This window comes from Eulemur rufifrons, chromosome 19 (assembly GCF_041146395.1).
Source record: "Eulemur rufifrons isolate Redbay chromosome 19, OSU_ERuf_1, whole genome shotgun sequence".
In the NCBI taxonomy this organism is placed as follows: Eukaryota; Metazoa; Chordata; class Mammalia; order Primates; family Lemuridae; genus Eulemur; species Eulemur rufifrons.
This window is the reverse complement of record NC_091001.1, coordinates 70,417,615-70,705,972: the sequence shown is the minus strand read 5'-3', so window position 1 is coordinate 70,705,972 and position 288,358 is coordinate 70,417,615. Positions and strand designations below refer to the sequence as shown.

At 34.9% G+C, this 288,358-nt stretch overlaps 2 protein-coding genes and 1 non-coding gene across 4 annotated transcripts; 2 read left to right on the top strand and 1 right to left on the bottom strand.

Moving 5' to 3' along the window:
• The first annotated feature begins 66,439 nt into the window (after window positions 1-66,439).
• Window positions 66,440-160,960, top strand: VRK2 (VRK serine/threonine kinase 2). Its single transcript, XM_069494060.1, has 12 exons — window positions 66,440-66,575; window positions 95,397-95,446; window positions 97,444-97,513; window positions 99,271-99,358; window positions 101,015-101,120; window positions 102,353-102,445; window positions 121,109-121,241; window positions 129,526-129,646; window positions 132,336-132,394; window positions 136,436-136,602; window positions 143,021-143,182; window positions 160,616-160,960. The coding sequence occupies exons 1-12, from the start codon at window positions 66,440-66,442 to the stop codon at window positions 160,958-160,960; spliced, it is 1,530 nt and encodes a 509-aa protein (XP_069350161.1).
• Window positions 160,532-241,725, bottom strand: FANCL (FA complementation group L). 2 transcript variants are annotated; one of them, XM_069494061.1, is made up of 14 exons: window positions 241,618-241,725; window positions 227,200-227,258; window positions 225,102-225,162; window positions 219,779-219,835; window positions 213,463-213,563; window positions 198,571-198,667; window positions 193,131-193,199; window positions 167,152-167,302; window positions 164,646-164,729; window positions 164,315-164,360; window positions 164,152-164,233; window positions 162,788-162,904; window positions 161,415-161,486; window positions 160,532-161,064 (listed from the first exon to the last, which is right to left on the bottom strand). In XM_069494061.1, the coding sequence occupies exons 1-14, from the start codon at window positions 241,711-241,713 to the stop codon at window positions 161,029-161,031; spliced, it is 1,128 nt and encodes a 375-aa protein (XP_069350162.1). In that variant the 5' UTR covers window positions 241,714-241,725; the 3' UTR covers window positions 160,532-161,028. The 2 variants fall into 2 exon arrangements, with proteins under 2 accessions (XP_069350162.1, XP_069350163.1); XM_069494062.1 differs by lacking the exons at window positions 225,102-225,162; window positions 241,618-241,725 and having other exon boundaries at window positions 161,008-161,064; window positions 227,200-227,259.
• Window positions 209,027-209,132, top strand: LOC138400397 (U6 spliceosomal RNA). The gene has a single exon (XR_011236290.1). It is a non-coding gene; the product is annotated as a U6 spliceosomal RNA (small nuclear RNA).
• Window positions 241,726-288,358: the final 46,633 nt, after the last annotated feature.

Below are 288,358 nucleotides of genomic sequence, written 5' to 3'. Positions count from 1 at the left end.
CCAATAAAGTGCCATTGATTGAATCAATAAACATATAGGACTTGTTTGTAACTCCAGCCTTAGAGTTTAAGAAAACCCAAAAGATAAGCTGAGATATGTAAATTATTCATATAATGAATGTATTTTTATTTGTTTTAGATAATTCAAACTTATAAATAAAATCATCCAATTTTAAATAGAAATAATTTAAAACAATGTTTATCTCTTGTTTGTTTTATTGTTTTAAGAAAAATATATCTGAAATGAATGATGAAGCTGCGAAAGGACAGATGAGTTAATAATGTTGTATAATAGATCACTAGATTTAGAACATCTAACTGGAAAAGCTGGAAATGAGAAGTTTAAAGTTCAAGGAGGTCTGAAATCTAACAAGCTTAATCAAAGGAAAAGATGTGAAATGTTCACAAAAAGGACTCTGCAAAGCCACACACACAGAAAGATTCTGCTAGTGTTGGAAAAGAATGGCAACTTTTTCCTATTAAGAAAAAATAAAAATAGGTCACATTGTTGACCTTGGCCATCCTCTGGCATAGTCATGTCACAGTCTTAACACAGAGCATAACATAAATGGCCAAAGGCTCTCAACATGTGAGAACAATTTCTGAAAAGGGGGTAGGAAATCAATTCATACTAATTTTAACTCCCTCTTGTTTCTGCAAAGGCTCATCTTGATTTCTTGGTGAACTTTAACACTCTTAGTCTCCTTGACACAGTTCAGTTTTCATACAGTTCCCCTTAGACTACAAAAGAGATCACTGGACCATAGACAGTGCAACAGATAAACATGACCTATCTTGTACTAAAAACGAGCATGTCATACTGAGCTGAAAGAAAAGAATTATTCAGGGTAAATATTGTCCAGATGATAGGACCAGATCACAGGCAAAAATACATTAAGGTTTGCCTTTCAAAATGGCACAGCAACTTTTCATACTCATCAAAAACATCATCAGAAGACAGCTCTAAGTTTAAAAGTAAATCTCACTCCACTTTTCACTGTCTAGTGTTACAGAACAGCTCACACATCATGGAACCAATCATTCAATCAATCAAAAAAAAAAAAACCACTCACTAAATATAAACTTTTGTCCATTTTTCCTGAGCAATATTGTGAAGATGAGAGAAATATAAGACTATTTTATATTTCAATAATATAATGTTATTTACAAAATACTTTGAGAGCTGTTAGCATAGGAAAACTCATAGTATATAGTACGTTCCTCGCATTTTCCCATTATAATAGTCACACACATACACAATTAAAAAGTAGAGAATACAAACCATATGTTAAGTCTATGAAGAGTTGGGAAAAGGAATTTTATGAATTTCCATGGCATAGGGATGAATGGGAAAAGAATACATCCTTGAATATTCCAAATTCCATTCCCTGAAACAGAATGGCAAGGACTGCCTCAGAAAGACTTTGATCTACTTCCCAATCTTTGCCTCTAAAACGAGCATGCAGAGCCTGTATTAACCAGTAAGCCCCTGAGCACTCTTTAACTATAAGAGGCAAACCTTCTGAGTTTGCCAGATTTCCCTGCCGTCAGGAACTCTATTTACGCATCCATTTAGGCAATAATGTTTTTAATATTCAGTATAGTTTTAAATCTTGATTGTGGCACTAGTTACATGATTGTCATTTGGCATTTGCCAAACTTAGAGAACTACACACAAAAATAGTAAATTTTGCTCTACGTAAATTATTGCTCAGAAAACAAAAAGCTAAAATGTATATTAATACAATATGATAGCTAAGAAGTGGTGGGAGGTGGAGGCACTGTTGTGAAGAATCTGGATATAGTTACCTAGGGAAAAGCACTACCAGTTAACTGTTGGAGCCAGGGGTAGTGGCACACACCTGTAGTCTCAGCTAGTGGGGAGGCTGAGGTGGGAGGATTGCTTGAGCCCCACGAATTCAACACTGCAGAGAACTATGATCATGCCACTGCACTCCAGCCTGGGCTACAGAAACTTTGCCTGTAAAAAAACAAAAAAAGTAATGGTAGGGCCAGATGAATGCTGGCGGGCTGACAAAATCTATGGGAAATAGACTTTATTCACTTCATAGAATTTACCAAACTAGGATCCAAGGAATGTTCATAGACATTTAAAAATAATATGTTCTGGCCAGGTGCGGTGCTCATGCCTGTAATCCTAGCACTCTGGGAGGCCACGGTGGGAGAATCACTTCAGGTCAGGAGTTGGAGACCAGCCTGAGCAAGAGTGAGACCCCGTCTCTACTAAAAATAGAAAAAATTAGCCGGGCATGGTGGTGCATACCTGTAGTCCCAGCTACTCAGGAGGCTGAGGCAGGAGGATGCTTGAGCTCACAAGTTTAAGGTTGCAGTGAGCTATGTATGATGGTGCCACTGCACTCTAGCCAGGGTAAAAGAGCGAGACTCTGTCTCAAAAAAAAAAAAAAAAATGTTCTTTGCAAAGTACATTTAACAAAAAACTAATTTTAAAATAATTAATAGGCTTCTTTGCTACAAGACTTCTCTGAGTACTTGATAGTGCATTTCCAAGAGGGAGAAGTGGCATATTGCATTTGCCAAAATTATTTGACCATTGAACACTTTTCTCCTCACATTTGTGAAATTCTCTGGCAAACAAATGGCAATCAGAGACTAATTTGACCCTCCAGATAGAGAAACACTAAAATTAAAATTAGGAGAAAATCCCATGCTAAATGATTAGCTGCTGGGCAACATAGCCTGGGATAGAGCCTGTAAATACTAACTTTCAAACCGTAGACAGATTTAGGTGCAAATATTCTAAGGGCTAAAATACACAGTTGAGGAAACTAAAGATACTGACACACACCTATCTAGATGTCTCTGAGTTCAATGGTAGATAAATGAAAATATATGTATAAATATATGTTGCATAAAATATACATTTATGTTATATAAATATATTAAACTACTAAAACATAAAGGGAAAGTATAATTCCCTGAAAACTTGGAATAAAAAATTATTTCCCACATAAAACACAAGAAGATTTTGTGGTTGGGTGTGGTCCCCACACCTGTAATACCAGCATTTTGGGAGGCCAAGACAGGAGGATTGCTTGAGCCCTGGAGTTAAGGTTACAGTAAGCTATAATGACGCCACTGCACTCCAGCCTGGGCACCAGAGCAAGACCTTGTCTCAAAAAAAGAAAAAAAGAAAGAAAATCATGCGAAACATTTATTTAGTGTACCAAAAAGACCTGAAGAGATGAATTCTATAAAGCAGAAGCAAAGAGTCATAAGAAAGCCACATTCTGAGGTGAAATTGAACAAGAAAAGAAAGTTGGCTAAAAAATAAGCAAAGAAACAACTTTAGAAAATAACAGCAGAATAAAAATTAATCATTATAGCAGGAAAAACCAAAATTGACGTTAGAGAAAACTAAATCAGTAACAAGAAGAAAAACTCAAATGGCTCTCTCAGAGTTAGAAGAACCAGATAAGGAGGATAAAATCCAAACATGTTGAGATAACTTCCAAAATTTCATTACACGCTGGCCTCTGCCTAACTCTTCTGACTCATTTTAGCAGCATCTCAACCGCTCCACTAACACATTCCACACTTTAGCCTTAAATAATTACTTACAACTCCCTGTACAACATGATGCTACTCTTTCATTTCCCCAATTTAAGAGTATCAATTAAGGAGTGAAAATGCCAGTGCAAAGTTCTTCCAATGACTAGCCTTATGATCTCGAACAAATTACTTAACCTTTAAATGCTCCAGGTACTTCACCTGTAAAATAGGGATCATACCATAGGCTTTTTTCTCAGCTTTTAATGTTTTGCCTCTTCTTTTCCAAATAGCTAAATTCTATTCTTTCTTTAAACTCAAATCAATGTTTATGGGTTAGTGAACCATTCCCTAGTCTCCTAGTCTAGGTTAGACATCTTAAAAGCATCTGATTTTTAAAGCCAAAGTCTAGTGTCTTTACTATTTTATCTTGTGTCATCTAGAAGAGTGGTACATTTAAAAAATTCAAAAAATATCTATTGAAAGTGCAAATATATGAAAAAACAAATAGATTAATGATAAAAAAACTGTATAATTTTAAAATTGGTGCAAAGATGAAGATATTAGTCTAGTTTAGGATGATAATAATTACTAGCTAACTAGGAATTTATAAAGAGAAGATTTCGGACGCCCTGTAAAATCATGTCTTCAATCAGAAACTGGGCTGGGCATTGTGGCTCACGCCTGTAATCCTATCACCTTGGAAGGCCAAGGCAGGAGAATCTCTTGAGATCAGGAGTTTGAGATCAGCCTAAGCAAGAATGAGACCTCATCTCTACAAAAAAAATAGAAAAATTAACCAGGCATGGTGGCACGTGACTATAGTACCAGCTACTTGGGAGGCTGAGGCAGGAGGATCGCTTGAGCACAGGAGTTTGAGGTTGCAGTAAGCTGTGATCATGCCACTGCACTCCAGCATGGGTGACAGAGAGAGACCATGTCTAAAAAAAAAAAAAAAGAAAAGAAAAGAAAAAAGAAACAAATCAGAAACTAATAGTTTCAGTTTTGTCTCAGTGATTACTTGGTTTGGGTGAAAATTGTACCAGAAATACGCTATGTTCTATTCCAAGTCTAAATTTTGAGAGCCTCTGATTTTTAACAGATACAGTTTTCTGGAGATATGTAACATTAAAGAATGGGTTGCATCTGAATAATAAGAAAGAAGGAGGACATTCCAAATTAGGGAACATGTCCCAAGGCATGAACATTTTAGTTGTTTTGCAGTGAAAGAGAAATAAATCAGTAAAGTTAAACACAAGGAATGATGAAAATCCCACAAGCTGCTAACAGAATTCAATTTTGTTTCCTTATGATCACTACATATTGACTACCTGGAGAGTAGTAATAGGGTAGTAGTTAAACTCATGTTCTCTGCACCCAGACTATCTGTATTCTGATTTCATTTTTGATGCCAATACTCTTGGGCAAAGTTGTTAAACTCTCAGTACCTAAATTTCCTTGCCTATAAAATAGGGACAATAAAGGTACTGAACCTATAAAGTGGTTCTAATCATTAAATAATTTAATACATGTAAATTCCTTAGAACAGCAACTGGTACATTTTAGTGTTCAGTAAATATAATCATCTAACTTAAGACCACAAGGCATTTCCCATAAAGGTTAGATATGTCTTTCAACATTTAGCAAGATTAAACCCAGTCAGTCTTTCCTAAGCCAGAATTATAGCAACTCACTGCCACTTTAAGACAGGTTCCAGCTCTACAACACAATTTTATTTGGGGTAGCATGACACTTAACGTTATAAAAGTCAAAAGAAGACTCTAATTCCTGTGAGAACATTCCATTCATTCCCACTGATGGCATTAAAAAAATCCCAAGTACAGTTACATTAGAATTAGATTGTGCTAAGCAATGGGTAGCTCTTGAAAGCAATATATCTCTAGAAAAAGTGCCATGTCCCCACTCAACCTAAAAAAAAAATGTATCAGAGACTGTTTAAAAATTCTAAAAACTTCTTTCTAAATCACACTGTACATGAGCCATTGGCTTTGTTTGTTGTCTTGAACTAGATTCACTCAAAGAAGTAACTGAAATATTAATCTGATCTGTGATTTGGAAAATGTTTCTCAATAAAAATATTCAAAAGCCTGACTGCTTCTCAGCTCTCGGATGAATTAAGATTTAACTCTGACATGAATTGAACCTCTCTCTGGGGATGCTTCTCTTTAGGGGGCTGAGATCACAGAGTTCATCCTTCTGGCACTGGCAGCTCTTTGATTTCTGTCAGGGAGGCGGCCACCAGGGCGCAGTGCATAGCAACGTCAGGGGACGTCTCCCATGTTCCCTAATGAAAAGCTAGCCTGGAGATGGGGGCAGGTTGAAGGGTAAATTTCAAAGAGGGGAAAGGTCAGTTCTTGGTCAAAGTATGAAGAGCTTATGAAAGAAAGAAAACTTCGAAAACAAAGCATTAACATAAATTACTGAAAACAGCCTTTCAAGTCCTATAGAAAGAGATGAAGCAATGCTACCATGATAAAGGCTCCCCTTTTTAAAAGATGTATCCATCTTTGTCCTCTTCTTATTACTTCAGAAAATTATCAGAAATGTCGATAGATGATTCTATTTGAGTTTCTTAAAGAAAACTTTACGGTCATTGAAATTTAAAAAGATCCCACCTCTTGAAATCAGAAAGGTGATAAGGTCATGGTTAGCTTCCTGGGAAGAAAATAAAATCTGTAACTTTGCTAGGAGAATAGCCTTTACTAATTGAGGGGGAAATGGTTAAATTGACATAACATTATAACATAAACTACATCAGTTTAAAAAGATAGGGACACCAGTTAGTGTCAATAATCTGGTAAATTTAATAATCTATAAGTAAACCAGATAATTATTTTTCCAGAGTGAAAGATTTTGGAAGGCTGGAACATCTGCTGGCTACATGGTTCAAGGGTATAAAATTACTGGCCAATCTTCATTTTCCTCTACTGACCAACTGGGTGAATGACAGAAGAATGAAAATAGATCCAAAAGCAAAAACTCAGCTAAGCATAAAGAATATTAGAAATACTTCCAGTCTTTTCAGGCAAGAAGTCAGTAACAGTGGTTCTCAAATATTTTGGTCTCAGGGCCCCTTTGCATTCATAAAAATTATTGAAGATCCCAGACACCATTTGTTTATAGATATTATATCTTTTCAATGCTTGCTATTGTAGGAATTAAACTTTAAACATTATATATTCATTAATTAGGTCATTTTAAAACAATAACAATAAACTCATTGTATATTATCATAAATAACATTTTTTCAAAAATATCTATATTTCCCCCCCAAAATAAATTAGTGAGAAGAATGACATTGTCTTACACTTTTGCAAATCTCTTTTGATATCTGGCTTAATAAAGGTAGCTGCATTCTACCTGTTTCTGTACTCAATCAGTTGTGATACCTTAATTTTGATTAAAAATATCAAGAAAATCTGGTATCACACAGAAATGTAGTAGAAAAGAGAAAAATTATTTTAGTAGCCTTTTCAGACAAATTTGAGTATTCTTGTTTAGTACTACACTTAGACATGACAAGTGGTAGTTTCCGTAGTGTTGTAATGTATAATAGAATCCGAGACCGTATCAGCAAATTTTCCATACTTTGTTACATTGAAATCCATCGGTGAATATTGAATTTTGAATGGGTCTTTCACCCATCTATGATTTGTAACATCATACATTGGTCATTTGGAAAATAATGGTTCCCTGAGTTATGTAGATCTTTCATTACAAAATACATTTTTAAAATCCCATTGATTAATATTACCACAAATCTCAGTAGAAAACACTTTCACTATTAAGAAGCTGTCAAGCTCACACTAGTGGATACAAATTTTCCAGAAACTTAATTTTTGCTTGTAAGCTTAAATTTTATCGTTGGGAACAAATACTGTGAGTTGTTTTCCTTGAAGTGATAGTTTCACTTTATTCATTATCAAAAAAATATTGCCAAATACCATACATAATCATAATTTGTCGGTCATTCTTCCAAATAAAAATGGCGTGCCATGAAAAAAAGTGTTTTTGCATACGTGCTTTTGCTCAAGACTACTGCGTTTCAGTATGCAGCAAAAGTGCATTATGAATATTTCCTGTCTTGTCATACAGAATATTAAAAAACTTGCACTCCATGATCAAGATGTAATCAAAATAATAAGTTTTACTTTTTCACCAAGAATATTCTTTGTGAATTTGGCTTTTCTTTCTTTTTTTTTTTCCCTTTAACTGTGAGTCCATCTTGTTACTATTGCCTGGGTTCATTCTAAGGCGCCAGCGCTTTTAATCACCATTGCTTTTGTACCATCACTGCAAACGTCAACACAAGGAAGCAATCAAAGGACAAGCTCTCCTCTGTATCCATGGGTTCCTCATCCAGAGATTCAACCAATCATAGATCGAAAATATTTAAGAAAAAAATGATAAACAATAATAACACACAATTAAAATAATATAAGTAAAAATATAACAATTATTTACATGAAATTTACATTTTATTAGGCATTATAAGTAATCTAGAGGTCATTTTAAATATACAGGAGGATGTGCATAGGTTATATGCACATACTATGCCATTTTATATAAGGAATTTGAGCATCTGCAGATTTTGGTATCTGTGGAGGGAAGTGGGATGGGAGTGTGGGAAGTGTCCTGAAACCAATCCCCTGCAGATACGAAGGGGTGACTCTAATGTCTTAGTGTGATTATGAAAACATTTTTTACTTCAATTCCCTGAAAGGGTGCTGTAGACACCCAGAGGTCCACGGACCATACTTTGAAAACTGATAAAATAGAGGAAAGTTAGCTAAAGCCCAGGGAATAAGCAAGTACTATGAAAGTCTGCATTAAGGAGCAGGGCCAATTTCTGACCAGAGCCAAAGGCACCTGACTTTCTATTGTTTACACTGATAATTTGGAAAGGGAATCTTTGGAACTATAGATATTGGTCACTTCCTGAAGGAAGTCAAACATGTGCAGCCAACCTTTTTTAACCTATGTCTTGAGTAGAAAGAAAGAGAATTGATTCCAACTAATTGGATACAACTGTGTCCACGAGGCCTAGGAAGAATTTCACTCTAAATTAAAATGGGAAATCTCTGGACTATAGAAAGAATGTCTTCCAAAAAAGAGATTCTAAGCAATAGAATGAATGATTAACAAGCTAGTGATATAAAAAAAAAATGGCTAATGTGTTGCAACAAGGAAAAAAAAGATGAATCCAGATTTAAACAAAAAACAAAAACTATGCAAGAAATTCTGATCCAAATAAGAAGTAAGCTAAGTATGGTATGATTCTGAGCAATCGATGGAGAGAAAGATTGATGCCAGAAAACTTCTCCTTTGAGTTGTTGCTCAAGGATTTTGACACTGAATTTGTAGAAAAGGAACTATTTATATAGTTATAATGATATGAACATTGTTTACTCATTTCTAGTATACATATATAAAAATTAATTAACCAATAGACAAGATACAGATTTCAATACAGTTGCAGGAAAACATGAAATACCAATATTGGAGATGGAGGGCAGAAAAGATGGGGAGGGAACAGTAGAAGGCCTAAGAATATTCTCAGTAATAGAGAGTCAAGAGATACAATTGAAAGCTAATGGAATAAGAAATACAAGGAAACTAGTAAGTATTTAAGTGAAGTATTATTGAAAGTTACAAAGTTAAAGTTTAGAGATCTAAAACATGCAGCTCTCACAAATTAGGAAAGGTAGAGAGATAGGTATTGTGAAATGAGCTAAATGTTTTTTTAAGTTCTGAGTCAATAAATAATGCTTAAATGTGATAAATCAAGAAATCAGGATATAAATGATATTATTTAGACAGTGAGCCTTAAGATTCAAAATATTTGATAACTATTATGGCACAAACACATATTGATCAGAACAAAAGTCTATGTATATTCAGAATGGAAGCTGACTGGGGCACACTCACTGCATATCACCTCTGTTTTTTAAAAAATTAGGGAAATAACAGCTAGAAAAAAAACAGATAGGAACAGGCCAAAAGGTGGGCAGGGTCAAAGTAGGGAACTGTTGCTTTTTATTAAAAGCCCTTCTATGCTATTTCAATTTTTACTATATGCATGTATTACTATGGTAATAAATAACATTAAATATGAATAGCATGTTTTCATCCTATCAGTAATTAGCTCCATTTAAAAATCAGGCTGCCATTCTCTTTATAGTCTATAAAGGAATTGATGTTCGATAGAAATAAATTCAATACAGTATGATGGTAAACATTTCCTTGGTTTAGTAGCAGTTGTTTTTTAAATTTCTAATGTATTCTCACATATATTCTCAAGAATATATAAAAGATTTGCTTCAAGTCTTAATTTGGGAGATAATTCACAATTTTAATTTCTTTCCCATGATGACAAGCAACGGAAAATAACATAAAACATATAGGTCATCTCTAGAGCACATTTGTTTAAAAGTTATCAATGCTTTTGAACAGTAAAAGATTCTCCTACCAAAATTAAAGATTATATTGGGAATTTTATTTTACGTTAATGAATGGGCCCCGATGAACCATAACTTACATCTATATGGCACAGTTAACTATCCTTTCTGTTCTTCAGATCACCACAGAGAACAGGAGGACTACGATAATTACAAGATGTATTTTGAGGACATTGCTTCATTTGAATTTATGAGTAGTACAATTAGTCACAGATATTGTTGGCTGCAAAAAATAAGTCTGTGAAAAATAGCCTTCCAAATAACATAGATGCCTATGCTAAGAATTTGGATGTTGGACTAATTCACTCTTAAGGTATATGAAATCAGTAAAGAGAATCATCTGTACTGTAAGATCAAAATGTGGCACTTACTTGCAATTTTCCTATGTCTCAAAACCTACAAGTCTGTAGAATTGTGTGTACATGTACAACTATAAGAAAATGTTTATGTCTATTGGACAGCTGTTACATTACAAGGTATAAAGGTGTGGGAGGTGGACAAAGTCTCAGAATGCTTGGGTTTATAGGGAGGAGGGCCTAGCTCAGAACAGTTTGGAAGGTACAGCCCATTTAACCAAACGCCTCTTTCTTAAATCAACTTCCTCACTCTGTGTAATATAAGAATATCTTTGTGCAGTATTTTGAATCTCCAGGGTCACATAGTATTTCAGGCCATATGGTGCTCCTCTTTTGTCTGTTTCAAACATTCTGGTGGTAGTTCCTTCTTTGTTTATATTTATTATTTAATTTTTATAGATCCTGTAGAATATAAATGTACTATAATATTTATACATAGTTTGTTCATACATATGAGAAAAATAGTGGAATTTCTACATGTAGGCACATAATCTAACTCTGTTAGAAACAGGAAAAAAGTCTTACTGAAGTGAGAAACATTGAATTATTCAATTCAAATAGCTTTGTGTTTGTATACGTATGTCTACAACAGCCTAATCAAAAGCAAAGATAGAAAGTTAATAATTCAAAGCTTTGATTATCTTTAATCAAATGAGTGAATTTTGAGGCTATAAAATTTATATAAATATGTAAATATATAAAAAATTTGAAAGGATATTTCTGAGGCCTGTATATGGTTTTAAGTACTGATAAGGTCTTGCATTATATGTTAAAACCATGAGCTGTAGCATATATATGTAGGAAGATACTAAAATTAATTTTTAGAGTTAGTATAAGTATTAGTTAAAGCAACACTTTACATAAATCAAACATACTAAAATATTTCATCCAGAAATATAAAGTATTCAAAATAGAGTTCTTAAGGGTATTATGACATATTAAATCAATGAGTATTAAAAACTATTTTAAGCCACATTATTTCTACCTAAGAAAGCAAATTTAATGCACTAGCTTTTTTCCCATGCATTCAATTATTAATTCATCATTCATCCCATAAATATTTATTGGGCCCCCTGCTCTTGCACTACTGTAGAGAAAGCAGAGACATAAAACATATGGCCATAATATTGTGTGATAAGTACTCCCGGTTACTTACCAAGTTAGGCCACTCACAGGAACAAATAAGGTTAATTACAAAAAGTTCCTCAATAATTTTACTTTGAAACTAACTGACTTAAAAAAAAAAAGTTGCCTGTCTGCGTTAGGCTTTATTATCCTATAAAAGAGCTGGCAAGTGGAAAACTCTAGAATTATTATATTTACATTAAGGAAAATTAGGCAAGATGCCTATCTTCTTAACTTTACATTCATTTAATGGACACCCATTCTTCATCTTTTTCTTCAATTATAGAAATTCTTGAAAGGCATTATAACAGGATCATTTTAATAAGAGAGAAGACCATCATACAGAAAATGACTAAATCATTCTCAGTTTAGAATTTCACTATCTATTTATTTATTTATTTATTCATTCATTTATTTATTTTTGCCTCAGGCTTTGGGGACATTAAGGCCGTGTTATAAATCCTGGTCACTGCTTTTTCTAAAGAACAAAAATGAGAGTTTATTAGCATCTCAGTGGTTGCCTCAATAATGACAAAACAGTTGCTCATTACTGCTCATTAGTTTCATATTAGATTCATTTGCAATAGCAATACATCTTCTATTCATACTGATTGCAAAACAACAGATATGATTTGACACCTGCTGTACAACAGAATTCATCAGATAGTAATAATACAAATAGAAATTCAGAAGCCGGACTTGTATTTGCTTCTGTGATGACTCTGCACAGGAAAATGTCTCTAAAATCATCTAGGCTAGAATAAGATAAATATGCATAGCAGATGATCAGGTTTTCAAATACTGAATTCTCTGTTTTTCTATCTACAGCAATGTTCTATATACATAATGTAATATTTTAATGAGTGGCATAATTTCCAAAATAATGAAGCACTTCCTACTATACAGATGAAGTGAAATATTGAATTAAAGAAGCATACTGAATAAAAAAGAAGCCCAAGACAATTTTTAAACTGCAAGATAAATTAAATTTTTTTCATACATTTCATATCTTTTTCATACATTTATACATTAATCCATGGGGAAGAATCAGGTTTCAAAGCGTTCCTAATGATTCCTTCTGATATTCAATTATGTTTGTTTACTTGAACTCCTTGTGGCTATAGCCACATGTCACTGCATATAATAAAAGAGAAACTTCCAACTATGATTCTTTTGTTTAGATTCACACCACCTAAATCACCCAAAACAGCATATAAATTCGAAATAAAATAACTGTTTCTATTGTTCTGAAATGATTTAGAAGGAAAATCTTATGTGCCTTGTTTCGGGTAAGAGAGTCAATTCTTAGCCTTCTGTTATATTTCCATAGAAACTAAAGAAAAATTACATTAACCAGTCCTTAAAAATATATGAATCATTAGAGACGTTATTTTGTTTCATTCCATAAACATTTTTTAGGTATTTATCATATTCCAGGGGTCATACGATCGTGACATCCATACTTTTTGCTACTAGAATTTAACAACACTTACCAATTCCATCAGAATACAGGCTCCAAAGAATCTCAACAATGGTTGAATTCCTACCACATTGCTCAAGTCTAGAACATGGTAGCAACCCAATAAATATTTGCTGAATGAACCAATGAATGATTGCTGTGAGAAATAGAGGACAATAATATCTGCCCCTGGGTTGCTTATGACTCTGGTGGAGAGGTAAGTCTCAAGACGTATTTAATATAAAAATAAAATCAGCAGTTTATAACGTGTGAGAATGAGTAGTGGAGACAACACTTACTTTGAGAATGAAGAAAAATGAAAGATCAACATAGGCCGAAATTATAGGGGAATTTTTTTTGTTGAATGGTTATATCTTCATCCAAGCTCTGAAGGATGAGCTGGAGTTGGATAGACGGAAGCTGGAAAGCAAATATTTTAGGCCTGGGAAGGAAAATTAGCCTAAGTTTAGAGGTAGAAATGAGCATAGGAAATTTTGATGCTATCCTCAATAGATATTTTCCAATACATTTAAAGTTTGTAAATAAGGTATTTTCACAGATGCAGCACCTATTTTCAAACATTAGTATAATGCTGTTACAACTGTTAAAGTATGCTTCGTGTCGTATTCAGAGATCAATCTGCTAAAATCACAAAATATACTGTTTTCATGCAGACTTATAAAATGAAAGCCAAGTCAGAGTCATGATACTTTCTGTCTAGGAAGTAAATTCATGTCACTTAAATACAATAGTGATAGAGATTAAGTAAATTAGATTGTAGAAAATGAGTTAATGATCATAGTGTTAGTATGTATATTACAATTTGGGTAAATGAACTCAAATTCCAATGGGTATATTCTCCAAAAATAAAATTTCCATCTTTACAATTCCCCACAACAAATATATACATAAAATAAACTTTACAATAATGAAAGCCTTGAGTAAATGTTACATTCCATAGGAGATAATATAATTGTTTCAAAATATAAAGCAGATCACAGGAGAGCTTACTGCTTTTCTCAGAAAGAAAAAGAAAATCCAACCAGAAATTCAATTTTATAATGAGAAAATACAGGCTATGTATAAACACCAGTTATATAACTTCACTGCTCACTATTATTTATTTGTTGGGTATTTATAGCAACTGATTTAAAACCATATTTTGACATTTTTTTTCTGAGCAAGAGTGAGATCTCATCTCTATAAAAAATAGAAAAATTAGCCGAGTGCCTGTACTCAGGAGGTTGAAGCAGGAGGATCACTTGAGCCCAGGAGTTTGAGGTTGCAGTGAGATATGATGATGATGCCACTGCACTCTAGCCCAGGTGACAGAGCGAGACTCTGTTGCAAAAACAAAACAAAACAAAACAAACACCTGTCCTTCATGGCACCAGGTTAACTCTTTTTCTTTTTTTAAAGTCATGCATATTCATCAATATTCTCTCCTATTCTTTAAAACATCAGCTAATGTCTAATATAGTTTCCAGACTTATCAAATAAGAATATAAGATGCACAGTTAAATTTGAATTTCACATAAACAACAAATAATTTTTTAGCATAAGTATGTTCCATGCACTATTTGGGACATAGTTATACTATAAAATTATTGTTTATCTGAAATTCAAATTACTGCATGTCCTACATTTTTTCTGGCAATTCTAGTCTAAAACAGAGCATCACATTCTCAAAATCAATTGTTTTAGCAACCTTCTTTTCTTCTCATCAAATACCCTGGTGTCTTGTGACCTATGATTTCAGCTATAATTTTAATCCATACTGAATTGAGGCAATTGGGATTTATATATTTTTATTGCACAAAATTATGTTACAGAATAAGTTGTTTAACTGGCTAGATCTTGTCACTGAGGCCTTCTTGAAGATTGTGTTCTTAGTGTTATTTATACTTACACTATTTAGAGCAGATACACAGCATTCCCCATTCCAGACTATCATTTTGCACACACGTGAAAAGGCATTTTCTCTTTACATTACTTCAAAGATTAATAGTTTTTGACCCTTACTCAGAATCCTGTGTTTAATAGTCAACTCTCTTTCTGCTCATTCTCAATCTCTCTCTCTGTCTCTCTGTCTCTCTTTCTCTCTTTTTGTTTCACGCACACACACACACACACACACAAACACACACTTCCTGACCCACCACACACCTGTGGGATTGTAATAAACCTGTTACAAATCCCACCAAGCTAGTTCCTAAAGCCACAGAAGTATTAAGTCACTGTGTATTATTTGAAGATGTGATATGATTTGTATGACCTGTGTGATTTTTAAATATTTGTTACTAAGTGTTTCAATAGAATAACGAGTACATTTATTTTTTTAGAATGTGTACATGAACACCTTACAAAAGGTGTTTTATTAGAATGGAAATTGACTGTTTTCTAATCTGTTATTGTAGTGGTTTTAGCCTGTGAAACAAATCCAGACATTATTCTGAAACAGTGAGTGACATTTGAAATAAAGAAGCTTGAACCTGAGCTTAGAAATATATCCTTGGACAGTCAAGTGTCATTTGTTTTAGATTTTGCTCATAAAAGGGAATGTTCTGTTTTTTAATATTCCTCAATAATTGTTGATTTTCTTTAATTATGACTTTTGTCAAAGAAAAGTAATACTCTGGCTGGGCATGGTGGCTCATGCTTATAATCCCAGCGCTTTGGGAAACCGAGGCAGGAAGATTGCTTGAGGCCAGGAGTTCAAGACCAGTCTGGGCACTATAGTGAGACCCCATCTCTACAAAAATAAAAATAGATAGAAAAATAAAAAATACTTCAAGCGTGTCCATTCCCCAGGCAGTGCGCATCGCACTCATGAAGCAGGTATACACCCATCCCTTCCCCCCAGCCCCCACCTCTGTCCGATACCCAATTGGTGTTATTCCCAAATGTGCACTTAGGTGATGATCAGGGTAACCAGTTTGCTGGTGAGTACAAGTGATGCTTATTTTTCCATGGGGGGAGGGGATGGGTGCATACCTACATGATGAGTGCGATGTGCACTGTCTAGGGAATGGACACACTTGAAGCTCAAACTCGGGGGGATGGGGAGGCATGGGCAATATATATAACCTGAACTTTTGTACCCCCATAATGAGCTGAAATTAAAAAAAAAAAGAAAAGAAAAGAAAAAATAAAAGTAGTACTTAAAACAAAGAATATAGATTTCTCTAACTCTTTTATATATGTAGTTATATTAGGTTAATTTTTAAAAGAATATGTCAATAAAATTTTCTCTTCCTCAACATTTTATCTGGATTTTTTCAATAAATCAGGCAAATAGGACAAACATATTGTTTTGTAAAACACCAAAAAGTTTGAAGCTGATTAGGCATTGTTTACCCATACACTAGTTCTTCAAGTATAATGGAAGACGTTTTATAATATAACTGTATTAAATAATAGCACATCAAATTCTCAGCAGTCACAGTGAATGTAGAGGCTTAAAGGTCAGTTAGTTGGTCATTATTCTAATGCCAGGGACTAGTTAGCTGGCCATTTACTCTAATTTCATTTTCAAAAGGCGAAAAAATGCATAAACATTCAGGTGTTCACATTCATGCAGTGAAGAAAAGGCTTGCAACTTTAATTATCATCAGAAAATATAAATTAAGCATTGACCAATATATTGTAATCTGCTTGATATGACTGTATAGTTAGTCAGGTCAGCCCTTATGGATTTAGATGCAAAAACTATTTTGTAAAGAAACCATGCTTACACAAGGATTAACTTAATAACAGAAACATCTAAGAAGATAAAGATATTAATATTTAAAATATTGTTAAAATAGATTACTTTCTCCTAAAAATGCAGATTCTTTTTATGGTTACAAAAGTAATACAAACTTATAGAAGAAAATTTAGAAAATATAGAAAGTGTATGAATTAAAATGAAAATTTCTTACTCCAACACTTTTTTAGAAATCTATTGCTTTTTGATATATGTTTCTGATCTTCTAAATATTGGTATTTTTACAAAACTGGGATCATGTTAGATGTCGTTTTTTCATAATAGGATAATTAAAGTTAAAAAACAGTAGCCAGGCACCATGATATACACTTGTAGTTCTAGGTACTTGGGAAGCTGAGTCCAAAAGTTCAAGACTACAGTGCACTATGATCATGCCTCTGAATAGTCACTGCACTCCAGCCTGGGCAACATAGTGAGACCCTATCTCTAAAAAAATTCTTTGTTAAATTTTGAAAAATTTAAAAGACAATGGGTGAAGTAAAAAGAAAATTAGCTCTAACTGAAGAAATGTTAAGATGCAAAACAAGTCTGACGAAACATAAAAATTCAGGAAGAAGAAACAAATACAAAACATATAAAAGAGAAATGAAAAGACATAGAATAACAATTGAAAAGGTCAGTAAAAACATTCAAAGAGATAGGAGATAAATACTTTCTCAGGGTTGTTGAAAATACCAAAATATAGTTTAACAATCAATATTAAGCAAAATAAAAATGTTTTAATCACAACTATACATATCATAATAACACAAAACAATACTACTTAAGATTTCATTCAAGGAATTACAAAACACAGTGGAAAGCCTCAAGAATAGGGTAGATCAAACAGAAGAAATAATCTGAGAGATTGAAGATAACATCTTTAAATTAAACAAGTCAGTTGCTGAGACAGAGCAGAGAAATAAGAGAAAAGAGCAAAGCCTACAAGAAATGTGGGATTATGTGAAGAGGCCTAACATGAGAATTCTAGGCATCCCAGTGGGTGAAGAAGAAAATACACTATTTGAGGATATAATGGAGGAAAATTTCCCTGGCCTTGCTAGAAATCTAGATATCCAGGTACAAGAAGCTCAAAGAACTCCTGGGAGATTCATTGCAAACAGGAACACACCACAACACATAGTCATCAGACTGGCCAAAATAAACATGAAAGAGGCCCTCCCATGAGCGGTAAGATGAAAAAAGCAGGTAACCTACAAAGGAAAACACATCAGACTAACTGCAGACTTCTCAGTTGAGACCTTACAAGCCAGAAGAGACTGGGGTCCCATTCTCAGTCTTCTCAAACAGCATGATGCCCAGCCTAGAATCCTGTATCCTGCAAAACTAAGTTTCTTATATGAAGGGGAAATAAAAACCTTTTTAGAAAAGCAAAAATTGAGGGAAGTCATCAAGACAAGAACTGCCCTCCAGGAAGTACTCAGAACAGCGTTATACACAGATCAGCACAATAAACCCTCAGCAGTGTAAAATCATCGGAAAGCTAAAGGTCAAAGGCCAGATACCACAATGGCTCAAAAGAGAAAAAAAGCAACAAAGTTCAACTCAACAGGATAAACAGAAATCTGCCCCACTTATCAATTCTTTCAATAAATATAAGTAGCTTGAACTGCCCATTAAAGAGACGTAGGCTAGCCAGATGGATATACACAAACCAAGTGTCTGCTGTCTTCAGGAAACACATCTAACTCACAGGTATGCATTCAGACTCAAAGTGAAAGGTTGAAAAACAATATTCCATGCAAATGGAAGCCAAAAGAAAGTTGGCATAGCAGTTCTGATTTCAGATAACTTAGTCTTCACACCAACAAAAGTAATGAAAGACAAAGACGGTCACTATATAATGGTGAAGGGTACAATTCAACAAGAAGACATAGCAATTGTAAATATTTATGCATGTAACTCAGGTACACCCAGATTCATAAAGCAAATCCTATTTGATCTAAACAAAATGATAAACAACAGCACCATAATAGCCAGGGACTTCAATAACTCACTGACAGAACAGGACAGAGCCTCCAAACAGAATAAACAAAGAAACAATGGACTTAAACAGAACTCTAGAACAAATGGGCCTTACTGGCATTTACAGAACATTCTACCCCTAAACCACTGAATATGTGTTTTTCTTATCAGCTCATGGGACATTCTCTAAGACTGACAATATCCTAGGTCACAAAGCATGTCTCAACAAATTTAAAAAAAATAGAAATTCTCCCATACATCTTTTCAGACCACAATGAAATAAAATTAGAAATCAACTCCAACAGAAACTCTCATCTCTACACAAAGTCATGGAAACTAATCAACCTTCTGCTGAAGGATTATTGGGTTAAGGAGAAAATTCAGATAGAAATAAAAAGATTCTTTGAACTAAATGATAAAGGAGACATAAGCTATTAAAATCTGTGAGACACAGCTAAAGCAGTCCTGAGAGGAAAATTTATATCGATAAATACCTACATCCAAAAGACAGAAAGATCACAGATCAACAATTTAATGAATCATCTCAAAGAACTGGAAAAGAATGAGCAAACCAACCCCCAACCCAGCAGAAGAAAAGAAATAACAAAGATCAGAGTAGAACTAAATGAAATCAATAAGAAAACCATATGGAAAATTAATAAAACAAAAAGTTGGTTCTTTGAAAAAATAAACTAGTACAACCACTATGGAAACTAGTATGGAGATTCCTCAAGGAAATAAATGTAGACTTATCATTCAACCCAGCAATCCCACTACTAGGTATCTACCCAAAGGAAAAGAAGTCATTTTATCAAAAAGACATCTGCACTTGAATGTTTATTGCAGCACAATTCACAATTGCAAAGATGTGGAAACAACCCAAGTGGTCATCAATACATGAGTGGATTAATAAAATGTGTTATATGTATACCATGAAGTTCTACTTAGCCACAAAAAACAATGGTGGTCTAGCACCTTTTGTATTATCCTAGATAAAGCTGGAGCCTATTCTACTAAGTGAAGTATCCCAAGAATGGAAAAACAAGCACCACATGTACTCACCATCAAATTGGTATTAACTGATCAGCACTTATGTGCACATACAGTAGTAACACTCATTGGGTGTCAGGCAGGTGGGAGTGAGGAGGAGGGGTTGGGTATATTCACACCTAATGGGTGCAGTGTACACCATCTAGGGGATGGACATGCTTGAAGCTCTGACTCAAGTGGGGCAAAGGAAATATATGTAACTTAAACATTTGTACCCCTAAAATATGCTGAAATAAAAAAATTCAAAAAAAAAAAGATTTTGGAGTTATCTCGGGGAGAGTACTTTTAAAAATTAATTTGGAAATTCCATTTCCAATAATTGGAAACTTGAGAATTTTGACCAATTCTCCCCTCAGAACAATGAGGAATGTTGGACGAAACAAACAAAAAAAAGCAGCTGTCTGAAATTGTTAGAAAGGTAACAGGCAACCACAGGCAATGACAATTTAGGTAGAGAACTGAAGAGAAACTAAAGAGTTGAGCAGGCATTTGGACTGCTTTCCCCCGAGAGTCACATGTGGATTCTGGAAACACAGACCAGCTGAGAAGCTAAGCAGAACTTTCATCAGACTTGCCACTGCCTTAGCATATCTTTAAAAGGGAGATGATGATAATTTCTGCTTCACAGGGTTGTTATAATTTCATGACAAATGAATGCAAGTTTTTGTTTATTTTTGTTTGGATCTACTTATTACTAACAGTGCTGAATAAAAATAAAAATGGCCATAGAGTACAAACTCCCTATGTTTTCCATATTTTTATTCTTCTTTGCTGCTGATTTAATATCCAGGCATTACTGTGCCCCACTCACCCTTGGCTAGTTTACATATTGTGAATTCTAGCCTCTCAATGGATAAGGTAACTTAGTCTGTTGGTCAATTTTGCTTGCCCCATCAGGAAAACACTGTGACTCTGTTTGGTTGGAGTATAGGCCTCCATTTCTGATACAGGGATAGAAAATAGGCTATGTATGTAGGAAGTCTCTCCTATCTCCTACCTGCCTGTCCATGTAGCAGTCTCAGTGATACAGGCATGATTGTGACTGTTTCTCAGTCTGATCCTTCTGCAGAATGAATCCTTTTAGTCTGGCACCTCTAGGATCCCTCCCATCCCTTAACACTCCTTACCATCTAGCAAATTAGGTTCCTTGTTTGTCTGCCCCAGCTAGAACAATATCTCCACAAAGGAAGGCAGGGAATTTTCTCTATATGTTTACATAAAACATTGCCTGGCCCAGAATAGAATTTCAAATAAATATTTTTAATACATTAATAACCTTCCTTTTTTAATACAATTGTGATTCTACAACTATTCCTGTGATTTCAGAGGCATTTCAATGGAGAACTCCAACAGGCAAAGCTAGCTGGCCTCCATACCTTGGATGTCAAGTGCATAGTTTTTAGAGCCAATCATTTGAAGGTTCTCCAATGTATATCAATTGAAAAATATATATATTTAACAGCCCAGGGCATCTTTTTTGGTAATGTCAGAGAAGACAATTGAAGTCCCTGAATTTGCATTAAGAGCAGCAACTTTCCTTCAAATGATAGCTGCCCTAGGGCAAGGGCAAAACCGCAGCAATACTGGCTAGACAGGGACAAAAAACTGGATTGGTCACAGACCCTGCTCTCTATATATCATCCAATGAAATTGGTTTTAGTTAATAATATTAATGGCATTTCTTTTTTTGGCTTTCACTGCTTCTTTTCACTTCTAAAGATCTTCCTCCATTTATGGTTATTCCACCTGCCAGTCAAAAGGCTTCTCTCCAAAGCTGCTAACGGAGAAGGTACTTGAACCAGAATTTCTATTAAGTGTTGTAAACAATGATTCAGTGTCATTTCTCTAATAAATCATATTAAATTATGTAAGAAATATACAAGTTCTGTGTCATGTGTTTTTTTCCTCTTGATGAATTTTTCCTTCCTAATAACAGCACTTAAATTGTTAAGATGTAAGAGATATGTTCCTAGTATTTACCCCTCCTGACATATTATTTTGGGGCCTGGTTAATATACAGGGCAGATCAAAACCAGTTCAATAAAATGAAATTATTAATAGTTGAAATCTAGGGGTTCTCCTTGTTACACCATAGATAATGCCATTATCTGAACTAAATATCACATACCATATGGAAAACAGTATCTGGGACTGTCATTTTCCAACAATTCTCTGATATAGCTTCTAATTCAATTCTATTCTGACACTAATTACCTAGTTAGTGTTATGTTAGATTCTGTAGGCTTAAGCGCTCAATCGCCTGTTGGGGCTCAGGACATACTACCCCAAAATATGACTGTAGGAGACCAGAATGTGCAGCTCCAAAATATATTTCTTTGGCATATTTTGAGCTGGTTATTCTGAGAAACTGAAGATACAGGAGTAGCTCTGAAAAGCTGTCCTTTTGTAAAAGAAATTTACATCTACAAAGGAAATCTATCTTAGTAAAAGTATCTGTATCAGGAACAGAGATGTTCCGGACAACTTTTACTACCTGAGAGACTTATCTGCATAACAAAGCAAACTTTATTCATCATACCTTTCCTCCACTCATCTTCCCATAACTTATGTCACCACCAGGCCCCAGAAGCCCCAAACCCCTAGCTTTCTGTAGCTCAGGATGCTATACAAGTAAGTTTCAATCATCTGGGCCTTCTTTGAGTCTCATATTGTATGGGACTCCCATGCCTACATACATAATTAAAATGGTTTTCTCTTGTTAATTTGTCTTATGTCAATTTAATTCATAGCCCAGCCCAGCCAAGGAACCTAGAAGAATAGAGGGAAGCCATTTTTCCCTCCCAAGAACTGGCAATTACTAAGGCACATCACCAGCTGGGACCAGCTCTCTCAAGACTGCTATAGCTGCGTGATCCCAAGACTCTTGACAAAATGCTGGCCACAGGTAAGATTTCTTACCACATCAGACTCCCAGACCTCTGCCTGCAGGGTCTGGTCAAAGTAAGAGTGGTAAGAGTCTCATTGTTTTTTGCTCTTTCTAAATTTAGATTACCAGAAGACGATGTGTGTGAACTAGTTCTTGTATAGTGACTCTGGTGTTTCTGGGGGGATATGAGTGTTCTTGATTCCAGATCTTTTCTTTTCCAGAGATGGTCATTATCTTCCTGCATCTCTGTCTTTTGTGTCATGTGCCATAAAGAGGAGAATCACAGAGCAAGAACACAGCAAAGGCCCTGTAATATCAGCCTGTCGCCGAGCCAGTCTCACACACTGATGAGTTCACATTCTCACTACACTAGAGTCTGTTTAGACAAAGTTTACTGTGGGTTCCTGAGACAAAATAACTAAATGAGATTCTCTTTTCATGTTGTTTTATGCCCCCAAGAGCTTGGTTTTTTTGACCAGTGAGAATATTCTCCAGTCTCTGCAGCTGGGAGGGCATGAATGTTGGCTTTTATCAGACAGCCAATTGAATAGGCTGGAAACTCTATACACAAGGTGCCAAGCAGCATTCTCTTTTTCCAGCCATTCCAGCCCTCAGGGGAGTTTTTCTTAATAAGAGGTCCCAGTCCATAAGAGCCTGTCTTATATCAACCTTCCATTGCTTGGTCAGTGCTGGGAAACCCAATCTCAGTAGTGTCTGCCCAGTGTTAGATTGACAGGTCAGTGACTGGAGGCACCCCACATGCCCAACGGAGACTGGAGACACCATTCTCATGAACACTAGTCCTACCACCTGTAGCAATGAAAATCTTTGCTTTTTTAGTCTATCTCTGGAAGTGAACTTTTTGGATCATGGCAACTGCACCTTCTGTGCCCACTTTGGGAATGCAACTTTCATCCATGGTATTCTAAACCCAGAAAGTTACCTCTGGATCTTTCCACGAAAAACTTATTGGTTTGAATTACATCTGGGATAAATAAATTTACTATATTTTAAAAAATTTTTAGAGACGTCTCATTCTAAACAACTGTCTTACTGATATCTATGCAAAGATCAAATTGAAAAGACATAAAGAAATATAACTACTAGCCTTAGGGACTCCCTTAACAAGATTGAAAGGTAGATATCAGATTTAGAACAGTTGAAATCCTCTGAACCCACCATTTCCCTTCTCTGCCCTTGTATACTCCCCAACTCGCTGTCCCTGACCCTCTAGAAGATTGTTTGGAGCTCTGGGCCCCTGATTTAAAACCCCCCTTCAAATATGGGTCCATTTCCTCAGTAAATTTCTTTAGAGAAGAGAAACATTTGTAAAAATTAGTTTGAATTATGACTCTTGCTTTTGGGTACCCATTTGCTATTGCTCCTTTCCCTCCCATGAACAGCTATTGTTTTCCTGTTTATCGCTTTTTTTTTTTTTTTTTTTTTTTCTGTCTTGAGAACTTGGCCTTGACTTTCTGTCTGCTGGGGGCACACAGGTTATCAAGCTTGCATGCACAGGTGGCCAACCAAAAGGTTGGCAGCCCCCAATAATATGGCTGGACAGAAATATTGGTTGTACACAATTTGCAGCTGGCAAACCAACTGTTGCCAACTCTCAGGGATGTTGTCTTTCTTTGGGCTTTCTTTGGGAATGGCTCTGTGTCATGGAAGGGCTGCATCTTTTTGTTCCCTCTTTGGAGATACCTCATGGGGTTCAGCCACAAAAGGCTTATTAGTTTCGGTCTTGAGTCACTTTTTAAGTATACCTTTGGTCTAGAACTTTGGTTTCTATTCAGAGCATGATAAAAAGTTTCTTTTAAGGCCTTCTCTCCTAAGCTAAAATGGAGCTATGTACTTAGAAAGGAAGAAATTGATTTATTAAACATTCCACAAATGAAGAGCTTCAAATCTAAAACAAGAAATCTTTTGATTTTTGTCTTAGTTGGAAATCTGCCCCCTGATAAAAAGGAGCAAATTGAAGATAGTCAGCCCCTTGATATTGTTAGCCAGACAGTGAGGGATTCCGGGTCTCCTAGGGATGAAAGTGGGTGCTGTTGCCCTCATCTTGATCCTGCCCAACCCTAAGTCTCCATTCCTAGGGGAGGAGGGAATATCCTATGAATCTGCCAATCAGAGTTTGGTGTGCCAGCTGCAAAAGAATGCAAAGGACTTTCTAGCCCACGGGACAAGCCACATGGGTACCATAAAGTCCAAAAAGTGACCTAGAACCCACATGCACAATAAGACTCAGGTCATACAGCTCCCCAACTGTCCAATCAAAGTGGTTCCATGATGCCGTCTGAACCATGGGGAGGTCCCTATCCGTACACCATAAAACAAGACCCAGACCATAACCAAGCTCTCTTTTCCTGCTGCAACAAGAGATCCGGTTGTCATCTGTGGGGGGTTTGTGTGTGTGTGTGTATCATGCTTTGCACATCTATGTCTTGCTCTTGCTCTATAATCCTATCTTCTCCCCTTCAATAAACTGTACCTCATTCTTGCCTAACTTTGGTACATCTGGTCATTCTTTGGCCATGAACACACTAAAAACCAACATTCCAGACTAAAACCTGACAATATCATTCCCAATTCTTTGAGGAATTAAAAACAACTGTCCTTGTCTTACAAATTGAGTCCTTACAAAAACGGAAATGTGCCTCAAAAAACAATTCAAAATCTACCTATCCCTTTCATTAATCCCCAAACCTCACCTATTCATCTCAAGGTGCTTGAAGATACTTTGAAAAATCAGGATATTGTGGTGCAGTGGCAGATGCCTGTAGTTGCAGCTACCTGGGAGCTGACATGGGAAGATAGCTTCTACCCAGGAGTTGGAGACCAGCCTGGTCAACAAAGCAAGGCCTCACCTCAAAAAATAAAATAAAATAAAAAAATAAAACACTGGAAACAGAACTGTCCTTCTTTTAAAACAAAGAAGAAAATATTTAAATAGTAATTACTCTAGACCTCTAATAATAGGCAAATATGCTCCCCCAAACTCCTTCTTGGTGAAAACTTACATCCTTTCTCTGTGCCTTTGAGATGTAAATTTTGTACCCTGTACTACCCATGGGAACCATCCCTTTTGAAATGCAAACCTCGATTCTCAGCAAAATAAATTTTTTTTTTATTAAAAAAGGAAAGAACTATTTGGAAACTGGCAAATAAACAATCTTAAGTAGCCATCTAATCAGGTAACCTTAGCTTTTCCCACTTGCCAGATCCAGCTATGATTTTATAAGTGAATTTTGAATTATCAGATCTGGCATGTGACTAAAGTTTAGAGTGAGAGCTGTAAGATCTGCTTCTATCTATATGGGGTTTTTTTGTATATATATGTACATGTGTATATATGTTATGCAATGTGTTATTTTTCTACCTCTGGATGAGCTATATTTCACTGGCTTAAAGAAAAATAGTACTTATAAAAATTATTCTCTCAGAAAAATTGAAACTAACCCAAATGCTTTTCACATTCATGTGACTTCAGTAAAATTTGATAATGAAAATATGGCTGGCTTAATGAAAACATTAAGCCAATTAAACAGCTAAAACATTAAACAATTAAAGAAATTGGCATTTCTTTATAGTTGCCAACATTAAATATAATGCAGGCACAAAATTTTTATCTTAATTAGATGTTTAAGATCCTAAAACTATGACTTCAACATAGGAACAAATGTGCAAGTGAAAACGAAGTGTCCATTACTTTGTGTATATCAATCACAGTAGTAAAACAAAAATTCGATTATTTAGCTTTTTACATTTTTGGCTTTGTGATACTTGCCTAACATGCAGATGCTATGGAAATAGTTAATGGATATGGCCTAAGATGATGGCTAGCTTTGTCTAATGTCTCACTTAATTTTCATAAGTAATCTAAGTATATTCATTAAGACTAAGTGAATTAAATAAATGTGAGATAATAATTGATAAATGAACTTTTTAACAGAGTTATGGTTTATAATATTTTTGCTTTAAAAGGTTTTCCAGTCTTATGGGTAACTACACCCTGAGATGATGGATAATTCATTGAATGTCTAGGTCATTTCCAAATAAGGTAAAATACTGAAATATTTATTGCTGCATGTAAGTTTAAGTTTATTTTTGGCTTCTTAAATTTTATAGAAAGACAAAATATATTTGGATCTGTTAGTAAATATGTCCTGTTACACAATGAAAAACTGTTCTATGAGGAAGCATATGTTTCTAAAAATTATGAAACATGTATTCATAAAATGTTGGTATATGACAGACAGTTCAAAATTGCTTGCTTCCTAGATTTTTACTGGAAATTAGGATTACTAAGACTTAAAATTCTATTACATATGGTCCCTGACTTACAGTGGTTTGAGTTACAATTTTTCAACTTTACAATGGTGTGAAAGTAGAAAGGGTAGGAGAATCTCTTGTAATCCTGGGTGGCAGCAGTGAGCCACAGCTGTTAGCCAAATGAACACGAAGGGAAACATTGATATTCTATGACGTATTGTATTGCCAGATGGTTTTGCCCAACTGTAGGCTAATATAAGGGTTTTAAGTGTAAGAGTGTTGTAAGAAGTGTTATAAGCCTAAGCTATGATATTCAGTGGGTTAGGTGTATTAAATGCATTTTCAACTTACAGTATTTTCACCTTATGATGGATTTACTGGGATGTACATAACCTCATAAATTGAGGGCCATCTGTATGTAATTAAAACTACTAGGAATAATAAGGGAAGCAACTCTGTATGTAAAGTGAACAAGGCAAGTAAGATGTTATAAGGTATGAAGATGTATTTTTGTTGAGGAGAAAATAATTTTGTCTAGTTTAGAGGGTATTAAAAGTTTGTTTCAGAATGAATGAATGAAGGGTGGACAAAAACTGAATGAATATAAAAAGTTGGGAAGACAGAGAGAGTAAATTTTATGTGGTCTAACTAACTAAAGTTGAATGAATTTATTATAAGGGATTTTAAAATGTGTCTTAATATCAAAAATACACTGGTACAAAACTAGAATTTGGTCTTCTCTTTTAAAAATATGATTTTCTTGTAGTATTGATAACAGATCGTAAAAGATTTTTCTTTATTTGCCTTTTCGAGTGAGCTGCCAAGGGGGTAAAAAAAGAGATTCTGTGTTTTGTCAAAATAATTTTCTGGGCTTCGTGTGTTCTTTACTAGGTCTTTGATTACATAAGAAAACTGAGTTTTCTCATATTAGAAGAACTAAGTTTTTTCTACAACTCTATAACTTTTCTACATTTTCCTTTGAAATAGTTTGTCACTTTGGTATCATGTCATGTAAGTACCACGCACTAACTGGCTGCACCACTGGAGCCCTATTTTGGTATTATTTCAAAGTGATCTGTGATCCTACTTCATCAAATGTTTTAGAAATTTTTATATTTTTGACAAACTTCCCACAATCAAATTCTAAATGAAGTCTTTTTGATCTCACATTAACTTTGGGTTATTTCCAGATGGGGCTCTGGAATTTCTCAAAAGTAAATTGTTCTCCTGTATAAAAGACAGATATTAGGCTAATTAGTCTTATTTTGTATGTTACATTTGTATGGAAAGCATTGTCAAAAATGTTTAACCTTCCTTGAGTTATTATATATGGATATATATTGTTAATATATGTTGTGTTCCAGATATTGTATGAAATTCTTAGAACTCTGATAAGTCTTGGTAAATAGTCATAATTCTAGTTATTATTTTTAAATGTTAGATGTCACAAAATAACCAAATATTTTTGTCAACTGCATTATAATGAACTCTTCTTTGATCTTTCTTGTAATCCACAGACAGTTAAGTCTGTGCAAAAAGGCTTTGTCTTTAAGAAAATTCATAGAAATTACTCTGACAAGTACAAGTTTTTTATAACTTTAATTTTTTTTTTATTTTTTTTTTATTTTTTTTTTTGAGACAGAGTCTCACTCTGTTGACCGGGCTAGAGTACTGTGGCGTCAGCCTAGCTCACAGCAACCTCAAACTCCTGGGCTCAAGCGATCCTTCTGCCTCAGTCTCCCGAGTAGTTAGGACCACAGGCATGCACCACCATGCCTGGCTAATTTTTTTCTATATATATTTTTAGCTGTCCAGATCATTTCTTTCTATTTTTTTTAGTAGAGAGGGGTCTCGCTCTTGCTCAGGCTGGTCTCTAACTCCTGACCTCGAGTGATCCTCCCACCTCGGCCTCCCAAAATGCTAGGATTATAGGCATGAGCCACCACGCCCGGCCTGATAACTTTTATTTTATACCCTTGAACTGAGTAAGAATTTCCAGAACTCTAATGGAAAAACTGGAGTTATAAAATTGCTAATCGTCATCAAACAGAGCAAGAACTAATTACCAGGGACTGAATAAACTGATTAGGATAATCTCTTAATAACTTTTGGTTTGAAACATTGATGATTTTTTTATTTTTTAATTTTTTTCATATTAGTTCTGTGTAGCCCCTTCAGACATTGATGGCTTTTTAAACATTTTGTTTTTCAGATTTAAGGAAAGACTTTGTTTTCTTTTACACCAGCTACAGTTTATAGCAATTTGGTAAAGTATAATTTTGTAACATAAATGGAAACATTTACTTTTTCTCTCTACCTAATCCTTCCAGAATTTAAACTACTCATGAGTATTCTTATTTTTTTAATAACAATGCAGTTATTTGCATAAGTTCAATAAGAACCTATTCTTTTAATGGAACACAATTTGGAGCACTGGTTATATTACCAAGGCTTTGACTGGAATGTCATATTTTCTGATATGGCCAGACAACTTTAAGGAACTGAGTTTGAGTTTATGGAGCCAATAAAACTCTTGGGGGGGAGGAAAAACTGGCCTGGTACCTTGAATATATGGTTCACATGGTTTCCTAATAGGTGAGTAAGGAATGTCACTTCTTGGCAGGCCCAGGAATCCTGAGATATTTTGGGAACCTAAAGAAAAGAGGACTTCACCCAAATCTATAGGTGTTACAGGCAAAGTTTGATGGTGAGTCATCTTTGGCTTGCCTTTATAGCTTTGAGAGATTTTATAAATTCAGTCTGAGATTCCTTATTAAAAGTTCCAGCAAAGCATACTTAAAAGAGCCTATATAATCAATCACTCTTCTTGCTGCACTTATGTAAACAATTAGGCCAGGTTTAATGAGACTAATCTTATTTTGTCAACCAATTAGTGTTACTGTGATTATCTTTGGTAAAAATGGGTGACTGTAGAGAGAAATTGTGTTTCAATATAAAACTATTAATATAATGCACACTTTATAAGATTTTAGTTCTGTTCTTTGAAGTTTTGTTATTCTACCTGTCAACTGGACTGGATCCTGAATTCCCCCAGTATCTGAATTCCCCGCAGTGTCTGGCTACAAGTCTCCAAACTAACATTTTAAATTTTCTCCCACCTTTGACTTGGAACCGTTAAGAACAAAAACTGCCATTTTCTTGAAGCCCAGCAAGCTGGAGCTGGATTACTTGATTTGAACTTTGGAGAGATCACTACACAGCTCATATATGGACAATCTTAATGCCTGTTGCCCATTGGGCTACTCAGATTATCAACAGAGACATTCAAACTGCAAAAGATGCTTTGAACACAACATCTAGAAGTCTTTTTGACTGGCTGCCCTGTGGATGCAGAAAGTTGGTTTATAGTCTGCTCCAGTTATTAACTTCTGATTTTTGTTTGTTTCCATAGAAATGTCTCTTCAATGAGTTATGGGACAATCTATCAATATAGTTTCTGGACTGTAAAACTTCCTGAGAAAGTTTCAAATGAGGGAATTCTGGGGTTCAGAACACACCACCCCAAAATATGACTGTAAAAGAATATGCAATTCCAAAATATACTTCTTTGGCATATTTTGAGCTGGTTATTCTGAGAAACTGAAGATACAAGAGTAGCTCTGAAAAGCTGTCCTTTTTTAAAAAAAAAATTACATCTATAAAGGAAATCTACATTAATAAAACTATCTGTATTAGTACTGCATTAGTAAAAGGGATGCTACAGAAAATTTTTTTTACCTGAGAGACTTTTATCTTCATAACAAGACAATTTTTATCACCACACACTTGTTCCCCTTCCCCTCCCATAACATGTGCTGCCACTCACTACCCCCTGAACCTCCAAGGCCTTTCTGTAGCTCTGGATGCTATATAAGCTTCAATCATCGACTCTTCTTTGAGTCTCATGTTTTGTGGGACTTGCAGGCATATGCATGTAATTAAAATGGTTTTTTTTTCTTGTAATCTGTCGTATGTCAATTTAATTTGTAGCCTAGCCAAAAACCCTGCAAGGGTATAGAGAAGCTTTTTTTCCCCCTCTTACACTCACAAGACTGCCCATACGTCAGATGCTAGCTGCAAGTCCAGGGTCCCCAAGCTGCCCACACTTTTGTTAGGCTAAAAAGTCAGAAGTTCCCGCAACCCACCCCCATTTAGGTTTGATAATTCACTAGAACAACTCACATAACTCAAGAAAGCACTGTACTTATAATTGCCAGTTTATTGTAAAGGATACAACTCTGGAGCATCCAAATGGATGAGATGCATCAGGGCAAGGTGTTGGGGGAGGGGCAGACTGTCCATGCCCTCTGAGAGCACCACCTCCCTGCACTTTGATGTTTTGTACCAACTCAAAGCTCCTCTAACTTCATTGTTCAAGAGTTTTTTAAGGTTTTATTTCTTAGATGTGTTTGATTAAATCATTATCATTGGGCAATTGAACTCAATCTTCAGCTTCCACCCCCTCTCCAGAGTTTGGAGGAATAGGGCTGAAAGCTTATCCTACAATTACATGTGTAGCCAGCTCTTCCCTTGAAATTATCTAAGGGCCTGCCTAGAGTCAACTTATTAGCATAAGCTCAGGTATGGTCAAAGGGACTCATTATAAATAACAAAATACATTCCAGTCGCTCAAGAAATTTTAAGGATTTTAGGCACCCTGTGCCAGGTATCAGGGACAAATATACATTTTATAATATTATATTATACTGAGATAATAATATTTACTGGCCAAAGACATTTTGCCTATTATATCTAAATCTACTAAATATTTTAGTGACCATTACGTAGCCAGATTTTTAAATGAAAAACATAAATTTTAAAAACTTACAGTGTATTTTAAAGTGTCAAAAATTTGGTTTAATATGTCAGTATATGAAAATTCAAAATATGCAATGTTTTATAAGTCATAACTAGAAGGAAATTGGCTTATAGAGAATAATAATTTTTCAAAAAAGAGTGACATTTAAATTTTGGGTGTATTTTATTTTGTATGTTTCCTATAAACAATATAAATTCCAGTTTTAGGTGAATAAAATTAAACCAAAAAAATCAAGAAACAAAGAAACAAAAAAAAATCTATTAGATTCTCTGTTCTTTACCTGCCAAAACACTTTAATGGTGAAATATGTAAATAGACATATTATAAAGAGATCTTTAAATACATAACCAAAATTTAATCATCACCAACAGATAACTTGTATGCATTTATATAAGGTATATATGCAACTGCAATCCTCATTTATTTTTGTCTGTTATTTACACATCTAATAACACTATCAAAAATGCAAAATGAGACAGCAATGGCAGAATAGCCAGCTCTAGATAATTTATTTACATATTCTGATTGCTAATACTCTGTAATGTTGAAAAACTAAAATGCTCTTTCAATAGTCACCTTGTAAAGAACTTAATTTTTTAATTATCTTAAATTTTTGAATATGTAATTCCTTTCCTATAATTTTAAAACAAGTAATAATTGCTAAAGAGTTTTGTAAAAATAGACATAGTACCTTGCTCAGTATAAACTGATTAAAAAATATTCATATTAATTTCATATTGGACTGAAAATTTTTCTCAATTTATTCAAATTTGCATATGTTATAGGTTAATATTTTTATACTATTTCAGGAGATAATAGAAATATCACCTAAACAATAATGATATCACAATGTTTCCACTTTCTCATAGTAAGGATTTAATAGCAGCTATTTGGGGCAGAGATAATTCTTTGCTAATTAGTTCATTTCTAGTAGGTTTAAAATTAATACATGCACTAAAAATTGGTGCACAAACTTGGGAGCATACTATATTGTAATTTGTTCTAAGCAGTGTGCTGCTTTATTTCTTAAAGAGATAAGTTATTAAATTGATACAATGTGCATTGGATGACAGTAAAGTATCAATACTATACAATCCAGGATAATTCCAATTGAGACTATGTCCTTTCTGCTACATTTAAATACCTAGCTAATTTCCTATTATGAAGTCAGACTTATTGATTACAATCTTTCAAGATATGACAAAAAGACATTAAATGAAAAGAGTTAGATAAAGCCAATGATTCATTAGTTTCAGTGTAGGCAAAATTGTCATAATTGTTACCAGTTAAAATTTGTTGTATTCTTTACCCTCGCATTCTTCCTCAACTACTAAGATTACTATTGCTGTTATTTGAGTAATCCAAAAGACCTATTTCACTCTTATTCTACTTGAATTCTATGCAGCATGGATTCTATGTCTCTGTCTTCAGACATTTGTTTTTTAGAGATGCCAATGCTGAGGCAAACGATTTTGTTTTTCCCTTATAGCTAGCTACATTTCAGTTCACAAACATGTTTTCAGTGCTTACCATAGGCAAGACACTGTGTTTGCTCCTGGAAATTCAAAGATGAATATGGTTATGATCCTTGCCTTCAAAAAATTTACAATCCAGTTTGGTAAACTGGCATTAGCTTCCATAATATAATACCTCCTGGAACTTTTGTTATTTTTTTAAAAAGAGATCCATTAAAGGCAGCTTGAGGTAAAAGAGCATTAATTGTATAGGTGTAAATTTGCAGTAGAAATCTAAAGACAGGGAACTGGGAAGGTATCAGGAAGCAGTAGAACCCAAGCGGCTCTTTGCTTCTTTCTAAGAGTTCTGCTGACACCTTGATTTTCATGCAGTAAAATCCACTTCAGGTTTCTGACCTCCAGAACTTTAAGATGATGCATTTGTGCATTTTTGAGCTACTTTTTGGTAATTTGCTGCAGTCATAATAGGGAACTAATACAGAAGTTATACAACCATTTTTTATCCTAATAGTGGCAATATTCAAATTTTAGAAATGTTGAACTTGTTGTTTCTTTGCCAACATCAAGAACAAAAAGGAAATTATTAAGTCTTCTCAGGTAATATAAAAGATATAGCATGCATTTAGCTTCTGCCATTATTTTTCAATCTGAGGTTTGTTCAGTTGCTTCTTTGCTTTCTTGTTTGCTTGTCTATGAAATAATTCAGCTTTTAAATTCAATTAATTAGTGTTATAATTAACAGTTTTTATTATGAGGCAGTACAATGTTTGTTCTGGAGTCAAACATGCCTGGCTATGAATCCTGGCTCTACTACTGCCTGCCTTGTGTGACCAGGGACAAAGTATGTAGACTTTCTGAGCCTATTGACCTTACATGGAAAATGGGTGGAGAATTCAAATACCTACCTCATTATAATTTGATATTAAATTAAACAATGCATGAAAAGCATCTGGCACTAGTAATCACTCAGTAAGTGTGAAATATCATTATCTTCCCTTTTAAGAATTCCTTTTTGACTTTTGCACTAAGTACCTAAATCATGTTACACATATTTGGGTATATAAAAGGTAAAATTTATTTGAACAGTTTTTATTGCTCACTACAATAATTTAGTTATTATATTAAAATTAATTCTTTTTGTCTGACAGGAATATTCTGCTTACCTATTTTTGTCTGGCAGGAGTATTCTTTGGGGAAAAATTTTGAGAAAGAATATGTGGGTGGTATATTTTGTGAGCCTTTATACAGCATGAGAAACCATTATGTTGCCCTCAAATGTAAATGTTAGCTTAGCTAGGTATAGAATATTAGAAATTTTTACGTTTGAATCTTTCTCTCTCTCTCTGTCTCTCTGTCTTCAGACATTTGTTTTTTGGAGAGACCAATTTTGAGGCAAACTTGTTTTTTTTTTTTTCTTTATAGCTAGCTTTTTTTTTTAATTGAGTGAAGACATTTATTCACTCAGGTAAATTTCCCCCAATGTTTTCTTTGATGATTGGTTCTCTGTCTACTCCCTTTTCTTTTTCTAGAATTAATTCCTTGTGCTCTTGAGTTACACTGCCTGGCTCTACCACCTACAAATCTTTTATATTGGGCAAGTTGCTTAAACTTTTGCGCCTCAGTTTCCTCATGTATAAAATGGAAAGCATAATAGTACTCACCTTGTACTGTTATTATGAGGATAAAACCTATTATTGTATGTAAAAGATTAAAATTCTGCCTAGCAGATAAGTGTTCAACAAACATTAATTATTATCAATACTATTTTAATCATCACATTCTTATAGAATTTCAAACCTAAAGATTCTCTCTCGTATGTTTTAATTTTAGAATAGTGTTTTGCAACTAAATGCAATCTTTTTGTAAATTGCTAAATTGTTTGCATTTTGATAGACATCATGTTTTCTAGACTCTCCTGGGGAATATGAAGTAGAGATTTCTGAAAAGTTGCTACTATTTTCTAGTAATAAATCTGTTTTTATTTCTCCCCAGAAGACATTTGCTGTATCTCTTCACAATAGGTTTATTTCTTGGAATAAATCTATTTTTATTTCTCCCCAGAAAACATTTGCTGTATCTCTTCACAGTAGGTTTCCTCCCTGGAACTACTAAATATTTCCATTTACCTGGTAATTTTTCTGTTTGCTCAACCTTACAGAGCCAGACATTTTGTTCAGTTGGGGAAGTTGTTATGGGAACCCCCAGAAATTATGTGGGTTTTCTTTTCTAACTTTTAACTCCTGTCAAAGGGGAAAGAAAAATGTTTTCATTTTCGGTAGCTTTATTTAAAAAAATTTTATAAATTATTACGGCTACATAATAGTTGTATATCTTTATAAAACTATAGAGGCATACAATGTGAATTAATCAAATCAGGATAATTGGGTTGCTTTATTTTCCCTTATTTCTGGGAGCCCCAAGTGGCTGCAATGAGCACTACAAGAGTATCTGGGGAGGCAGTCACATGATAGAAAATTCTTCGTTTTGATCAGAGATTTATTTTTTCCACAATTTTTGAATAGCCCAAAGTTAGCTAAGCACTTGTCCCTGACTTTTCCACCTGACATGTCTAATCTCATGGGTGACCTGTTATGACATTGCTTATCTCAGTCAGTTGTCCTATTGGTGAACATCAGCCAAGCAATGTACTTTTATTTGCCCTCCACTGACTACCCCAGGGTGCTCAATTCCCAGCTTCTGTTCAAATATTGGATTTTGGAGAGGAGGCTCAGTTGCTGTTCTCTTATTTTGCAGGTGAACTTTTTTCATCACAAGTGCCTAATTACAGACCAATTATTCTGTCCCCCAATTTGATCCCATTTGCACTGTGCACTAGATTTTGTAAGGGCAATTATCTAAGTTGGGGCATCTTAAAGGCCTTCTTTCCTGTTACCCAACACTGTTAATAATTTCTTTTTCACTATTTCCCACTCTTTACATTTCTTTGATAAATTCCTTGGGACTTAGGAAAAGAGTGTTAAATATATGTGTTCACGTTACTATACTGAAATGGAATGGTCCTATTTTTCTTTTTTATGGGAGATCCTTACTTTCCCAAAGCACTGACATTAGTATATAATGAACCCATATTTGAAGTATGTGATTAAATATGTAATAAATCTCCTTGAAGGAGAAGTCAGTTACCCTATTTCTTATTAATGATAGTAAAGCCATTCTCTTAGATTTGTTGTTAAATTTCTGTTAAACAAATAAATAAACCAAATCACATGAATTTTTTAAGGTGCTACTTGATAATTATATGAAAATATTCATAGTACATATTGTATCATATTAGAGACAACAAATATATAAAAGAAGATAATCTCACTTGAATATTTGAAAATATATTTTAAAAAACAAAAGCTTAAAAACCATTAAATTCAGTCCAGTTCTTCAATGAGAGAAAAGTTTTTATTTAGTTCATCTTACCTTGTTAATTCTAAAAGATTTCCATTTTGTGAATAGTGTATGAGTGTTTATCCACTCAAAATTCAAGTTCCTTTTGTAGGAAAGAATTTTCCGATTGTTATGTTTCTGAAATTTATATTTCAAAAGGTATTTTTATTTATAAATATAATCTATTGTTGTAATATTGAATTATACTTTTTTCAAGTTATAATATTTCTGCAGAAATTCTGATATGCCATCTAGGCTACCTAAATATATATCCAACTCTTCTAATTCCTCTGGATGAATGCAGTGATCAATACGGAGAAATTACACCTAAACCTTTGTGCTATTTATTTATATTTATAGTAGCAATATGGTCTGGCTAAGAATCAAACTCTGACTTTTCTTTTAACTCCCCTTTTTATGATCTAGGCACAACTGACCACTTCGAATTATAAGGGTATAATGACTGGTTCTGTGTATTCTGTATGTTTTGACCCATCTGTCTAGATGCTTCTCCTGCTCCAGGACCTCAGCACTTTCCAGTCTGTACTCTCACTTCATCCAAGTAACCTCTGTGCATCCACTGGTCTTGTGTCCTCTGCCTTGGGAAATTTTCCTATACCCCAAGTTTGGCTTGTATTCCCTGAGTGTGCTCATCAATATTACAGTGCTTTTCATATAGTATTTTAAATGCCTTTCTTAGCAGATAGATAAACTCATAGCAGGCAAGGACTAGGTCTTCCTCAAATTTGTAACTATAATGCCAAGAGTAACATCAGCTCTCAAATAATATTTGTGGAATTAATCACTAAATAATGTGACCATGTTGAACATTAGAACATCAAAGAGAAATTTTTAACACTGCTATCACAAAGTTGGCAACACTAAGAGTATAAGTAACTATTAGTATGTTAAGTGTCAGGGTACTACCTGCGTTAAGGCTGATGAATAAGTAATTCTGAGTTTGTTTTTTAGAAAATTTAGCAGTAATCACAAAATGTAAACATCATGCAATATTGACATTAGTTAACATTTAGCCATTACTCTATTCACACTAGGTTTTCACAGCAAATGAGATATAAAGAAGCAAGACAATTATCCAGGAAATTGGAGTGTGTGATAGGAATAGAAAACTTTGACCTAAATGACAATAAGTATATACTTTAATCTGTCTCTGATTTTCTAATGCTACAAAAAAGAACTAGCATTCTAGTTACTTCAGAATCATTCAGCCTTCCTGACCTCCTACTTCTAGTGTAAAGTCTCCCCTTAAACAAGTGCTTGTCACTCTTGGCAGCACATTGAAATCACCTGTGTGATTTTGTTTATAAAGCTGAATTTCTGAGGAGGACCAGGGCATCTATCTACTTCTCAGAAGTATACTAGTTTCCTTATTGCTCAGAGTGAAGAGTAAATAAGTACTATTTCAAGAAATAGAGAATTGACTATGTTATACAAAATTATAGTTATAGAAGAACAGGAAGAACTAGAAAACCTATATGCTTTGAATTTTTCAAACATTTCAAATTTTTTATTATAGGAGAACACAAATATATACACAAAACAAAAAAAAAAACACCGATCATTAGGAATGGATTGAAAAGAAGCATTAAAAATAAAAATAAGTATAAAACAAGATGATATAGCTAAGAATAAACATATTCAAGCATATAGAAGGACTATATGGAGAAAATACTGAAACATTATTTAGGGACATTGTTTGAAATAGTAAAAGACTGAATGCTAATTAAGTGCCAATCAACAGAAATCTGGTCAAATAGAGTGTGATACTTTCATATAATCAAATACTGTCCAGCCATTAAAAATTAAAATGATAGTTTTTTCTATGATATGAAACAATTGCTTACATATACTGTTAAGTGACAAAAGCAAGGTACAGATTATATAAAGTATGCTACTATTTGTGTTAAGAGCAGAAAAATAAATGTCCTTTGTAAATATATACTTATGTACGTATATAATCATTTGCATATGTTATATGTTTAAATATGAATAAAATATATCTGGAAAGTGTAATAAGAAATTATGGTTTCTTCTGGGAAACAGAGTTAAACATGAGAGACTTACTTTCCATTGTATAACTTTTTGTAGAATTGAACATTTTAATTAATTAATTAATTTATTTTTTAGACAGCCACAGAAGCTGGGATGAACATCTTTTAAATGTGCATGTATTATCTTTTTTAAAATAATAAAGTAAAATCTCTAAATTAATTCTGGTACTGGAACTAAAGACCTTTGGTTTAGTATAAAACATTTAGACCTTCATAAAGCTACTATATAGCAAGAGTTCTTAACCTTTTTCGTGTCCTAGACCCCTTTGATAGTCTAGGAGAATCTTTGGAGCCATTCTCTATAAGTTTTTGATGTTTTAAAAATGGATAAAATAAAATGCATAAGATTATAAGGGAAATAAGATATATTAAAATTAGTTTTAAAATATTTTATAATATTAGACCTGGCAGTGGGTCTAATATCAGCCAAAATTTTGTAACAGAGATGAACAAAAATGATATTTTAGGAAATCTACAATAGCTCTACTGTGATATGAAAACATCTTCAATTTATTTTGGTGGGAAAAATCACAGGTAATGTTAATACTGTGTGGTTTGTTGTATAATTACAGGAAATTCTAAATTCTAGTTAAAATTAGTGAAAATAAAGATGTGATTTATTTTTTCCCTTGCAAGCTGATAGATTACTCCTAATATCTATCCAGGAACTCATTGAGCGTCTATGGATTCCAAATTAAGAACCTTTTTTTTTAAATTTCAAAATATTAAGGAGGTACAAATGTTTTTGTTACATGGATACTTATAATGCTTAAGTTGGGGCTTTTAGTATGCCCATCACCCAGATAGTGTTCATTGTACCCAATAGGTAGGTTTTTACCCTTCCTCTTTTTCCCCCTCCACCCTTCTTGATTTCTAAGGAGTTTTACTTCACTCTGTGCCCACGTGTGTCCATCGATTAGTTCCAAATTATTAGAGAGTGCATGTGTTTTTTTTTTTCCATTCCTCAGATACTTCACTTAAGATAATGGTCTCCAGTTACATCCAAGTTGCTGCAAAAGACATTATTTTACCCCTTTTTATGGCTGAGTAATACTCCACAGTGTATATATGTATATATATACACCACATTTTGTTAATCCACTCATGAATTAATGGGCACGTAGGTTGATTCCACGTATTTATGATTGTGAATTGTGCTGCAATAAACATGCAAGTGCAGGTATCTTTTTGATAAAATGACTTCTTTTCCTTTGGGTAGATAACCAGTAGTGGGATTGCTGGGTCGAATAATAAGTCTACACTTATTTCCTTGAGGAATCTCCATACTATTTTCCATAGAGGTTGTACTAATTTGCAGTGCCACTAACAGGGTATAAGCATTCCTTTCTCTCTACATCCATGCTAGCATCTATTATTTTTTGACTTTTTAGTAATGGCCATTCTTACAGGGGCAAGGTGACATCTCATTGTGGTTTTAATTTGCATTTCCCTGATGATTGCTGATGTTGAGCATTCTTCATTTTTTTTGTTGACCACTTGTCTATCTTTTATTGAAAAATTTCTGTTCATGTCTTTTGCTCACTTTTTAACGGGGTTGTTTGTTTTTTTCTTGCCAATTTATTTGAGTTCTTTGTAGATTCTGGATATTAATCCTTTATCAGATATATAGTTTGCAGACAACATACACTGGAGAAAGGAAGTTCTATTCAATAAATGATGTTGGGAAAACTGGAAAGCTACATACAGAACAAGGAAACAAGACCCTTATCTCTCACCATATACAAAAATTAATTCAAGATGAATTAAAGAAATAAATGTAAAGCATGAAACCATAAAAATCATAGAAGAAAATGTAGGAAAAACTCTTTTAGGTATCATCCTAGGCAAAAAATGTATGACTAAGACCCCAAAGGCAAATACGGCAACAACAAAAATAAATAAATGGGATTTGGTTAAATTAAAAAGCTTCTGCACAGCAAAGGAAATAATCAACAGAGCAAATAGACAAACTACAGAATGGGAAAAAATATTTGCAAACTACACATCTAATAAAAAACTCTTTCTTTGTAAGAATTCCCTGGGCTTAAATTCCTTCATACACAAAATAAGGCCAGGCACAGTAGCTCATGCCTGTAATCCTAGTACTTTGGGAGGCTGAGGCAGGAGGATCACTTGAGGCCAGGAGTTTGAGACCAGCCTGAGCAATAGCGAGACCATTTCTCTACAGAAAAATCTTTTAAAAAATTATCGGGGCATGGTGGTGCACACGTGGAGGCAGGAGGATCGCTTGAGCCCAGGAGTTTGAGGTTACAGTGAGCTATGATGACACCACTGCACTCTAGCCTGGGTAACAGAACCAGACTCTGTCTCAAAAAAAAAAAAAAAAAATTCCTTTATATACAAAATAAAAAAATTTAGTACAGACCTTTGTATCATAAGGGTTTCAGATAAGGAGCTAAAAATGTTACTTTTATATTTAATTCCAACTCATAAGTATGCTTGAAATTTATTTTTTATTTTCTCTAAAATATCACAGACAACAAAGTGGCTAGAAATAATATGACCATTTAGTTTGAGTTTCTACTAACGCTTGAAATGAAAAATATATCAATTACTCAGTGAATACCTTCCATATAAACATCTGTTAATATTGATTCTACCTTTTTTTAACTACAACTTTCTCTTAACATTTTTTTTTTTTTTTTTACTTTTCCACTATGCACAGGATTCAGCCAGTAGCTTTCCCCATGCCTCCCAACATTATCACAGATGGCTACTGAAACCTACATTTTCATTTGATTTTATATGGCATTAACTTTTTAATCCTGGAATATGTGATTAAAAGAAATTGCTCAGGTTCCAATGCCCCTGACTTTTAAACAATCACTGCTTCTTCCTTTTGTCTCAACCACCAAAACCATTAATACTTTGTACCCTCTTTAAGTTGCAAAATGTCCACTTAAAACCCTTAATCAGTCAGAACGTTGGTAAATTATACCTTCATGCTATCCATATTGAGCACCCATTACTCCTGGACATAGCACATTAACTGACTCATTAGCTATTTCAAACCATATGGACTTGGGTTTGGGTGGGTCATTTTGATAATATCCTGAGGTGAGTTTCCTAATTATTGCAATTATGTGATCTCAATCATGAGGCCAGGTTCACAAAATAGTGTCAGTGCCTTTAGAATGGGTGTCACTGCACCCAGACAATGACTGAGATGAGCAACATGCTCTTTGGTTGTTATAAGTCCCTTGATACTCAAAAAGTAATTACTTGAAAAGTTCTGAGAAACTGCCAGAAATAGTCTGAGAATTGAGTAAGCATGGAATGGTATAATGCTTGACAATCGTGGATAGATTGCCTGAAATTGAAAGTGGGAAAACTTGAATGCCTCAGTGTTGATGCTGTGTAAACATATGTTTCTAATGTAAATTACATATACTATTTTAAGCAACAAAGCAGACTTTTAAAAAAGGGGGTAGAGGAGGATAGGAAAAGAGCAAATGTAAAAATCATGTTGTCCATGAGAAATTCTTTGATAGTATCACAAAACAAATATGAAAGGTAAGAAAGTTCACATGCTACAGAGCTTGGGGATTTTGTATAAACAAAATGTGTATATATCGCCTGCCCGTAGCTATGAGCTAGTAAGTATTTTGGAAGACATAGTGTATCAGAAGCAGGAAGACAGAGATCGAGAACACAGTGAGAGCATAATGTGAACTATCCTCAAAGAAAGAGGTTGAGAGACAAAACAGAAACAAAAGATAAATTGTAACAGGAGGAACATCAATATATTGAATAAATATATTCTTGCTTTAAAAAATGTGTATGTATACACACATGTACCACATTTTGTTCATCCATGCAACTGTTGATGGACACTTGGGTTGCTTCTTGGCTATTGTGAATAATGCTGCTATGAACATGGGTGTATAAAGATCTGTTCAAGTCCCTGCTTTTAATTCTGACCGGTAATCTTTAATGCGCAAACTAGTAAATGTGGATTTTCAAAGCCTGCTCTCTGCCTAGAAATCACTAACTACAAATTAAAATAAGATGCCTGCAATTAAAATGATGATCAATTTGAAAGTAAATTAGAGGAAATACCCAAAGCTTAACACTTCCTTTCATGTTTCTCTCTTCTTTTACAGATCATAGCCAAGGATAAAAATTAGAAGTCAAATATTTCTTTTTCTAGACCTTTAAGATATATATGAAAGAATTAGCACAATTAGAGTTGCCAAGGTGGGTCAGCTGGGGACAGCACCTGAATACCGTTATGGAATCAGTATAAAAGCTTTGGAGGAGCCTGATCATTCTCAAAATATGGAGGTTCACTGGGAAAAGCAACGAAGTTTGTAATCCATCCATTTGAATGCTAATGTGAACAATAACTGGTAAGGAATATTTTTGACTCGGAGGAAAAGTCCAAAGATGGAGAGACAGAAGAGCAGCTCCTGAAATAAGCTTCTATTTAGGCTGGAATTGTGGTTGATGTGAAGGGGTCTCAGGTTTGCCAAGCACCATTTAGACGTGTAAATAGCTTGGGGGTACAGTGACAAATATTTCCAACTTAGAGGTGGAAATGACAGACTAGAAAACAGGATAAAACAGAAGTTAAAAGAAGTTTGGGGTTTTTTGGTCATTCAGTTAGAAGAATTAAAGTACTTCAGTGAAACCTGAATTGGTAGTGGGAGCATAAATTCAGTGGATTTATTCACCAAAGGAGAAGAAGCTCCTTTGGCTTCAACACTTGTAAGTTTATTTTTAGTAGGAAAGAGAATTGTGGCCTTACTGATATTTTATTTTGGAATTGTTTGTCCTTCTAACCTCCAGCCTGTCCAACTTTACTCCTTGCCAAACGATCCACAAACCCATTTGAAGCAAATCTATTACCTCTGTTGTAAGGCCCAGATACCCTTAAGACATTTTATTTCAAGTTTTTTTTTGTTGTTGTTTGTTTGTTTGTTTGTTTTTTGAGACAGTCTCACTGTAGCCCCTGGTAGAGTGCAGTGGTGCCATGGTAGCTCACTGAAACCTGAAACTCCTGGGCTCAAGCAATCCTTCTGCCTCAGCCCTCTCGAGTAGCTGGGACTACAGGTGTGTACCACCACTCGTAGCTAATCTTTCTATTTTTTGTAGAAAAAGGGTTTCACTCTTGCTCAGCCTAGTCTGGAACTCCTGACCTCAAGTAATCCTCCCACCTTGGCCTCCCAGAGTGCTAGGATTACAGACGGGAGCCACCTCACCTGGCTTATTGCAAAGTTTTGATATTTTCATAAAAGACCTGACTCCTAAAACACCAAGCTCTTAAGGTGTTGCATGGTACTTAATTATTGAGGTAAGCTGATGATGCTAAATTTAATTGGTTAGTGTGACAGCAATTTTATGAGAAAGAGCAATCATTTTTGGAGCTAAGGATTATCAAAAGAGATTCATATATAAAGGAAAAAACCTTTATCAGAAGCCAAATGTAAATTTGGGTGATGGACATTGCTTTCTGCATGGTGGTTAGCTTGTATAATAAAGGCAGAAAGGCTAGATAGTAAAGTTTCTCTTCTGGGCAAAGGATACTTCATATGGTCATTCTTTAATTGAGCCATCCTTGTCCTTAATTGCATGTAACACTGAACAAAGTATGCAATTTAGTAGAGTGGTTAAAAGTACAAGTTCTGCAGTTAGACTTCCTGGGTTCAAATCCTATCTCTGCTGCTTCCACGCTATATGAAGTTACTTAAGCAAGTACTACACTGCTCAGAGCCTCGGGTTTATCCACTATAAAACTGGGAAAAGAAAGGGCATATCTCATATTTTTTTTCTTTTTTAACTATTAAATAAGTTAATTCCCATAAAGCAATTAGAACTGGGCCTGGCACACATTAATAGCTCCATATGTGGTAAGCCATTACTATTGCTGTCACTGACACAGTGGTTTCCCTCTTCCATTTGACTTCTTAAGGAGAATTCAAAGGCTAATTTTAAAGAAATCTCAAAGTGAAGGATCAGACAAAGGAAGAGAATCACAGGATAGAGTTTTTTTTTTTAAATTAAATGTCTGCTACATTTTAATCATTTTTAAGTTAAATGTCTTTTAGCCACCCTTGTGTTTGTTGCTGAAGGCTATTCTGTGAATTTTGCAAATTCATAAGCCATGGTTTATCTATTGTTTAACTTAGATCCAATAGACAGCCAAGGAAGGTGGCCTGAACTTATTTTTCAGGGACAGAATGAATCCTCAAGATGGCTTAAAATTGTCCTTCTGTTTTGGAATGGTTTATCTTGGTGTGTATTGAGGTTGATTCAGTTTACTAGAGAAAGGATGCCAGTTGGGTGGCTTTTATAGAAAAGGTAAGCTTCTACTACACCTGAGCTTTGCAGATCACTGGCTCCTGTATTAGCCTTTCCAGGCAGTGCCTCCTTTATATAACTTTTGCTCCCATACTCCTAGTTCCGTTTCATCTAATTTACAAAGTGTACAAAATATTCATCAGTTTGTAATGGTCCCTGTGATTCCAGTATAAATGACTATTCCTCATGCATTAAATAGTGTTCTATTTGTAAATGAAACAAAATGTGACTCTACTGGGGGATTTTAATATTTCAACTATTACAAGTCTTCCCTCTTTCAATGTACTCTGTCTCACTTGTTCCATTACGTCACGGGGGTGTACAAAGTCAAAATTGCCTAGCACATTTTCCCTTCTAGGAGAATAATGGAAAATCTTTGAATTGCTGAGCTTGTTGGAATGTCTGTTTCCTAAGAGCAAGTGTTGCCAGTGAGACCAATGGGGTGGGGTAAGGGGGGAGGGGAGAGAGAGAAAGAGAAAAACAGGGAAGAAAGGAGGGAGACAGTATAGTGTCTAGTTTATGAAATTAATTTCTATAGCATGAAAACATCCTACATATTTATCTAAGGAAAGTTGATATGAATCCTGACAACTACAGATCCACAATAACTCTTCCTATGAATATGTAACTATGAAAAATAAAAAGGTTCCCAAATAGTTTGAAGTTCTTGCATGAAGCTTATCAGTATTGGCATGTCCAGCATTTTAAAAGAGTAAGTATGGTTCTGCTTTATTTTTAGAATGTATTGACCTTAATGGAAAAAAAATACCATATAGTAACCTTATTTTTCTTTTAGGCTGGTGTCAAAAGGTAAAATCTTTCTTTGTTGACTGCTGAAGGAATATGAATCTATAAACTTTAGTGGTTTGTAGTTAACTTATGGCATCATAGTTTTTAAACTTTTACTTAATAAATAATGAGTAGTAGAGCTGTTTTGTTCAAATTAGAAGTACCCTTCTCTTTTTAACTCTTTCTCTCCCTAATGTTCTAGCTCTGCCATCTCATCATATTCCAAAATTAAAGGCACCAATCCAGGATGTCCAGTGACTCAGCAGGATGAGAAAAATGTCATCAGAGACCAGCAAGAATCCAAGATATGACAGAAAGACCAAATGCCATTCTGTCCAACCTTATGGACGTATGTAAGATTCCACAAGTATTAAATTTACATCCAGAAAAAGGTACCAGGGGTGGCTAGTGGTGAAAAGACTTCTATGGAGTGAGGAAAACAGCCATCAATGATAATATAATCTCTAAAATTAATGAATATATATTCAAAAGAGTCTTTTAAATGACAGTCTTTTAAATCCCCTACTTAACAAACGTGTGATTTTGTCTGGGTCACATGTTAGTGGTGGTGATAGAGGGAAGTGGTGGAAAGGGTTGCGGGGGGCATGTATTGGTCAGCCACCTGTGGAAATGGGGGCTGCAGAGTTGACAAAAAATGTCAATTATAAAGTTAGTCAACTACATAAATTAAAATTACTTTTTTGTACATCGGAGTCATTATAAATAAATATTGATCCCTGTACAGATAGAAATATTGATAGAACTTTCTTACAAGTGTTTCAGACTAGAAAAATAATCTTGGCTCTATCTATAAGATTTATGAAAGTATAACATGGGAGGGTCACCAAAAAGAGAATAACAGGAATGGTGACAATAATGGAAAAAAATTTTCCAAAAAAGAAATTAAATTGCATTTCCATGAAGATGGCCAACATTTATAAAGAGAGATCTTAAGAAGGAGAATTGGGCTTGACTAAATGACATAGTTTTAAGAAAATGTAACACTACAGTAATTGTCTGTCTGCTAGAGGACAAAGACCACAGCCGGGGCTTTCAAATGAAGACGTGCCTAGCAAGGAAGATAGTGACTATCTGTTATTAAATAAGGCTCAAACAATCCCTTAATCTGGAGCTTTAATCTAGATAGAAAATGTCTGAATACTACACCTGGACCTGCCAGCTATTTTTAGGATAGAGAGCAGGAGAAATCATTTTTATCTTGGGACTTCTATTGATCCTGGTTTAGTGTTTTATACTCCAGGGCTCCCAGAAAGAGTTGACACTTAAGAGTGACAACAAGTAACATGATTTCCTGGTCTTATCCATAATTCCTGTTTACAATAGCTCTGCATCAAGGGTTAGGAATATGACTAAAGGAAGTAGTTTCTTCCAAAGAGCGATCTGGTAGAATAGTTTCCGGATTCTTAAAACTCTTGGCAGTTATGTTAAAACACTTAGCAATTTTGATCTCTCTAGAAGAATACTCATAGACATTCTGGAAGATGAGAGATCTAATTGCAGTTCAGTTATTCAATAATTTTTAAAAAGCCAGCTGAGAAGTCTATCTGACAAATTCCTTGAGAAGCCGGAAGAGCTCTGTGGAAACTGATCAGCTATTTTCTATTTCTATTACACATGAAATAGAGGAGGAAAAATAATAGACAAATCTCCAGATACGAAGAAAGCAACATAATTTGCATCTCCAGTTTTCTTCCACCTCAATGTCTTTTGCCTATTTGGCCCACTTCCACCATTCGCCTTTGTCTTAAACCAGTCTCCTCTCAGCTACCACTGGAGTTAAACTCTCAGAGATCTCTCATTTTCCTCTCTAACATTGCTACATGGGACCATCGTGCTTTGCATCAATTCAGGTAGAAACAAGATTTGAGTTTTACAAAAGGACTTTTCCCTAACATTTAAAGAGAAAGTTAAGTACTTCTATATTGACCAAATGTCTTGACCAAAAGATAGTAGTGGCATAGGTTGCAAGATCTTGCCCTATTTTCTTTTCTTAGCCAAAATCTTTTCATATTGCCAGATTAAATTATTTAGATTGCTACACTGAGGCAGCTGTAGACTGTCTCATCTGTCATATTGAGGTTCTTAGGGTTTGTTTTTTGTTTGTTTTTGCATTAGAGTGACCACTCTGATCTGGGTTCTGATGAACTCCTGGTCTACATTTATCTTTGATCTCATGTGAGTTTTCTTTGAGTATCTAGATGAAGAAGGTACATTCCTATCAGGCCCTTAATGATACCTTCTGATGTTCTGAAAGAAACAATTCACACAGTATTTATCACTGTTGAACTGAATATTAGTCAAACTCTAGAGTCATTGGAGTTCCATATGTTCCTAGATTTTGAATTTGTCTGATCCAGTCTGAAAATCTTCAGAGGCCAGTTATTAAGATAACTAGTAATGCTTTAATTCTTATCTAAGTTAGCAACCCAGCTTAGCTTCAGAGTCATTTTTTCAGTAGGTGGTCTCAGGCATGATGCTTATTCTTGTCCTGCAATGGCTAAAACGATCTCTCCTATTATAAAGCTGTTGCTGCATGTTAGGTTGTCTCAGGCCTCCTTTAGCTCTCATCAGCTTCATACTAATACCAAGGTTTTGCTCAATGAATATGCACACAGATATTGCTGTTATTTCCTCAGATCTAATAACTTTAAATTAATTACCCTCTCACAATCTTGCCATCATCCTAAGCTTTGGCATGGGCCAAAAAAAAATCATATTTTCTTGTTTGATCAAATTGTATTTGAAATGTCTATTAGATCTTTATAGAAATATCAAGTAGGAAAGTAAACACTAGCTTGAAATTTACTGGATTGGTCAAAATTTGTGTGACAGATTATACTTTTCAAAGATGGCAACAAAAATCTCTCCCATCCTGCATGTTCTTCTCTGTTGTTATCTTCACAGTACTCCCATCCAGAGGTGGGTCTACCCTGATGGTCCTTAAATCTTGGTGGGCTTGTGACTTGCTTGTAATCAATAGCATGGGGTTAAAAGTGATATATGTGACTTTGGGGGCTGTGTAGGAAAAGGCAATGCAACTTCTGCCTCATTCTTTGGAACACTCATGATTGATACCCTGAGATACCAGGTAAGGTAGGAACAGTACTCCGAAGCTGACACTCTGCAAGGAACCTGCTGACCTGTAGAATATGTGAGCTTAATAACATAGATGTTGCTTTCTGCCCCTAAGTTCGAATGGTTTGCCACACATAAATGATAACAGACCATCTTTCACTTTAATAAAAGATAGTCAGTGTCTGCACTCTGGGTACAGACTGAACAGAAGCAGATTAAACAAAGTAGACTTGGAATAGTCAGTGGGCCAGAAGGAGCACCAGGAGAGTTTGGTGTCATAATAATAAAGACAGTTGAGCTTAGAAGTGATGCATTTTTGGGGGATAAGAAGACCAATAGTATGCTTGCCAATCTCCTCCCTTCCCTCAGAGTGATTGGCTTCAGTAGGGGCGAAGAAAAAAAATTACTGAAGTTGAGAGATCAGATAAAGAAAATTTTTAAGTATATATATATTTTTTTAAGACAGAGTCTCACTCTGTTGCCCAGGCTAGAGTGCTGTGGCATCAGCCTAGCTCACAGAAACCTCAAACTCCTGGGATCAAGTGATCCTACTGCCTCAGCCTCCCGAGTAGCTGGGACTACAGGCATGTGCCACCATGCCTGGCTAATTTTTTCTATATATATTTTTAGTTGTCCATATAATTTCTTTCTATTTTTTTAGTAGAGACAGGGTCTCGCTCTTGCTCAGGCTGGTCTCGAACTCCTGAGCTCAAACAATCCACCCTCCTCGGCCTCCCAGAGTGCTAGGATTATAGGCATGAGCCACCGCGCCCGGCCCTCAAGTACATTTTTTTTTTTTTTTTTTTTTTTGAGACAGAGTCTCACTCTGTTGCCCGGGCTAGAGTGAGTGCCGTGGCATCAGTCTAGCTCACAGCAACCTCAAACTCCTGGGCTTAAGCGATCCTACTGCCTCAGCCTCCCCAGTAGCTGGGACTACAGGCATGCGCCACCATGCCCGGCTAATTTTTTGTATATATTTTAGTTGTCCATATAATTTCTTTCTATTTTTAGTAGAGACGGGGTCTCACTCTTGCTCAGGCTGGTCTCGAACTCCTGACCTCGAGCGATCCACCCGCCTCGGCCTCCCAGAGTGCTAGGATTACAGGCGTGAGCCACCGCGCCCGGCCTTCAAGTACATTTTTAAATGATGTTTAAAACAATTGTTTAGACTCCAGATCATTAACACTTACCACCAGTATCCACCAACTATAATTTCCCTACCTCATGTGCAATTCAAATGATAAACCAGGTGCTTCCCTTTCTCTAAAGATCTAGGTAAAATTGGCTTAGAACTCCTTCTTAAAATTTCTCAGGATTTTCAGGGGCTTGTGTTTTCATGGCTACCTCCAGATTGCTGCTGCTTCATGTGCTTGATTTATATCTGCTCAGATGCGGTACGTGAACTCTTCAATTTACACACTCACTCATACAAACTGAAAAAGTGAAAGGAAGGTAAAAGAGGAGTTGAAATTACAGCAATCCAAACAACTTAGAGTGGAACAGTAGACAATGTTATTCTTAAATGGCTCTTTCTCCATCTCACAACAATGACCCACGATGACCTTTTACCGTATACAACATCCAGCTTCATACCATCTCTCTGGGTGGTTGATCTCTCTTTCCCTTTCTGTCTTGCTTCTCTTCTCCCACTCTTGGAAAACTCAAGGAAATCCAAATTATTTTTTAATTCTAAAGAGGAATTTTTCTTTCAAGGTTTTCAGCAGATAAAATTCATTTCCATAGCAGTTATTATAGTTATGAACATACAGAAAAGAAACCATGCTCTTACTTTTGACTCATATTTAGTAGTTTTTCCTGGAATTTTAGTCACTCTACTCAAGAAAGTTTCCATACGTTTTCTTTCAGCTAGGGCTGCTATAAAAAAATACCATAGACTTGGTGGCTTTATAAACAATAGAGATCTATTCCTCAAATTTATTCAGTTCTGGAGGTTGGAAAGTCCATGATCAAGGCATGCTGACTGGTGAAGACCCACTTCCTGGTGCATAGATGGCTGACTTTTCACTGTGTCCTTACATGGCAGAAGGGGGAAGGAAGCTCTCTTGGGCCTCTTTCATAAGGACACTAATCCCATTCATGAGGGCTCTACCCTTACAACCTGATCACCTCCCAAAGGTGTAGGACAGTTCTCTAGGTGGTTTTGGACCAACTCAGTTCTCTGCCCTTTCTCAATTATAACTGTAGAATGTGCTGGAAATGGAATATTCTGAGATTAGGTGGAGCTACTGGAACAGCCTATGGTCTGTTCCAGCTTCCCCTCACCCCCTGAATAGGATGTCAATGCTTTAGCCTAACATCTCATGTAACATTGGGGAATAAAACTCAGGATGGGCTTCTTTTCCTCTGTTCTATTCCATTGATTTTGTCTTAGCCTCAGAGCGTAAACACCACCTCTCATTTTTGTTCTTCATTGCTCAAGGCAGGGCAAAAGGAGGGCTGACACCAGATTGTAGAAAAAAATTTTTTAACTTCCTTTATCTATTCAAACTATTAACTATACAATAGGCCCTATTCTAAATACTTGGTGGTTCTCTCCTGGTGTGGGGAGCAATCTCAATGGTACCAACTTATTGCTCCATAAGGCCTTTTAGGCCCATAATATGGTCTGAATGTTTTGGTCAATATAAGTGAGGTTGTGCTCCTGATGACACAATGCCTAGGTATTCTTTTCAGCCTTACTACTTCAAAATTTTAAGGGGTGGTAGTATCAGTTGGCAAATCCTTTCTCTACTGCATTATGGGCACATTGCTCTTCTAAAAGAGGATGTTTTACATTGGTACTACACATCTTCTTTCAATACAATTTTATCTAGGTTGGGCACAGTGGCTCATGCCTATAATCTCAGCCCTTTGGGGGACTGAGGCAGGAGGATCACTTAGACCAGCAGTTTGAGACCAGCCTGGGAAACATAGCAAGACTGCATCTCTACAAAGAAAAGTTTTAAAAATTAACTGGTGACACTGCACTCAAGCCTGGACACCAGAACAAGACACTGTCTCTAAAAAATAAACAAAAAAATACAATTCTATCTGTATTACTTTTAACAGAAGTGCCTCAAAGTTTCTTACATATGGCCAGTATTCATCTTTATTTTCTGCTGCTGATATATTTTTATTATTTTTGATATATAAAATTTGTATATAAAATATTTTAATATTTTAAGTATTTTATTTGTTATATTTTTCTCTATCCCCCTCAAAAATATTATATTGGACATTTCAATGGGTATTTGGGAGGAGGGAGGTAAAAACCTCCTCTTATCATTATATTAACCAGAAGCTTTTCAATGATTTTTCACCAAACTATGTTCCTCTTAATCTCTGTCTTGTCTATTGTCTATTTATTACGTTATTTTTGTTATGGGTAGGAATTGCATTCCAGAAAATTATTATGTATATTAAAAACTTAAGAATATCCATGCAACATGACATACCCTGTAATAGATTGTCCAGATAGCTTCAAAGGAAGATTTCATGACTCCAGTAACATTTGCATTTCATAGTTGATCGAGTGCCCTTGTAAAATAATCAGCACTGTCATGAATACTTCTCACTGTTGAGTCACTCCAATACGTTGGTATTTGAATGTTCATCACCCTTATCAAATCAATTCAGCATTACTAACTTTAAATCTAGGGAAAGGGATTTTTGTAGCTTTCTCCATAACTTGGAAGAAGAAAAGAGAGAAAGATCCATGAGGTATGAAAGAGCACTAGAATTCTTCTATTTTATAAGTGAATTCAGGTGGCATCGGATGAAACTCAACCACATATGTATGGAAATATGAAATACTAAGGTGCGGATAATATTCAAGTATAAAATGAGATTGCTGTGTAAAAAACACTGTTTTTAAAATAGAGTTGTTCTTTTGAACTATATAATTGGGAAATAATCCTGAAAGAAAGAATTTCCATTGCTTGTTATGGTTACTATCCATTAGGAAGACTTCATAAGAATGGCTTGAAAGAATCCTCTTAAATGTCCTTGAATAAGAGTAATTTTTTCTTATATGCCTAATACAGCTAAATAAAGCATGGTCTTTCCAGAACTGAGACCAACACAATATATCATTAATTTTATCCAATTGCTTCCTGAAGAGGTCCCAATTATATGACTTTTTTCCTCACCTAATATAATTGATAAATAGGAAATAGAATATAAACAGCATTATATTTCCTTTTCCATCAAGAAAAGGGAGTATATTAGGTGTAAAAAATTATTTTGGACTCTTTATATTAAAAAAAGAATACATATTCCTTTAAACTATAAAGTGTCTACCTTCCACGTGGTACTAAATTACCTTTTCTTAAGACCTCTTCTAAAAATAAATGTGGTAAACAAGGGGTGGGCAGATCATAAATTTCATTTTATAGAGATAACACAATTAGATTTTTCTTTGATGTATTGAGTAAAAAATGTCTGAGATCTAACATAAAATATTAATCTACTCCTGGTCTTTCTATTCCATGTCTTAAGGTAATCCAATGTAATCAATATCAAAATGGTGTACACCTTCCACAACCTTTTCTATGCTCATACAAATAAAATTTATATAAATTTAGATACAGAGAGAAAGAATATGTGAAACTAGCCAAGACAGTACCAAAAACATGAAATGTATTATAAAATTACTATAATGGAAAGAATATGGTATTGGCTAAAGAATAGACCTTTCACATAAACATCACTCTCTATTCTATGTGGCTATCACACATGAGCAGTTAGTGTTGGCCTCTTGCTCAAGTTTCTAGTAATTCTCCATTGTCTATAGTACTGATGCCCAATAGAACTTTCTATACTCATGGAAATATTTTATAATCTACACTGTCCAACATGGTAGCCACAAGTTCCATGTAGCTAAAGAGTATTTGAAACATGACTCACACAACTGAGGAAATGAATTTTTAATTTTGCTTAATTTTGCTTAATTTAAATGTAAATCATTACAGGTGGTTTGTAACTACTATACTAGATGGCAAAGGTTTATAATGTCAAGGCCAAACTCCTTATCAAGCACTTAAGATCTCCACAATTTTAGCTCAAACAACTTGAACTCAAAGTCTGCAGGGCTTGAGAATAAAAACAGAAGACTCTGTTAGAATCTATTTATATGGGTGGGGGTAGTTGGGGTAAATGGTAAGGTGGGGTGCAGGGGACAAATGATTTTTTACTCTTGTTCTATAGACATTTTCATATGTACAACAGAAAACTTAAAGAAGAAAAGTTGTTTGAGGAAGATACAGAGACCAAATTCCTCATATTTGAAATGAGTAGTTTAAAAGGAGTGGGCCAATACCTTCCTACTCAAGAGTATTCCCAGGATTAAGAAAACTGAGGAAATGTTACCAAAAACTTGGCACTTATCCTGAATGAGGACAAGTGGTTTGAGGAGAAGGAAAGAGAAGTTTATTAATTTGCTGGCAAATGAGGAAGTTGGCAGACTCCCATCTTAAAGTGCCAATGACCTGCCTCTGAGCAGGAATACAGAGCTTATAAAGGGGAGGTTTTCAGCTTTAAGCTATTTCTGTTCAACTATAGTTGATGACTCTGATTCATCCCATCTTTAGCCAAGACAATCTCGTGATCTCCACCAGACAATTCCCTTGAGCCATCTCCTGTGGTACAAAGAATGCAGGATACTCCCCTGCCCCTCTTGACCGCTGGCCTGGGACAGAGATGTAGGTTTTAATTCCCAAAAAGAGTGGGGGAGATTTTAGAGAGACAGAAAAACATTTTACCTCTTTGCAGGCCATTCCTTATGTTACAGCAATACATTCATATCTGAGGGGAATATCAACTCCATTAGATGCTTTACCATCTTCTCATTTAAACCTTACAATACTTCTGTTATATGTACCCTTCCTTTTGCTAATAATGAAACTATTTTCAGAAAATGATCAACTGAATTGAAAAATGGGCAAAGCTATAGAAAAAATTAATTTTGTGAAGTTCAAATGCCTGATAAATGAGAAGTTGCTTAACTTTATCAGTAATTTGGAAAATAAACATTAAAGCAGCATATTTGCATCTGATTAGCAAAATATATAAGACTGAAAACAGGCAATGTAGCAAATATTCATTCAATGAGCATATATTTGATTGCTTACTACATGCTGGTAAAGGGATTACAGTATGATACATTGGGTGCAACGCTCTTTCCCCCCTAAGGTTAACTAAAAAGTCACTGACATGAGGCAGATCAATTAATAGGAGGAAAAAGATACAAATTTATTTGATATTTATACACAGGAAGCTTCAGGATGAAGATTCAACTCCCCAATGGGTTTTAGAAACTTATATGCCTTTCTGGTAAAATGGGTTTTGGTGGGGGGAGAAAGAAGAATTCTGTTGAGAAGCAATAAAGGATTGCTAGGGAGGATGAATGGATGGAGAACAAAGATTAACTGGTAAATAGTTCTCTTTGGAATTTGAATGAGTCTGAGAGATGGGGCATTATCTCCTTAAAGAGTCTGTTCAGGTGTGGTCACATTCATGGTATATAGGAAGGGGCAGAAAAGAACAATTGTTGCTGCCCAACCAGGTTGTATAGTGGGCACGGAGAAGAGCCAATACACTGAGACAGTCAGGGTTGCAATGGAGAAAGGGTTTAATTCCAGAATGCTAAGAGGGGAGACATAAATTTCTCAAATCCACCTCCCTGAGAATTTGGGAGACAGAGTTTTTAAAGATAGTTTGGCAGACAACAGATTAGGCAACTAAGTATGCTCATTGCTTAGGTTCAGGGCCAAATTATAGGGGTGTAGAAATCATCTTCTTGTGTTGAGTTAGTTCCTGGGTTGGGGTCACAATTCCAGTTGAGTCAGTTTCTTGGTATGGGCCGATGGTCTGGGTGGGTCAGCCAATCCACTGTAATGCAGGGCCTGGAAGATATCTCGGAAACTACCTTTAGGTTTCAAGAAGGTGATATTATCTGCAGAGAAAAGTAAGAATCTTTATGATCACCAGCTATGTGACTCCAGAGTAGCAATTACAGAGAAGCAAACAGGGGGACAGTGGCTGATTATCATCAAGCAAACTAGGGGACAGTGGCTGATTATTATCATTACTTTTAGCTGGGCCTGTGCCTTTGCAGAGTTTCAGGCACTTACCACAGTTCTTGCCTTGTACCCCTTTGTTGATTTGTAAAGGGCAGTTTTACAATTGTTCTCCTAGGTGGGTCTGGATCTTAGGCAGATAAAGAAACTTTAACTTTTTGGGGGGAATACTGATGGTGGATGGTAAGTCAGAGAGACCTGGAATCTTCTTTAGCCAGTCCAGCATGTGAAAATGCCATATTTTAAGGTAATATATTTTTAATTTCCTTCAATACCCCAAAATATGCCACTTTGGCATAAGGATTATTTTGAGCTGAAGGCAACTGAAAAGCAGCAGACATAGTCAAAACTCTTTGGCTGCCTCCTTTCTGCCTAAAAGCAGGGCATAAATTTCCCTTTGTAAAGGCAATATAAATTTCATTTGTGATAGTGTTTCTCTTTCCAGTACCAGGAAAAGAATGACTCTTATCTGCATAACAAACTTCACTAAACAATCCTTATCTATTGTAGATTTCCCAGTCACCTTTCCACAATCTCTTGTCCCTAGGAGCCCAATCCTCCCACTTTGTTTTGTCTAGTCACTACTCCACAATTTATCACCTTTTGTTAAAATGGCACATAAGCCCCCAAGTCTAATTGGTTCTTTGTGTTTTCACTTCTTTTCTATGAGACCCTGTGCACATTTAAAAAAAAAAAAAAATAACACCAATAAAAGGACGTATGCCTTTTAGCCTATTAATCTGTCCTTTGTCAGTTTAATTTGCAGGTCCCAGCCACACAACCTCCAGTCACTGCTATCGGTGCAATTAAATTAAGACGTAAAAATCCCTGTTTTCTTGATGATTCATAATCAAACTGAAAACACCTAAATAGTCTTCTAAAAGAAAAATGGTTGAATAATGATACATGTATACCATGAAATACTAGAAAATGTTTGAAACTGGAATGTGGTAAAATAATTATGTATTCATGCAGGTTTGGGAAACTAAGATGCTATTAATTGATAAAAATCAAGATGTGGAACAGCAAGTAAAGTATTATCTCATTTATGTGAAAATAAAACAATTTTAAAATGGTATTATGTAACCCGCATAATTCTGGACAGGTTGTACCATCATTTTGAAAGGAGGCTCAGCATAAGATCATATTCCCAGAAACAACTCTCCTGCAGCCAAAGATAATTGAAAGCAATGTGCATCCTTATTGCACTTGCTCAAAACATTGCCACAAGGGGAAGTACACTCCACTCTTTAAAAAATGCTCTTTTTATATCTTTTTCAGTCTCAGTAATCTCAGAGCAGTGGCTCTCCACAAAAACCTTTCTATTCCTTTCTCCTTTTTCCCTGAAAATCTCCTAGACCCAATAGGATTGAACTCTGTCTTTTTTGCCTCTCCTTCAGCCTTCTTGATTTATTATTTTCTCTTCCTTAGTAGTTTACTTTTATTTCAATATGAATTCCTTGGCTTCCTAAGATCTTTTTTTGTCTTCCTCCAGCCCATTACCTCAATATGCACGTTAAAGACTCAGGACTTGGCCACTAATTGTTTGGGGGGAGGGGAAACACTACAGGTGAGGAGAAAATGTTCCTGTTATACCTTTAATTGAAAAAAGCAAATAAAGGTAGTACATACACACAATGTGAGTACAGCTATGGAAAACATATAATCGGAAAACTTTTATGGGAAGAAAAATAAAGCACTGAAAGGAAATGTACTAAAATGTTAACAGAGATTATTTTTTAAAATTGTTTTTCCATGGGCAGTTTCCCCCACCCTATTTACTTCTTGATATGTTCTTAAATATTTCTAGTAAGCATGTATTTTATAACATACAGACTGAAATATTGGTATACCTGAAGAAATTCAATAATTGTGTATGTCTCAGCTAGAATCTATATTTTTGCTCATTTCTAGATTCAGATATATCTGAGCCTATTTACCTGAAATAACAAGGAGTCTCCCGTGAGAGAACTCAATATAGTAATGACATAATGAGAAGTCTGGAAGACCAGGTTTGTGCGGTAACTTTCCTGATGTCTGAAGGACAACAAATCTGAATATAAAGTGCTATCTTTAAACTGCTGTGCCCACTAGCTCCCCACTGCATTGTTAAGTCCTGAATTTGGGGGTAGCTCTTGGAAAGAAAACCTGAATGAACTGTTTACACTAAAATATCTGTTAGCCCCTAGAGTAAAAGGGGTAAAGTGCTGAGGCAAATTGTGACCCAAAGGGGCAAGACAAGCCTTTCCTCTTGTGTGGACCACAGCTTGGTTAAGTGCCTTAAGGGCTCCAGAGAACCCAGGTCCATTTCCATGCTTTGCAGGCTTCACAGTGTGTGGAAGAAGGCAACTAGCGGTATCAGCCAGTACCTTGCACCTAGTTTGTTTAGGAGTCTATGTCTCAACAGTAGATATCCACCAAAAGGTCCACAGCAGGAGAGAGAAAATGACAGCGTTTATTTAAGAGCACATCTGAAATAGTCACTGGGAATGGCTAGGATTATTTGGGGAACAGAAGGTTCTTTCAGGTCCCTCAGAGGATGGTGCTGCAACTGCATGAAAGGAAAGCCTAATAACAAGGCTTACATGATTGCCACCCAACCAGGTTCACTTGCCTTCTGCCCAGGAGGAAGCCAATACTCTGAGACAGTAGGGTTTACAGCAGAGGAAATTTATTCCGCATAGCACTAAGCGGGGAGACAGGAGAAATTTCTCAAATCCACTCTGCGAGAATTTGGGAGACAGGGTTTTTAAAGACCCTTGGAATACTTGGCATAGGCAATTGAATCTGCTAATTGGCTGGGTTCAGGGTGGAACCATAAGGTTGTATAAATTGTCTTCCTTGCTGACCAGGTTCTTGGGTGGGGGTCACAAGACCAGTTGAGTCAGTTCCATAGTATTGGCCACTGGTCTGGGTGGGTCATCCATTCTACCAGAATGCGGGACCTGGAAGATATCTCAGAAACTACCCCTAGGTTTCAAAAAGGTGATATTATCTAAGGAGAAAGCTAAGAATCTTTATGACCACCAGCTATGTGGCTCCAGAGTGGCAATTACAGAGAAGTAAATGGGGGACAATAGATAATTATTATTATTTTTAGCTAGGCCTGTGCCTTATTTTTAGCTAGGTCCTTACCGAAGTTCTTGCCTTGTACCCCTTTTTATTAATTTGTAAGCGTGGTTTCAACATGACATATGGGACAAGTGTTTCTTATCTCTCCTCTGAATACATCATCAACTCTATTCTTACTGAATGCAGAGATTCTGCTTAAAGATCATTCAGCCACTTCCTCTTCTTCCTTTTCAAATCATATTTTTGGTTACTGCAGGCATGTTAGTTGGGGAGAAAAAGGATGTAAAGTATAAATGTAGTCTTAGGATTAACCTTTTATGAAGCTCGTATTTGGGGAATGGACAGGGTAAGACTCATACCACTTTTGGTTAGTCAAATATTAGGTTTACTATATTCAATTGTTTGAGAGATAATTTCATACATATTTACATTTAAATTGTTTGGCAGCAGGGTTCTATTAATACCCCTAAAAAAGATTTTAATTGAGCCTGTTGACATACTGACAGAAGACATTTGAAATTATTTTCTGTATCCTTGTCCTTCATTTATATGGACAATCAAGAATTATGTCTTTTGGATGATTAAGTTCATGCTTTGCATTATAATAGTCTATATGTAAAGAACACAAAAGACATAGATATTTGGTCTGACTGTGTATCTGATAGGCTTGGGATTCCATTTACTTGAATTCTATTATTTTCAAAATTTCTGTCTCAATAACTGCTTAGCTGTCCAGGGGTTGTGAGTTTATGAGTACAAATGGCCTCCTCATTTTTATAAAACAAAAACTAGCTTTTCTCTGGCAGGCAAAACGTTCCCACTGAAGTGATCTCCTTTTCTCACTTTAAATAACAAAGATTTGATTTTTCTAAATGTTTTGTCTATGCAACATCTTTAACACCTTAATTGATTTGAAATGATCTTGGCCTTGTAAAATATGCTCACTAAACGGTTAGGTTTTTCTTTTTCCTTTGAACCAGTGTAAGCATTTTATAGCACCTGGTTCTTTGAAAAGCAGAACCCACACCATACTTACAAGTTGGCATACAGCCAAGAAAGTCCTTTTGTGTGTGTGTGTGTGTGTGTGTGTGTGTGTGTGTTTGTGGTGAATCATTCATAGCCTGTAAGATCTATCAAAATAGCTTTGTTTGAAAACCTTGTTTTTCTTATCTTTTTTTCTGATGACTCACATTTCAGTGCTTTCATGTCTAGATTCTCTTTTCTTTCTTGTTTCTCATCATGTTCATTCAGAAGATGTTCTTTCACTAGTTCCAAAATTTGTATTTCTATATTCTGTCAGTTTTCATCTTGAAACATACACACAGCAATATGCTCTGAATCATAAAATTCTGCATTAAATCCCAACACTTAAAAAAACCCATATTCTCCATATAGGTTTACCTGCACTTCTGTTGCCATTTTTATTTAGTACAAATTTATGAACATTTTAAATTCATTGGCACTTATGAAATTTGAAATTTTATTTTACTGTTAGGAAGATTTTGGCTGCAAAAAACATAAAAACTAATGCTAAGTGGTTTAAACCATAAGTACTTAATGCCACATAGAGGCATATGAAAGTATAGTGGTTCAGGATTAGTTGAATTAGTAGTTCAATAATGGCTTCAAGGACTCAGGTTCTTCCCATTTTTCTTTTCCGCAATCTTTTATATCAGTTTTATTGTGGCATAATTTATAAATAATCAATTTTAAGTATACAGAAGAGTTTTGACAAATGTATACTCACATAACCACTACTACAATCAAGAAATTGAGCATTTCCAACATTCCAAAAACTTCCATCAGCCCCTTTGCAGTCAATCCCATCTCCTCACATGATCTCTGGAAATTTCAAATAAATGGAATTACATAGTATGCACTCCTTTGTGTTGTGAACCAAAATAAAATCTTAACCCCCTCATCTGACTGAATGGTATTCCACTTGGCCAAGAGGACCCCAGGAAAACCTTAAAGCTGAGTTGCTGGCCATGAAGAGAAGGGATGTCAAACATACCTTATCACGTCCCCTCCCTTTTGGAGTTACTCTTTGTTACAATAAGATACTAAATTGTTAACAGTCTAAAGCCGTGGGAGGCAAAGCTTAAAGCATACCTACAGGCCATTAATTTACTTAAGAGATGACTTGAGTTTTGGTAAATGTCCAGTGGCTTTTCTCTGATTAGTAGACATCCTTATCTTAAGTTAAAACATTCCAACCCTTTAGACAAAGCTTCATTTCTTTAACCAATTACAAATTGAAGGATCTTTAAACCCATCGTAGTCTGTAGCCTGTAACCCCTGGCTTCAAGATGTCCCACCTTTTGGGCCAAACCAATGTATGCCTTCCACACCTTGACTTATGATCCTATGTGTAATTCCTGCCTCCACGAATATATAAAACCAAACTGGAACCCAACTACCATGGGCACATTTTCTCAGAACCTCTTGAAAACATGTGCTCTGGGCCATCATCCAGGTTGTTGCTTGTCTTGGTAGTTTGTTCCTTTTTATTGCTGAGTAATATTCCATTATATAGGTGATATATTATAATTTGTCTATGCATTCATCAATTGATGAAATTTGTTTCCAGGTTTTGGCTATTATGTATGAAGCTGCTCTAAACATTCACATACAAGTTTTTGTGTAGATATAGGTTTATATTTCTCTTGAGTAAATACCTAGAAACATGAATTCTGGGTCATATATTAATTAATATGTTTAATGTAATAAGAAACTGCCAAACTGTTTTCCAGAGTGGCTGTACCATCACCAGCAATATACGAGAGTTCCAGTTGCTCCACATCCTTGCTAACACTTGGTACCTTAACAGTGCTTTTTGAAGAGCAAACATTTTTAATTTTGATGAAGTTAATTATCAATTTCTTCTTTTAGGTGTCCAGCTTTTATTATTATTATTTTTGGACTTTCTAAGTACACAAATTAAAACACTACAAAGACTTTCTCCTAGGTTTTCTTTCAAAAGTTTTATAGTTTTAGCTCTTAGATTTAGGTCTATGAATTAATTTCAAGTTAATTTTTATGTGGAGTGTGGGTTAAGGGGTGAGGGTTTTTCTTCCTTCATCTGTTGGGTGTTCTTCCACTCCTGGCGTATTAGGTTTGTACTTTTTCCCACCCATGTATCACAAGATGACTGTAGCCGTTCTAGGCACTACATCCAGAAAAATATACTGGACAGGCTTTCTTTTTCTAGAAAGTGTTGAGAAAACTTTTTTCACCCCTTACTAACTAGACTTGACACAGGTTTACTGTTTGACGTCTAAACTAATCACTGGACATGTGAATGGGGCCACCATGATTCATTTATTCACTCAACAAGGAAATGGTATGTTCTCTATATTCTTTCTAGGGATTGGGGATACAGTAGTGACTAAAACAGACAAAAATGTTGCCTCACTTCATGAAGCATACAGTTTACTGAGGAAGACTATTTGTCTATTGTCAAAATAAATAATGTAAGCTATATAGTACATTGCTGTATATTAATGGAAATAAAGGAAAAGAGGCTATGAAGTATAGTGGGTAGGCTGAAATTTTAGGTAGGGTGGTTAGGAAAGGTGTCACAATTGACTTTTGAATAAAGACCTGAAGAAAATGATGGAGTAGGCCATATAGATACCAGATTGAAGAATGGTCCAGGCAGAAGGAAAAGTGCAAAGGGAAATTTTGGCCATAATTGCTGATGTCTGGGGACATTTTGGATGTCATAACTTGGGGGGAAAGGGAGTGCTAGGGAGGCCAGCGTTGCTGCTATATATCCTACAATGTGCAGCACAGCCTACATCTCGACCTTCCTCCTGCTCCAACAAGAAATTATCTGCTCTGAATGTCAATGGTGCCCAGGTTGAGAAATGCTGTTTTAAGTCATAGTAAAGACTGGCATATACTGAATAAATTAGAATGACACTGAAGTGTTGTCAAATCAGAAATTAAGCTTTTAAGAGGATCACTTGGCTGTTTGTTTTGAGTAGACTAAAGGGGTAAAAAGGGTGGAAAACAAGTATAGCATTTAGGAGGGTATCCAGACAAGAAAATATGGTTTGGACCTGGATGAACCTAGTAGGGGTGATAAGTGGTAGATTGTGGATATATTTTGAAGGTTGCGCTAACAGGATTTACTGACATACAGACATGTGCATGTGAAGGAGAGGAAACAAGTATGAGTTATATGCTGTGGCTGGTGCTGGAGCTGTATCTTCCCAAAGAAAGGGACCTGGAGAAGTGGTGGAAATCTGAACACATTTGGAATGGGGGAAAGACTATGCATGTGGTTATTAGGATAGGTAATCAATTGTATCTGTTACATACATATCTTATGGAAATAAGAATGGACATTATTGGATTAGTGAATGACTACTTTAAAGAGCATAATTATTCTAAACCCTAAGTTTCTTTAAAAACTGCTTTTGTATCCACCACATCGTTTTATAAGAAACATCTTCTCATGCCATCTTTCATTTTGGTGAGAGTTTGATAGATGTAGGAAGTCCCAATTCCTTGTCCCATCAAGGTCTTTAAAGGTCTTCAATTTTCCTTTCAGTATTTGCATCCCAAGCAATTATTGACTTCTCCTGTGTACAATGTTGATGTATTGTTTAATAATTGTTTTCTAAGTATTTTTGTCTACTGTAAATATTGTAAGATCACTATGAGTCCTTATGTGTTAGAAAACTACTTAATATGGTACTCTCACTTGTCAAAATAAACTTATAGCCTATAAACTAGGGTTAATTCCATTTCACAGACGAAAATACTGAAGTTTAGTAAAGTAATTTCATTTAGTCAAGATATCCAACCAGTAAATGGCAGAGCTAGGTCCTGAGCCAAAATGCCTTTCAGGAATTAAAGGCTGTGTTTTAGGTCCTCTTACTCCACCTTCACGTTCCAGGGGGCTTGATTAGTAAGATGAGTTGCTTGTTGAGAGTTCAATAAGGACTGGCCGATTGACGTGGAAGGTCTTGTACTCAGGTCACGGTACTGGAGACCTAAAATTCTTCCTATACAAATGCACGTCGTGGTTATTTCACATCAGACTGATGGCTCATCCTCCAGACTCTGGCAGGAGAGGCTGGATGGCAACACTACAGCTCCCATTCCCGATTTAGCCCTGTCACTCTCTCTTCTTCCCCGGGCGTCTCCAGGCGTGGACAGGCCGCTGGAAGGGCACCGCTGGCAGTGGCCTGTCCGAGGCGTCGCGGGCTGTGGTCCTGGCATCTGCTCCTGGAGCGAGGCGGCGCCGGACCCGCCCTGCGCAGCCCCGCTGGAGAGAGGTTAGGTTGGTGCTTTCCGAGGGCCGCCTCGGGCGCAGGGCCCGCCTCCCCGCGGGATTGGAGGCCCGCGGGCCCCGCCCGGCCCAGCAAGGCCGGCGGGAGGCGGCGCACACGACGGGACGGCGGGAGAGCTGAGACCGGGTCAGTCATCTCCGCCTCAGGAGTTCTAGGGGTCGGGGCGGGACCCCAGCAGGTTGCCGGCCGGCTGTCCGCCTGCTGTGCCCGCGCCCCAGGCCCGGGGAAGGGCTGCCGTCGCAGTGAGACTCCGGGGCCTCCTGGGCGGGGTCGTTGCTTCAGTGGTTGGTTCCCGACTTTTTCCTAACTCAGAGTAAGAACCTGGCGGCACCTTCAACTCGCGTCTGTTAAAAGTGGGGTTGGAGGAGTTACGTGGAAAAGAGTAGAGTTTTTCTTTTTGCCGGTGCAGAGAACTCGAGGCGGAAGTTAGTCTCCAGACGCCAGTGGGCTTCCGGGGGTTGGGGCGGGACCTGGCCGGGGGTCCTCGGGCCGCTGAGGAGGGGGTGGACCCGGCGAGTGGGCCGCGCTACTTTCGTTTCCTCCCCGGGTGTCAGTGACTGCAGTCGGCCTGGAGCCCAGCTCTGATTCATGTTAAGGCCCCTGGGCATCCTTTGTCGCGGGAAACTCGTGTTGAGCACTTGATCTTGGCTCTGGGAAGTTACCCAGAAGCAGCAGGGAGACCTTGGAGAGGAGGCTGCCCCCAGGATGTGCATTTCATAGTCAGGGCCTCCTTTCAGGTCTTAAGTGCTGATGCCACTGACTTGCCCCCAAACTGTGTTTGCTTTATAGTTATTTAGAATTTATGCTCTACTCAATAGTTGTTTTTCAAAGACTTTAAGTTTTAAATCAGCAAGTGGATAATGGGCATCAGTATACGTAATGTATTGGTCAAGGGAAACGTCCCTAAAAACTTTCTACTTGATGATACAACTCCTTAGTCATGGTTCACCATTCCAAATTCCTGGCTTCTCTTGTGTTCCTGTTGGGAGGAAGACAGGTGAATTTTGTTGAGGTTATAGGCTGTGTTCCTTCACTCTACCTGGGGCGTTGCTATTGTTAAGTAGAAGCAGGGCTTTGGATTAAGTAGGTGAAGGAGGGAAAAACCTATTGAAGGAAAGATGGATACTTTCTCATATGGAAGATGGGAAGTTTATGTGAAGAAGACTTTACATTTATGTATATATATTTATAATTAAATTTCATATCAAAAGCACTCATCAGTTAAAAAACTTCTTTAGAAATGCTTAGATCACCGTTATCTTCACATTTAAGTTAGTTTCAGGCGTATATGCTGATATATTTTTTTTTCCCTAAGAAATTTTCTTCAACTTAAAATTTCCCATTGTGATATTCGCTAACGTGTGTACAATTACAATTAATTGATTAAATTGTATGGCTGTACGGCAGAGATTTTGCTTTCGTTGTTGGTAGTACAGCAGTAATCTCTGGGGCAGGGCTATTTTCACTTTGATGAAGTGAGGAAGAAAAAGGGTAAGAAGGCAAGAAGCTAAGAGAGTAGTTTGCTAGCCCTGGAACTACTCAGTGACCTAGTATTCTACTAAATTATATATACATGAAAATCCCTTGATCATTTAACAAATATTTACTGAGTACCTACTCTAGGTCAGATGTTTTGCTTGGTAGTGATGGTGTGTATAAATACATTGCCATTGTCTATATCTTCGCAATATAAAACTATTTCCTAGTAACTGAAGACCTTTTCATCTTTAACACTTAGTCTCACCTAGAGGAATATTTCCATGTATATGAAATTTATTTTTGTCATTGGAAATTAATCGCTTGTTTCTTACGGTGTATTCTGCACTGTTAATATGTATTATAGATTCTCTAAATGAATTTTGGAAATGTTGGGTTAAATGAAATTAAACAGATTGGTTTGTTTTTGTTTTTTAATATAAGTACCTCTTAGATTTCAATATTGTATGTGAATTTCTAATTTGAATATAGTATATAGCTTTCCCATATTGAATTGACTGTAGAATCTTAATTTCTGGGAACCTGGGAAAGTTCCCATAGAAGACATTTTGGGAAATGTGGTTTAACGCTAAGGAGTTTTTTTGTTTGTTTTTATTTTTACCCATTTATCTCACCCTTCCTGCCAACAGAAGTGATGCCACCAAGAAGAAATGAGAAATACAAACTTCCTGTTCCACTTCCAGAAGGGAAGGTTCTGGATGACATGGAAGGCAAACAGTGGGTACTGGGCAAAATGATTGGCTCTGGAGGATTTGGATTGATATACTTAGGTAATGTATAAGTGTAAATTATCAAATATTCTTATATATGTGACTGTTACTGCCATTATTTAATAATTTAAAAAATTGAAAAATATAGAATTCGTAAATGTACTTTATTAGAATTCATGAATGTACTTTATTAAGTAGTAATATGAAGATAGTTAACGTTTAGTACAATATGTAGGGTTCATGACATGACTGACCTACTCCTTGTCCATGTTTTTCTGAATACCTCTTAGAAGTCTTTTCAGAGCATAATTATACAATCTGCCAGACAGAATGCTAATGTTCCTTTTTTGAGAGCTTGTTTTCTTGGAAACATGCTTTTTACAGCTCAGAAACCACAACTGTATCAATACAAACACTTTATGTTTATGAATCTTAATCATTAATATTTAGGTAATGCAACGGTCTAGTCATTGCTTAACTGAGCTCCACTGGAGAATTAATAGATAAGGCGTCTATTGCATAGAATGAATTAACTTCTCTCTTGTGTATCTAGAGTGGTACTAATTATATGCCATCCTTGGGATAGTTGAGAAGGTAGGCACTCAGAATATTTTCTGTGTTCTGTGGTACAGGTAAGGAATCTTGGCAGGCTATGCTTTTACACTGCATTTAAACATCTAAAAATTACACTGAATTTAAATAAATCAGTCAGGGCTATCTTAAATCCGTAGTGGAATGAGGAGGGGATACCCATTATAAGACTGGATTTGGTGAATAAAATAAGATAAATATTAGTGATTTTTTTAAAAATACCCTCAAGGATAAATTCTCCTAAATGTATTCTCTCATATTACACCTGTTTGTATAGGCGTTTAAGAAGTTAATAAAAGACCTTTGGAGGAATCTTGAGTTCCTCATCAAATATTTCCAAACAAATATGTTTCATGGATCATGAAGGAAAAAGATTCTCTTCTGATAAAATTAAGATTGTAGTTTTGAATGAATGGATGAAATTTGGTCAATAAGCAGCTGCTTGTTAATTACCTCAGTGTCTAATCTAGTTGGAAAGACAAGATCAGCACAAAAAAATTTATGGGCTAAGTAAAGGATAGTTTCCTCATTTAAAGCGTTCAAACTTGCTTGAAAAATGCTGATTCTAAGTGCTAGATTGAGTGGACACGCAGCACTGTACAATAGGAATGTCATGTAAGCTGCATATGTAATTTAAAAGTTTCTAGGAGCTACATTAAAATACATTAAAAGAAACAGGTGAAATTTATTTTAGTAATATATATTATTTAATCCAATATATCCAAAATAAAGTTCCAATATGTTAACCTGAAAAAATGAAATATTTTACTTTTTTAGGGAAGATCTTTAAAATCTAGGGTATATCTAGTCTCAAGGGCTCAATAACCACATATGGCTAGTGGCTACCATATAAGATATTGCAGATGAAGACCATGTGAGTACTTGGGATCCACAAAGGGTAGAATTCCCTGTCGAATAAGTGTTTGAAAATTGGAATTAGTGAATTCTCTTTTATGGCAAAGAGTTAAGATCTCTAGTATACTATCTTGACTCAAGGTTAGAGATACGGAGTTGAATAAATTATTTCTGATGTGTCTGAGCTATAGTCTTAGATCTCACAGCTTATCACTTTTATTTTCCTAATGTTTGAATTATTTGAGTAATATCAAAGAACTAGAGATAAGCATTGATTGTAATCATATCTTTTTTGTCTTTTAAAAATGTAAATGTTGTATGTATTTAAATTCAAGTGCATTTTTAAAATTAAATAGTAGATGTCTATACACATGTATGTATATATGTCTACAGATACTACTGGTGTGGTTCCTGTTATGAAAAAGGAGTGTATTTGCTGAGGCATGTGACTTATTATTCACATTTAAATATAGAAAAATTCTTCTTTCAGTCACATTTTAAACTTATTTTTTCTCAGTACCAAAATACTATTATTTTGCGACATATTTCAGGGTTTAATATGTTATACAGCACCCTCTACTATCTGAATTTTATTTTTATTTATTTATTTGGAGACAAAGTCTCCCTCTGTTGCTCTGGCTAGAGTGCCACGGTATTATCATAGCTCACTGCAACTTCAAATTCCTGGGCTCAAGTGATCCTCCTGCCTCAGCCTCCCAAGTAGCTGGGACTACAGGTGTGTGCCACCATACCTGGCTAATTTTTGTATTTTTTGTGGAGATGGAGTCTTGCTATGTTGCTCAGGCTGTCCTTGAACTCCTGGGCTCAAACAATCCTCCCACCTCAGCCTCCCAAAGTGCTAGGATTCCAAGCATGAGTCACTGTACCCAGCTCTGTCTGATTTTTAGAACCTGGACCCTAGGAAGATTAGTAAGTGCATACCATTGGGGAAACATTTTTAAGAAATGTTTAGCTATTTTGAGAAAAATGGCTCCATACTTCAGAATATATAATAAAGCTATATGTTCCAAATGTTGTCATTGTTCCATCAGAAGTGATGCTGATGAATCACAGAATCAGTTTAACTTCATTAAACTTAGTTTTTACTGTTTTCAAAGCTCTATAAGCAAATTCTTATGAAATTACATCATGTTTTTGCATTTTATCATGACTCTCATCCCTTCCTGTATATAAATAAAGAAAAGAAGCAATTAAATTCAAGTTTTCTTTAATACTTTGTGTCCAGCTACATTCTTTTCAAGTATTATTTCCAGATACGCTGTTTTGGCAGACACTTTATCAGCATTTGCTGCCTGAGGCTGAGAAGAAACTAGTTTCTATGTCTAGCTCATTGTGCATGTACAGCTGTCCTCTAGCTTTGATATCAATAGCCAAGGCCTTTCAGTAATCAGCAACTCACAGTAAAGGGGTAGGGGCAGAGAAGTGGGTATTTACTCGACTTGGAGAAATCATGTGCCTGTAGCATTAATAGAAATAGTTATAAGAGAGAAAAGAAAAGTTTGAATACAAGAACAAAGTCAAGGTTCTTTCTTTGTATATGAAAAGAGAGGGGGGTGAAGAAGGAAGAAAGGAAACTGGTTTAGGGAATGGGAAAAATTGTTCTCATTTTAGTATCAAATAAGTGAAAAAGTTTCTAAAACTCCAGGGAAGGAAAGAGAACGGAGGGTTTGAATTCTACTTTAATGCTAGGTTTAACATAGAACCAAGTAAACTAAGGGAGAATTACATAAATAAGAGCAGGGATTTTGGTGTTGGGCAAATCTGAGTTGAATCCTAACCTGACTAAGTTACTTAAAAACTGAGTTACTTTTACCTAGTTACTTAATCCTTTGGATTCTTTGTTTCTATTCTGTATAATTGGGATAATAATAATTATGAGGATTAAATGAGATAATTTTTTAAAGAACTTGGTAAACTCTTAATAAATGTTAATTATTTACTTAGAATTTTCCATTCTAAATATCCAGTGTCACAGTGGATTAGGATGGTGACAAAGACCTCCCTTGGAAGGGTTTTTTAATTATCCTGCCATGGACTCAGGTGGAGTTAGTTACTAATGTGGTAAAACTAGGAACGTAGAGAATGTCAGCAGAAGACTTTATGACATTTTATTTATCAACCTATATCTTTTTCTTCCCTTAAAATTTACTGTAATAGCTGTGATGGATGGTGAAAAGTTCTCATTTAAACTGTATTTTATCTGCTTTGGATATGAAAGATATTGGGTTTCAGAAATTATTCAAAATCTAGAAAAACAGAATTATGAAATACACTTCAGCTACATTCCTTTGAAGGCTGATTATATGGGTAAAAATAAATATGATTTATCTGTGGGAGTTTTTGTTTTTTGAAGTTTGGCATAGTGATGACCATTTAGCATCTTTGGAGTGTCAAGACAGAATAGATGTTCGACAGTTATTTGCCTGAGAGATTGAGACTGGAGTTGGAGCACTTTATCAAACAAGTTAGTTTGCTTTGTCCTCTTCTGTGATTATAGATGTCACTCTTAACTCTGGTCTGCAGTCTTACAGATGAGTACCTTTAGTCACAAGGAAAGATGAGTCAAGGAAACTATCATGATTTCATCTAAGAGAATGTACATCTGCTTTATTGATGGTAAATCAATAGCATTAACTTTTATAAAGAATAGCACAATATTATAACTAAAATTAATGGTGGTGAAGCCTTAAGATTGGATCATGTATTCATGGATAAATGTTTAAACTTCATCCATGTGACCGTTAAACATTTTTGGGGACTCCTGTCAGATTATCCTAATTTTTTACTTTTGAAACATGGAATCTTTTGAGGGAGATTTTTAGAAATTATCAAAGTTTAACTCATTTATCGATAAAGAAATATTTCTATTTATGAAGAAAGAGGAAGAAAACATTTGTGCATGTTTGGGTTTTATTTTTTAGTCAGCTGTAATGGATTGATTGTTTTCAAGATAGGCAGAATAATGTTCACAAGAGCCCAGTGATAATGCTAGCAACAAGGTAGAGTGTTGGAATACATATTGCTTCATTCACATTGCAGTATTAAATGCTATTTTGGCAGTGTTTTATAGAGACAGCTTTAAGATAAGCAGTTAGTCTTATTTGACACAATGCAACATTATGGTGCCACTGCAATTGTTAGTAGGCAATTTTGCAAATGATACTGTGGGGGTGAAAATAAGGGAATAAATGTGGAAATAAGGATAATTTATACTAGAAACCATAGTATATGATAAATTAGTTCCCAGATGAAGGGGTAAATAATAGAAAATAACTCAAAAAGAAGGGATCACTTGGTATTTTGTAAATTTAGGACACTTGTTTTACCTCTAAACAAGAAGTAAAAGTCCTTAGAAGATGTATTTTAATTTTGTATGTGTTTTAGTTTTGAGTTTTAAAAGAGATAGCAGTGCTCATTTACCTATCAGTTAAGAAATCTAAGCTGTTAAGAAGGTTTGGGTTCTTCTATAAAAAGAAAGTTCTTGTAAGGCCTAGCCTTTGCTTGTCTTTTCATTTTTTTAAATGTCCTCTTTTTAACATATTTTTTATTATGGTTCTTCATTTGTAGCATTTTACTGTCAAACTTTTGTGCCTTAAGGGAAGGTTTATAAACTACTTCATTCTTCAGTGTGCTTATATATTATGTCTCTTCCATTTTACCTGTTACTATCTTGTAACTGTTTACAGTGGTCAAGGTTTTTTTTTTAAATTTGAAACCTATTGCTATGGGGAAATTTTGTCTTCCTGAAATGAGCTCACCTCTATTGCCACACAATAAAAGAACTCTCAGTTTTTGAGAGCTTCTGGCTTCCTTATGAAATATGGATAGACTTCTGCTTCTGAAGTGTTTTAGGTTTTTTCCCTTTAGATAAGGAAGAAGAGGAATAAATAGTATGAGGTGTGTTTCTGCTTTTAAGACACAAGAATATCTATAAAATAAATGAGAAGAAAATTAAGATACTTTAAAGCTTTAAATGAGAGTTCATTAGAAATAAGCTATTGGGATGATGAATCTTTGTTCATCGCCCACACTTAGAGGTACTTTTGGGTTTTATACTAGTTAAATACTTGATTTTGCAGTTAGTGCTTCTTTTAGAATGTTTGCCTCTTCTAGCTCCATTACATGACTGAGTTTTTCCTGAACACTATATAGTATTCTATATGAACGAATATTTCAGGAGAAAAGATAGAAAACTCTAATTATTTCAAGATAGTTGTTGGAGACTTCCATTGTTTCTTTTTAAAAGGATGACCTTTAGTTAGCCAGGTGGATTTATCCTTTCTTTAACATCTCCAATCAAGTAATACTTGAGGGAAAAGATTCTGTAGAAAGACATCCATTGAAGGCCAGAAACATCTACAGATGCAATATGATCCCAAGCAATGAAGCATGTGGCCCTTCATTGGCATTATATGATAACAGGAGGATCTTCTGGCAGAAGAACTGACTTTTGCTGCGTTCTGCATGCTGCCCCTCCAAACCCATATTTGATTGGCACCTATGCCCTATTGAAACTGGCATCACACCTTCTGAATGGGCACAGTGCCAGGCAAGCAGATGGGTATGGGCAAAAGCATGCCAGAAACCCAGTATGTGAATCAAGTTTAAGTATCAGGGGCCCAAACTCCTATCCAGGGATATAAAAACTGCAGTCTGTTGAGAGCTTTTTGTGCTTAAGGTTAAAGGACATGCCATTTCTACTCCAGCTTAGAGGTTGATTAATTTTGAAAGTCAAATAGGAGCTCCTGTGGCTGTGTCAGGCAAAATTCTATCTTTGGTGAATGAGAATTACTACTTCGTGTAGGGAAGGGAAAGTATTGTAATGAAGTTTCCAGTGAGAGTTACTCTCCAGCAAGTGCCTCCAGCACTTAAGCAGCATGCATTCAGTGGAGATGAATATTCCTATTCTCCTACAGAGCCAGGTGCAATCAAAGCCAGATCTTCAACCTGCTGCAGTAAAGAACCCTAAATTTAGAAAGGGCAAGCAAAGTTTAGAAGAACTCCTTGGTGGCAGCTCTTCTCACCATGAGCTGATGAAGCTTCACAAAAGTGTATAAAGGAGATGAAGGGAAAACTCCAAATAAAAAACCTTCATAATACTTCAGCCTGAAACAGAAAGGTCTTTAATAAACCAAAGGAAAAAGTTTAGTCCTTTCTCCTCAATGCAGAAATTTTCTGAATTTTCTATCAATAAAAATTTAGTTAACCAAAATGTTAGAACCAAATTAATGCATAAGTAACTAAACTTCCTATTTTTACATTTATTTCATTGCATGTCTGTCATGTATATAAACTTTGCTTCTTGAATAATGGATTTTGCATAAAATTGAGTTCTAAACATCATATTCCTTCTGATTGTCTCACACCCACTACAGAACTCCCCCTTTCCCCAAAAAAGAGGGCACCGTTCCTTGTGATCGTTTTAGTCACATCTTCTAAGTGCTCTTAAATTTATAGGAATGCCTCTAAGACCAGCTGTGGCCAAGAGAAGCTTTTCCTAATCGCCTTATAGCCATTGCTTTTGCTTTTCCACTGTGTAAACTTTATCTATGAACAGATTCCATGAGACCGTTGTGAATACTTCAACGTATTCAAAACATATAACTGCCACAAATTAAACTACTAAAACTAAAGCTGGTGCATTGTAACTGCCAAGTAAAACTGGCACGTCCCTCTGTCAGACTGCAGGAGAGAGTGCCATACAGTCCTCGGAAAACACAATTCATCCAGAAGCACTCTTGTCACTTGCTCTGATATTAAACCAGAGAAAGTGACATTAATTAAAGAAGTGACATGAGCCAACAAAGGCAATGAATTTTAAGCTTTGGCTCATGTGCAGACCTTAATCCAACCTGTTCTGCTTAGGTATTGTGGCCATTTTTGAAGAGTAGTTAGTGTGGCTACTTTCACTGCTCCTCCTCTCATCTTGCCATTCTGAAACACATTTTCAGGAAACCAGCATTTTATATCCAGAGTTGGACTGGTTAATTGGCACACTGGTAGTCATTGCAGGGCTTCCCAAAATAGTGTGGTGGCATGTGATGCATTTATTGCACTTGATAACTGTATGAGATGTACAACAACTAGAGGTACAGGAGAGTTGGTCTAACAAAAAGGCAAGCAACAGCCAAACAGCAGAGTACCTAGCCTTGGTAGAGTGGAAGCTAGAAGGGTCTGTTGCTAGGACTCGTGGAAACAAATGGTAGCTGGTAGCCTTTATGAAAATTGTAGCATGTTAAAGAGGCAAGCAGGGGAGTATTCGTAACTTCTCTCTCTCTTTGTTTCATAGCGTGCTTTCTTGCAATATTCATTATTTCATATGATTACTATTTTGTACACTGTCTTTTTAACCATTCCTCATACACGCATGCGTGCACACTCACACATTATAAATTCCTTATAGACAGTCACACAGAGTGCTTAAATATGGCCTTGCATGTTATAGCTTTTCAAAAATGATATGTTAAATTAACTCTAGAACTAGTCTGTTACGGAAAAACGATTTTCCTAATAGGTTGTCTGAGACTAAATTTTTTGTTTTATATGTGGTCTGTATGTAAGGCACTGTACTTTGAGATATAGAGACATTATTTTGTATATTTTGGGGAGTTTGTGGGAGAGAGAAGTATCTCTTCATTCCCTTTTCAAGTAAAATTTTAAAGTAAAAAAAGTTGTGTACTTAATTTATAGATTGCAGCATTTATTGGCAAAAGTCTACTCTGTTAATGCATAGTACAGGGGGTTTAAAAGATGGAAATTGTGTTAAGACTACCAGTTTTGTGTTTAGAATAAAACATTTCTACTGAATAGCATTTAATTGAAGTAGACCTATTAATAATACCAGGTAAAAACTTCTGTGGGGAAATGGATGCTGTTTACTGTAAAATGGATTGACTTGTAGGCATGTAACATGCATAAGAAATCAACTTTTCAAAGAATGTAAACAGAAGTTTAACAGAAAATAAATTATTGGAATTTCTTTTAATCTAAGTCTGAAAGGTTTGATTAAGGGTTTTGTACATAGTCAGAAGCTTTTGTTATGGTTTCTGGGCATAGGTATTTTATGTTTGAGATTGGGAATTTTCTATCTATGTAATTAGTTATGAAGTTTAATGTACATTTTTTGTATCAGGCAGACAATGGCTTCAAAGAGACAGCAGTGCTGCAAAGGAGCAAGAAGAGAAGGCCAAAGTTGACACACAGAGAGGCAAAACAGTGTAGGAAAAATCAACACGTTTTGCAAAATCAATCATTGAAAATGTGTCAGCATTCAGGAGACTGTCTTTAATTTGCAATCCAAGTGAAATAGAGTATTTAAATATGAGAGGCAGTATTATTGAGCCCAGCATGCCTGCTACCACTTGTTTGACTAGCTCAGAATAGAACACTGAGAAGCAAGGGCTCAAAGTTAAATGAACATTTATACATTTTAAAATCAAATGAAAGATTCAGAGTATATTCATGAATTAAAATTTTTTTTCAGAACCCTAAATTTAATCAGCTAGAATTACTTTTAAAGTGTCATTCTATTTAACTTTTGGGAATGATGAATTTGCCTTTTAATAAGGATGCTGTATTTTATCATGAAGATGAAACAAACTGTCTTTTGTTAATTATTCCCCAGAGACACTGGCCATTTTTTTTCTCTCCAATGCTTAGTGTGGAGTAAAGGCAGCTTCCCGCAAATTTATTTCAAGGAAGAGCAATTGGAAGCTTCAACATGTGTGAAAGAGGCGCATGGAGAACATAGCTTCCGTTTCAGGTATTCTGTGTGCCACCTAATGAACCTCTTAGAGGTGATGTTGCCAGAGCCCCACTGAGGAGGCCGTGCACGTAGAACACAGAAAAGTAAGAAAGAATGAAAGAAGACTCTGGCAAAGACTAGCAGATGTGTCAGATTTGTCTATGGCATCTGATAACTGCTGGGACTAGTTTTTGAAATCTTTTTTAGAAAATTATCATCTTCATCATCAACTACTAAAATCTTTAATTTAGTGTGTGCCAAGCTCTGTATTAAGTGCTTTATTTCATTAATCCTCCCAGCAACTTAATAAGGAAGATATTAAGGCCTAAGGAGGTTAAGTAAATTGCCTCCAGGGCAAAGTTTTAATAATTGTCTCCATCTACATCTGTACTCGGGTTTCTTTGCTCTACTGATTGATGTCCCTTGTCAAAGAGCGCTTTGAATTTATTGCTAGCCAGAGAAAATAGTGGCAAATGGCGTGCTTATGACAAGCTCATTTCTAAAGTAACAGCAAAATATGTAATTGATAGTATTGGCAGCTAATTTAAGAAATCTGTTAGTGATGATGCTAACAATGGTGTCATTTTCGTTCAGATTGACAACCCAAGGCGTAGAGCATCAGTGATATGTTTTTAATATTATTAAGATCACAAAAATCTGTGAAAGAACATCTGATATTTATAGTTAAGCACTGGAAAAAATACGTTAAAAATGTACCATGTCTTAGATCAAATATTTTTATGAAAAAAAGTGAGAATGGTCACCTAGTAGTGCATAGAATCTGATTGAGAAAGATTTGGTGGATTTTCATGCTTTTGCAAAAATGAATAAATTTATCTAGTTTATAGGAATTTTATACATTTGTTTGAGTCAAATAAGCAATAGGAAGGTCTAAAGAGGCCTCTTGAAATCCCTGTGATATGATTTTAACAAGTATATAAAAATAGATAGAATATATTGAATTATTCTTGACCATGTTTTTTTCTATTGGATAATAATTTAAAGATACTCTGCTTAGGAGACTAGGTTTTTTTTAAAGAGGAAAACAAACAAAATACTTAGGTTAAAGTGGAATCTTGTTAAAGACTATGTCCCCTTACAGAATTTGTTTCAAATACCAAAATATTTTATTTGTAACAAGTCTAGGTTTTAGAAAATTATTCAGTTCTTTCAAGATATTACACAATAGTAATGATTTATTGTAAACCTATAGATGATTCATGAAAAACTTAGAACATTTCATGTAGAGTTAAACCCTTAGGTGTTTTTAATAGAGAAGAGATATTTATTAACTACTGCAATGCTCATTTTTATGCTAGAATACTTTTTTTTCCTTTGGCATATATGCATAGCAAGGAAAAGAATGAGCAAAATATAAGCTATTATATTAAATACATGTTTTTGAGCACTTACGGTGATATGGGGTTATTAATTTCAAATTCTGGAGAATGTGAAGAAAAGCTATTTGTTATATTTGATCTTATTTCTATTAAAAAATCATGCATTACAGTTCTTAGATCTCTAGTGTCAAATGTGAGTAGTAGTATTGAGAATGGAGTATTAGTTATGTAAACCTTCTTTCTGACAAGTATTAGGAGGATGGTAGAAAAAGTAAAATTGATGAAAAAATTCCTACAAATTACACTTAAAAGTGAGAAGAAGATTGAACAAAGCTGTTTATCTAATGGGGAAATGAAAATGGGAAGAAACAATTGTATGGTCGTTCATAATCAGAATTTCTGCTCTAGCAGAAAGCTTTGAGGAAGTACAAATGTTTTGAAATTAACTAGTTTAATGCAAAGGAATCTTTGTAAAAATAAGATATTTTTATTGGGAGGAAGGACCTTTAAGTTCCTTTTGACTATGAAAATCTGTGAGATCCTGGAAGATGGTGTTAAATATGTAAATGCTCTGTCGATATTGAAACATGGACACAGGCACAGGCATTAAGGAAAGGATTGATGCAGCTGACTAAAGAACTAGTTATACTAATAATGAACAAGCAAAGCAAATCTAAGTCACAGAAAAATGACATACAGAGATCATCAAGAGGGAAAAATAATGGCTCTGTTATCTGTTTATATAGTGTATCTTTGGATATAAGAAAAGCACATGCAATTGTAAAGACATGTAAAGCAGAGACCATAATGAAAAATGTAAAAAAAAGATTTCCTTTATTTGCAGCCTAATTACAGCATAAATATTAGAAAGTGTTTCAAAAGAGTGGGAATAGGGCTGGGCTAAAGATTCTTATATAATAGATTTTTAAACCTAAAATACAGAATTTCTAATATCACTTAAGGAAAGGAGGTCAAGAACTACTTCAGCCCTTACTTTGTAGACTTGAAAATAGAAAGACTTCATGATAGCAAAGAGAAATACAACTATCATTCCAGTATATTGTATGGCCAAATAGAATGTCTCTAAGGAGAGAGAAGGAAATATTTGAGATCTTAGGAAACCTGAAGTCATTTCATAATAGATTATCACTAGGATAAAATGATTGAAACAGACTCACAAGAGATAAATGAACTAAAATATTAAGAAAAGATTTGTTGATACAAAGTAAAACTAATAAAAATTATGGAACTTATTTTAAGAACTGAGTTATACACATAGAATTTTATAGTGAAATTCACATTTCTAGATTAATGAATTGTCGTTCAAATTATAGGGTTAATAGCTAAACCAAAAAGTTAAGTTACGTATCAACCCTTCAAGCAAGCTCCAAATGTATTTAGTTAATAATAATGAAAACAGCTGAGTTAGTTATCAGTGTTAAGTTTGAGAAATAAAAGGATTGAAAAACATAATGTTGTAAGATGAAATAAACGTGTAATATATATTACAGCCAGTAGGTAATTGGTAAAGGAGAGCAAAGAAAAATAAAAATAATATAAATTATTGGATTATAATACAATTGTCAGTTACTACATTAGATAAAAAGTTTTAAACCCTCTATTAAAGAATATTATTGATAGAACCCCATAATTGCCAAAAGAAAAATACTTAAGATAAAAAGACACTAAAAGATAATATTTTTCATACACATGTAAAACAATAGCAGGATTTCTTGTTATTTTACATTCCATAGTAAAAATCATTAAGAGAGTAAACAATGTTATATGAGGTGAAAGGTTAATAAAACATAGTGAAAATATAATGATAGAATTTAGTATGATGAAAATGCTACTGTTTATTTTTATCCTTGAAGAGGAAATCTAGCAGCCATCCAATAAGAAATTATTAAATATAACTGGAAATATTATAAATAATTCAGAAAAATGACAAAGCAGTTACTGCTGAGTCTTCACACTGGTCTCTAAGGAACCCAGGTATAGAGGTGAATGGGGTAGGGGTTCTGGTCTCCACTCCCATGTTTCAACCCGAGCATTTCTGCTTTATCTCTTCTATATCAGGCACACCTCATCCTATCGCACTTCACTTTATTGCGCTTCATAGATACTGTGTTTTTCACAAATTGTAGGTTTGTAGCAACCCTGCAATAAGCACGTCTATCAGTGCCATTTTTCCGATGGTATGTGCTCACTTCATGTCACATTTTGATTATTCCCACAATACTTCAAACTTTCATCATTATGTCTGTTAATGGTGATCTGTGATCAGTGATCTAGAATTACTATTGTAATTGTTTTGGAGAACCACAAGCCATGCCCATATAAAACAGAAAACTGAATTGATTAATGTTGTGTGTGTTCAGACTATTCCACCAACTGGCCGTTCTCCTATCTCTCTCCCTCTTCTCAGACCTCCCTATTCCCTGAAACTCAACAATATTGAAATTAGGCCAATTAATAACCCTACAGTGGCCTCTGAGTGTTCAAATGAAGGGAAGAGTCACACATATCTCACTTAAAATCAAAAGCTAGAAATGATTACGCTTAGTAGGGAAGGCATGTCAAAAGCCCACGTAGGCTGAAAGCTAGGCCTCTTTCACAAGTTAGCCAAGTTGTGAGTACACAGGAAAAGTTCTTGAAGGAAATTAAAAGTGCTACTCCAGTGAACACATGAATAAGAGAGTGAAACAGTCTTATTGCTGATATGGAGAAAGTTTTAGTGGTTTGGATAGAGGAGCAAACCAGCCACATTCCCTTAAGCCAGAACCTAATCCAGAACAAGGCCCTTACTCTTCAATCCTGTGAAGTCTGAGAAAGGTAAGGAAGCTGCAGAATAAATGTTTGAAGCTAGCAGAGATTGGTTCATGAGCTTTAAGGAGAGAGGCTGTCTCCATAACAAGAGTGCAAGGTGAAACAGCAAGTGCTGATGTAGAAGCTGCAGCAAGTTATCCAGAAGATCTAGGTAAGATAATTGATGGGTGGCTGCACTAAACAACAGATTTTCAAACAGAACAGCCTTCTACTGGAAGAAGATGCCATCTAGGACTTCATAGCTAGACAGGAGAAGTCAATGCCTAGCTTCAAAGGACAGGCCGACTCTCTTATTAGGGGCTAATGCAGCTAGTGCTCATTTACCATTGTGAAAATCCTAAGGCCCTTAAGAATTATACTAAGTCTACTCTGCCTGTGCTCTATAAATGGAACAACAAAGCCTGGGTGACAGCATATCCGTTTATTGTGTGGTTCCCTGAAGATGTTAAGCCCACTGGTAAGCCCTTCTGCTCAGAAAAAAAGATTTCTTTCAAAATGTTACTGCTCATGGACAATTCACCTAATCACCCAAGAGCTCTGATAGAGATGTACAAGGAGATTAATATTGTCTTCATGCCTGCTAGCACAACATCCATTTTGCAGCTCATGGATCAAGAAGTAATTTTGACTTTCAGGTCTTATGTAAGAAATACATTTTGTAAGGCTATAGCTGCCATAGTGATTCCTCTAATGGATGTGGGCCAAATGAATTGAAAACCATCTGGAAAGGATTCACCATTCTAGATGCCATTAAGAACATCTGTGATTCGTGGAAGGAGTCAAAATATCAGCATTAACAGGAGTTTTGAAGTTGATTTCAACCCTTCTGTATGACTGAGAGGTTCAAGACTTTAGTGGCGGAATTAACTGCAGATGTTGAAATAGCAACAGAACTAGAATTAGAAGTGGAGCCTGAAGATGTGACTGAATTGCTGTAATCTCATGATAAAATTTGAATGGATGAGTAGTTGCTTCTTATGGATGAGCAAAGAAAGTGGTTTCTTGAGATGGAATCTACTCCTGGTGAGGATGCTATGAATGTTGTTGAAATGACAACAGAGGATTTAGAATATTACATGGACTTAGTTGGTAAAACAGTGGCAGGGTTTGAGAGGACTGACTCTAATTTTAAAAGAACTACTGTGGATACTATCTCATCAAACAGCATCACATGCTACAGAAAAATCTTTTGTGAGAAGAAGCATGGCAAACTTCATTGTTGTCTTATTTTAAGAAATTGCCACAGCCACGCCAACCTTTAGCAGCCATAACCCTGATCATTCAGCAACCCCTATCAACATTGAGACAAGACTTTCCACAGCAAAAAGATTACTATTTCCTGAAGGCTCAGATTATCATTGGCACTTTTCAGCAGTAAAGTATTTTTAAATTAAGACATGCATATTTAATTTTTAGGCATAATGTTCTTGCACACTTAACAGAATACAATATAGTGTAGACATAACTCACATATGAACTGGGAAGCCAAAAAATTCATGTGACTTGCTGTATTTCAATATTTGCCTTATTGCAGTGGTCTGGAACTGAATTTGTAGTATCTCCAAGTTATCAGGATTCCAAGAAATATTCCATTCATAAAAGAGTTTGAAGATAACTGATGAGGTACAATAATCAATAAGTGACAGTTTAATATGCAATTAATAGAAAATTTTAATTTGGTGGGTCTTCAACAGAATTACAGAGAATAAGCTTTTTCCCAGGTATACAAGAATTCATTTATAAAATTTGTAATGATTTAGTAAATATAAAAAAGAATTTTTATATGTCAGTTTTGGAATCTGTTGCTAGAAGTGAGTACCAAGATCACCTTGCTTATTCTGTTTTTATCACCTACGTTCTATTTCTAGTTTCTGCATATTAAAATCGTGCTTATTTGAAGTGCACTTTCCCCTTGAAGCCTACTGTTTTCCTTTTTGCATTTTCTACCAAAGTTGTATGGTGTGTATTTCTTTTCTGCAATATTTTTGCCTCTTAGGTCACTAAGCATATTCTACTTTGTATTGCAATTATGTACTTGTATCTTTTTCTTATTTAAAAATTAATATAGAGAAAAAATAACTTTGTACATTTCTGTGAATTTTAACACACCACCAACACAATTAGGATACAGAGCAGATTCATCACCCCTAAAATCTTCCTCATACTATCCCTTTGTAGTCACAGCCTGTTTTTACCCCTAACCACTGGCAACCACTGAGCTGTTCTCCGTCACTATAAATTTGTCTTTTTAGGCATGTACAGGACCACTGTAAATGGAATCATGTGGTCTGTAATCTTTTGAGATTTTTTTTCCCATTAGCATAATGCCTCTGAGATTGATTCAAGTTGTGCATATTAGTAGTTCAGTTCTTTATTGTAAAGTAGTATTCTATGGTATGAATGTATCACAGTTAGTTTATTCTAACATGGAAGGACATTTGGGCAGTGTGATTCCTTCAATTTTGTTTTTTTTTTCTTCAAAATTGTTTTAGCTATTTTGGTTCCTTTGTTTTTCCAGATACATTTTATTATCAATTTTATATTTATAGAAAAAGCTTTGTGGGGTATTTTGATTGGTATTGAGTTAAATCTATAGAAAAATTTGGGGAGAATTGACATTTTAACTATGTAGAGTCTTTCAAACCATGAATACAATTTAGGTCATCTCTGATTTCTTTTTTCAGCTTTTTGTATTAATAGTTCTTAACATACCAGTCCTATGTATGTAGTATTGGGTATACAAGGGCTGTCTGGAAAGTATCCAGCCATTGTTAATAAAACAAGAACGGTTTGCATTGACACTGATGTATCCTGGCAGCCAAGGCGAGTGGACCGGAATGCGCATGTGTGAACAATGACGCCTTCACTCTACTAGTCAGTGGGGCCCTAGACACTGTTGAATGAGCATGTGTACTGTGTGGCCGTCACATTCAAAATGACTGAGCAAGTAGAGCAATGAATCTGCGTCAGATTTTGCAGTAAGCTTGAACGTTCCTCCGCAGAAACTATTCAGATAATTCAGAAGGCTTACAAGGATGATGCAATGGGTGCAGCACAAATAAAAGTATGGCACAAACACTGCAAAGATGGTCAAGAATCTGTTGAAAGTGATCCATGTTCTGGAAGGCCTGCAACAAGCAGAACACCTGAGAATGCTGAATGTGTACGAGTTAGGTTAAGAGACGCTGGGAGAACTGTGTGAGGTCCCAAGGTGCCTACTTTGAATGGGACTGAGGCCTAGTTGTCCTATGTACAATGTTTCTTATATCTTGCATCTTCTTCAATAAATGTCTCTATTTTTCGTATTACATGGTTGGATCTAGTCCTTTACTGAGTAGGAATGGCAAGAGTGGACATCTTTGACTTGTACCCAGTTTTATGGAGAAAACATTAGACCTCTCACCATTTAGTGCAATGTTAGCTTTAGGATTTTAATAGATGTTATCAAATTGAGGAAGCTCTGCCCTATAGTGTACTGAGAGTTTTGATCATGAATGGGTGTTGAATTTTGTCAAATGCTTTTTCTGCATCAATTGATATCATATGGTTTTTCTTTAGATTCTTTAGATTCCTAATACACTGGATGACATTGAATGATTTTTAAATATTGAAGCATTCTTGAATTCTTCAGATCAACTCAACTTAATCATGGTGTGTTATTCTTTTTAAGTATTTCTGGATTCAGTTTGCTTGTATGTAGTTGAGGATTTTTTGCATCTATGCTACAGAGGGCTATTGGTCTACAGTTTTGTTTTTCTTTTTTTTCTACCACCTTTGTCTGATTTTGGTATCAGGATAATGAATGCTGGCCTCATATTATAAAATGAGTTGTGAAGTATACTCTGGTTTCTGGAAGTGAATGTGTAGAATTAGTGTTAGTCATTTTTTAAATGTTTTGTAGAAATCTACAGTGAAGCTAACTGGGCATAGAGATATCTTTTTCAGAAAAGTACTTTTTTTTAAAAAAACCATGATTTCACTTTCTTTATTGATTATAGGACTAATCTGGTATTCATTTTATCTGGGGTAACTTTTAGTAATTCACGGTTTTTAAGGAATTGCTCCTTTTCATCTAAGTTGTCAAAGTTTTGTGTATAGAGTTGTTCATACTATTCATTTATTGTCCTTTTAATGTCAGTTTTATAGTGATATTCTCTTATCTCTGATATTGATCTTTTTTATCTTTTTTGTCAGTCTTGATACAGGTTTACCAATTTCATTGACCATTTCAAAGAAATAACTCTTGGTTTCATTGATTTACTTTATTTAGTTTCACTGATTCCTGACTATTTTCTTCTTTTATGTCCTGCTTTGCCTGCATCCCACAAATTTTGATATGTTGTAGTTGTCTTATGTATTATATCTTAATTTGTTGAAAATTTCATCAGTTCATGTTACAAATTTTGCTCCAACTGTCAAATATGTTTGAAAGAACTGAAGAGGAGACACATAATGCATTACATGTTTCTAGATGTTTGCCACTGTTTCTCTTCCTTTATTCCTGATGGTCTACATTTTCTTGTCTCAGTATCTTTCTTTAGCAATTCTTACAGAGCAAGTCTGCAGGCCATGGATTCTCTTAGTTTTTCTTCAGCTGAGAATGTCTTTATTTAGCCTTCTTTCCTGAATGGTATTTTTGCTAGATACTGAATTGACAACTTTTTTTTCAGCATTTCCCTTTTCTTGGTTTTTGATGTAAAATCTGCAGTCATTTGGGTCATTCTTTCCCTATAGATAATGTTTTGTTTCACTCTGGCTCCTTTCAAGATTTTTCTTTGTTTTTTTTAGCTTTTAGCAGTCTGACTATAGTGTATCTGGACATTGACTTCCTCAGGTTTATCCTATTGGAGCTTTTCTGAAATTTTTGAGTCTGTAGGTTTATGTGAAAGTAAAACTTGAGATAGTTCAGTCATTATTTCATCAATATTTTTTCAGTTCCATATGCTTACTAACCTACTTCTGGGACTCCAGATGTTCAATGTTTTGTTACTGTCTGCAGGTTCCTGAGGCAGTATTCAATTTTTTATTATTTTATCTCTCTGTTGTCCAGATTGGATCAATTTCTATTGATCTGCCATCAAGTTCAATTACTTTCATATATCATCTTCATAATTGTATTCAGCCCACTCAGGAATTTTAAAAAATGTTTTTGGTTACATATTTTTCAGTTCCAAAAGTGTCATTTGATTCTTCTTTGTATTTTCTATGTCTTTGCTGCATTGTTCTATCTTCCCATTTGTTACAAAAGTGCTTGCCTTTACTTGCTGGAGCATTTTTATAAAAGTTGCTTTAAAGTCTGTCAGGTAGTTTGAATATTCCTGTCATTTTGGCTTTGGTGTCTGTTGATTGCCTTTTCTTATGTGAATTTTTTCTGGTTCTTTGTATGCCTCGTAATTTTGGATTATATCATAGATATGTTGAATATTACAAGAATTTGGAACTTTTTTATTTCTAACAGAGAATACCAATATTTTAGCATATAGTCTTCCTGGTTGCACTCAGGCCTCAGGTTCTGACCAGTCTTCTATGGTTTGGGGTACGTTGTTGGCTTAGTTTTCAATAGCAAAAGTGTTATTCAGGTCTGTTCTATTGTGTTACACTTAGTGACAAGTTTGGGACTTGGGTAGTGGTCTGTTCTGCAGTTTACTTTTCAGCCTATTTATGCTGTTTAATGTTAACTCCACATATGCACAGCTTGTGAGTGAGCCCAGGAGTTCCTAACTTTTTGTGCTTGCTTTCCCAAGCTCTTCTCCCTCCATGATTTCCTTGGTACTTTCTGGTTCTGTGGGATCTCCTTTTCAACTTTTCTGACCAGAAAGTTGGGCCTTTATTTATCCTTTTCTGCCATGCACCTGTGCCTAGGGCAAGTGGCAAGAGGACGGAGAGAAAAAAAAGTTACTGGATCACCCTACTCTGTTGTGACCAGAGGTCATTTGATTGGAGAGGAAGATTCCCATCCTTCAGAGTTTTAGGTCTCTATGGTTTGCTGTTGCTGCTGCCACTGGCCTTAACACAGAATTGCGTGGGTGCTGGGATGGGAGAGAAATGAGAGAAAAAAATAAAGGAAAAAAGAAAAACAGCATTTTCCATACTCTCCCTGAATGTTAGGAAAATGTCAGTTAAATTCATTGATTGATGGTGCTGTCAGTTCAACTACATCCTTACTGATTTTCTGCTTGCTGGAACAATTACTCATAGAGGTATGTTTAAGTTTCCAACTGTAACAGTGCATTTGTCTATTTCTCTTTGTAATTCTTTTAGTTTTTGCCTTGTGTATTTTAACATTCTGTTGGTAGTACATATGCATTAAGGATTTTTATGTCTTCTTGATAATCAGCCCCTTTATCATTTAATGTTTCTCTTTATCATGGATAATTTTCCAGGTTCTAAAATCTGCTTTGTTTGAATTTAATGTAGCTACTCTAGCTTTCTTTTGATTTGTGTTAGCATGGTATATCTTTCTCCATCCCTTTACTTTTAATCTATCTGTGTCTTTATATTTAAAGTGAGTTTCTCATAGACAATATATGATTCAGTCTTATTGTTTTCATCTACTCTGTCTCTGTCTTTCAATTGCTGTATTCAGACCATTCACATTTAAAGTGATTATTGATGTATTTAGATTAATATTTAGTGAATTTATAACTTTTATATTTGCTATACTTGTTTTTTATCTTCTTTTTTTCTACTTTCTCTGGTTTTAATTGAAGATTTTTTATGATTCCATTTTCTCTCCTCTCTTGGCATATCAATTATTTTTTTAAAAAAATTTTAGCAGTTGCCCTAGAGTTTTCAGTAAACATTTCCAACTAATGTATACTTTCACATGACACTATACTACTTCACAATTAATACAGGCACCTTATAATAATTCTTCTTTCTTGTCCCTTGCTGTAATTCATTTCACTTATCCATCAGCTGTAATCACCAAATACATGGTTGCTATTATTAATTTGAACAAATACTTTACCAATTAAAATAAGAAAAGTAAATTTTTATTTTACCTTCATTTATTCCTTCTCTGACACAATATATTTCTTTATGTAGATCTTTGTAATAATACATATATTGTTTTCCTTCTCTCTGAAAGACTTCTTTTTACCATTTCTTGCAAGGCAGGTCTTACTGTGGTAAGGTGTGGGAGAATAGGAGGCCTCTTATAATCTTATGATTAGATCTGTTTTTTAATGGACCTATGCCCCTGGGATGTGACCTTCACCAGTGTTTCTCAGCACCCTTCTACCCCACTTAGGTAAGATGGGAATGCTAGAGGGGACTGGAGTTGGTTATTTCCCTTCTTGCATACTGGGTAGGCTCTGGCACAGTAGGTTTCCCCTTCCCCTGCTGGATGCAGGAGGAGATTTTTCTCTGATCTTCACTGTGAGAACCTGGTGGGCTCCTGGAGATAAAACTCTGCCCCAGTAAGCTGCGACTCTCTGTATTCACTTGGTTCCCCAGTTGGTGGGCACTGGTTTGTCCTATAATCTCAATTCCCAGGTGGATCCAAGAAGAGTTGTTAATTTTCAGTTTGTTTAGGTTTTTTCCTGTGAGGACTAGTGTGAGGACCTTCAAGCTCTTAACATGTCAAGAGTAGAAACCTCCATTTACTTTTTAAGAATGTTCAAATAGCTACTGTAGTCTTTCTGTCTAGTTTTTGTAGAAGTTTCAGTGAGAGGCATAGGGTTGAGTGTTCCTGCTCTGACATCTATACGGATGCTCCTCAACTTGTGATGGGGTTATGTTCCAGTAAAGCTATCGTAAATTGAAAATATTGTGAGTGGAAAATACATTCAATATACCTAATCTACTGAACATCATAGCTTAGCCTAGCCTACCTTAAACATGTTCAGAACACATTCATTAGCCTACAGTTGGCAGTTGGGCAAAATCATCTAACACAAAGCCTATTTTACAATAAAGTATTGAAAGTCTCATATAAGAGTATCATGAGGCATATTGCTAGCTCAAGAAAAGATCAAAATTTGAAATTCAAAGTGTGGTTTCTACTGAATGTATATTGCTTTTACACTGTTATAACAGTGAAAAATTGTTAAGTTGAACCATTTTAAGTTGAAGACCATCTTTATTTTTTAAACTACTCATTTGACTTATTTAATGATTATATTTCTATTTAGGTTTTTTAATTTTCTGAATTATTTTGGTAAATTATATGTTTTTCCTAGGAAACTGCCATTCCTTGTAAATTTTTTAATTTATTGGTGATAATATTTATAGTTTTAGCTTATCTTTTTCAAAATCTCTTCTGGATCTATGATTTTGCTTTCTTTTCTGTGCTTAAACAGTTTTGCCAGAAGATTGTTTATCACCTTATTTAAAGAACAATCTTGATTCTCACTTGTTTGTTTAATTTTTTTTTTACTTTTTAAATTTACTTTGTAACTTTTAAATTTCAGATTTAGAAAGGGCTTGCAAAAAAGAGAGTTCTATATACTGTTCATTCAGCTTCCACAAATGATAATATCTTACAAACCCATAGTATATTACATAATAATCAACACCAGGAAATTAACATTGATACAATACTATAATATTAACTTATTTATATGCTTTACTAAAATTTTGCCAATTCTACTAATGTCATTTTTTTTGGTCCAAAATCCCAAGATGACACAATACATATGTTAATAGTTATCATTATCTCTTTAGCTCCTTCTGCCTGGTAAAATTCTTCAGTCTCTCTTTGTCTTTTATGAGCTTGACACTCCTTTTTCTTCTGCTTAAGATATTATTTATTGAAATATTTTCTTTGTAGACTTTAAATATCTTTGTGTAAGCAATTTGGAATAGAAAGGACAAATATTGTATTGGACCTAGAACAAACTCTTTCATTGAATCATGGTTTCTCCACAGAAGTCTTTGGATTCTTAATTAATTGAATTGATCTTAGTTTTTTATTATCTCAGAACTTTTTTTTCCTAAATCCTAATTGAGTGAAAAGTTCTATCTGAAGAATTCCTGCCCCTCACCTACAGTCTGTTAGGTGAGTTATTCTTCTGTCCCTTAGAGAAGGTGAGGCTAGGCTGCAAAGAACTCCTACTTCTAAGGGTCTTCCCCATTTTCTCACCCTCTTTAGGCATGTTTTTGGGTATATAATAGGGATTAGAGGTGTCTTCATTTGGCCTCCCAAAATAATTGGCCTTAAACTATAAGGTGCTTCCAAATTAATCAGAGCAAAGTAATCTGGGAGACCCCTCACTTCTACCTGCCCATCCTTCCATACCCCCTCTGGCAATTCTTCAGAAATTCTTATCCCCGAGGTTCTTCTCCCTATTAAAAAAATATGTGTTTGAAGATTAAATGTTTTGGAGTCTTATACACTGCCACAATTTGCTATGGAGACATCTGTTCTGTTGGTACTAGGATAAGTTCGATATCACCACATAAAACTTTGTTGTCCCTCCTTCATCATGGAAGGGAATTAGTCTGAATTCTGTTAATTCCCTTGCTGTTCCTATGCTTTGAGCAAAGGGACAGCTGCCAACGTAATTTTGTCTTTTCTGGAACCACCTCTTAGGCCAATCTTAGAGCCTTCCAGCTTTCCCTCTCCCAGTATTCTCAATCTTCAGCGGCCCATAGGACCACAGAATTTTTTTTAAAACATCTTAACCATTTTTATTGGTACAGTTCAGTAGTGTTAAGTATATTCACATTATTGTTCAATAGATTGCCAGAACTTTTCCATTTTGCAAAACTGAAACTCTGTCTCATTAAAAATAACTCCCCGTTTCCCCTTTTCTGTAGCACCTGATAACCACCATTCTACTTTCTGTTTCTATGAATTTAACTACTTTAAATACCTTGTAAAAGTGGAATCATAAAGTATTTGTCTTTTTGTGAGTGGCTTATTTCACTTAGCATAATGTCCTCAAGGTTCATTTATGTTGTATCACATGACAGGATTTCCTTCCATTTTAAGGTTAATGTTTGATTCTATGTATAGAACACATTTTGTTTATTGGATCATCTGTCCACAGACATTTGTGTTGCTTCCACCTCTTGGCTAATTGTCAGTAATGCTGCTATGAACATGAGTGTGCACGCCCACCTAATTTTTCTATTTTTAGTAGAGACAGGTCTCGCTCTTGCTCAGGCTGGTCTAGAACTCCGGAGCTCAAGCGATCCTCCCACCTGGGGCTCCCAGAGTGCTAGGATTGCAGGCTTGAGCCACTGCGCCCCGACTTATATTTTATTGTTTACATTGCTCATATTTTCCCTTTCTCAACCCTGGAATCAGCCTTTTCTCCAAGGAGCCATTGTACATTTTATTGGAAATGGTATTAGAAACCATAATGTGGGTGTTAGGTGTGCTCATTTCTACTGGAAGATTATTCCTTTAGGCCTTTTTAGCTTTTTGTTTTTGATTTTATTAATTTCTGTTTGTATCTTTAGTTTCCTAAGTTATTAAGTTAAGCACTTAGCTCACTCATTTTTCAGTTTTCTTAAAAATAAAACACTTAATGCTATAAATTTCTCTCTAGGTATCACTTTTATTCATTAATTTGTTTACCAAATGCTATGGTTTGGGTATGGTGTTTTGGCCTCACCTAGTCTAATGCTGAAATTTGATCCTCCTTTTTCGAGGTGGGACCTGGTGGGAGATATTCGAGTCATGGGCTTGAATCCCTTGTTAGTGGCTTGGTGCCATTCTCATGGGAGTGAGTTCTCACTCTTAGTTCCTATGAGAAATGGTTGTTAAAAAAGAGCCTGGCATCTCCTCCTCTCTTGCATGTGATCTACACACCAGCTTCCCTTCTTCATCTGCATGAGTGGAAGCTTCCTAAGGCCCCCATCAGAAGCAGATGTTAGTGCCATGCTTCTTATACAGTCTGTAGAATGTGAGCCAAATAAACTTCTTTATAAATTACCCAGCCTCAGTTATTCCTTTATAGTAACACAAATGGACTAAGACATCAGATATTTAATAAAATAACCTACTAGGCCCTCTTCTAGGTGCTTGGGACACATTTAAATAAAACAAAATATTTCTGTCTTTGTGGAGACAAATATTCTAGCAGATGAAGACAATAAGTAAGGTTTTTAACTGTATCCTAATGAGTTTTGATGTGATATTTTCACTACTACTCAGTCCTATGTATTTTCTAATTTCCACTGTGATTTCTTCTTTGCCCAGAGAACATGGTTTTAATAGTACTTATTTGATATTTATTGAGACCTGCTTTCTGGGTAAAAATATGGGAAGTTTAAAAATATATTTTTTGTGTGTGCCTGATGAGAATGTATGTACTCCATTAGTGTTTTAAAAAATCTGACCTTTAGAGAAAAACTGTTAATTGCATTGTTTCAGTCTATTTTTTGTCTGCTTACCTATACATTATGAAATTGTATTAAAATCTTCTATTTTTGATACTATGTTGTCAACTTTTTCTCTGCTAGTTTTTGATTTATATATTATGAAACTACATTGTTACATGATTTCAAGTTTATAATTCTTATCTTTCTGTTGCATCATTTCTTTTATGATTAGATCAGATTAACTTGATATCTAGTAATTTGTAATTATTATCTTTCTGTTGCTTCATTCCTTTCATGATTAGGTTGAGCTAACTTAATATCTGTTAGGCAGGGACCAAATTTGCAGGTGGCAGATACAGGCCAGGAGGGTGGTTCCTAGGGGTGGAGAATCAGGGGAAGGGACCGCAGGAAAATACAGAACACTTGACAATCATGTATATCAATCACCTGGTAAATCCTACGCCTCCCGTAATCCCTCACCCAGACCAGGCCAATAACAGGGAACCTGGAAGTCCTTAATATCTTTCTCCACTTGTGTAGACCTGTTCCTCTCTCCAGAACATATTCTCACTTTGTATAGCTCCCTCCTTTTCTGCAATAAAAGCTGTTCATGTGGAATTGCTTCCTATCTGTGGTCACTCCTACACACCAGCCTTGCTTGTGAATTTCCCCAACAATTAGCCAAAGAGCAAGGACAACAGTCTGCCAAGAGGCTGGACCAGACAATATCTATCTATTCTTCTTTCCTGAGATTTACTTAATTTTGAAAATGTACGTTCTACCCTTCTTTCAGCTAGTTTTGGCTTATTAATTTATTTTCTATTTTTTTTACTTTGATGTCCTATATAACAAGGTTTTTTAGGTTTGTCTCTCATAAAAACAGCATACATTTATTTATTTTTTAACAGTCTAACAGTTTCTTTTTTTAGTTGGTGAGCTTAGTCTATTTAAGATTATTAAATACATTGTGATTATTGACATTTTACCAAATCTAAGATGTCATGGATATAAGATACATGATTATTTTATGTATGTTGAGCCTATGTCAGATGCTTAGAAGTTCAGAATTGTTATCTTTCTCTTGAATAATTTCTTTTGTATTTCTGTAGGATGTGCTTTATATCTAATACCTAATGCTGCCCTTTAAGTTATGACACAATACCTTAAAAACAGTCTTACATATGGAATTCATAGAATATTCAGTTGTGGCAGTTGTATCTTACTGAACTTTTTTCCACTAATATCAAATTTGTGTCCCGTTGCTCTGATTTGGGCTGGGTAATTAATTTTTCTACATAAACAATAATTTTTCTTATCACTGCCAAATCATTATGAATAACAACATGTAGTTCTATCAGCTATGTACATAACTCAGTTGAGGTAAAGATAAATGGACAGATTCGTGCATGCATAGGCAGTGACAACTATGTTATAACTGCTATGTGTTCAACAGCAACTTTAAGATACCATAATTTATAGGATGCATTGAGATTTTAGAGGTGTTAATAAATGAAAAGAGTAGATAAAAATTGATTTACTTGGGTATTTTCGTTTATTATCATATTTTGTGTGTTTTCTATTTCCTCTAACATTTCTGTTTTGTTACAGTTAGGTTTAGTGTTAAATCTAACCTGGAAGAAAGGTTTAGAACCTTTTTTTTCCTGCCTTCTATTAAATTGGTTAGGTTTTTTTAATTCTCTTTTTTTCTCTACTGATGTTAAAGTTATACACTTTGTTTCTTTTATTTTAATGGTTAACCTTAAAATTTCAATGTACTTGATTTAACAAACTATAAAGCTAATCAGTATATCCACTTTTCTGGATGATAAAAGAACATTTCAGCATTTTAACTGTGATCATCCTGTTACTACGTTATGCATTGTTTTGTCAGTGTTTTCAGTCTACCTTATTCTAGATTTTAGTTTTACATTTGTGTATGAGTATTTGATGAATGAGTATTTAATGATGTATCTTATAATCCATGACATCTTAGATTACTATACTGCAAGAGTATATACCATGTCTGTTTTTCATCATCATTTAATTTCACTAGCTAGAATAGGACTTGGCTTACAATAGAAAATAAATATTTTACCTGGGCAAGGTGGTATGTGCCTGTAGTCCTAGCTGCTTGGGAGGCTGAGGTAGGAGAATTGCTTGATCCCAGAAGTTGGATGCTGCAGTGAGCTATGATGATACCACTGCACTCTAGCAGCCTGGGCAACAGAGTGAGATGCTGCCTCAAAAAAAAAAAAAAAAGAAAAGAAAAAAGAAAATATTTGTTTCATTAATTAACTGATTGCTTGTTTTGCTGTAAAAAGATCTCTGGTAACTAGAATAATCTGTTTGTTCATATGGAACTTCCATCTCTAAGAGCCTTCTAATCAGTTGATTTTAGATTTAGATCCTCCAATATAATCTGACTTGGAAGTTTGTAGAGATTGTTGTGTAGCTACCAAATAACAAATATAGAGAGGTTGTAGCACGTGATTATATTCATTTGAAATAATGTGAAAGGAAGATTTAGATTATAAAGTGATAGGGATAGAATGATTGAAATCAGTGAGGAGTGGGACCTTGGACTGGTTGGATATCTTTTTTTTTTCCAGTAGTAACATAGTAAGTTATTTATCTTGTTGAAATCTCTATTTTCCTTCTGTACTTTTCAGCTTCTTACATTCTGTTGGGCTTAAAGATTCATTTGTTGCTCTGGTTACTTGCTGTTAGATAAGAGGCAGAAGGAAATTTCTATGGTCTACTTCAGGAAGCAAGCAGACTTGCCTGGAGTAGGTACTGCTCTAAGTGGACCAAGGTTGAGATAGGATATTTTCCCCCAGCCTTCGATACCATACTGGTAAGACAGTTTATCATAGGGTGGGAAGAAAGTTTTTTTCTCACCCCTTCCTCCATACCAAGACTGGACCCCTTCCCCTGTATATACTTTCTTCAGTTTTCTTCTTCTTAGATGTAGATAATTCACTCTTCTTATTCTCTTGGAACTATTGTATGGGTGAAAATGAAATAAGTTTACATGAATGAAGATGAGAAGAGAATTTTAAGTGATATAAATAAGTTTAATTTGTTACTGTGAAGAGGTCAGATAGGACTAATGTTATTGATATCTAATAATTTACAAGTTATATCTAACATCAACTAGAAGAGTAATAATAAGAGGAAACAGCATTTTAATAAACATACTGAAACTACATCTGAAGAATTTGATCTTGTTCTCAGTCTGAGTACCGATTTTCAATTGTATTCAATACTAGTTCTACCTTTTTTCCTTTCCCTTTCCTTAAAACATCCAACTGACACTTAACACAGTGCCTGGCATATTCTAGCTTCTTGATAAATATTGGCTAGTTGAATGAGTGGTGGAATACATGGATAAAGAGTGAATAAATGAGTGAATGACAAAGTTTTAGAGTTTTACAATATAAATAAATATACTTGTAAATTTCCCTTACTCAGATTTGAGAACAGAATAATCTTTTAATAATTTAGGTAATGTAGAGGGAAGGATTGATTTATTCTAAAATTTGAACACTGGATTTTTTCTGAAGTCAGATTATAGTATCTGAAACTGGATAATAAGAATGACATGAAATAAGATAACTTGAAATGAATTTATGAGATACATATTCTTTACTGTAGGAATAATTGATTGCTAGATTCAGAAGATTATTTTTTAAAGACTTTATTCTTATTTCTAACCTAGTTTATTCTAGAATTTTGTCAAGTAGAAATTGTTTTGAACTTTCTACTTAAAATGAATCCATTTTCATTTCTGAATTATTATAGATTCTAATTTAATGAAATTGAACCAGTGAATTTTATAAATATTACACATCATCTATTGGGTTTAATGCCATATATTTAGAAATTATTTTCCCCTATATACTGGATCTATATGATTAATATTTTCTGTTGGTTTCTGTATTTGAATTTTTGAGTTGGTTTATGGTAGAGTGTGGGCTGCGATGCCAGGCAGATCTGTGTTTCTGTCCCCAGTCTGTCACTTAATGAGAAACTTATTCATTCAGCTTCTCACACTTTTGTAGCATATTGTGTGAAATGGAGATGATACCTACTATCATCTACTATCATAAGAGGTTATTGGGATGATACAATAAACTAATATATGGAAAGTGTCTGGGATATGGTGGGAGACTCAGTAAGTAGGAGCAACTATTTTTCCCCATTGTTTTTTTTTTTTTTTTCCTGCAGCTTTCCCCACAAATAAACCAGACAAAGATGCGAGACATGTAATAAAAGTGGTAAGTGTTACTCTTAGATTTGTATTTTACATATATTTGAGTTTTTTCTTTTCTGCTTTATTTTACTTTTTTAAATGTTTCTCAACTTAATTTTTATAATTAATAGGCCATTAAATATGAAATGTCCAATTTCCAATCAAAAGTGTGGTTTATTATATCTCAAACAAGAAGGCATGCAATTAACCAAAGTATGTGCCTAAGCTGTTGACACAGTTTTGCCATTTTAACTTAACAGTAGCTTGTTTATGCCAGCAGTGAAGAAGCTTGGAGAGCGAGTGGCTTTGAAATCGCAAAAGGCATTTTACACAGCTTTTTGACAATTGAATATTTTTCCTTGCAAGAAGTGCCCCAAAGCCTGGAAGAAGTGGTAGTCAGTTGGTGCAAGGTCTGGTGAATATGGTGGGTAACAGAGAGTCTCCAAGTCCAGCTGCTGTAATTTGAGTAGCATTGTTTGTGTGACATGTGGTAGAGCATTGCCTTGCCAGATGATTGGCCTGTCTCTATTGACCAATCTCAGCTGCTTCATCACAAGCATCCTCATCTTTATTCCAGTTGGTTGCAGTAGATATCTACTGTAATCAACTGACCAGGTTTCATGATGCTGTAGTGGATAATACCGGCACTGGACCACCAAACAGACACCATTAGTTTTTTTTGATGACTATTCGGTCTTTGACTGTGTTTTAGGACTTCATCTTTATCCAACCATTGTGCCAAACACTTGTGATTGTCAAAAAGAATCCATTTTTCATCACATGTAACAATATGGTGTAGAAATGGTTTACCTTTATGACGTTACAGCAAAGAAAGGCAAGCTTCCAGACGATTTCTCTACTGATGCTTATTTAATTCATGCAGAATCCATCTATCCAGCTTTTTTACCTTGCCAATTTGTTTCAGCTGTTTCAGTATTGTTGGACTAGTAATGTCACACCTTGCTGCTGATTCACACATAGGTTGAGATGGATTTGGTTCCACTACAGCTTTCGGCTCATCATTATCCACCTTGGTCTCAGGACACCCACGTGGCTCATTTTCAGGATTAAAATCACCAGAACAGAATGTGTTCATTAGCCACATCCTTCCCTAACACTTCATTGATACTGGCTGGGCTGCATTGGTTCCACAACAGAATTCATACTTGAAAATAACACAAATTTTTGACTTACCCATGATTTCACAAAAATTGCTCTAAAAAAAATTTTGAAAGATAATCGCAAGCCAAAATGTGTGTTTGAAAGACTGAGGGTATACATTCACAATAAAAATAAAACAAGAAGTGTCAAAATGAAATGTCAGAGATATCAACTGTCAAACTTAGTATTTAAGGAAATCGGACATTGTGTTCTTAATAACCTAACACTTACTTATCATTAAAGCTAATGTTCTGACATATTTTCACATCATTAAAATGTTAAGACTGGAGAACCGTTGTTTTTTTATGTTGCCATCAATCATGCTGGTATCTTATCTAGTTATCTGTGTTCTCTTTCTCCCTCCCTCCTTCTCTCCCTACTTTCCTATTATAAATGGTAAGACCCTTAAACACAGGCATAGGATTTTATTTCTGTTTTTATTCCCTGTGCCTAGTACGATGAATGGAATATAGTAGACCACTCAATAAAGGTATCCTGTATGAATGAACCACAAGGATAGTTTGCAGTGTATCACCTTGATGTACGTATTAGCATACAGTGAGTGTCTGTGTGTTTATGTATGTAATTCTCAGTGCTTTTAGTAGGTGCTTTCCGTAAGAAGATTATTTCCTGTGTAAAACTGAATAGGGATGATACTATAATATGTTGTTTATAAATGAATGAGATTCTTCAACTTCATTTAGTGTTTTCTGAGATTTTTAGTGGGAATCCGGTGCATATTTTATATTAATAAAAAGTGATGCAAACACTATACACCTACTCATATTTTTGCAATTGAAATACCAATTCCATTTTTAGGATTTTTTTCCCTGTACAATTAATTATTCTTTACTTTCATAGGAATATCAAGAAAATGGCCCATTATTTGCAGAACTTAAATTTTATCAGAGAGCTGCAAAAAAAGACTGTAGTAAGTAAAATTAGCAAAACAAGCTACTTTCATATATGTGCTTGCTGAAGTGAGTGTTGATATTTTGGTCTTTTTCTGGCCTTCTGGAAAATTCTTTTCAATAGGAAATTTTGTTGTAAAATGATATGGTTAACTGTTGTAACATATAAAAGCAAGACAGATGGTATATAGATCTTGATATGATATACATAATGGGCTAAATATTTTAAGTCAAAGTTGTTTATACTACCTTATATAAAAGGATGGGTTGTTGATCTAAGCTACTGAGAGTTATCTATGTGTAAATGATAGTAGAATGAAATTATTTCTTTTACAAAAAATGAATTTGTATAGAAAGGCTATAAGGAAAAGACATTAAAATAGTCAGTAGTTATATGTATAAATAAAAAGGAATGATTGTAGAATGGATTAAGGTAAGGTGTGTGGAAATGATTAAACATTAGGATGTTTAAGAAAATTTTAGAGGCCAGGCACGGTGGCTTACGCTTGTAATCCTAGCATTCTGGGAAGCTGAGGCAGGAGAATAGCTCGAGGTCAGAAGTTCGAGGCCAGCCTGAGCAAGAGCGAGACCTCGTCTCTACTAAAAAATAGAAAGAAATTATCCAGACAACTAAAAATATATAGAAAAAATTAGCCGGTCATGGTGGCACATGCCTGTAGTCCCAACAACTTGGGAGACTGAGGGAGAAGGATTGCTTGAGCCCAGGAGTTTGAGGTTGCAGTGAGCTAGGCTGATGCCACGGCACTCTAGCCTGGGCAACAGAGCGAAACTCTGTCTCCAAAAAAAAAAAAAGAGAAAATTTTAGAAACCCGAATGTTGGAAAATTAATTGAAGCTGATATAAGATGTAAGAAATACCATGTTAGAAGATTTGAATGTGAAATGAATATGGGCAGAGATGAGGAAGAATAAAAGCATTTTATAAATATTCTAAATACTCTGTGATATACATGGGCTAAGTAAAACATTAAAGAAGTAGATAGGAGTAATGACTAGTCAAGGTCCTTTACATCATGGTTAGGAAAAAGAATGATGGGTCTGGCCTCAATAATTAACTTTGTTTTCCTTAATAAAGCCGTCTAAGCATTAAGACTGTAGTCTTTACTAACTGCTTAAACTATGTCAGAGTGACAAATAGAATCCATTAAACTTGATTGTTTATCAGTAGAGCTGTCTTAAACACTAAACATATATGGTAGAAGAGTGAAAAAATGATTACACTACGTGATTGTTTAAGTGGATTTGATTTTTTGTAAACTAAATTTAATCAAAACAATTTCTATATAACATAATTTCAGAGTAAGATGATTTTTCAGCCTAATTTTTGTTTCTTCCTCCACTATGGCTTTAGACTTTGAAGTAATAGGGAAGAAAAAGCCATCTCTCTACTAATCCTTTGGTAGTTAACATATGTTATATTTAGAAATGTAGTTAGCATATAAAATAATGAATTTTTTTCATGAATAGAAATATTTGTGTATATGGTACCAATGTATTTTATAAGACTATGACTTTTGTTTTTGTTATCATTGATTTAACTTTAAAATTTCTGTATATGTTTTTTGTTAATTATAGTGATAACAAAGAGTTTGAGGTCATTAGATAGATATATTTGATTTTAAAAATTTTTACCTCTAGGAAGGTCTAATTACTACTTTGGTTGGCTAAGTAAGTCTTAGTATCTATGCAAAGGTGCAAAATATCTTTTTAAATAACATTAATCTTTTTTGTTGTTGTTGTTAAATTTGTCTTTGCAGTCAAAAAATGGGTAGAACTCAAACAGCTTGATTATTTAGGAATTCCTACATTTTATGGATCTGGTCTCACTGAATTCAAGGGAAAGAGGTAAAAAGGAATTATAATCAAATATTGCTCTATTAGTTATCTATTTCTATATAACAAATTGCCCAAAACATATTAGCTTATAAAACAAACTTACATAGTAATATCTTAGTTCTGTGGGTCAGGAATCTGCAAGTGGCTTATCTGGATGGTTCTAGCTCAAGATCTCTCATGAGGCTTTAGTCAGATATCTGCTGGGCTGCAGTCATCTCGAGGCTCAACTGGGAAAGGATCTCCTTTCAAAGTCACTCATATAGCTATTGGCAGACCTAAGAAGATCTGCTTCTAAATTTACTTAGGTGGTTGTTGCCAGGCCATACTTTCTGACCATGTGGGTCTCTGCATAATATACTAATATAATATAATATTAATAAAATATATTAATATGATACCTGAGTATTATAAAATAAATGGCAGCTGGCTTTCCCTAGAGGAAGTAACTGAGAGAAAGAGAGCATGCACAAGAGAGTGGAGTGCATCCAAGAAGGAAGTCATAGTCTTTTTATAATCTAATCTTAGAAGTGATATCCCATTACTTCTGCTGTATTCTCTTTGCTATAAGCAAGTCACTAGGTCCAACCCATACTCAAGAGTAGAATTAATTAAACTCCATCTCTTGAGGTGGGTCACAACAAAAAGCTCTAGGAATATCTTTTAAACCCTCAAATATGGCTAATTATCACGTTATATAGAATCCATCAATAGAGATTTGAAAAAGGAAAAAAAAAACTCTTCATTTGTTATATATCCATCTTGTGCCAGGGATATTTTTTATATATGTTATCTTGTTTTGTCCTTTGAATAGCCTTTTAAGATAGGCAATATTATTTTTATTTCAGAGGCGAGAAGATAGGCTCAGACATCAGTACTTTGTTCAGATGGTCTTTAAATGCTATAAATAAAAACAAAATGAGCAAACAATAATCTTGAAACAAAATAAAATGCTGCCAGTAGGGGACTGAATGACTGCTTAAATCACGGTACATCCATATTATGTAATATGCAGCCCATTAAAAAATCAATTAGAGCTACACCAGTTGACTTGGAAGGATTTCAATGAGATATTATTGAAAAAAGTAAGGTGGAGAAAGTGCATATGATAAGATCACATTTTTTTAAAATAAAAATTCTTGTGTGTGTATATACATAGATATAGAAGGTGGGGGTGATGTGGGTATCTAAGTAAAGGGAATAAAAGAAGGGTGGAGGGTGGCAAATGGAAAGGAAAAAGAAGAATACTTTAAAAAGATGTATTTATAAATGTATAGAGGCAGTAAATATGATCTTATAAGATCAAAAAACAAATACAAATAAAATGTTCTGTGTGGACAAATAATTTGTTCAAGGCCATATGGCAAGAAGGTGATGGAGTACAAATGAATTAAATTCAGCGCTAATTTAAAAAGACTATTCTTTTTAAACAAAATGCATGGTTCATTGCAGCATTCTCTTCTAGAAAACTAACTGCAAAGTAAATAGTAATATCTTTCTGCAAAAGAATAGCAGGATTGTTAATGTACGTTGATTCTCTGTAGTTTAGATTGCATCATACCTGGTTGTTTAGGTCAGGAGTATTTTTCCTTGTTTCAAATTCATTAATAGACAGTTTTAAGCATTAATTTTTCAGAAAGATCTCTTTTTGATGTCTCTTTCTTATAGTTACAGATTTATGGTAATGGAAAGACTAGGAATAGATTTACAGAAGATCTCAGACCAGAATGGTACCTTTAAAAAGTCAGCCGTCCTGCAGCTAGGTATCCGAATGGTAAGAAGGAATGACTGACTTCACATGCTTCATTTTCAGATTATTTACATGTTACAATATACAAATATTTGCCCTTTGTGGAATTATCAGAGAATGAAGGATTATTGCCCCAGAAATGTCAGTTATTGAGAGTAGAGGGTATTTTGGTGAAATTGATAACTGTGGGCTCTGTAAGTGACAGAATGTGCTGTGTTTGGCACTGCAAACTCAATTAGGCATTGGTTCTACAGTCTGATCCTTTTTTTTCCCTCACAGCTCTATTTTACATACCAGAACAAGCTTTCATTGCAGTAAGAATAACCTTTCTTTTGTCAGTTATATTTGTAACAATGAAAATCATGACAAAATATATTTTTTTCCATACTAAACATGGTGGTCTGGGGGTACTATAAAGTTTTTATTATGAGTCTGGGATGGTGGCAATAATTAGTTGTGGCAATGAATAATATATACTTTGCCAAATAAGAAGCGATGAAATCTTAATAGCACCCATGCACACATTTGTTTATACCACATATTTGTCTTATCTTGCTTGTGTTTTGTTTGCTAAAGTCTCCATTTTTTTTTCCATTTTTAATAGAATGAAGCTACTCATACCAGGTTGGGATGTGGCAAATAGAACACATTAATTTTCCCATTCATCCATTAATCCATCCACCCAGCCAGTAAATGTTTGTTGAACACTAGGTGTGTGTAACATGGAAGGCAGAAGGGCTTTAAAGATGAAACTAAGGAGTTTTCTATTACTGTACAGAGGAAGAATGCCTTTCCCTGTACTCAGGGACATGGTCTTTTGTTCTGAGGTCCTCAAGAACCTATAATTGATTTATAAGTATTGTTTGGGTGAGGAATTGCTGAGTGGGTTTCATGATTATTTCACTATGGGTCTCTGATTTTATGCTGTATTTTTCCTCATTGCACAGTGTGGTTTGGCCACTGGGCTATCAGGAGCAAAGGCATAAGCATTTTTGATTTCTGGTTTCCTTCCTTTGGAGGTTCAATTAAAACACTTGATATTAGAGGATCAGTTTATTTAACTTTTTTCCAGGAGGAGCAACTAGAAGATGTGATATGTTAGAACAGAGTAATAAACCAGTAATTGTGAAACATATCACTTTGTCATTGTTAGTATAAATAAAATCCCATGTTATTCTATATTCAAAATGTTCAAGTTGATCATGAGTTCTAAATAGATAGCAGTATAACCTTATATTATCTGTTTCTTTTCACAGTTGGATGTACTGGAATATATACATGAAAATGAATATGTTCATGGTGATATAAAAGCAGCAAATCTACTTTTGGGTTACACAAATCCAGATCGGGTAAATACACATATTTAGCTTTTGCTTTTGGTAAAGGTCCTCAAAGTACCATAATGAAACATTCAAAAAACAAACTCCTAACTCAGAAGAGTTTACAAATGAGGGCTTAACATGGTCAATGTTATAATTTATCTTACCTTGCTTATCTAATTTAATGCTTACACCAAACTAAGTAGTAGTTAGGATGAGAAACTGAGAGTCAGAGGGGTTAAATAATACGTTAGTGGCCACATAGTTAAGAAATGGCTGAGCAGGAATTTAAAGTTTTGAGCAAATATAGATAAACAAAGAACCATCAAATTCCAGTGGGAGAAGGAATGGATTTATGCAGAGAAAAAAAATATAGCTGTCACATTAGTTCCTCTTCTCTGACTGTATAACCAATTAAAGTTTTAAATAGAGAAGCATTTCTAGTAGAACTTTCTGTGATGACGGATATATTCTGTGTCTGACTGTCCAACATGGCTGTTAAGTACTTGAAATGTGGCTAGTACAATACCAACTGCTGGCGAGTATACGGGGCAACAGAAACTCTCATTCATTGCTGATAGGAATGAAAAATGATATAGCCACTTTGGAAAACAGTTTGGCAGTTCTTAGAAAACTAAAATACTCTTACCATACCATCCAGCAGTTGTGCTCCTTGGTATTTACCCAAATGGGTTGAAAACTTACATTCTTACATTCACACAAAAACCTGCACACAGATGCTTATAGTAGTTTTAGTCATACATGTCAAAACGTTGAAGCAACCAAGATGTCCTTCAGTAGGTGAAAGGATAAATAAACTGTGATACATTCAGATAATGGAGTATTATTCAGTGCTGAGAAGAAACAAACTATAAAGCCATGAAAAGACATGGAGGAAACTTAAATGCGTATTACTTACTACATGAAAAAAGCCAATTTGAAAGACTATACTGCATAATTCCAACTATAAGAATTGTGGAAAAGGCAAAACTTTGGAGACAATAAAAAGATTAATGGTTGCCTGGAATTTGAAAAGAGGGGAGTGATAAATAGGTGGAGCACAGAGGATTTTTAGGGCAATGAAACTACTCTGTTTGATACTGTAATGGCTATGTGTCATTATATGTTTGTCAAGACCCATAGAATATACAACACCAAGAGTCAGCCTTAAAGTAAACTATGGACTTATGTGATAATGATGTGTCAATGTAAGTTCATCTGTTGTAAAAGATGTACCACTCTGGTGAGGAATATTGATAGTGGGAGAGGCTGTATGTGTGGGCACTGGAGATATATGGGAACGCACTGTACTTTCCACTCAATCTTACCTAAATTGCTTTAAATTTAGCTAAATTGAATATAAAATTTCTCTTAAAAAGGCTATTTAAGAAATGTGGCTTATGTTTTTAAATATGAAAACATTAATATTGAGGAACTGAATGTTTAAATAACTAAACATAAGTAGTAGCTATTGGCTCATCACAGGTTTAAAGACTTAAAAAATTGAGTCTATAAAAATTTTAAAAAATGTAGTTAAATATTTAATCTCTGTATAGGAAAGAAATTTCTAAATAAAAATGCAAGAGAAAAATCTAAACAGAAAATATTGACAAATTTAAAATTTTAAGATGTCTTTGTATTAAGAAAGTTGAAAAAGTGAAAGGTAAATGAGAAATTGTAAAATATATTTATGACAAATACTTGAGAATATCTAGCAAGCACTAAAAAAAATAAGAAAAACACCAAATGCTTTCTTAAAGCAATGCTCAAAAGGAATGAACAGACAAAACAGAGAAGAAACACAACTGTCCTGGAAACAGATGAAAAAAATGTCACCTTCGCTAAAATTGAAAAGATAAGGGGATCAAAACAGTGAGGCACTATTTTTAAAGGATTTATCAAATTGGAATAGTTTAAAATAATAATCTGTTAATCTTGAGGCTGATGAAGGTACTGGCACTTGTATAATCCCTTTGGGAATGTAAGTTAAATATGAGTAAGAGAATAAATTAAGTTAATGGAAGGGAAATTTGTTAATACATATTAAAAGCCTTTAAAAGTCTGCATACTTTTTTAGGGTTAGGTTTATTGAGATATAATTTACAATAGTCACCCTTTTAAATATACAGTTTGATGTGTTTTGACACGTGTATATTATGTAACCACTACCATCATCATGATACAGAACATTTCTTTTATCCCCAAAAGTTCCGTCATTTCCCTTTACAGTCAGTTTTCTTCTCTTGCCCCCAACCTCTGGTAATGATTTCTGCTCCTACATTTTTACATTTTCAGGAATATATATAAATATATAAATAGAACTGTAAGGTATGTACTCTATTGTGTCCGTCTTCCTTAGTGTAATGCTTTTGAGATTTATCCTTGTATTTCATTAGTAGTTCATTCCTTTTTGTTGCTGGGTAGTATTCCACTGAAAACTACTACAATTTTGTTTGCCTGTTGATGTATAACTGGGTTGTTTCCAGTTTTTGACAATTATGAATAAAGCTTCTAGCATTCATGTACAATCTTTTGTGGAGGCATATGTTTTAGTTTCATCTGGGTAAACAGAAGTAGAATTTCTGAGTCATACGGAAGTGTATATTTAACTTAAAAACTGCCAAAGTATTTTCTGGAGTGATCTTACCATTATATATTCCCATCAGCAATGTGTGATAATTCATTTGCTCCACATCTTAGTTCCATTAGCTTTTTAAATTTTAGTCATTATAGCAGATATATAGGAATATCTAGTAATTTAAATTTATATTAATCATCTCTAATGACTGTTATTAAACTCTCTTCTAATATACAGCCAATATCATACTATCTGGATTAGTATAGCCTCATAGTCTTAAAATTAGGTAGTGTGAGTCTTCCAGTTTTGTTCTTTTTTTTTCCAAAAAATTTTTGGCTATTCTGGCTGCTTTGTAGCCAGAGTAACTGAGAATGGTGACGACTATGAGTTGATTTCATTACTGATGGCATTACCAAAAGTGATACTGAGTAGTGATTTTGAGTAACATCCATTTGGCTCTATCTCCCGGTGTCACTAGTGAAGAAAGTTGAAGCAGTTTAACTAAAATCACAACTTTTATTTCAGTAGTATAGATGCTATCCTCCATCTGGAAGGACACCCCTTTGTTGATTAGAAGCATATTTCATGCACCAGCTTACATTCCTGCTCTTATATAAAGCCTTTTTTGATGATTCTGGGCTATACTGACCTTATCATTTTTCTTATGTCCTTTATCTCCTAATGTATACTTTAAATCCGTGAGCACTCAGGTCTCACTTGCCTTGTGTTTTCTTACATTCAGAACTAGAACGAACTCTTTAAGACTTATAGGTAGGTATACTTCTCCTTCTTTTGTCTTTCTTATAGCACATATGTTTGTGTTCCTTTCCTATAATCAATCCTTCAAGAAATACTTTATTGATTGTTTTAGACATGGGGCCAGTCTTGATGCACTGTCATCTCACTTAGTGCCAGGAATACCTTGATTGCTAAGCTCCTTGCCCCATCATGCTCCATATGTTTCTGTTCCAAAGCTGCCTACTAAGTCAAAGAGGACAGCCCTCACAGAGAAGAACAGCTCTTCATGTCAATGCAGGATACCTGTGATTTTTAAAAACACTTGTCACAGTGCCTTCTTGACTACTTGGAGTTGTGCTGAACTGAGAGTGAGGGTACTAAGTTCCATTGAGCAGAACTGTGGCCTTTAGCAAATCATTTAACCTGTTTGGACTTTGGCTAAATGATCTCAAAAGTTTTCTCTAGCTCTAAAATTCTATGATTCTCTGAAAGTGTGTTCTCCAAATACTTAATGCTCACTGCAGAAAGTAATGTTTATGTTTCCAAAGTGTCTTGCCTATTTTTGTACAGTTAAGGAAGTTAAAAAGTTTAAATTTAGGAAAAAAAATAATGATCTGGGAGAAGAAATTGTAGTACCTGACCTGTATCTGGTAGCAAAATACGCACTTTCAGATTTCCTAGGATATTCATAGGGTAGGGTCATAAGCCTCATTAAAGCTGCTTGTTCACTGTTTGCTAGAGGGAATTCTAACACAATCCATTTATCAATCATGCTTGCTTGTAAAGTGGAGTGTGATTGTGTTTGTAAGAATTTTACATGGAATGTGCACATAATACAGTTAGATACATACAATACATAATACACTTAGAAGTAGCATTTCCTTTGTTGAACATATAAAAATTAAGTTCTGGTCACCTCTGTATATGAACACATATAAAATTTAGTTCTAATGATACCCTTATCTTTCATTATCTCTACAGTAGTATTACATATCTTAGCTGGATGATACTATAATATTAATAGGTAATATAGCTGGTGAGGCTACTATAAAGTATTCTGTTACCATGTGAATGGATTATATCATAGAACATAGATTAAATAACATAGTGGTGTTTATACTCACTCATAGCATGCAATAAGATGCAAGTTATTCTTTTTTTCCTTCCTAGGGAGGTTCTGCTGTATATTTTCAGTTAAGCAAAAGAGACTTTGGAAATTGTTCCTGTGGTTTTATTTATTTGGACTTTTAAAATCAATATTTTATGAGTTTTATGTTAATAGGATTATTTTTAAAATACATACTTTCACTGAATTTTTCTTTATCTCAGGATAGCTATTTGTCATATGAATATATTGTTTTTGAGCTTTAATAATTTCCTATGTATCTCTTTTTCACAGATCAGTTCTATAAACTATCTTAAGGTTCTTTCAGTATGATTTGTCAAATGAAAATAAAGTCAACCCCAAATTTTATTTCTATCTAACTGTGTAATGTTAGTACTGCTGTTTTACTAAACTCTAATATGTTTATTAAAATATTTTAAAATTGTTTAATCACATGCATTTTTTAGCTTAGTAGTGTTCCTATTATCAAAATTCTTTAACATGGGTGTAATCAGATTAGAGCCATATTTAAAAATTCTTATTTTGATATATTATGCAAGTGATAGCCATCTGAATATGGACTACTAGAGTGTTATTATTGGAAGGTAGTGATGGGTAGAAAATATTGAAGAAAACAACATAATAATTATAATTTAGAAGCTGTAGTTTCCATATTTACAATTTTTGTGAAGCTTATTTTCCAGTGCTAATAAGACTCTGAAGCAAGTAAGAACCTGTTAAACATATAATTTTGCCTTTAGGATAATAAACCATTTTTAACCTTTTATTTAAAAAATTTTCAAACTTACTGAAAAATAGAGAACTCCATATGCCTATCACTTTAATTTAAGAATTAACATTTAAAAATTTTGATCTATTTTTTGACTGATATATTGTAAAGTAAATTGTAGATATCATGACATTTTACCTAAATACTTAAGTATCTGTGCATCTCCCCAAAATAAGGGCAATTCACCATATTATCACAATGTTATTAACACTGGTAACAAAATTAACAATCATTCCTTAATATCAGATACAATTTTATTTCTCCCACTTTCTTCTTTATCCTAAAATTTATGAGAATATCGGAATACAGATAATTATTTCAGTTTCACTTGCATTCTTTTCCTTTTTTTAATGACTTGTTTTTCAGTAGTCTTTTTTGTGCCATAGCTTTCTTTTCTGTAAGTCGAGTAAATTTATATCATGTAATATCTTTGGTCTCTTTTCTCTCTCATAGCCTCTGATTCACTGGATAGAACTGGTTGTTAGCTACAAATCTGATTTAAGAAACTACTGGTACAGAACCAGGTGAATGTGATTCCTTTCAGTTATATGTTTATCAGGAGAGCAAGTTTCTTGTATAAATAGGAAGACAGGGATTGTGTTTCATTTGCTGTTATGTTTCCAGCAGCTGGCACAGAGCATGGAATATAATAAGCTCTCAATAAATAAGTGAGAAATTGAATAGATTAATATATAAGTAAATCAGTTACTTAATCAATGTTCAGAAGTAATAGACAAAACCAACCAAGTGGAGCTGGTTGTAGTATAGCCAGGTACAGTAACCAAGTTATTTGTACATTTCTTAAATTTCTATTAGGAGAGACCTAGCCACTGTGTCAAGAGACCTTTAGTATTTAGTATAGCCATTATGAGCATTTTCTTGTGGATAAAACTCTGTTAGCATATTCACAAAGAGTAACTGAGAATGGTGACTACTATGAGTTGAATTGTGTCCCTTCAAAAGCTTTTGATGTCTTCACCCCTACTGCTTGTGAATATGTCCTTATTTGGAAATAGGGCCCTTGACGGTGATCAGGTTGAGACGAGATCATTAGGGAGGGCCCTAATATAATAAAAAGGGGAAATTTGAATACAGACATGCATAAAGGGAAGACAATATGGAGAGATGGGGAGAATATCATCTATAAGCCACGAAATACCTGAGGCTATCAGAACCTAGGAGAGAGGCATGGAACAGATTATCCCTCACAGCTCTCACAAGAAACCAGCCCTGCTGACACCTTGATTTCAGACTTCTAGCCTCCAGAACTGTGAAACATTACATTTTTGTTGTTTAAGCACCAGTTCATGGTATCTTGTTACAGTATCCCTGCAAAACTAATACAGGGACTTAGACATAAATCTTTGGGTGGAGGTTGAGATCATAAATTTTCCAAATAATTTTAATAGGAATCTCAAGATAATGTTCTATTCCATGTAAATTGCTAACACCTTATCATGAATACCAGTGTATTTTAGCCATATGTGAGCTTTGAGCAACAGAATAGGGAAAGAGAAAAAATAGGGAAAATTGGGAACAGAGGGCAGAAAGAAATATCTACTTTTATTCTGCGTATGGCCACTCCAGGTAGGGCCAAATCAGTTGGTCTTCCTAAAATGATTTGTTCTTACATAAGGCCTTCAAGAAGTTAGTTCTTTAACACTGCAGCCTCAACCCCTGGGTGGTGAACTGGTACCAGTCTGAGGCCTGTTAGGAACTAGGCCACAGAGCAGGAGGTGAGCAGCTGGCAAGTGAGTGAAGCTTCATTTGTATTTACAGCTGTTCGCCACGGCCGGCATCACCGCATAAACTCCGCCTCCTGTCAGATCAGCAGCGACATTCGATTCTCATAGGAGTGGGAACCCTACTGTAAACTGTGCATGCGGGGGATCTAGGTTGCCTGCTCCTTATGAGAATCTAATGCCTGATGATCTGAGGTGGAGCTGAGGCACTGATGCAACACTGGGGAGCGGCTTCAAACAGATTATCTTTAGCAGAGAAATTTGACTGCATGATAAATGTAATGCGCTTAAATTACTTCCACACCATCCCCAGCAACCCCACAGTCCGTGGAAAAGTTGTCTTCCATGAAACTGGTCCCTGGTGCCAAAAAGGTTGGGGACCGCTGCTTTAACATATGTAATGGGATCTATTGGGATCCCCACTTCATTATGTAGTCTACTTATTTATTCAGAAGTGTCCTTGTACAGGATCAGAAAGAAGATATAAAAAGAAAGGTGTTTACTTTTTCCTAATCCCAGACAAAAGGTTTGACAGAAGAAAGTTGGAACTGTTTTCTGAAGCTATATTTTGTGTGACTTTCAATTTTGGGGATTCAGTGTAGCATAGTTAAAGATTTGAGCTCTGGGATCAGACTCCCTCCCTGAGTTTGAGTTTTGGCTCTATGTTTTGTTACCTCTGTGTTCTTAGCCAAGTTATTTTACCCCTTTTATCATCTCTTTTTACCTATTTGGCATCTAAAAATAAGAATAATGATACCTCCCTCAAAGTGATATTTTAAGGATCAAATTATTTAAACATGTAAAGGTCTTAGACTAGCATCCAGCAAATAGTAAGCACTTAGTAATTAGAAAATTTTTTTATAGTTGTTATGCTAATAACAAAAGAACACCTTATCTTATTTTTCTCCACAATAATTCTTTAGATTTATGAAACAAGACTTATATTCTAGTTAGATATTAAGAAAATGATAATGAATTAGGCTTAATAAGTGTAATTCTCCCCAGGTATGTAGTTTGATGATAGACATCCTCCTAGTTACAGGAACTAGAACATTAGGGTCTAATTTCTATGATAAGGGGAAAAGTTTTCATACTTTAGTAAGGTATGTACTCTATAAGTGTACAGTGATCCATTTAACAAATCATCTATCCCCAATAATATAGTTCCCAAGAAAATGCTTTTGAAAATTAGTGTTTTGCAGTCTACACTCAGTACATGTTTATTGAATGCCTAGTGAGTTCCAGTGGTTATAATTCTATTTCTGAAAGCCAGATACATACCTGACCAAAGAACTGTTTATGACCAAAATATTTGAGCATCCTGATTTACAAAGGGTTACATAGGGTTACTTACAGGCTTAAAAAAAAAAATTAGTGTGGGAAAATGGCCTATTAGAGTGGGAAAATGGCCTTTCTGAATTTTGAATTACTCATTGAGCTGTGTAAATTGGATGGATTAAGAAGTATCTTTGATTAGGGGCTGTTTAAAACCATTGAACTCCAAGGGGCTATGCAGCTATCCATGTAAGTAAGAATGGTGCTATTGCTGACAACCTCAAATGCTGTCTTTGAAATTAATATAATTTATAGTTAGTGTATTATAAGTAGGCTATTTCCAGTGCTGGATAGCTATGTTTTATGTAGACACACCTTACATATGTTGAATCTTTTTATAATACAGCAATAATAATCAAATTGTATCAGCTAACATTTTGTGAGTATCTGCTGTTTACAGATATATCAAGCTCTGTTAATGCTTAGTGACATATTGAAAAGTCTTGATTAGGTTCAGATTTGAATTAGACAAGAAGGAAGACCATTAAGTGGATGCAATCCAGGTTCTCCTCTTCCATTGCTTCTTTATTTTGTTAAAGGATAGATACAAGTTTTGTGTCTTGATATAGATGAAAATTAAAAAGAGAGGGTATTATAGGTTTCTCTATATAATCCTTCAGAACTTGTGTCAAAAGGACAAATTTGAAAGAGACTGTAATTGGAAAGGTTTCTATGATAGATGAAGGTATTTTTAGTAAAGAAGCAACCACTATGAACTATTGAGGGAATTTCCCCCAAAAGTGTGGAAAGTATATTAAGTCACAGTCCTATTTGATCAAATAAGTTTTCACATTCTTCCAGGAAGGAATAGAAAAGCAAGTCATGGGGTCAAAATGCTAATATCATTTAGAATATTGCTAAATATACCTCAGAGTTTTGGCACTTGAATTCATGGCACCATTTGAGGCGGTCGCAGCCGTGGGCCTGCAGGGCAGTGGGTGCAGTGAGGTGGCAGTGGTAAGAGGCTGTCTTCTCTGGCGCTTGTTCGTATGACTTCATGGGTGTGTCTTGAAGTCTCTACTCTCGGTGAATAGTAAATATAAAGAAACAGAAAGGATACAATTCCAGATTGGAAATATGAATAGGTCATTATGAGATCCAGGAGGAAAAAAATCCAACATAAAAGCAGATTATTTTAAGAATAAGCATGTTGTTTCCATCAAAAAACAAACTGCAGACTATACGGCTCACTAAAAGGTAAAGTGTCAAACTATAGTTTAGAAAAATATATCATCATGCTTATTCTAATAAACCTCATGTTTGAAAAGTAAGCTAGCACCTTTTTGTTTTACAATAGGGTATGCTAATTAAAAGAATTTAACTGTATAAAGTAGTCTAAATTATGATAAGGTATTAGATTGTACGACAGGAAAAATTTAGTGTATCTACTCAACATCGTTCTTCAAAAGTGAGCCTCATTTTTGGGACTGTATCTGCATCTCTTCTCTAATGTGGCTCTGCATGGTGGAGCTAAGATAGTGAACAAATGTGATTTAATGGGTGGTCACATCCCAATGGACAGTGACACTTGTTCACATTAGGGTTCTGCTGCTTTCTTTGCAAGCTCCAAATGTCTTGTATCCCTTCTTCAGTTTATTGTCTCCTATCAATCATATCAACATCATATCAAGTATTGAGAAATGCTTTCATTTCAGCCAGGCTGACAGTCAAGGAAGGCAGGAAGCCTTCCTTTGGTGGGAAGGAAGCCTTTTACTTTTTCCGTAGACCACTACTCTGTCACTTAGTTCTCCATAAACTGACAGAACCAGGAGGTAGCTGAATTAGGGTGTTAGTCACTGATCAGCCATTTTGCTTTTGGTACAGAAGTGATTAAATAATTTTCTTTCCAAATCTCCTCTTCCTCTACTTGTTCCTTTTCTCTATTTATTGAATCCTCAGCTGACTGGCCAGTTAAACTGTTTTCAGAGTTAAACTGTTAAGCTGTTTTCAGAGTTATCTTTTGATAGCCAGTTAAACTGTTTTCAGAGTTGTCTTTTGACTCTCGCAACCCACTTCCCAGTAACTTATGGGTCTCTTCGTTTCCCTTCTGTTCACCAGCACCCTGGTCCAGCCTCCCATTGCCTCTAGCCTGGACTCTCTGCTTCCATTTCCTTCTTATGATGCTGCTAGTGCTAGTAATGTTATTTATTGCTTGCCAAAAAAGCATTCAGTGACATCTATTTACTTACAAAAATTGTGTCCCAGCTTCATAACATGGCTTCCAAGGCTCCCTGTAAACTGATGCAAACCTTTTTGTCCGGGTTATGTTGTGTTTCCACCAACCTTTCTGGTCTCATCTCACACTGACCCATGCCCTGGTTTTCCCTGTTGTGTGTTACTTCTTCCCTGTCTCCGTCTGCGGAAATCTTAGATATTTTTCAGGGCCCAACTAAATGTTGTTTCTTTCTCTGAGTCTTCCTATTAGAAATATCCTTTCCTTGCTGTGAAATCTCATAGACTATTATGCTTTTGTCAGAATACATGTTAACTCTAGGCCTGTACATATGCTTATGGCATCTCCCTGTCCTCTGTGTGGGACATATGGAAAAAAAACAGCCTTCTGGTCAGACTGGTTTAGGTTCAAATCCCAGCTTTGCCAGTTACTAGAAGTTTATTTGTCTTATACAGAGCACCTCACCTTACTCATCCTATTTTCTCTTCCTCAGAAATCTTAAAATAACTTCTTAGGGTCATGAAGGATAATCATTTGACTTCAGTAAATCATTTAAAGCTCTTACATAACAAGTATTCAATAAATGTGCATTCCTTTTTCTTTTTCTTTCCATTTTAAAGTGTACAATTCCCGATAGTTTATTATGCTTGGCACTCAAATATCTGTTGAAAAGAATTTAGTTCAATTTTCCAATTATTAGCATCAAATCAATAAAAAATTTATTCAAACCTGTACAGAAGGCCTTAGAGTAGTTGCTGTCATGGATACAAAAATGTAGATATAACATTATCCTGGTCTCTTGTGCCCTGGGAGCTTACAGCCTCTAAATGTGGAGCAAGATATAAGTAAAAGAAAAGCTAAGTAACTTTGTATATAGTTAAAATAGCAAATTCATGTGGACATGGGTGAAAACCCAATACATTGCCTTGTAGTTAAAGGGATCTCTATATACAAAAATAGGATTCAGGTGTGAGTGGTGAATCCGGGCAGTATGGTAGGAAGTGGATAAAAGTACTTGGGATATCCCTGGAGGGGATCACCGTGAAGAACCCTTCACAGGGTCCTTCTTAACCATTAGCTTGACCCATCCATCTGGAAAAATAAAGCAGTGTGAGAGCCTACAAGCATCAGGAAACAAAGGAAACTGGAAGTAAAGGCTTAACTAAGTGTAGAACTTGAGAATATGGCATACATGGGTAAAATCTGGCTCAGTAAAATAGGAAGTGGATTTTTGAGACAGGCCTGCTTAGTAAAGGAAAAATTATGTTTTTCATGGTCATACCCAAAGGCTAATTTGTTTATCTTCATTTCATTCGTTACTCAAGGCTATGATTTATTGACCACCTGTGTCAAATTGGCTTCTCAGGGAGGCAGATGCTGAGACACAATTACAAGTACAAGGGCTTTATGGTGGGGGAGGGGGAGGAGGTGTATAGTAGCCATGACAGATAAAAGGGGAGGAAGCAGGATTGGACTGGGAAAGCTTTCAGAGTGGAACGTTGATCTGACACTTGAGAAAGGAAAGGAGACAAGAAGCAGAATTGGAGAGAGAGAGTCTCAGACTATGATGCAGATCTGACAAAATAGAGATTGCCCGTTGGAAGAGATTCTAGTTGGGAAGAAATGACCACACACTCTCCATGATCAGCCATTGGTGGGGCCTGCCCAGGAAGAGGGTGGCCTTAGTTTGCCTGCTGTGTCAGGTCCCAGTGGCCCTGCCCCTGGAGCCTGTCAGCTTGTTGCATTGCATTCCTCACAGGTGAAAGGCCACTTCTTTCTTGATGACATTGCATTTCAGTGGCTGCCACATAGTATTTTCAATATTAAAATTGAGAGTCCATGAAAGAATTAGTTCAAATTAGATGTTGAATCTAATTGGCAGAGCTGAGTTCACTAAAACAATAAAACCCTTGTAGAAGCTGTACTTAGCATTGGTTAACTTGCATTATCTGGGTGCATACATTATTTTTCATGTATTAAATGTGGATAATGACCTACATCTATTAGGTTTCAGTCCGAAACGTTGCTTCTTGGCATGCTCATGGCCAAAGAATGACCAGACATACCAAAGTTAGACAAGCACGAAAACAGGGTTTATTGAGGAGAGAAAAATAGGATTGTAGAGCAAGAGCAAGATACAGGTTTATAGAGCATGGTACATATGACACAGATGATGACTGGACCCATTTTTGCAGCCAAGTGAGAGCCAAAGGAAGTGCGCAAAAAGAGAGCTTGGTTGTGGTCTGGGTCTTGTTTTGTGGTATCTGGTTGGGGACCTCCCTGTGGTTCACACGTCACCACAGAATCACTTTGGAGGGTTGGGGAACTGCAGGACCTGAGTTTTACTGCACATGTGTGTTCTAGGTCACTTTCTGGACTTTCTGGTACCCACGTGGCTTGGCCTGTGGGCTAGAGTCTCCTCTGCATTCTTTTGCAGCTGGGGCACCAAGTTCTGATTGGCAGATTCGTAAGATATTCCCTCCTCCCCAGGTATGGAAAATTAGGGTTGGACAGGACCAAGATGAGGGCAACAGCACCCACTTTTGTCCCCAGGAAACCTGGAATCCCTCACTATCTTTCCTACCTACCTCACAAAGTTGTTAAAAAACATAATAGATATCTAAGAAAGGTGAGAAAAAGTGAGTACCATATGAGAGGCAGTACGGTGTAATAGATCTCTGAGTCAAAGTGAAGGGAAGCAGGTAGGGCTGTCCCTTGTACTCACGGAGAATGGAAATGGTTATTACATGCAGAAAAAGTGCAGAAAAAGAAAATCATTTAAAATGCTTTAAGGAGCTACCCATTTATACATTCCTACGGCTAGTCTTACTACGATGGAAATAGTCACCCCTTACCCAATCCTGTTGTAAATCTTGAGTTTCCTAGATAGTCTTGTTTAAAACCAGGGGTATTATAATATTTATACTTAAAGTGAAAAATATTAGCTAGTTATTTTTGATTTCACAGAGAAAAAAAGATAATATATAAAAAAAAGTTAACTGAAACAAAATTTTATTCTAGATTAGAGATTGGCAAACTTTTTCTGTAAAGAGTCAGATAGTAAATATTTTAGGCTTCTGTGAGCTCTGTGGGTCACATATGGTTCTCTGTTGCATTTTTTTCCTTCTTTCCTTCCCTTCTTTCCTTCCTTTCTATAAAAATGTAAAAAAATCATTTTTAGCTTTGAGGCATACAAAAATAGGACTTAGACTGTGACCCCTACTGTAGATTGAGTTCTTCTTAAACTTATTTTTGACTTCAATATAATTTCATAAATTGACAGAACCCCTAGTTCTATATTGTTTAAAAAAGAGAATGGAAGTTGGAAGTCATACTGGTCTGGACTTGAATCCTGTTTTCATCCTTTACTAGCTTTGTGACTTGGGGAAGTTATTTATGAATAACTGCTAGGATGCTCAGCTTTCTCATATGTAAAGTAAAACCAATGCTACCTGGCTGGGCGTGGTTGTGTGGATTTAATGAAATAATTTGTGAAAGGTACTTTGCCTAGTGATTATTACATAATGGAGACTCAGCAAATGTTGCTTCCTTTCCTCCATTCCTCCTCTTGTTTGCTAACATTTTCCATCCATTTTTTTCCCCTTTCTTTGAATTGTTCTAGGAAAATTCTAGGCTGTCTCTACTGTTATCTTAGTATTATAGAACTCTCAGTTTAACCTAATTTGAGTGTTTAGGGTCAAAGAGAAAACTTTCCTTCTGCCCTCCCTGAAGATTCACTGGAATGAGCTGACAGTGGACAGATTAACAGGGGAAAAAGGCATACAAATGTATGTAACGTGTACATGGACACAGAGGTCCCGCAAATATGAGGCTCAAAGAAGGGCTGAGAGCGAGAGGTGGGGGGACGTGTAGACAGTTTTAGCGGTAAATGATTTGTAAGGGAAATGATTGAGCCCCAAGAAAAATTAATTGGCCTGGGACAAAGTTTCTCTGAGCTTTGGGGGAGTTTGTGGCAAATTGCAGGAAGGTGAAGGGTGAAACTTAATTGTGAGCTAAGGTGGTCATATTATGCAGACAGAGGATCCCAGATAATCTCTTGGAGCTGCCCTCAGAAAAATAGATGAAAATTCTATCTGGGTGTGGTTACAATTTTTAGTGTTTTCTCTGGTGGTTAATCTTTTCTGATTATTTGATGAGATTTTTAGAGAGGGCATTTTAAGACAGTTGCATTTCTTCTAGAGGAGCTTCCCTTAATCAGATAAGGGAATTTCAGAGAAAGCCCCTTTTGGTGCTTCCAGTAAGAAAAGGGGTAAGAGAGAGGGGATAGGGGAAGGTCAGAGGGAGACCTTGGTTCTGAGGCTTATTTTTGAAGCCTTTCAGTTTTCTTTAATTCAAAACACTCAGTATGTCGAAGTACCATATTTGGGGGTATTATTTTCTGAGCCCCAACAAGTCAAAAAATTTGTCAACATTTTGACTACTTGGGACAGACTATTAGTTTTACTTACTCTCACATATAATTCCTATCCACCAAAGGCAGTCACTCCTAGATCTCTACAGTAGTGCCCCATAGTCTGTATTTTAAAAATATATTAATATATGCTAGTGGCAAAACTTTCATGTGAATTTTAGAGAATTTTTCCTAGAATTCTCTAAAGAATATTCATATTCCTGTAGATTCTAAGAGAATTCTAAGAATATATATTTAGAATATAAATATAAATACTCTAAAATATATTTAGAATATAAATATCTTGTAGATTCTAAGAGAATTCTTAGAATCTACAAGAATATAAATATTTTGAACCATATGCTAAAGTAGTAGATAAAACTCCAAACTGGGGAAAAAAAAAAAAAAAGAAGATATATATGGAGGTGGGGGTAGGGATGGATAGTTGTTCATTTTGCTAAAGGAATCTTAAACTTTACTATTTTGTTCAGTTGCCTTTTATGATTATTTGAATCCTACCTGTAACTCTCTATTAAAATCACCAAGAGCATTTCTGGTTGGTTGAATAATAGCAAGTGTTGCTTGAGAGATTTTTTTCCTTAGAATTTATGCTCCTCGAGGTTGCAACCATGTATATTTTAAATCACTTTTAGTCTGAAATATTCATTGACTAAAATAGCGAAACAGTTAAGCATGTCTTCTTTACTGTATTGTTAGCTTTTTGTCTTTATTTTACATGTAAACTCTCTACTGCCCTTCAAAGTTGAAGCGACCTAGCACAACCCTGAGGCCTGTAGTTCAGTAATGACCAGGACAGCCTTAAAGTTCCCTTCAGCGTGGCTAAACTTTTGACAGGTTTCTTCCTGACTTTAGGCCCCTGACCACCATTTGTAAAGCACATTTACTTGAGAAAACTTGAAATCCTAAATTCTTTCTCTGCCATTTTGAAATGTAAATCATCTGCCAGCCTCTTGCTAGTTTTACAGCACAAGAATGGGACTCATTCCTTTGCAGGACAGTAGTCTCTGCGGGAGATAGGAACCTAAGCACCAATTAGCCAAACATAGATGGCTTAATCACATTGGCCAACCTCCCCCTAACTTCCTCTAGTACTTTTGCACTGGCTCTGGCTGGTGCTTAAAAACTTTACCACCTTTTGTTTCAGTGGATTTGAGTTCAAACTTTCTTCCCTATTTTACTAGTCTTGCTCCCTTATTGCAATAGTGTTGAATAAAATCTTCCTTATCTGTTTAACTTGTCTGGTACAATTTCCCTTTGACAGTGATTGAGAGCAAAGGCTCTACAGTCAAAACTACCATAGAATCCTGACTTTATTTTGCCATACAATTCACATAACCTCACTAGGCTTCAGGTTCCATATAAATAAGAAATAATGATACTTCCCTACAGGACTTCTCTGATGATGGCATAGGTCAACGAATGTAAAGCACCTAGCATACTGTGTATGGTACATAGTAGGTGCTCCATAAAATTTAGAACTTAATTTTGGGGCTAATGACTACATAAAAAGCCTCTTGATAGATCTTTTTTTAAAATAGTAAACTTGTCTCCTGTATTCCATTTGCATAAATATGATTCCATTTGCTGAATTATCAATGTATACTTTTTTGCAATGTCTGCTTTGCAATGTGAAGTCTATTTTCTTGCAACAAAGACAAAAATGCATCAGAAACAGTGAAGACAAGCAACTGGTTCTGTATCTGATCCTGAAGCATCTAGTTTACTTAGGGCAGTGAGATCAGTTACTTTTGAGGCCAGGTTGAAAAACAGTGTCTGTGGGAAAGAGAGACAAACTGAAATATTTGTTTTCAGACAGTCTAGCAAGTTATTCCAACAAATGAAGAAAACTCTGTGCTCTTTATATTTAAAAGTTTAAAATATCTCCTACTTAGGCTACCCTAAAGCCAAAAACTTAAACTAAAATTCAAATGCTGAGTTTTCTTTTAATAGATATTATATTTTAAAGTGCAGATTATGTTTCAATAGTCTACTATCTTGAAGCTACATTATGAAACATTGCCCAAATCGCTAAATTTTAAAGAAATGTATATGAAATGATACCTTTGAAAAGTTGAAACTGCTTTTTTTTTTTTTTTTTTTGTTGGGGGGAGTATGGTAACATATAGTTGGAAACTACTATTCTCTTGACTACATGTCATAATAAATGTCTAGTCAAAACAGTTCTCCATCCAATGTATGCTATATCTGTAAAACTACTCCTCCCATCTTCCTTCTCTTTCCAAAAGTAATTTGAGGTAAATTCACTTGAATTGCTACCTCACTTTTAACGATCTGTATTCTGGTTGATGACCCTGCTTGCAATTCTGAATGACTTACAAAGTTAATAGTGATTATCTGAAAAGCCAAAAGTCCTATGCTGATGTTCCATTCTTAAATACAGATAACATGGTGGTATTTTCTGGGGTTTTTTTTTTTTTTTTTTTGAGTCATTACTTCATATAGTCTATTCACTGTTTTTATATTTCTTGTAAATATAACTTTTGTAACATTAGATTCACAATTGACCCTTGCACAATGCCAGGTTAGGGGCTCTGAGGCCCCCTGTGCAGTTGAAAATTTTCGTATACTTTTTGAATCCCCAAAACTTAACTACTAATAGCCTACTGTTGACCTTACCAATAAGATAAACAGTTAATACATATTTTGTATGATATATGTATTATATACTTTGTCTTATAATGAAGTAAGCTATAGAAAAATATTATTAAGAAAATCAGGCCGGGCGCGGTGGCTCACGCCTGTAATCCTAGCTCTCTGGGAGGCCGAGGTGGGCGGATCGTTTGAGCTCAGGAGTTCGAGACCAGCCTGAGCAAGAGCGAGACCCCATCTCTACTAAAAATAGAAAGAATTATATGGACAGCTAAAAATATATATAGAAAAAAATTAGCCGGGCATGGTGGCACATGCCTGTAGTCCCAGCTACTCGGGAGGCTGAGACAGGAGGATCGCTTGAGCTCAGGAGTTTGAGGTTGCTGTGAGCTAGGCTGACGCCACGGCACTCACTCTAGCCTGGGCAACAGAGTGAGACTCTGTCTCAAAAAAAAAAAAAAAAAAAAGAAAATCAGCCCTGACTTAAGCATTATACAAAGTATTCATGTAACAAAAACATTTGTACCCCCTTAATATTTTGAAATTAAAAAATAATAAATCATAGGGAAAAGAAAATATATTTACTATTTGTTAAGTGGAAGTGGATCATCATAAAGGTCTTCATTCTCATTGTCTTCACGTTGAGTAGGTGGAGGAGGAGGAACAGGTTGGCCTTGCTCTTGCTTTCTCAGGGGTGGCAGAGGCAAAAGAAAATTCATGTAAAGGTAGACTCACCCAGTTAAAACCGAGTTGTTCAAGGGTCAACTGTGTATTTTTTGAATGTTTGCGCTCATCTCTCCTTCCTTCTTGAAACAGTTTTATGTTGCAGGGAGGGGTTACAAGAAAAGGCAGAGCCTCATAAACTGCACGAATACAGATAAAAAGACATATTGTGGTTTATGATGTCTAGAGGCCCACCTGGAGGGAAGGGAATTTAGGAGCAAAATAAAAAGATTAAAAATCTAAGTCAACTCAGAAATAAGATATGCCAATGATGAAGTAAGGATTTAAGTTGGAAAGTTAGTTATTATGGCCCCCAGTTGTATGTACTTTATCCTAAGGTACCATTTGGTTTAATAAAATGTAGATCTGAGGCTGTTCTTAACCTATCAGTTCCTTAAGACTTAATTAAAAAGGTTATATTTTCAGAGGACAAAAGCATTATTCATTTGTCTGTTCATGTCTTCCAGGTTTATCTTGCAGATTATGGACTTTCCTACAGATATTGTCCCAGTGGGAACCACAAACAGTATCAGGAAAATCCTAGGAAAGGCCATAATGGGACAATAGAGTTTACTAGCTTGGATGCCCATAAGGGAGTAGGTGAGTTTCTTTTTTCTTTTCCTTATTTTTATTTCAGAAGAATGATTAGAGTCAAGGGTAATAAGGTTGCATAAAATGACCTCTGAATAGTTTGAAGAATGAGAGCGCTGGTAAGATTTTATTCAAAAGTAGTGAATTCCTGTTATGCCAATTAATATTTCTTCTAACAGTGGGAGGAGATACAGACTAGGACAAGTGATGAGGGAGCAAAAGGGTATCAACATAGCAAAACTTGATGCTCATTTTGGCCAGAAAATCATTAGTTTGTATAGGTTAAACTTGGAGGTCAGCACTGAATTTTTATGCTGTAGTGAATATCACAGATTTAGTAAAGGTGCACACGTAAACGATTATTCCTGTTTTTCCATTGTGCCATTATCAGAGCTTTAGAAGATACCATCTCTCAACAATAAGGATATCTTTCCTGAAACTATAAAGTGTTAACTTGTGGAAATCTCTCCTAGTTGCCTTTCATATATCTTACTTATTTAAACTCACTTTGATGGTATTGGAAACACATTTGCAGGTAAATTACATACATAGTCCTTTTATTGGATATTGATTGTACTGCCTTGCATTCCAAGGCAGACTTAATTCAACAATTCCCTAATTAGTTAAAGTCATAACCTATGTCTTGTATTCATTTACCATTAATTAAACCTTAGCTGTTTATTACACTGCAGTCCAAATCCAATAGCCAACCCAGAAAGCCATGGAAAAGGAAGTAGAAGGTCAATATTGAAAATATATGGTGCAGAGTCCCACTGATGGTTGCTTTGTTCACAATCAATATGGTCAATGCAACTGTACTTTCTTAGTTGCTCTGTCAGCAAGACAAAAAGTCAATTCTAATGTTATGCTAGTGAAAAAATGGTGATTATTGAAAAACTTTGGCTTTCAAAATTATATTCTTTGTAAACTTTGTTTATAAAAGTATTTTCAAATATGCTAAATCAAACAAATAATTTTTAAACAGCTTTGAAAGGACCACAGTTTCACTTAATAATTAGACATTTGCACTTATTAATGGTTGTTGAACCCTAACTGATACTTTCTAACAAGTTTTAGTTGGTGAAAACAATGGTATATTATTGCCTTTTCTATTAAAAGGGCCATTGACCATGTAATGTAGAAGGTCTTGATCATTTTCCAGAGCAATTAAAATCCACACTAGTTTAAGGAAGGCCAGTAAAGAAGTGAAACAAGTGTATAAGTTGTATACTTTCTTTTCAGGAAGAATCATTGGTTAAATTTTCTGAAATGGAAATTACCTTTTATATTCCTGATCAGAATAAAAGAAATCACTACAATTTTTTTTTCAAGTATAGTTTGGTTAAAAAAGTAATGATCACTCAGGAATTTTGTAGTGTTTAATAATTTTTTGCCATTTGCATTGTTATAAATCAATGAATACTTAAAGATAAAATGAGACATATCTTTAATTAAATTAAGAAATATAAGAATTAAATGCTCATTGATAGTGGTTTTTTTTTTTTCAATTTAAAATTCATTCGATTTCATTCTTCGTCTTTGTCAGATTTATTCTATTATACTTAATAGAATTTTCAGAAGCCTTAAAGTACTTTTTAGATAGTGGTATAACTGGGAATTCATCATACAGATTCATAAGCATTGGTCCAGTTATATTAATAATGATACCAGCTTGTGATTGGGCCACTTATTTTAACTGATAGCTCTAATATTGCTCCAATCTGGTTCTGAGTATTAAAATAGCTAAGAAACCATTGTGATGTGAAGGGGAAGTAGAGTTGTTTTGTGTTGGTCTGGTCACTGTTTGGACTGCGGTAATTCTGAAAGTCCTCAGGATTCAGTTACTTTCATAGTTTAGGGTAGTGTTTTTGCTGTACTGTCTTCATGAAAGATTTGAACAGGTTTTTATTCTGTAGCCTACTTAAATTTTTTTCTCCCTAAATCATAATACATGTTGAATGTGTTGGGTAGATTTCACCACACTAGGTCTTTGGGGAGAAGATTGAACTGAGAGTGATCCTATAAAGATGACATTACATCCCCAGGAGGAATATTTTTGGTAATTGCTAGAAAGTTATATGCTGGAGTGAATATTCATTTTTATCAAAGATTTTTTCAGGATTCCTATAAAGTAGTAGATTCTCAATGCATTTTAAATAGGATTTACACTAAACTTCTAGGAATATTGATATCTATATGTATTAGTAGATTCAGATATAAATATAGATATACATACATATATATGCACATACACATCTATACATACATACATAGATACATACACACATATTTGCTGACATTTTAATATGCAGTTTTAGTCTGGAGTATAAAATAGGTTTGATATCTTCAAATGTTTGAATAATATTCATTCCTAATGTTTTATATTTAATTTTCCAAAATAAAACATCTCAGTTTAGAATTTTATTGGAAATGAAATAATCATTTAGCCATAGTTAGAAACCAGAATAAACAGTGCCATAAATCCTTATAGGTAAATGCAGGTCAGATTTATAAATATTCATGTGTTTACTTTTAGTACAGTCACTATATAGTTTAATCTCAGAAAAATCTTTTCTATACCAGTCCAGCTATGAGATCAAGTAACTACTGAGGAAAGATAATGCAAAGGAAAGCATAAAGAGCAAAAATATTGTCATTAGGATATAGAACTTCTAGTTATCAAAGCAGAAGTGTTAGGTACTTTTATCTGTGTCTGGTCAGGCCAAGAGAAATATGCAGGCTTCAATGTAAAACTGACTTACGAGCTTAGTGCTAAATAGGGACTGTTAACCTGATCAGACTATCCGGTCTCTGCTACTTTTTGTAGTGATTATTCAAAAAATGAAGCTAAATCTCATTTTTCTGTGGATTAATTGGGTTTTTGTAATCAGCCTTTTCACTTAAGCATTTTCTGATTCAACTTTATGTAAAAGGAGGATAGTTGAAAGGGAAAAAAAAAAACCATTTTATCTATTATCTTGTGTTATCACAAACCAAAAAATATGCATAGAGATAGATAGAGATGGATGGACAGATGGATGAATTGATAGATAATTATTCCTAGAACTGTCATACATCTATGTATATACATATATTTTTGAAAACTGTGTTTATTCTTCCAAACTCAATTCTCTTGTGTGACCTAGAGGTATTTTCTGAGTGGCTAAAGTGCTTCATTTAGTATAAAATCAGAGTAACATATGTTGGGCTTATTTCTTCCATTATTAATTTTTTATTCTTCATAAAAACTAGCATGTATGAACATTGACATATTTTGGGCTTGTTGCCTGATAATTAAAGAGAATGATATTTGTGTCAAATATACTATTTTAAAATTTGTTACATTCTTAGGAATGTTAAAAAGCAATATTTGGATCAATGTGTGATATAGATTTTTGTAGATTTTTCTACTCACTGAGGCATGCAGTCAATACCTAATTTCTCTAGAGATATACTGCATTTAACATATTGAGCTTTTTTAAATACTTCAGACCTATGCATTGAGTGTATAATACCTGTTTTAATTTGACATCATTGATGACCAGAAAATATATTTAAATTGCATTGTAAATGTCCATTTGTTTATGTAATATATTCAGTATCAAGGAAAGAAATATATTACATACTTTTTTATTTTTGCCAATTCCTGTGGTATGTGAAATCCAAGGCTTGTGTTACTTCTTGCATGGTTTCATTTTACTCTAATACTTCAGCTTACAAAATATATGTGAAATAAACTGAGAATGTATTTTCATGTTACCAAACTTGGGGAAATAACATGGTTTACACACTGCTTATCTTCTTAACCAATAATTCAAAAAGGGTAAACCATTTTTCTATTATGACAAGTTAGCAAGGTAAACCATCAAATTACTAACATTCCCTGTTGCATCTGTTAATAGTCAGAATAATATACTGTTTATTTCTTCTTTCATGTAAATTTGACTTCTATAAATAGTCTTTGGGTAATGTTTAAATAACCAGTAATGAATACTTTTTTCTTTATTGGCATAAGCCCACTTTTTACACTTAATTGTGACTTTTTAAGTCTTGGCATATATCTTGGCTTTTTAGTTGAACTATTTTCTTGGCCAAATGTAAGATACCTTTTCTCTGTTGAGTAACCTTTCCTGTTTCACACAGTAGTGTTTCACAAAAAAACTGGGGCTTGGAATTTTAAAAGTTCTGAGAAAATAAGAAACCTGAGTTTAATATTTTATCTGAAATATGACACATTGCATTCTACTTTCCTAATATCCTTTTAGAAATTGCAGTAAATCATGGTCACCATAAAATTTACCAGCTCTTTATATATCCTATTTGACAAAACACTGAATTACATAGCTTGCCAGTTGGAAAACTAAGAATAAACTTTAAATTTGTTCTTCAGATAGTCACCATTCACTCTGTCAGGTGAGCATTTTATTCAGATGGTTTCTGCTTTTTCATTATCATTTCTGAGCACAAATACTAATATTTTGGGCATTTAAACCCTGTCTGCTTGAGGCAAAAGTCATCAAGTTCACTTTATTATTTTCTACCAAACCTTGTTTTCTTCATACTTCATAATATTACTCTATATGAGAAATAAAACTAAACAGAAAACACTTTAGGCAAATAAGCAGAACCATTTTGGAATTAACTCTTAGACTTTTCTTTTTCTCCCGATTCCTCTTTCATTTCATTTAGTGAATGAGCCTGGTTAATTTTACTCCAGTTTGTCTAGAATAAGCACTAGTTCTCTAAGATCACTTCTCTGCTGTTCTTGTACCAGCTTGGAAGGACCATTTAAAACTTTAAAAATACATACTTTGACTAGAGATCCTTCTTTATCAGAATGAAATAGCTTTAAAGAAATCATTTCATAAAAGGATGGTTGCATGAAAAAGTTGGTCAGTGATGCAGCTCAGTTATTCCTTGCCAAAAAACAACTATTTTTGTGTCAGTATGTCTTAGTGTTTTAAGTTAAAATGCCTGCTTTAAATACTTCCCTCACTACAGAAGTCATGTGTGTAATGTTGTTTGAATAGTGTTAAAACTAATAATGGAGGCAAATTAATTGTTAGATTGAGCCCAGGCTTTGAATTCTGAAAGACTTGGATTTCAGTTCTGAGCTCTGTCAATTTTTGCTCTGTTATGTTGAGTAAGTTATTTAACTTCTCTGAGACTCTTGTTTTTCTTATTTGTTAGCAAAGTTAATAATATGTACCTTATATTGTTTGAATGATTAAATGAGAAAAGCAGGTAGAGTGCCTGGCATAGTAGCAGCTCTCCATAAATCATGTCATTTTTTTTTATTTTAATTATGCATTCCACTGTGAGCTGTTTTTGGAATCTTCTTTTTAGTGAAGAATTTAAGTTCCCACCTGTGCCTTTTTTTATTGTTGTTACTCTTAGCAATACTTTATAATTTAGAAAAGTTGAACAATGAAAATACCACAGGCTTTCAACAAAAAGTGATTTACATTGCTCCACATTAATAAGCTGAATATAAATCAGTTGCTAAAATAATATTTAGAAGCTAACTTGAGAATGTTTATAGGAAAAATTTTACTAATAACCAAATTTGACTACATTTCCAAACAATAGTAAAAGTTTGATTTTTAGGACAGCTATAGGAAAACATACTGTTAATGGTTATATTAATTACCAAATGCAGCTGAAGAACCTTATGTATTATAAATTATGCAGATAGATGACTTAGAAACAAAATAATCCATAGTATGTTTTCTATCCAAATGAATGAAAATATATTAAAAAGAAATATATTGCCCAACATCATCTGACCTTAGAGCTAAAAATGTAATAGTGTTAGGGCCAGAATTGGATCTCCTTCCTAGTCCAGAGTTCTTTTCCATTTACTGCCTTACTTAGCATGTTTTAAAATGAATTTAAAAACTGTATAATGAAAGAAGCAACTTTCAAATTAAAAAATATTTTTTATAGTTAGATATTAATATTCCTCTTCGACTGTGATCAATTCTTTGTGTAAATTACACATGTACACATAGATTCTAATATTGTCATCTAGAATATTTGTTTTTAATTAATTTAACAGGTATTAAAATTACTCTTCTGTGTACAGTAGATGGAAAGAAGACATAATCATTGGTAGAGTCTAAGATTTTAACTTTACTAAAACAAGTCAAACTTTTCAATTTGTTTCTCTGGGAGGGAATTTCAGATAGAGGTATGTACTCAGAAACATATTTAATGCTTTTATCTCTTCAGTGGCAGAAAAGGGTGACTATTTGATGTTCTTTTTAGCATTATGTGTATTTCTGTAGGACTAAGTAGAAACAGTGGTAAAAACTATCACCTAACCATAGTTATTGATGTATATGTGCAGTAAAAGAAAATAAGTAAAAGATTGAAAAATGTGATAAAGTGTTTTAATTAGGTGAGACCAAACTATAAGAGTGAAGTAAAGTTAACTCTCAAAGGGCTATTTCAGATGAAGACTAGTTTATGAAAGATTGGCTTCAGAAATCTAAATGACTTGTCATTACTTATAGCTTCATATCAATTAATCCCTCAGTTGGTGGAGGGGAGGGAGAAAGTGGTTAGGAAGGTTCATTCTATTTTAATTCTGATTGTTTTTCCTCAGAGGGCCTCTTGTATGTAGCCTGTGTCATCCAAACAGGTGCCAGAATATCATATTTTGAAAATTAGAGGATGTGAATTTTTTTAAGTGGTGGTAATCGGGAATTGCCATAATGGAAAAGGGACTTGTGAACACATCTGTACAAATGGAACCATTCCATTATTAATGGGAGATTTATTACTGAAGAAATCACTACAGAACAGTGTGGTAGAGATTGTGTTTTTATTTTAATATGAGAGCCAAGTCTTGCATTAGGACATTGTTGAAGCTTGTGCAGAAAGCAAATGGCACCCATGGGACTGTAGCATTCTGCTAGATTGAAGGGCCTTTAATAATCCAATACTCTAATAGCAGTTAAGATAGAGTGTGTGTAAGAGCTAATCTTGTCTTCTGCTTTTATAATAACTTATGTATGGTAACCAAAAGAAGTTATGATGTGCTGGCAGCATTGTTCTTAGTAAATGACTTTTTAAATTAAAAACTAAGTTCACTGAGTAACTTTTCAGAGTTTATTTAATGAAATGTAATAAAATAGGATACCTGTTTACAGCAGATTTAACAGCCACTTATTGCTCTTAGGAGATTATATATCCCTACACAGATGAACATTTAACTAATGGTAGAAATGTAAATACCAGCCTATTGTTTTATAACAATTTGGAATAACTATAAAAATGAGTTTATTTTATGGGTATTTGCTAATGTTTTAATCATTATTGCGATGATTTGTTAATATTATCAGTTATATTTGACATGTTTCTTAGATTTCATTGTCCATCTTTTGATACAAGGCACTTAAAATTATCTAGAAAATTATGATGAAATTAGTCTACAGCATTTAATAGCTTGATATAAATATTTACAAGGGCCTGAAAATGTTCTTTTAATGTATTTTTCATGAAAAGCCATCTTATGTTAAATTTTGAAAGCCTCTAGTTGGCTTCAAAATCTACTCCCCACCACCTTTCCCCAACCATTCCCCGTACCATTGCTTCACTTTTATATTTTCTAATCTGGATATGGGACCAGAATTTTAGCTCGTTGCTGCTTTTATCTAAAAATAATATTTGTAAAATTTTAGCACTGTATATCCAAAGCAGTAGACGTATTTTATTATATTTTCATATAATTGAAAAATCTTAAGACAGACCTGTTTTTTAATACTGCACACTAGATGGCAGTTTTGTCATATTCTTCCAACTTCAAATGTACTAGTAAGAGTGGAACAGGAAAGGCCATCAGTGTTTAGTCTGCATTCAAAGGGTCTCTGCATGACCAGTGCAGACCCCATGGACTTCCTGGAACATATGTTAGCAATTTAGCTGCAGACATTTATTTCTTTGTTTTACTGCTTGGCTCTTTGAGAAAGTGTTGGTGCCGGGTTATGGGTTGTCTGGATCATGTCAGAGGCCATGGGGATCAAGTTCATGTGACAGGCCAGACTAAGGAAAGATGAAGTTGGAGGAGGTGAGGAAACTGACCCTTACTTTCAACAGCAACAAGTCACTGCCTGTCTGTGGACTGGGACCAAATGCTTAGGCGTTTAAGTTTTACTCCAGCTGAACAAACAAAACACTTTGCCCATTTGGCTTTTTCATATTTCATCAATAGTAGTTCACTCAAACATTTCTCCATTTCTCAAGAACTTGCTTATCCCTCATCTTTCTCTCCTAATGCTTACTCCTATAGCCCTATCCAGACGAAGTGACGTTGAGATCCTTGGCTACTGCATGCTGCGGTGGCTGTGTGGGAAACTTCCCTGGGAACGGAACCTGAAGGACCCTGTGGCTGTGCAGACTGCTAAAACAAAGTACAAATTTTCAAGTATTTCATCATTTACTGCAACAGGTCTGAAGGAAAATAACATCCCAGAGAAGATTGGCATTCACCCAACATGACGACCAAAGCAAATTTCTTTAATTAGAAAAATATTTTTTTAAAAACCAAACAACATATAAAATCCATTAATATAATACCTATTAAAGCACATGTATTTGAATTACAATGGAAAATATAAAGTAAAGTATCTATTCCTTTACGTGGTGTTTTCCAAAGCTTAAATTCTAGGTGGTGGTGTTTTCAAGGAAGAGTATTTTCAAATTAGCATTGTACAAGTACGTAGACGTATTCCGAGCTTGGTATGATTGATACTAACTGTGCAAAGCAACATTGTGAAATGAGACAAGTAGGGCTTATATTTTTTAAGTGAGAGCAACTTACCTCTCATTCCTGTCATGGAGGAAGTATGTTTTGTTTCTTAAGAAATAAACAAAATTTTTATATGAGCTGTTTATATGAGATAATCTTACAGCCACATAAACATTTTTAATATTCCACATTCAGTTTTTTATCACCTAGATTCTATTAGCATAAGAATTAGGTCAGACTAAGAATAGTGTGTGTTACTGTTTTTCAGTTCTCTCACTGGTCAGGCCTAAAAAAAAGTCAGCTGCATGTAGCACAGAATAGCCATGTTTTCCTCATATACCAAGATATGCTCAGCAGTAGTTATCCACAGATATCACAATTGGAAAAAGCAGCTAAGTTTTAAGTAGGACAGGTCACAACAGATGTGTACAAAAGGGCGAAGGGGCAGCCGATTCATAGAAATCAATCTTCAAATTCAGTGTGGCGTCAGTTTTTAATAGAAAGGCTAGCCTGCAGATTCAGATGAATGCAGATTACATTTGTAAATACTGATCTGTATTATATGAAATATTTCTCCCCTTGGAATCTTGGTCATCCTACTCCCTTACCCAAAACTAAAACATTTATATAAGCCAATATTAGAACAACATCAGTTATTTACTGCAGTGATTGTGGTGTTCATATTAACCCTCATGTAACTGATATTTTTTGAAGTCTGGGTGAAATCAAAGCACAATAATGGGCATATATAAACAGTTTTGGTATCTAGTTTTCCAAATCAATTTACTTAATTTGAATAATGTAATAAAGTAATAATGTTATTTAAAAAGCTAGCATTTTAATTCTAATGATTATATGTATATTTTTCTTTTAAGAAGACTAATATGAATTGTTTTACTCCTTTATCAGTATGCAGTTTATAATGCAGATAAACTGCAGGCATTTTCAAACTTCTTTTAGTATATAATACATGATCATAATTTATTCAATTTGCTGAGAAAGTATAACATTTTCCCCATAAGGGCATGATTGCATATTCAACTATAACACTATATCTCCCTTATGCCCTTTATTTTCCTGACAGGGTGATATTAGATCAATGCATTTATTGTTGCTATTCTGCCTGTGCCTGAATTTGTGAATCACTCACTCATATCAATAATTTTAGTTGAATATTTATGCAGGTTGAATATCCTTTACCTGAAATGCTTGGGACCAGAAGTGTTTCAGATTTGGGATTTTTTTGGATTTTGGAATATTTGCATTGTACTTACCGGTTGAGAATCCCCAAAACCTAAACCTGTTTAATCATAGGACAGTGTAAAACACTGCCCAATGGAGAACAATGTGAATAATTAACCCCTGTCCAATGGTAATAGGAAAAATATCCCGAAAATTAGATATAGTTTTTTATTATGGGTTTTTTGATACAAAATTTATGTCACAGAAATTATGACAAGTATTCCTACTTCTGCATTTTTACATGTACAAATTTGAGTTAAAGCGTTTATATTATGCTATTATAATACATTGTTTAGTGTTGGGCTTTGGAAAAGTATGCCCTCACAGTATGGTGCTTTGGCATACTGAGTACTTTGAACTAAAGGAGATCAGAAAGCCTCAAAAGCAAAGTCTCTCTGACTTTCTGCCCTCCTGTCTCCCACCCTTTCTTCTCTTCCAAAGTGAGTCATAGGAACCAGAATTCCTCTTCCTCAAGGCAGGTCGTAGAAACTAAACTCCTCTCTGCCCAAAGAGGTCACTCTCTCCTTTCTCCCTTGAAGACCTTCATTGCAGAGCAGAGGGGTCTTGAGAGGAAGGAATGCTACACACAGAGGCCAAGAGACCTTGCCGGGTCTCCCTCCACCCCTGCCAGTCTATTATTAGATCATACCCTATGTCCAATCACATTTCTACGCAGCTGTCCATTCTTCATGGAATCCAAGCATTAAGATAGACAATTTTCCCTGTGTCTTTGAGTCTTCATTTTTGAAGGCTCCCATGTTGTGTAAAACTTTGAGTAAATAAATTTGTTATGCTTTTCTCTTGTTAACCTGTCTTTTGTTATAGGAGTGTTAGCTGTGACCCTTATTATGACGGGTGAGGGAAAGTATCGCACCTTTCTGCCCCTACATTAGTTTCTAGATGATTAATATAAAATTAATCAGTGGGAATTAAGAGATCTTCCTACTTCTGCTAACCATCCCATTCGTTATAGGTGGGGTTAAAAAAAAAAAAGCATTGAAAATCATAATTTTGGTGACCTACCAACACAGAATTAGAGTTTTGCTTTCTAATCAAAACAATGAATCGTGGGACTGAAAACAAATTCATTGTGTTTTACTCTGTTTTAGTCTGTTGGATGAGCTCCCTGAGTCAGTGCTAAAATGGGCTCCTTCTGGAAGCAGTTGCTGTAAGTCAAATGATAACTTCTACCTTCTTTTATGATTTACAGGTCACCACATTTGTCACTCTTGTTTTGTGGCTTTTGCTTAACCTGCCCACTCCTATTCCCATCAGGGTAGGAGGAATCTCTTCAGGGTTGCAGATAGGTTGCTAGAGAACAGAATGTTTATTTAGATTATCTTTGACATTAGAACACAAGAACACTATAAGAAAATAATTAGGTAGAGTTCTAGGCTTTGTTGATTGCATTTTAAAAAAATATATATTTGAGAATCATGCACAGGTTAAATAGTCAATTGTATCTGGTGTTTCTAGAGTTAAGACTGTTTTTCTTCCTTAATATATGGTTGAAAGAAGATAAAGTTGACCTAAGGAAAGACTGTTTTCAATCAGTAATTTTAAAAAACAAATCATTAAACACTTGAGTGCTATTTAGACCTGGGTTATGCTGTGACTGAATTGCCAGCAAAAATTTTTTTATTAGCAAGGACATATGATTTTGGGATTTGGAGGTATAATAAATGGTTTTCTCTTTCAAGTTAGTATAGAACTTTTTGGAATTCTTTAATTGATAATGTTATCAGTATAAAATAGTCAACTAGGAATTACCCAACTTCCTGTCATTTGTATATGTATGCCTGACACATTATTCAGCACTAATTTAACAATTGAGTTAGATTGCTTATAGAAAAGAAGCCAGCTCCTGCTGTCAGGCTTGCTTTTGCTCAGAGACAGATAAGCAGAGTGAATGTTGTTTTCTATTTGCATTGGGCAATCTCAAAGTTAGTTTTTAGCTGACTTCTGAAAGTAGATATGTACACTGACCCTCTCTAGCTAAGGTCAAAGAGCATCAGTTTCTATCTGAGAATTGAAAAGTAGAGTTAAGTCATCTTAAATTCACATTTTATATTCACAGCCCTTCTTTGACTAGAAACCAGAACTTCATTTGGATGGGAAGTAAAAGAAGAAGAAATAAGTTCTATTTCCCACATCCATTTAGGAAGTCCCATAAGTCTGTCCCCATGTGACTCTTTTGCTTTCCCCTTTCTGTTGTACTTTTCTTCTGATGGAGGCCACCAAACAAGGGAGATTCTTATTTGGAGAGATGGGTTGAAAGATGAAAGTTTTGCTTTTGTACGTACATTAAATAACCTGGTTAACATGACAATATTGCTTTTTGTCTCATATTGTTACTGGCATTTTTACCAAGCCTATAGTTTATGTTTTAATCGGTGGGACAAAAAGAGAGGGAGATGAGGAGGTGCTATTCGTTGTTTTAATTATATATCTCCCTTACCTTTCTTGTCCCTCCTATATAAAAGATAACTGTTCAATTTAGGATTAGGAAAAAAAAACCTGATTCCCTGGATTGTACAAGATAAATGATTGTGGGCCATTGTATATTGTGTGATTCTTCTATTGTTAGAGATGAGTTAAGATTTGAGTTAGTTGAGAAATTTGGATGGGAAAAACACCAAGTTCTCCTTTCTCAGTACAAATCATTTATTTGAGTCTGTACAATTATAAAATGCATATTTGTATTTCTAAAGCACAAAATATTGAAACTTTAATATTAAGTGATAATCTCTTAAATTAAGAGGTTGTGCTTAGGAAAAGCACACCATGAAAATTAAAGGAACTGATTTACAAAAGATTTATTACTAAGGCATTTTATGAAATAAAACAGCCAAGAAGTTTGCAGCATGCATGTCCAACTCAGTGTAATAATAGTTTCAAAAGTTTCGAGGCCGGGTGCGGTGGCTCATGCCTGTAATCCCAGCACTTCGGGAGGCCAAGCCAGGAGGATTGCTTGAGGCCTGGAGTTCAAGACCAGCCTGAACAAGAGTGAGACCCCATCTCTGCAAAAAATAGGAAAATTAGCCAGGAGTGGTGGCATGCACCTCTAGTCCCAGCTGTTTGGGAGTCTGAGGCAGGAGGATCACTTGAGCCCAGGAGTTTAAGGTTGCAGTGAGCTATAATGGCACCACTGCACTCTAGCCTGGATGACAGAGTGAGACTCTGTGAGTCTCAAGAAGAAAGAAAAAAAAAAAAAGTATCTCTTGAAATCATAGTAATGATATTTAATATTTCCCTGGCTTAAAAAGTAGATGATTCAAGAATATCATAATTTCATCCTACTCAAAGCATTTTGTTTTATAGCTCTGGAAAGATGCTAGTAAATTTAAAAATGTAGTTAATATAATAAATCCAGATCTTGAAAGGCTAACATTTAAATCAGTACCACATCATAATAGTCTAAGATTCAGGTTTATAATAATAAATTTATGAAGTGGGTGGCTCTTTTTATTTTCTCCCTTTCCTACCTCACTGATACCTCATTTTTCCAAACCCCAGTCCCATGAAGGCTTTGCAGCACAGCTGCTATCAGTTGGTGGAATGCCAGGAGTTTTCTATTGTCTTGTAACAGTGATTTGTTCCCAACATAGTCAGCTCTCTTCTCCATTTGGGACATTCTGGTAAATGGAATTGTAATATATACATAACTTGGCGTACCAATCTTCAAAGGACCAAACAACAATATTTGTATTAAAATGGTAGTGAATGTTATTTTTTTAGTCATTTTGGTTATCCTTTTAAGGAATTGGATGCTCCCCCAAGGAGCTCCAGGAAACATCAGTTATAAATGTGATGATAAAGCAATAGCAGTTGCTAGTTAACAGAGATGTGGTTGACTAAATGCTAGATAACAGAATTTTATATATCTCATAAATTAGAGAGGAAAATAGTAGGTTTCATAATTGCTATAATGTCCAGGAAAAAAAAAAAAAAAAAGCCCAAAGACAAGAGTTCTCATATTAACCACATTAGTTTCATGGTCCTGGAACATAGCTCTTGACTCAATGTTGTAAAATGGTTACTCTAACTTTAATAGGGAGAAAGGAATGATGACTATTCCTTTTGGAAGTTTTCCCTATAGGGAGTGAAAGCCAGTGCCTCTGAAATTCTCCTCTTGAGTGGAGGTAGGCCTGGAGGGGAAGTGAAGGATTAGGAAATCACTTCTGCCAACCCATGAAGCTTCCCAGATTTTTCCACTGTGGGATATAAACAACTAAGAGAAAATAAGAGGTACTTGTATTTGGGTCAGTATTAAGTTTTAGAAGGGTAAAGGCATATCTAAACACATCTATGAACAAATGAAAACATGCCAGTTTTTAAACAGTATTTAGTATTATCACTACTTTTGTCCCAATATTAAATGGTACCTCCACCTGAAACAAAAATGCAAACTACAAACATTTTAATGCAGCTATGTTTGTAACTTTTGGTTACTAATTCTACTTGTATTTAAAAGTTGGTAGTTCATAACCTTTTTTGAAGAAGTGAGATTACTATGTAATTCTAGGGAAACATTTCTTAGAGAAAAAAATAAAAGGTGGCAACTCCTTACTCTACTGGTCTAAAATGGAGAAGACTGCTGTGAATGTGCCAGGCTAGCTGGGTATGGAGGACTTGAGGGAGGTTTCATGCATTCTAAAATCAATAACAGTTAGCAATATGTAATTCAAGGTCATTTCTAAATAATACTGTTATAATCCCCAAATCAAAGCCTTAATTAAAATTTGCAATAATTTTTTTTCTTTGAAGTAAGGAGGTTTATAATAAGTAACACTTGTTTTTAACTGATTTTTTTTTAAAGTTCAACATAAAAAGTATGAAGCACGTATAGTCTATTATATTATCTATGTAGTCCTTACTAGCACCTCATAAATCAAAATCATTAACTATAATTATTAAAATTTGCTTCTCTCATAAGATTAGTGAATTGTAAACATATCAAAAGATATGTAAAAGAATTACCAGTTTGTCCCATCTTGTTAAATTTGTAGGTCAGTATACTTTAGTCACTTTTGAATATCATTTAAAAAGTTCTTTTCATTCAATTGTTTGCTTTTAGTTTCTTCAGGATGTGTGTGTGTGTGTGTGTGTGTGTGTGTAAATGTATAAGAGAAAAAGGTTTTGAGATTATTGGAATCTTAACAATTTTTGCCAATTATGAATGTAATGTAAAAGTTTTAATATTTCACAGGTGAAATAGCCCAATTCTTAGAAAGTGCTTATCGTTTAGCATATGATGAAAAGCCAAACTATCAAGTGCTCAAGAAAATTCTGAACCCAGGTGCAATACCTTTAGGACCACTGGAGTTTTCCACTAAAGGACAGAGTGTAAATGTACATGTTCCAAACAATCAAAAAGTAAGTAGTGTGATCCCTGGGATCATTTGATTATTTACTTCTGTGATGCTTTTCTATTAAATGAAGTTGTTTTAGGTCTCAAAATGAATCTGACAACTAAATTTTTTATTCCTTATATGTAATTCCTATTTCCCCTAATTCAGCAGCAAGAAAGTTTATTGAAAGTTCTTTTGACCTATCATCTCTTAGGGAAAAATAGTCATAGAGCTATGACTAGGGTAAACTTAAAGGCTAATGCAACTTTATTCATGAAGGCCGTTATTTGCTGCCTTTTTTCAGTTCTCTTTAGGCATTCTCCTCTGTTTTTGCCTACCAGTTTGGCCATGATTTGATGGTGATAATAGTCTTAGATTTAACCAGATTATTTTTATGTGCTGATATTTCAATCTACGGGAACAGTTCTTTAGGAAAAAAAGAGCTATCATTTTTTTAAAGTTACACCTCCTCCTTTGCCGTCTTCCAACAAACTCCCTCACAATGACTGAAAAACAAAAACAGAGGAATCAGAACTTAAAACAATACAAAAGAATTAGAACTTCAAACATTTTTAAGAGGGTGGCAGAAACCTGAGACCGCTGTTAGCAACATCACTGGACAGGCAACTGTCTGTTTCTTCCTTGACACTGTCCATATGCAAAAAAAAAAAAAGTGTGGAGGGCATTTTTTCCCTGGTACGTGTACAATAAGGTAGGGTCAGGATGCCATTCATTTTTAATATTCTTTATGAACTTTGGATCATCACAAGTGTTCATGAGCCAAGAATGCAGGATGCAAACTAATGTGACTGATAGTCTGCTAGATGAATGGTGAGTCAAGTATCAGTGCACAGATGGTTCTGATTTGCTGAATTTTGTAGCTGCTGCAACTGAAGACATAAAATATCCTTCTAGTCATAAATTAGCTCTTTGGAAGCAAAACCTTGGCACCAGAGCTTTACAACCTTCAATTAGTAGGAAAAGAAGTATTTGAATGACTGTGGTATTGACATCTGTAGGCCTGCATAGTAATCATTCCTAATAGAAGAGAATATCTGTTTGAGGAGGTTTTGCATGGCTAATTAACTACCAGTGAGAATATGTAATTTTTTCATGATCTCCTGATTGTCACCTTTCTCTCATGATACAATTACATTTTATTGTAGTAAGTGCCTCACAAACCAATTGTCAGCACTATTTACGTATTGCAGAAGGCAGAACAAAAGTTCATGTTTAATAAAAAGCCACTGGATTTTGATCTTGGTAATTACTAGACTTATTTTAACAGTTTTATTGACTTTTGTGTTTTTATCACTTTTGCAACAAAACAAAGAGCCATTTCCTTGACATAGTATTTCCCGTGCAATAACGGTCACCGCTTAATCTACACTAACTTAAGTAGGTTTTTTTTTTCCTTTTTTGTAATTCTTCAGTTTCATAAACTTAATTGAAATATAAAAGAAGCCATTTTAAAAACTGATAGCTATATCCTCCGATATAAAATTCTAATTATTATCCACCAGAATTTTCAGTTTCATCAAATTCAAAGGGTGTTAGTTGTGAAACTTTTTATATGCAGAGAATACAACATAAAACATTTTTTCCAGTGAGCCTCCATCAAAAATATTTTATTCCTTTTGATTAGAGCATTTTGATTATGAGTAAAAAGAAAACAAGAATAATATGGCTTCTTAAGACTTTAGTTAATTTCTGTTAGCAATGGGATCAGCTTGGATATATAGACAGATAATTTGGGGATATATATCACAGCAGATCGGTATTTGTTAATGACTTTATTTCTCTAGTATTTTTAAGTGTACACAGATATTTAATAATGATAATATAAAATATTGGCTCATTATATATGGGCTAAACTTGAAGTATCTTAATTTTTATTTTTAAAATTACAGGTTTTATAATGCTACAAAAACCAAACCTGAAAATGTTCAAAGCAAAGTATGACAGTATAAACTGTCAACTCAATTCCCCTAAATGATGGAAGTGTAAGATTATTTCCACAAGAGATTGCTTCCATAACAAAAATTATTCCAGAATGAATAATCAACCACATGCCTCCACATTTCTCTCCTTTTAGTCACGACAGAATCCCCTTATTAGTAACTAAAAACATTTCTTGTTACTGTATACATAGATCACTTTAGCTATTGAACAGACTAGTGAGTGAACTCTGGACTAGTACTTTAAGTGGACAATGATACTTAAAAAGGAGACACTGGACCAGAAAAGGTATACACATATAGAAAAAAAATGCTTCCAGTATTCAAAGGGAAAAAAGTCACAAATGTTTAAAATTTTTAAATGTTATTTTGCTCATTATAAGTGAAACTTAATACTGAGGAAAATTTAGTATTCTTAAGAAAATATGTTTTGGTTAGGTAATAGAAAGTAGCACATCACCATAAAAATCTCAACAAACTTACATCATCTTTTTGCGAAAGAAAAAGGTACTTTTCCCATTCTGGATTTTACCAGGCATCATAAATTGTTCCCTGTAAACTGAGTCTTCCTCTTGAAGTTCTTGAATACTGTTACTGATTGAAAATGAATTTTTGTCAAGATAGTAGATATATTGATTTTTTTTTTCTTGAAAAACAAATCTTTTGGGGTATTTGCCTGAATCAGAATGATGGTATGGATAGCTGAAGTCACTCGTGAATAGTTCTGGGGGCTCTTGACATAGCACTATCAATCAAATTAGAAGACATTCTCATCAGGACCACCACAGTCTGTTTATGCCACCCAGTTGGATTTAGTGTCCAAAATTCACTAGAGGAAACCATATTTTAGTAAGAATGCTTACTGAGGTGAGCTAAAGCTCTAGAATTCCCAGATGAGAATGTTAAAGCTTCATTGTAAATTAGCATTATTGAAGGCCCCAATTCAACCCTCAATAAGATATTTTTCAAGAGCTAATAGATCTTTTTTAATCAATTTATAATGTCCCCTCCTTATTATGGTACTTGAATCCATGTTGTAATAGTGTAGACACCCTGGCATAATGAGCCCACCCATCCTTCCTAAATGCCTTATGTGTAGGCAGAGGAGTAGCTGTGTTCAAGCTAGCCTGCATTTCAGGCAGTAAAGTTTGTTCCTTCATTCACCCTAAATCTGAGGTTGCTACAGCAAATCCAGGGGTGAATATATTACTATTGTTAGTAGTAATATTTGTATAAAATTTAACAGTTTACAAAATTCTTTCCAGAGTTTTAATTCTCAAAATAATTCCATGAACTTCTCTTCATGTTTATTGTCTACATATGAGGAAAGTAGAATACAGGTTCTCAATTAGAAGCACATTTTTGGTTTATTAATTTTTAAGAGTCCAAAACTATTCCTGATTTTATAGAACAGTGTGAAGTTCCAATGGAAAATTAAATAAAAACTACCTCATTTGAATAGCTTCTTTCTTGAAAATGACACATTTGGATAGTAGTGTCCTTCTATTTGATTATGTGGGATGCCTGGGGTATTTTCTGTATTTACTTTTATATTTCTGAGAAAAAGAAAGTTTCACAGTGTTCACAATTAAGAATTAAACTTTATCATCCTACTTCACTCTTACCATTGTAAAAGTTTCCCTAGAAGTAGAAATTTTTCATAAATTAGATATCATTTTGTTTATCAGCTACAAGTGTCCATGGCAGTGCAACCTAACCATTCGGCCAACTAACAGCAGATCTAGGAAGCATAATCTCCTCCAGGAAGTCTCACAAAGGACTGAAGATATTATACCAAATTTTATTTATACATAAGAGGTTTCCAGGACAAAAAACTGTTATATCCAGAGTTTATAACATACAGGAGGCACTAAAAATCTCAATAATATCTTAACTAAAAATAGAACTACCATATGATCCAAAAATCCCACTTCTGGATATATATCCAAGGGAAATGAAATCAGGATGTCAAAGAGATATTTGTACTCCCATGTTCATTGCAGCATTATTCACAATAGACAAGATATGGAAACAGCCCAACTTAAGTGTCTGTTGGGTGAATGGATAAAGAAAATGTGAAGTGTACACACACACACACACACACACGATGGAATATTATTCAGCCATAAAAAGAAGGAAATCCTGCTATTTGCAACAACATGAATGAATCTGGAGGACATTCTACTAAGTAAAATAAGCCAGACACAGAAAGACAAATGCTGTATAATCTTCCTTATATGTGGAATCTAAAAAAGTTGAACTCATAGGAAGCAGAGAGTAGAACAGTAGTTGCCAGGAGATGAGAGTTGGGGGAAATGGGGAGATGTTAGTCAAAGTGTTACCAGCCTCCATTTGGAGGTTTTTCCAAGTTCTTGGTGTTTGTGGGGAAAAGAATTTCAGGATGCACTATGTAAGCCAAGCAAGTGACAGTTTTTATTTAAAACAAAAGTATACTCTCAGGGAGGAAAGTGGGCAAGCTCGAAAGAGAGCAGCTGTACTGAAAGGAAGTGGTTTTAGATCTTTTGAAGTCTTACTAATTGAGGGAAGGAATATTTAAGGCTAAGGGTTTGGCTTTTACTAAGAATTTGGTTAGTAATTCCAAGAATTGGGTTCCCTCCCACTTTCGTACTTTATATGGTTGACTTGGAACTGTCAGGGTGATTTCAAGGGTGAAGAAATTTTAACACTACAATGTAAATGATATTGTAATTAGCCAAAGTTCATGTAAGGTGGCAGAGATAGCTGAGGAGCTAGTCAAAGCCAGTTTTTGCCTGCAGTTAGCAACCTCTCTAGTTAGCTTCTGCTGAAGAGTTGTTTATTTTAACACCTGCACCCGATCTGCAAGTCCCTGCATCTGGTCTCAGCCCTGTCGCCTAGTTCCTACTCTAACAAAAGGGTACAAACTTTCAGTTATAAGATAAATAAGTTCTGGGGATCTAATGTACAGCAAAGGGACTATAGTTAATAATACTGTATTGTACTCTTGAAATCTGCTAAGAGAGTAGATTTTGTGTGCTCTTACCACATACCAAAAAATGGTGACTATGTGAGGTGATGAATATTTTGATTAACTTGATTGTGGTAATCATTTTACAGTGTATACATTTATCAAAACATCATGTTGTACAACTTAAATATGTACAATTTATATTTGTCAATTATATCTCAATAAAGCTGGAGAGAAAAGATCTCAACTAATCGTTTAGGACATAGAACAGATTTTCACAATGATTGATTGACAAGCCAGTGTCTTAGTAGGATGGAACTGTGCAACAACCTGGGGAAAGCCTTTGTCTCACACTAATGATGTGATGTACATTTAGTACCAGGATGACTTCAGTGGAAGAGTGGCTCAGATGATGGTTACACATCAATTTTCCCAGTAGTTTGGGAGGGTTGAGTGGTGGAAATAAAGAGTCCCTGCATGATTAGGAAACATTTCCATTTTGCAGGTTACTGAAAGGCAGTAGTTTTGCCATCCTTTGATAAGCTGGGATCCTAGAGGAGGGGCAAATAAAGAATGGTGTTGTGACAACTTAGACCTAGCCACAAAACACCAGCATGTTTTAAAGAGAAGGAGTGAACACACTTGGCAATAGAAGCTAAAAATTGAGAGACTACCAATTAAGGCTCTGCTCACCCAGCCAATGTAATTCATTCTCTGTTTTGGCACTGGCTACTCCATTATTTCCCCTTGTGCTGTTCCTATATTCTGCCCCCTATTTAACCCACAAAAAAAGGTGATGGCACTACAGCTGCTGTAAACATGAAGCTGCTGAACAAATACTTCACATAAGGACCTTCACTGTAGCTTTTAATCTTCCAACTGTATTGTGGGATCTGCCCTTCTATTTCCCTGTCTACTTCAAGGTTATTGAGAGTCAGTCATCCACTAGATATCACCATGGTGTGAAAAAGAAACATTAGAGACAGCAAGCTTGTTGTAGAACTTAACCTCTGGTACTGGTACACAGTATTAGATGGCATGAACTGTTATTCATCTTGCTCAAAGGTTAAACTACCTGCACAAAAAAGTAAGCAACATCACAAAGCTCCTTTTATACTTTCACATTAATTAGGCTCACTTTAATGATAGAAAACTAAGATTTTAATTAATAAGAATTTAAACTACAAAGATGTACTGGATCCACTCCCAGCAAAGGTTAATAATGAATTCATGTGCAGTTTTAAAATGTGACAATTTTCTGTAAAAATGCCGTTTTCAGTAAGCAAGTTATCTGTAGAGATAATTTCTGAAGAGTGCATAACAGTAACACTAATTTTAATTGGTCTTGAGAAAGGGTCTGGATCTTGCCAACTACTATGTTTTTTTCTATAACTTCCATTTGCTGCTTTCTTCTTTATTTCCTTCTTTTTTAAAAGTTGGCCAGTTTAGAATTTTCATGAGTCTGGACATGAATGCATTTTTATAAAGAAGTGTCAAAAGTTTTCCATTATGCATTATTACTTACTCTGTACCAACAGGTTGATTCACAAAAGGCTGCAACCAAGCAAGTCAATCAGATGCAAAATAGGTTAACGGAAAAAAAAGTCCACAGTGAGAGAAGTGCTGAGTCCTGTGCAACAGGGAGGAAAGTGCAAAAGGAGGAGAAGCTCATTGGATTGATGAACAATGAAGCAGCTCAGGTGAGAGGGGCTGCTGGGTTTTTTTCCCCTTAATGTTACATTAGAATATGCCCTTTGGGAATAAAGACATCTTATTTTCTCCTAAGGGCCAAGGTTGTATGGTTTTGTTAAATGAGAAGGGACAGAACATCCTAGCCTGCTGATAAAATCAAAGCAGCCGACACCAGTTATCACAGAAACAGAACAGCAGTGAGCACATTGGCATACAGATCTGATTTCTTTATTTATCCTAAGAATGTAATGAAGTTCACGTAAATTCCTTATGCCATGTATGATCCATTAGGGACTCTTAACATATTGTATACTTTTACATTTGTTCCTCAAGTCTAACCCTTATAATTAATGTCAGTGAAGTGTCTCCCTGTCAATATGGTTGTATTTTAAAATGATGTATTTTTTACATCATTCAGTCATTTGGGTGGATAAGTGACTCACCTTTAGCAGATGACTCATTCAGGCAACAGCAAAAGTCCTTCCTAATCTAACCTTTTTTTGACAAAAAGGAGAAGCATACAATGCATTTATATCTGTAGTGAAAAAATATTTAATTTTGTCAAAATGTCCAACATTTTATATGATTTATACACTAGCATTTTCCCTAAATGATTTGAAGTAGTTTACAGTATGAAACAGGGTAATTTAATACCCCACCTTGTATACCCTACCTCCAAGAAAAATTGATATATCAGGCAGCTGGGATGTTAATCACTAAACTGAGCACTGAATTTGGCTCTGAACTTCTTGGCAGCCAAGGCAAAAATTAGAAGCATAGTAGTTATACATTCCTCATCCAACCAGCAAGCATACGAGTTTATCCAGAGAGAGATATGCTTTTTTTTTAGTATTATTAGGACTCTTTTACATTTATTCAATATAAAATAGTAGCATTATTTGTTGGTTTATTTTAAATTTATGTAAAGGAGTCTATTTCAAATGGGTATATTTTATAGTTCCCATTTATAAAATTAAAGACAAATATTGCTTGGTGATACAGTTTAAGATTCTAAATCCAATTGAGAGATTCTTTCTCAACTCTTACTGTGCACCAGAATCGCCTGGTGTCCAGAGGTAGGGAGGTATTATAAAAATACCGATGCCCAGCTTTCAAGCAAGAAATGGATTTAATTTGGCTGAGGTGACAAGGGGATATGCATGTATAGAAAGTCCAGAAAGTCCTTTATTTCTTTCCCCAGTCAGCCCCCTTCCCCTGGAGGCAACCACTGTTCCGACATTCTGATTTTCATCACTAGGTTACTTCTGCCTCTTCTAGAATTTCATATACATGCGGTCATATAGTATGCATTCTTCTGTGTCTAGCTTCTTCCACTCAGCTTGTTTTTATTTATTTATTTATTTTTGAGATTTATCTGCATTCATGCATGTATCAGTGAGTTGTTCTTTTCCATTGCTGAGTAGTACTCCACTCTATAACCACATCATAATTCACATGTCCATTCTCCTGTTAATGGAGCAACCTGGGTTGCTCCTGTGTTCTGGCCACCAGGAATATAGTTGCCATGAACATTCTGGCACAAATCCTTCTATGGGCATGTTTCATTTCTCCTGAGACATGGAGTTGTTGGGTCATTGGGCAGCTGACATATAGTTCTTGAAAATGACTCCCACCAGTAATGTACAAGAGCTCTGGCCATTCCACTTCCTCCTCAATATTTGGTGTTATCAATCTTTTTAATTTTAATTATTCAAACATGTGCACTAGTAACTTACTATGGTTCCAATACTCATTTACCTCACATCTAATAATTTTGAGCACTTTTGCATGTGTTTACTAGTCATTCATATACTTTCTCTTATAAAGTGTCTTTTCAAGTGTTCTGACCAATTTTATTTGGATATTTGTCTTTACTATAAAGCTGTAGGAGTCCTTTATATATACCATGTAAAACCCTCCTGTCAGATATCTGTATTATGGATATCTTCTAGTGTGTGGACTGCCTATTCATTTATTTCATAGTGTCTTCACATGGGCAGAAGCTTTTTATATTATTCATTACTTTTATTGGAAGTTTATCAGTTTTTTTTCTTTAATAGTTTTTTTTTTTTTTTTTTTTTTGGGTAAAGAAACCTAAGAAACATTTGCCTACCTCAAAGTCACAAAGTTCTTTTGCTATATATTCTTACAGTATGCTTATAGTTTTAGCTTTCATTGCTGAGGCTATGAGACATCTCAAATCAATTTTTGTGTATGGTGTGAGGTAGGGGTTGAGGTTCATTCTTTTCCATATAGCTAGCCAGTTCCATATACCTTTATATTGCAGCAGCATTTGTTGAAAAAATTTTCCTTTTCCTAATTGAGTTTCCTTAGAGCCTTTTTCAAAAGTCAGATAGCCATATAAGTGTGGGCCTATTTCTAGACTCTATTTTCTTCTATTCTATTTGTTTCTTCTTACACCAACACCACACTGAAATTACTGTAGCTTTACAGCAAGTTTTGAAATTAGAAGTGTAAATCCTTCAATCCTTTTCTTTTCTTTTCTTTCAAAAATGCCGTGGCCATTTTAGGTCCTGGTCTCCTCCATAAGATTTAAGAACCAGCTTGTCAATTTCCACCAAAGAAAGCATAATGGGCCTTGGATTGGTCAGTACATTCCATGTAAAGATCAGATTAGGGAGAACTGGGATCTCAGCAATGTTGTGCCCTCCAGTGCATGAACCTGGTACTTCTCTCCATTTATGTAGGTAGTCTTTAATTTCTCTCAACAATGTTTTATAGTTTTTAGTGTAGACATCTTATATATCTTCTGTTAAAATTATCTCTAAATGTTTTAGAGATATTAATTTTTTTTAAATTTCATATTCTAGTTATTTGTTGCTGGTAGATAGAAATATAATTGATTTTGTATACTCACCTTGTGTCTTAGACCTTCTTAAATTCACTTATTAGTTCTAGTAAGTGTTTATTTTTTTTTTTTTTTAGTAGATTCTTAGGATTTTCTACATAGGTAATCATGTTGTTTGTGAATTGAGACAGTTTTATTTCTTCCTTTCCAGCATGTATGCCTTTCATTTTTGTTGTGTTATTACACCTGCTAACATTTCTTGTGCTATATTGAATAGAAGTTGTGAGAGTGGCCTTCCTTGCCTTGTTCCTGATCTTAGGGGAAAAGTAGTTATTCTGTCGCTGTTAAGTTAGCTGTAGGTTTTTCCTAAATGTTCTTTATCAGGCTGAGGAAATTTTGTCATATTTGTTGAAAAGTGAATTCAGGTCATCACTGAGCATTAAAAACTTTTTTCAGATTTATTGAGTTATTCATATTATTTTTTTCTCCTTTCCTAGTGTGATGAATTACATTGATTTTTGAATGTTAAATCAACCTTTTATTTCTAGGATGAACCCCATTTAGTCATGATACATTATTCTGAATTCAGTTTGCTAAACTACAACTCAAATCCTGCTGAATTTTAATTCCATGAAGGATTTTTATATCTATATTGAGGAGAGATATTGGTTTGTAATTTTCTTTTCTCACAGCATCCTTGTATGGTTGTTTTCAGGGTCATTATGAGTTGGAAATGTTCCCTCTGTTTTCAGAAAATGTTTTGTAAGATCTGTCTTTCTTAAATGTTGGATAGAATTTAGCAAGAAAACCATCTGGGCAGAGAATTTTGTGGGGAAAAGTTTTAATTATGAATTTACTTTCTGTAACAGATGAAGTGATCATTAGGTTTCTTTTTCTTCTTGTGTCAGTTTTGGTAATTTGCGTTCTTTAAGGAATTTGTCCCTCTCATCTAAGTTGTTAAATTTATCAACACTGAGTTAGGATATTCTCTTATCTCTTTAAGATCTTGCATATCTTTGCTAATGTCCCTTCTTTCATTCCTGGTAATGGTAACTTTTGGTTTCTTTCTTTCTTTTTTTTTTTTTTTTTTTTTTTTTTGATAGTCTAGGTAAAATCTTATTGTTTTCATTAATGTTAGTCTTCTCAAGGACTAACATTTGGGTTTTCTTTTCTTTTTTTTAATCCACTGTTGTTTTCTATTTCACTAATTCTTTATCATATCCTTCCTTCTACTTATTTTGGGTTTAGTTTATTTCAAGCTTCATAAAGTGAAAGCTTAAATCATTGATTTTAAGCCTTTTTTTCTTTTATAAAATATATAGTTAAAGCTATACACTTTTAAGCTGTGCTTTAACTGTATTCCACAAATTTTGATATGTTGTGTTTTCATTATTGTTTAGTTGAATATATTTTCTAATTTCCCTTGACTTATTCTTTAGCCCATGGATTGTTTAGAACTATGTTATTTAATTCCTAAATATTTTTGAGATTTGCTTGGTATCTTTTTGTTATTCATTTCCAATCTAATTAGTTTTGGTGTCATTAGAACATACTCTCTATTATTCAGTCCTTTAAAATTCATTGAAACTTGTTTTATCCCTCAGAAGAAGGCCTAGTTTGGTTAGTGTTCCTTGTGTACTTTTAAAGAATTGTATATTCTGAAGCTTGGAGTGTACTGTTCTTTAAATGTTAATTAGGTTAAATTTTTAATAATGGCCATTCTGACAGAGGTGAGGTGGTATTTCTTTGTGGTTTTAATTTGCATTTCCCTGATGATTAGGGAAGTTTAACATTTTTTCATATATTTGTTAGTTATTTGTCTATCGGACGTACAGTTTGCAAATATTTTCTCCAATTCTGTAGGTTGCCTACTTAACTCTGTTGATTACATCCTTTGCTGTGCAGAAGCTTTTTAATTTAATTAAGTCCCATTTATTTATTTTTGTTATTGCTGTATTTGCCTTTGGGCTCTTAGTCATGAATTCTTTTCCTAGGCCAATGTCTATAAGAGTTTTTCCTACTTTTTCTTCTAGTATTTTTATGGTTTCATGCCTTACATTTATGTCTTGTATCCATCAGTTTTAATGTCTTTTATCAGTTGTAATGTTTCCTTTTTTATTTCTGATTGAACTTACTTGAGTCCTTTCTCTTCTGTTTCTGGTTAATGTGGCCAGTGGTCTATTGATTTTATCTTTTCAAAGAATGAACTTTTTCTTTCATTGATCCTTTGTATTGTGTTTTTTGATTTCCATTTCATTTAGTTCAGCTCTGACCTTTGTTATTTCTTTTCTTCTGTCCCATGTGCTGATGAGAATTCTACAGTTTTTAGGTAGAATGTTCTGTAAATGTTTATTGGGTCCATTTGTTCTAGAGTCCCATTTAAGTCCAGTATTTCTTTGTTGATTTTCTGTCCAGTTTTGTGATTGGGGTGTTTAAGTCCCCAGCAATTATGATGCTATTATTTATTTCTTTGCTTACATCTAGTAGAATTTGCTTTATGAGTCTGGGGGGGTTCATATGTATTTAAGATTGTTATTTCTTCTTGTTGAATCACTCCCTTTACCATTATATAATGACTGTCTTTGTCTTTTTTTTTTATCATTGTTGATTTAAAGTCTATTTTATCTGCTATGAGAATGGCTACACCTGCTAACTTTTGGTTTCTATTTGTGTGGAGTATTTTTTTCCATCCCTTTACCTTGAGTCTGTACAAACCCTTGTGAATTAGATGTGTTTCTTAGAGACAGCATATACATGGCTTATGTTTTTTCATCCATTCAGTGTCTTTTAAATGGGGCATTAAGACCATTTGCCCTCAGTGTTAGTATTGATATGAGAGATACTGTTCTATTCATCATGTTGAATGATAGATACCTTGTTGTTTTGTTTTCCCTCTTTTGCTATTGTTTTATAAGATCTTTGAGCTTTAGCTTTCAGATGTTTTTACACTGGTATCTATTGTGTTGTTTCATGTATAATGCACTTTCAAATATTTCCTGTAGAGCTGGCCTAGTATTGACAAATTCCTTCAGTGTTTGCTTGTCTGGAAAACTCTTTATTTCTTCATCATTTATGAACCTTAGTTTTGCAGGGTACAGACTTTTTGGCTGTCAGTTGTTCTGCATAAGAAGAATAAATATGAGGGCTCAGTCCCTTCTGGCTTGTAAGGTCTCTGCTGAAAAATATGCTGATAGACTGATGGGCTTTCCTTTGTAGGTTAGTTGTTGCATTTGTTTTGCAGCTCGTAGAATTTTCTCATCAGTTTGACTTTGGCCATGTTCATGACTATGTGGCTCAGAGATGTCCTGTTTGCTGTGAATCTTCCTGGTGTTCAATGATCATCTTGTATCTGGGTATCTGAATCTTTCGTGATACCAGGGAAGTTTTCCTCAATAATTCCCTTGAATAGGTTTTCCATGCTTGTTGCTTTTTCTTTTTCTCCCTCAGATATACCTATAATTCATATTGGCTCGTTTCACATAGGCCCATATCTCTCTGAGAGATTGTTCATTCTTCTTTATTCTTCTTTCTACATCTTTGACTGACTGCGTTAGTTTGAAAGCCTTGTTTTCGGGCTCTGAGATTGTTTCTTCTGTTTGGTCTAGCCTGTTGTTGAAGCTTTCTGCTGTATTTTGAAGTTCCCTAAATGACTCTTCATTTCTTTGAGTTCTGTTATTTTCTTTCTTATGTTGTCTAGCACTTTAGCGACTTTTTCATTTTTTTTATTGATGTCTTGAAATACTTTTTTTGCTTCTTTGTGTTGGTTTTCAACTGTCTCTTCAATGTCATTCATCTTATTTACCATCCATATTCTGAATTCCATTTCTTACAATTTGATAATTTCCTTTTGGTTGGAGTCCATTGCCGTAGATCTGTTGTGATCCTTTAAGGGTGTCAAACTGGTTTGTTTTTTTCATGTTGCCAGAGTTCTTTGGTTGGTTTCGTTTCATCTGAAACCTCTTCTTTCGGCTCAGGGCAGATAGGTTTCCAGTACACCTGTTCTTTGCTGAAGACTTGCCTACTTGGTGAGAAGGAGAGGTCCTTAGGTGGCACTTTTGTGACCTATTTCGGGAGACTGACTTGGCATTGGAAGGATGGATGCACTGAGAGCCTGTAATGCAGCTGTTCTGTGTTGTCCCATTCCCCTGTGATTGTCACAGTCCAAGTCGGTGCTGGATGAACTCTGAGCACAGTGGTTTCTTAGTCTCCAGGCTGCTGTTGAAAACGCAGGCAGGGGCTAGGTAAGTCCCACTCCATGGAGGCTAGCATTGTGGGATATTGCTCAGCCTGGGTCTCCATGGCTGTGGCAGCTTGGCAAGGCTATGTAAGCAGTGATCTTGAGTGTCAGGGCTGCAGGCGTTTGCTCCATCTGGGTCCAGGTGCGATGGTGGCTTGTGGCTACCAGGTACCTAACAAAGCATTGGGCCAAGGGGTTGATTCTTACCAGACAGTGGGTGGGAACCCCCAGGGCAGGGCTGTGGGGACCAGCAGCACTGGAGACTCAATGGCAGGGGCTGCAGGGCCTGGTGGCATGGGAGCCTCAGGGGTGGGGCCGCAGGGCCCCGTAGCAGTGGCACAAGAGCCTCTGGAGGGGCATGGGGACAGGTCTCTGGGCACCTGGGGCTCTCCTCTTTCCCATAACCCACTGAGGTAGTCACCGTGGGGCCTCTCAGGTGGTGTCTGTAGTGCCTGTTCTGCCTCTCTCCCATGTGAGGGGGAGGGGTATATGTGAGGGGGAGGGGTGCTCAGCACCCTGTCATAGGCAAGCAAGAACGTCTGCTCTCCCTGCTGCCTTCCCGGCCTGGCCAGGGTGATGCAGAGTTGCTGCAGCAAAGCCGAGCCCTGTGTAGACCAGGCACTCTGGACCTGAGAGCTCAGAATGGCATCCGCTGCAGTGATCTGGGAACAGAGGTCACCAGGTTCCTGCTGTGCCCACTCTCCAGTGCAACGTTGCTGCACAGACTCCAGGCAGCTCCCTGATCAGTACGAAGGTCTGCAGCAGTGGTGGGAGCCCCCTCACAGCTTGGGCCGCAGTATCCACAGGGGAGCGTGGAATGCCAGGGTTCTCTCCCCTTGTCTTCCCCCACGTGTGGCTGTCTCCCCCAGATATCTTCCAGTCTTGCTGAGGGAATCACATCATCTTCTCCTTCACTCTGATTGTCCTCTGTCACTTCTCTGATGATTTGGAATGCTCTGTCCAGGAAGGGCCCTCCATAGGTGGAGGTCCGCCTGCAACTTTCTGTCTTCCCCTTGAGAGCGGAGGGTGCGGCTGCTTCTAGTCCGCTATCTTGCCGGGTAGCCCCCAACCACCTGTTTCTGTAAATATTTTTATTGAACACATCCACACTCATTTTCTTACGTGTTGTCTATTACTACTTTTGTGGTATAGTGGCAGAGCTGGATAATTGCAGCAGAGACTGTATGGTCCAGAAAGCCTAAATTATTTACTGTGAGGCCTTTTACAGAAAATGTTTGCAAATCCCTGCTCAGAGTTAACTCTAATAGAAATATAATGTGAGCCACATATGCAATTTTAAATCTTCTAGTAACCACATTTTAAAAAGTAGAAACAAACAGGTAAATTTTATTTTAATAACATACTCTAATTAAACTAATATCTACAACGTTGTAATCATTATAAAAGTTACTGAGATATATTACAGTTTTTTCTAAGAAGTCTTCAAAATTTTGTGTCTATTTTATACAGCTCATCTCAGTTCCAACGAGCCATATTTCGAGTGTTCAAGTCACATTAGACATCACAGCTCTAGAAGTTACAATGTGCACCTTTAACTTAACATATCACAATCTACCTTGACTTAATATACCACTTAACGTATAAAATAAGAACCTTACAAAATTATACTTCCATTCACCCCCATCCTTTGTGCTACTGTGCTTACACATTTTGCTTTTATGTGTGTAGTAAATTCTGTGATACACTGGTATTGTGCTTTAAGGAGTCATTTTTCTTTTAAAGAAATTAAGAAAGGAAGAAGAAAAAATACCCAAATGTTCACAATTATGTGAATTCTTCATACTTTCAATAGATCTGAGTTTACATTTGGTATCATTTTCCATCAGCCTAAAGAAATTCCTTTAACATTTATTGTAGTGTAACTTTCCTGGAAACCAATTCTTTTGCCTCTTGTTTGTCTGAAAATATCTTTAATTCATTCACCTTTACTCTTTTTTTCTTGAGGGGAGATCTAGGTCTCTCTTTTATTTCTGCATTTATTTTTGAACATTTTACTTTGAAGTAATTGTAGACTTGGAAATTGCAAAAGCAATACAGAGAGCTTGCATGCATCCTTCACCCAGCTTCCCCCAACGAAAACATTTTATGTAACCATAGTATAATTTTCAAAACCGGGAAACTGACATTGGAATACTACCATCAAATACAAACCTTATTCGGACATCACCAGTTTTTACATGCACTCATGCATGCACCACGTTCACCCTACAGATCTGTCCCATGAGCACAAAGAAATCCCTTATACTGCTTTATACTGACACCCTCTTTCCAATCCTAAACCCTGGGAAGCATTGATTTGTTCTGCATCACTGTAATTTTGTCATTTTAAGAATGCCATATAAGTCAAATCGTATAATATACAGCTTGCTGAGACTGGCTTTATTTCATTCACCATAATGCCCTTAAGATCCAGCCAATTGTTTCATGTATCAGTAGTTCATTCCTTTTTATCAGGTTATTAACATATTAACTGCCATGTGACTTGTATTTAACTGATACTAGTTTTGAGCCTGGGGCCTCATGAAGCATATGTAACTCACATGTCTCTTTACCTTGGGACCCATGTGAACTATTTTTCAAGTTGCATATGGCTCACACAGAGAAAACAATAAAAAATAAATTTTTCATTAAATTAGAAAGGATCATTTTGTTTTTGAAGTTTTTATTCTATTTTCGTAATAAAACACTATGGCCCCAAGGAAAATTTTTTTTTCTAGTGTGGCAGTCAATGAGGTAAATATGAAATGGCCAATTTTTGAATTGAAAGTTTAGTTTATTACATCCCAAACAAGAAGCAGTACAGTTTATCAAAGTGTGTGCCTAAACTATTGACACAGTTTTGCGATCTTAACGGTAGCTTGCTTATGCCAGTAATGAAAAAGCCTGGAGACCAAGTGGCAAAGAAATCGCAAAAGACATTTTCCACAGCCTGATGAGAATTGAATATTTTTCCTTGCATGAAGTGGTCCAAAGCCTGGAAGAAGTGGTAATCAGTTGGTGGTGCAAGGTCTAGTTAATATGGTGGACGACGGAGAGTTCCCAAGTCTAGCTTTTGTAGTTTGAGCAGGTGGTGAATGGTGTTTGTGTGACATGTGGTACTGCAAGAAGATTAGCCTGTCTCTATTGACCAATCTCAGCTGCTTAATCACAAGCATCTTCATTATTTCATCCAACTGGTTGCAGTAGACATCTGCTGTCATTCATTGACCAGGTTTCATGAAGCTGTAGTGGATAATACCAGCGCTGGACCAACCAAACCGACACTATTAGCTTTTTTTGATGAATATTTGATTTTGGACTGTTGCAGCACTTCATGTTTATCCAACCACTATGCCCAATGCTTGTGATTGTCAAAAAGAATCCATTTGTCATCACGTCACAATATAGTGTAGAAATGGTTTGCCTTTATGTCGTGACAGCAACGAAAGGCAAGCTTCAAGATGATTTCTCTGCTGACGCTCATTTAATTCACGCAGAACCCATCTATCCAGCTTCTTGACCTTGCCCATTTGTTTCAAATGGTCCAATATTGTTGGAATAGTAATGTCAAACCTTGCTGCCAATTCACGCATAGGCTGAGATGGATTTGCTTCCACTACAGCTTTCAGCTCATCATTATCCACCTTGGTCTCAGGTCACCCACGTGGCTCATTTTCAAGATTAAACTCACCAGAATGGAACACAGTATTGACATACTGTGTGTTCATTAGCCACATCTTTCCCAAACACTTCATTGATATTTGGAGCTGTCTGCACTGAATTGGTTCCACAACCGAACTCATATTAAAAAATAACATGAATTTTTGACTTATCCATGGTTTCACAGAAATTACTCTAAAAAACCAAAATTGACAGATAATCACAAGCCAAAACATGTTTGAAAGAATGAGGATGTGCCTTCACAATTTAAAAAAAAAAAAAAAAAAAGTGTCGAAGTGAAATGTCAGAGATATCTACTGTCAAACTTAGTACTTAAGGAAATCGGACATTCCATACTTAATAACCTAATATTACTTAGTAGTATTCCAAAGTGTAGATACACTGTTGAAGAACATTTGGGTTGACAAAAACATTCCCAAACCAGTTTTTGTCCTTTAACCATTTAGTATGTTAGTTGTAGACTTTTTCTTAGACGTTCTATTCAAGTTGAGGAAGCCCTCCTCCATTTCTAACATACTTAAGAGTTTTTATCCTCAGTGAGTGTTGAATATTGGCAAATCCTTTTTCTATATCAATTAATATGAACATGTGTTTTTTTTTTTCTTCAGACTTTTAACCATAATGGATGACAGTGATTTGTGTTTTTGAATATTGAACTAGTCTTGTATTCTTTGAAGCAACTCTACTTGATCATAGTGTATTATTCTCTTTATATGTTTCTAGATTTAATTTGCTGGATTTTAATGAGGATTTTTGCTTCTGTGTTCATGAGGGCTATTGTCTGTAGTTTTCTTTTTATCCTGTTTTTGTTGGAAATGAGTTGGGAAGCCTTCCTCCATTATTTAATTTCTGGAAGAAAATGTGTAGAATTGGTGTTGTTTCTTTTTAAAATGTTTTGTAGAATTCTTCATTGAAACAATCTGGGCCTGGAGATTTCTTTCCTAACTATTTCTTTAGTAAGACTGTTAAAATTATTTATTTCAAGAGTGTGCAAACTTTTCGGTAAAAAAACAGGCAGTAAAAATTTAGGTTTTGCAGGTCATATGGACTCTGTCACAATTATTTAACTCTTACATTGTAGCACAAAAGCATCCATACAAAATGTAAATAAATGAGTATAGCTGAGTTCCAACAAAACTTATTTTTGACACTGAAATTTGAATTGCATATATTAATAATTATCAAGTGTCACAAAATATTTAATTTTTTCAACCATTTAAAAACGGTTTATCAACCTGTGATCTATTTCATCTTAAAATAGTTTTGCTAATTTGTGGTTCTCTAGGAACTGATCCATTTCATCTAAGCGGTTAGATTTTTGTTGGTAGAATTGTTTATATATTCCTTTATTTAAATTCCTTAAATGTCTGTGGGGTGTGTTAGGATATTTATTTTTTCCCAGATATCAGTTATTTGTCTTTTCTCTGTCAATCTTACTAGAAGTTTATCAACTTTATTGGCTTTTTTCACATAACCAACTTTTGATTGATTCTTCTGGATTTTCTTATCAATTTCTTTGATTTCAGCTCTAATTTTTATTTCCTTCTTTTCTGCTTGCTTTGGATTTTTCTTTTTAAAAAATTTTTAAAAATTTCTTTTGACAAATAATTATGTATATTATATTGTGGGGTACAATGTGATGTTTTGATATATGTTTACATTGCAGAATGATTAAATCACACTAACAAATCCAATATGTCACATACTTGTCACTTCTTTTTCTGGTTTCTTGAGGTGGAAACTTAGATTCTTAAATTTAGACTTTTCTTCTTTTCTAATAGAAGTTATTATAAATTCCCCTTCTAGCATGACATTAGCTATGTCCCACATATTTTGATATGTTGGATTTTCATTTTCATTCATTTCAATATATTTTTTAATTTCCCTGGGGTCTCTGACCCATTCAGAGGATCTCTTTAAATTTTCAAGTGTTTCGAGATTTTCTTATTATTCCTTTCCTTCACCTTGACTTTGGTTTATTTCTTCCTTTTTGTTTCTAGTTTAGGTAGAAACTTAGGTTATTGATTTGAACCGTTCGTTTTTTCTAATGTAAGCATTCCATGCTGTAAATGTGCTAAGCCCCATTTTAACTTCATCCTGTAAATCTCTGTAAATGCTATATTTTTATTTCATTCAGTTCAAAATATTTTGCACTTTCCTTTGAAACTTCTTTTAATATCTTAATTATTTAGAAGTATGTTGTTTAATTTTCAAGTGTTTAAAGATTTTTCTGTTATCTTTGTGTTACTGATTTCTAGTTTAATTATATTATGGTCTAAGAATATAAATATTTTAGGGTTTGTTTTGTGACCCAGGATATGGTTTATCTGGTGAATGTTTGAGTTACACTTGAAAAGAACATGTATTTTTCTGTTTTGGGGTAGAGTATTCTATAAATATCAGTTAGATCCCATTGGTTTGTGGTGTTATTAATTTCTTCTTTATCCTTGCTGATTTTCTCTCTGGTAGTTCTATCATTTACTAAGAACACGGGTTTCTAGTTAGGAAGGGGGAAGGTGCTGCCTCTTTGCTGTTTGTTTACTGCATAGCAGGGATAATTAAGGGCCAGCTCCTTTCCACAGTCTTCGAGACAATGGGAAGTAGACGGGTGCTATCTGCTGATGTTTGCTTAGTGCAGGGTGGGGATGGTTGGTAGGACTCTACTGCAGTCTCTCTACAGTGTCCTGTGGGGAGGAAGAGAGGCACCACTTTTGCTTGTGTTAGTGCAGAGAGGGACAGTTGATAAGGCTGTGCCCTATAGTCTCTGTAGCACCTGGTGGGGAGGGAGGGAGGGAGGCCACCTCAGTGGTGCAGGCTGGGAATGGCTGATAGGCCTGTGTCTCACAATTTCCTTAACACAGGTAGGTAGCAGAGGTTACCACCTTATTAGCCCAGGGATGGTTATCAGGGCTCCACTTCCGTCTCCAGAGTGCTTGATGGAGAAGGGCAGGTGTACTACCTGGTTAGTGCAGGGTGGTGATAGTTAACAGTATTCCACCCCACAGTTTTCATAGCACCTGGAGAGAAGGGGGAAAGGGACAGTTTCTTTCGTGGTGTTTACCTAGAGTAAACAGGTATAGTCAGAAGGATTCTGTCCTGTAGACCTGCCCTCCCCCAGGACCATTGGTTAGATAGACCAGGTTTTTCTTAAGCTTTTTTTTTTTTTCCCCTGTCTGTGTATAGTGCTGTTTCCAGGCTGCTTTATGGCCCATGCTGGGATACATAGAAGGCACCAAAATGAAAGGAGGGTGGGGATTCATGGGTAGGTAATTCCTTGTGTCCTGAGGTCCCTAGCTAGTCTGCCTTTTCTACAACTTTCAGAGAGTTCTGATAGTTGCTTTTTGTCCAAAGTCTTTAGTTGTAATTAGCAGGAGAACTAGGGTAGAATGTACTTACTCTTTCTTGTCTGGAACTAGATGCCCCTCACTTCATTTTGAAGCCTTCATCGAGTATGAAATTTTTCTTTCAGAACTTCAAAGATGTTTTATCCCTGTCATCTTGGGTTTTTTTCTGATAAGAAGTTAGCACTTATTCTTATTATTGACCCTGTATATAATGTATCTCTCTCTGGCTGCTTTTGCTTTTTATTTTTGGTTTTCTAAGGATGATTGTCTTTGTTTATTGCCCTTTGGGGTCATTGAGCTTCTTTTATCTATGATTTGACGTTTGTCATCAAATTGAAAACGTTTTCAGCTATGCTTCATTAATTTGTTTCCTGCCTTAATTCCTCTTACTTCTGAGATTCAAATACATGTATGTCAGAATGCTTTACCTTTTCCACAGACAACTGAGGCACTATTTTTTAATCAGTCTTTTGTCTTGCTATACGTCAGTTTGGGTATTTTCTTTTGTGTGACCTCTAGTTGATTGTCAAATCAGCTGATAAAACCTAGCCCAATGAGTTTTTCATTTTATACATTGTATTTTTCAGTTCCAGAAGTACATTCTATTGCTCATTTCTCTGCTGAGATTCCCCCATCTGTTCATTAATTATGCTCAACTTTTCTTTAAATTCCTTGAACATTTATGTAGATGTTTTATAGTCCTTATTTGATAATTCTACTATCTGGGTCATCTCTTGAGTCTTGTTATTTTTCTCTCCTGGTTATAGGTCCCATTTCCTGAGTCTTATGTATAATAGTCTTATAGAATCTTAAATGTGGCCTTTCTGAGGTCTGGGTTATTCTTGTTTCCTCAAGTATCACAGCCTTGTTTGTTTTAGGTACCTTATAAGTTATTCCATATATTTTGTCTAATTTTATTGTCTTTATTTATTTCATGGGCTTTTACAGCAGGAGAGGAAGCCTGATAACCATTATTCATGGCCGGAAGAAGTGATATTGACATTTTTCACAGCTTCCCAGTTGATTCTAATGTGCATTCAAGGTTAATAACTGCCCTAATGCAGGGTTTCTTGACAGCAGCACTGTTGGCACCTTGGGCTGGGTTATTGTTTATCGGGGGGACTTTCCTGTGTGTTGTAGGTTGTTTAGCAGCACTCCCGGTATTTCTCCACTAGATGCCAACAGTACTCCCTCCCAGTGTGATAACCCAAAATGTGTCCAGAAATTGCTAAATGTCACTGTGAGGCAAAATCATCCCAGGCTGAGATGAGAACCTGGGATGCTCTAGTAAAATAGATTATTGCATTGCATAAGTGTAGTGTGCAAACCAGCTGTACTGGCATCATCTGGAGCTTCTTAGAAACACAGGATCTCAGGTCTCAACCCAGACCTTTTGAATGAGATCTGCATTTTAACAAGATATGATGATCTGTATGCTTTCTAATGTTTGTAAAACAATGCCATAGACCAGAGGCCAGCAAAGTTTTTCTTAAAAGGCCAAACAAAATATTTGAGGCTTACAGTCCACATGGTTTTTGTCTAAATTATTCAATTCAGCCATTGCAGTGCAAAAGCAGCCATAGACAATATAAAAACAAATGGGTGTGGCTGCATTCCAATAAAACTTTATTCACAAAACAGGCAACTGGCCAATGAGCCAAATTTTGCCCACTCCTGTTATGGATTATCTTTCCCAATCATACCCCTCAGTATATTGAAGACCGCTGGTGGTTAAATTCCGTGATGACTGCCTTCCCATTTGATGCCATTTGTTGTTGCTTAAAGAGAGACAAGATGTTTAGGTTACCTACTAGATAATTCTGCAAATTGTAGTAGCTTGACTTCTGTTCTTACCTAGGTGGAGATATTTCCCAACCTTCCACATGGAAGTTATATTAAGTTAGCTTATCCTTTAGAAATATATGATTTGATGGCATAATTCTTTTTCTTTGTGGAAAATGTTTTATAGGCCCACTGGAATAATTATTCACTTATTTTGCCTTTAGTGAATAAAGCTGACAAACTTCAGGAAAACTGCATTAATGTGACTTTTAGCTCAGACAGCAAAGAGTAGTTTAATCAGTAGTACCTGATTCTCAAGTAATTTATATCTTTTTAATAGGAAAGCTAAAGAGCCTTCAAACATCTTTTGTTTTATGTATCATTTGTAGGAATCCTTTTTGACACTTCTAAAACTGCATCCAGAAAGTGACTTTTGGTGGGGAGGAAGGACGTTTGAAGGGTGGCAATTTAGAGGTTGAGGGATGATAGTTACCCTGAAGAATGATGGTGTTGCAGCATCACATGTTTCTGGATGAAACTAACAGTGAGCAAAATTAAAATACTTAGTTTTACAAATTTTCCTTCTTCTAATATACTTGATAAATGGTACAAGGAGAGGACCATTTATGCCAGAGACCACCAAAGTGAAATAGAAACAGAACTACTCTTAACTTGCAGCCAGTCACAGTGGTGAGCAGGCAACTGATTCCTGGGACTCAGGCTGACAGGAATGATGATAAAAACATTGAAGCAGCTTCGGAAATTTCCATATATGTAACCAGTTAATTTGTTTTATATTAATACCTGTTGTCTATAGTGGTTGGTCTGTAGCTGTGGATTTCCAAGAAACATGACACCACACTCACCCCTGAGGCAGTATTCTTTGGTTGTACATAGCCTTGTCCTTTACTCACTGTAAGTTGCCAAGGTGTACCAAAGGCTCAGAATCATATTAATGGCCTAAAGCTTTCTAATTATGACTATCTTACTCTAATAAGATTAAGCCCAGTTTTCTGGTCTTGCCAAGAAAATTTACTTTCCATATTATATCCTACAGTATAATTTGAGAGATGGCCCACTTATATGGTTTAAAAAGAACCACTCAAGTTAGTCAGAATTGGTTGTTGGATACCATTAGGTAATTTATAAACTTAAAATCCAAGTTTTTTTTTTTCCCCCCTGAGACTTTTGCTGTTGCCCTGGGTAGAGTACAGTGGCATCACAGTAGCTTACTGCAACCTCAAACTCCTGGGCTTAAGTGATCCTCCTGAGTAATTGGGACTAGAGGCACGTGCCAAGATGCCCAGCTAATTTTTCTATTTTTAGTAGAGATGGAGGTCTTGCTCTTGCTCAGGTTGGTCTTGAACTCCAGAGCTCAAGCGATCCTCCTGCCTTGACCTCCCAGAGTGCTAGGACTATAGGTCTGAGCCACCACCCCTGGCCAAATCCAAGATCTTTACCTAAAAATTACTTCTCTGGAAAAATAAAAAACACAAAAACTTGATCTTGTATAACAAATTTTATTTAGCAGAATACACAAATACAGAACAACTCAAATCTAATAACTGTATGTGTATTTTTTCCATAGGAAAGCACAAGGAGAAGACAAAAATATCAAGATTCTCAAGAAATTTTGAATGAAGTAAACCATCTCCCACAAAAATTCAGCTATATACAATTCCCAAATTCATTTTATGAACCTCATCAGGATTCTCCCAGTCCAGAGGTATTCAACAAGTCAAGATCTCCATCTTGGTATGAACACACTCCCACGATGAGTACAGGGATCACAGACTTAGAAAGTTCTACAGGACTTTGGCCTACAATTTCCCAGTTTACTCTTAGTGAAGAGACAAAGGCAGATGTATATTATTATGGCTTCACCATACTTGTCCTTTCAGTGTTAGTATGTCTTGCTTTATATTTTCTCTGAGGATAGCAAATATCCTTTTAATAATTTTTAAAGTTTCCAGTTCTTCATGGAAATGTTACATTTTTGTTTCAGGGTTTCCTCCCAGACATTCTCAAGGTAATTGGCTTAAAAAAAGAGAATATATCTTAATAAAGACACTCTAAAAAATAAAATTGCCTTATACTAGAAATGTACAGTTTGGAAAATACTTTTCTAAAGTTTAGATCATCTAGGAAATCTAGAAAAGGAGTTCAGAAAAGGAGTTTAATTTTTTTATCAAAGAGAAAATTTGTAAATTAAAGTATTAATGCTAAGGACAATTTATTTTACAGAAAACTTCCTACTATTTTTTAAAAGAAAATAACATGTTTCAAAGGTTTTAGATAAACTGACATACTATACAGGTATCTATCTTATAAAACACATTATTAAAAGCTGGGCACATTTTCTGAAATGTGATTAACAATTTGCTTACCTTACTACAATATGGGCATTCACCAAATATGATGTTAAAACTCTGTCTACTAGTCAGTAGTCCTCTCAACCACTGAAGATTTTAAAAAGAAGATAAAGAAAAGGAACAGTGTCAGTATAATTACAAATTAGATACTCCAAATGTCATTTAAGTGCACTATATTTTTATTCCAGATCTACTTTCTTAATTTTGTTTTGTAAGACTAAGGAGTATATTTCCTGAGCCAATACCAGATATTAGTATGCTAAATAACAAGGGGAAAGCAACATGGAATTTGAGATCTAAACCACTGGTTTATAACCAAATTATGGGCCCCTTTAAGAATGTGATGAGTCATGCGCTTTCTCTACCCCCAAAGCAGATATATACAAAAATAATGCATACAAGTTCCTGGGGTTCACAGACCTTCCTAAATCACAAATTAAGAACTCCTACAGTAAAAGATACCACAGGCTCCTGAAAATTTAGGTCTTAGTTCCAGTCTTAATCACTAACAGTGGGTTAATTCTCAATCCATTGATTACAAACATGAGTCAATTCTAAAAAAATTAAATAAATATTCAGTACTACAAAAGAAACCACATGTTCCCTAGGTGTAATCAGACCTGATATTTTATGATATTATATAAGGTAAATTTGATGTCTCTCCCTAAGTTCTCCATTGGTAAAGTACAGATAGTACCAACTGCTATCTCTAAAGAGGTGATATTACAGAAGACATCGAAAACATACAACTGCAAGGTGTTTTGTATATAGATGCACAGAGTTATTTAATGTATCAACTGTGCCCTACGATGAGTGCTATAGAGAGCAAATGACTAAAGAAAGGAATGAAAGCAGACTTCACACATAGTAAATAAATAGTTAATGGCATTGCCTGAGAGTACCATAAGATGTTCAGATCACAAAAGGCATTTTTTTATAATATCAAAAGTAGGATTATTGCATTTATTCTCTACTTAAATGTATCTTGAAAAGTAATACGGTACTACATGATTGCTAATTCCTGTTCACGTTATTGCTACTGCCACTCCCACGTGGATGAATCGACAGAGTTTGAATTGTGGTAACATGAGATATTTATGGAAAAATTCCAATGTACCATCAATTTAACTTATGTGTCAATAAGCTAGTCCATGAATACATTCGGGATAGATTTTCCCCCTTGGATACTTGAGAACATTTCTTCACTCATTAGTAACTATGATGAAAAAATGAAGCACATGAGCATCCGGAATAAACTAGTAAAAGATGTAAATAGCAAAAGAGGGATCGCTATTGGCTTAAGCAGATTTTAAATTCTGTGTATTTTGAATATGCATACTTCCTACGTTATGTTAGCTGAAAAAAGTCTGGTTGATGTTATCTTTTACCTCATATAAGCATATTTGATGGAAAGGTTGTCCACACTGAGAATTATCACACACTTGATCAGGAATGGCACCATCAAGTTGATAAGCATAACAAATTCCACAATCCATAGTAAAATCCTTCAAAAGAAAAATAGTTATAAGCACAGGTCTTGTTTTTACTTTATTATTTTTTATTGATACATCATACTTGTAAATATTTTGGGAGTTCATGTGATATTTTGATACATGTATACAACGTGTAATGATGAAATCAAGATAATTGGGATATCCATCACCTCAAACATTTATCTTTGTGTTGGGAACATTACAATTCCTTTCTTCTACCTATTTTGAAATATGCAATATAGCTTGTGTGTTTAAAATATATGAGAATAGGAAGAATGAATGATACAATAATAAAATTTTATAATTAATAGTTTTTATAAAGGTAACTATTGCTGTATTACAGGAAATATCACTGTTTAGCACTGAGCAAAGCTATTTGTAACAGTGTTTCCTTTTCATTCAATAAATATACACAGATATACTAAAAAAACAGATTCTATTTTTGGCTGGCAAGATGTTTGGGCTTTAGAAATTTTCTCAAATCATACATCAATATATGTCCCTAGGAATTTTAACTAGTGATTAGTAAACTGCGAAATTCTGTAACTAAAGAAAAGAGAAGAACATTGCCACCACTTAGTAGTCTGCAACCTTAGCAACTGTGTCAAAAATCAATTCTATCATTTTTGGGATGTAGTGGTGTCTATTCAATTTTGTAAAACTGTACTACCATCTTTCACAAACGCTTATATCAAGCTAATCAGAATTTTATTTCAGCTATCCATAAGCAGACAGTATAGAAAATCCAAACATCTCATTACCTACTTTGGACCTTTTCCCTTATTATCAATAATAAGTATCTGTCATTAACCACTTCACTACTGAAGACCATGAAAAGTATACAGCTGACCTATGAGCAACAGGGGTTTGAACTGTGTGCACTCACTTATTCATGGATTGTTTTCAACCAAACACATATCAAAAATACAGTATTGGCGGGATGTGGAACCCACATTTACATAAAACCTGCATATATGGGGGTTCTGCAGGGTGGCTGTGGAATTTGAGTATGTGTGGATTTTGTTATCCGCGTGTGATCCCGGAACCAATCCCTGGCATATACCAAGGGATGACTATACTTATAACCACCAACTCAAAGGCTAACAAGTTCTTTAACGCAACGTTACTTGTAGTTCAGAAGTCTGTATTATAACATTCTTTGAATTCCTTTACTTTTCTGACTCATTTTCCTCTGAAAGAAGCATTTAAATTTCATTATGCAATGCTGTCTGGAATATCAAAGCACTGATAAAACTTACAGATTTTTCCAGGATAGCACGAGCTGGAAAATCAATTTCTAAAACATCTTTCAAATTTTGTAAGAGACTATTTTCTGGATCCCTGAAAGCAAGGAAAAAAAAGTTTTACTATTAAGTTTGTTAAATCATATTAGGGTAACAATTATATTGCCAAGGTACCTACCACAAATGTATGTTCCTGCTCAGCTTAATTCCCAGGGGTTTTACCACTTCAGATATTTAAAAAAAAAAAAAAAAAAAAGTTTAATAACTTAAGGTTTGCTGCTCTCATTTTATAAAGCTATATTTGGTAAAGAATTTGTTTAACTACTTGATTAGAAAACCCAAATCATATATTATGTTAAGAAAACAAAAAAGCATACAGTACAGAATGATGAGACATTTTCATTTAAAAGAATTACCATTAATATATTAATATTTTCAAGTAATATTTTAATAGTGGTAGGCAAGGATTTTGATTCTGCTAAAAAAAATTCAAACGTGAGATCTCATACCATGGTCAGCTCCAAGAAAGCAACACTCAGGAAGCATAGTAGGATGTCTGGGGTCCACCTCTATATTTATGGAAACATTATTCCCTAAAATGAAAGAATATTAAAGTTTTTAGAAGTAGAACAGTTCATCAAGTAAGCCAATAAAAAATAAAGGAGTGTCGGTCTGGCTACCTATTTCACTGTATACCCAAAGAAAAGATTAACCAAATGTTTTTTTAAATATTTTTTTATAAAGATAAATGTATTATTATAGTTTAACCAGTAATTTTGAAATTATCATCATCACTAAAGATTCAGGGATCCTAAGTTTCAAAAAAACAAAGTTAATCCACAAATTACTATAATTAATTTAGATTAGAATTCTAGTGAATTCTATTACAGTAAAGTTTAAATAAAAATTTTCTGTGTAGTAGTAAGAGTATCACAAGTCACAAGTTTAAGAAATGATGATCTAAATTACTTTGCATGGCTTTCTTAAAAAAGTTTACATTTCATATAACTATGATCAAATGTAGATAGACTGAAAATACAGTAAATAGATTCTTGTTTTTTTTGTTTTTTTTTTAAGAGACAGGGTCTCGCTTTATCATCCAGACCAGAGAGCAGAGCTCACTTCAGCCTCAAACTTCTGGTCTCAGGCCATCCTCCTGCCTCAGCCTCCCAAGTAGCTAGGACTACAGGCATGCACCACCATGCTTGGCTAATTTTTTAATTTTTAAAATTATTATTTTTTTGGTAGAGATGGGGTCTTGCTATGTTGTTCAAGCTGGTCTTGACCTCCTGGCCTCAAGCGATCCTCCTGCCTTGGCCTCCCAAATTGCTGGAATTACAAGCATGAACCACCATGCCCAGCTTTAGATTCTTTTATAAATTTTAACTGTACTGGAGTATAGTATAAATTTCAGAAATTTTACTCCTATTCTTGAAGATACATAGTGTAATTGTTTAAAATAAATATGAATTTCACTGTTATGGTTAAACTGTCTTGATAAATTTTATACGCCAAGGCTGGCCACAATATAAATGCAGTTATTTAATACAAATCTGGCAAAAAGAGGTCATCACAGTTAAAAAAAAAAAAAGAGACTACAGCCATTCAATGAGTAAAATAAAAATATTAAAAGTTATAACCTCATTTGTTAATGCATTCTTTACTATGAACACAAATTTCTTATTAGCCTTTAGCAAAGTAATCTACTAATGGCTCCAGAAAGTACTTTCACTTAATAACCACTATATTAACTAATCTTTCAATTAATTTGTTCAAAACTTGGTCGTAAGAAAGCAAATCCATGCCTGAAAGAGAAAAATAAAGGAGCTAAAAGGTAAATAGAGAGTGAATAAAAACCAGACTGTTTATGCTGACCAATGAGAAATATAATAAAAAGTATATTTAATTATAACCTGATAAGAATAATTTATTTTAGTGGGACCATGGTAATAAATTACTACATTTGAAGAAAATATTTTCATTCTTAATATCTACTTGTTCACAAATATACCATAATTTGGTTAATTATTCCAAATTAAATACTGTTAGACTTTTTCAAACCAGGAAAGTAACAATACTATTTGTAGAATTGCTGTATAATTATAATTTCTTCTTCTCATAATAACATGTCACTTTTTCCCCCCAGATAATCTATTATACCTGAGTACAAAGCATAAAAATTACTCACTAATTTGGATATTATTCACCTAAGAATTTCAAAATATTCTTCAGAATGTATGCCTTTCAACAACTTATCTATTTAGACTAGGGAAAAAAAGAGGAAAAAGATAAATGGGTATCATAAAACCAACTATGGTATTTAATGTGAGCTCAAATATAGTTTAAAATATCTAAAATCTTGAGAGACGCTAAACTCTTGAACTATGTTTTGCTTTCTTATAATGGAAATGCATAATCATTTTACAGTTTAACAGAACGTGATAAAATTTTGGGGATATTTATGGTTATACTGTATCTTGCTCATATTCATATATGTATCATAAAAAAATACATAAATTATATTTACTTATTTTGTGCTTTCTGATTACTCTTTAATTGCATGGTCCACTTTAGGTTCTTTTTTCTTCCTCTATATTTTTGCAAAAATATTCCCACATCTGTTCACATCAATCTTAGTCTACGTTTCACAGATGATAACTTCATTATTTCTAACACAGGCTTTTGTTGTTGTTCTAAATGTTGAGTTTTGAATAACCTACTCTTACTATTTCTGTGCTAATTAACAGCTAATTAAACACTATCTCTGAATGTTACTTCCATTGGATCATTGCCTTTTATAATAGAACACCTAAATATTTGCCTTTTTCACCTACAGTATTTACATTTACATGCAAAAAAAAAAAAAAAAGGAAACTACAACTCATTCCAAAAAGTTGTAATAATTGACTTCATACAAAGAAGTGTAAGAGTCTGTCATCTTTAGATTCATTTTCATAAGTAATACAAAATAAAATCAAACAGCTAAAAACAAACCCCTAATCCTTTTTTTCCTACCTAATGCAATTCTGCGTGCTGTCGCACTCCGTGTAGGTTTTTCTGGCTCAAGTACCCAGGTCTTCTCATCGATTTCATCCATAACATCCCAGAATGCCTTCAGTGATTCTAATGCTGCCAAAAACTGACTATGAATGCTTATTAAGGAGCTCTGTAAAAAAATGAAAGCTGAATAAGTTATATGGCACTCTACCAATAGCAAATAATCTTTCACTTAAAATGCACTCGATTGAGAAATTTTAAGCTCTGTTTCATTTCAGCTGAGAAGCACATTTCAGTAAACAGAATTCAACTATCCCTGCTTCACATCCCTTCACCTCCTTTAGCATTAACAGGATTGTTTTTTATTGTCATCACACACCTTATTGAGAAAGAATGGTTTTTTAAAATCATGTTTATTATTATAATGCATGTTATACTGTATGTATGGAATAGTAATTAGTAATACAAGATGACATGTATGTATACCTTTATTGATGTACATATCTAACATATTGGACACAATATATAATTTTAGTATGAAAATAATTTCATTTTAGCTGCAGCAATCAGGTAAAATGCAGTGTTATTTGTAATTTGATAAATTGCCTTTAATATTATTAATAGATAACTCTGCAGACCTAATTAGGCAGAGTATGAAAAGGTTTTACATGTTTTTAAAGAATTCAAACAGAAATTACAAATATTTTTTTCCCCATGTTTAACTTGTAGCCTATCTCTGAATTTAGTATTTTCAGACATTAATCCTTTATGGGAATTAGCTTAAATATATTTTCACTAAATACTAAGTAAAGCTATCACTGATTTTTTTTTTTGCCATCACTGATTTTAAAAATTAATTTGTATTTTCACTTTTAAACAAAGTCAGCAGTTTCTCATAAAATGTGATATATTAAAGATACAATTTAATGAATACTTTTGATATAAAAACCAATCAAAACTAAAATATTTTAAAAAAGAATTAAGAGTTTTAATTATTGTTTCAAATAAATAAAACATAAGTCACTGAAAATACTATAAATGTATTCATCTGAAATAACTGACCACACCAACAATCCAAGTATATGATACACCCTAAGATGAAAAGAAAGTAGCCACTTCCTTAAACATGTATGTTGTATCTATGTTCTTACGGAAAACCCATTTCATTCCATCACTTGTCTGGGTTTACACTTGGACGAATTCATGGCTCTGTTTCACCAAGCTGAATTCACCAGTTCTAACCTTCTACACATATTACAAAAAAAAAAAAAAAAGTATAAGAGTAAGCATTCAAGCCTCATGTCTGAAAATAACCTTTTAGGATACTGAAAGTAGAATGTCTGTTCTCTTCTAGTGTACCATACTTATTTACAAGTTTAGATGACAGAAAACAGAAAACTAAACTCCCAAGGAGCTAGTTTTTAAATCAGTACAATACTGTCTCTCAGCGTGTCTGCTTTCATTTATTTCTATATATGTGTATTTAAAATCTGTAATTACATATTTCACTATATACCCAAGAAAGTTTAATCTCCCCCAAAAAAAGTTACAAAATGTTTTCACAGGGGCATCTTTTATTTGAAATTTATTATATCCAATCACCTTGTCCATTTCTTTTATGTACCACTGTAAATAAAATCCCTAACTCTGTATTTTAAACAGAAAAGGTTTTTTAAAATATGAGAAAACATCAAAAAGCAAAATGACCCTGGAACTAGAAGTTACTTGGTAATTACATAAAAAGTGAATTTTAAACCTTAAATTAAGGCATTATCTGATTTCATTAGATAGCCATGTGAGATAGATACATTAAATGGTATTTTTACACAGCAGAGAAGGGGCCAAAAAAAAAAACAAAAAAAGACAAGTGGTACACAGAAAGAAATATTCTCTTAGCAATTTCAATAACCTTAGGAGGTAGACATTAAAACTATTATATCAGTAAGCTATGTGATAAACTAATAAGTTTTTTCTCCAACTGCTTATTTTGTCCATTAAATCACTCACAAACCCTTATTTTGAATTTATTTCCCCAATTAAATTAAAAAATATAATATTTCTAAATATTAACAATGCAATTAAATATTCTATATACATCACCATAAATGCCAAGGAATAATATGACTGAAACTCATTAAGAATTTTGCAAGGAGATGAGTTCTTTAAAATACATTTTCAAAAATAAAACTAGCCAACTTCTTTTGTAATACAAGCAGTCTCACATCTCACCAAAACTACTGTACTACTGTTTTAAGTTTTGTTGTTTTTTTTTCTTTTGGGTTTTTTTGGCCAATTTGCAATGTGTAAAATAAAAAAAAAAAAAAATGAAAAAATTTTCAGAAAAAAGTGAGAGTGCTATTAAGAAATAACATTAAAATAAAAATATAAACATTGATGAGGATGTAAAGCAACTTAAATTCTCATATACTGTTGGTGGCGTATAAAATGGCAGAACTGTTTTCAAAAAGATTTGGCAACTTCTTTAAGAGCTAAATATATTCCTGAGTTATGACCTAGCAATTCCACTCCAAGAAAAGTCAAAAGGTATGTCCATAAAACAACTTTTACTGGAATGCTAATAATAGCAGCTATATTCATAAGCACCAAAAACTGGTAACAATCCAGATGTCCGTCAGTAGAAGGAAGGATAAACAAAGCCCAGTATATTCATGCAATGGTATACTGTTCAGGATTGAAAAGCAATGAACTACTGATACATGTCACAACATGGATGAATTTCAAAAACATGCTAGGTGAAATAAGCCCATGTAAAAAAGAGCACATGTTTCTGTTTCTATGGTATCTAGAACAGGTATAACAAAGGCTCTGTTTAAAAAAAATCAAAACAATGAGGTGTTACCGGGAAGGGACAGGATGATGATAATGTTCTGCATCTTGACTACGGATTGCACAGGTATATCCATTTACTGGAACTTGTACACTTAGGATTTATGCATTTTAATGTTTCCAAATTTTATTAATACAAAAAACTGAAATTTAGTTAAATGTATACATGCTGGTGTATTCTGATACCTGCAAATTATTTGGGAGGCACTAAAAATTAAATGAATTTATGGATGGATAGAGGATAAATAACTGGAAGGTTATATGTGTGATAAAGCAAGTATAGTAAATGTTAACTGTTTAATCTAGGTGGTGGATATATATGGGTATTCACCATTAACTTTTCAACATTTCTCTATTATGAAAATTTATAATAAAATATTAGGGGGATGGATCTCAAAAATATTAAATAACTTTTATAAATTATGTGAGTTACGTATAACTGAGAAAGTTAATCCAAATTATTTTATGCATTGGGTAATAGACTAATTTGTTTCATTTTTTCAAATATTTAATAACTGGCCTTTTTACATAAATCTTTTAAATCTATTTAAATAATATATCTAAAACCTTCTCTTAACACACAAATACATCTTTCTAGGAAAAAAGCTCACTGTATAAGACAAGTTATAATCTTTGAAATGCCTATGATAGGCATTCTTAACCAGAGAATCTTAAGCAGATTAAAAAAAAATACATCTTTATATTCTAAGTAAAATTTAGCATTTCCTTATACTATGGATATAGGTAACCACAGAAATACTATCAGTACCTTTAATGTTCTCTACAATAAAAATCATATTGGAATCACCTAGGGAACTTAAACGTTGATATATGGATTCTGCTCCCAGCTATTCCTTTTCAATTGATCTTAATGCAGCCTTTGGTACTAGGATTTTAGAAGTTTCCCAAGGGATTCTAATGTGCAGATAAGGTTAAGAACCACTGGTGGAACAATGAAGAACAGCCATGCTTCTGAGAGTCCAAATATTACAAGAGTTATACTTCCATAAGATTTGGGCAGTCCCGCTTGTGAGGAAAATAAAGACATCCTTAAGAACATTTTCATCATAACTTTGTTTTTTTTGTTCTTAGTGTTTAAAATAATATTTTATTTTTATAATAAATTTTGGGATTTTTGAGGAGTATACAATGAATTTATTAAAAATAAAGCCCATTTTATAAAGTTAGACCAATGAAAGAAGTTGTTTTACTTTTAACTTAAAATAGTCAATTTATAACCACATTCAACCAACTATGTAGGTCAAGCACTGGAGAACACAAGTCCTTATTTACAACACACCAAGTTATACAAAATTAAGCAAATACTGCAAAAATAAATTATGTCCTGATAATCAAGCAAATGTGAAAAATGTGTCTATTATTACACTCCATACTAGATACTGGTGGTATTAAGAATACAGAAGATGCAATATAGTATGTTGAATAAGATCACAGACTGTATAGTCAAATCTCAAGTTCCTTTCTTGGCTCTACCACCTAAAGTTAGCTGCATCTTTTTCAACAAGTTACTTAATTTTACTTAGATTCTGTAATATGGAAACAGTGTTAATCCTCACAATAGCTGAGTGAGATAATGTATATAAATGCTAACTTCTTAGTATATAGTAAATGTTTAAAATTGGGAGCCATTATTATAAGACATACAGTTCTTGACCTAGAGAAGTTCACAGTCTAATGAAAATGCAAATGGAAAAAATCTGTACCCTATTAGACAAAGGATTGATACCTTTAATATACAAAAAGTTACTGAAAAATCAATAACAAAATAGAAATGAACAGATATTAATAGAAAAAGAGGGATAAAGACATAATTCCCTAAAGAAAAAATACACATGATCAATTAAAAAATATTCAACCTCATAAGTTCATACATTATTTCTCTAATTTTAGGGCTACAGGGTAACAAAAGGAAATAAGCAAAGCCTCAGAGTTAAAGGATAGTGAAAAAAATACATAGATTTTCCTTCATTAATTGAAATAGCTTACTTACAAGGTTTGTCTCCACTCTTTACGGCACTCCCCTATTAGTTACTCCATTACTGTAAAACCTCGATGAAGAGGGGAGCATTTTGTAGGTCCTAAGGGACCTTGATCCATGCCCTTAATCCATTCCAGAATAATCAAGAGTGGTTTGTTCTGACTCTGCTTCAATGCCTTTATTCCAATCCTTCGCTGGTCACTAGTTAGTCCAGTTTAAAATAACAAACACCTTTTTATGACAATTTTATTTTCTTCTTTGTACTTTTCCGTATTTCCTATAATAGCATATTAGTTTTATAATCATAAAAAGCATATATAGAAAGACAAGTAAATTGTCTGTTATCCATCCTTTCATTCCATGATGTTCACAGTATAGTGAAAAAATATATTAAAGTTAATTCAATGAAACTAATATTTTAACCATCTGCCAGGACTATGTTGAATTCTCTGATACAAAGATAAAAGCACCCAGTTTGCAAGGAAATCACAGCTCTAATCTTGATGGTAACAAGGTATTTAATCTTAAAACATATTCAGTCTCTCTAAGCTTTAACATTGCCCCATAAGTGTGGGTGTGCAGTAGATAACTTCTAAGGTGACTTCCAGCTCTAAAAGTTAACAATTCTAAATATAACTGTTTGAAAATCCATATCGTAGGTATAATTTTCCACTTAAAGGTACCTATATTGAGGGAGTGAGTTGGTCTGTCTCTCTCCACTCTCGGAGACAGACCCATTTTTATTCTACAATAGAGAGCTGCTTTTGTGAAACTGCTCTCTGCCTGAGGTTACTTCCTCGTATTGGCCTACAGGTGATTTTTCCAAGAAAGGAGTCAGAGGACCAGGATCATAGTCTGGACTTGACACTTTGGTGTGCCAGGTCTTTCTTCCGCCAAGAGCACACCAGGAACTGAGGGCAGACTTCCACCCTGCCATCTATGGGGCTGACACCGAGGATTCTGACAGGAGAGAGGAAGATGGCGGAATGGTGGTGACCTCCTGGATTCGTGCTCCCGGAGTGGAAGGCATGGGTCTCGGACTGCCACAACGCTAGAGGTTCACTCCCCCACAAGAACGGCGGCGTGAACCCACGGAGAATCAGCGTGGGACAGAGAGAGAACGAGAAAGGACTGAGGTGATCGGGAAATACAGCGCGAAAAACTAGAGAGTGCGGAGGGTCATCAGAGAAGGGAGCGCGGGACGGTTGTACGCACCCCACCAGAGAGTGGGGTGGGTTCAGCCCCACAGGAAAGCATCTTGTTCCCCCTCTGACCTCCACACCCACTCAATTGGGGATTTGCCCAAAGTCGGCACAGAATTGCCTCGGGAGATGTGAGCTCTGCAGAGGAGACATTGGCGGGAGGCTTTTTGGACCCTAGAACGCTGTGCGCTGTGCGCGGCTGAGGCGCCTAGCAACTGTCTCCTATAGGCGGGCTGCGGGGCTGCCTCCCTCCCGGCTCGAGCAGACGCCGATCTGTCTCGTTTAGGCGGGGCTGGGTTCTCCCGGTCTCGGCTCCTCTGGCCTCTGCCGGTCGCTGAGCGTTCAACCCCAGTGACAGTGCTGCAGACGGGCGGTCGCCATTGTTGGGTTTTGCACCCTAAACCCGGTGAAGTGATTGGGTACCGGGCGGCTCCCTTCCCTAGTCCACGGACCGACTAGGAGCTAAGCCTTTGTGTGAACACTGAGTGGTTCCCCAGTCACGAGAGAGTCGAGCGTGGACCTTGCGGACATTGGGGCGGGGAGGACCATCGCCCACGGGAACTGCAGCGGCTGGGGCGCTGGGCGAACGAGGGCGCCGCTCCCCTCCCCCTATCCACTGTCTTTCTCGCAGAGAGAGACGGAAACCACCTCGGGAGAGGAAGAGGAGCAGCCCCCCCAGCGGAGGTAGCAAAACCCTGAACAACACGCGAAGGGCTCCCCCTAGCGACAGAGGAGGCAGCTTACCTGGCGCTCACGGCCTGCCCCTTTCCAGACTAAAGCTGAAAGAAGGAATCTTAAGGATTCATCCAGATGGGAAGGGCTCAGCGAAAGAACTCTGGAAGTATAAAGAATCAAGCTGAAACTTCACCTTCAAAGAGGATTACTAGTTCACCACCAATTAACACAAACCAGATTCCAAATAGCAACATGTCACAGGAAGAATTTCAAACATGGATCATAAACACGCTGAACAGCATGCAAGTAAAAATGGATAATCAACATAAAGAAACCACAAAAAAGATCCAGGACTTGGAAGAAAAATTCACCAAAGAAATTGAAATACTGAAGAAAAATCAAACTGAACTCCTGGAAATGAAGAATTTATTCAAGGAGCTACAAAACACAGTGGAAAGTCTCAAGAGCAGGGTAGATCAAACAGAAGAAAGAATCTCAGAGATCGAAGACAACACTTTCCAATTAAATAAGTCAGTTACAGAGCTGAAACAAACAAACATGAGAATTAACCACAGTCTACAAGAAATGTGGGATTATGTGAAGAAGCCTAACGTCAGAGTTATCGGCATTCCTGAGGGTGAAGAAGACAATAAGCAAGGGTTGAATAAACTATTTGAAGATATAATTGAGGAAAATTTCCCAGGCCTAGCCAAATCTCTAGATATACAGGTTCAAGAAGCTCAAAGAACCCCTGGGAGATTCATACCAAATAGGAAGACACCACGTCATGTAGTCATTAGACTGACCAAAATATCCACTAAAGAGGCCCTTCTTCGAGCTGTAAGGAGAAAGAATCAAGTAACATACAAAGGAAAGTCCATCCGAATCACGCCAGATTTCTCAACTGAAACCTTACAAGCAAGAAGAGATTGGGGCCCCATTCTCACTCTTCTGAAACAGAATAATGCCCAGCCTAGAATCCTGTATCCAGCTAAGCTCAGTTTTATATATGAAGGTGAAATTAAGACATTCTCAGATAAACAAAAACTTAGGGAATTCACCAAGACAAGACCAGCTCTCCAAGAAGTACTCAAAACAGAGTTACACATGGTCCAGCACAAGAAGGACCCTCGAATGTAACACTAATCAAGAGATAAATATAAAAACCCAGTTATCATAATGGCTCAAGAGAGAAAACAGATCAATGAAATTCAACCCAACTTGAGGAAAAGCAATCTGTCTCACCTATCGGTTCTCTCATTAAATGTGAATGGATTGAATTCCCCACTCAAGAGACATAGACTGGCCCAATGGATAAAAAAATATAAGCCAAGTATCTGCTGTCTTCAGGAAACTCATCTAACCTGCAAGGATGCATTTAGGCTGAAGATAAAAGGATGGAAATCAATATTCCAAGCAAATGGAACCCAAAAGAAAGCTGGCGTGGCGGTTCTAATCTCCGATAACGTAGTTTTCAAATCAACAAAAGTAAAGAAAGATAAAGATGGTTACTATATACTGGTGAAGGGTACAATTCAACAAGAAGACATAACTATACTTAATAAATATGCACCCAATCTAGGTGCACCCAGATTCATAAAGCAAACCCTACTTGATCTCAACCAAATGATAGATAACAACACGTTAGTAGCCGGAGATTTTAACATGCCACTGACAGTTCAGGACAGATCTTCCAAACAAAAAATAAACAAAGAAATAGTGGACTTAAATACAACGCTCGATCAAATGGGCCTGACTGATATCTACAGGACATTCTACCCAAAAACCACTGAATATACTTTCTTCTCATCAGCTCATGGGACATTCTCCAAGATTGACCATATCTTAGGTCATAAAGCATGCCTTAAAAAATTTAAAAATATAGAAATTATACCATGCATCTTCTCAGATCACAGTGGAATAAAAGTAACAATGAACCCTAACAGAAATCCTCACTTCTACTCAAAGTCATGGAAGCTAAATAACCTTCTCCTGAACAATCATTTTATAAATGAAGAAATCAAGTCGGAAATCAAAAGATTTTTTGAATTAAATGACAAAGGAGATACAACCTATCAAAATCTGTGGGACACAGCTAAAGCAGTCCTGAGAGGAAAATTTATTTCCATAAATGCTTATACCAAAAAGACAGAAAACTTACAATTAGACAATCTAATGAATAGACTCAAAGTGCTGGAGAAGGAAGAACAGACCGATCCCAAACCCAGCAGAAGCAGAGAAATTATTAAGATTAAATCAGAACTAAATGAAAAGGACAACAATCAAACCATAAGGGAGATTAATAAAACCAAAAGTTGGTTCTTTGAAAAAATAAACAAAATTGACACACCTCTGGCTAGACTAACCAAGAACAGAAAAGAAAAATCTCTTATAACCTCCATCAGGAACACAAAAGGAGTAATCACGACTGATGCCACAGAGATACAGGATACCATATATGAATTCTACAAAAATCTTTATGCACACAAATTAGAAAACCTGGAGGAAATGGACAAATTCCTAGAAACACACAGCCTTCCCAGGCTCAACCAGGAAGAAGTAGAATTCCTAAATAGACCGATATCTAGATCTGAAATCGAAACAGCAATAAAAAACCTTCCCAAAAAGAAAAGCCCTGGACCAGATGGGTTCACACCTGAATTCTACCATACCTACAAAGAAGAACTGGTGCCCATCCTACATAAACTATTCTCCAATATAGAGAAGGATGGGATTCTCCCCAACACTTTTTACCAAGCCAACATAACCCTAATACCAAAACCAGGAAAGGATGCAACTAAAACAGAGAACTATAGACCAATTTCTCTTATGAATATAGATGCAAAAATCCTCAATAAAATTCTAGCAAATCGAATCCAAGTGCTTATCAAAAAAATAATCCATCACGATCAAGTGGGCTTCATCCCAGAGATGCAGGGATGGTTTAACATACGCAAATCTATAAATGTAATTCATCACATAAATAGAAGCAAAAATAAAGATCATATGATACTCTCAACAGATGCAGAAAAAGCATTCGACAAAATTCAACACCCTTTTATGATAAGAACACTCAAAAAAATAGGCATAGACGGGGCCTATCTAAAAATGATACAAGCCATATATGACAAACCCACAGCCAACATCATACTGAACGGGGAAAAACTGAAAGCATTCCCACTTCGAACTGGAACCAGACAAGGCTGCCCACTGTCCCCATTACTTTTCAACATAGTATTGGAAGTCCTTGCAAGAGCTATCAGGCAAGAGAGCAGAATCAAGGGAGTCCAAATAGGGACAGAAGAGATCAAACTCTCACTCTTTGCTGATGATATGATGTTATATCTAGAAAACCCCAAGATTTCAACCAAGAGACTCCTGGAATTGATTAATGAATTCAGCAAAGTCTCAGGATACAAAATCAATACACACAAATCAGAGGCATTCATATACGCCAGTAACAGTCAAACGGAGAACCAAATTAAGGACTCAATACCCTTCAAAATAGCAACAAAGAAAATAAAATATCTAGGAATATACCTAACTAAGGAAGTAAAGGACCTCTATAGGGAGAACTATGAAACTCTGAGGAAGGAAATCGCAGAACATGTAAATAGGTGGAAAACCATACCATGCTCATGGATCGGTAGAATCAACATTGTTAAAATGTCTATACTGCCCAAAGTTATCTACAGATTCAATGCAATCCCTATTAAATTACCAACATCTTTTTTCACAGACATAGAAAAAATAATTTTACGCTTTGTATGGAATCAGAGAAGACCCCGTTTAGCAAAAGCAATATTAAACAACAAAAACAAAATGGGAGGTATTAATTTGCCAGACTTCAAACTTTACTACAAGGCTGTGGTTCTAAAAACAGCCTGGTACTGGCACAAGTGCCGAGACACAGACCAGTGGAACAGAACAGAAAATCCAAATATAAAACCATCCTCATATAGCCATCTAATCTTTGACAAAGCAGAAAAAAACATACTCTGGGGAAAAGATTCCTTATTTAATAAATGGTGCTGGGAAAACTGGATATCCACATGTAGAAGACTAAAACAGGACACACAGCTCTCACCCCTCACAAAAATCAAATCACGGTGGTTAACAGACTTAAACCTTAGGTCAGAAACTATTAGAATTCTAGAAGAAAACGTAGGTAAGACTCTTACAGACATTGGCCTAGGCAAAGAATTTATGAGGAAGACCCCTAAGGCAATCACAGCAGCAACAAAAATAAATAAATGGGACCTGATCAAATTAAAAAGCTTCTGCACAGCCAAAGAAACAGTCACAAGAGTAAATAGACAACCTACAGAATGGGAAAAAATTTTCGCATACTACACATCAGATAAAGGACTGATAACAAGAATCTATTTAGAACTCAGGAAAATCAGTAAGAAAAAATTGAACAACCCTATCAAAAAGTGGGCAAAGGACATGAATAGAAATTTTTCAAAAGAAGATATAAAAATGGCTAACAAACATATGAAAAAGTGTTCAACATCTCTAATCATCAGGGAAATGCAAATCAAAACCACAATGAGATATCACTTAACTCCAGTGAGAACGGCCTTTATCAAAAAGTCCCAAAACTATACATGTTGGCGTGGGTGTGGAGAGACAGGTACTCTCATACACTGCTGGTGGGACTGTAAACTAGTGCAGCCCCTGTGGAAAGCAATGTGGAGATACCTTAAACAGATTCAAGTAGACCTACCATTCGATCCAGCAACCCCATTACTGGGCATCTACCCAGAAGAACAAAAGTCATTTTATAAAAAAGACACCTGCACCCGAATGTTTATAGCAGCACAATTCACAATCGCAAAGATATGGAAACAACCCAAATGCCCATCGATTCATGAATGGATTAGCAAAATGTGGTATATGTATACCATGGAATATTACTCAGCTATTAGAAATGATGGCGATATGGCATCTCTTTGGTTCTCCTGGAGTGAGCTGGAACCCATTCTATTAAGTGAAGTATCCCAAGAATGGAAAAACAAGCACCACATGTACTCACCAGCAAACTGGTTTCCCTGAGAGCACATTTGGGATTCACACCAATTGGGTATTGGACAGAGGTCGGGGCTGGGTGGAAGGGATGGGTGTATACCTACTTGATGAGTGCGATGCGCACTGCCTGGGGAATGGACACGTTTGAAGTTCTCTCTGGGGGGGATGGGGTGGGGGGAGGGGAGGAGTGCACACCTACATGATGAGAGTGATGTGCACTGTCTAGGAAATGGACACAACTAAAGCTCAGACTCGGGGGGATGGGGAGGCATGGGCAATGTATATAGCCTGATCTTTTGTACCCCCTTGATGAGCTGAAAAACAAACAAAAAATAAATAAAAAAAAAAAAAAAGAAATGTTTTCCTTTCCTAAAAAAAAAAAAAAAAAAAAAAAAAGGTACCTATATTCCTTAAGATGCCAATTATTATAATGTACTCTCATTTATTTCTAATTCTTGTTTATGAACAGATTTTTATCAATCTAGTAAGTATATATCCATTAAATATAAATAATGTATACTTATATGATTTAACATAATCATTTCCTCTTTGATCAAAAGATCTTTCATAGCAGAATCAAAGAACTTTTATATGAGAATCAAAATATTTAGATTACATTATGTATTATATCCCCCCATGTATTTAAGGGAGAAGTAAAAAAAATGCATTATATGACTATTATTTTCTAAAATATAGGAGGCCTATTGCAATCTTCCAAAAATTCTCACTTTCTGGAATAGGTTTGGAACCACAAATTCCTAGCAGGAACAGCGAAGCAATTACACAGCTTAAACATGGTGAAGATCCAAAAATGACATCCAGAACATTGCAACTGGTAGATTTACTAATCAAAGGAAAATGCCATCCCTTTTAGCACATCTATACAATAACAATAATTAATAAAACAAGGAAATGAAATAGAAGAAAGATGTAGCAAACTGGAAAAGGAAGACAAGAGAAAATGGCAGGAGAAAACAAACAAATCCATAAACATATACAAATATAAGGCTGAGTGTCCAAAAAGTAATAAAGTCTCTTACAGAGAAGAAAAGTATCCCAGAAACCAAGATAATAATGCAGAAGCCTCTCAGCTAAGCCTTGGTGTGGTATGAGAAGGGAGAGAACAGAATGCTCTCTTGGTTGCTCAGAAGCAACCTCTTGTCCTTCAAAAGCCCAAAAAGAACGGAGGAAACATCATGAGAAAGAAAATATGAAACAAGACACACAGAAATGACAGTCAAGTATATTCTAAGTCATCCGCCCCAAAAGGTTTGCAGAAAGGTTCATGTTGAAAACAGACCAATCACAATAGATTTTTTTTAATCCATTTGTCTATCTATTTTAATGTGGGATAGGGCTGTAGCAGAAAAATGAGGCACAGACCTAACAAGAGAAACTGGAAAACTACCTCTATAATATTACATGCAGAGGGAGCACAAAAGCTAAGTTTAACAGGGAAGATACTCCCTGATACGGAGTCCAATCTTCCCATAGTGAAAAGCAAAGGTCAGGAGAATAAAAACATATTAATCTTAAGAAAAAAATAGACATCTCCACATGATTTGAAAAGAACAGGCATAAAGACATTAAGAGATCAATCCAATACTAGGTCCATCTAAGGTACTTAATGAAATCTCTGCACCTAAATTATAATACCTGGACTGTTCTACATATGGGCTTCTCCGTGAAAAGGTCTGTATTGGGGATCTCTGTGTTAATGTACAAAAAGCTCCTGAACACATATAACTGAAAAGATTTCTGAACAAACCATTCGTTCAGTATGGTATCCTTAAACCTTGAGATCATGAACTGTTAGAAAGTTAGTCTGTTCAAAGGTCACCAAATCACAACCTTACAAAAAACTAAAAGGCTGATTCAATTTCCTGGATAGTTTTACAATGCTGAAGCACAGTCTATTTCGCAATGCTTGCCAATTTTTATGCTGGAAGGTATATTAAGTCAAACACCTCAATATTCAAGTAGGCAAGGACAGGGTTGGTTATTCTTGTTCATGTTTAATAAATGAAATAAACCATCAGAAAACTGGAAATCATCATTCTAAAACCTTAAAAGGTATCACATTTTCTAATTATTGCTTGTAAAGTATAAGCCAATGAACAGGGAAGTAAATGAACATTTTCTTATTAGTTCCAAGACTAGAGAATGTACCTTTAGTGAAAGAAATCAGTGGTCTGGTTTCTACAGTGTCATCTTCCACTGATGACTTATTTGCATACTTAGGTCTAAACTCTTTTGAAAACGTATTAGTACCTCTTATTAAAATGTTTAGAAACAATTTTCTTAAAAAATTCTACTAACAAACTAGGTATAAGTGTTGCTAAGACACTAGTGCCTATAGCCATTGTTATACAGAAGTCATAGAAAATTTTTCAAACGGTGGTGACAAGTCAAAGGAAGCTGGTAACAACTGTGAAGATTACAATTTTCTATGGGCGAGGAAATCATTTGAGAGAAGTCTAGTGCGGCCTTTGATTTATAAATTGATTTTAAAGAAGGCCTGCCAAGTTACACTGCTTAGGAGGTCATATATAATTGCATAGGTGTTGTTCAATCTTGAAAAACAAGTCAAACAATCAAAAAGAAAACATCTGGGTACTTTCTTTTTTAAAAAAAGGTAAATTTCTGGGCCCTACATGATCGGTGTATTTTGATCCTTGTCGTATACATCTTTATCCATGGCATATGACAATGACAATTTGAGCTTGAAATTCCCCCAGAAAACAAAGCCTGAAACAAGGGCTTGTATGGAGATTACTGGATATGAACTTATGGAATGGGAGTGGAAACTGGAAAAAGTGAAACACAAGATAGCCAAAATAAGGCTTTCAACCTGGTTATTGTGGTCAACGGTGGCTCTGTGAGAAGGTATAGAGAAAGCTCCTCAGAATTCCTATCTAAGAACCTGCTGCCTGTGGTGGTTCATGCCTGTAATCTCAGCTAGCAGGGAGATCGTGGTGGAAGGATTGCTTGAAGCCAGGAGTTCAAGGCTGCAGTGCACCATGATCATGCTGGTGAATCACCATTTCACTATAGCCCGGGGAACAGAGTGAGATTCTGTCTGTAAAAAAAATTTTTAAAAATAACAAATCCTGTCCATGAGCATTTATTCCCTGGCTTCCATTCCCTACTGGTCAAGTTGCCCTCAGGGGGACTAATTCTCTCACATTTCCAGGTCTGCACATGTACGTATGCCTTTAGGCTCCCACAAGCACCCTCGGTCTTTAAAAAAATCCCTGGATCAAAGAGAGGAGATACAGCAGGAGCTGAGGTGAGGTCTTTTGTAAAGATATATCATACCTTCAAGCAGACTGAAGCAATGTGGCTGAGTAAAAAGTGTTGCAAAGAAAGTGAAGTAAGAAGCAAGAATTTACCTGATTCCTAGCCAAAAGGAATTAGGCAGTAACATAAGTTCAACCTCCAAGCACTAAGTAAATATATTTTGAAAAATTTTTCCCTATGAAACCAATTTATATACAGGTTTAATGGCAATAAAAGGAGTATCCTTGATGTATCTAGAATGTGTGTCTATATAAACACTGCCCATTTGGGGTTTTCTTATTGAGCTTTGAGAATTTTTTATATATTCTAAATACAAGTACATCATCAGGTATATGATTTGCAATTATTTTCTCCTAGTCTGTAGCTTGTCTTTTCATTCTCTTAATAGCATCTTTCAAAAGCAAAAATTAATTTTGATTAAGTCCAATTTATCAATTTGTTCTTTTTCAGACTTTGAATTTGGTGTTACAGTAAGAAATCTCTGCCTAACATAGTCACACTTTATCCTGTGTTTCTTCCAGAAGTTTTATAGTTTTAGATTTTACATGAAGTTTATGATCCATCATAAGTTAATTTTTAAAATATAGATCAAAATTCATTGTTTTTGCATACAGATATCCAATTGTTTCAGCACCATTTGCTGAAAAGAATGTTCTTCCTTCACTGAATTGTTTCTGTGCCTTTGTTGAAAACTGTTGTCTGTTATGAGTCTATTTCTGAATTCTCTATTTCAGTGATCTATTTGTCTACCTTTATGTCAATACCTTATTATACCAATAAAGGTAGATTTATAAGTCTTACAATCAGATGGCATTAGTCCTCCAATTCTGCTATTCTTTTTCTAAGTTATTTTGACAATTATGAGTCCTTTGCATTTCCATACACATTTTAGAATAATTTTGTCAATTTCTAAAAAAAAAAAAAAAAAAAATTCTGTTAAGATTTTGATTGCATTGAATCTATAGATCAATTTGGAGAGAACTGTAATAGCCAAATCCTGAAAACAACCCATATATCCATCAACAGGTCAATAGATAATATATGATATATCCATAAATACTTAGCAATAAAAAGAATGAAATTTATTAATATTACATGCTGCAATATGGATGAACCTCAAAATAATTATGTTGAGGAAAGAAGCTTGACATAGAAAAACACAAAGAATTATACATGATTCTAGAAAATGCAAACAAATCTACAGCAACAAAAAGCAGATCAGTAGTTGCCTGGGGAACAGGGGAAAGAGCAGGAGGGAGGGACTACAACAAGGAAGAAGGTAACTTCCTATGATGAAAAAGTTTGTTATCTCGATTGTACAGATGATTTCATGGGTGTAAATATTTGTCAAAACTCACCAAATTGTACACTTTAAATATGTTTACTTTATTTCATGTCAATTATACTTCAATAAAGCTGTTTAAAAAAACACTATGATTTCTAGACAGTAATGGATCTACATAGCAGTGGTTCCTTTGCAATAGTTTTCTTAACAATGAGGAACTAAAAAAATAAACACAAAATAACAACACTCCTTATAGCAAGGACAAAGAAGGCAGGACAGGTCATACATCCACCACTTAGAGAATGAAATTTTATTACTTTTATGTGTATATGTAGATATATAAAATGTGTATATACTGGAGAAGGAAGGGGGAAAGATAATATAGGAATTAAGATGTTAGCTATTCCCCATAACTGTTATTAAATTATGTTAAACTAGGAAAGCACTTAAGCAGAAAAGTGTGAACACTGCCATTCTCAAAATGTAATGCTTATTATCTTTAAAAGCATTTTGTTACTTTTATAATACCTGAAGTGATGTAATAATGTCAGTCACTTAACCAGATCTTAGTGTATAATATCTTCATTCTAAGTACTATTATTTCCAGTATTTTAATAATTTCCACACAGTCCCAGAATGTGATCCTTTTGTGCTCTGATGACACTTAAATTAATAGCATAATTTTCTGGTACTTGCAACAGTTGCTTTCCATTCTGATTTTTTCATTCTTCCCTATAATACTTGCAGATAAATCCTCTAACAATAATTTTATCTTTATCTTTGGGGGATTCAAAGGCTTCAATAGAATAAGGAAATATTAAGAGGTAAAAATTTTTAAGAAATTTAATTTTAATATTAATTGCCATATTTCCTATCTTTAAAGAGGCAATAAATCTTCTAAATATTCAGTTCTTTTGATCTGACTTGGATGCTTCACTGATGTTCTCAACTCTTTCTACAGGTAGATCTATAACTGAATCTGTTTAATCAAATATTGTTATCTGTCAAGCAATCCATAAAGAACTTATCACCTCTTCTATACAAGTTATTCTGACTGTAACTGACCACTGATCATTTAAATATTTGCTACTATTTTTAGTTCATATGAAGAGGGTATCTGCCCACAGGGCCAAATGAAAGAAGTCACCTCATGTATAGTCAACAGAGAATGATCATAGCAATTCTATTAAAAAAAGAGACAAAGAGGCCGGGCGCGGTGGCTCACGCCTGTAATCCTAGCACTCTGGGAGGCCGAGGCGGGTGGATTGCTCAAGGTCAGGAGTTCGAGACCAGCCTGAGCGAGACCCCGTCTCTACTAAAAATGGAAAGACATTATATGGACAACTAAAAATCTATATAGAAAAAATTAGCCGGGCATAGTGGCGCATGCCTGTAGTCCCAGCTACTCGGGAGGCTGAGGCAGTAGGATCGCTTAAGCCGAGGAGTCTGAGGTTGCTGTGAGCTAAGCTGACGCCACGGCACTCACTCTAGCCTGGGCAACAAAGTGAGACTCTGTCTCAACAAAAAAAAAAAAAAAAAAAAAAAAAAAAAAAAAAAAAGAGACAAAGAAAAAATGTTTGTCTAGTACATGTTAAAAATAAGTAGGCACTATCAATCTTATCCTTAGCTATCCTATATTGTAGACTACTAAAATCAAAACCAACCCAGTTAGGAAAAAAAAAACCAGTCTAGCTTTTTGTTCCAATTAGAGATTATCAAAAAAAAGAGCACTCACTATCCCTGATGAAAAAAGTTAGCTATATCTAATTTTTCATCACTCACAGTAAAAATAACAAAATAAGAAATAACAAAAATAAGAAAATAAATGGTCACAATGATCTTTACTTCAGACAAAGTCAAGACTAATAGAATACCATTGTGCTGATGGCTGCCAGTGTTTACAGTCAGAGTTAGTGAACTAACTGCTAACAGCAATATCATTTAAAAAATAAATAAATACTGCCCCATTGCCTCTAATCTCCAACTCCAATATTCCGGTTTGCTTCCCTACATCTATCTGCTAAATTGGTTTGGTTTCTAATATTCAACTTCTATTTCAGCACAAAAGGATAGAGGGGAATATTTCCTAGGTGACAATGTTAATATAGTGATTTTGGCACATATTTGCATCAACACTTCTTATCACTAAAGTATCATTTCTGTTTTCAACCTACTGAATTTTTAATCTCAAAATAGGCATCTCTTTTTCCAAAAGAATGGCTTAAAACGTATATGCGCGCGCGTACACACACACCCCCCCACACCCCCACACCCCAATACCCATATATCCCAAATTAGCTTTTGGATTAAAAAAAAAAAATTTAAGTATAAATACACACACAGCGTACCAATTTACCAGGGTCCCTGACAAGAAAACCTAAGGTAAGGAATGTTAATAAATTATACTTGTGTTGAAATAAGTTTGCTTCAATGATATTTGCTAAAACAATCTTTGGATCCTCAAGGAGACTAGTATTTTTATTTTTTCTTTTACTTGGAACACCTGCTATGTGAGAATATTTTACTGAGTTTCTCTAAACCATAACACTATTAGTCCATCCAAGTATTAATGTGTATTAACCAATAAAATTATAAAACCAAACAATATTTCTCTTAACAACTCTTATCCATGTTGTTTAAGGTACAATGTGTATATAGTCATCTGCCACATCTATATAGCCTGGTGAGATCAATGGTTCATTAATCATCCCTATTTCATTTTTGAACATCAAAAAACTCCTTGATTGTTACATATAAATAAAAATGTTGTCTTTCAATATATATTGGTAGCAACTATTTGCTGTTATATAGATATGTGGATATAAACACAAATATACAATATAATGTAAATATATAAGAGAGGTATCATTTCTTCACCCATATTAGTTCTATTTTAAGAGCTCACCAATTCATAAACTGCATTAACTCCCGGTATCACTTTGTACATCTGTATAGCACTTTACAATTCAAAAAGATTTTCATACACAATATCTCAATTTACTCTCACATACAATCTATGACATAAACATTATTTCCCTCGTTTTATAAAGTTAAATGATTTACACAAGGTAATGAACTGGTATGGACACAGCCAAGATTGTAACCCAGGCTTTTAGACTCTGTGTTCTCTTTTTACTATGCTACCACTGGTCCCGCAGAGTAAACTATGAAGCCTACCAGGATGGTCTATAGTAAAGTCATAGTTATTAACATCAGCAGGTAAATCACTTAATGCACCTTAAGATGATACTGAAGGCTTCTGATAAACAATGCGTTCCATACAACTAGTTTCTTTGGGTCTTTAAATTCACAGAAGAGTTTTACCATTCCACAAAATTATCTCACATGCTCACAATGCACAAATCTAAAATCTCTTCAAAGTTTAAACCAATTTTGATCATCTTAGAGGTCAACTGAAATTCTAGTGATATAATATCTTCTTCCTTAATCTAGCAAGTAAATGATGGTCTGAGATTCAAAGTCATATATCCAACTGCCCACTAAACACATTTACTTAGAAATACCACAAGCATATGGAGGTTGAATGAGTTATAACCACCTAGAAAACTAAGGAAATGAAAAAGTAAAATAAATGTTAACTCTAGGAATAATAAAAACCAGGGCAACAAAGGAAAAATAATCATAGTTAACCACATCACTATATCAACATAGTATAATTATATATCTATAATAATATAAACACTAAATGTTATTAAAATTACAATATAATTATTTGGAGAGAACAGGAAGATAGGAAGTATGCATGTGTATGGGGTGGGGATAAGGAGAGAAAGCAGCCAACTCCTCAGTATCTACAGTGGAAGTTAATAGATAATGCCCAAAACAAAAGGTAATAACATGTAATAAAATAAATTAAAGACCAAAAGAACCGGCTAACAGTTAAAAGTATTTGGCCCTGGAGAAATTGGTGAGAAGGAGGCTAGGAAATGCTGCTTTGTCTAAAAAGAAAAACAAAACAAAACAAAACAACTTGTAAACCTAACTTAAAACTATGTTCACGTATTACTTTGATCAAAGTAAAATTTTTTAAAAAAATTAATAGCCTGCCCACATTCTGATGATCAACTAGAAAATACAAACAAAAAGACTGCATTTATAATAGCAAAAAAAAAAAAATTCTAAATACTTAGGAGTAAATTCAACAAAAAATGAAACGTAGATTAAGAAACCACTGCTACTTTACTGAAAGCTCTAACTAAATATAGAGATAACATGTTCCTAGATTGCAAACATATAAATTCTTAATTTGATGGATAAATGTAAACCAAATTATAACTAAAACTCAAGTGATTTTAAGGATTATCCAGAATATTGCACAATATTATCAATGATATTTTAGAAATGAAAATCTGTTAAGTGACAAGCACAGTTTCAAACTATTATCCAGTGAGATCTCAATTCCAAATAAAGGCATTAAAGGTGATTTTATATTTTCTTAATTTTGCTTGCTTGTATTTTCCTTTTGTCAGTTAGAATCAATGCAGACTACTTTTTTAAATAAGTTATTAGAAAACAGAAAGATAACTAATAAGTGACTGAGTTCACAGGTCACCTGACCCCTTCACTGATACGTTTTCTACCATATCACAGAATCTCAACAATGAGTTTTCTTTGTTTTGATCCCTTTGACTTTTTTATCCATACCATTGTGGCAACAGTAAGACTGCCAACAAGGCAAAAGTATATGTAATTAGCCAATTTAAAGTGAATAAAAATCCAGTACTATGAGTTCTCCAACAAAGATAAAAAAAGAAAGAAATTTCAATTGGTTAGAACTTCCACAGGATCCTTAGATTGTATAATTGAGGGTTTTTGCCCCCCAACATTGTGCGTGTTTTAAACCAGATTTATTTTGCTTAACATATCTGTGAAAGAGAAAGTTCACTATTTCCATATATAGTACATATGAACTGAGACAGTCATGTGACTTGTTTGAAATTATACAATTAAGTCGATGGCTGAACTGTAAACAGAACTAAGAATACCCAACTGCTAGTCTGCTGCTCTAACTAATGGATCGTGCTCCCTGCTATGTAATAGGACTGTTTCCTTTAATTATAAATTCTTCATTCACCATCAGATTATCAGCCAGAGGCTTTATCATTAGTTTTGCTCTTCTTGCATTCATGGCATTATTCCAAGAATATCAGATTTCCATAATAAAAAATACAAATACCCCTACTTACTGCCCCACACCAAATCTGAAAATTCCAAATAACTATGGCAAAGAGTTCACCAAGTCTGCATCTAATGGAACATTTACAGGTAGAATTGCAATTTTAACAACCATTTTTGCTTAGTAACTTGAAAAAAAATGAATTTCGTTTTTATATAATCATAGTATCAGCGCACTTAAAATCCGACATTAGGGCATTCTATAGCCTCATTAGTCAACAATATCCATGTATAGGACTTGTATGTAAAAGATCAAAAGGATTGTTAAAGATATATTTTGGAGCATTTGTGATGTTAAATGGTAGAATAGGATAAAATCATGAGAATGTTCTTACAATCTATGTTAAAATCTACAAAATTCACTGAGTAAACAAAGTAAATATCTGAAAAGAGGTATTTAGACACTTGTCTTTGAGAAGCACTTTGTGTTTCTTTGGCACATATCACGGCAGCAATAGTAGCAGCAGCCTTGCCCTTGGTGCTGATTTCTTACTACCCTAAATGTCTCCTCTGAGCCAGAATACACTGGCTGTTGCTGATCATGCTGTGAGACACCTGCACTGGCTACTAGGCTTGTCATGACGCACAAAACCCTACCATCTTCAGCTTGACATTGTGCAAGTTATAATTATTCATCCAAATGAATATGTCAGAGCAGCAGCAGCAGACCTCTCATCAGAGCAAAAGAAAAATACATCAAAACATTATCAACCCAGCAGGAAGACAGGGACCATAAGGAAAATTACCCATTTTTAATATGGATGCCACAAAGCCATGTCTATTATATTACAAAAAGAAAGGAAAATAAAGATCTTCCAAGTTTAAAGTCCAGAAACACTGAAACCAAAGAGGAAATGTACAAAAACAGACCAGAATTTTTTTTTAAATCAATTATCTGAAACCTAGTTACAGTCTGTTAAATATAACTTTGCTATTAGACTACACCAGTAACATTTGTTGCTTAAAAACCACAATTGTTTAAAAGTTGTTAAAAAAAAAAAAAAAGACCTCCCACAAATACAACTGTTTCCAGCCAGTCAATGAAAAAAGATCATACATAACAAAGAAGTCTCACATTGCTTCTTACTTTCAAAGCATAAACTAATATCGCCAACATTTTTATCATGTCTAAAAGACACAGAGTTCATGCTGCTGGCACCATCATAAAATCTTTATGATATACACTTAGACTCTTACAGGTAAATGATGTTTTTTGAGAATTCTCTAAATTTTAATGGCAAATGTAAAAGAAAAACTGTAAAATCACTTCTTGACGCCCACAAATGAAGAAGACACATCCAAACTGTATAAGCATATAGAAAACTGGCAAGTATATATATAGATTGCTATCTCATACTTAATACTTAAATATCAAAAAATCAAAACTTTTAGAATTATATGAGAATATCTTTTCATAAAAAGATATGGAGGATTTTATTTGAGACACAAAAAGCAGAAACCACAAGGAAGAGTGATGTGACCACATTGAAAGTTAAACTTCTAAATGACAAAATATATCATATACAAAGTTAAAAGAAGCTATTTATACCCCATAAAACCAACAAAGAATTATTATACAAAATACAGAAGGAATGCTTATAATAAAAGAAAAGAACATTTCAAATAAGCAAAGATATGAACACAATAATGATTATAAATTCTTGATAAGAATTAAGGTCAAACTAAGATCAGACTAAAACTAGAAAAGGATTTAGGAAAGTAAAAATTACTATGTATTGCTAGGTGGGAATATAAACTTATATATACAATTTCGGAAGGCAATTTGGCAATATTTAATAACCTTAGAGAGGAACATTCCCTACAATCCAGCATTTTCACTTCCAGGAATAACCCGCTAAAAATCTCATACATGTGAACAAGAAAACATGTAAGGGTGTTCACTTCAGTGCTGTAAGAAATTGTGACCAATCTTATCAGTAAAACAACAGATAAATAATTGGTTGACTGACATGATGGAATAATATAAAGCATTGGAAATAAATATATCAGACACATATAGATCATGGATAAATAACTGAAATGATATCAGATAAGAAAAAAAGATGAAACTGCAAATACGACATAAATGTGTCAAAAATATGTATGGAGAGCATACACACCAATTTCAGAAAAATAGTTACCTATTTAGAGAGACAGAAGCAAAGAAAAAGAAGTGAAAGAAAAGGGGTCTTAGCTGTTCCTTAACATTTTATTTCTAAGAGAAAAAGAGAGAGAGCTATCTGAGGCAAATGTGACTAAAATATTAACATCTGTCAAATTTGACTTGTGGATAAAAAGATATCAATTTTTATCTGTACTTTGCTAAGAATTTCAGTATATTCTATAAAGTTAAGAGTTTATGACATTGCATTTACTACTAATTAATTCTATGTTTTATTGGCGATATTACAAAACAGAAAACTTGCCTGTCCCAACTAAACCTAAAACTTAAATTTGAAATAATATTATTTACACATATTTATTTTATACTTATATGAACAAGGCACTGAGCTGGTGTTAAGGAAGGAAACAAAATTTAAAAGCAATTGTCTTCAAAGATTTTCCAATCTACTAGAGAGTTACAAACTAATTTTGTTAAATGGCAGAATAAAATAAGTGCTAAACAATCTTTTTCTGCAGATGCAAACTTTTTCATAGATTAATGTTGGGAAAACTTCTACAGTTATCTACATAATAAAATAAAATACTAAGAAATTGATCAACAATATATTTTTCAACCTTGGAATTGTAATAAATATTAAAGTGTAATTTAGAGATAACATCTGGAAAGAGTAATATAATCCAGATACAATATTTTCACCTGATCTCACTGAAAACATAATGATAAAGATTTCAGAGCCAAATAGAAAATGTATATTAAAAAAACAAGAAAGCTATACAACTTATACATAATTCCAATTCTTTAAAAAGAAAAAAAACACAGTATTTCCACACAGTATTTCTTACATATTTATTCCATTCATCAAAATAACAAAAGCAAATCACATGCTCTTTCTGTCCTTTATTTTGCTGTGTTTTCTTGATTTCCAATGGGGGAAGAAGTGGGACTTTTGTTTTTAAAGAAGAAAATGAGAAAAATAATTTTTGGATAGATATAATGCATGATTAAAATAACACCTGCACCTTCACAAGACTATTTAAATACTGATAGGCTTTTTTTTAAACAAATTTTGTATCTAATTACTTTACTCATAAAATAAAAGCATAAATTTGTATTTGAATCTTATCAAAATTTTATAATAAAAATGAGTGGCCTCCATTTAAAGAATATTTGTAAAATGTCACTAGAAAATTTTTTTTCTCTTTGCCCAAGAATAGAAATGGTCTCTCCAATTTATCACCAACTGCCACAATTTGCTTGATGAAAGAATCATGTCCATCATAAGACCGTTCTTTGAACCTAACTGATCATATTCTGCCATATCTTTAAAAATCACACACATATGTTGATAGTACTATTGATAATCATACTACCTTGTATCTACATGTTATAATTTATAATGCACTTCTAAAAATCATTATCTTAATAGACATCAATGTACTGAGAAATTCAATTGACAGAAGCAGGAGAAAGAATGTTCTACATTCTTTATTCAAAGTATGAATGTTTTAAAGCATACAAAAAAAGAATACAGTCTAACTTCAAAGATAAATTAAGGACAAACACTTTAAAATAATAAACTGAGTAAAAATGGCAAGGTTTTTATTTTCAGTCATAATTCATTCTTCTCTGAAAAAGATTCTCTGATACTATGTCATCAATTTTAAAAGTTTTAGGAATATGAAAAACTTTAGCCAATTTTCCACTTACTGCTCATGCTTTCTAAAGAGTTCTTTAGAATTCAAGTTTAAAGGAAAATGTATGTCAATAGAGCTTCTGAATGTTTAACCACAATGAAACACAAAAGTCTGGAGGCTGGAGAGAGAGAGTGTGTGTGTGTAAAGAGAGAAAGAGAAAACGAACATTAACTGTTAGAAAATATAAAAGAAGCATCACAGAAGGCCTGTTTATAAATAAATGCTTTTAAAAAACTGGAAAAAAATCACTTTACGACCTATAATGGCCACTTGAGTAAAATGAATATACAACTGGTCCTCATATCCATGGATTCTTCATTTGTGGATTCAACCAACCGCAAATAGAAAACATTCAAAAAATAAATAAAAAAGATAATACAACAGTAAAAAATACAAATAAAAACACAGTATAACTATTTACATAGCATTTACACTGTATTAGGTATTACAAGTAATCTAGAGATCATTTAAACTATATAGGAAGATGTGTATGGGTTATAGGCAAATACCACACCATTTTATGTAACGGATTTGAATACCCACAGATTTTGGTATCCACAGAGGGTCCTGCAATCAATCCCCCACACACACACTGAGAGACAATTGTACTTTTTAATTACTTACAATAAATCTAAGAATTTACCTGTGGTGTCCAGGACACAGAAAATGGAACAGGAAAATCCACAAAACAATCTGGTGTTTCTGCAGGGTACTATGAAAAAGCATAAAATTATGTCATTTTTGCTTCTTTGTGATAATTTCACATGAAGTATTTTTAAAACGCTAGATATATTAGGGAAAAAAGGATTATTATAACTGCAAATGTATTATGTATAAATATTTTTATTCTACTACCAGAGTGTTGCCAAGAGCTAATAGTCAACCTATGTTCAGGAGATACAAAGTTTGGTGATTTGGGAGTGGCAAAGCAGTCAGTGTTGAATAAGAGTAATTAATTAAGTCAGTGTCAGGTTAGCTGCTAATGTTATGGTTTGAGGGGTGAACCAAACTGGATCTCAGTTTATCTTAAAAATGAGAAATCAAATTGTTAATATTTAATTTCTCTCCAGCCTAAAACTTAATTTCAAATTTCAGTAACCATTTAAGTAGGCAGTATAAGTTAAAAGAATCAAGAAATGCACAAAAAGGAATACATATAGTTATCAATTAAAAATTATTTTCCATATTAAAGCAATTACTTTTAGCAAGAAGATAAAAAGAAACAATGAAACATCTTCTGGTTTATTAAGGAAAAATAAAACTAATCGTTTTAAGCAAGAAAAACTTTTTCAAGGTGGGTACAAAATTAATTACTTAATTAGTTATACAAAAAGTGGCAGTCAATAAGAACAAATCAAGTCTCTAAATTAACAAAGATAGGCTGGGCATGGTGGCTTATGCCTGCAGTCCCAGTACTTTGGGAGGCCGAGGCAGGAAGTTTGCTTGAGGCCAGGAATTTGAGACCAGCCTGGGTAACATAACGAGATCCCCATCTCTACATATTAAAAATTAGCTAGGTGTGGTGGCATGCAACTGTAGTCCCAGCTGCTAGGAAAGCTGAGGCAGGAGGATCTTGAGCCCAGGAATGTGAGGTTATACTGAGCTATGATAAGGCCAGTGCACTCCAGCCTGGACAACAGAGACCCTGTCTCTAAAACAAACAAAAAACCAGAAAGTAAGTTAACAATGACAAAAGGACAAAAGGTATAGTTTTTCTGAAAATCAACTTTCTTAGAGAATTATACATGATTTCTCTAAAATCCAATTCTGATTCTTCAAAGTCTCATGTAATTAAAAATACTCAATTCTTTCCATTAAAAAGTTAAATTTATGGAAAGAATATTAGTTTTAGAAAAACTTTGACAAAATGTTCATTTGACAAAATGTTTAAAATAAGTTTTAGACTTTCACTTTTTTCAGCCTCTTATTTTTTAGTATTCCACTGGGTAAGCAGAGGGGAACAAAAAATTCTCACTACAGTATTTAACAAACATCTGAAATCAATGTTTTCCAAAAAAGTAACATTTAGCTACAATAATTAGTTGGCTAAAAAGAAACTTATCAACACATACTCTGACTAATGGTATCTGGCTATGCAGAATAACACAAAGGCAGATATATAGGAAATCATATAAAATATTAAAATGTTCTACTTCTGAAAAAAAAATCGGGCTAAGATTAAGGGAGGAAGCTCTATTTCAGACAATTAAAAATATCAGATGATGTATTTAAGGGTATAATTGCTGTAATCACTAGAAAAACAATTTGTACACCATATTTAAAAGTCATATGATTGTCTCAAAGTAAATACAGACAGGACCTCAGCTTTTTCTGGTTCTAGCTCTACTAATTAACTTGTAAGATCTTGAACAAGTCATTTAATTTCTTTGGCTGTTTTATATGTAAAAATGATGAAAATCAACTAAAAGTGTTAACAAAATCTCTTTTCCCTCTAAAATGTCAGGATTCTTTAAAAATAATAATGCACACTTGAAACCTCCATGGGTCAAAATGGAAAATTTAGTTCAAGTTGCTGCTATTTATCTTCTAGTGATGTTGACAATGAACAATAATGAATCATCAATCTAGATAGAGTAAGAAGTTAATGAAATGTTTACTGTACTGGGAGTAGATATACCAAGTAAAGTATCTGTGGCCTCATTAAGTACATACACAGCTCATTACGTTAAAAGAGAATAAGATTGCACATTCAAGTAGGACTCAGTATAGTAAATGATACAAATGTATTGACATGGAATGAGATCCACAAATAGTTAAACAAAAAAGCAAGTTACAGTAAATACAATATGATCCCACACACAGAAGTGAGTCCACTATACTGAGATGATGATATCTTTTAAATATATTTTTGTATTTGTAATATAAGTATGTATATAATAGACTGATCTATTTATGGGTGCTTTACCATATCTATTCTGAATTAAATATATATGTATTAATTATATTCACATGTAAGACCAATTTTGTTTGTATAATAAACTTTACATAATTGTATAGAATCTTAAAAGGATTTATCATAAATTATTAAATATGAACTAGCATTCTAGATATTCATTTGCAGAAAGTTTCTAAATTATAGCAGTACCAACTACAATGTATATAACTAAATACAATGTCACAAAATAACTTGATCAAAATTAGGATAGTTAATTTTAAGAAACTAATTGTCAAAACTTTTACTTTAGAAGCCTAACTGACAACAACAAAACTCCACTACAGGAATATTAATTGAAAAATGAGTACAGTATTTAATTATTTTTAGGTAAAATAGAGATCTCTAAATCTCACTTGAAGCAACTCAATCAAATCAATAATTATAAAAGAATGAGCATTATGTAATATTAAGTATAAAATCACACAATATTTTTTAGGCTATACAGTATATTATTCCAAAAAACTTTTCAACCAAGTCTGTTCTGTCATTGGACCATCTAATCAGTAAGACTGACCCCAAGTGAATACAAACAAATTGCAGCAAGATACAGAGCACACAGCCTCTGATAAACATCTGTGATTTGTTTTTCAAGTAGTTCTAATCTTGACGAAAGCTGAGGAAGCTCTAGTCTACTTCTTTTGTAAAGCCAAGATAATTCCATCCCATAGTTCAGATGTACTCTATTACATAAAAATACCTATATATTATATTATATATATTATACCTATATATTAGGAGGTGGGGGCTTTGGGAGGTGATTAGGTCATGAAGACAGAGCCCTCATGAATGGGATTAGCACCCTTATAAAAGGGACCCCTGAAAGCACTCTTACCATCCTTCTGCATTTTGAGGGGACAATGGGAAGAAGGCAGTATGCAACCTGCAAAGGGGCCCTCACCAGAACACAACTATGTCAGCAGCCTGATCTTGGACTTTGAGCCTCCATATCTGTGAGGAATAAATTTCTGTTGTTTATAGGCCAAAAAAAAAAAAAATTATACACACACACACCCCGCCCCATAAAAACCACAAAGTTTATCTGTTTCCTTTATTATATTTCTTTTTTATTTACACATTTATTTTTAATAGGGGCTGTCTAGCCATAATGGGAATTGTTTTCATTGTGGGATTTTGGAGACGGTGAGGAGGAGTGGAAGAATTGGGAAAGCATGTATTACAGGAAAAAAAAACAGTGCATTTCTTTACTATATATCAAAAAAGCAAATAAAAAAAATGTATGTATCTACAAAAATAAGTCTGCTCTAATGGTTTATTAAAAAAAAAAATCAGCTTTCCCCTTAAAACTTAGTTTAGATTAAGACTGTGCATTATATATTCTTAACATACAATCTCAGCTATAGCTGTTTTTAACTGACTGTCCTAGGCCCAAATATTCCTTAAAAAAGAAAGTTTTGGTATAGATAAAAGCTAAACTAGATGGACAAATAAATATCCTAATAAATCATACCAACATTAGATTCAGTTTCATCCTGTCTTTTTTTTTTTTTTTAACAGATTTTTTTTTCCTAATTCCTTCCCAGCTCCAATAAAGCTTACTCTTCTCTTTTGCCAGGGCACATAAAAGTGCTTCATAACTATAAATGTTGCAAAACTGACCCTGGAAAATATTCTCCAGAGAAATATTAAAAGCATCATCTTATCCACCTTAAAAAGGTACAAGAAAAAAGCAGATAGAATTGACCATATTAGTTGTCAAATCTTTACTCTCAATACTACCAATAAATGAAATAAATGTCATCATGTGGATTAATAATAAAATCTTGTAGGTGTAGTTAAAGGCAGCATAGACTTACAACATTATCTCCTTAGTAAGTAGAAGACCTTATAAAAATGAGGACAGGATGTATTTAAAATCTTTCACTTTGGTCTTCATAGGAGCAGAGCAACTTTTATAAAGGTACAAAATATAAACAAATAGACCTTTGAAGGAAATGACAGAACCCTTGCCACCAGCAGCATGTGACCTTTTGGAAGGATAAAGGCAGATTTCTCCTTGATCTTAAAAAACAAGTACACCTTTAAAAACTAAAAAGGAATATAAAAATCTTTTCATTTTAGTGAAAATAACCATCTAACTTCTTTTACAAACAATAAGATTTCAACCTCACTAATTTTTTTTCAATACTTATCACATATGGTTCTTAAAATTATACCTAAACATTGTATGTGTGTGAGAGAGAGAATGAGTCATTTCTCAACCTGTCTGATACAGAGCCACTATAAGATATCAACTTTTCTGTGTCACCCAGTACAGCTTTATATATTAATTTTCTCTAGTGGAAAGCTTAAATGCCAGACACATTTTTAAAAAGGACAAACACAATTGATCTTTTCATCACTACAATCTTCTGAAATAGAGTTGATTGATGACTCCTAGGAACAATAAAAAAAGTTGGATGTCCTGGTTTTCTTCAAATTCTAATGTTTCCTCGGTGATTACTAAGTAAATGATTAATATGCTGAACTTGCTTATTTGACTTATTTCTCAAAATCCACAATCTAGAACTAAAAAATAAAGATAAAACAGCCATGTTTTGTGCCAATAAAATTAGTGAATAGTTACAGATCACTAGCCTATAAGGGCTCTATAAATACAGGCATAGCTTTAAAAATTCTTAAAATACATAAGTCAAAAAACTTCAGCCAAAACAAACAAATAATAAAAAGTATCCATATGTGGGTTTCTGTGTTAGGGAGTAGGGACAGGGGTGTGGGTCAGAGATAAGAACTACAAAAGAAATTCAAGGGTTGAAAGCAAAAGACTTCTTCAGTTGAACTTGGGCTAGTGGAAGGATTCACTCATTTCTATGTAGGATGTTACGAAAACAACATTATGGTATTTTGAGGCTGTCAAATCTTACTTGTAATATTTCTTTAGTATAAAAGTCTGCATTTCGATCAAATTTGGACTAAAATAGTAACATAAAATTATATCGAGGCTTTTGGAAAACTAGTAAATAAATTCTTTGAGGTTTTCCAAAATCAATTTTTAAAAGCATCATATATGTATTTTTAGATGCAGCTAGCACTTCTTTACATTGAAAACATTCAGAGTTCATTTCACAAAGTATCTCCTGGTCACAATAACATTTAACAAGGCACATACCTTAGCCTTCAACTTGAGAGTGATTAGATGCTCTCTACCAGAAGCATCTTCTGCTTTTAACTTGATGGTACTGAAGCAAGTATCCACATATACAAGTCTGGTGAACAGAACAGAATAAAAAATGATCACACTGAGGAGGGCAAGGGAGGAGAGCTGGAGATGGTAGGATTCAAAATGAAAATATTTGCTATATTCCTATTAATCCACAACAAAAATTAATCAGAGGAATTTCTGCATGCCAGCCCTTTCTGCTGCTATAGATTTACTGCTGTTAATACACCAGCCTAGCTCTTAATGCAGTCATAGATCTCTGGATTATTTACAATGTGTGTCAAGGCTCATGCTGTGGTCAGTGAGCACTATGTTTCAGTTTTCCATCACTGGAACCTTTGGCACACACAGCATGTTCCTGTCAGCCTCTACTTATGTACACATTAAACTTCCTGTCAAACTCTTTGATCCATTTCTGTAGTTTCATACAGTATGAGACTTTTATGCTTCCTTTGTTTTTCTCCTTGATGAACTTCTCCTGTATTATCAATAATGTTACTGTACAAAATCCTACCTGATATTAGTTCATATACTCAAATTGATCCTCTAAGGAAAATGCTGTATAAGCACAGGTACAGCCCAGTCTCCTAACAATAAATTTTCTTTTTGTGCGATATATAGCTTCTGACACTTAACATAGGCATGTATTCAAGATGACTAATATTCTAAACATATAGCATAAGCACAATTGTTTTGGCTTTAAGTTGCTCTAAATGCATGAATTTTATACAATGGAAACCAATACGCTTTGAAATATATTATTCTGCAAAAACATGGTCCCCCGAGTAGCATAAGCTACTGCCAAAAAGGTTCAAATGTAGCAGTATATTTACTAGTGAACTGGGCATGTGGACATTTTTTGACATTTTTATAATACAATTCTCTTGTAAAGATAAAAAGTAGTCTAAAGAGTATTGCACAACTTATCACCTAGACTGATGGTAAGACCCATTAGAGTTCAAAACTAACATTAGCCTTCTAACTTAGGAAATAATTTTTTAACATCACTATATGCAATTTAGTTACTGATCAGGTACTGTATAAAGGTAAAATGAGTCAACTGCAAGAAATGCTGGGCAATGAAGTTGTGGAACACTGTAATGAAAATAGATCTAAATCTGAAGAAGATTTCCATCTTCAATAATAGAAGTAAAAAAAAACCTGTATTAATAGATAGAAATTTTATCATAATCTGTAAAAAGTATAGGGTCTCAGAAAATAAATGAAAGTAAAATTATTCTGGAAAAAATGTTTATTTACATAAAATATCAATGGCTATATAATCTTTATTTTTTTTCGGCTGTATCTATAAACATCTCAAACACCCCACCTCCAAAAAATTAGAACATGAGTCTTTACCACATTTTTTATTATATGACTCTAAAGTTCAGGTATATAGATATCTGACTCTACAAATTTCCACACTTCAGATTCAAGATGCTGAGATGAGCATGTGCATTTATACACTCTCTCTAGTCCCTAAAAAATTATTTAAAAATAAAGCAATTTTAAAAAGGTATAAACCCACAGTTACAAAAAGAACAAGAAGGAATAGCATTAATAAAAGCAAATTTTCAACAACTTTTGTAAAAATGTAAAGCAAATAAAAGAGCACTGGTTGACGAAACAGATTAAAAGAGAGAGAGAAAGAGGGCTCTAGGAGAACACAGCTGGCAAAAGGGCAAAGTCTATAGACTAGAGAGTATGACTGATACACTGGAAGAAATTATGGGAATTTTTTTAATACGAGAAACCAAAAAAGGAAGAGAAAATTTTAAACTGAATTATAAACAATACAGCTGTGTTAAAAAATTGTAATTACCATTAACTTTTCAGTTAAAAAATATTTATGTAGTCAAAAAATTAAATTGATTACTAATTACAATTTTTAGAATCTAGCAATAGACAAAGCTAAAAGACTTAATTATAGTTACAGAGACTAATGTAAATATATTTGACCACTGTTATTTGAAAGGAAGAAATGATAAAAATTGGGAAGTAGAAATGGGAAAGATATCTGGAGAGAAGATTAGGAACAATAAAATCTATAATTGCTAATTTGAGAGTCAAGAGATAACTATGTCTAATTGAATGGAAATAAAAGAAGTTTAAGAAATAGTAAAGCTAATGGAAAAATCTTAAAAAAAGGAAAGAAAAGAGAAAGTAGTATATTAGCTAAATTCTTTTTTTATTATAGTAGTCAGTATGTAATTCCTAAAATTGAAAAATCAAGAAATATTGAATGTAGGCATACCATTTACAAGTATGGAAGCTGTAAACAGGAACATTTCAAAGTGTTTGTCCCAAAGGTAAGAATGCAGATAGAAAACAGTGTGGGAAAAGACTATTTGCTTTTCATTATAAGCTCTAAACAACTCATAACTAAGATGAATATATATATAGAGAGAGAAAGAAGAACAGGTCTACGTGTGCAAGGAAAGGAGAAGCAAAAACAACTAAATCACCAGCTAGTACTTTCTATGCTTCACATTGCAGCTCATCATTACAATGTTCAAAATCATTATTAAACATCTATAAAATACAGAAATAAGAGCTCTAGTCTTTTGTTTGTAATCACGTAAGACTATCACCATTTCACAGTTTTAAGACATATAGGTAATACATTACAGAAAAAAGTGTCATGCTCAAAAATATGGCCTTTAAGTCAAGACGACCATGAGGTTAATTTTGTTAGACTTTAAGTAATTTAGTCAGGCACAGGAGCTCACACCTGTAATCCTAGCACTCTGGGAGGCCAAGGTGGAAAGATTGCTTGAGCTCAGGAGTTTGAGACCAGCCTCAGTAAGAGACCTCATCTCTACTAAAAATAGAAAAAATTAGCTGGGCATTGTGGCATGAGCCTATAATCCCAGCTACTCGGGAGGCTGAGGCATGGGGATCACTTGAGCCCAGGAGTTTGAGGTTGCTAAGAGTTGTGATGATGCCACTACCCTCTACCCAGGCTCTGTCTAAAAAAAAAAAAAAAAAAAAAAAAAAAAAAAATTTAATAATTTAAATAAAGTAGTAAAAAACATTCACAATTTCAGGTTAATCTCACCAGCATAGCCATTTAAAAATAAGAAACATTTTACCCATGTTCGTTTCCTGGCTACTTTGTTTTGGGGAAGAGGGGATGGGAAAAACGCTTACTGTGATTAGGACCTTGAGTACATATGACCTGGATTGCCAATTGCTCTGTAGTGTCCATTCGCACCTTCTTCCTTTTGGTAATAGGATCCCTGCCTCACCCCAACTCCCAACTAAACCAAGTTATAGCAGGATCCAGTTCAACCAGCCAGTGACTCTTGGGAGGTGTTTATATATAACTAAATTTTGGCCAGTGGGCTGCAAGCAGAAGTGATATGTGCATCTTTTGGATCATTTATAACAAAACTGTGCTTTCTCCTCTTCCTTCCTCTCATTCTCCCTTTCCCTCTTCTCTCCTCTCATCTCCTCATCCTCCCTTTCCTATTCTCCAAGAATAGAACTTGGACAGGCCAATATGAGCCAACAAAGACCATGAAAACAGGAACAACACTCTAGTGCAGCACCGACCAACAGAACTGTCTGTGATGATGGAGGTATTCTATGTCTGTACTGTTCAAAACAGTAGTCACTGGCCATATGTGTCTACGGAGGACTTAAAATGTGGATTGTATAGACAGTGAACTTTTTATTTAATTCAAATATAAATGTTGTCAATAGCCTCATGTGGCCAGTGGCGCTGTACTGAAAGCAGTCACAGTGGATGGTTGAGATACAAGTTCTTGAATGACCTTGTAGAACAGAGCCACCAACCCACTCTTGACCATCCGCCTATCTCTGACCTGTTAAATGAGTGATGAATACAATTCCACCTTGTTTGAACTACTGAGGACTTGCGGTTCTCTCTGTTAATAGCAGCTTAGCCTCTAACCTAACGGGACATATTTTTATCTATTCATGATATGAAAAAATATCTTGGTGTTTGGTCTATGGAAGAGATATTAAAGGAAAAAAAACAGATGATAAGCTCTTACAAGGGATATCAAATCAGTTTTACTAAGAAAGTCTATTTCAAACATTAAGTAGATGGGCGTCTCAATTTGGACAATAGGGAATAATTTTTATTTATTTAAACATAAATAAATCATTTAAATAGTAAGTTTAGGAAACCTTTGTCACTGGAAAGCTCAAACTTTTTAAAAAGTTATTATACATAAAATGCTAGCAAAAGCCAAAAAATCACATTTAACATTTATACTGAGACGGAATTCAGGTATTATCACTTAACTAGGTATATTCTAAATTTGACTAAGAAAATATAAAAACATAAGTATAAAATCTAAAGAAAAAATATTTTACTTATGACATTTCACTTTGTATTTATCACCTGATACATTTCTTTACAAGTCTGCTTGCAATAACTAAAAGGCACCAAACTTGAGAGGTAAAAGTTTTTTAAACATTTGAAAGGGATGTTAATATTTAAGCTTCAGGGAGGTTTTTTTGTTATTGTTCCTGTTAGTAGCTGAATGGTATCAGTACAGTGAAGGAGAAGAAATGTTCTTTATATCTCTTAAAATACTGTACTTACTTTGACCAACAGCTTAAGTTACTTAGCTTTTCTTTTATTTACCCATCTTGATGCATTTAAGTATTAATAGTAATAACATCTAGAGGCAGACTGCATCAAAAGACAGGCTGAAGACCATGTTTTAATAAAGCATCAAAGTTTTCATTTTTATTGCCACTCTCAAATTTAAGCATTAACTACTTCATATATAGATTACTAAAAACAATCTCCCTAATGGGTGTCTTTACTTCCTGCCTCTTCTGTACACCAATCCATCCTGCCTTTTGTACCTAGATTGAACTTCTGAAATACCTTTTTAATCATATCAACTCCTTGCTCAAAAATATTCAGAGTCCCCTTCACCTGCATATAGAGAATCATTAGTCTAGCAGTCAAGACTCTTCAGTCTAGTACTAACAAATTAATCCCCTTATGTGAGCAACTGCTCGATTTCAAAATCCAAAAATACATTGCACATATCCACCTCTACAACCTTGCCTCCACCATTCCCTCCCTTTTAAGGGTCTCTATACTCCTTCCAAGTTTATCCCAACATCCACCTCCTCTAAGAACCTCCCTAAATTATTTGTAGTCCAAAAATACTTAAAATTTCTCTAAACTCACACTGTTCCTTTTCATGTAAGTTTTAACTTGCTGATTAAATAAGCTTTTTAATAAGGAATATGAAAGTTTTATATTTCTATGTAAGTGTCAATGCTCTATGTATACACGAACATGCAGAAGCTGTTGGCAGACTGGTTCACATTTATTGATACATGTATAAATTTTAAACAACTGAATATAAATTCTATTTTTTTAGATACTATAAATATACTACCAATTTAGAAAAACATAATTTTTTTCACTACTAGATAATTTGTAGTTATTCAATGATTTGGATACATGAGAAAAAAATCATCCTATTTATAAATAACCATACTGATTAATATCTATCTTCTTATATGTTAAAAACAAAAATTATCATTATTGGTTAAAATTAAAATCATAGCACTAATTAAATACTGTATATCTCATATATAGTCTGACATTGTTAGGTGAACTAGTGTCTCAACAACTTTAAACACACTTTACACAAGGAAACTATGTGGGTTACGTAACGTTTCTTTAAAATCTTTACTATTAGGCATTACTAGCTTCATTTGAAAAATGAAGAAAATGTGGTTCAGAGAGGTTAAGTTACTTACCCAAGGTCACATAGCAGATAAACTAGAATTAAAAGTCTGGTCTAATTATTGAAATGAATTTAGTATAAACAAGAATCTCCATTTCCCCAATATGTCATAATTATCTGAAATGCATTAATAATTATATAAAATATCACCATTAATCAGCTTCCAAGATAATGGGGTTTAATCAAAAAATCTAACCATATATGTTGCTAATCTTTCAGTATCACATCAAATTTAGCAAAACTCAGCTCTTTCCCAACACAAACTTGAAAAGGCCAACTAGATGAATGGTACTCACTCTAAATAACAAATAATATTCTGTCTAAAAAGCACAAAAGCATCAGCTCACTTCTCCTGTTAGAACTATTTAATCTCTGAATTATCTAGGGACATGTGATTATTAAAATAAATATATCTTATAAACAAAATGACTATGCATTTCTTCCAAACTGAGAAACTTTTGAGACCGAAAGGGGCCAGGATAAAAGGCATAAATTAAAAGTGTCCTAGGTAAAGTGGGATGCATGATCAGTCTACCTAAAAAGTTAAAGTATTTGGTGCTTTCAACTCTAGGACACACTTAATACCAAACAGAAAATCCTGTTAAACCCAAAGGATCTGTTTAATTCTTATTGTTTTAATGGGCCATTCTGTAAAACAACATAAGCAGAAGTAAACAGAAACCCGTCAAGACATCTTTTTGCATTACTTACCTTTGTGAGCTAGTGTTACACATAAAACAACCCAGAACTGTCATACCATCTTCATCTTACCCTTTGGAAAAGTTGCTGTTTTGAGCATGTTTTTATAGAAATTGAAACAAGTGCAGAAATTACAACAGCAGCAATCAAAATTAAGGTCAGCTACTCATTCTCAGTATCACTTCAATAGAAAGTATGTGAATAAAGGAAAAAAAGGAAAAGTTCCATCATATTTAAAATATTTCTTTTTCCTTTCCAATTTAAATTTTTATAATGTCTGATCCTATGGAGTTGATTAGAAATGCCAAGTATGTAATTAAAAAACACAGCAAGGTCAGCATTACCTAAGAAAAGGTTTTACTTTTATTATCAGATTTTACAATTATACTGATGAATCTACAAGATTATTATTTAGAATGTAAGGAAAATATAGACATATTAACAGTTTAGAAATCATTAAGATGCTGAAAATCCATTTAAATCAATTTGTCATGCAAATCATTGTGTGTCATTTCAGAAACTATTTTAAATTAAGATGCTAGCCAGCTGTTCAGGCAGGGCCTCAAAAGGCAGCAATTCTAGTACGGGGACAGCACAGTTCAGGTCTCAACTGTAGCTCTGCAGGTCCTGAAACCCAATTTTATGTGTGTCAGTTTACCAGACCTGATTTAAGAATTATATCACAAAAATAAAAAGTTGATAGATTTTCTTACTCTACTAGGAAACTGTAGATCAATACTGACAAAATCTTATTCTTTGGCTTCTCAAAATCCATGCACATAACTTCTCTTCTGCTAACACAGTCTTTATTTTTAAACAGTACAAAACAAATGATTAAGTAATAGCAGCCATATTCTAAGTCATTCACCCATCCTAGTCACTATAATTAAACGATGATCTTTCACAAATCTAAGCAACAGATTTTGAAACTATCTCTAAGGATGGGTTAATTTTGCATATGGCCAATTTTATTCATGGTAAGATAGTTTTTATTAGTTTTACCCTCAGTTTATGACTATCTCTAAGTATTTGGGGAACTTTATTAAAGGCTCCATATCACAGCTGCCCCATGGGACAACCCATGGGACTTATCCCAACCATGTCAGATCCACTTAGGAAACCGCCTCAAACTCACTGTATCACTATAACAGAAATAAATTTAGAACATTGCCTTTCCCCTTGCCAAACCCTACATTCCCCACTATCCTCTAAACCCTAAAATCTTAACATTTAACCATCTAAATAAATTGAAATGATTATTCCCTATTCCATCAATCTGTATCTGAAGAATGACTAGGCCCGTGATATCAATTCCTCAAAACAAATCATAACCTCAGCAGAAATTCCTGCTAGTGCATCTCAACTTTCTGCTTGTCTTCTCTCTCTCTACCCTGCATTGTTATGCTTAATTTTACTAAAAAGGTTCCATCTACCCCAAATCCTACTCAGGAATGGTGCCTTAACAAAAAAGAGCCTGATCTCATGAACAAACATTAATGAGTCCTCACCATCAACATAAGAGTACATTTAAAATTATAAATAACATCCATTTCTGGCTAAAATTGGAGTAGCTTACTATGGACCAACACTTCTACTGTGAACAACTAAAGTAGCCTGAGAAAAGCAAAAAACAAACAAACAAAAAAAAAAGTTTGAAGGTATCAGAGAATTGTTAAGGCAACTGGGCAGGACTTGAAGGAGAGGGAAACAGAGGAGGGGTAAGCCAACACTCTGAAGCCACTTTTCCTTCAGCTATTTATCAAGTCTGAGCACAGGGCAAGAGGAGAAGGATCTGAGCAAAGGGCTTAGACAGAGAGCTGCTATTAAGTGGTGGCAAAAAAAAAAAAAAAGCATTTCTTGCAATCTCTTGGGTAAAGAGAGATAAAATAACAGATTTAAAGTACTATAACCTGGGGGAAAGGCAGGGCCAAGAGAACTTGGATTAACATTCTGGCAATGTTCCTTTAAAACTTAATAAATCCTTAAACTACAGACCCAGATTCCTAATGCCACCAATAAAAAGAACCAGAGCTCCCTTGAAAAATGCCTGATTCTAGGACCAGGGTAGGAAATATACAAGATTTCCTTGTAGTGCCAGAAAGGAAATGCTAAAAAAATAAAAACACCAATCCACAATTATGGGAGTATGTCAAAAAAACACAGGAACCAACTGGAAGAGTTCTCCATGACCAAAGCTAAAACAAATTCAATAACAAAAAATAGATCATAATCCAAAGTATAAAACAGATATCCATGAACCCACAGTATTTTAAGTAAATGACTGAATAAATAAAGGAGAACAAACAAATCTACTGAGCAGAAAAACTCCAAATCTATAATATGTAGATCTCTGTCCTCAAGGAGGTGAGCATAACTACCCACTTCTTAAGTGTGGGCTGTGCATAGTGATTTCCTCCAAAGAATACAGTATGGAGAGAGGGGAAAAACAGTAACTTTATAGTAGAGAAATCTGACAACTACTACCTCAACCAGGTAATCAAAATCACTACCAAAGTGATGAGTCATGTAGATAACATGTACCCTTCACATGATGTGATAAAGTAACTTTACTTCTGTGGTCTTCCTCCTAAAAACACATAACCCCAGTGTAATCATAGGGAAACTATCAGATGAATCTCAATTGAGGCACAGTCTACAAAACATCTGATCAGTACTCCCCAAAACTGTCAATTCCTCAAAAACAGGGATAGTCTGAAAAACTTTCACAGCAGAGGGGTGCCTAAGGAGACACCTCCTTCTGTTTCATCCAAAATAAACAAAAAACACCTCAACACAATGTTTATTTCTGCTGGGCCCAGATGACCAGTAAATTGATGATGCAAAAAGTCATTTTATATTATTTTCTTTGAGACAGACTATCAAATAACAACTTTATACAATTATTTCCCTGCCAGTTGAAAAAACATAGAAGGGCGTTTTGCTCAAATTGCAGTTTGCTTTTGCTTCATTATGAGCTCTATTCTGCTGCTATGCACTCATTATTGTTATATGATGAGTAGTAGTACAACACAGTTGCTACATGGGCACACAAATTCAACAAGGAACAACATATGGATAGCAAGAGGACAGAACAGCTCAATTAGGATACTTTTTGTTTGTAAATGTCTGCAGGATAGAAGAATAGGAAAGAATAAATGTGTTCTAAAGACTATTAGTATTCTGCCTTATCATGTCATGTATTAAAATGGATATGACAAAAATCACACAAACACCTTATCTGTACAACATTTAAAGGTATAGTAAATACAATAGGAAGGAATGTTGAGTCTTTATATCTGCCAAACACTTTCATAAATGCCTTTTGATTCAGTTTTCATATTAAGACTAGGAAGTAAATATCAACCAAATTTTTTAATGCTTTATGAGAATAAAATAAAAATACAGGTAAATTAAAAAAAAAAAAGATATTATGAACTATGTTTTTCTCAAATTTAGTGACCAACTCAACAAAAAGCATATCTAATCAAACTTGAAACAAGAAGAAATAGAAAATCTGATTAGTCATATCAATTAAAGAAACTCAAAAACTCTCCTGACCCACTCTTCACTTAATTCTTATAAATATTTAAGAAAAAAGTAGCAACAATCTTACACTACGTCTCCTAGGGAACAGAAAAACTAGAAAACAATTCCCCATATTTTTTATGAAGTAAGCATAACCTTTATGCCAAAATACGATGGTGATAATACAAGATTGAATTTGTAAATATAATAATACATCATAGCCAAGTTGGTATTCCAAGAAAGCAAAGTTGGCTTAACATTCAAAAATCAATCATACTAATTCACCATATTAACAACAATAAAAAACAGGAGCAAGGGAAAATTATATTATCATCTCAATGCAGCTAAAAACATGAGATAACATAGATTCATAATAAAATTCTTAGCAAACTAAGAATAAAAGGGAACTTTCTCAATCTAATAAAGAATATCTAGTGTTCCCCTCAGCAGCACATGTACTAAAATGGAAGGATACAGAGAAGATTAAGATGCCCCCTACACAAGGATGACACACAAATCTGTGAAGCATTCCGTATTTTGCACATGCCCTTGAAGTTCATTTTGCCATTTGCTGACTAGCTCTAATGAAACAGTGTGAGTCAAAGCAAAACAGGTGGCATCCAATACTGAAATTGTGATTTTCATTACAAAAATATCCATGTAAAGCAATGTATGAAATGAGAACATAGCAGATTACACATAGATGTTAATCTGAAAATATATCATTAGCATGCATCTCAAAAATGGAAAAACAAAAATCTAAAAAAAGGTATGGTAAGCATCATATTTAGGGTCAAATACTGAAATATCCATTGAAATTTAGAACAAGATAAATGTTGCTATAATAACTTCTATTCAAAAGTTTATTAAAAATCACAGCTAACACAATAATGTAAGAAAATAAAATAAAGGGTGTAAAATATAGAAAATAAGAAATAAAATTATTGTTATTTGCATTACAGATGATTGGGGGCTTGGAAACTTTAATAGAACCTACAGATATATTATTAGAATCTATAAGTTAATTTAGCAAGATCTCTGAGAGCAAAATCAATATACAAAATCAATGGTATTTCTATATACAAGCAGAAAACATTTTAAAGAGTGACATTTTAAAAAGGGATATCCTTTACAATAACATTTAAAAAACATTAAATGTGAATACATCAAATAAAAGATACACAAAATTTGAACACAGAAAAATACAAAAATGTTGACAGAAATTAAAAGAGACTAAAAAACAGGAGGATACACCATGTTCATGGATTGGCAGTCTCAATATTGTAAAGATGTTAATTTTCCATAAATTTATCTATTTATTTGATTCAATCTCAATACAAAATCCAGTGTGGTTTATGTGAAAATTCACAGGGCTACTTTGGGGTAAGCAAATATATTTTAAATAAAACATCAGAAATGCTAATCATCAAAGAAATTCATAAATAAACATATATACACAAACACACATCCCACACATAAATAAAAACTGAACTGCATTAAAATTAATAACTTTAGTTCATTCACTGACACCATTAAAAAAATAAAAGGTAACTTACAAAGTGAGATGATGTTTGTTTGTTTGTTTTTGTTTTTTTAGAGACAGAGTCTCACTTGGTTGCCCAGACTGGAGTGCAGTGGTTTGATCATAGCTCACTGTAACCTCAAACTCCTGGGCTCAAAGGATCCTCTTCCCTCACTCTCCCAAGTATGTGGGACTATAGGCATGACCCACCATGCCTGACTAATTTTTAATTTTTTTTTTTTTTTGTAGAGACAGAGTCTCGCTATATTGCCCAGGCTGGTCTCAAACCCCTAGCCTTAAGGGATCCTCCCACCTCAGTCTCCCAAAGTGCTAGGACTACAGGCATGACCTACCATTCCCAGCCCAAGATGCAACATTTTTAATATATATTCAAGAGGTCTTCAAAAAGTTCATGGAAAATGCATGTTATGAAAAAGTTATGCATGATTTCAAATTTTTTTTGCACTAAAAGTCATACTAACTTGTTATCACATCTCCAAAAAGGACCTATTTAATAGTTTAAGGAACTAAGAAGGATAAAATATCAGTTTGACAAGAGTCCCTCTCAAAGCAACATGAATTCTGCTAAAAATCGAAGCAAGAATAAACATCAAATTTATTGTGAAGGTCCAGTGGAAGAATGGTAAAATCACTGATGCTTTGCTTTACAAAAAGTTTATAGGAACAAAGCCGCCCAAAAGTCAGCAGTTTACAAATGGGCAACTCGTTTTAAGAAGGGACGAGACAGTGTTGAAGATGAAGCCTGCAGCAGCAGACCATCCACAGTAACTTTTGAGGAAAAAATTTATCATGTCTGTGTTCTACTGAAAAGGACAATTAACAGCAGAAACAACAGCCAACACCATAGGCATTTCATTTGGTCCAGCTTACACAATTCTAAAAGCAAAATTATAGTTGAACAAACTTTCCACTTGATGGATGTCAAAACCATTGCACCCAGAATGGCTACAGACAAGAGCAGAGCTTTCAATGGAAATTTTAAACAAGTTTGATCAAGATCCTGAAGCATTTCTTTAAACTTAAAAGAAAAGAAGGAGAACGAAGAATCTACAACAGTCATAAAAGATAAAAAGAAAGAGTTTTAAGGAGGAAAAGTTGGTTACTATTATCAAATACTAGAAAAAGTCAAGAATAAAGACCACTGGACTTGTCAAAAGGATGGCAATCTTCATTAACACAATTTCAGTGAGGATGTCAGAATGAAAGCCAGGTGGCAAAAGATTGAAAAAACAGAGACAAACTGATCTTTTTATTTTTAATACTACTCATTCCATAAAGGATTTAAGGTGAAAAAAAAAATTTTACAAAAAAAAAAGAACAAAATTTTGAAAAACAGAAGAATAACAGGAGAACAAAAGTTAGGATAAGATTGATGACAGAAATGGAAATCCTATATCCAGCACAGTTCTAAAAAGTGGGCTAAAAATTTGACATTAACCTTCCCAGGGGCCAAGTCAAAGAGAGCATAATCAATTATAGGAAACATATTATTCATTAAATAACAGGTCAGATATTCAGGAGAAGCATGACTTTTTCAAAATCTGAACTGGGAGAAAATTTCTTTCACAGTTTCTCATAAAGATAGTGTTGCAACATAAAATGGAAGATCTCCAAACGTAAAATCCCTAATGCATTTCATCAGGCTGTTTCGTACAACATCCCTTAATGTAGTTTAGTGACATCCTCAAGAGCAATTAAACAAGAGACCAAAATAATGCAGTTCCATTCTAAAATCCAAGGGTAAAATTTAGAAAACATAAAATAACTGGATTATACGGACTTTAAGCTGTCCATTTATAGTGAAACACTACTACTTGTAATCATGATTTTAATAAGGTTTTAACAGTTGAAACTTGAAGTTATAATTTTTGGCAAGAACCAGAGTATAAATACTCAGGGGTTCCAAAGGACAGATCCACACACTGTGACTATTAACCAGGAAGACAGTAAGGTTAAGAAGTACTTATAAAAAATTAAGAAGTCTAACTAATGTACATGCCTGAAAGAATGACTAACCCCATCTCTGCACAGAGTTGCACCCAAAGAGGTATGGCCCACTCATTCAAATTCAGTAGTGAAAAAAAGAGAAAAATCTGATCTGCTGTATATTGTAAGGAATACAAAGGGAAGTAAGAGGTACAGGCAAAGAACGGAAAAGAATCCTGCTTCTTTTTGTAATAATCACACTGCATTTTTATCACTTCTAGAAAAAAATTTATATGTGAGTAAGCTGGAACTCTAAAATATGTTTATGTCTCTAGTTTTTCTTCAGCTATCAGGTAATGGTGTAAAGTACATTAAAGAACATATATTTTGCACTTAAGATACATACCTTGCTTTCTTTTAAATGGCTATTTGATTTTCTGATTCTTTTTAGGTTAGCTATCAAAAGGCCAACTCAAAGAAAATAGCTAAAAAATAACGAACAGATGAATAATAAAATGCTTTGAACACATTCAGAAAACCTTAGTGGTGAAAAATTCCACATTCTTTCCACATGGTAACTAAAAGTCAGCCTTTTATTTATCTTAGTAACAGAGCAATCTAAACTGAAACAATAAATGAATACTAAAACACTATTGATAGTGGTTAAGAAGTGATAAGAACTAAATTGACATATCTTTACTGCTGCTTTAGCTCAAAGTAGAAAGTTTATAATACACCTAATAATAAATGTAATATTTCAAAGTACCCTCACTAAGAAGGCACCTAAATTCAGAAATTGAATAACAAGAAAATCACCACAGATTTTTTTTGCAGGTGATATTATGGATGAAGTTTTAACAACCTGCATACCCATCTACTAAACTTTTTTTAAGTTTCTTTATGCATCATTTTTTTCAAAAAAAGCTAGACAATTCTTCCAAACCCTACTTGCTAAAATTCACTACTCAAATTACAAAAACACTTAAAATGTTATCTATATTAAATTTAGACAGATTGAATTGTATATTAATCAAAAACAACTACATTTATACCAAAATACTACAATTTTTTCACCCTTTAACATTTCTAAGCATCACTTTTCAAATATGAATAACTTAGTAACAGAATAATAACATTATATGTTCAGTGAAAATATCTATTATGTTAACATCTTACTGTGTTATCATCATTTTTTTCCCAAATTATATTTAGCATTATACTTTGTAGGTCGATTTTTTATGATATGCCTTTTAATTCACAGCAACAATAAGGATCGGATACTCTAATTACAATGAAACATTTTGAATAAAGACAGGTATAAAATAAAATTGCTTAAGCTGGAAATAAATTAAAATGTATAAAACAAAGGCATTTCTAAAACATATTTTAAAACAGACATACTTATCCCAACCGAGAGTTCCTATCTCTTCAATAATGCTTGAGTAGAACTGAGGAGGAGGAGGTAGTGCATATAGCTCTTGTCTATTCTTTAAAGCAACTTCCTGTTTAAAAGAAAAAAAAAAAAAACTGAATCAATTGTGGAATGCCAGACAATGAAATGTTAGTACTTGATTACAAAACATAATTTCAAAATCTCCTTAGTGCCTAATTAAAGTGTCTACTGCTTTTACAGAAAAATCCAGCTGACTCACTCCCCTTCTCATGAAAAAGAGACATGAAAAAGTTAAAGGACTGCACTGAAGGTCATGCAAAATGTCAAATTTTATACCATGAAAAGAACTTAAGATTTTAATATTCTCCTGGACTATTATGCCTATCAGAGGGGAAAAAAAAAATTTAATCTCATGCTCAAGGCTTTACTATCTTTCTACTCCCATGGATACGATGTTTGATATTAAAAAACAAAGTGCCGTTAAGAAAAGCCCAAGCTCTAAGTACATTGCCTGGACTGATATATTTACATACCATTATGAACTACATCCTAACAAACAAAAACCCCTCCTTATCACAACAGCTACATGCTAATTTCTGTCACTGATTTATATATTCTGTATTTCTCCTCAACTAGGTAAGTTCAAGCATTATTACCATCCCTCTGGCTAGGGCTTTTTCTTGCTACGTCCACATACAATGTCTTCAAAATGGTTTATGTTCCCCCCCATCAAAACTAAAATTTATATTTTTTTACAAGAAATAAACATCACCAGAATTGCTGAGGCTAAAAATTACCAAGTACTTTAAAGTTGCTAACCTAGACAAGTATCTTATTTGGAAAGTAAAAACAAACGTATCTACAAATCACTTAGAGGTTTGTATGGTCTGGACTATCAAAAGGTATTATAAAAAATAAAGAAATAAAACTTTCAAAATCAGCCACATTAAATAACAAAAATCACATGGAAACAAGTTAAAAAAATCATAAACACTTCTGACAAACGTAACCCTCACATAAAGGTTGAAATGTTTATTCTTTTAAGTATATCATCTATTACTACTCCTTATACTTTTTCTTTTAACAGGGATGGGATACTATTAACTTGAGATGATATTAGAAAGAATAGATTCTGATAAAACGGCATTTCAAAATCAGGACTATTAACTGGAACAACCTCAATCTAGTTCTGAATTTGCTTTAGGATGAAAAAAAAAATGTAAAAGCAAATTCAGAAAGCTAAGAAAGTCCATATGGATTTAATTACAAGGTAAGCTCCTAGAAGACAAGGCAAATACTGCCTTTCTTATAATCTGCCCAATGATATCTAAAAATAGCCTGATGGGTCACAAAAATAAATTCATACTATTAAGATTATCCTCTAACAGTTACTAAATGAGTTAATATAGTATAGTATTTCTTTTGAAATTTCTATTTTTATTCAGAAATATTAATTACTGCTATCCACAAAAACTGAAGATAAACTTAGATAATAATAAAAATATTTTTTAATACTAGGCTTATGACATTTAGAAACTCTACCTTCTACTTTGGAAAGTCAGACAAGTTACTTCTACTCTAGAACCATATCAGAAAAAAAGGGCAAAGGCAGAGAAGTAACACATTCTTCATAGAGAAGGAGGCAAAAGAACAGAGCAGAAAGGTTTTACAAACAGAAGTTTTAAATCTTGACTTTAACAATTCCTAGTTTTGAGCCCTTATGCTCTCAGTGGCTCAGTTCTGAAATAGAGATAAAATAATCTACCTCATAGGGTTATTTTAAATATAGGTAACTGTTCATTTATTAAAAATATATATGCTTGCTATATGCCTAGTAATTACTAGGAAACTCCAAGGGAGATTTACAGCATTTCGTAAGTTCAGTAACTACTGACTTCATCTGAGCATCACTGTCAATACCTTCATCCGTGATTATATTATAGAAACCCTATGTCTCACAACACAGCCTGCCAAACTAAAATTCTTACATTTTTAAGTACACTATCTTAAATGAGCAATAAAATCACCAACTTTGTCCATAATTTTTGAAGAAAGCTAAAATACAGGTTCTCATTTGTATTCAGAAATATAATAACAAATGTACTAAATGGATCCAGAGATCTCAATATTTTTAGTTTTAAACTAATAAGTGTTTCTTCAAAATTAAATGAACAACTGAGTTGTGACTTACAACCTAATAAAGTAAGTTTCGGTAATAAGTGCTTAATGGGACATGTTATATATAGTTTTACTCGGGTTTCCTTAGCCCTTGTATTTGTACAGTTTTTTAAAATTACAATAAAAAGATAAAAAAAAAAGTTTCAAACTTTTCTCCAATGTCAGGAGATGTAAACCAAATATGCTTTCCTTCTTCACTTGACCTTTTTATTGTATTACGCCATTTAATAAAATTTATAATCAGCTTTCCATTGAAATACCAACAACATGTTTCAAAGAATTAGGAAAAACAATCCTAAATTTCACATAGAATCAAAAAAGAACCTGAAGGGCCAAAGCAATGCTAAGCAAAAAGAACAAATCTGGAGGCATCACATTACCTGACTTCAAATTATATTACAAGGCTATAGTAACCAAAACAGCACATTGCTGGTATAAAAGTAGAAGCATAGATCAATGGAACAGAATAAACTCAGAAATAAAACTATATACCTACAGCCAACTGATCTTTGAAAAAACAGACAAAAACATATACTGGAGAGATGACGTTCTATTTGATAAATGATGCTGGGAAAACTGGATAGATAGATGCAGAAGAATGAAATTGGATCCTTGTCTCTCTCACCACATAACAAAAATTAGCTTAAGATGGATTAAAGACTTAAATGTAAGATCTGAAACAATAAAAGTCCTAGAAGAAAACTTAGGAAAAACTCTTCTGGACATCAGTACAGGCAAAGAATTTATGACTAAGACCCCAAAAGCCAATATAACAAAAACAAAAATAAATAAAAGGTACTTAATTAAACTAAAAAGTTTTTCTGCACAGCAGAAAAAATAATCAACACAGTAAACAGACAACCTACAGAATGGGAGAAAATATTCGCAAACTATACATCCGACAAAGAACTATTATAACATCCAAACTCTATGAGGAACTCAAACAAATCAGTAAGAAAAAAACAAATAACCCCATTAAAAAGTGGGCAAAACACATGAACTGAAATTTTTCAAAAAAATATATACAAATGGCCAATATATGAAAAAAATGTTCAACAAAACTAATCATCATGGAAATGCAAATTAAAACCACTATGAGATAACACCTTACCCCTATCAGAATGGTCATTAAAAAGTCAAAAAACAATAGATGTTGGTATGGTTGTGATGAAAAGGTTGTGATGAATAATTCAGACATTCTTGGTGGAAATGCAAATCAGTACAACCATTACGGAAAACAATATGGAAATTCCACAAAGAACTAAAAGTAGATGTACCATTCAATCCAGCAATCCCCACTACTGGGTATCTAACCAAAGGAAAAGAAGTCCATATCAAAAATACACTTGTACTCGTATGTTTATCGCAGCACAATTCACAATTGCAAAGATACGAAATCAACCTAAGTGCTCATCAACTGATGAGTAAACAAAGAAAATACACACACAGACGATCACTACCCAGCCATAAAAAAGAATGAAATAATGTCTTCCACAGCAACTTGGATGGAACTGGAGGCCATTATCCTAAGTAAAGTATTTCAGGAATGGAAAAACAAATACTGCACGTTCTCACTTATTAAATGGGAGCTAAACTATGGTTATGCAAGTCACATAGTCGTGACACTGGAGACTCAGAAGGGAGCAGGGTGGAAGCGGGAGTAAAGGATCAAAAATTAACTATGGGTACAATGTATGCGAATTGAGTGACAGGTACACTAAAAGCCCTGACTTCATCACTATACAATTCATCCATGTAACAAAAAAAAACCCCTAAATCTATTGAAACAAAAAAAAAAATTTAAAGAAATTTATAATCAATTTTGATAATCCTTATTAATTAGGGTTATAAGTTAATAAATCAAAACTTAAACTTCAGAAATTGACTTTAAACTCTAGATTCTGATCTCAAACATTTTATAAAAGCCCTACCTCAAAGAATTGTTATGAAGATTAAAAAAAGGACTCAAAAAAAAAAAAAAAAAACTAGCAAATGAGCTCTCAATATGTGGTAGTTGCTGCTAAGAATTAAAAAGTCTCAAAAAGAATCACAAAGAAATATCAAACTGCTTTCAGTTGTTAGTAGCAGTATTAGTATTATAATTTTGATATAAATAAATATACAGGTAGGAAAAACATAAGTAAAACAGAAAAAGTAAAACATAATTAAAAGATCATGATACTATGTTATTAAAAACCAGTATTTTTGGAAAAGAGATACAAGCAAATAGGTAAAAACCTTACAATGCCAAACGTGAATTGGAAATGTCAATATGAACTCATGATTAATTGTACTCTTTCTAAAAAATATTTTTTCTTAGCTTTGTCCACTGAAAATGCCCAGAAGTAATAGCAATGAACAAACACTCCAGATTCCAGATTGAGGCATCCAAATACCATTCCCCACAAAGAAACCATGGCTTTTTGGAGAAATGGCTGATTACAGTTCTGGACAGGATGAGGAAATAAGCCTGAGGGCAACTCTATCAGAAAGCAGAGAAGCTTGAGTTAAACTAAAAAAACTCAGGAGCCAACATGAAGGGGCTTACACTGACCAAAAATGGGACAATTTAAACATCAAAAAAGAAAACAACTGCAATGGATTAAATAAAGCTAATCAAAAATATAAAAACCCTGGAGTTTATACTAATACTTAAAAAAAAAAGGAAATCTTTACTTTCCTGTGGCAGTTTCTAGGCACCAATTCATTATTCAATAAATTGATTTTTTTAAAAAGGGAAAAGAAACATGCACTTATCCTATCTCTGCAGTATGAGTTGTGCCTCAAATGAAGCAAATAACAGATGAGGGTAAATTCTTCTCTACAGAAGATTTTCAGCTAATAAATGTAGATGATGGAATTTTAAAAATCACTATTTGTAAACCCTAATGAAATAGTGGATGTAGGCAATGATTATCCCTGGATGTTGAAATCACTAGATGATAGGCTTATGCGAAACTTTATATTAAGATGGGTCCAAACCTATTGAGCAATCTTAACTTTACTGAAAGAGGAACTATCAGAAATCATATGCATCCTGATGCAATATAATAAGAAATACAGAGCACCAAGTATTCTTACCAGAACAAATGAACCCAAATCTGCTGAGACCTCCAAATCTAACTGCCAGATTACAAAGAATGAATATCTAACAAACCAAATGCAGAATGTGGGAAACTTTATAGAACATATAATTGGGTTTATTCAACAACTAGATGGAATGGAAAAAAAAAAAAGGTGGGGTAAAGAGAAGAAACTGCAACAAACTAAGTGATCTTGTAAGTCTTATATAAGACTTAAGACACATATTAACTAAATATATGCCAAATTTTATTGGCATGCAGCTACACCTATTATTTGGATAGTAATACAAAGTAGCTATAAAGAATTATCATTACCTTTGCTGGAATTATAATAATATATTTAAAAACAGACAAAAATCACATAACTGTTAGAGATTCAGAGTGACATATTTATGGAGGGATGACTACAATGTCCAGGATTTCCTTTAAAATACTCTAGTCCTCTTCTCTAGAAAAGTATTATAGGAGAAGAAATATGACTGTCAAAATGTTGAAGTTAGGTCATAGGCCCATAGGTATTCACTATAATCTTCCCTATTCTTTTGTTTATGTTGAAAACTTTGGTAATACAAAGTTTTTTTAAGAAGATAATAAAGTATCTATAGGATAAACTAAATAATCAAGTATTTTACACAAAAAATTATTAATTGAATAAACTGTTATGTAACTATACATATGAAATGAAGCCTAAAAATTTTTTCAGAAATCTGCGCCTATATACAAAATTATTTATACATCATATTATATCTTTAAGTATGACCATCTAACTTCTCCTAAGATGTTAAATTCTCTGACAGGCCAGAAGTATATTTTATTTCTTTACCACCTGCCCAACACTAGTGTCAAGGGTATTCAGTTTATGATAAAATCAAAGTGGTTCCTACGCACAGTTCTGTCCCTCATGCAGTTCAAGAAAAGTACCATCGATATTTATGCATACAGTAAAATAAAACACTAAATGGGAGTTGAGAAGATTTAAATTCTAATAATGTTAGTTTTTAAAGGAATTACAGAAAAAAATTAGCATTTAGAATATGGTAATAGTGTTAGAAAAAAAACTTACCAAAACCATCTTCAACTCCATCATAAAGCTCATTAAATCAGGAGAGTGCTGCATTCTCTAGATCAAAACATTTCCAATTAATCTCATTTGTACAATGAATATTATATCCATTGAAATTGAAATAAAAATATAAGCCCAAGTGAATGTAAAAACAAAAGATCAACTATATTTACATCTCAAAAGTATAAGAAGTGAAGTACTGGTCATCAACCCAACTATTCCTATCAATTTCATTTAAAAGAGTAATTACAGCCATCAAATCTATTCTGCTGAGACATATTGAATTGTATAAGAATGTCAGTTAAAATCTCACATTCCTCTGTTCCTTCAGCACTGTTTACTGCCATATTTAGCAAATCTAGCAAGCTACATGACTATTTTTTTAAAAAGTGGTATGAGAGTCATGTGATTAGGAAGAGGAGCATAAAATATAAAAATTAGGAAATCTAGTTCAAGCAATAAATTAACAATTACTAATCAACAGTATGCTTTACTCTGATTTTTTTCCTTTCCCTTAAATACTACATAATCGTTACTTTTGTCCTTTCACAACTAACCCGTATTCATTCAAAAGGAGACAATTTTTCATTAAAGTAAAACCTGTTATAATAAAATGTCAAAAAGGAAATAAACTCTGAAGTAGAATAAATATTTAAGACTGATGGTTTCATTTCCTTAAAATCTTTCATTCTTAAAATAACTATAGAAAAGATCGAGATGGTTGCCTACACATAAATAGTATGTGCCTCCTCCACAGAAAGAAGCCAGAATAGTAAGCAGATTCTTACCTTTTGAACAGATCATCTAGGAAAAAACACTAGGATTCATCAGGGAAGCAACAGGAAGCATCAAAAGTGAATGAGCAGGGGGTTCAAGGCAACTTGCCCAGCCAGGAGACAGCTAACACCCAGGAGAAGCCCCTGGATGCAGTCAAACAGTAAGAAAGAAGCCCCAGGGCTCCACTCTCTGAGACGAGGGATCTCGGCTACAAGAGAATCCCCTCACCCATGCCAGTCTCAGGACTAACATAGGGAGCTGCTGGAGATTGCACAGAGATAGTATTACAGAAAGGGAACTCAGGTGGAATCCCACAGACATCCAAGCCTAGAGCAGCTTGAGCCAGGCACCATTCGGAAAGCCTAAATAACAGGGAACAGTAGGTATGGATCAGAAGAATCAATATTGTCAAAAGTGGTCTACAGATTGAATGTAATTCCTATTAAAATGCCAACATCATTTTTCAGAGAATTAGAAAAAAGCCTAAAATTCATATGGACCCAAAAAAGAGCACAAATACCCAAAGCTATCCTAAGCAAAAAGAACAAACCTGGAGGCATTACGTCACTTGACTTCAAGTTATACTAAAAACCAACAGTAACCAAAACAACATGTACTGGTATAAAAGTAGACACACAGACCAATGGAGGAGGATAGAGAACCCAGAAATAAAGCCAAATACCTAAAAACAACTCATCTTCGGCAAAGCAGACAAAAGCATACACTGGGAAAAAGACACCCTATTCAAGAAATGGTGCTGGGAAAATTGGATAGCCTCATGCAGAAGGATGAAACTGGATCCTTCTCTCTCACATATACAAAAATTAAGTCAAGATGGATTACAGACTTAAATGTAAGATCTGAAACCATAACAATATTAGAAGAAAACCTAGGAAAAACTATCCTTGACATTAGCCTAGGTAAAGAATTTATGACTAACACCTCAAAAGCAAATATAGCAAAACATTGTGTTAAATAAATGAGACTTTTTTTTTTTTTTTTTTTTTTTGAGACAGAGTCTCGCTCTGTTGCCCGGGCTAGAGTGAGTGCCGTGGCGTCAGTCTAGCTCACAGCAACCTCAGACTCCTGGGCTTAAGCGATCCTACTGCCTCAGCCTCCCGAGTAGCTGGGACTACAGGCATGCGCCACCATGCCCGGCTAATTTTTTGTATATATATATTTTAGTTGGCCAGATAATTTCTTTCTATTTTTAGTAGAGACGGGGTCTCACTCTTGCTCAGGCTGGTCTCGAACTCCTGACCTCGAGCGATCCACCCGCCTCGGCCTCCCAGAGTGCTAGGATTACAGGCGTGAGCCACCGCGCCCGGCCTAAATAAATGAGACTTAAAAGCTAAAAAGCTTCTGCGCAGCAAAAGATATAATCAACAGAGTAAATGGACAACCTATAGAACTACAGAAAATATTCACAAGCTATATATCTGACAAACTCCTAATATCCAGAAAGGCCTAATATCCAGAATCTATAAGGAACTCAAATTAGCAAGAAGAATACAAATAACCCCATTAAAAAATGGGCAAAAGACATGAACATTTTTCAAAACAAAATATACAAATGGCCAACAAATATAGGAAAAAAATGCTCAATATCTCTAATCATTAGGGAAATGCAAATTAAAACCACAATGAGATACCACCTTATACCTGTCAGAATGGCCATTAATAAAAAGTCAAAAAACAATAGATCTTGTTGCAGATGCGGTAAAAAAAGGAACACTTATACATTGTTGATGGGAATGTAAACTAGTACAACCTCTATGGAAAACAGTATGGAGGTTCTTCAAAGAACTAAAAGTAGACCTACCCTTCAATCCAGCAATCCTGCTACTAGGGACCTACCCAAAGTAAAAGAAGTCATTTTATAAAAAAGACACCTGTACCTGTATGTTTATTGCTGCACAGTTCACAATTGCAAAGATATGGAACCAACCTAAGTGCTCACCAACAGTTGAGTGGATAAAGAAAATGTGGTGTACATATACATATAATAACTAACACACACACACACACACACACACACACCCCATGGAATACTACTCAGCCATCAAAAAGAATTAAATAATGTCTTTTGCAGTAACTTGGATAGAACTGGACGCCATTATTCTAAGTAAAGTAACCCAGGAACAAAAAACCAAATACTGCATTTTCTCACTTACAAGTGGGAGCTAAGCAATGGGTATGGCATGGTCATACAGAGTGACTTAATGGACACTACAGACTCAGAAGGGGGAGACTGAGAGAGGGGCTGTCGGATGAAAAACTGCCTATTGAGTACAATGTACACTATTCAGGTGATGGGTATACTGGAAGTCTGGACTTTTCCATAGTGCAATTCAGCCACATAATAAAAAAACCACTTGTACCCCCTAAATCTATTTAAATTTAAAAGGTTAATTTTTTTAAAAAAAAACCTATGGAATACAAGAAAGCAAAGAAAATTCTCAAGTTTTACATTGTTTTCTTAGATAGAACTCTACATCGTTTGTCTGCCTCAAAGTAAAATACAGTATTTTTGCTTTTTATGATACACTGCCCTGACACCACACAACACTGAACAAAACCAATACGTGAATTTGTTTACTCTTTTTAGATGAGAAAAATAAGACTCAAAGATATTTCAACAATGCATGAACAATATGATTCACATCTTAACATAGCTTTGAGTGGGCACATGTTTGTAAAACAAATCTTTAACTATACCTTCTTCTATATGATATTTTCCCCTTAGTTTATTACAGATGAATAATAAATTACATCAAGGGTGTGGAAACTACAGCCCAGAGACTAAATCCAGTTCAATATCTGTTTTTGTAAACAAAGTTTTATTGGCATGCAACTACACCTACTGACTTACCTCCTGTCCGTGATTGCTTGTCTGTGACACTATAAGGGCAGAGTTAAGTAGTTATGACAGAGATCTTATGGTCCATTGAGCCTGAAAAATTGACTACCTGGTCATTTACAGAAAAAGTTTTCTGACCCCTGGCCCATATTTACTAAAATTAAAAATAATACAAGGGAAGAATAGTAATATTCACCTGGACTTTAAAAACACTCAAATTAATACTGGGTTCTACCTAACCAACTGGAGGACAGAGGGAGGTAATTAAGTAATTGGGACTTTTTCCAGGAACCCTCTTGGTGACATGGTGGAGAAAAACAGAGTTACAGATCTTACTATTTATTATACTTACCCTTTATTAACAACTTTTTCCCAGGCTATTTACATATGTCAACAGATCATTTCTTAAACTTTAGTGTGCAATATAAACAGTCATGGGGATGAGAAAGGAGGGGTGGAAAGAAAACAAGAGAAATAATTTGAACAATCTCTTTAGAAACTTCTGTAATTATACTGCCAGTATGACAGCCTACATTCTACTATACAAATCAAATAGTTTATCTCTTATTTTTTTTGCAGCTTAGTAATACTTTATGTGACAGTGACTGTCACTGTCAGTTATCATAGATAATAACCTACCTTTACAATAGAAAAAATATAGGAAATTGGAAAAACATAAAAATGAATAAAGCATCAAAAGAAATGCAATTCTACTAACAATTATTTTTCCAGAAGAGGCATTTTATTTTTGCTTCAGTAAGTAAAAGTGATTTTCTTTTTAAGTTTTTCTAATCTTTAAAGCTGCGGTTCCCAACCCCTAGGTAGCGGCCCAATACTGTCCTGTACCGGCCTGGTACCAGTCCCATGGCCTGTTAGGAATCAGACCTGCATCACTGCCTGAGCTCTACCTCCCCCACTTCACCTCTCTCCACTCACCCCTCCACGTCCATGGAAAAGTTGTCTTCCATGAAACTCTGGAACTGGGCCACACAGCAGGAGGTGAGCTGCAGGTGAGCGAATGAAGCTTCAACTGTGTTTACAGCCACTCCCCATCCCTTACGTCACTGCCTAAGCTCCACCTCTGCCCCCACTCGTCGAAAAAATTGTCTTCCATGAAACCAGTCCCTGGTGCCAAAAAGGTTGGGGACCGCTGCTTTAAAGGAATATTCAAGCAGATGAACCTAAACATTAACTCAATTAATCCTGCCTATGTCTCACCTAAGCTGCCTTTATGTTCTCTCATTATGCAAGTACACATGATCCTAAATGATTTCCACCACACCTTTTCTGTTGCTACTCTAAACTCCATTTTTGCCACAGATATCCTATAGCTCTAAATGGGTCTGGATTTTTTTTCCTATCACCACTATTCAGTCTCAGCAGAAAAATCACTCAAGAAATGATGGATAAAGTTGAATGCATTTGAAGAACCTAAAGTCTCAAAGATGGAAACCAGTTTCAACATAAATGCTGTCTAGAGATATGCTGAGGATACTAAAGTAGAAAACACATTATATATAATGTACAGATCCTTAACATACTTCATACATAGAGATGAATCCTAAAAAACTCAGTAACCATTAAGCCAGTTTGTTACAACACTCTGCAAAGCAGGTCTTTAAAAGAAGAGTAAATTAGTAGTTTCTTACCCTCACTTTATACATAAACCTTTTAAAACGGACTTACCTGTTGGACTATTTGATGATATCCATTAAGTATTGTTCTCAGCTGCCAACTACATAGTAATCTAAAATTTTAATGCAACAAAATTGTTTGTTCATTGTTCTGAATTAAAAGGAAAAAACTTATTTGTATGCTAATGTAAACATGCATGTACATACAAAAGAATGCCATAAACATAATTCTGGCAAGTTAATAAAATTTTCACCACTGATATTGTAGAAAGTCTTGTCTTCAAACTGTTGATACCAACTTAATTTCAAAATATAAATAACTGCAATCAGTAAATGACAGGCAAACAGTACATCTTTTTTTATCTTTAATACATCTAAAGCAAAGTTTTCTATTGAATTAGCTTCTTCTCCAAGATAGGTTAAAGAAAACCAACAGTTTTGATCATAATATATCAAACTTGTATTTGAAAGTCTTACGTAGCAATGTAATCTTCAAATTCCAGGTTAATGTAACTAAAAGGATACATACTTTTAATTGTATAAGTAGCAGTAAGTAAATGTTCATCCACCCACTGGCTCACCTCAGCGGTATTCTCAACGTTACTGGGTATATAACTCTTTTAAGGAATTACTTTTACTTACCTAGCAGTAGGAAGCCTCTCTTGAGTTTCCCCGATGATGGCCTTTTCAAACCATCATGACTCTCTCTATTCTTTGTCTGTGAACCTCAATACCCATCCCACTCCTCTCTTAGTGGCAGAGTAGTTCATTCAACCGTCCATTGGTAATCTCTCCAAATGTGCTTTCCACCCCTTGCCACCAACTTGGTAACTTCACTTCATAAATTATCCCTTTACTGTGGTATCCTTAATTTATATTCTGTAAGTTTTTTTCCTCCTTAATGAATTAACTAGCTCAAATATATATCATCTTTAAAAAAAAAAATCACAATTCTTCCCTTGAATGTACACCATTCTCTAGCCACTGCTTTTCTTCAAAGTAGTTCATACTGTTTCCATTTCCTTTCTATCCACTCATCCAGTTCAAAACCCAACACAATCTAGCTTCTATCATTGCACAAAACATACCCATATCCAACTTGATCTCTCTGCAACACTCAGCACTCTTAACCATTTCTTCCATAAGGTTCTCTTCATTTGACTTGAAGAGACACCACTGTCCAAGTTTTCTTTTTACTTTTCTGGTTAATCCTCAGTCTCCTTGCAAGTTCCTCTTTAGTTACCAGTCCTTTGAATGTTGGTATGCCTTCAAGTTCCTGTCATTGGCCTTCTCTTTTCACTCTCCAGATAGAGGCACCAGAAAGTCTATTCATACCCATGGCCCCAAATCCTATGACTACTACATGTATCTCCACTCCAAGCCTCACACTCTAGTTCCACACCAGTACACCACTACCTACCAAATTGCTCCTCTTGATATTTCACAACTAGAATGCCTTAAAACAATCTCCCTTCCATTTCCCCCATCTGTAATCTCTTCTATAGTTTAGTGATCTGAAACAGGAAATTGGAAAGCATCTTCCACTCCCCTTTCCCTCTTACCTACATTTCTAATCAGTCACAAAATCCTCTCAATTCTACTCATAAATATCTCTGATTCCTTTTTTCCCACTCTTCCCCAGAGATATTTAGAAGCAGACTTGAGATTTGGGGCAGTACCTAAAATTTCAGTCTCATATCCTGAATAGTTGTCTCTATCAATACTCCATGTTGGTACCTAACTGTATAATAGGACTGAACTGTGTGTATGGGTCTTCCTATAGAATGAATATACACTAAATAATATTAGTCAAAAATTGGGGAAAAAGAAGCCTCCTAATCCTTTTCTATTTTCCCTTTATACTCCTGTTCAGTACTTGTTAGTGAAGTGTACACAACTGCTGTTTACTACTTTAAATGGAAAAAAAAAAAATTAGAGTATTAAACGCGTTAACTTCGAAAAGCACGCACTTCAGTAACAGGGAAAGCTATTTACAAATGCCACATTGGTTTGGAAAAATCAGAAATGTTTCCCTCTAGTTGACTGACTAATAAGCATTTTAGGTAAAACTCAAGTCACTAGAATCAGTTTATACCAGATTTACCACCTGTCCCACCAAGATGTATGTATATAACTAAACACCACATCACCTTGCATTCTTCAGTTGTAAATCTTCAGGCAACAATATTCTAAGGTGGAAGTCTCTTCCCTGTGGAAAACAGTGAAAAGGTTCACTCAAATTTTCATTACTCACTTAATGCTAAGAAAAATTAAACACTGAATCACATAGAAAAGGCCATGTTTTCCTTTATTTTTTAAAAGGTATCAAATCTATCAAAATCTTTATACTTGTTAAAATCAAGCAACAGAATGTTACATTTTTGAGGGGAAATAACTCAAAAATGTCAGAAACTTTTCAATTATTAGGAAATCAAAACACTAAGATAGGACTTCGTTATTAAAAGGAAAGTCACTCACAAGAAATATCACAAAATTGCTAATTTAGACATATAGAAGAAATTTAAATGTCATTTCTCAGAAAATAAATTTATGAAAAAGGAAATTTCTTCAACTGCTTTAAATATGGAAGAAAAAAATCACAGTATGAAATAAGAATATGTAACATTACAAACTTCATGTTTTCGACTTACTTTGTAAATTTTAATAAAGTGAAAATATATTTAGTTATACAATCTGAATATACAGACATAAGAGAAATACTTTCATAAATCAGAGTATATTTTATTCTCCCAAACTAGTGAACCTTTAATAAATAAAATCAGTAACATATTAAGCTAGTAATACAACTGAATATACAGAATTTTATTCAAGAGTTTTTCTAAGGACAGAAAAGACTTCTCTGAGAAATATATTCAATTTTACTTTCTTAGGAAAGTGAATGGGTAAGCAGTTTAAACTTTGTAACTTAAATAGGAAAACACACATGAAATTTGAGTAAAAATAAGCAGAAAAAGACAAACAGAAATGTAATCTTTTACTCCAACAGAATAAAATGAAAAAGTAATAAAATTCTCAAAAAACAATTACCATGTGGAATTTTAGCACAGTCTCCCTCAAAGTAGTTTCAAAAACAGAGGAACACAATTAAATGTACCCCATAACCTTTACTTTCATGGTAATATTACAGTTCTGACTTTCATTACATTTAAATGTCCTTTAAAAAAATGAAACAAAATGTACTACTGACCTTTTCAAAAGGTCAAGTAACAATAATTCACTATTTCATTAAAGCACTGAAAAGTATTATGTAGTAACTTTAACCTAACTTCATAGACATCCCACACATAGGTGTAAGAACAATCTGGAATTCACAATTTACATGAAAAATAGTAAAACTATTCTACTGTAGAAATCTGTGCTGTTATTTGAAAGAATAAAATTCCAAAGTCCCTTATTTGCAAAACCCAGCCTTTTTAAAAGGTCAAATGCCATGTCACATGCCACAATACTTTTCTGATTCAAGAAAATGTCCAAAATTACATTTTTAGCTAAAGCATCTAAAAAATATTAATTGTTCTCCAAAAGCAGATTTTTCCAGGCTTATAGGAAACAGAAGTACTAACAGTTGCCTAAACCTCAATCTCCCTACACATCCTATCCCCCAAAAATATAAATTAATATTAAAAACAAATAAAACAGGGGGGGCAAGGGCAATATATGTAACCTAAACTTATGTACCCCCATAATATGCTGAAATAATTTTAAAAAATTAAATAAAATAAAACCACTAAAATCCCTTGTTTTCAGCCAGAAGACAGGGCACACTATAGACTTCAAATTCTCTATAGGAAGAAAAATATAAAACACTTTCCAGTAGAGCCCACTCTGGGACTCCCATAAGGAAGTCCTTTTAGAGTGCTAGAGGGTTTATAAAAAAATGTATGGAAGAGAAAAATGGGGGGATTGGACTAAGTGCAGAAATAATATTAATAATAAAAAGTTCTGGTAGATAGGACACTGACTACAAAGAAGAGACTTAATGTGAACACAAAAGTCAATGAGCCAGTCTCGGAAAAGAATGCTTTAAGGGCAGAAGATGGTAAAAAGGTACGTAAAGACACATTTTGGAAACTGGATGTTAGGAGGAAAAAGAAGAGTAGGAAACTTAGGCTCTTATATAAGAAAATAAAAACACACAACTCCTCCCCCCAGCACTCCCCCAAAATTCATCCAGAATCTGTACTTTGCTTCACCAATAGAAGAGGGTATTCTTGAACTAGGAATTTTATAAACTATTACAAACAGCCAAAATATTCACAAATACAAAGGTATTGTCTTTATCAATGTGAAGCTACTATGAGATAAAGAAAATGAGAATAAAAACATTTCAGGTCATGACAGCCCCGTTCAAACAAAACCCAGAAACCATAAACAAACTATAACACTGAATTAAATATCATTAAGTGATCATTTGTACCCAGATTCAGAAATTCAAAAATTAAGACCAAAAATTGTTTAAAAAACAAGGGGAGGGGGGAGAGAAGGAAAGGGGCAAAAGGGGAAGAAATGAATGAGCTGAGTAAACTTAAGGTAGGAAAATGGAGAAAAAGACAAAATTACATTAAAATGGAAAAATAAATTTAAAAAGGAACTCAAGGAAGAAAAGAACTAAACAAAAATGTCACAAGGCGCAAAGAAAAAGCAAGAAAATTACCAAATGAAAAAAGGAAAAAAATTAAAAACTATCAATGAAAAGTAGTTGAAGTAGAAAAGAGATGCCAAAAAAAAGTCCAATATACATAAAATTGGAAACCTTGAAAAGCAAAACAAAATAGTAGAAAGAATATTTTAAATTATATCCAAGAACATTTTCTGGAAATCCACATCCCAAAAGGACAACTGGCCACATGAGAAAAGTGACTCATAATGACCCACTCTGAGCCTCAGACTTTAAAAATAAAGGAAAAGTCCAAAGTCTCAGAAAAAAGATCTGAGTTATATGGGAAACAGAGTAAGACTGGAATAAGACTTCTCAAAGCAAGATAAAAAATAAAGCAAGAATGGAATAGAAATTTTAAGAAACCGAAGAGAACTGTTTATATACATGATGGAGCAACAAGGATAGGATTTACCCTCACCCCTTAATTTAAAAAGGGACAAAATATGTGAAATAATGAATTTCAGACATTTAACAATAGGCAGCATAGGACAGTGGTCTTTGAAAGCAGACAAACAAATGTAAAAATCTCTGTAATGGCCGAGCTCTATAAGTCATTAGATATGAAATGTCCAATTTCTAATCAAAAGTAGAGTTTATTATATCTCAAACAAGAAGCAGTACAATTAATCAAAGTATGCGCCTAAACTATCAACACAGTTTGCCATCTTAACGGTAGCTTGCTGATGCCAGCAGCAAAGAAGCCTGGAGACTGAATGGCTGTGAGTGGCAAAAGGCATTTTCCACAGCCTGTTGAGAATTGAATACTTCTCCTTGCAATTAAGTGGTCCAGCGCCTGGAAGAAGTGGTAGTCAGTTGGTGCAAGGTCTCGTGAATACAGTGGAGGACAGAGAGTTTCCAAATCCAGCTTCTGTAGTTTGAGCAGTGTTGTTTGTGTGACACATGGTCAAGCGTTGTCTTGCAGGAGGATTGGCCTGTTTCTATGGCCCAATCTCAGGGCTTAATTGCAAGCATCCTTATCATTCCGTCCAAATGGTTGCAGTACACATTCGCTGTGATTGATTGACCAGGTTTCATGTAGCTGTAGTGGATATTAATAATACCAGCGCTGGACCACCAGACACCATTAGCTTTTTATTATTAATTTCATAATTATTAATATATAATATTGTTCTCTCCACCTGGAATACCTTATCCCTGGGACACCCTTTCCCCATGCCCACTTCTCTGCCTAGGAACTTCTATTTGTTCTTTAAGAACTCGACTCAAGGCCGGGCGCGGTGGCTCACGCCTGTAATCCTAGCACTCTGGGAGGCCGAGGCGGGTGGATTGCTCAAGGTCAGGAGTTCGAGACCAGCCTGAGCGAGACCCCGTCTCTACTAAAAATAGAAAGACATTATATGGACAACTAAAAATCTATATAGAAAAAAAATTAGCCGGGCATAGTGGCGCATGCCTGTAGTCCCAGCTACTCGGGAGGCTGAGGCAGTAGGATCGCTTAAGCCGAGGAGTCTGAGGTTGCTGTGAGCTAAGCTGACGCCACGGCACTCACTCTAGCCTGGGCAACAAAGTGAGACTCTGTCTCAACAAAAAAAAAAAAAAAAAAAAAAAAAAAAAGAACTCGACTCAGGCATCACTTCCTCTGAGAAGCCTTGACACATCCCATCTCCCCAAACCTCCAACCCTCTGGAATCCCACAAAAATTTGCTCAGATTTCTATTATAGCCCAAGTTATATTATAAAGTGCCCATTTTCATACCTCCTTGTACTAAATTCAGAACTCCTCAAGGGCAAGGACTATGTCTAATTATTTCTTGTGGTTCCAGTGCTTAGCTCAATTCATTGTAGGTGCTCAAGGAAAGTGACATTGAATGAATCAATCATCATACCTCAAGGACCCTCTGTCTTACCAGGTACCATGCTAAGAGATGTAAAGTTAAAAAGATCAGGCCTTTGGCCCCTTGAAGTTCATAAACAAATTGAGGATGTGTTTGTACCTTTCAAATCTACATTATAGAAACCCAACACAAACTAGCTTAAAAGGAAAAAAAGAATGTGGGCAGGGGACAGAATTTATTTGTCATAGGCAGGTTACTTCTATTAATAGTTTCAGGAATAGCTGAATCTAAGATCCAAAGGTTTCCAATAATGTTATCCTCCAGATTAGGTCTCTTTCTATAACCTGCTCTTCGGTGGCTTCATCCTCAGGAACTTTTTTTCCAGGTGAAAGCCCCTCACAGCTCCATGTTTACTTCCAATTGTAGCAAAAATAGAGCTTTTTATGCCAATGGTCCTAGCAAAAGTCCTAGGAGTAATTCTCAATGCTTTTAATTGAGTCACCTGCCCTTCACTGAACCCATTATAGTAACTGAGTAAGCCTACATCACATGCCTACCTCTGGATTTGGAAGTGGGGTTGACCCCATCCAAATCATACAGATTAAAACTGAGGGAAGGGTGTTCACCAGAGAAAAATCAAGTTGCTGTCACTAAAAGGGGGAGAAGGTATTAGGCAAGCAAAAACCAACACATGTCCTCCATGAAGGAGATGTCCTATACATCAGTAATTATATGGTAAGGCCAGGAGTGATACCTATCTTAAATGCTTACAGCCAAAGATTAGGTAGGAGAAATGGATTACTTCAAGGACAGCTGCCCACAAACACCTTCTAGGAGGAAGCCTATGAACTAGGCCTTTTGAATAGGCAGGATTATGGTAGGCGAAGATGAGGAGGCCTTTCAGATATGTAACATGAACAAAGGCAGGGAGGTGAGGATCCTTTGGAACTTTTACAAGTTTGCTGGGAACTTTGGGGAATTAAGTCTGGAACTTTGGTTGGGGGCGGATCTATACATAGTCTAATAAGTTCTAATCCTCTTGCAGATTTCTTCCATATATGATCTCAAAAAAGAGTAATTTTGGCAGGCACCAGGAGTAGGATTACTCTTCCCATGTTACTGATGGGGCAAGTGAGGTCTAGTGCAAGAGATGCCTACTGAGAGTCCACCCTCTTGTGTCCAGAGACAGAACAGCACAAGAAGCCCAATTTCTGCCCTCCAGCCCAGGACTGTGCCCCTCCCCCCATCCACAGTAATAATAAAATCTGGGGTTAGAAATCACCAGGGCAGCAGCTGTGGTTCAGCCCCAGGGCCAGCCTGAGGACCCCTGGAGGAAGTTGTGGGAACAACCGTATAGGCAGAAAGAAGGTATCTGACTTACATAATGGCTAAGACCAGAGACTCTGGAGTCAGGCCAGGTTTTGATTCTCAGTTTCATGAGTTAAGGTGTTACCCTGGGCAAATTACATAACTTCTCTAAGCCTTAGTTTCCTCATCTGTAAACAAGATAAAGAACAGTAGCTGTCTTATAGGATGGTACATGAGGTCTGAATGTGGTATTGCATATTAAGAACTTAGCACTCTCTTCCTTGTTGATTCTCATCTCCTCTTCTGGTTCAGTCTCCTCTTCCGGTCTGGTCTCCTCTTCCAGTCTCATCTCCTCTTCCTCATCCGGTCTGGTCTCCTCTTCTGGTCTGGTCTCCTCTTCCAGTCTGGACTCCTCCTCTGGTCTGGTGTCCTCTTCCTTGTCTGGTCTCTTCTCCTCTTCCGGCCTGTTATCTTCTTCCAGTCTGCTCTCCTCTGCCTTGTCCAGTCTCCTCCAGTCTGGTCTCTTCTTCCTCTTCTGGTCTGGTCTCCTCTCCTCTTCTGGTCTGGTCTCCTCTTCCTCGCCCAGTCTTATCTCTTCTTCCAGTCTGGTCTCCTCCTCCTCTTCCGGTCTAGTTTCGTCTAGCTTTTTTTGATGAATATTCGATTTTAGACTGTTTCAGCACTTCATCTTTATCCAACCATTGTGCTGAACACTTGCAATTGTCAAAAAGAATCAACTTTTCATCTCATGTAACAATACAGTGTAGAAATGGTTAGCCTTTATATCGTGATAGCAAGGAAAGGCAAGCTTCAAGACAATTTGTATTCTGATGCTTGTTTAATTCATGGGTTCATCTATCCAGCTTCTTTACCTTGCCAATTTGTTTCAAATGGTCCAATATTGTTGGAATAGTAACCTCAAACCTTGCTGCTAATTCACACATAGGTTGAGATAGATTTGCTTCCACTACAGCTTTCAGCTCATCATTGCCCCCCTCAGTTGCAGGTTGTCCACGTGGTTCATTGTCAAGATTAAAATCACTATAACAGAACTTCTCAAACCATGGATGTACTATGCATTCATAAGCCACATCCTTCCCAAATGCTTCCTTGATATTTTGAGCTGTCTGTGCTGCATAGGTTCCACGATAGAACTCATATTCGAAAATAACACAAATTTGTGACTTATCCATGGTTTCACAAAAACTGATCTAAAAAAAATTCAAAAGATTTTTTTCTTTCACAAGCCAAACCAGTCCTTTGAAGGACTGAGGATATACCTTCACAATAAAAATAAAACAAGATGCGTCAAAGATATCAACTGTCAAACTTAGTACTTAAGGAAATCGGACATTTCATACTTAGTAACCTAATACTACCTGGAGAATTTTCAGACTACAAGGTAGGGGTGGAGAAACGAAGGGATCCTGACAGTGTTGCTGATTTAAGAAGAGAGAGGTGAGTTAGGGGAGGCCAAGGCATGTCAAATTCACAAGGTACAGTACCAAACACAAGCAAGAGATGCATGGAAAGGAGAGAAATATACACAGAGAAGACTCCAGAGAACTTCAGAGGATTCCCTGCAAGGAGTTCAGCTGAGTACTGCTTGTCACATGGATTTGATAAAATTATCCAGTGCTGGAGAACCATAGGAATGGAGTCTGCAAATCAATCTTGAAACTCACACAAGGCTGGATATAGTCATGTTCCAATCAGCCATAGTGAAAACCTGGTAATATAAGAGCCATTAAATAGAGAACTCAGAGGGATGTTGCCTCATTTGTACAGCCAAATTAGCTTAGACTAAAGCCTTGCTCTGGTTCTGCCTAACAAAGCTTAAAAGCAAATCCTGAAAAGATCAAACTTTCTAAGTAATTTAACTGCAGCTCACAACAAACCTCAACAATATTTAGAGAATAAAAATACAACAGGTAGAATTCATATATCTAGCATCCAATTAAAATATACTAAGCACATATATTTCCTGCAAAGAAGAATATACCCATAATGATGACAAAAATCAAGAGAAACATACACAAAAATGGCACAGATTACAGACCTGATTAAAAGAATTAAAAGTTACATTTCACATGCTTAAAAGGCTAAAGGAAAGCATAAGCATACCAAATATAAACAGGGAATATATAAAGAAAGACTTAAATAAAAGAAATGAAAAATACTCTCAGATGAAAAATATTCTACCCTAGATGGTATTAATAGCAGATTAGACCTTACAAAAGGACATACTAGTATACCTGAAGACACAGCAATAGAACATATCCAAAATAAAACAGAGAGAAAGAAACTGAGGGGCAAAAAAGGAATAGACCATCAGTGAGTTATGGGAACATAAAGTGGCCTAATATGCATGTATTTGTAATCCCAACAGAAAGAGTGAGAGAGGAAGGAATAAAAAAAAAAAATTTGAAAAAATAATGGCTGACGTTTTTTTCCAAATTAAGTGAAAATGTATACTCACAGATCCAAGAAGCTCCAAAAACCCTATGGAACAAAAACATGAAGGAAACTACACCAAGGTACAACACAATCAAATTGACTGAAACCAGTAACAAAAAGAAAAATCTCAAAAGCAGCCAGAGAAAACCAATATACTACTTACAGAGGAATAAAGATAAAAAAGAGTAGAGATCTCTCATAGAAAACAGTGCAAGACAGTAGAGAAACCTCTTTATAGTATCAAAACACAAAACTGTCACCCTACATTCTATATCCAGTGAAACTGCCTATTTCAGACAATTTCAAATAAACACTTTTTCAGACATAAAACAGCTGAAAGAATTCATCAGTAGCAGACATGCTCTAAAAAATGTTAAAGGAAGATGCTCAAGAAGAAAGTAAATGAAACAATATGGAAATCTGAATATACAACAGAGTTACAGACAGAACATACAAATAAATATAAAAGATCTTTTCTCTAATTTTTAAATATATTTTTAAAGGATAATTGATGTGTCAAGGCTGGAACAATCTGAGCAACAAAGTAATACTGGACTATAACCCAAAGTATAAAATAAATGACCATAAGATCATACTGATATAAATAAATGACTGAATTAATGGAGAAGGATAAACAAATCTCCCATGCAGTAGAATTCCAGATAAATTATATAGATACTTCACCTTAAAAGACAGGGAGTATAAATCCCCACTCTTTACGTGAAGGCTGCTCACAGTGACTTCCTTCCAAGGACTATAGTATGGAAAGAGGAGAAAAAAGAGTAACTTTTACAGTGGAGAAGCCTGATAAAAACTACTTTAGCCAAGTGATGAAAGTCAAGATCAACACCCATAACTGATATTGACAGACTGTACCCTTGACATAATATAATGAAACAAATGGCACTTTAAATCTGTGATCTTCCTCCCAAAACCCCATAACCTCAGTCTAATCATGAGAAAAACACTGGACAAATTCTAATAGAGGAATATCCCACAATATACCAGACTAGTATTCCTCAATAAAGGGGATCATTTTACAATCATAAAGGAGGCATGGTCATCAAAAACAAGCAAAGTCTGAGAAACCATCACAGTCAAGAAAAGCCTAAGGTGATATGACAACTAAATGTAATGTGGTATCTTGGATGGGATCCTAGCTAAGTAAAAAAAAGGCATTAGGTAAACCTAAGGAAATTTTACTAAACTATAGACTTTAGTTTAATAATAATGTACCAATATTGTTTCATTAATTGTAACAAATGTACCATACTAACATTAAGATATTAAGAATAGGGGAAACTATGTTATGGAGGAAGATGATGGCATATGGGAACTCACCAGCTACTCAATTTTTCTGTAAATCTAAAACTGTCATTAAAAAATAAAGTTTATTAATAAAAAAAGGTAATTGTTTAATCAAAGTTAATAACTATATTGGGGGATTATAAGATGAATAGAAATAAAGTATATGACAATAGCACAAAGGCAAGGAGATGAGAAATGGAAGTATACTGTCATAAGATTCTTATAAGGGAAGTGGTACACCTAAAAGCAGATTGTGGTAAATTAAAGATGCATACCGTAAACCCTAAAAAAAACACTAAAATTTTAAAAGAGAACAAGAGGCAAAATTATATAGCTGATAAACCAATGGTGCATATAAAATAGAATCTTAATATTACTTTAAAATAGACCATGATAGGTTTAACATGTATACTATAAACCCTTAAGCAAGTACTTAAAAAAAACCAAAACAAACACAGCTAATAAGCTGACACAGGAGATAAAACAGAATTACAAAAAAGAACTCGGCTCATGTAAAATACAGAAAAATAGGAAAAATAAAAAAAGAACATATAGGACAAATAGAAAATATACAGTAAGATAGTAGATTTAAACCCAACCATATCAATAATCACATTAAATGTAAATGGTCTAAGCATTCCCAAGTAAAAGGGTTTGTCAGATTGCATAAAAAACCAAAGTCCAAAAGAAACTCCTTTTAAATATACAAACACAAATAAGCTTAAAGTAAAGACTAGAAAAACATAAACTAACACCAATCAAAAGAAAGCTGGAGCCAGGCACAGTGGTTCACACCTGTAATCCTACCACTCTGGGAGGCCAAGGTGGAAAGATTGCTTGAGGTCAGGAGTTCAAGACCAGCCTGAGCAAGAGTGAGACCCCCCCATCTCCACAAAAAATGGAAAAAATTAGCTGGGCATAGTGGCGGTGCCTATAGTCCCAGTTACTCGGAAGGCTGAGGCAGGAGGATCACTTGAATCCAGGAGTTTGAGGGTGCAGTGAGCTATGATTGCACTACTACACTCCAGCCTTGGTGACAGAACAAGACCCTGTCTTAAAAAAAAAAAAAAAAAAAAAAGAAGAAGTTTTATATCAATGATCTAACTTTCCACCTGAAGAAATTAGAAAAGATAAAAAAATCAATGAAATAGAAACAGAAAAACAATAGAGAAAAATCAATGAAACCAAAGGCAGGTTCTTTGAAGAGATCAATGAAATTTATAAACCTCTATCCAGATTCATCAGGGAAAAAAAGAGAGAAGATACAAATTACCTACTGAGGAATGTGGATGGGAATTATTTTTAACCTATATCCATAAGTTATCTGATAACTTCTACCTTTAAGAGTTGGTACCTAATCTCCCTCCTTTTGAATATGGACTAGCCTTAGAAACTTGCTTCTAACAAACAGAATAAAGCAGAAGTAAATACGTGTAACTTCAGAGGCTAAGGGATAAAAGGCAATGTACAGCTTTCTGTTTGATCTCTCCGATGTAGCACACACTCAGGAGAAGCGAACTACCATATTGTGATGACAGTCAAACAACACTATGAAGGGCCATGTGGTGAGGAACTGAGGCCTCCTGTTAAGAGAGCAGTAGCAAACTGAGGCCTCTAGCCAACTCCAGCCAAGCCTTTAGATAACCACAGTCTTGTCAAACATCTTGATTGCCAGATCATGAGAGACTATGATTAAGAACCACCATCTAGACCAGCATAGTGGCTCACACTTGTAATACCAGCACTTTGGGAGGCTGAGGGGGTCGGATCACTTGAGGCCAAGAGTTCAAGATCAGCCTGGATAACATACTGAGACCTTGTCTCTATAAAAATTAAAAAAATTAGGCACAGATAGTGGCATGCACCTCTAGTCCCCAGAGTGAGAGACTCTATCTCTGAAAAAAACAAAAACTACCACCTAAGTTTCCCCAAATTGCTGATTCACAGAAAGAGTAAAACAATAAATGTTTGTTGCTTTAGGGCACAAAGGTTTGGAGTAATTAGTTATGCAGCAAAAGATAATCAATACAGGGAGCATCATTATAGATACTAAAAACATTAAAAGGACAATAAAGGAATATTATAAATAACTTTAAGCCAATAAGTTAAAAACCCAGACAAAATGAACAAAACCCTTGAAGGACACGAACTACCAAAGCTCACTCAAAAGGAAAGAGATAACCTGATAATAGAAAATATAGAATATACCTTCTTTTTAATCACACATGGATCATTCTCAAAAAACATTACATACTAGGTCACAGGAAAAAGTATCAATAACTTCCACAGAATAGAGTTTTTTACACACAATACTGTCTAATCATTGTATAATAAAACTAGAAATTAATAACAAAATTAAAAATCAAAAAGAGAAAATTTTTAAAACCTTCTATTAAACAACTCCTAGGTACAGAGGAGTTAACAACAAACTGAAATTACAAAACTTCTAGGAAATGATAATAAAACACTATATGTCAGCATCTATAAGATACTTTTAAAACAGTGATGAGAGGAAAGTGCAAAGCCCTAAAAAACTTAAATATATAAAACTGTGCTCTTACTGGCCAAATCTGGGATAATTGGAGCATAGGAATAAAGTAATTGTTATAATTAAGTCATTTTTAAAAAATACATGAGTCCATTCTGATATAAATAAATAAGAAGGGAAAGATACTCCTTATAATAAATTGCCAATGCACAAATATAGAAGGAATGATGGAGTCAAAACATCATTATTTGGCAACCATCAAAATAATAACTGACTCAAGCAAAAGTCAATGAATGGATGCTAAAACCGGGGGTGTGGGGGGAAGGTGAAAGTTTGATGCCTCAGAAGACCTCCCCCAAATCTAGCAGAAGACACCTTAACCAGGTAATCAAAGGTAACATCATCAATAATGAAATCAGCTAGCCTTATGTGTCCTGAGAAAGACACAACATTCTTTCTTTAGTACACCTGCCAAAAATGCATAATCTGAATTTGGTGGTGAGGAAATATCAGTCAAACCCAAACTGAGGTACATTCTACCTAATAAAAACCTGAACTCTTAAAAAAATGTCAAGTTCATGAAAAACAAAGACAAATTGAAGAACTATTCCAGGTTAAAGAGACATGACAGCTAATTGTACCCTGGGATCTTATATCACTTGGTGGGGGGTGCGGGTATAAAATATATAATTGTACCATAAACAAAATTTGAATATGGACCCCAGATTATATAATGGTATTATATCATGATAATATGTTCTGATTCTGATAACTGTACTGTGGTTATGTATGAGTGTGTCCTTGTTTGTATGAAATATACCCTGAAGTATTTAGGGATAAAGGGGCACTATATTTATGATTTAATCTAAAATGGTCTGGGAAAATAATGTGTATATGCACCCATCCACATACACATACTCCGAATGTTAACTCAAATGAGGAAAATGTAAGCTGGTAAATCTAGGTAAAGGGTATACTAGAATTCTTGGTACTGTACATTCTTGCTACTTTTCTGTAAATTTGAAATACATACAAAACCTTTTCAGACAATTAAATAAAGTGCTTAAGATTTAAGTAAACTGCTTAAGGCAGGTACAAATTAGAATTGTAACTACAGCAACAGTTATAGGAAAATTTCACCTAATCTCAATTCTGATGGCTGTACATCTTTTCTAAAAGGCCTTAGCAGATATAGACATATATGATACAAAGTATTTTCCTTAAATGCCTAAAATTAGCTCTAACAAGTTTCCCAGGGGAAAAAGGTAACTTAAGTAATACTTCCTCAACTTTTCTAAATGTTGTCTGAAAGTGAATCATGTTTTTAGGTAGGTAATTTAAGACAAAAGTTTACAGCTGGAGAAGGAAGAGGTGGATTAATTTTTTTCCATATGTAATAATGAATTTTAACCACTATTTTCTGTAATGGTCACAATGAGTTTGAGGAACATGGAGAAGCCCAGGTGCACTATATATAATTTCCATTTAGCACACAACATTCTGATTAATTCTAATCACCATCTAATACACTTAGGGACAGGCAAAAATTTCATTTAGAAAATGAATTTGATAATGCACTATTTTTCAGAGATTAGTATGTCTTGAGATTTCAAAACATGTGGTAATTCCTAGGATATGGGCCTTCTCCTCAAAGAGTGTATGTGCTGGTCGGGGAGGGGGCATGGGGTTGAGTGTAATTGTCACAGAGGAAAAGTCTATACTCAAAATTCTAACCGTGCAATGGAGAGGAAAAAAATCCAGGACTGGAATCAGCCTGAGTTTAAGGGATTCTGAAGCAATCATGGACAAGTTACTTGAGCTCTCCAGTTTCCCACACCTTAACTTCCTCAATTATAAAATGGGAATAATGATTTTTTAAAACTTCTACCTTAAAGGGCTGAGAATTAAGCGAGATATCGTACCTGGAAAGCACTTTGTAAACTTCAAAACCCCATACGTGTTAGTATGTGTAATAAACTCCTTAAGAGAGGCCACTGGAATCAGCAATTAATTGCGTTGTTGTCAAGATTTCTTACAGAATATCACAACTGGAGTTGCCCAAGTACACATGACGTGGCACAGGGCCAAAATGAGGTTTTCCTGCAAAATGTCTTTTCTACTGGAAACACGAATATAATTGGCCCAGATTTTCAGGTGAACTGCCAACATTTGTGGGGATGGAGAGTGCTAAAATTGAGGTAGGGCAAAATTTAGCAAAAATTGCACAGTCAATTGTGGGACATACGTTAAACTGAGTGAGAAAAGAACAAAACTCCAGGAGGAGAGGAGGCGTGGCCCCGGCCCGGCCCACCTCCGCGTCCCCGAGGCCGCGCGGCCACCCGGGCCTGGCGCAGGCACCGGCTTCCAGCAACAGCAGCGGTTCTGAAACCTCTAGTCTCCCAACAGAGACCCGCGCCGGCCCTCTCAACCCCCACGAGTCGGCCCCTAACCTCGCCAGTCACAGACTTCCACGGGCGGAGCTGCGCCACGAGAGGGAGGCTCCCTTAGAGAGCAACAACCGGGCGGGTACCTGAGCCGAAATGAATCCCTCATACACGGTTTTCTCCCGGTTCTGAGGCAGAAGCAGCGGGCACTGGTGCAACAGGCAGGCTTCCGTCCCCGCCATGGCTCAAAGTCCGGAGAGCCGGGAGAAGCTCCCGGCGGGACGGGCCTTGCACATGCGCAGTCCGGTAGCGCTCGGCAGCCGCGGAGCGGAAACCTGCGCCTTGGCGGGAAGAGCCCTAGTGTGGATTCCGCGGGCGGAAATGGAGGTCTAGGGCCCGCTTGGCCCATTGGCGCTCTACAGTAGGCTGCATTGGCCCCAGCTGGAGGCAGGAGCGCAGATTCCTCTCAGGTCCACAGACCTGAGAGCTCACAGACCTCTCAGGACTCACAGACCAAGATCATTCTAGCCTTGATTGTATTGAAAGACTACTACAACTTTGGGGTTGCATTTCCTCCAGCATAAAACGGTTTTTACAGTCTGAGTGTTACAGCACTTCTGCCGCTTTAAACCTGTCTCTCCACCTCCGCTTCTTTGCTGTTGACCTTTCTCCCTTAGCATACAGAATAATGCTAATATAACATTTTAATATAATGTATTACAATACATTCAGTATGTCGTATGCAATATAGTACAAGTCTATAGCTTACGAAGTTTCATCAGATATTATATTTGAGAGAAACACAAATATATATAATGATCAAGACTGAAGTCAACACTGGACTCAGTTCTGTGTACGGCACTCACAACTACGTAAGGAAAAACATGAGAGAAGATTGTTGATGGACTTGATGAGTTTAAGTTAATTTTCCTCTTCCTATACATTTTTCTAATTCAGGAATGTAATCCATTACCTTCTATTAAGGGTTGATTAAATAAGAAACTTAATATTTGCCTTATGATTGTTCAATATTCAAGTCAGTATTCAATGCATCACATTTTTGAACCCTACTAATTGCAAAACATTGTTGTAATATGCCAAAGGTTGTGCAAAGATGAGTAAGATATGTCCCTTCCCATATTTATTGCCCTCAAAATGGAATTGGACTTCTTGAAGATTCTTAAAGTTTGACAAGAATTGTCACAGTATTCTGGTTGCCTGGGGAAAACAAAAATGCTGCAGCAGTTGTTATATATAAATTCCACTAAAACAGTGGTTCTCAAAATGTTATCCCAGAACCAGCAGCAGCATCACCTGGGAACTTTATAAATATGCCAGTTGTTATCTCTGATGGGATACAGGACATGCTACCCCAAAATATGGCAACTTGGCATTTGAGAAGATAGCAAAAGCTTGGAAAATCACTCTCTGACCTTCTCCCACCCTTCTGCCCTGAAGCAGGTCATTGGAGCTTCAGTCCAGAGGTGTTCTCCCTATGCCCACAAAAAAGGAACATCCTTATCTCTGAAGAACAGAAACACAGAGAAGAATCTTAACAAACAGACCTTTCTGAGTTCCCCGTAGTTTATTACCCTTAGAGCGTACCTCCTTTATTCAATCATACTTACCCATGGCTGTCCACTCATCACTCTAAAAATATACTTTTCCTTGTTTCTTTAGATTTTTATTTCTAAAGGCTCCCATGTCACATCACATAAAACTTTTATTAAATAAATTTGTATGTTTTCTCTTGTTAATCTGTCTTTTGTTACAGGAGCCTCAACTATGAACTTAGTGATGGGGAAAAAATGATGTTACTCATTCCCTATATGCCCCTATCTCAAGCCTAGAAATTCAAAACTCTGGGAATAGGGTCCAGCACTGTGTTAACAAGCCCTCCAGCTGATTCTGATACATGCTAAAGTTTGAGAACCTCTGCGCTGGCAAGACATAACACCTGCTGAATTACACAACTCAATTCTTTTTTTTCTTTTAGAGACAAAGTCTCTCTCTGTCACCCAGGATTGAGTGCAGTGGCATGATCATAACTAAATGTAACCTCAAGCTCCTGGGCTCAGGCAATACTCCTGCCTCAGCTTTCTGAGTGACTAAGACTACAGACACATGCCATCATGCCCAGCTAAATTATTTATTTATTTATTTTTGTAGAGGCCAGGTCTTGAACTCCCAGCTTCAAGCAATCCTCCCAATGTACTAGAATTACAGGCATGAGCCACCACACCTAGCCCAACTCAATTATTAAGGATGACCATGCTACATTTTTTGTAATGGGGATAAAGTAAAGTTTGTACAACAGTGGGATCAACACAAAGATTAAGAGAATATAGAGTCCCTTACATCAAGCACTTTATAATTTATCTATGAATTAAGACTTTGACCATTTCTAGTACCTCAAACTTCCCCACCACCACACTTTCCCCATGGAACCTCTACCTTTCCTTCAAAGTCCTTCTCAAAAATTCTCTCTCTTTTTGGAAACCTTTCTTATCTTCTGAAAACTATTGCTCTTCCTAATTACTTAGCATATTTCTTGGTGCACTGTAGGTGCTCATTTGCTATGTGTCTATTTGCTATATGTCTTAGTCTGTTTGGGCTGCTATAATAAAATACCATAAACTGGGTAGATTATAAACAACAGAAATTTATTTCTCAGCTGTGGAGAATGGTAAAGCATATAGAAGCTTTCAAAAAACTAGAAGAGCAAGACAATGATATCCTACTGTCTATGACATTGTGTCTAAGAAGGGAAAAGAAAGCAGATATTTAAGATTAAGGGCACGATCAGCAGTATGAAATGCTACATAAAGGTTGAACAAATTGAGAATTCTGGGAGGCCTTTGGATTTGATCATTGCAAAAGCATTTATTAACTTCAAAGAAAACTCAAGTTAATGCATCAAAGTAAATGAGAAGCAAAAGATGTAATCTTACTAATCCTCAATTAGGGGTCTCTGATACTGGCTCTCAACCATCAAAATCATGTCAAACTATTTTAATGCATAGATGCCCAGGCTGTATCTCTGACTAATGGTCCTCAGAATGTGGTCCCTGGATCAGTGTCCTCAGTAAGCATCCTCTAGGCACATGCCACCCCAGTCCCCTCAATTCTGAGAGAGGACTTTAGCAATCTGTTTTAACAAGTATATGTTTAACAAATCCATGTTTTAACTAGGCAAGTCTCATGTGAGCCAAAGTTTAAAAACCATCATCCTAGATTTAGTAAATCTAAATTTTTACATCTGATTCTGTTGTGCAGCCATAGTTAAAAGTTACTGAATTAATCAAGGGAATAGCCATTGAAACAGAGGTTTTACAGTTCCAAACTCAGAGCAGCTGGGCACATGGTTAAGGTTTAGAGAATATCGGCTAAACAAATAAATATAATTTATTAATGTCTAACCATTGTATAAAGAATAACTTAATATAGAGTTGATAATGTTAGTTATAAAGAGAGAAACTTTAAAAAAAAAAAGCTGAAAAATCAATCCCAATTTAGATCAGATATTATTAGGGAGGTGAAACTTTGTTAACCTTTCCTTCACAGTCTCAAATCTGGAGATTTGGAGTCTCCAGCTAGAACTCCTGGAGTTCTAGCCATCACTACTAGATGGAAGGACAATGATAGATTTTCCAGAAGTCCTTTTGAACAAGTCTTATATCACATTGGATATACTCCATATGCAAAGGGTCTGGGAAATGCAATTTTTTAGCTGAAGACATTGCCTAAAGTTCTGTCAGAAAAAAGGAGAGAATGTTTATGAGATGGGCTACTTTCCATTTCTGCAACACTATAAAATCTCCCTCAACACATATAAAATTTGAACTTTATTGGCATAGTATTACTAATGAAATGCATACTCTATACGATAATTTTTCAGACTAAGGATCCACTATAAATACTCGTAATTACAAAGATACTGTAGTATGTTTTCCTGTATTTTTTATTTTTTAAGATGATTTTTCTTCTCATGGGACTACTAAAATTAATTTATGTTTTGTTGTTTAAATGAAATGAGCATCACCTATAAAAATACTAAGGATTAGAAACCAAATGTATATATAACATCAAAAGAAACAATAGAGAATCAGTTTTACATTTTGGAACTTAATGTGTGATCTATATAGTAATGAAATATGATGCAAATAAAATAAGGAAGCAATGAAATTATGTTTTTCATCTTAAAATGTCCTTCAGCTATACAAATAAATAAGATCTGGCTGTAGCCTATGCCATCTCTTTAAAGAATTCTTTGTTGATAGGGATAAGATTTTCCAAAATAACAATTTGGTTTCTATTTTAATATTTAATGTTTCTTCCTTCTATCTATGAACAAAATAGAACAAGTAAATTAACATGAATTATCTGTATTGTGAAAATAGCTGACTTTATAAAATTTTAATAAATAGCTGAATTAACAAAGTGAATTAAAATTTGTTCCAAAATTGAAAAGTGATTATATATACATAGTCATTTCAAAATAACAAAAACATTTCAAATATCTTTATAAAAAATTAGCAATACCTTCTTATATTCTTCAACATCTTAAGTGTATAAAAGTGAATATTAGCATGTCTGTGAAGAAATAGATATAATCATACATTGCTGATAGCTATTAAATATATGTAATTGGCAAAATGTTTTTAGAAGCAATCTTCTTATATACAGCAAGAAGCATGATTTTCTTTTGAGTAAGTATCACTTGTAAGAGTATATCCCAAGAAATAATCAAAAAATGTTTATAGAAATAGGAGACAACCGAATGTCTAATAAGTTGAAAATGGTTAAGTTATAGTAAAAGGATAGAATGTCCAAAATCCATTAAAATTACATGTATGCACACACTATTGGTATCTAAAAGTATATATAAAATACTGATGTGTGAAAAGATCAAAACAATGCCAAGATGAAGAGAAGGGTTTATAATTAGCTGATATTTTAAAGGTAAAGGATCTTTCATGTTTCTCTGTAAAGCAAGTTACTTCATAGTACCATGAATTTTTAAAAATAAGGCATCAGCAAAGATTTTTAGAAATGTAAATGCTGTCAGAATTAAAATCATCTATCAAATTAGAGGGAGCACAATAAATATAAAAGGAGAGTGAAGAAACTTGGGTTCAAATGTGTGACTTTATTTTTTTCACTCAAAATATCTGAGAATTTATTGCATACCATTAAGTATAGATCAACCTCATTATCTCTAAAGGCAATGTGAAAATTGATTTTGAGGAGACTAATATTAACTTTTTTCATTTTTAAAAATTAAGATATAATTTATATAAATTAAAATTTACCCTTCTAGTGTAGAGTTCTGTAAGTTTTAACCAACGTATAACATTCAACTGTGATTTTGATAGATGTTGCCAAATTGCCCTCTTGAGTAGTTGCATCAGTTCACACTCCCATAGCTATTTATAAATATTTTCTTTTCTATAGACTTGCCAATTCAAATGTGTCATTGAACTTTTTTGTTTTGTTTTGTTTTGTTTTTCAGCTCATTATGGGGATACAAAAGATCAGGCTATATACATTGCCCATGCCTCCCCATCCCCCCGAGTCTGAGCTTCAATTGTGTCCATTCCCTAGACAGTGCACATCACACTCATCATGTAGGTGTGCACCCATCCCCTCCCCCCACCCCATCCCCCCCAGTCAGAACTTCAAGCGTGACCATTCCCCAGGCAGTGCGCATCGCACTCATCAAGTAGATATACACCCATCCCTTCCACCCAGCCCCGACCTCTGTCCGATACCCAATTGGTGTTATTCCCAAATGTGCATTCAGGGAAACCAGTTTGCTGGTGAGTACATGTGGTACTTATTTTTCCATTCTTGGGATACTTCACTTAATAGAATGGGTTCCAGCTCTCTCCAGGAGAACCAAAGAGATGCCATATCACCATTATTTCTAATAGCTGAGTAATATTCCATGGTATACATATACCACATTTTGCTAATCCATTCAGGAATTGATGGGCATTTGGGTTGTTTCCACATCTTTGCAATTGTGAATTGTGCTGCTATAAACATTTGGGTGCAGGTGTCTTTTTTATAGAATGACTTTTGTTCTTCTGGGTAGATGCCCAATAATGGGATTGCTGGATCGAATGGTAGGTCTACTTGAATCTGTTTAAGGTATCTCCACATTGCTTTCCACAGGGGTTGCACTAGTTTACAGTCCCACCAGCAGTGTATGAGTGTACCTGTCTCTCCACACCCACGCCAACATGTATAGTTTTGGGACTTTTTGATCTTTATGAATCTGTAGGTGAAAGTGTTATTGTATTATCATTTAAATTTCATTTCTCTTATTATGATTAAGCTGGGCATCTTTTCATTTGTATAAGATCGATTATTTCCTTTCTTTGAACTATCCATCCTTTTTTGGGGGGTCTCATTTTTCTATTGTGGGTTGATGTTCTTTTTACAAATGCTTAACTTTGATAAATCACTTAATGATCTCTAAGGTACTTTGCAACTCTACAAATGCATTTGTAAGAATAAATGGGTTCAAGACAAAAGCTACAGTTAAATAAGGATTATCTGAATGATAAAGCTGAAAATACTTACTTTGAAATTCCCATTCATGTTGTCAGTTACTCCGCTTAATAAGAATGTGTTTGTGAAATATAAAGTGGAATGCCAATGTTTGATATTTTCCCTATTTTTACTATTTTTTCAACAACAGAGAAGACAGTTTAACGTTGGAGTGGAGTCAGTGATGAAACAATGTCCACTTTGGGAAAGAGATGACTATGCTTATATGTGGGAAAGAGAAGGATATTTGGTTATCAGAAAAGTAAACCAGACAGAAATTCTGGATCCCCACGTATAGCGCCTCAACTGAATCCAAACTTCACAGAACAAATCTGGAAAAAGACGTTTGTGTCAAAAGTAAATTCATTTCTCTCCCAATATAATCAATTTTCCATGTGCCCCATATGTGTTTGATTCATTATCAAAATATTTTAAAACATGCATTATTTTGCTATTCTAATGATGTTAAAGGAGATTGTTTTGCAGACGTGTACAAAACTTTAGCATCAAACTAAGTTAATGGCAATAACATAGAAGTATATATCTGATGCAATCAATAATTCCTCTATACCAAACCTTCCTAATGAACTTATCCATGAAAGGAAATTCCTTTTTTAGTAACTAAAATGATCTAATGATTACATTTTCATAGTTTGACTACTTAACTCTTCAATAATCCTGATTACCAAAAGACTTTTTTATTAAAAGATTGTCAATTATGGACATAGCTGATATTATCTTTATCATTGAGTCAGAAGAGTGCGTTGTTTTTTTCTAAATTAAATAACTGAGACAAAAATGACACAATTGGGCTGATTCAGCTAGATGGGAAATATTGTGGTAGAATTTACTCAATGACTGCCAACTCTCCATTTAATCATTTTCATGGATTATGTACTGTGCTGCCCAAATTCCCCTGCAGGACTGGCTGACATTGTCCCACCTGCTTAGAAGGTTGACCACTGACAGTGCTTAGATGCCAGCCCTTTCTGTGAATTGCCCTTTGCTGAAAAGTTAACTAACTGGCCCAAAGTCGTGTGCTGTTCCCAAAGTGACATTTATTTAATGACTACTAATGTAGATATATAAGGGCTGCTCCCCTTCCCTGCAATAGGAGATAACTCTGAAGGGCTATCTCAGCTTCAGGCCTCCTTGTGCAATCAGCTGAAGCCATTTGTGCCTAAATCACAGTGCAACCTTTTCTACCCAATTCTGCTTGCTTCCCTTTTCCCACAGGTGTTGATCCCACAAACACTACCTAATAAACTTCCTCCTAGTAAACTTTCTGTTTCACAGTCTGCTTCATGGAGAACTCAACCTGTCACAATTACCAACTAATATTTGGATAAATATATGTGCAGAATAGCTGTTACTATTTTCTGAGACTAATAATTTATTAATAATAAGGGTGATTATTTTAATTTTTACATTTTTTAAAATCCCTTCATATACATTATGTCATTTGGGCTTTTCAGTTATTCTGTAAGGTAGCTGGGGCAAGGATTACTATACACATGTCATAATTTTGTAAACTGAGGCTTGGAGAGAAATGGCTTCTTGATTCCAGGCAGAAATTTTTATTCCCGTCTTCTACTTTGCTTCTTTGCCTACAATACTATTTCTCTTAGATGCTCTTATTCATAATTGTTATAAAACTCTATCTCAGAAGTTTTTATTATAATCCCCAACTCAAGAATATGTAGTAAGTTTCTACTCATACTGGCAGTATGAAATTCACTGCCATAACTATATCTGGATTTTTTTCAAGACCTTATCCTCAAACCTTATTGCCCACATGTGCATTATATTGCCTTCTTTCCTTTTCTTCTTTCAATATTTGTTTATTGAGCACCTGTTGTAAATGAGATATAACATTTCTTGAGCCAGGCACTATAGTAAGTCCTTTTGATGGATGAGCTCACTGAATCTCTGTTGACAACTCTGTGATGTTAGTTCTATCATCTCCATTATATAACTGAGGACATTGAGCTTAGGGAACTCAAATGATTTTTCCAAGGCTATACAACTAGTATGTCACAACATATTTAGGTTGATCAAATTCTAAAATCTATGCTCTTTGCCTCTGTACTCAACCTCCATGATAAAAGAAGATAGAGAGATGAATAAGACATGGTTTCTACCCTCAAGGATTTACCGTCTAGTTCAGAAAGACATTATAACACTTGATTATATTTTTATAACAGCTTTATTAAGATATAATTAATATATCATATAATCCACCTATTTAAATTATACAATTCAGTCATTTTAACAAATTCACAGAGTTGTGCAACCATCCCCACAATCAATTTTAGAACATTTTTATACCCCCAAAGAAACTCTATACTGATTAAATGTCACTCCTTATTTCCCCTACCTCTGCCCCCAAGCAACCAAAAATCTATGTTCCGTCTCTCTAGATTTCATAGAAATGGAGTATACAATATGTGGTCTTTTGTGACTGGCTTCTTTCACTTAGCATAATGTTTTCAAGGTTCATCCATGCTGTACCTTCTATCAGTATGCAAGTATGATTGAATATTATTTCATTGTATGGATATGCCATATTTTATTTATTTACTCATTTATCAGGTGATGGACATTTATTTCCACTTTTTGGCTATTAAGAATCATGCTGATTCCAAAGATGAAGCCAGATTGAAAAAAATAAAAGAAAAAAAAAGAATAATGCTGCTATGAACATTCATGTGCAAGATTTATGTGGACATGTCTTCATTTCTCTTGAGTATATACCTAGAGTGGAATTACTGGGTTATATGGTAATTCTAGAGATATTCCATCTTTTAAAGAACTGCTATCCTGTTTTCCAAAATGCTGCACCATTTTACATTCTCACCAGCAGTGTATGAAGGTTCCAATTTCTCCACATTCTCCCCAACACTTGTTATTACATCCCTATTTGATTACAGTCATCTTAGGTGGTGTGAAATGACATCTCATTGTGGTTTATTTGTATTTCCACAATAGCAAATAATATTGAGCATCTTTTCATATGCTCATTGGCCATTAGTATATCTTCTTTTCAGTCTGTAGCTGTTCCCAGCTTGAGACCTCCACACTACAAGCAAGCTGGGGTGGGTGATGAAAGACCCCAGTAATCTAGGCCATGCTGTGCCTCGGGTAGAGCCTCTACAGTAAGAGAGGAACTGGACAGAGAAAGGGAGGCTTCCAAGCTGCACTCACTGGAATTTAGCCTCAGCAACCTGGAGTTAGAGGGGATAAGAAAGCTGGTGGGCTGCCCTCCCTGTGAGATATAGTATCCCTTCACTGTGAACTGAGGAGAGAGAGAGCCCCATGTTGGTGACACCCACCCAAAGTGGAGCTTCCATCATGCTGAGCTAGAAAATGGGAGGGGAAGGTGGGCCATGGCTCAAGTGACACATATACCATCATTATTGAGGTTTAGTAAATTTTCTTGAATAACTGTTTCTTCCTTTAAGAAGAAACTGTGTGCCCTTAAGACAATTTCCAGAGATATCAAATGTTTTGTTTTTTAAAAAAATAATTTTTACCAGTTGTGATTATTTCACTGGGGAATGGTCTCCCACATGTCCTCCTGCTTTTTTTTTCCAGAAGTGGACCTCTCACTTGATTATATTTTTAATGTAACTAGTTAAGGGGGAGGGAGGGTCTCAGGAGTTAAGCTGAATGGATTCAAGTCCAAACTCTCACAGATACCAGTGTATAACTTTGGACAAATAACATAACTTCTCTGTGCCTCTGTTTCCTTACCTATAAAACATGAAATAACAAAATATGTACCTTTAGGATTGTTGTAAGGATTAATGATATATATGTAGCATGGCTTAGTACATAGCTCTCAACAGATACCAGCAATTAATAATCATAATAATAATGTTAATAATAGTTATTATTATTAAGATGTCCCACCAGGAATTAAACTTGTAAGGTATTTTTTTCTTTCCCAGTGAGAGAGATGCCCACAGAGGCTAAATTACTCTGAGGCACTGTAGTTAGTTCCCCTTTTCAAAGGGATGTATATAGTTTCTCTGGAATCCCATCCAGTTAGCTGATTCAAAAATGGGCTTGGTACATCTACTTTCCTGGAAAGAAGATAGATAGATAGGTAGATAGATATAGATAGATAGATATGTATACAAGAATTTTTTCAGGGTCACAATTAATAGCTACCCTATCCTGATGATATAGATATCTGGGGGTAGTACAGAGCAGATCCAGGATCTTAAGAAGCAGACATCTGAACCAGCTTAATCCCATGATTCTGGGGTGGCTGGGATAGGGGAGGAAGGCATTTGGGCACTATGGCCTGGAAGAGCCAAGCCTTAAGAGCTACGACTCTAGGAACCCAATCAAATGCATACTGGCAGAAGTCAGCCCTGACAGAGTGATAATTCTCTTTCAAGGATATATAGCAGCCTGAGTAAAGTGTTACATCAGGTTACTGTAGACCTATGGCCCCTAATGAAATGGTTTTCAACTGGGGCAATATTGACCCCCAGGAGATATTGGGCAATGCTTGGAGATGGTTTGGTTGTCACAACTTGTGTACGTGTGGATACTACTGCTGTGTAGTGGATAGAAACCAAGGATGTTGCTAACCATCCTACAATGCACAGCATGGCCTCCCTCAACAAAGAATTACCCAGAACAAAATGATAAATGTGTCTAGATTGAGAAACCCTGCTCTAAAGGGGTGTGCATTAAGACTCTTCAGCAGTTAGACTTAATTACCAGCCTTACTTGCTGCAAGCATCAGACTCTTGGCTGCCCCTACTTGGTGTATATGTCAGCTAGGACTGGCTACAATGTTCTGTGCTAACAGACAATTTTAAAATCTCAGTGACTTAATACAAAAAGTGATATTTCTTGTTAATGCTACATTGCAACATAGGTTGAAATGCTCATCACACAGGGACCCTGACTGATGACTCCACAACCACTGAAGCAAAGGGCAGGGAAGGACAAATCAAGTACTGGCCCCTAAAGACTTCTATAGAGAAATGAAACACATCATCTCTGCTTACATTTCATTGGCCAAAGCAGACATCATAGCCACTGCTTTCTTAATATATACCCACTCTGTGCTTAGAAGAACCAGGATATTTGGGTAACAGCTTTAATGACTATCACAGAGTAAATATCCTTTTGATTATTCTTTTTAGATTGTGTAAGTCTTGATTGGGAGGAAGAAGCGAAGAGAAAAATGCTTTTTTTCTTTTTTCGTAGTATGTTATTTAAGGTCTATTCTAGGTAATTAGTTGGAAAAAAACCATAAGTGATCACATTTGTACTCAGCTTGTAGAGCAGTGCATTAAGGTCACATTCTGACACACACACACATACACACACACACACACACACACACTGCAATAGAGACAGAACAATAATGACCAATTCCACCTCACTGGGGTCAGAAAAGATTTTATAAGTGAATTGCTTTTAGCTCAGTTCTAAAATACAGGTTAAGTGTTCACCAGGTGAAACAAATTCTTCTATAAAGAAGCTGAATAAAAGTTACAGAAACATTAAACAGCTTGGAATGTTGGGGGAAACTGCCATTAGGTGCTTACAGGTAAGGGACAGGAAATAGCAAGACGTGAGGCTAAGCAGGGAGGAAAGAAACACTCAGAGGGAGCTTTATACAGTGACCGTAGACATTGGGGCTTTATCCTACCAGCAATGCAGAGCTATTAAAGGGTTTTAATCTGGGAACAGATCTCATAGATTTAATTTCTAGAAAAATTTGTCAGATAATTCTGTGGAGGGCGAATTAGAAGGGGAAAGACAGGAGGCAATAAGAACAATTAGAAGATGATTCCCATATTCCAAAGAAGATGATGAAAAAGTTAAGACATTAAGAAAGACATTAAGGAGGTAGATCCTTCCTTCTCAGCCCTCTTTTGGCCCCTCATTTTCATTTGATTGTAACAGTTAGGGTGACTCAGTGATCACTACTAAACTCTATTTTCTGTCTATCCTCTCTCTTTAGTGATCCCATCCAGTCTATGGATATTAAATGTCAGCCACATGCTGATGATTTCCTAATTTATCTTCCTAGCCCCAACCTGCAGACTTTCATACCTTACTACTACATGATATATCCACTTTGGATGTCTAATCGTCATCTCAAATTATTTGTGTCAAAAATGAACCTCTTGGCCGGGCGCGGTGGCTCACGCCTGTAATCCTAGCACTCTGGGAGGCCGAGGCGGGTGGATCGCTCGAGGTCAGGAGTTCGAGACCAGCCTGAGCAAGAGTGAGACCCCGTCTCTACTAAAAATAGAAAGAAATTATATGGACAACTAAAATATATATATACAAAAAATTAGCCGGGCATGGTGGCGCATGCCTGTAGTCCCAGCTACTCGGGAGGCTGAGGCAGTAGGATCGCTTAAACCCAGGAGTTTGAGGTTGCTGTGAGCTAGACTGACACCACGGCACTCACTCTAGCCTGGGCAACAGAGTGAGACTCTGTCTCAAAAAAAAAAAAAAAAAAAAAAAAAAATGAACCTCTAGAAAATGACCATTTTATAACTCCTAAAGAAGTAATTGACTTAGGCAATAAGTATCAGCATATGTTTAAACCATTAGATGAAAGGGTATGGTGAAATAGATATTCACAAGATGCAAAACTATTAACTTTATAATGGTCTCATGATCAGGTGTTTATAATCAGGACATGACACCTCTATAACTAAAAATGAGAAACCCATATATCATGTGTCAACTGATGTGCTGCAATGTGAAGTACAGCACCAAAAAGGTTTGACCTGAATCTAATCAAGTTTTTGAATATACTAACTTAAAAGAAAAACAGAGACAGAGGAACAAGTTAAATGACATCAGGAGGAAACAATCAGCCAAATCCTGAATTTCAAGTATACATTTGGACAACAGACCCAATTTTTTTATCTAGTCAATGGCATGAGGGGAAAAAAAGGCAGGAGCAGAAAGGACTATTCTAATTTAAAAGAGACTTAAGAAACATAACATTCAAGAGCAATATGAAACTATAATAGCTTAGTCCATTTTCTGTTGTTATCACAGAATACCACAGACTAATCTGTAAAGAAAAGAAACTTATTTCTCATAGCTATGGAGGCTGAGAAGTCCAAGCACATGATGCCTGCATTTGGCAAGCGTCATCTCATGGTGGGAGGATGGAAGATGAAAGCAAGCATGTGAGACAGAGAGAAAAATGGGGCTGAACTTATACTTTCATCAGGAGCCCACTCCCTTGATAACAGCACTCCTGTGATAACAGCATCATTAATCCATTCATGAGGCCTCTGTCTTTTAGAGGTCCCAACTCCCAATACCATTATGTTGGCAATCAAATTTCAACAAAAATGTTGAAGGAGACATTCAAACTGTAGCAGAAACATGGTTTGAATCCTGGTTTAAATAAAACAATTGTTCAAGAATATGCAGTGTCCTGGCAGAAGAAAGATTTCTGGATTGGTAAAGTATTGATAATGGCACAAAAATTCAAGATTAGGAACAATGGAGGGAAAATCAATATATTTATAATAGTATATAGCATGTTAAAAATGTAGGTTCTTGGGAAACTTTTAGTTAGAGATGACCATAGTGAATGGTTCTCAACTGAGAGAAATTTTAACCCCCAGGGGACATTTGGCAATATCTGGATTTATTTTTGGTTGTTATAAGGTAGGAGACAATGTAATGATAACTAGTGGATAGATGTTAGCAACGCAGCTAAACACCCTGCAGTGCATGAGCAGGCCACCACAACAAAGAAAGGTTCAGCCCAAATTGTCAATAGTACCAAGGTTAAGAAACCTTTAATAGGCAATCAGATGTAAACACAAAGACGGTAGATACCAGGATTGGTTTATCTGCTCTGAGTGTGGCATAGCTCCTGGCACATGGTAAGTGTGAAAATATTTGATAATCCCTTTTATGTTGTATAAGCATCCAGATTCTTGAAAAATTGGAGTGGCAGGCAAAAAGAGAAATATTGTTTTGGGGGGATGAGGCTCAGAGAAAGATCTTAGAAGGATTTATAAATGTACATTATTAACATATAGGTATAATAGAAACCTTGGGAGTGAATGAGAACTTCTCTATAAGTGGTTCTCAAACCTCATTGTGGATCAAAATCATTTAAGCAGGTCTGGAAAAAAAATGCGGATTCTTGGTCTAACCCCAATGATTCTGATTTAAATGTTTGGGCGTGGAGTATGTGCTAACCATCATATTTTTTTTAATTCCCCATATTATTTTAATGTACAGGCACACTAAAATAGTGTGGAAATCTAAGATTTCCTTCTTTTTTCTGAACATAGATGAGCTGTATTCATTATGATGGGTTCATTCATAAGACATACTGCATTCAGTGTAGTAGCTCAGGCAGTTGGCTGTAGTTTTAACAGTTTTCTAGGTTTGCTAAAGCAAACAGGAACCCACCATTGGCCTAATTTGGTGAAATAAAAGGCCAGAAAGTCCTTGGCAGAACATAGAGGAAAGAATTTAAAGACTGGAAGATAAGAAAGTAGATTAAATGGATCATGTGTCTCACCCCTATATCCTGCCAGAGTCCTAAAGACTTCTACTCCCTTGCCAATAAAAATAGAGCAAAAAGAGAAATACCCAAATATTTAAAAGTGCTCTGCTGGCTCTTCTTTCTGGGCTGGGAATGCTTGTGGAGGAGCTACAATAAAAATGGTATTCCTGATCTCAGTGGGGATGTGAGAAGCCAGCTGAGGCCTGGCCCAGGTGATGACTGTTAACAGTCTGAAGCAAAGTGGGTATTGTTTTAATAGCCAGATGCTACACTCAGGGATCAGGGAATGGCTTCAGTAGCAGAAATATCTGGTTGTGGTTAATTAATCATGGGGTCCCCAGGAATGAAATAGACAGACAGCCAATTAAGGTGTGTCTTGATTTATTTAACCAAAGGTATTCTAGGTCTGGTGAACAGAGGCCTCATTGGAGCCAATGTGCTAGAGAATTTTGGGTTCACAAACCCAGCATTACCCAATGAAGGAGAGGCTAATACCTATGAGGAAAGAGCCTGCTGTCACACTACACAGGCAAACTGTGAACCTTCTGCCTTGTCTTTCCTAATGGGGCTGGCAGTCGTTAACCTGAATACTTGCGCACTGAGGAAAGGGAAACACTTAAACTCGGGAAATATTGGATATTGGCTCAAAGTTATCACTGATTCCTGGGGACCTATAATTCCACTGTAGTCAGCCAGTCAGAGTTGGAGATCATTATGGAACTCAGGTGATAAATGGAGTTCTGACATGAGTTTATTTCACAGTAGGCCCAGTAGGACCCTCCAAAATATTTTGGGGTCATATTTCAGTTCCTGAGTGAATTGTTGAAACAGATATTTTAGGCAACTGTGAATCCCCATACAGTTTCCCTGATTTATAATGTAAGGTCTGTTATTTTGGGAAGGGCCAAGTGGAGGTCATTTGGCGATTCTCCTTGGCTGCCAAAGTAGACAATGAACAGGAGCACTACAACCCTGGAAATTGCTATCTGAAAGAGGTAGATTTGGTGATTCATTTAATAGGCTGGGTTGGCTTTTGCAATCTGATAGGTCTTAAAGAATGACAGTGGATTATTGGAAACAAAATCAATTGAGGCTCCAGTTGTGGTAACTATTGAAGTTATTTTCTCCTTACTAGAATAAATTAACGTATATTTTGGTACAGTTCTTGATCTTACAAAAACATCTTTTTTCCATTTTGGTTTGTAGGCATCACCAGAAATTTGCTGTCTTTGATAGAGGAACCTCTAAATCTTTACTGTCATGCCTCAGGGATACGTCAGCTGTCTGGCTCTAGTCTATGGTCTACTTTGCTGGGACCTTGACCGTGTTACCATTTACTTTGATCCATAACCCACAAAGCATCATCCTGATAGGACAAGATCAGAAAGTAAAAACAACCCTGGATGCCTTCATAAGTCATAAATGTGACTATGAAATTCTGTAAAAATAAAGAGATTTAATGTGACAGTAGCAGGTCTGCTGTTTGAGGATCTGTGGCCTACTGGGCTACTCCTTTCAAAAGGGTATCTACATTTGAAATGCAACACGTGTATGTCTTACTCTGACCATTAACGAGATGATCCAAATTTTGTCCATTTATAATTTGGGACCACACTAAGAGAAAGCTTAGCACCTGGTCCTAGGTTTCAGGACAGGTAACTCTGTCAATTTGTCCTCATGACCTGGAAGCTCTAATGGTACTTGAACTTTCTGTAGCAGACCTTGACACTGAATGGAGACTTTTTACTTCCACGTAGGAGATACACACAGAAGGACCCTCAAGTTTGGACAAAGGCCATGCCCTCTTCGGTAGCTAACATTTTGTGAAAAAATTCTTGATTTTATACAACCTCTGGAGGAGACTGTTTGCCATGGGATTCCATTTGGTAAGGAACTGGGCACTACCCAGTCAACCCAGCCATAAAGATTGTGGTGCCCTGTAACATTTAACACCCACATAGGTTCTACAGTCCTATGCCTTCTCCAAACTACCACACTGGCTTCAACTCATATCCATAGCCTAAAGATACTTTCATATGACCAATTGACTGAGGATATAAAGCCTTAAGCCTGATTTAAGGATGGCTCCACACAAAATAGCTCCACACAAAATTCCATACCAGATGGAAGAACACCACCAGCTCTTAGGAAAATGGAGAATAGAATATTAATAGTAGGCAGAACTTGTGCTTTACTTTTCATGGGAGAAGATCTGACCTGAGATCAGGACCTGTTACTGATTTCTGCGCAGGAGCTAATGGTATGGGTCTAGAAAGAACAAGATCAAAGGATTAGTAAAAACTAAGCTTATGGAATAGGTGTGTGTAAGGAGTGGATTTCTTAAAATAGTCCTAGAGCCTGAAAATGTCCCTCAAGCAAATACTCACCAGAAGGCCCCCAGTGGCGATTAAAGCCCCCTTTATACAATCAAGTGGACAGGATGATCTCTGGTTCAGTGTTTGATCAATGATCTCATCAACAGAGTGCTGTTGGGATAGGAGATCTGAGGAGGGCAGTTAGAAGGGAGAAAATGGAAAATGAAACAGGACATTGCAAAAGACAGACGACATGTAGAATTTTTGCCAAATGGCTCTGAAAATTCAGAAGAAGCCAGACATGATGGATTTGTAACTGCAACATGAGCAAGTATCAGTTTTTCTTCTGAATGTAAGAATAGAAAAGCAGCATAGATCCAAATTTTGGAGTTTACAGGTAGCTGTAACCAGTAGCACAGCTTGAAAGTGGAGTTGATTAGTGCGTAGGGGAGCTGTTGCTCTGTCTGAGAAAAAACTGTTTTCAACATTGGTTACTTTTCAAAAAAATTTGCAGAAGTAATATCTGTTGACATGAAAGTTATCGATATTATGATGCAAAGATGTCAGGAAGTAGTGTGAAAGTAGGACTGTGACTCATATTACAAAGATTCTGTTGAGTTTGGTCACCTTTGTTCACTAGCAACCACTGCACAGGTGTTGGCTACAAAGCTCATTGTTCTGATATCTGAAACTAGCTGTGCTTGGGGGAAGTGGAGCGAGACAGGATCTAAGTCATTGAGTGTTCTGGCCACAGAATGGTTCAGTGATATACCGTAAGGTATATGCTGAATAGGCAAAGAAGTAATCGATGACAGACTAAAAAAAAGGGATTAAAAGATTATAGAAGTGCATGGGCCAAAATGGTATACTCTTGCAACTGACCTCTGCTCTGGCCATTAGTATTTTCTTGACTAGTCTTACAATTGCTCCTTTCCATGTCTTTGCCCTACTTCTCATTGGAAATTCCTGCCCCCACCTGCCAATTCATACACTACAACTTTTTCGTAACCTTGCTCAAAATTCATCTCCAAAAAGTAGATTTTTTAATCACCCTAATTATACCTGAATTTTAATCCATACTTAATCTATACCCTTAATCTCATACTATGTGAAGACTGCATTATAATAATTTGACTTGTTGATGTACCTATGAAACTATGTGTTTACTGGTTTAGTTTCACGTCCATTTGTTCTGCTTCCCTCCCCAAACTGAAAAATGGCTAGCAAGTATCTGACGTGGTGCATTCACCAATGTGCATGTTGATACAGAAGAGATGTTAAAAATGTTTGATTTGATTTGAATCATGTGAACAGGTTATGAATTGCTGAATTCAATATTTTATTGATAAATTTAAATTTTGTATTTTTATCATATTAAAAAGGCATTTTGGCAAGAAGTAAAAATTGTGAACTGGAAAACTCAGAAGAATTGGAACTAACACACCTTTAGAATGCTTTAATTTAATTTGATATTCAGTGGGGGAGCATGAACAATATACAATTAAAATTATACCAGAGAAAGACTAATAGTAATCATTTTTTGGAGGAGATTTCATCCACAATTGAAAATTATATGGGAAAATACTGAAATTGTTAATAAAGAAAAGAATGTAAGTTAATTTATGGTGCTGAAGGGATAGTTCTTATGCCATAAATTGTTTTATCCTTTTAATACTGACAATATTAGTTAATTTAGTACTAGCATTTTTCATGGGGGCCTCTTACAAGCTGAACCCTTGAGTTCAAATAGATTTCATTTTGACAAATGCTGCTTTGTAATGTCACAGAAAATATTTCCCCTGGAAAAAAAACTGTGTTTACTCCATTCATAAAAGATTTTGGCAGGGCTTGATAAACTATTTTTTAAACAACCCTCAAAATAATATACTATTTGCTTTAGGCTTATACATTTGGGATGTGTCAAAGATTCTGAGCATTACATTTTAAAAGACTTATTTAATGACAATACCTATAGATCTAAAAATAATCTGGAATTTAAGAAAGTTGCCCATTTTAACCAGCTCCAAATAAGATTATTTAAGTCTGATCCAAAGGAATAATTTTTAAGACTATGTAAAACAATTTGCATAGCCACTTACAGATTGTGGATGGATTACTCATTTTTGCTGGGTTGTACAGAGGAACTCTGCACTAGGGGAAGATAAGGACAAGATAGATGATTCTTCTGATCCCTTTCAGCTTTGGATCTATGAATAAGTGAGAAAAAGCACCAGGCTAGGAATCATGAGACCCAGGTTAAGCCATGATCTTCCTTACAAATGCAAATAGATGAAAAATATTTGTGGCACATGCATTGATTTTTATGACATGGTTTGGTACTTATTATGAAATTTTTTATCATAGCAAATTTTAAAATGAGATTAACAAAGCACTATAAATACAGACCACTTACCAAAGCTTAGAAACATTTTCATTATTTGGCTTCTATTAAATTTGACTTTTATATTAAATTTTAGCTATTTCAGAAATTAACTTTTAGGTCTGGAGATTCTGGATAAATTGCTTCAGGTTGCTACTTTATGTTGTTAGTATAGACCCTGTTTGTTTTTTATTTAACCTTTAAGAAAACATTACAGAGAATATTTCTAATCTCACCTACAAACAATAGACACTCTTTAACAGTTGTGTTTTTTTTTTTTTTTTTCGCATGAGGAATCTACATCTATAGTACAGGTCAATTTCTGTTGCCATATATAATGGTTAGGCATAAAATCTGGTGAGATTATTTGCTGAAACAATCTGATTACAGTAACTTTTAATATAAAACTTTAGGGAACCAGATTATATCAGATCATAAATATGTGGTATGTTATCCTAAGGTAGGAAATAAGTCTGATTTCCCACAAAAATTGTTCTTATTCCATTAAAATTTTATCTCATGAAATTAACTGTATTAGAAATAAGTTTTTTAAGGCTATGAACATGTATTTGTTTCTATCTCTTAAAACAACTAAAACTGTCTTGTACAATAAAAATTAAAAAATAATTATGAAATTAATCTATGAGTAAACATAATAGGCTTCTAAATTATCTGAATGGCATGATAAGAAAAGATAAGAGCCTTCCTCACTGCACAAAACATGACTAGGTACTTTTACCCAATGCCCTATCTCTACCAGCCAAGGAACTGTTGTTAACATTTCTCAGGTTCCACAAGGAAACTCTACCACTTGTAGAAAGGAAAGAATAGTTATGTTGAGTCTATTTAATTTATGTTTAATCCATCTCTACCAGGTCCATCACTATATGAAAAATAAGACTTAAAATTCATAATCTTAAAACAGCACATTTAGTATTATCACTGGAGACATAATACAATAGGCAGTTAGCAAAAATGGTTCTCTAACTAGTATCCTAACTGATCCGTGCTTCCACTCTTGCTATTACCAATATGGAAGCCTCTAAGATCCTTCATATGTATACATATATGTATATATCCTTTTTAAATGGAAATCATGTCACTGTACTGCGCAAATCCCTCCAATAGCTTGCCGTTTCAATCAAGTAAAAGCCAAAGTTTTCATAATAGTTTACAGGGTTTACAGGATCTCTCTGGTCACCTCTTTTTCCTCTCTGATCTTATATCCTACTATTCTTGTTCATTGTTCCGGCCACAATGACCTCCTTTCTATTCCTTGAACACATCAAGCATGTTCCTATAATGTATCCACTCTGCACTGGTTATTCCCTCTGCCTGGAATGTTTGTCTCCCAGATGGCTTCTCCCTCTCTCCCCTTCTTTAGGTCATTGTGTAAATGTCATCTTTTCAACTCTATTCAAAGTTGCAGCCCACCACCACCACATCTCCTACCCACTAGCCTGCTTTATTTTTCCCCTTAGACTTATTATCTTCTACCAACTATAAATTTAAATTGTTTATTTTGCTTATTGTCTGCCTCCACCCTAATAGTGTGTATAAATTCCATGGAACAGGATATTTTTTTCTGCTTTATTTCCTACCATGTTTGTAGCACTTACTCTAGTCTCTTGAACATAGTAGAAGCTCAAATAAATATTTGTTGGACTACTATAAGTTTTGTCTTAATTTCATCAGTTTTCAGCAATGTTAGAATCACAGAATTACACAGATGAATAAATGAGCCACACAATATTGAGTATCACATTTTCCATTTCATTGCAATATATTGGAACCTTGGACATATTTGAGGAATACGTTCACCAGAATGGATTACACAAGTACCTATGACCCTGAGGTGATGGGAGAAAATCAGATCTTACTTATGCTGCCCCAAACTGCAGTTGAACTGGAAAATTTCCTAGCTATAAGATAACTGCTTCCAGATACAGACAATTGTGCATTTTAAAAACCTAAATTAGTGTGGTAGATCAGGTGGGTCTAATGGTTACTAACTTAACCTAGGCCTTCACTCATGGGAGAAAATGCTGTGTGAAGGTGACCAATGTTGAGGACTTCCTCACTTGCAGGCTTTAGACCTTCCCTATTTTGACCTTTCTTAGATCACGGATCATGAGTTGGAGTAAAAGGCATTCATTAGTCAGATATAAATAGTCATGAAATGATCTTAGGGAATACTGGCAACTGAGCCACTGTACTAATTTGTAAAGTACTGACTGTATTACTTGTAAGTTATCCAGTACTTGAGAGTCTGTCATTGCTTCATAGACTTACAAATAGGTCCTGGCCTTTTGCACTGCTGTTTACACCAGATACCAGAATCCAATGAAGCCCATAACTTTACGTGGGCTTTATTTGCAGCAATGGGAAATGAAAAGGATGTTTGGCCACATCAGGTGATAGAGGTCAAAGCCCTCCCACTCTGGTGTGTAGAATTATGTCTGATTCCTCTGCATCTTTAGCACCACTTACTCATTTCTTCAACACTTTATTTCTTTGCTTGAAAATATTTACTGAGAACCCATGCGTATAAGGCTAATGTAGTAAACAAGAACCAATATAACCCTTCCAGGATGGAGCTTACATATAATTGAAGAGGCAGATATATTACAATTGTGGTATCTATCATAAAGGAGAAGTAGAAATTGATAAGGAAGCATATAACCTAGACCTGACCTAGTCTGAGGTGTAAGATATAAAGTCTGTTAGGAAGTGACCAAGGTCTTAAAAATGGATAGGAGAAGAATAATCATATAGTGGGGGGGATGCTGGCCTGAGGTGGGAAGGCAAAGAGTATTTTTGGGAAACTGGAGTATAAAGAATAGGAGTGTGCAGAGAAATACAATGACTCTAATACGTGAGGTAGGAAACCAGTTTTAGGAACCCTTGAAGTCAATGAGTCAATGTAAATGATTTTTACTAAGGGTAATATAAAGAGTTTGTGAGACCTTAAGCAGGGGAATGACATAATTAGATCCTGGTTTTTAGGGAGAAAATCACTTACTATAGTATATAATATTCCTTGGTATATAAAATCTCAGTGGCTGTGGTGTTGATATGGAAGGGCCAAGGATCAAGTAAGAGGCCAGTTAGATAATTACTTTTACTAACTTCCAACTAGGCCTTTGGATGTCTCTAGTGATATTTGGAAATGAACTTTCTTAGGGCTATAAATTGTGTTTTTCATACATTAGAGCAGAAGGAGAAAGACCAATTGAGAGTAACCTGGGTAAGCTATAGTGACACTTGGACTGGGATAGAGTAATAAATATGGTAAGAGTGGAAGAATTCAGAAAATAGAAAACAATCAATAAGGCTTGCTGATTAATTGGCTCTGAGTTAAGATGGGCATAATTGGAAGCATAGTTGAATTATTTATGCCACTGATGAACACCAGAGAGAGAACTGATTTGGGATGGAAATTGTGAGTTCAATATTGAACATATTGAGATTGAGATGCCTGTAAGACATCCAAGTGATATGTAAAATGAACTAGAGACAGAAATGGAAGTATTAATAGTTTGCAGATAGGTGATAACTGAAGCCATCAGACTGGAATGGACTCCATCAGAGAATGGAGTCTAGACAATATATTGAGTGAGAAAAGAAGAGGTTTCCTTGAGGAACTCAAACATTTCAAGGTTGGGCAGAGGAAAAAGGGCTGGCAAAGATATTAAAAATAAGTTATTAGAGAGATAGGATGAAAGCCAGTTAGCATGAGCCCACATGTTTATGGAATGAATGAATGAATGAATGAAGAATGCTGGAGATATAGTGCTGGATTCTTCCCTTATCAGTGGAACACAAAGTATTTCTAGCAGTAGACCTGGGTATCACAGATAGTATAGAAGCATCTATGCCTGCTGGGATCATCTATCCTTGGCTGCTGAAAGCAGAAGTCTACAAATATCAGCCCAAGACACATGTATGCCCTCATTGCCTTTCTGCTTGGTCTTGGGACTTGGCTGGCCCATGCTGATTTTTTTATCCAGGAGGTAGGCATTGTTGGTGAAAAGCTGGCCTTAGTTGGCGTACAATAATCACCACCTAAGTCAGGCCACATGCTGTAGGCATTCTACCCAGCATATCAAGAAGGGACCTGGGTCATGGGAAATGACATCATAGGCCAGATACTGTGCTGACAAGGCATGGAAGCCAGTTTTCATTTCCCACCTTAGACATCGTATGTTCTCTACTCATGAGTGGAGGTTAGAGGAGTACAGAGAAGTAAAAAAAAAAAAAAAAAAGTAGTAATATATCTAAAGCACTTAGAGCTGAATACCTGTAACACTATTCTCAACTTTTACTCTGTACACGAACTACCTGGAGATCTTGTTAAGAGGAAGATTCTGATTCAGTACATCTGATGAGATGCCTGGGATTCTATATAGTCAACAACCTCCCCAGGTGATGCAAATGATTCTACTCCAAGGACGATACTTTTTAGTATCTAAAGTTTAAATTATATTTGAACGCTGGAAAGCAGGAGAACAAAATAGCCACCTAAGCTGCTAGAGCAGAGACTGATCAAGAGTGAGATGGGATGCTATGGAAAGTCCAGATGTGACCTCCAGGTTCAGAAACAAGTCCTCCAACAAAGGTATGGATGGCTGTGACCAATTAATGTGTATTGAACTTGGTTACTTACCGGGCTCCTCCACTGTGAACTTTGTGGTCCTTAGATGCCTTTTATTTTTCTGGATCCCCAAACATACTTATTCCAGGACAGTTTGAAGCATAATACATTTGTAAACACAGATAAAAAGCACAATTCCATGGATCAGCAGACTCTTAGCTGTGATTTTGCTTTGGAATATAAAGAATATTCCTCGTGCTAAAGGCAATAAAGAAATATGTATAGTAAGAAAATTGAATCTACTTAATTTTTGAAAGTTTTATTTTATAAGGCATATATCATAATGAATAATTATTCTTTTTGTGTGTGTGAGTGAGCCTAGAAACATATTTGGATCAGCATTTAAATTTTAAAGTAAAATACAAACTCTACACCTATACAGATTTTGCCTTCTGTAAAACATGTTCAAAGTAAAAGTTGCAAAAATATGACATAAAGAGCAGAAGAGAACTAAGAACTGGAGAATATATAATATAAAGAGAAGCAGATAAGGAAAATTAAAAGAAGGATTTTTACAGGAGAAAAACAATTTCATTTTATTGTGAAGACTTAAATGAATAAAAGAAGACTTTGAATGTGAAGATGATTAAAAAGACAAAATCATTAGCTAAAGATATTTACAAGTTTAGACTCTTTCATTCTGATTGTAGTTTTAATTAGCTGGACACTGGGGGAGAAGAAAATGAAAGCCTACATCATCTACTTACTCTTTAAATTGCGTTCCACCTTAATTTTCTGCTCTTCAGTTCTTAATTTTCTCTATTTTTGTTCTAAGTAATCCAGTTATCAGGCTAAAGTGATTTTCCCTCAGCCAGGTTTAGCATTCAGTATTTGCATCTGTGAACAGAAAAAGTTTATCCCATTGCTTTAGTTTTTATTCTTTCAATAGCAAAAACTCTCTACAGGTAACTTTTTTCAGTCCTTTGTCTATACAGCAGGGTGCTTTGTATACCCATGACAGTTAGATGACTAATAACAAAGGCTCTTATTTTTAAAATAATTATGCTCTATTTACACAGTTTTCCACAAAATTTACTCATAAAATTCAGAAGGCAATAAAGCTTTAAAAAACTGTAGTTTGTTCATTAAAACCATTTTTTTCTGTGTGCGAGCAAGGTGCTTGTTTCTGTGTGTGATAAAACAGAAGACAAAAAATTCAGTATTAATCAAGTCCAGAATTTGTGTGTATATGAATAAAATTTTAAAAAATTATATTGATATAAAACAAAACATCTGTTTAGAGTAACCTACTTTCAAAAGGTTTTATCTTCAAGAAATTATCTGGCCTTTTAATAGGCTCTTTATTTTGTATTTGTTAAAGAAAACAAAATTAGCATAGCTAACTATGTATTATGCAGCCCTCAGTTTGTCCTGTTTTCCAAAAGAAATTCACTCAAATAATGTGAAGCAACAATGTTGAAGCGTCTTGAGGTCTGAGGATGACAGACACTATTTAAGTGGTGACAATTATTATTCTGCCATGAATAAAGAGTTACAATTGGCTTTTAAAATTATTGTGGACAATTTCGTTTTGCTCTGCCATAAATCAGAAGCAATTAGAGTATGGAGTTCTCAGCACATGAGCTATACACTCAAATTAGAACAACGTACATACAGTAGTGGGGAGTATAAAAGGAATTATCCTAGTTATTAAACACTCCAAATATAGCATTGCTTGCCAATCATAGTCATCTAGGATGGTATGGTTTAAGGGATAGCAAGAAAACTCAGCTGTACATCATTTTTGGCCTTTGCCTAAAATTCCAAATTATTTGTACTTATTTAAAGCATTCTTCACCTTAAAATACAAATGTTCCGGCCGGGCGCGGTGGCTCACGCCTGTAATCCTAGCACTCTGGGAGGCCGAGGTGGGCGGATCGTTTGAGCTCAGGAGTTCGAGCCCAGCCTGAGCAAGAGCGAGACCCCATCTCTACTAAAAATAGAAAGAAATTATATGGACAGCTAAAAATATATATATAAAAAAAAAAAATTAGCCGGGCATGGTGGTGCATGCCTGTAGTCCCAACTACTCGGGAGGCTGAGACAGGAGGATCGCTTGAGCTCAGGAGTTTGAGGTTGCTGTGAGCTAGGCTGACGCCACGGCACTCACTCTAGCCTGGGCAACAAAGTGAGACTCTGTCTCAAAAAAAAAAAAAAAAAAAAAAAAACAAATGTTCCATGAGATAGATGATCCTTTGAACCTTATCATTGTTGCATTATTTTAAAGAGCATGAGCTCCACATACTTTCCAAATACAGAGTTTGGGAAAGGGATGGAATAACAGAAAGGAAATAAAAAGTTGAAAGAAGGAATTACAGGGGGCTTTCAGGGTGGAAAAATGTGCAGAAAATGAAACATAGGAGCAAAAGAGATCAAGTTCCTGATTTTGCTCGAATGTGATGATCATTAACATTATAATCACTGGAAAGTGTTAGCAAGGAATGCTATAGAATCCCCTTCTGTGATACAGTCTTTTAAAATAGGATACTTGGTCTTTCCAGCATGGTTTAAGTGTACTACTGCATATAACGTGATTACATTGATTAATTGTTCTACCTAGGATTAATTTCTTTTTGAAATGTGTCATACCTGAAAGGTCTTCTTCTGTAATACCCTACTGGAATGATGTATCAATTTGTTTATAATTTGGATATGCTGTAGCAGCACTGAGATTTTTTTCCTAGTGTTTCTTGCCTCACTATTCTTGCCCGTTTTGCCTAACACTTACTGCTCAGTGTCTTCAAGACTCTTGCATCAAAATCACCTAAAGTGCATTATAAGTATATAGATTCCTGAGGCCCCATCCTTCTTTGGGATCAAATAAACCCAATTTGTGAAACTGCAAAGGCCTACTAAGATGAGGGAGGGACCTGTTTTAGGAGTTAGGAAGTCAAACAGAGAATAGCAAGGCAGGGTATTTTCCAATAAGATGATATTACTGTCATCTGCTGGGGTCCCCACCAGGTGCATTCCTCAACCTGAGTTGGGGTACATCCTCTGGCTCCCTAGAACCTCCTCCCACCTCTCCTGTTCTTAAGCTTACTAGCAATGTATTGTAATTGCTTGTTTAGTGGGGTAGCCCCTTCTTGACTCTCATGTCATTATAGGGCCATATGTTTCTTGTTTACTCTTAAGTCTCCATAATCTAGCACAATTTCTGGAACATGGCAAATGCTCAATGATACTTAAGAAAAGAATAAATTAATAAATAAACTTAAAGGAGAGCTCATTCAGTAAATTAAATTTAAAAAAATGAAAGACAAAAGGAGTATATATTGCCAGCTAAATGAAACAGAGAATAAATCAATGACTAACAATTATGAAATTCTTACCATGTGTCAGGAATTGTTCTAAGTCCCTTAAATGTAGTATTTAATTCATACAACTGTGTAAGTAGAATACTATTACTATTACTTTTTCAAACTAAAGGGAAGTCCAGTAACTTGCTCAAAGCCACACATCTAGTGAGAGACAGGACTAGGACCAAGGCAGTGGGAGTCCAGAGCCCATGCTCTAAGCTATTACTCCACACCGAGGTAGCATGATAATGGCACTGCGCTAGGAGCCAAGGAGGATGCTGAGAATTGGCTCCCGCTTTCAAGGGAGCTTACAGGAATTAACAACACGTTTATTTGAATAATTTACTCCTTTTTCTCTCCAATTTAAGAGAGGAGAGAGAAAAGAGAGGGAGACAGGGAGGGACGGATAGAGGAAAGGAAAGAAGGGAGGGAAAGAAGGGAGGGAAAGAAGGGAGGGAGGGAGGGAAGGACCTCTAGTTCTTTATCAGCAGATTTGTGAGCCATTTTGTATCTATTTGACTTTGTACCAGACAAGGAACAGCGAATGAAAAATTCTCAAACCAGTACTTAACCCACAAAATTTTTTTCAGCATTCTTTGAGTATTAAAAAAATCTGAGAATTATTCTCTATTAGAAAAAAAATCTTTCCTTTGAAAATAACTTGAAAGAATTTTTTTTGCTGTCAAAAATAACCAACACCTCCTTTATATATGTATAATATATTTAAATGTATACATATGCAAAATATATTTAAATTTTTTCTTAGACTAATCTCACACTACCAATTTCAACATTACCACCATAGCATTTACATATATTTTAAAACTATCCAATGATGTGGCATAAAGTAGCTAATTCATTTTTACTGATGATCATAAAACCTTAAAAGAATTTAGTTTTATCAAGATTCTAAACAAAAATAGCAAAATATAATATAAGGTAAAAAGAGAAAAAATTTTTGACTTGTTAGGAAAAAAGGGTTCAGGTACAGAATGAATCATAGCAAAGGCATATGAAATGTCATTACTTTGAAAAGAATAACAAGTTTAGAAAATTAACTATCAAATTACATTTTTTAAGAGAGGCAGTTAAAATGTTGATGAACAAATATAAGATGATGACTCAGGGGCACTAAAAATACAAAATGTGTGGGTTCTGCTAGATAATACAATAAGTACTGGGAGTTTCACTTTATAACCCATTGTGATTAAACAGCATACTGCTGAAAATGCAGATGTGATACTACCATAGTAAAACCAGCCTTTTTAAAGATGTTTCTAATTAAATCATGAAAAATCAAAAAGAAAATGTTGAGAAAAGCCATTTTGAAGATTTTATTAATGGTGCATTCATGGAGAGGGCTTTATTAGATTTGGACTAGCAAATGCTAATGCTCATATACAAAATGATAGATAAGCATTTTTCCCCCTAAAAAGTTCTTTCTTTTAGGGTGAAAAGTTTTTTGTAATATAAGCACCCTTAGATTCAGTTACATTCTAGTAATGAGGTACTTCGATATATGAGCTACTAATACTTCAATTAATCCACATTTGTATATGATTTAGATGTATTGATTGTTGCCATTTCTGCCTCAGAATTCTACTCATAAATAGAGGGTTCCTTTTAATATTCAAATTGTTTTCCTCAGGAGTCTGAAGGTCATTGACTTTATTGGATATTAATATCAAAATTGATCCTATTTCTAAGTTGTCAACCAATTATCTAAAAACTAGCCTTTTTTCCCCCCATTGAATTGGGAAACCCTTTTCCTGTATTAATTTATTATACATCATAGATTCCATTTTGGGGATACCTTTCTATTCCCCTGACCTGTCCATCTACTTATACCAGAACTCCACTGTTTTCATTTGTAGTAGTAAGGCTGATACCCTTTCATCACACTTCTTTTTACCCAGAATTTTAAAACATGCTTTTGCCTATGTATGATTTCAGAGAATTCTGAGAAAATTATATTATTTTTGAGTGGTATAATTTTTAATATTTTGTAATTATAAGCTATTAATTTTTGTTTTAACTTTCTAAGATCCTATTTTAGCCAAGTTGCCCTGTCTTAGATTGATCACACTATGTTAAAATATAATTGTGTTTCTGTCAATGTCTTTTTGGTTTTATAACAGTTTTTTCCTTAGGTATTTTGTCATTCTGGCTTTGCTATTTGGCACTTAATATCAGTTCCCATGTGAGGACTGGCCTGGGGTAGGCCAAAATCCATCTGCAGAGAAGATCCACAGGGTATTCAGAAAGAGTGCAATCAGAGGGTGAAGACCAGGAGGAAGATTATTTGAGGAGAAAATTGCATTTCCAAAAGCCCTGGTAGATGCCAACGCTGTGAGAACAAAAAAAGGCTCAGTACCAAATAGTCAAGGAAGGAGCCAGGGATGAAACAGGGGGTGGGCATGGGGATGCGGTGGGTTAAAAGAATAAATAGCCTGGAATGAGAGTTGGGTTTGTGTTGTGAAAGTAAATAGGAGGATAAGAAGTTTGAGTAGCTTCTAGAAGTATAGGGTGTTACCAGGAAGATAATCAGCAAGATAATAGGAAGGAGTAACCCTGTGCTTGCTTAGTGTTAATCTGTTCAGGCTGTTGTAACAGAATACCATAGACTGGGTAGTTTATAAATAACAGAAATGTATTTCTCACAATTCTGGAGGCTGGGAAGCCCAAGGTCAAGGCATCAGCAGATTCTCTGTCTGGCGAGGCACTTTCTAGTTATTGATGGTGCCTTCTTGCTGTGCCCTCACATGGTAGAATGGAAAAACTACAGTCTCCTGAGCCTCATATAAGGGCACTAACCTTGATCATGAGGGTTCCACCTTCATGACCCAATCACCTCCCAATGCCCCACTTCCTAATGCCATCACACTAGGACTCCGGTTTCAACACATGAATTTTGAGGGAACACAGACAGACATTCAGACCATAGCACTGGTCTGCCAAGAAGCAGAACCCTGTGGGAAAAGCAGGACCCAACTACCCTCTCATTTGAATTTCGGTCATTTAACTTTTCTTTTATATGATAAAATGGAGAAAAAGGGAAAAAATGAGAAAAAATCTTTCCTTTAAGTGCAACTCATAAATTCTATTTTGTTTGAAACTGCCACCTTTATATCCTTTTGCTTATTTGTTTTGTCTATGTTTCTTTTACTTTGTGTTTGACCTGTCTGTATTATTTTGTTTAAGCCATGCTTTTTGTTATCAGAAAGCTGTTGGATAAAAAAAAAAAAAATCCAACTTGGGAATATTTGCTTTTTTGTTGAAATGAAACCATGTACATTTATGGTTGTGGTAGAGATGTCTGGCTGTTCACTGAAGGAAATGTGCTCCCTTCCCATAGCATAGAGTCATTGCTGAAAAAAGGCTGCTCAGCCAGGGAATGAATCTCTGCATGTGTAAGTGTGAGCAGGAGTGAGTAAAGTGGGTATGTCTTCTTCACCCTTGCTCTTTTCCTCAGATCTGGCTACATATCAATGCCCAAGGTGACTTTTTTTTTTTAAGAGTCAGGATCTCACTCTGTTGCCCATGTTGGAGTGTAGTGGTGTCATCATAGCTCACAGCAACCTCAAATTCTTGGGCTCAAGCAATGCTCCTGTCTCAGCCTCCTGAGTAGCTGGGACTACAGATGTGTGCCACCACACTCCAGCTAATTTTTTAAAAAATTGTTTTGTAGAGATGAGGTTTCACTCTGTTGCTCAGGCTTGTCTCAAAGTCCTGGTCTCAACTGATCCTCCTGCCTTGGCCTCCCAAAGTGCTGGGATTATCGACGCAAGCCACCGTGCCCAGTCCCAAGGTGACATTTGAAACTGAAGATGGCTGAACCCTGGCACCTAATTCACTGAATGACCTAGTGCAGAACCCTCACATCCTTCATGCTAATACACACATTATACTGGGTTGTTTTATGAGCAAAAACTAGAGTTTTATTGTGCAAAAGCACTGAAATCTTAGAATATAGCAGCTAGTGTTACCCTAAGTTACACGAATGTTTAGCTTTTTCTATTTTTATGTTTCTTTGCTGTTTATTTTTCAATTGTTTATTGGCAAAAGCTCTTTTGTAATATGTACTGCATTCTGTATTCCGTTGTATATACAATGATTTGTGTAATAAACATGTTTTAAAATCTATTTGTCTTAAAGTTAAGCCTATATTTATCTTATTAGCAAAATTAAGATAATGACTGAAGACTCTCAGAGAGACAAGGAGCTAAAATTCTTTTGCTTTTTTTTTATTCTTATTTCAGCATATTATGGGGGTACAAAAGTTTAGGTTACGTATATTGCCCTTGCCCCCCCACCCGAGTTACAGCTTCAAATGTGTCCATCCCTACACAGTACGCATCACACTCATTATGTTTCTTTCGCTTTTTACTAGCTTTTGCTAATTTAATCTAGAGTCACAAGTACCATAATTTTTTTAAGTTTTATTTTTCTGATTTTTATTCTATTTTTTAACCATTATAGTAAAACCAGCCATTTCCTGATTAATCTTCTTTCCTCCACTTATTCTTATACCTTTCACTGATTTTGTTCTTATATCTCATCCTTTTCTGATGCAATTTACTGTTGATTTATCTTTCAGTGAGAAGAAGGGCATCTTTAAGTATTAATAACTTTTCAGAAATTATACACGGCTGATATATTTTCTGTGGCCTTTTGTATCTGAGAATGTCTTCTCATTGCCATTGCACATGAACAGCAACTTAATTGATTATAAAATTATTAGACCATTACCTTTCCCTCTAAAAGTTCTAAGAAACTTCTCTAATTGTATTCTGATATTTATATTTGCAGAGGCCAATCTAATTTTAATTACTTCCAAAAGCAAATGTATATGTGTATGTGAGTGTGTGCGTGTTTGTGCTATTTATAAAATTCCTTCATCAATCAAGAAATTTAAAGTTTTACCAGGCTATGTCTAGATGTTACTCTCTGTTTATAATTTTTGCCTATTACGTGTTTAGCCCTGACAATCTCTAGTCTTAGATTTATTTTTTCTGTTTTATCCTTGCTTATTGTTTCTGATCTGTTTGCCCTGTTCTTTATAACTATTTAAATTCTACTTTATATTTCTCTCTTTATATAGTCATTTAGATATCTGGAACATTTCTCAAGTTTAGCCTTTATAACATTGATTTGAGGTTTTTTTAGTCTTATGCCTTACTTTTTTTGTTTGTTTATAGTAAAGCAAATTTAATTTTGTTCAATGTGTTTTCATTGCACTCTACTTTCTATTCATCTTGTCCTGCTAATCTTAGGAAAGTGGGGTGGGGTGCCTTGGTACAGCCTGCAAGGGTGAAAGTTTAGGCTCCCCACTTGGCATTTATTGATAGGGATATGAGGATAGGAGCTGCAGGGGTTTTTTTTTTTTTTTTTTTTAATGGTGTTTGCTGAAGTAGAACAGTTATTGTCTATTAATAAAAGTTTCTGTCTTGCTAAGCTATCCCTTTTTAATTCCTTTGGTTAGAGATAACATGCTTTTATTGAGGTTTTATGATCTGCACCCATTAGTGTTTCTCCAGTACCCGCTGGGATACATGAGGCATAAAGAAAACCCAGGGAACTCACCACCGTGTCATTCTTTGGGGCCCAAGGTCCCTAACCTATCTGCCTTCTTCTCTGAACCTTTAAGGGTCTTCTTATGTTTGTTTTATATACCTATAACATCCAGGGATTTTAGCTGTACTTAGAGGAATAGGGAAAAGTGCATCTACTCTGTATCTTAGCAGAAGTCTGTAGCCGAAAATTAAAAATAAATTATGAATAATGGAAAGCAATGAAATGTATATAGTTTTTCCCATTCTTCAGTCAAATCATCATAATTTACATTTTCAAAGAATGGCCGTGGTGTCCTGGTTTGCTCTCCCTTTCCTAGTCAGGTGCACAGGGAAAGCCCGGTCACCTCCACAAAATGTAGTCAACCCATACAATCTTAGGATATTTGATATTTTAATTCTACAGTTAATTCCAGAATCCTTTTTTTTTTACCGGTTTCTCCACAATACAGCACTTGACTCCTCTGTCTTTCAAAGGACTAGTAAACCTTAATTTGCTTTAGCTGCTCTGAATGGATTTTTATTGTTTCTTACCACTGCCTTTCAACTCATATAATTTGAAAACTAAATGCAAACTGCAAAACTCAATCAATCTGGTAGTATTCTTTTAATATCAATTTTTATATAATTAGCCCCCAAACTGTGTTCAATTACTAACAATTAATCTTATGCACTTTGAGGGACAACACTAATTTCACACTTAGCAGCATTTAAAAGGAAGGTGGTGTGAATACCACAGGGAAAAAGTCCCTCCCTGAGGAATTATGCTTTATTATCACTGACTAGAGAATAAAAATGCATTCCCATTGCAATCCACGGTGGGGGCCCACATTTTCTTCAACTCCCAACCAGTAGAATTGTGTAACAAAACACACAAGCAAAATCACGCACACTTTAATTACAGTTTTCAGTGAGACGGCCAGCCTTTTTAAAAAGATTCTGAATTTTCTGTGTTCTTTTGACAATTTTCTTGAGTTGTAGTATTTTTATCAATGCTATATGGTTGATTGCTCCATTAAGGCTGACTGTGAGAAGCCAAATAATGGAAACGTAATAGGACAAAGAATGAGAACAACAGCTGAAGGTAAAAAATTGTGGAACATTTCTTATCATAGAAGAAATGCCCTCAAAAATCAAGAAATCCCCAATACAGAATGTATTTAGTCAGTGCTTAATATACGTTATAATACTGCGTAGTTTTTTAATATATTACTGACTTTATTTTTTTAATAGTATAAATTTACGATTGGCAAATTACACAATATCTTATTAGTGACTTGTGTATACATAATTCCCCTGATACTTGTTATCTAAAGATGATATCATCATGTCTGAATCATATGAAAGTAATTTTTAAAATATCATTTTAATTTCTCCTAATAATTCAAGGTCAACTATTATGAATAAACCAAGGTTTAAGCCATCTCTTAGTGTCAAAATTATAATGAATACATGTTAGATTGTATGCCTGGTGTTTAGCAAAAGGTGCACACATAACTGTTTACTTTGGTACTTCATGACTTTGACCTTTTAGGTGCTTCCTGTTAGTAATTGGTTGATGAGGAGTTGTAGCCAATTTTAATGTTTGTAATTCATACTCAGATATGCAAATTGTGAGCACATTATAAATTTTTAAAATTATAGGAACAATTTATAGAGCAAAGTGGCATTGCTCCAGGGGCTAAGCAGTGGCCCAGGAACTCAGAGTTCTGCATTTTAATTTCGATTAACTCTCAGTGTGACCACAGACCTAGTACCTAATCTCCCTGTATCTTGGATTATTTATCCAAGAGTGTTACAATTTTCTTCCTGTAGTTAAAGTGAGGGATAACTATGAAGCAGAGAGTGGTTTAAAACTAAAGAGCAATATATATACACACACACACATACACACACACATATACCACACAAAAGACCAATATGAGGCTAAAGATTTTATGGGTTTAATAAACATTAAGTGTTGTGTCATTCACACAAAGATAAGACAAATGACTCACTATGAGAACTATGGAAAGTACTATAGCCCAATCTAGAAATTTTATTAAAATGCATGTAACATAAGAAATAAAAATTTATAATAGCTGTCAGATTTACATGGATATTCATTATTAAATGAGCTTTATTTCTTATTCTGTTTACTTCCATGCTATATACATCTTATAAATGTATAATAATGCATTTGTAAATGCTTTACTAGGTACACTCTTTAGGGAAGCATTTCTTTTTCTCTCCCTAACAATGCCAAGGTTTCTATTAGTCATTTAAACTTTACACCAGGAAAACAAAAATCATACAAAGGATCTCAGGTTAAAAGTAGGACATTACAAAAAAACCCCACTCAAATTCACAGTAATTCATAGCAAGGGTAAATCTGTATTTTTAAACTCACCTAGTTGTCCTACCTCTTAAATGATATACTGTATCCTGAGAGCCACGGAATACATAGGTGCAACTGGTGAGTTGGTGATGGAATTTGAGCCTCTTTACTTTTCCATATATTGAAACATCCATCTTTTTAGCTTAATAAATAGTTCTGCAACATTGAATTTCAGCAGGGAGGCCATTCTCCAGTTGTGTAGCAATACAATTTTGAGTCCTAGTGTCTTCCCAAGTCTCCCTTGCATTGTGAAGCCAATATTTAGAAAGCTCTAGCAAACTAACACCTGCTAGACATAAATCACATGCAGAAATCTACAAATGGACAAGCTCAGGAAGACATAATAGATCAAATCCATGAAGAAACTCACAACGAATTAGGAAAATCTTAAACTTAATCCTATAACCTGACAGGCAGTCAGCAGACTGACTTATGGAGATCTGTAATGTGGGAATTAGACTGAATGCCAGATGGGGTTTCTAGAAGTCAAATTAAAAAAAAAGGAATAAACTGCAGTTGATGATAAGCACAGGGAGGGAGGCTGACAAGGAAAATGCAGTAACGAAGTAACACACAAGGATGAACTAATATTTTACACTGTATTGTCTTTCTTTTGTTTCTCCCAGCCAGCTTGACAGAAAGTAGTAATGTTTGACTAGTCACAAGCTTAATACCAGATGCCAGTTTGAACAGGTGCAAAAACAAAGAACAGAATACTACCATTTGGAACATCAGCTCTTTACATAGTCCCTGATATGCTTTGTGGGAACTCACCTACTAGGTTTCTTATTGCTATTTCCCTGATTTGGAGTTCTATTTGATGAATATGTAGCATATTCCCTAATGGAAAGGATTAAATAGAGGAATCGCCAAGTAGTTAACGGTCTGTCATTGTGAGATGATACAAGTGCTGGAATTTTGAGATCACACTGAGTGGAAGGAAGGATGCCTGTTACCTGTTACCATTACCACACAATTGTAAAGTGCGATAACATTCTTCTGCTAGTGAAAGACGGTGGAAATTGGCACTGCCAATTATCAATGTTAAATGTGTGGCCAATCAAGACTAAGGCCTCAAACAAGCTGGCGGCTTGTTTCATAGAGTCAGTTGGTAAATTGGATGCAGGCAGACAGAGGAACACAATATCCCTCCTCTGTAGGTGGTCTCTGTTTCATTAGGTTTCCAATTGATGTTGCTACACAGTAATCCAAAAATGTGTGATGAGAACATCACTCTCATTTTTCATTAGCACTCCTTCGCAAATGTATCGGAGGCAGGTACAAAACAAAGATTTTGCCAGGCTTACTTTTATCCTTTTGGAGACTATTTCTTATCCAGCATCGCTGCTGGGTGCTTCGCTTCTCCTCATTTAGAATTGCTGTAGTGACTCACCACTGTTTGAGACGATCAACTTCCTTAAGGATGTTGTGGAAAGAGTGGGAGAGCTACTAATCTTTAAAAGACAAGTGATTTAGGAAAATCAGATTATTTGTAATAATGAATAGTAACATGACCACTGAAGTTATATGAGAAAAGAAGAAATAGAGATGATGCCTACTGTTTCAGGAAATCTACCTGAAATGTGTAAAACATGGAATTTTTTGAGAGATCTTAGAGGTCATCCTGACTGAAGTCCCCATTTTCATTTCATAAATGAGGGAATTCTGGCTCCTGCTGGCTCTGGCTTTCCCAAAGCTTTGCAATTACTGGCAACAGGTAAGACTGGAAAGTAGGACTCATGTTTTGTGCTCTATTCGGTATACTATGTTCAACTTATTATATAATACGTGGATTCAGATAACTACCACGCACTACATAATCCACATCCTCTGTTTCCCTAAGCTTATATCATAGCTTTTATTTATACAGTTACATCAATATATTATCTATAGTATTCCCCAATTTGTAGCTTTTGGAGAAATCATTCAGCATTATGGTATGAGTAACATAACAGTGTTAATTTTCTGAGATAAAATGTTACCCATTTCTGGTAGATTTCCTAAGACAATAGGCATCATCTTGGTTTTTCCTTGTATTACCTAACTTCAGTACCCATGTTACTAGTGGCCTGAAAGCCTGTCCTGAATCCCTATCTAGTGATGGAGATGGTACCACCCTGCCTTGATTGTACACAGAATCTTCACCTCCAAGATAAAGGATGGACACCTCTCAGATGACCAGCCTCTTTGTCTGATTACAGAGAAATGGCTACTTCCTGCATTCCTGGCAACTGTGTTCTCTCTAAACTATTGGACTCTTTGTTTGCAGTGCTTTCTGGATTAATGAAAGAGATCCAGTGCATAGGGCTAACCCACTGGACATAATCTCCAAGCCAGCTTTGTCTGCATTGGTCCCATGTTTTTCTCTTCTGCTCTTGTTAAACCATATCTTTATTCCCTATGCTTCTGGGAATTTCTTGCTCCGGTAAGTGGAGAATCACCACGCCTCAGTCATAGGTTTGACATATACCCCGAATGTTGAATCATCACATTATTTTTTGTTCAGATGTATTTTTCTAATGTACTCATTCCAGAATATGAATCTCAAGGAAAAGAATGACTGATTCCAAACTATTTAAAATTCTTCAAGATACTTTATATTTTGTATGTATAAATACAGAACACTTTATATATGTGTATATATCTCTCAGAGTTTGCTCAAATTTTCAAGTAAGGGTTTTATTTATTTCTTTACCACTACTGTTAGGAGTAAATTCATACTACCCACTGTGTTTCTTCTACGTTCAATTTTAAGAGTATCTGATCCTTATCACCAAGAAGAGGGTTATATAGGTAACAGTAACAGATAAAGGAAAAAGAAATGACATATTTTGGTATGGTATTGTATTGTAATTAAAAATCATGTAATTAATCACATCCTATTTCTTATTGTGAGAGTGAGAAGAATATGCTAATCAAATAGTCAAAACACATGGTAAGTATCCTGAGCACATCACATTGCTTCCAGACAAATGTTAATTTCATTTATAAAATTCGTCTGTCTTCTTAAAGTCTCTTGTAAAGTTATGAAAAATAAATAACATAAATGATTAATAAGTTGAGAAACTTAAAAATATATGTAATAGCCACTCAGTTTCTTTGGAAAAGTGTTTCCTTGATTCATATCAATATAAATATTATTTATATGACATGACTAATGGAATTATTTAAACATGGGTATTTGTCATTATGCCACTTTGTTCAATGCCATATATGTATATTTTTAAATGTACCTTATTGGAATCATATATATCAACTGTGTTAGGATAATGTTTAAAGAATGTTACTTTGCTTATATCTTTGATTGAGTCAAAGGATCTGTTGGGCTTCAACAGAGTGTGCATAGTACGATTGAAACCCTCTACTCTTATTAGTGGGTTTCTTTATCAGGCTCACAGTCACTTGGGAAGTAGTAAGGCCTAAAACAGGTATTTTTAAAATTTGATATCCATATTGACTATGATGTTAGAAATAATGAAAACTCCATTGAGAAAATGAATTTGGAATTTAAATATTCGAGTAGTGGAATTTTGGGCACAGCTATGTTGTAACAAGAAAACCGCATCATTTGCTGTAAATAATCTATGTTCCTTGTGCCAATAACAAAATAAGACAATAAATATATTAAAAAATGGAAAGTCAGAGTATCAGTTAGCACCCGTAAGGCTACAGATTACAGAAAACCCAACTCGAGAATGTGTAAGTGAGAAAAAGGATTGATTGCTCCAGTGAGGAAAATCAAGAGGTAAGGCAAACTTCAGGGCTACTTCATCCGGACTTCAAACCTCAAGTGCTCTTCTACCCGACTAGTCAGCAATCTTCCCTTTACAATAAGGGGCTCCCTGCAAGGCAGCTTCCCCCTATGGCAAGATGATGGCTCCCAGCCTCAGTGGGGCTTCCAAGCTTCTTCAATTCATGTGAGAAAAAGGTGGGTGGAACTGTGAGGGTCAACTCTGCCTGAAAATATGGATTATGTAGGGAAGGAGTGGATACATGCCCCTTCCCCACCCACAAACACAAATTCTGGTTTCTGAAAGAATGGGGAATCTGGGTAGGTAACCAGTATCTGTGCATTATAGAATTAAAATGCTCAGATTAAATTTGACATGTGCCAGTGAAATGTATTAGTCCAGTGCCTATTATTTTATTTAGGGAAATTGTCAAAAAATTTAACACCTTAAATCTTAACATATCAAAGGACTGTTATTATAGTAATAGTAACAAGAGATATATAAATTGAACCTTACAAAGCAAAATTTGGGGGAAATGTAGAGTTATACTTTTATTAATAATAACATTAAAGAAATCTATGAAATGCTTTATATTTCTTGTTAGTGTCACTTTAAATCTTCACATCCAAGAAACTCGCTGTTTTCTTCTTGTCTTCTTTTTAGCCCATGGAAAAAAAAAAATGGAAACTCTCTCAAGGACTAACAATCAGAGCTGCCTGGTTGACGAGGGATGTTTTGGTTGCAAGAAGACCCTGAAGCAAGGATTCTAAATCAAAGATTCAGGGGCAATCTGAGTTTGCATTTAAGATCCTTCTGCCCATAGCAGTAGCTTATGTGTTATGTTCAATTGACGTATAAGTGCTGTGAAGAGATACTCTATTATAACCTCTGATGACATTAGCATTGTGTATTTCATAATGTAATTTTAGATAGAAAGTTGGTCTATGTAATTCAAATTATGATTCTTCCTTAAAAGCAAAATTTGAAAATTCACTTTCTCTACATACTTGACTTAAAAGTATTTATTGCGTATCTGTTCCATACCTAGCAGTGAGCAAGATGTTATAGAACAAAACATACAGAAAACTGCAACTCTTTTCACAGGCTAATTGCTTCCCATTTTAAGTAAGAAATATATGAATCCCTGAACAGTTGTTCAAATTTTTATTAAGAATATCATTATTTTGACTAGATGATTTTACCAAAATAGATCGAAGCTGTGAGAAAGTGTCAGGAGGAAAAAATTAAATGACCATAATCTTCCCATCTCAACCTAAGAGAATTGATTTGCCTTAAACCTGTAGAAAATAAGTCCTTTGGAGTTTGCATTTCCGAAGAGTTGCAGTTGGCTTTGCATGTAGTGGCTACACTCTTTTATAAAATGTACTTCTGTGTTCAAAGTCAGTAGCTAGGGCAAAGCAAATTTCTCCTTCAGCCAAACAAAAGTTCAATGCTAAGAAAAAAAGTAGAAGGAATTTGTGAGTATTCTTTCCTCTTTGTGCTTAGGGAATGATGTGCATTTCTACAGCAAAGGATAAAATATAAAATTAAAGGTAAACATTCTGCTGAAGAATCTTTCTTTGAATTTCATATGTAGACTTAGAAAATAGTATCACTAGCCTTATTTATTCTGAATAATACTTTTCAGACAGGTGTAAGCTTTTTTATGTTTTGTTTTGGGGAAGAGCTACTAATTTAAGTAAAACTTTAAAAAGAAAAAATAATGATTATAGTGACACATATGCTTCTGAACTACATTTTTTATTTGTATGATCATATATTATTTGGAGGGGATTTTTTCCCAGTCTCCATTTTTTTCTTTTGTAAATGTCTTTACACAATTAGTACAATTTGTGAAAAACTCTTTTACTTGTCAATCTTACTAGACAACTAAAGTTCTAATCTAACACCTTAGCATTTTAATTTCTATTCATCTCCCTTTTGGTGATATATTGATATTCTTGTTTAATTAGTGGTGTGAGTGGTAGAATCTGAGATCTCAAATTATTTGCCAAAGTCACTGGGTTATCTCCTTAAAGCTGATCAGATGGGCTTTCTTTCTAACATCCTATTATAGGAGGTTTTTGTAAACTAGTGATATAAACGATTATTTTTAGTTAAGAGAAGCCCCAGGAAAGATTAAAAAAATGGATATAAAGACATTCCAGTTCTTGATCTTATCTTTTTCTCATCTCAACCTTTAGAGCGTCTTGCTGGAAGAACACAAGGAAAGGCAGGAAGGCTTCTTACAGATCTTTGAGACCTCCTTCCACTCAAATCCCAGGGGAGCTAGAACGCTATACCTCTGTGGTTCAAAAAGTCTTTGGACCAGAAAAGGGGCCTTTATCTGCCAACATTTCAAACATATTCAATCAAATATTGATCTAGAAAATCAGCTACTTTTTCCTCTAGCAAAGAGATTAAATTAGTACTACCTACTGAAGGCCTACACATGGTCCTCGGGAAGATAATGATGGTACCCTAGGCTATTCCTAGGATCAAAAGTTTATATGGACACCAAACTGATTTAACGTTTTCTGTAATGCATGGAGACAAAAGGGTGAAAGATCTGCTTGCCAATAGTAATGTGCTGGAGATTATCTCATGTGGCGAGTCCTTGCATCAAGAAGCCAGGTTATGGTTTTCAAATCCATCTCATCTCTGAAAATAAAAGAAATGGAACATGGCCTGTTTCACCTCACTGAAAGGTTTTCATCACCAGAAATATCTGATGCCTCTTATTCAAGTTGACAGTAGCACATGTTCCTCTGACTCATAAACAGCCCTTCTCTCTATTGTGTCCTGTTTCCAAGAAGTACCTAATGTTACGTTATTAAAGAATAGGAGGTTTTTCTGCCTATTCTTCCATAAATATAAGGCTATCAAAAAATGATAAAAAGCTTTCCAAACTCTAAAATCAATTGGAATTTCAAGCTTAATTTATGAAATAATGTGTTCAAGTTGGTGTCTGATATAAAAGATAATCTTTAGCCTCCACATACTACAAATTTGGAATAGCTAAATTTTAACTAGAAATTGTAGGTTGTGGAGAAGCTTGTCTCTTCCAATAGTACCGATGATTTATTTATATGCCACCTTTGTACTCTTAACAAATGATTTTTTAGTTGTCTTTGAATTTACCTTTCCTTAAAAAAACAAGAAAGGGCTATATATCTTACCAATTGTACATGCTCAAATCAAAATTTTCATGAGTTAGTAAAACTAGGAAAATAAAACATCACTCTTTCTCCTTTGAACTTTATATATGGCAACAATGGCTGTCAGTATTGTGAATCTACTTATTAGAAGCTGGTGTTATAGAGACCAGGAATATGAATAGCCACTCTACTCAGTAAAAATAATCTTTTAGGTTATGGGATTATTAATTGTTTGACAGAAATGTTAAATTCTTAGGTAAGATGGGGCATATGTTGGAAATCTGACACTAACTGTGAGTTTTTATGTACTGGCCCTTTATTAAGAAGATTGTTTCAAACATTGTCACCATGTGGTCCACTTGGTTTACTGTTTTGGCTGAACTGACTGATGATGACAGTGAACCAATACTCTGAATTCACTGTTGTTTTTGGCATTATGTCAATGCAGTCAAAGAATTGTGGAAAGAAATAATGTTCTTGAGCAATTGCCATATGCCAGCCACTTTGCTAAGTGATGAGTATATAGTAACTAAAAATATACATCGGCCTTGCTCTCAAATAACCACATAATAAACACAATAGCATTACATCTGTGATAAGTGCTGTGAAAGAGAGGTATAGACATTTGCTAAGCACCTGGTTTGTGCAGGGCATTTTGTTATTACATAAATCAATGTAGAATCTTACATGAAGGTTGAAAAGATTAATTGCAAGTTTAAAACTAAAGAGATCTGACTTCACAGGATTCTTGCAGAAAAAAAAATGTCAGAAGAGTTTGGTTTATGGCAAGCTTAGGTGAAGACTGTGGGGTAATGTGACTTTCGAAATAACTCATGCAATTTTAGAACCACTAACAAAAGCCCAGGGTATAGATTAAGAAAGAAAAAGGCATCTGTGTATTTTACACCAGTCACATGCATTGGGCTCGATTTCTGGGAAGTACAACTTAAGAAAGATACATTATAGAAAATCTGGTGGTGTCCTGTCCAGAGGAGCTGAACCTACATGGTAAAAGGTCCAGAAACCACATCTGTGAGAAACATTTGAATAAAGTGGGAAGCTTGGCCACAGAGAAGACAAGGGATATTATGGTAGTGTCTTTAAATAATTAATATGCTGTAATGGAGGATAAAATAGATAATGTTGTATAGCCATATGTCACAAATCTTAGACCACCCAAAAGCTGGAAGTTACAAGTTTAGGCTTAACATTAATGATGAATCTTTCAACAATAAAAGCTAGTTGAAATGTAATAAGCCCCATTGTGAGGTAGTGTATTCCATGGCATTAGAAATGTTCTAAGAGTGGCTTGAATAAAGCCTTTTTCAAAAATGTTATGGAAAGATTTTTTACATTTATTGAGACATTAGACTGAATATTTTCTAAGCGCTCTTTCAACTCTGAATTTCTATGATTTTATGTTATAATTGCTAGAAAATCTCATCTTTTAGAATGCACAAATGTAAAATTTTCAACTCTTCTGAAGATATTTAGTGATGGTCTATCACTGTGGGCAAATAAGAATAAATAACACATAGTCCCTGACCTGAAGGTGCTTACAGTCAAGTGGTGATAACAAGCATTTGAAAACAAAGAAATGATTCAGGATGCAATAAATGCTGTGATACAGTCATACACAAAGTTTCTGAGAAAACATGATAGTATTCAATCCTGAAGGAGATGGTAATGAGGGAGAACTAGAAAAGGTTAACAGAGAAGCCAGGAGTTAATTCTTGTTTTTGTTTCTTTTGGGGGATGGATGAAAAGTAAGAAGGGTCAAAACCCAAGCAAAGAGCACATTATATTACCTTTCCCAAGGTACATCAGTTCACTGTGAGAAATAATCACACAAGATTGGGAGAATATGGTTCTGTATCTGTTTTATAATAGATTGAGTCCTATATGCAATACACAGGATAGATACATGGAGCATGGCCTCTGCTATAGAGTCCCAGACATAAAATACAGGATTTATATGCCCATATTGGGAATGAAATGCTGTATAAATATATAAATAAAGTTGAAAACATACTAACACTTACCATTATCTAATTTTTGCACTGAAAGTATTTTATTTATTTTTTATTGAATATCTCTACCTGGAGATGTGCAATTTTCTTTCTCCATGGTGGCTTTAAAAAAATAACAGCTTTTTGAAATTTAATTCACATAACATACAATTCACTCATTTAAGGAGCATAATTCAATTATTTTTAGTATATTCACAGATATGTCCAATCATTGCCACATTTAATTTTAGAACATCCTCATCACCTCAAACCCCATTCCCTTTAGCTCTTACCCCTTCATCCTCCCATCTCCTCATCCCTAAGCAACCACTAATGTTTTCAAGATTCATCTATGTTGTAGCATGTATCAATGTATCATGCCTTTTTATGGCGAAGTAAGATTTCATTGTATGGATATACCACATTTGTTTTTCTATTCATCAATTCATGGGCATTTGGGCTGTTTCCACCTTTTGGCCATTATAAATAATGATACTGTGAACATTTGTGTACAAGTTTTTGTGTGGATGTATGTCTTATTTATCTGGGGTATACACGTAGGAGTGGAATTGCTAGTTTATATGGTAATTCAATGTTTAACTGTTTGAAAAACTGATAGACTGTTTTCTAAAGTGGCTGTAGCATTTGACATCCCACCAACCATTTATGAGGGTTCCAATTTCTCTATATCTTAATCAACACTTGTTATTTTCTGACTTTTTTATTCTAGTCATCCCAGTAAGTATGATGTGGTATCTTACTGTGGTTTTTATTTGCAGTTCCCTGATGACTTATAATAATATCTTTTCATGTGATTATTGATTATTTTTATAACTTATTTAGAGAAATGTCTATTCAGATTCTTTGCCCATTTTTAAATTAGGTTACTTGCCTTTTATTATTGAGATTTAAGAGCTCTTTATATATTCTACATGTAAGTCTATTATTAGATATAATTTGTAAATATTTTCCTCCATTCTATGGGTTATATTTTCACTTTTTTAATAGCATTCTTTGAAGCACAAAGTTTTTCATTTTGATGAAGTCCAATCTATTTTTTCTTTTCTTGCTTGTGTTTTTGTATCATATCTAAAAATCCACTTCAAAATCTAAAATTATAAATATTTTCCCTTATGTTTTCTTCTAAGAGTTTTATAGTTATAGCTCTTACATTTAGATCTTTGATGTAGTCTCATTAATGTTTGTATGTGGTGTATTGTAAGGGGGTCCTACTTTATTCTTTAGCATGTGGCTAATAATTGTTCTACCTCTATCTCTTGAAAAGGGAATTATGTCTCTGTTGAATTGTCTTGGGATCCTTGTCAAAAATCAGTTGACCACAGACACATAGATTTATTTCTGGACTCTCTATTCTATTCCTTTGATCTATATATTTATTGTTGTGCAGTACCACACTCTCTTGATAACTGTTGTTTTTTAGTGAGTTTTATAATCTGGAAATGTACACCTTCCAACTTTGTTCTTCTTCTTCAAGATTATTTTGGCTACTCTGGGTCTCTTGCAATTCCATAAGAATTTTAGAATCAGCTTGTTAAGTTCTGCAAAGAAATCCACTGGGATTTTAATAGGGAATGTATTGGCTCCATAGATCAATATTGAGAGTATTGCCATCTTAGCAGTATTAACTCTTCCAATTCATGAATATGGATCTGTTTCCATTTGGTTAGCTCTTCTGTAATTTCTTTCAACAATGTTTTGTACTTTTCAGAGTATAAGCTTTGTACATCTTTTGTTAAATTTATTTGCAAGTATTTTATTCTTTTTTTATACTCTCTTAAACGGAATTGTTTTTTTTTATTTCATTTTAAGATAGTTCATTACAAGCTTATAGAACTACAACTAATGTTTGTGTGTTGATCTTTTATCTGGTAACCATCCTGCATTCATTTATTAGCTCTAATAATTTTTTAGTAGATTCCTTAAGAACCTAAACCTTATGGTCTCTATATAAGACCATGTCATCTGCAAATAGAAATAGTTTTACTTCTTCCTTTCCAATCTGGATGCATGTATTGTGGCTTACTAAAAAATAATCTATAATCAAAAAAAAAAGAAGAGAGGGAGGGGGTAAAAATGGCAGATACAGTGCTGAAATATGCTTATTTAGTTTGTTGTGACTTTACATTGGAAGAATAATATTCCAGTTAGTAGATAACAGTTCTATAACACTTTATACCAAGCACTTTATACTTATTATTTAATAATCACAGCTCTACAAGGTTGCTGTTTTCCATTTTACAGATGAGAGTACTGAGACACAGAAATGCAAATGATTCCACAGCCCATAA

Coding starts and splice junctions, on each gene's coding strand:
- VRK2 (XM_069494060.1), top strand. CDS start 66,440: ATGCCACCAAGAAGAAATGAGAAATACAAACTTCCTGTTCCACTTCCA. Junction 121,242..129,525: donor GGATGCCCATAAGGGAGTAG/GTGAGTTTCTTT, acceptor TTACTCCTATAG/CCCTATCCAGACGAAGTGAC. Junction 132,395..136,435: donor TCCTTCTGGAAGCAGTTGCT/GTAAGTCAAATG, acceptor AATATTTCACAG/GTGAAATAGCCCAATTCTTA.
- FANCL (XM_069494061.1), bottom strand. CDS start 241,713: ATGGCGGGGACGGAAGCCTGCCTGTTGCACCAGTGCCCGCTGCTTCTG. Junction 167,303..193,130: donor CTGTGTCCTGGACACCACAG/GTAAATTCTTAG, acceptor ATTTTTTTACAG/AGCTCCTTAATAAGCATTCA. Junction 164,730..167,151: donor AGCACGCAGAATTGCATTAG/GTAGGAAAAAAA, acceptor CTTTCATTTTAG/GGAATAATGTTTCCATAAAT.